We start from the raw sequence: 288,358 nt of genomic DNA on the forward strand, positions 1-288,358 counted from the left end.
CAGGTGGCAGTGATTAACACCATTCCCAAGAGGAAGAAATGCAAAAAGGCAAAATGGTTGTCTCAGGAGGCCTTACAGATAGCTGAGAAAAGAAGAGAAGTGAAAGGCAAAGGGGAAAAGGAAAGATATACCCATCTGAATGCAGAGTTCCAAAGAATAGCAAGGAGAGATAAGAAGAAAATCCTAAATGGCATCTTTCTCCTAAAACCAGTTCCTGCCTAGTCCTGTGCCCTTTCCCAGCCAGTTCTTTTTTTTTTTTTTTATAACTTTTATTTATATATTTGTTTTTGGCTGTGCTGGGTCTTCGGTGCTGCCTGGGCTTTTCTCTCGTTGCCGTGAGCAGAGGCTACTCTGTAGTTGTGGTGTGCAGGCTTCCCATTGTGGTGGCTTCTCTTGTGGATCGAGGGCCTCCAGGTGCGTGGGCTTCAGTAGTTGTGGCTCCCAGCCTCTAGAGTACCAGGCTCGATAGTTGCAGCACACGGGCTTAGTTGCACCGTGGCATGTGGGATCTTCCTGGATTAGGAATAGAACCTGTGTCTCTTGCACTGGCAGTCAGATTCTTTACCGCTGAGCCACCAGGGAAGCCACCCAGCCAGTTCTTTCTTCTTTTTTTTTTTTTGGTTACTCCATCTTCTTACAGCCTCCATCTGATTACTCACGACTCTGGTTAGTATTTATCTTATTCTGACTTTCATGATGCACTTCCATCTCTGTCCCAACACAAGATCTTGGAAGATTTCTGTATTATGACTGCAAATCCCACAACTTGTATGTTTGCAGGTACACAGCACGTGACCAACAAGTCTTGTTAGAATGGCTTAGTGAATGTTAGGAAGTCAGGTTTAGATTGCTTTAGGGGCATGGATCTTGTCATACACATTTTTTGCGCCACCCCCCAGCCCACATTAACATAGTAAAAGGCATAGGAAACAGTAAATACATATATATCTTACACTGAACACTGTATCTGTTATTGTAATGGAGAGTTGCTGCAACAACTGGATGTAATTTTAATAATAAAAAAAACTTGCTCTGCTATTGAGGGGAAAAAAAGTCCCTCAGACTCAGCTCCCAGCTAAAATCAGCCAGAATCCAGGTTTCCCACCCCTTTCAGTGGCCTGATGTGCGACGTGGGAGGAGCAATGAGCAAGTTGGGCCAGAGCAGCAGGGAAAGCGGGCTAAGGGAAGTCCCGGAAGTCATTGACCAGGGCAAGCAACCGCCTCTGCGGGATCAGCTTGGGCTGAAGTCTCAACAATAACAGGCGCGCGGGCCGGGCGGGGGCCGTCGGGGGCTAGAGTTTGGGGGCGGAACCCGTTTTGGGGGAGGCGGGTGGGACGCTTCCCAAGGCCGCCGGGGATTGGAGGAGAGAGATGAGGGGTGGTGGAGCTCGATGAGTGGGCCGGCGAGCTAACGGGTCGACCGAGGCGAACGAGTGTTGATTGGGTGGCGCAGAGGGAGACGGACCAGAGCTGCCCGCCGATTGGCCCGAGCGGGCTGTGAAGGCGTGGCCAGCACGCGCGAGAGGGAGCGCGAGGGAGCGGGCGGCCGGCCTGCCTGCCAGCCAGCCCGAGCCCAGGACGAGCGCGGTGGGCAGGGGTCGGATTGCTGAACGCGGCTCGGGAGGCGCGTCCCCTCAGCTGTCCTCCGCGGCTCGAGCACCCCATTTCTTTCCCTCCCCTCCCTAGCGCTCCGGCCTGGGGTCTCGGGGAGGGGAGCGGAGGGAAGGGACGAAGGAAAAGGAGGTTTCGCGGAGTGCGGGCGGCGTGGGGCGAAGCGCGCGCTGCCTCTTGCTCTCCCGCCGCTGCCTTTGCCTCCTCGCCCGGTGCCGCGGCCCCGGGGCGCCCGCACTATGCAGGCGGACTGCCGGCCGCCGCGATGGCGTGCCGGGCGGTGGTGAGAGCCGGGCACAGCCCTCAACGTTTGCAAGTCCGGGCCGCGGTCGCCGCCCCCGCCCGGGCCGCGCTCCCCCTCTCCCGCTCCTACCCCCTCCCTCTTCGCTCCAACTCCTCCTCCACCTCCTTCCCCAGGCCTCTGTTCCTCCTCCTCTTACTTATCCTGCTCCTGCTGCTCGAGGACGCTGGAGCCCAGCAAGGTGAGTTCTTCCCGAGGAGTGCGCTGCGCGCGGGGCCCCAGGGGCCTTGGGAGCGCCGTGGAAGCCTCTGGGGCGCAGGGTGTCCGGGTCGTTACGGAATCTGCAGACGCGCAGAGTAGTTGTGGTGCGCTTCGGTGCCTGGCCAGACCTGGTCCCGCATTCGCTGGGTTGAATTGCAAAGCTTGGCTGTCTGTTTTGCCCCAAGTTGGCGCGGCTTTACTTTTGGGGAAGCCCATTCATTTTTTTTGAAAAGAGGGAAGTGAGACCTTGCTATGAAGACCTCCTTTGGGCATTGGATTGTTCTGGGGAAAGTATTTGAGAGGAAAAGGAGAAGTTTTGGAGATACGCTGCCTAATGTTAAGCTAAGTGGATGGATGAACAGAGTAAAACGGCCAGGTAATTGAAGAGCATCCTAAATCCATTGAAGGGAGTTAACGACGATTATCTTCTGTGAAAGTGCCAAGTTCAAAATCGAATAGAGTTGATTCTGGTTATCTTTGAGTCTTGGATTTAGAACATGCTCTTTGCAATCCCTGCCTATTCAGAATGGTGGTCTAGATAGATTGTTTGGGTGAGACTCTACGTCTGGGACCCAAGGCTCTATTGCCCAGACGGAGCGATCCGTATTAAATGGGCAAGCCCTCACAGAAAGTGACAAAACTTCTTTCCTACTACAATCCTTCGAGATTCCAGAGCGTACAAAGCTATTTACTTAATAATCATAGTTTGAAAGAGAATGCTGGGCTGATTTCTTCCCCTTTTTAGTACTTTTTTTCAGGCATTGAACAGCAATTTTGAAAACAACTTGACATCAAGTTATTGAACACGTTTCTCCATTGCATTTCCATTTTATTACAGTGAGAGAGATAAGAACTGCGTTGTTACTTAATACTTGGAAGAGGTTTTTGTTTGTTTGTTTGTTTGTTTTTAGGTTGATCTCCACGTTTAAGTCCAGCTTAATGTTGCTTTCATGTAGTTTTCAGTAGAGTATGGGATCATGGCCTTAAGCATGTCATTGTGAAGATGCTAAAACTTTGACAGGCATGCGGAAATATAATGTAAATGGAAAAAATGTATTTAGTAAACTGACCTCTTTCAGCTCTAGGCAGCATTCAAGTTTCAGTTAGATCATTTCCTTAATCGAATTCTTGAACATCAGCACTTAATAAATTAGTGAAATCCTTTCCTTCATTGAAGTTTTAGAACCTATGCTTCTATTTTCCTCCAGGTAGAAAGAAAAAGCAAAACAGGATTATATTAACATATGGCTAACACTGATTGAATGGGTCTTACTTTGTGACAACCCCAAGTGATTTACATCTATTAACTCATTTAATCCTCACCACAGCCTTCTTGAGTTAAGTATTGTTATCCCATTTGAAACATAAGGAAACTGAGACACCCATAAAATAAGATATGTTGATACAAAGTATAACTACATAAGCTGGGTACTCTGACCACTTTTGCTTATTTCAGAATCTGAAAGTGTTTATGTCGTGTTTAAAAAAAAGATCTTTGAATAGTTTATAACTGATTAAATGTCTCCTCCGCAAATGAGACAATTGCCTTGTTTTTAGAGTTTCTCAAGCCCGGCCTAATTTAACATGCAATGTTACTTTTTTTTTTGGTAAGTTTAATTCTAGTTTTTACCAAGCATTTTAACAACTAGAGTATCTGGTTCTCTTTCACAGTGTCATGTTATATAAAAACATCAGTATAGATTAACACAAATAGAAATGATCCCAATAATTTAAAGACCTGATTTCTATTTCTCTCAAGTTGATTGGGTAAATTTTGTAAAATCACTTAATTTCTTTGTACCTCAGTTTTCTACATCAGTAATAAGAGAATATATACCTGTTTCCTAGCTTGATGAAAATGAAATGCTAGTACATAGGAGTCTGGCAAAGGGTAAAGTACAAACAGCTGATTATCATTGTTAATCATGAGCTTACTAAATTGATAAAGTAAGAGTCATTAGGTATATATATATCACCTGAAAACCCAGGAATTGTATGGTATTTGAATTCCCCAATTTTTTAAAAATTGTATTTCTTACCCAGCGGATCCAGATGCAGCCTGTGGTGCTGTCCATGTTACCGGTCTTAACAGATGTGCTTTAGGGTCCACTGGGATTCTTCACATAACCTGGAAAGAAGTCTGACTTCAAAATGAGAAGCAGTGCTTTAAGATGCCTATAGAATTTTTTCTAATGGGAATGTCTGCAATATTGTAATGTTAAGTTACAAGCTGGAGTTTTTACTCTATCGAAGTCTTTATAATAAGACTGGAAGGAGATAATAAAATGATAAAAGTTGTCTTTCGATGGTAGAGTTGTAAGTAATTTCTTTATGCATTTTCAAATGGTCTGCAAATTGCAATAAAAATAAGCTGTGAGAAAGTGTTTTGTGATATACAGATTTTTTTTTTTCCTTAGCCAGCCTAGGTAGAAATGCATTTAATATGTGTTTTGAGGTAGAACTGTATTTCAGGATTTTTTTCTTTTAATCTTTCAGACCTCATTTTGAAGTGGAAGATACTAAACTCATTCCAGTTAATGCCACACATTAATGCCATTCCTCAGCAGATTTTCTGCTGACCAAATGTTTTTTTCTTTTTATTTGGTCTAGAATAAAATTTATCATTGGTCTGAAAACTTGTCAACCTTTCACAACAGAGATGTATTTAACTAATCTTACTTCATTAATATATTTATAAATTCTGTTTATTCACATCTGTTTGACTATGATGCTGTTTTAGACATGGCTTATATTTGTGTGTCTTGAGTTCTAAGTTTGATATTAAGTTCACCTTCAAAGTCTTTCTCGTTTTTATTGAAAGCATTTTCAAAATGTATGTCTTTCTAAAAAACTTAAATGGGTGGAACTTATTATGCTGATTGCCTATTTGTTACTGTAATAAATTTACTTAATAGGAAGTAGGGGGTCTGCTTAATGAATTTAAGTCTCTGGTTTACATTATGACTGTAGGAATTTGTGTCACCTCATCTTAGGAGCTCAGCTTCCTCATTTGTGTCATGGAGGGTTTGCCTACCTTCTGGGTTAGAATTTTTTTCTTTTTGGCTGTGCTGAGCCTTCATTGCTTTTGTGCAGCTTTCGGTGCATGGGCTTCTCATTGCGGTGGCTTCTCTTATTGTGGAGCACAGACTCTAGGGGGCTCGGGCTTCAGTAGCTGTGGCACACACACTTAGTTGCACCACAGACCAGGCAGGGATCGAACCCATGACCCCTGCATTGGCAGGCAGAATCTTATTCACTGTTCCACCAGGGAAGCCTGTAAGTTAGAATGTTATTTGAATGTGGTAAAATATCAGGGGAATAAATTTTAAAAATCCATTGAGACTGACTTCTTTATGCCTATTAGTACAAAATATTCATGAAAGTATTTATTTTTGTTAGCTAATTTAATAAATCTGTCAAATCAGATTCTTTTTTAAAAAGAATCATTCAGTTTCACAATGATTTTTGAACTAATGTGTGAAAAAAATTTACAGTCTGTCAGGTAGTGCCTTTATTTGCTTGTGATACAGGGAAATAGTTTTTGAGCTGTATTTGTGAATTGTCGGAAATGAAGAACATGTCTGAGTGCAAAGAACATTTGTAATTATTACTAATATTGACATTAGGTTAAATTAGAATTTTACATGGTCTGTTGAAACATTAGGGCTCTTAAGGTCTTCCCTGGTGGCTCAGATGGTAAAGGATCTGCCTGCAATGCAGGAGACACAAGTTTGATACCTGGGTCTGGAAGATCCCTTGGAGGAGGTCACGGCAACCCACTCCAGTATTCTAGCCTTGGAAACTCCATGAACAGAGGAGTCTGGACGTCTGCAGTCCATGGGGTCACAAAGAGTCAGACATGACTGAGCAGCTAAGCTGCTCATGACCCTAGCTCATGACTGAGCTAGGGCTCTTATATGTAGTTTTTTTCAGAGGCAAAAATCAAAGCATGCTGTTTCTGCTGTATTTCTGATTAATTTTGCATAGTGGAGGTTAGAAATATAGTGCATATTCCATATGTGTTAGTGATCAAATTTAAAATCCATATTTTAAAAGCTTGTGAGTTAAAAATTAATTGTAAAATTACAGGTTAATGATTTTTAGGTAGATTTCCCAATGTTATCAACAGAGAGGAAACTTTATTTTGTTCTGGAAATAATTAATAGTTCTGTTTGAACATTTAAGCTTCATTCTAAAAGACCAACGCAATGTGTATGAGTTAAAGTATCAGTACTAGAATTTAAAAAATAATGAATTAATTAATTTCCAAAAAGAAAGCATCAGATTATAGCATGAGGAAAGTCTTGATTTACATAGGATTAGACTTTAAATATAAGACTGTACTTTACAAAATGAACATAGGGTATGAAAGTTCAGGTGGTAATACTAGGTATTAATTAAATGCATGCAAATAGATGGTTTCCACTTCCACTTCTTGACTAGTTGGAAGGATGTGGACTGATGACATGAAACTATATAGATCAGGAAAAGCTTTATAGAGGGACTGATATTTGCTAAATGTGATTGTTGATATAGGAAGTGAGACCGCTTGGCAGTTTTTCTTGTGTGGCTCATGGATTCAGTTGATTTTATAACAACCTTATGGCCTTAGCACTTTATTTATTTTAAAAATATCATACAGATAATTATATAACACTTACTCAAAACCATAAATTTAACTAATAATTATCTACAGTCCTACCCCTTATCTATCAATTTATAATTTTTGTTGGGCTTCCCTTGTGGCTTAGCTGGTAAAGAATCCACCTGCAATGCAGGAGACCTGGGTTCGATCCTTGGGTTGGGAAGATCCCCTGGAGAAGGGAAAGGCTACCCACTCCTTTCTCTGGAGTATACTCCTTTCCCAGTATTCTGGCCTGGAGAATTCCATGAAATGTATAGTCCATGGGGTCGCAAAGAGGTGGACATGACTGAGTGACTTTCACTTCACTTCACTTCATCTTCCTTTCTAGTCCATATTCACACACCTACATAATCTTATGTGGTTGTAATCTTAGTCGTGTGGTGTTATGTTCTGCAGACATATCATGTTAAAATTAATATGTAGGCTGATTTAGTACACAGAAGCTTACTTTGAAAATATGGCAAGACAAAGATTTTGAAATTAAAATTTTTTCACAAGACATTTATTCTTTATGAAGTAATTACTATATTGTTCAAAACTGCTATTATATTATTTTCTTTAATCCACTTGATTAAATTCTTCATTTATGATAGGCTCTTTACGAAAATATGTCAGTTCAAACTATTAGTTTAGAAACCCACATAATGCTAATTTTCCAGGTCCTTATGTGGATTGAATCAGTATACTCTTATCAGTACAAAAAAATACAGATATTCACATAAACTAGAATTTAATGAATGCCAGTGTCCACTGAAGCAGACAGATGATGGAATGATCTTAAAAGGCTGCTAAAACATCACCTGCTAGATCCACCTGCACTCTGAAGGTACGTAGTTGGAAGAAGATCTTTGGCTAGCTGCTTGAGTTACGGGAAAGACCCCAAGATGCACACTCTCTCAACTGCTTTCTAAGGAGAGGAGGCTCAGCGTTCCTTGCTTCTGTGGAGTGCAGTTTCTGCGAGTTTGCAGTCAGAACTTAATCGCTTGGGATCAAAGAGAAAATGCTAGTACTCGTTATCATCCTCTCATAAAAACTCTCAGCATGAGAGAGTTCCAACTGTAAACTCCCAGGGTGTGTGCACATATGTCAGCACAGCCCCAAGATAGTTATAAACAAGTAAAATACTGTCATTGTCTTCAAGGATCCTGCAGTCTAGTTGGGGCAATAATCATCTATGAGTTGGAGCCTGTGTGTAAATAGCCAGGGAAAGTTGCACAGTGCTGTGAGTTTGAAAAGCTGGGTAAGCTCACAGTGCCCAGGGAAGTAGGGGAAACCTTGCTGATAAAATGGTTTTAAGCAGATCAGCTAGCTGTTAGTGTCAGTAGATTCCTAGTTCACAGAGATGAGTGACATTTAAGGAGTAAAGATTGCAGCATCAGAACAGCAAGGAGTCAGGAAACTTGTGAGTGTCAAAGCCAGCCCTGCTGCAGTGAGTAGCATGCCTCTGGCCCTGGCCCACTGCTTCCTCCGCAAGCCCCATACCCTGCACTCTTGCCCCATATTTGGGCAAATATTTGTTGGTTCTTTTCTGAGGGCTATGGTTCTATGCACTGGGGTACTGCCCTCTTGGAGCTCTGTTAATACTTCCATAGTGTGTCCAGCAGCCCCTTTATCACCTGTAAGATAAAATCTACCATCTTCCCAGTATCTAGACTCCTATGCTTTTATAGTGAGAGGAGTCCTATGTATTTTTTCAGAATCGGGCCCCTCTCTTCCTCTCTGACTTTATCTCATGCCAGCATCCCTCACCCTTTATATGTATATAGTTCTGTGTAAAACTGAGATTTTTTTATTCCTCTCATATGTAATTTGATCCTGTTTTACCTTGTTCTCTATACTGATCTCTTTACATGTATCATTTTCTCTACTTGAATAGAAAGAGCTCCTTTCCTTATCTGCTTGGTAACCTCCTTGTTGTTATTTAGTTGCTGAGTCATGTCCAACTCTTTGTGACCCCATGGATTGTAGCCCGCCAGGCTCCTCTGTCTATGAGATTTCCCAGGCAAGAATACTGGAGTGGGTTGCCGTTTCCTTCAGGGGATCTTCCCAACCCAGGGATTGAACCTGTGCCTCCTTCTTGGCAGGCAGATTCTTTACCATTGAGTCCCCTGGGAAGTGGTAACCTCCTTATCACCCTTCAAACCTTCCTCGGTATCATCCTCTCTGAGAAGAGTTCTCTGTCACCACATGCACTCATCTCTAGATGGTAATTTCCAGTTTTTTCTGTTCAGTCATTTATCACAGTGTATATTAAATATTTATATCTGGCAGAGTTTTATTCATTTTCTAATTTCTAATACTTACTACGATGTCCATCGTTCAAAAATGTGAATTTTGGGGAACTCCCTGACGGTCCAGTGGTTAGGCCACAGCGTTTTCACTGCCAAGGGCCTGGGTTCAGTCCCTGGTCAGGGAACTAAAATTCCATAGTCCACTCAGCCGGGCCAAAAAAAAGAATTTAGAACTCATTTCTGCAGTGAATTTGCTGCCCCAAGCATGTTATTCATTAGTCTCTGGGCACCTGCATGCCCTTCACACTGTTGTCCTTTGTCTGATTCCCTCAGAGCCTGGGCTTCTCAGTTCCATGGAAATAGAGCCCTCTCTTGAACCTTAACCTGCTTGCCCAGGGCCTGACATTCTGCCCAGTGTTTTCCCAGCCACCCTTTTCCCAGGAGCTAGACTTTTTTTGCTTTTGTAGTGAGAGGAGTTCTCCCTCAACTGGAACTCTGAACAAAGCCATGGCTGCTATTTAGAGAACACTGCTATGTTGCCCTGTCAAATAAGTGGTCTTTAAGAACTGTGCTAAGCCAAAATCAATGAAAGCCAGTGCGGTGCACTCCGTTGCCTTCTCATTCAGATTTTGATTTGAATAGTCACCTCCAGCTTTATAAAACTGCCCTTAGATTTGGTTCTAGTTGTTGCCTGCCTCCTTTTTCTTTGCTAGCTGAAATTCCTGGAGAACATTCAGGTAGCACTAATCTGGTGTCAGAGGAAAGTAATGCGAAACAGGCTGGAAAGGTCATTGGGGACAAGATTGTGGACGACTTCCATTGCAGGGCAGACTGAAGAGTTTGTATCTATGGTGATATTAGCAGTGACATCACCCTTAGCTATTTCTGCTTCTACCCAGTCCATTTGCCCATTTCTGGGTCACTTGTCTCAGCCCAGGTCCATCATCCCATTGATGCTTTTCCCCATGTCCTTGATAGATCCTAAACCTGGCCCACACGCCAGTCCCCACGCTTTCTCTGGTTCCGAATAGCTTAGGGTTGCTGGAGAAAGGCATGTGACCTTTGTGACTAGATCTGCCTCAGATAAGGACCACCGATCGAACCTCCCATGGGATTTCTGCTCAGCCGCAGCATCGTGACTGACCTGCCTCGTCCTGAACCCTTGTCCTGCTCTTCATCCCTGCAAGTAAAACTACCTCTTGCCTCGCCTTTTCTTCTTCCTCAAATCATCTCTTCCACCTTGTCCAGAACCCTGCTTCATTGGGGAATATGAAAAGTGAAAGTGAAGTCGCTCAGTCCTGTCCGACTCTTTGTGACCCCATGAACTGTAGCCTACCAGGCTCCTCCGTCCATGGAATTTTCCAGGCAAGAGTACTGGAGTGGGTTGCCATTTCCTTATCCAGGGGATCTTCCCGACCCAGGGATTGAACCCGGGTCTCCCGCATTGTAGGCAGACGCTTTACCGTCTGAGCCACCAGGGAAGTGATTGGGGAATATAAGTTGTGCTTTTAGTATAATTTAAAATTCCATGGTGCTTCTTAACCTTATATCTGGAAACACAGTCAAGATGCCACTGGCTTATATATACATCTTTTCTTTCAACTCGTTGCTTTGCCAGCAGCTTATATTTCTCCTTTTTTCAGTGACCAACTAACAAGTAGACTACATTTGTGCTGTACATTTTCTTGGTGTCTAGCACACATAAGATATTTGTTAAATGATGATTTCCTTGCAGTCTAGCTTATGCTCTTCTGCAAGTGTCTCTTTAACTGTGAGATTTTTTTTTTCTTTTAAACCTGAGAGCTTTCTTTGTCTTCATTATTGTTTAACTTGGATGGAGTTTGAAAGTATAGAGATGTTGGAGGCAGACATACATGGATTTAAATATTAATACTAGGCATGTCACTCTCAGTGTTTTGTTTTTTTTTTAATGTATAACACACCTCTGTAGAATGTATGAGGCTGTGACCAAATCTAGGTAGTTGCTAAATTTTGGTTCAATGAGTGAAACGTGTTAATGAAAATTTGGTTTCTCTTTCCCTGCTCTACAGTTAAGATTTCCATTTGCAAGTGTTGGCTTTCTACTGAGATCCAGTGCTTCTCCATCCTTCTGGCCCTTCTCCCCATTTTCCCTACACTTACTGTATAGGAAAGTTCCACCCCTAGCTTGGTGAAGGGGTCAGGCCGTGTAGTGAAGAAATGTGACAGCAGGGTGTGATTGTTCATGTGAAATGTCCTTACTTGGCCTCCAACCACCGAGACCTTAATACAGGTTTTGTCCCCTCGCTTTTGGCCTCCCCTTTCTCCAACTTCCTACCTGTTGATAGACTTCAACTTTCTTTGATCGCCACCCTCAGATCATTTGCAGGTTCATGGTTTCTCTCTCTCTTCCTAGCATGACTGGTTTCTGGGTACTCTTTTTATCTTAGATGCTAACTTTATAGGTCTGGATGTGAGACATTCTGTTGCACAGGTGGAGGAAGAGTGTTTTAGTTAGTAGGGTTATAGGGAACTGAAAATTACACATGCTTAAAGTAGAAGGTAATTTGGGGGAGCATTTTGAGGTAGCTTGTGGAATCTTCTTAAGGACTGAGCCAGACTAAGCTCCGGGAAAAGCAGGGATGCAGCCAGACCTCAGACACCAAGGACTCTGTCTTTTTACAGCCTGACTTTCTCTGTATGCAGCGGATCATGGCTGCTGGCAATCCTCAAGGCTTGTAGCCTCAACACTGGAGAGATTCTGGGGTTTCCCTGACATACAAGGGCAGGAAATTGGAGGGCAGGGTAAGTTGGCCTCAAATGGGCCCAGTGTGAGTCAGTACCCACCCTTGGACCAGTTAGCTAACCAGGGCGCATGAGGTCATATGAAAACTGTTGCAAACTACAGAGTAGTTCCCAGAAGGAAGGGAGGGTACTAGATGTGTAGATATCATCTTCAGAGAGATTGTTCACATTTATAGAATCCACTGCATTTTACATAAGTTCTTACCAAGCCCTCACAATTACCTTGGGAGATGGGTGGTATTATTCCCATGTATAGTTGAGGATGTAGCGGTTAAGTGCTAGGATCACCTCAGAAGTTGGCATACCTAGAATTTACACTGGAAAGTCTGTCTGATTCCCAGGCCTGGGTACTTTCTATTTTATCACTTACCTACCATGTGCCTACCCTTGGTTTGTTCTGAGTTTATTATTTTCTAAATTCGGCCGCATATGTTAAGAACCCAGTGTGCCTTGTTTCTATGTCTGGCGACCCAGGCGAACAGAAGACATTGCCTGCCTAGCAGAGTTCTACAGCTGGTGTGGCACACCGACATAAATATGCAGAATTAAGCATATTCAGCATAGAGATTTTAATAATGGAAATGGAGAGAAAGACCTGGACTTTCGGAAAGGTTTCCCAAGAGAACACTGAGTAGGTATTTGCCAGGTGGCTCTGAGGAGGAAGGACATTACCGTTGGCAGAGCTGAGAAGCACAGAGGAGCGAGTGGGTAGAGCATGGGGGAGTTCCCTGGGGGTCGCCCACAGTTCCAGAGTGGGGGCAGAGAGTTTGTGAGAAAAGTTGAGAGGAGATGGGAAAGGGAGTCAGGGAACAGATTGTAATGGACTTTGTATTCTTGCTGAAGAGTTTGTGATTTATTGTATCATCAGTGGCGAACAGTTGAAGGTTTTTTAAATGAGGGACCTACATGACCCAGTCTAAGAAACACTGGCAAGAGTGTGGGCAGTGGATTGGGGAGGAAGGAAAGGAAGTGGAGGGAACCTGTTAGAGAACTCTTGCAAGGGCTTGCACTTGTTCAGAGGGGCTAAATTTAGAGATTCTAAGGAAAAAAAGTATAAAACTTAATGCCTAGTTAAATCTGAGAGAGCAGAGGTCAGTTAAAAGTGCTGGGTTTTTTTCCTTCTGGAATTGTCTTCTCTCTGCTTCCAGCACCTCCCTCATCCAGAAGTATTTGTCTAGTTAATTGCTATTTATCCTATGCATGCGCACGCACATACTGTATCACATCCATTACTTCCCTGCAGGACTCAACATACCAGAAATTATTAATTAATACTATGTCTGTCTTTCTATTTTGTAAATTCTCTAAGGACAAGGGCCTTGTCATTTCTCTTGTTCTAACACCTGGTTCAGTACTTGGCACATGGAAGTTGCTCGTTGAATGCTTGGTACATAAGTTTGAATACTGTGGAATTTCTGAGCGGAGATGCTTAATATAGAAGTAGATTACAGATTTGAGAATTAGGAGAAAGGTTGGAAACTTTGGAGCATCTCCACCTAGTGGTAACTGAAGCTGGAGTGGAGAGATGGCCCTGGCAGCATACAGAAAGAGGGGAAAGAGCTCTGGAGAACTGCAGCATCAGTGATCTGTAGTCAAAAGATGTCAGCTAAGATGCCGGAGAAGTGGCAGTTAGAGTTAAAAGAAGAACTAAGTTGGGGAAGGAGAGTTCTAAGAAGGCGGGAGGGCTGATAAGGAAGGAAGGAAGGAAGGTGGGAGGGAAGGAAAGGCCAGCAATACCAGATGCTGTGGAAAGGTCACGGATGATAAGGATGGCAAAGTATCTGTTGACTTGACAGCTCGCAAACTGACTGCTTTAGTGAATAGTCCCATTGGAAGGGTAGGTCTGTGCTTCCTGATGCTGCCATAACAGATCACCACAAATTTAGATGGCTTCAAGCAACAGAAATTTATTGTCTTACAGTTGTGAAGGCTGAACTTCTGAAAGTTGAGTACTGGCAGGGCCATGTGCTGTCTCTGAAGGCTCTAGGTGAGGGCCCTTCCTTGCTTCTTCTAGCTTCTGGGAGTTGCAGTTTTTGGAATCCCTTTGCATCCTTCTAGTCTCTGGCTCTGAAGTTACATGGTATTTTCCCTATGCCCGTATCCCTGTCCAAATTTCCCTCTTTTTATAAGGACACCAGACACTGGATTAGGGTTTGTCCTAATCCAGTATGACCTCATTTTAAACTAATTACATCTGCTAAGACCTGTTTCCAAATAAGGTAACATTCACAGGTTCCAGGAATTAGGAACATATAATTTGGTTGTTGGGGTGATGGGGTGTAGGGGGAGCAGAATCCAACCCACAACTGTCTGGAAACTGAATAGTCATATTTTGAGCCTAGAATGGGAAGGAGTATAGGAAGCAAAGAAATAAGACATCAAACATGGAAAACTGAAAAATCTCTCTATAAGGAAAAAAAAGTGTGAAAAAGTGGTAGATATTGGGGAATACTGGGTGGAGAAAGATTGTGTGTTTTTGTTGTTGCTCTTATTGTTAGAATTCTGAAATTTATTAAAAGTGTGGATCCTTCCTAGGTACCACTGAAGCAAAATTATACCTGTTGTGCAAATATAAAATTAACACATCAAAGATTTTATTCAACTCATTAATTAATGAAGGACTCAATAAGAGGTTAAAATGTGTCCAAAGAGTATTTGAGAGACTGGGTGTTTAGATAGGCAGTCTTAGGCTGTAATTGCTAGATTAGATGACTAAACGTGGGCTATTAGGGCTGTAAAATGTAATATTTGGATTTATTTTTTTCAACTGTCCAGACATTATATGCATCTCCACAGAACAAAAATCTATAAGTTTATAGGAATAAAACTAGCATATGACCCAGCAGTCCCACTACTAGGCATATGCCCTGAGGAAACCCAAAACTGAAAAAGACACATGTACCCCAATGTTCATTGCAGCACTATTTACAATAGCTAGGACATGGAAGTAACCTGGATGTCCATCAACAGATGAATGGATAAATATGCTGTGGTACATATATAGAATGGAATATTACTCAGCCATAAAAAGGAACCCATTTGAGTCAGTCCTAATGAGGTAGATGAACTTGTAATTTAGAGCCTATTATACACAGTGAAGTGAGTCAGAAAGAGAAAAACAAATATCATATACTAACACGTAGATATGGAATCTAGAAAGATGGTACTGTTGAACCTATTTGCAGGGCAGCCGTGGAGACACAGACGTTGAGAACAGACTTAGGGACATAGCTTGAGAGGAGGAAGGAGAAGGTAGGATGTATAGAGAGAGTAACATGGAAACATACATTACCATATGTAAAATAGATAACCAGTGCTGTATGACTCAGGGAACTCAAACTGGGACTCCGTAACAACTTAGAGGGGTGGGATGGGGAGGGAGGTGGGAGGGCTGTTCAAATGAGAGAGGAGGGACATAGGTAAACCCTATGGCTGGTTCATGTTGATGTTTGGTAGAAACCAACAGAATACTATAAAGCAATTGTCCTTCAATTAAAAAATAAATTAATTTAAAAAAATCTGCAAGTTTATGTGCAATGAAGACTAGGACCTTTAGTTGATGATAAATTACAAGTCCAATTAAATACTTTGCTCTGTAATTTTTGGGCAGCTTTTGGTCCCTATGGCATTTAAAGGTTCTGCTGCTCACCTTTTTTTTTAGCCTATTTCCAAGTTTCAGATAATTTTTCTGCCATATTTATTATAATCTGTTGAAACAGAGATGGGGGCCTGAGAACCTAATGTTCTAATGTTGACAAAATTTTGAGAAGCACTGAGTAAAAATACTGGTGACTTTCAATGCCCATCTGAGACCAGGATCCATTATTGTAATGACAGCTGTTCCTTAGACTGTGATTTTTTTTTTTTTTTTTCCAGTCGTGCTTGGCTCCTGGGCAGAGAGATCACTTGATCCCAGGTGGAGGGTTTCCCAGGCAGATAGATCCTCAAGAAGGCATAGTGGCCAGGAAGTGAAGGTACTAGGAAGAGTGTAGTTCACACACTGGATGTGAGATCCAGGCTGGGTGGGGAAAGAAGTGAAGCTAAGGGCAACATAATAGATGGGGAGAAAAGAGAGAAGTTCACAGAAAACGAGCAGTGGGTGTAAGAGAGCCGAAGGGTCAGGAGACTGACCAAAGGAGTGAGATATTAAAGTTTCTGACATTTCACAGGTGGGAGGAGTCTACAGTAATAGCAAAAACAAAGTCTAAGTTGTGTTTTCATGAGTCACTGAAGTGAAGTAGAGGTCATCCGGGAGAAGATTAGTGAGAATTACTTTCTCATGATTTATACTTTTCACAGGACATTTTAAAGCTGCTGTAAATCTTCTAAAGTAATGAGCCATTGTTCTGATGGCTTAGCGAGGCTGTGCCCAACTCCCCGGATCTACATATGATAAGCAAAAGCCTTTCTGGTCTTTATGGCTGTAATAATACCCTCAGACATTTATTGAGCACATTATTGTGGATTAGGCCCTTGATAGTAGGGAGGGTTTTTTTTGCTTCGTTTTATCTTTTTATTTACTTATGTATTTATTTATTTTTGGTCGTGCTGGGTTGTTGTTGCTCTGTGGGCTTTCCTCTAGTTGCTGCAAGCGCGGCTACTCTCGCACGGGCTTCTCATTACGGTGGCTTCTCTTGTTACAAAGCACGGTCTCTAGGGTATGTGGCTTCAGTAGTTGCAGCACGCTGGCTCAGTTGTTGTGGCTTCTGGGCTCTAGAGTTCAGGCTCAGGAGTTGTCACACAGGGACTTAGTTGTTCTGTGGCATGTGGGATCTTCCCGGGCCTGGAATCTAACACGCATCTCCTGAATTGGCAGGCAGACTCTCTACCATTTGAGCCACTAGGGAAGCCTGATAATAGGTGTTTTCATACAGTATCTTATTTAATTCTTACCCTATGTGGTTTGAGATAGTAGTATACCCATTTGAGAAAAACTGACCTTTAGCAGCAGTAAACAACCTTCTCAAGATCACAGTGTGTGGTAGGGCATTTACATTCATCGTGTGACCCCAGGGCCCACTTGCTTAACCGTTGCGTTCTATGTGGAGTGTGTGCTTGGTGGGGATTGAAGAGGATTTAAACATCTCACTTTCCTTCATGTGATTCAGTTTTGTAAATTATTACTACATGCAGGCAGGAGTTTGGGCTTAAAGAAGACTGACCTGGGAGCTGTTTCTTTTCCTTAAAATTGCCACCATAACCCTCTTACGGCTCTCGGCACATATCCATCTTATTGCAATATTTTTTCAAAAGATGAATGAAATTAAAGTAGGGCCTTGAAGTATCTTTTTGAGATTGTTGTGATGCAGCTTTAAAAATCTTAGAGTAATAGGATTTATATAGTACTTTGTAGTCTGAAAATTCTTAGTGCTAAATAATGCATTAAAAATCTTCATTGAAGTCAAATGAAATAATGAAATAGAATATCCTGATTAATACTTGCAAGTCATTCTTCGGAACACTTTCCTACTCTGAATGCCTCTCTTCTCCGTTTCTTGTAAGATCTCACAGATGTGTTACAAGATGTGACAGAAGTGACTCTTATTTAGAGGAAGTATACAGTCAGACTCACCCGTGCACCATGACAAGAACCCTTGAAAGTCCACTGGAAAAGTATAAGCCTCTCTTAGCTTATGATGATTGTAATGAAAGTTGCCTTGCTCTACGTTTTAGGCCTATTTATGCAAGTTTCCTACATTTGTGTTTGTTCTTGTTAAAGAAAGTGTTTTTAGAAGTCATTTCATGTTCATGTTAATAAAATTAAATATAATTTCTATTATTTTTAATAGTAATGTGACTACAATATGGGCTTAGCTGGAGGGTTACATAAAATCAGCATCGTGAGCACATGTTTATCTAAAAAACACACTTGAAGTTTAGAAAGCAGCCTAAAATAAGCATGTGTTCTTTGTTGTATTAATTCACTGCTATTTAAATTAACATTACTTGTGTTTTCTCTTGAGATATGCAGTAAAAAAAAAAAAAATTACTCAGCTATTTTCCTGGAGCAGTATCAAAATTTGTATCTGGCTTACCACATCTGACCTGACAGTATTCGGAGGAAGTGAACACATGTTCTCTGAGTAATCCCCTAGATAAATCTGCAGCTGAAGGGGCAGTGAGATCAAATTCCAGTGTTTTCTCTCCACTGAAATAAAATTAAAATTCAAAAATTGCATGAAGAGGCTTTCTACCCTTTATGGTCCACTATAGTCTGGTAGAGACCATCTAGGGGAGAAGGAGAAGTAGCTGACAAGCACGGTGGTGATGATGGAGTTGGAGAGGGAGGAAGAGCTGGCCATGTGGAGTTACTGATGAGAGTGAGTGTATGGATTGGTCCTACGATACCCATTTTGAAAATTATTTTTCCAGTAGTGGTTACACTCTCTGTCAGTTCTACCTTGTGAAAGTGAGTAATAGTAGGTGGTGTTAGCCTGGTCACAGATTATTATTCTTTCCAGTTACAAAGCTAAGCAGAAAATCTGGAGACTTTTACTTCCTGACCCCTATTACCGTCCTTTTTCAAACACTCATGTTAAGTGAGGGGCCCCGACCAAGAAAAATACTTGAGGGGTGTAGAGTAATAAGAAGAACCTTTTTCTTTTTTTTCCTTTGGCTTAAAGAAAAATAAGCTTTCTGCTTATTTCTTTGACCTTGTGGGGAAAACTATTCCCTGGGTTGTACCCTTAGCCAGAAGAAAAGGAACTAACTCAGATCTTCTGTGGGAGACATCCTATCCTTTTCTCCAAGTCAGCCCATCTCAGCCTCGACACTATTTGACACTTTGGGTCCATCACCCTTTTATTCTTGGGGGCTGTTCTGTGCCTTGTAAGATACTTTAGCAGCATCTTTGGCCTCTACCCACTAGATGCTAGTAGCACTCTCCCCCTCCAGTGGTGACCTGTCTCTTGTTATTGTTTAGTTGCTCAGTCAGGTTGGGTGGGTTGCCATGCCCTCCTCCAGGGAATCTTTCCCACCCATCTCTATGCTCTGCCAAGTGGAAGGTAGAATTGCTCCAATGTCCCCCACCCCCATTTGAGAACCTTTGCTGTCATGTGTTAGGTGATTTGTTGATAATATTTTCCCGATTTTAGTGTTATTTTAAAATATGTCGTCCCATTTCAAGTATTTTAGTGTAGAATAGGCTTCGCTTTTAAGCACTGTAGAAATAAACTGGAAGCACATTTTCTAATTTGGGGGCAAAAATGAGCACAAGGTCTGTCTTTGATTTGAGAATCCAACATTGTCACCTTTGGATGTGTGGTACAGTGTTTTTTTGCTGTGCAAGTGGGGACCCTTTGGTGGGTCAAGAATATATATTTAAAACCATATTGAGTCACAGTGTAAAGTACATTTCTTACTTTGTAATAACAGAGAAAAACATTTGAAAGCTTCTGGCCTAGTGTCCCTTTCCAACTGAAATATTCTAAACATGTTCTTCATAGCAGTAGGTATTTGGTCAGGCCAGCTAAACTATTTATCAAATTAGGTTAAACTTATCAAATAGACTTGGAAATATGAAATATTCAAGCTTGTGGATTGCAGTAGGTTTGAGACTTTCTTTTAACTTTAGTTTCTGGTGCATATCATCTTGTTTGCAAGAGGAGAAAAGCTCTGAACTCCATCACATATTTTAGAACATTCTTGGCACATAACTTGTGGACTGTTCATGCCCTCCCCCTACACAAGATACTGAAAAAAGACAGCTCCATTTTAATTCTTTTCTTCATCAGCACGTGTGCAAGAATCCTGTTTTTCATCGGTTAGTATTTACTTTGTTAACTTTTGTAAGAACTACAGTGCATAGGGGAAAAGGCAAAAAGACATTTTGTGTATTTATGAAGAATCAAACAAATATGAACATAAAGATATCTAAAAATTGATATCTGAAAAAGATATCTCCTGACACTCTGCTTGTAGTCTTTTTGAAAAATTCATTTTTACATGACAACCTTAGGTTAAATAATAGCCTGTGGGGAATACATGAAATGCCACAATCTGCCATTACTAAGTTCTGACTTCAGCTGTTAATAGCAAAATTCTTGGCTTTCTGAAATTCATCAACACTTCTAATCACTTAAAAAACTGCCTTAGTTTTATACATACTAAAGAAAATACACTTATATTTTGAATTACTTCATTTATTCAGGGTTACTTTTTAAAGACTGAAACACTTCCAGAAAGCTTGGTTTCATCTTTTTGGTGGTAAGAGTACATTTCTGACTTGTTTCATATTGCTATTAATAGAAGATCGCTTAGGATGGTGGCCTTTTTCTCTAAGGAAAAATGCTGGTGATTATTCAAAAGTTATTTAAATTATAACTCATTTATTTTCACAAGGGAGGTTTTTGTATCCCTGTGTTTTTAATTTAGATGATATCCAGTAGAGATATTAAAGGTATTTTCATGGTAATTTCAGGGGAAATTTGTGGTTATTTTCTATTCCTCTGAGTTGTATAACGTTCTAAATTTTATATTTGTAAAAGATCAGTGGATGTATCACAAAAACTCACAGGTTTATTTAATAGTGCCTTTCTGTATTATGATATTATTGAGCCACAATGCCTCATTTTTGTGTGTGTGGAGTGAAGGCAGGTGTAGAAGACAAATGAAGTCCTGGTGGGTCAGATGGTAAAGAATCTGCCCGCAATGAGGGAGACATGGGAAGGTCCCCTGGAGGAGGGCATGGCAACCCACTCCAGGATTCTTGTCTGGAGAATCCCCATGGACAGAGGGACGTGGCGGGCTGCAGTCCATGGGGTCACAAAGAGTCGGACACAACTGAGTGACTAAGCACAATGTTGGTTAAAGCTACCAACAGAGAGAGATTGATTTAAGAAGCCAGATGTTGGCTTTGACCTTAGTAGACTAAGTAGCAATACGAATGTGGATTTGAGAGTAAAATTTCTTTATTAGCAAAAAATACTAAGTATTGTCCTCAGAATCTAGGTACAGAGTTGTTGTTCCTTCCTTGAAGCTAGTTTTGGGACTCGTTAGAGATAACTTTTTCATAGGTTAATGTATAGTTTCTTTATTCATTCAATTCAGTTCAGTTCAGTCGTTCAGTCGTGTCCGACTCTTTGCAACCCCATGGACTGCAGCTCGCCAGGCCTCCCTGTCCATCACCAACTCCCGGAGTTTACTCAAACTCATGCCCATGGAGTTGGTGATGCCATCCAACCATCTTATCCTCTGTCGTCCCCTTCTCCTCCTGCCTTCAATCTTTCCCAGCATCAGGGTCTTTTCAAATGAGTCAGCTCTTCGCATCTGGTGGTCACAGTATTGCAGTTTCAGCTTCAGCATCAGTCCTTCGAATGAATATTCAGGACTGATTCCCTTTAGGATGGACTGGTTGGATCTCCTTGCAAATAAACATTTATTTTACAACTGCTACTTGCTAGATACTATGTTCTTATTCATAGGCTTTTAAAACTCTGTTCTAGTAAATAAAATCAGCCTTGCATTGTTCTTAAAAATAAAAAATCAAGATAATAGAAAATTTTCTTAAATTGATCTGTTTCCATATTGAGTTTAAAACTCAGAAGTGTCACTTTTAATAGTTTTTTTTTTTTTTAAGTTCTGAACTATTCCGAAAGGTGATTATAAACAGCTCTTTTGAAGGAGAAAATACTGTTATTTTGAAAGGATGTATTCATTTTCCTATTAGACATTTATTTGAATCCCATCATTAAGGAATGCTAAATGATACAATTGGAGCAGCAGCTGAAACTTTTTAATCAGTATTATTGTCTCTTTCCAGGTACTCAGTGAAATAGCACATTTTATGATAAAGGGAAGAATGCAGATATTGGATTTTTACAAACAATATGTTAAGTTAGCTAGGTTTCCATATTCAGTTGCTGAGGGAATTTCTGGAACAAATAATGCTGCTACCAAGATGTGAAGGGTTGCTGTGCCCTCCTCCAGGGGATCTTCCCTACCAAAGGGTCGAAGCCCCATCTCTTAAGTCTCCTGCATTGGTGGGCAGGTTCTTCTACCACTTGTACCACCTGGGAAGCCTCAGTCTTTAGTGTAGATTAAGTATTTTTAGAAATCATTCAACTTCTTACAGAGATTTTAGAAGAGGCTTGCAGTATTTGTAAGTAAATAGATGAAATTGATCATGTAGATTTATTTTTATAGTTTTATTTATTTTGAACAATTACTGTGAATTAATACTCTTAAAGATTGGATTTATTATGATATGTATATATAAATATGGTATAATTGTTATGTTTACTCCTGTTTATTCTAATTGGAAAGTTCTTTGAACTCATAAAGCTAACCATTGATTATTTTGACCTAACCTGGCTTCTCCTGGCTCATACAAGTAGATTTACCAAGTCATCTAGTCATCAAGTCAACCATGTCATCTAGTTTATCTTGTGAATGGGAGGTATTGGTGGTTGGTATAAAATATCTGATGTCATACATATTTTAAAATGTTCACAGAACCCCGATTATTTATAGTGTAAGTTAAAGATGTAAAGAATAATATATCACTTTTTTAACTTTTTTTTTTAAAGGTGATGGATGTGGACATACTGTACTAGGTCCTGAAAGTGGAACCCTGACGTCTATAAACTACCCACACACCTATCCTAACAGCACTGTTTGCGAATGGGAGATTCGTGTAAAGACGGGAGAGAGAGTGCGCATCAAATTTGGTGACTTTGACATCGAAGATTCTGATTCTTGTCACTTTAATTACTTGAGAATTTACAATGGAATTGGAGTTAGTAGAACCGAAATAGGTAGGACATTTTCAATATATTACTGCCCAGAGTTTTAAAACTGAAGCCGTATTAGGTACTTAACATTGAGTAACTATGCTCCATAGGATATGTGGGAAATTATTGAAATGTCTGGAAATCTTAAATTTGAATCTTCTTTTGGGAAGAGAAGATTCTTGTCTGTCTTGTCCACTTTTCTAATAAGCTTGTGTTGGTTCCCTTGCAACAAGATACCACTCTACTGCTTCTAAGGAGGAGAAAGTTAATTATCTTTTTGTATTGGTTTTTTTCTTCGATAATTTTATCTGCAGTTAAATATAAGTCATGCTTAGGAGTCAGTATATCATGGTAATTAAGAGCACGGGTTTTGGATTCAAACTTCCTGTTGGTAAAGTACTAACTGGGCTATTAGCTTGCTCTGTGTCCTCAGGCAAGTTACCTGATCTCTGTTTCCTCAGTTGTAATATAGCAAATGAGACTAGTACATGTGAAGTGCTTAGAATTGTACCTGACACATAATATTTGCTTAGTAAATATTAGCTGCTGTTGTCCTTATTTTTAGCTAATAACAATGGTTCTCAATTACGGCTGCATTTTAGAGTCACCTGGATAGACTTTTAAATAATACCAGATCTCTGGTCCCCAGCCTAGAGCAGTTGAATTAGGATTGGGTGGGACCCACACCTTGGAATTTTTAAAGCTTCCCAGGAGAATATACTTTGAGGTCAAGTTGAGAACCTTTGGCTTAGAGATCAGCACCTTTCTCTTTAGCAGGAAAGGTAGAAAAATTCCTAAGACTATCTTGGTGAATTAACATCATAAAATAAATAACTCTAAAATTCTCTGTGACTTTATTTGGAAAGACTTACTGATAGAGGTATGTAAAATGTCTTTTAGAACTATAACTGGAACTCAGTATCTTGTTCTTTTGAGCATTGTGTTCATCTCCTGGGCTCTTCTCCATCTCGAGTCAAACCCTTCATCTCTTCCCCACTTTACAGCCTCTTACCTACCGAGAGAACAAACAGTTCCTGGTCTATTGAGTGATAACCACTGTTGTCTCCCAGTCAGCTCTCAATTAATCTGTGTTCTTGATCACCATGTGCATATTGCCTTGAATATATGGTCTCAGATAAGCTTTTAGAAACTCAAATTGCCTGAAGTACTATCTATTACTGTAACACTAATAGAAGGCAGCTGGATATTAACTGCCTCCTGAGGTGATGCAGTAGGGAGTCAGCAGTACCACCTGAGCAGCTTTGAGACAACGATGAAAAAAGTGAACCACGATCTGATCAAGCCCTTAGCAGTTTATAGGAAATAAAGGAGCTAGAGAAACACCTTCTATCAACCATAAAGACTACATATAAGTGGCATTTTTTAAAAAAAGAAAAGGAAGGAGATCAAGATAACCGGCATTCATTAGAGAGATACGTCTTCCAAAAGTAATGTGTGGACCTTGTGATTTTGTTTGGATCTTGATCCAAATTGATTGCAAGAAGACATTTTTCAGATAAGCAGAGAAATTTTAGGGTAAGATAAGAGTAATTGGGCATACAGCAATACTCAGGAATAATTTTTTGGGGTGTGGTAATGTTACATCGGTTTGTTCAAGATCTGGTTTGTTAGAGACATTCTGAAGTTCAAACAAAATGTCTTGGATTTGTTTTTAAATATGTCAGAGAAAAAAGTGGTAGCAAGAGGGCAGGTGAAACCAGAATGGCACACCGGACACATGGGAGTGCATCGCTCTACTTTGAGGGTTTTTTGAAAATTTCCATAATGAAAGTGCTTTTTATTAAAAAAGACAGGATTATGTATTTGGACAATAGGGTCATGCTGCTAGAGAGGAAGAGTGACATGGGAAAGAAATGGAGCACACGTTTTAAATCACTCACCAGGTTCTCATCCCAGTTCTAGGACCTACTTGCTGAGAATCCTTTCTACAGGGCATCAGTCTAGACTGCAAAGTCATCACCTGTACTGTAGGAAGATTAAATGAAATAATACTTTACAGTGCTCAGCTCTCCCTTATTTCTATGGGGTTTGTTTTCCCTTGCTATCTCTTCACACAGGTGAGTGGAAAGATGCAGAAAGGTCAAGGGGTCTGAATGATAATGATTCCTGTTGGACTTTAGTTCTGCTCCACCCCACCTCCCTACCCCTCCCATCACCACCTGCCATATATCCTCTGGTCTTCCATTTGATGAGCTGTTTGAGGTGGGGGGGGTGGGTAGAAAAGTAACTTTCCTTATTGGCAGAGAAATAAAGGTCATTCAAGAATGACTGTTTACCCATGGTGGATTCATGTCAATGTATGGCAAAACAAATACAATATTGTAAAGTTAAAAAATAGAAAATAAACTAATTTTTTTAAAAAAAGGGATATAAAAAGCATACAGATCATAAAAAAAAAAGAATAACTGTTTAATATTCTGATTAGGTAGATATGCCAGGAATTACAGGATAGAAACAAATATATGTGGGCATTAAGGTTCCAGTGACAATGGTAAAGAATCCTGTTTTCTGTGTTATCTTTTCTCAGGGTCCCTTCTGAACAGAGGCAGCTTCAAATGAGCTGCATTTTCCTATAAATATGGTTCCTACTTTGGTATAAAGCTTAAATTTTTTTTTTCCCTGTAGGTGTTAATTTTAGGGACTTTTCTTCCCTGAGAGATGGTATTATGGAATAATCAAGGAAAGAAAGCAAAAGGAATGCTTTCTCAAGGAATCACTTTTTAAATTGTAAATCATTAGAACGTGACTTAATTGATAAAGCACTTTTGGTTTATGTGGTTATTTTCTATTTTCTTTAAAGAGTGGGCAGTAATATGTAATATTATTTAAACGTATGAGTTTATTACGATACTATATAACAACTTTCTAAGTAGCTAGACTGTCCAGAAATCTTTGTGAAATTAGCGTAGTGGTACTCATTTTCACTGACCAAAAGGATGTGTTTAATGATAGAGTTAAGACTGTCTTTCCAGATCTGTTCCTTTTATAGGCAGATTGTGTTGGAATGAGAAAATTTCATTGTTGCTTTTCCACTTTGATTATTCCTTAACCCTTGGTGTCTGAGACATAGTGGTTGCTCTGTGGCTGCCCCGCAATCACAGAGGTGAAAATTAAATTCATTTGTTGTTAATCTTAACTTTCTATACGTATATAAATATATAACTCCAATATTTGATTTTGGTCCATAGACATCTACTAGTGTCGTTTCCCTGATGGATATTGTTGATAATTAGTCCAAACATGAAATTTAAAAACAAATACTTAAAAGAAAAATCTTTGCTTACTTGTAACCTTTTCCCATTCTATTGTATATATTTTCTTCCTGAATTTTGCTTAAAATTTCCATTTTAAGTGAACTTTTGGGGAGATGAAAGAGTTTGTGGGTAGATCTTTAAAAGAGAAGCTAAATATTTTAAAACCAAGTAGCTATTAAAGGAAAATGCATTCTGTAGAAGAAATGTAAATGTGTGTCTATGTGTTCAAAGGTATATTTAAAGATATATATTCTGTCTTAAACCTTCATCCAAAGTATCTTTTAAAGTTGTGTCTCTTAGATTCTTCAGATGATATTTACAAAGAGGGAAACTGAGGTCCTCAGGGCTTCATCTCATAAATGATTCCTTGTCTATTATGTTTTCAGAGAAGTCTCTTTCTGTATTGATTGTTCCCTTTCTCTATGATATGCTTAGTTCTTCGATGTTTAAAAGAAAAAGTAAATATATTTTCTTTCTCTTTATCACCAAGCCTCTTGAAAAAGCTGTAGTGATGATAATATTAGGTATGTAATGATGATAACAATTTCTAATATTTTTTGATTTCTTATTCTGTAGAGGCTCAGTTTAATAATGAAAATAACTACCATGCGTGCAGTGCTTGCTGTGTGCTAGGTACTATTCAAATCACTTTTGTCAATTAACTTATGTAGTCTTCACAAGAACTCTTGAGATAGGTACTTTTATCACCCCCATTTACTGATGAGAGAACTGCAGCACAGAGGTTGAATAAGTTGCCCAAGGTCACACAGCTGACGAATTGCTGTGTGGAATTCAAACCTAAGCAGCCTGGCTCCAGAATTGGTGTCTCTTACTGTAAGCCCTTGGCATGCTTGATTGTATTGAGTCCTACAAGAATCCTGCACATTATTCCCATAAAACAGATAAATAGAAGATTTAAAAAAGGTAAGCAACTTGCCCAAAGTTGTATAGGCAGAGTTAGGACTTGGATTAATGTCTGGCTAACAGCAAAGTCCACAACCTCAACCACTAGGCTATAGAGTAATAAATACCAGCTATTAGTAGGTATCTATTGGCAAGTATTAACAGGTATCCAGCCAGTGCACGAGACACAAGAGACATGGTTTCTATCCCTGGGTTGGGAAAATCCCCTGGAATAGGAAATTGCAAACCCGCTCCAGTATTTCTTGCCTGGAAAATTCCATTGACAGAGGAGCCTGGCAGGCTACAGTCCATGGGGTTGCAAGGAGTAGGATCTGACTGAGCGTACACACGTGGTGGTGGTGACATGACTCCTTAATTGTTTTACTACTTGGTCCACTTACCCTAAACTGTTGAAACTAGCAGCTTTCTAGTAAACATTAACTTTTTCCTTTTAGCTATCTATTTTGAAATAACCTTTTTTTGGGGCGGGGCGGGGGAGGCATATGGCAGCTTGCAGGATCTCATTTCCCTGATCAGGGACTAAATCTGGGCCACAAGAGTGAAAGCCCAGAATCCTAACAATTAGGCCACCAGGGAACTCCCTATTTTGACATTATTTTTTCTTTACAGTCAGTATTAAAATATTTAATAGTAGTTTCAACATAGGTATTAACCAATCAAAACAAATGTCAGCCATGAAAAATCTGTTTTCTAGAGTGACTAAAATATGCTAACTGATGCACAAACATAAGAGAGACAAACTTATTATATAACAAACACAACTTATATGAAAGCTAACCACCCAGAGGTAATATCTGCCTTCATTAACTCGCTCGGATTTCTATTACAAATTATCCTAATCCTTACCCTTCTCTCTCTATAAATCCTAGCTGGACCTGTAACGGTTGTATTTAGCTTCAGCCTCATGCTTAATTTAACTCTCTAAACCTCAGTCTATTTCTGCTTTATTGACTATGCCAAAGCCTTTGACTGTGTGGATCACAATAAACTGTGGAAAATTCTTCAAGAGATGGGAATACCAGACCACATGACCTGCCTCTTGAGAAACCTGTATGCAGGTCAGGAAGCAACAGTTAGAACTGGACAGGGAAGAACAGACTGGTTCCAAATAGGAAAAGGAGTACGTCAAGGCTGTATATTGTCACCCTGCTTATTTAACTTATATGCAGAGTCCATCATGAGAAACACTGGGCTGGAGGAAGCACAAGCTGGAATCAAGATTGCTGGGAGAAATATCAATAACCTCAGATATGCAGATGACACCACCCTTATGGCAGAAAGTGAAGAAGAACCAAAGAGCGTCTTGATGAAAGTGAAAGAGGAGTGTGAAAAAAGTTGGCTTAAAGCTCAACATTCAGAAAACTAAGATCATGGCATCTGGTCCCATCTCTTCATGGTGGATAGATGGGGAAACAGTGGCTGACTTTATTTTTCTGGGCTCCAAGATCACTGCAGATGGTGATTGCAGCAATGAGATTAAAAGACACTTACTCCTTGGAAGGAAAGTTATGACCAACCTAGACAGCATATTAAAAAGCAGAGACATTACTTTGCCCACAAAGGTCCGTCTAGTCAAGGCTATGGTTTTTCCAGTAGTCATGTATGGTTGTGAGAGTTGGACTATAAAGAAAGCCGAGCGCCGAAGAATTGATACTTTGGAACTGTGGTGTTGGAGAAGACTCTTGAGAGTCCCTTGGACTGCAAGGAGATCCAACCAGTCCATCCTAAAGGAGATCAGTCCTGGGTGTCATTGGAAAGACTGATTTGAAGCTGAAACTCCAATACTTTGGCCACCTGATGCAGAGAGTTGACTCATTGGAAAAGACCCTAATGCTGGGAAAGATTGAGGGCAGGAGGAGAAGGGGACGACAGAGAATGAGATGGTTGGATGGCATCACCGACTCGATGGACACGAGTTTAGGTAAACTCCGGGAGTTGGTGATGGACAGGGAGGCCTGGCATGCTGCGATTCATGGGGTCGCAAAGAGTCAGACATGACTGAGCAACGGAACTGAACTGAACTGAAACTATCACAACACTGGTTGTTAACCAGCTATATCCCAGTAAAAAATAAACTTCAGTCAACTGATTTTCCTTTTTGAGAGCTTTGTCATTTTCTCTTTGGACAATGTTCTCGAAGGTTTAGTATTTTGCCTCCCAAGGGGACACTGGAGATGTCTGGAGACATTTTTGGTTGTCCTACTGGGGGGGAAGGCAGTGTTACTGGCATCTAGGAGGTGCTGTTATGTGCCCTACAGTACACAGGACAGGCCCCAAAAGTACTGTCTGACCCAAATTCTCAATAGTGCTGCTTTAGATTGAGAGTATCAGCTCACTGCCTCTAAGTTGATCCTTAGGTAGTTAGTATTAAAATAAACATTGTACGCATACTGTTACTGTTAATAGTTTTTTAGTTTTATTGCCTTGTGCTTAGAAAAATTATAATATTCTACTTTATGGAACTTGCTTATATTTTATGTGTAACCTAAGGTATAATCTTTTTTTGTGAATGTCTCATGTATGTTGGAGAGGAAGGTTTATTCTCTAATAGTAAGATATAAAGTTTAATATGCATCCAAAATATCTTATTATGCTGTTTAGGTTTTCATATCTTTATTTTTATCTACTTGATCTGTTCTAGTGTCTTTTCTTTTGGCATGTCTTTGGATTTTTACTTTTATAAAGGTGATTGCAATGTTGTTGCATAGCTATTCATAATTATAATGTCTTCATTTTAAATTGTGACTTCTAGCATTAAAAAGTTTTCTCCTTTGTCATATTTAGTACTCTTTAGTTTGCATTTTTCTTTGTCTGATATTAGTATCTCACAGACACCTTCCTCTTTATCTCTTTTTACATCCATTTGCTTGGCATTCCTGTCTTTACTCATTCCTTTCCTTTTAGCCTTGCTGAATCATTTTGTTTGGGATGTATTTCTTATATACAACATACTTGAGGGTCTCATTTTAGGAACCAAATTGAAAATATTTTTTTTAAATAATTAAAGCTAAGACCTGTTTTATCTGTTTATAAAACTGTAAGTTTTTTTTGTCTTATCTCGTGTTATTTTAAGGTATAATCAGTCATGTGTTTTATATTTGCTGTGTTTATTTCTTTGTATTGTTTTCTTTTCTTCTATATTGAAACTCCTTTTGGAGTTTAAATAAGTTTTGTAGTTTTAAGTATTACCTTCCAATTTTATTTATTTTTGTAAAGTTTTATGTTCTTAAATGCCTCTAATCCCATTGGCTTCGTCTTTTATTATCTGATTTGTCTATTTTTCATGGTGTCTTTTCATTCCTACCAGTTGCCTGTAACTCCTATCTTTTATTCATATAACATTCAATGAACTGTTCTATTAGGTTGGTGCGAAAGTAATTGTGATTTTTGCCTTGTTGAAATTTACCATTTGATATTGAATACATTCTTAAATAAATATGGTTATGTTATACCTCATTTTACTACATGGCTTTCACTGTGTGTGTGGTTTTTTTTTTTTTTGCTAATGACTTATTACTTGCTGTGTATTTTATATGTATTTTAGACTATGGAAATGATGTTAGACAAAAAAGCAAATTTAAGTGATTTTCTTATATTTGAGTTCAAAATGGGTCGTAAAGCAGCAGAGACAACTTGCAACATCAACAACGCATTTGGCTCAGGAACTGCTAACAAACACACAGCACAGTGGTGGTTCAAGAAGTTTTGCAAAGAAGACAAGAGCCTTGAAGACGAGTGTAGTGGCCAGCCATCAGAAGTTGGAAATGACCAATTGAGGGCATCATCAAAACGGATCCTCTTATAATTATACGAGAAGTTGCCGAAGAATTCAGTGTCGACCATTCTATGGTCATTTAGCATTTGAAGCAAATTGGAAAGGTGAAAAAGCCCAATAAGTGGGTGCCTTGTGAGCTGACCACAAATCAGAAAAATCACCGTTTTGAAGTATCATCTTCTTTTATTCTGTGCAACAATAAGGAACCATTTCTTGATCAGATTGTGACTTACAATGGAAAGTGGGTTTCATACAACAACCGGTGATCACCAGCCCAGTGGTTGGACTGAGAAGAAGCTCCAAAGCACTTCCTAAAGGCAAACTTGCACCAGAAAAAGGTCGTGGTCACTGTTTGGTGCTCTGTCACTGGTCTGATCCACTACAGCTTTCTGAATCCTGGCAAAACCATTATATCTGAGAAGTATGCTCAGCAAGTCGATGAGATGCACCGAAAACTGCAATGCCTGCAGCTGGCATTGGTCAACAGAAAGGGCCCACTTCCTCTCCATGACAAAACCCAACCACATGTTGCACACCAATGCTTCAAAAGTTGAACGAATTGGGCTGTGAAGTTTTGCCTCATTCACCATTTTCACCTGACTTCTTGTCAGCCGACTACCACTTCTTCAAGCATCTTGACAGTTTTTTGCGGGGAAAATGCTTCCACAACCAGCAGGAGGCAGAAAATGCTTTCCAAGAGTTATCAAATCCTGAAGCACTGATTTTTATGCTACAGGAATTAGCAAGCATATTTCTTGTTGGCAAAAGTGTGCTGATTGTAATGGTTCCTATTTTGATTAGTAAAGATGTGTTGGAGCCTATTTATAATGATATAAAATTCACAGTCCGAAACCGCAATTACATGTGTTCATTCTTTGAGGGTTGTTTTTTTTTTTTTCATTCTTTGAGTTAAAAAAAAATGCTCTTCCATTATTGCCTGGCTTTTTCATGATATTGTTGTTGTTTTTCGAGAAGTTTGATACTAATTGAATTCTATTGCCCTTATAAGATGTTTAATCTTTGTATTGAAGCTGTCAAGATTCCTTTAAAGTTAAACAGTTTTACAAGGATATGTATTGAAGTTTATCATTGGGTTAGTTTTCACTGTATCCAATGAGCTCTTTCACTATTTAGATTCTAGAAAACTTTCTTGAATTATAGTTTAATGTTATTTCTGTTCCATTGTCTCGTGTATCTTTTTAAAATACCTTAATTGTAAGAAAACAGCCTTCTTTGCTGTTTCGATCACATTCATTGAAGCCACGTTCTCACTGATCCTTTTTTCTTTTTTCAGTTTCCTTTTCATTGTATTTGTTCTTTTCTTCAACATTTATTATCATATTTTCATTAGAATAGTATTCCTTGTGCACCTTGTAATAGTTCTGACATAATTTTGTCGCTTTTTTTGTATTTCTTTTCTGAGATAGCCAACTCTTTTTCTTCCCTGCTCTTTGTCCATTTCTGTTCACCGTTTTTGAGTTTCTGTTTCTAGGTGTTTTGCCTTATCCCCAGTTGCTTGTTTGAGGACGTTTAATTAAGCTTAGTGTTATGTTCCAGTTCCTTCTGTTTTACCATCATTTGGGGGGATGAGGGGGTTCCCATAAACTGAATTGCTGAGATTCTCATTTTTTTTTCTACTTTTTTTGTTTAAATAGGTAAAGATAATGCCTAAGTATTTCTGTGGACAGTGCTGGCAGTTTGCAGTGGTTTACAAGTTTTGTAGTTTATCATAAGTTCATGATAGCCCTCTTCTGTTAGTGTAGTAAATTTTTCTTTCCTACTTTTTTTTTCCCCTTAAGAGAAGAGGCTGTAGAAGGGAAGGGATTGTATATCCTTTTTTTTTTTTTTAATATATATATATATATATATATCTTGCAAGATCCTAAATTTCCTGCTCTTATTTTGACCTCGTTCCCATCTTTGCCATAGAGTTTCTATATCTCTCTGCTACTTTTAACCTACTTCTCCCACCGAAGTGTTTCCTTTCCAAAATTGCCCTATTCAGGATTTCTTTGCTTTAAAGTTCCTTCTCTGAGGTCAGTCGTCTTACCTACCAGTGGATTTAGTTTTCAGTATTTTCTAGCTATGCATGGAATATCTTTAAGTGTCTTTGTCTCCCCTGATGGGTCTTTCATTAACCTTTGCCACTTAAGTTACTGTTAGACTCCATGAAATCTCTTGATATGTTTTAGGGATTTGTGACCCTAATAAAAATAAAATAAATTTCATTCTTGGAGTTTCTTTTAAAGTTCTCTTTGTCAAAAAAATTATTATTTTACATCAAGTTAAAGTATAAATTATTTCACTTCATTTGAAAGAAGTGTTATTACAATAAAATCATCATTAACATTTTACTTATGGGCAGGAATTAAAGAAGTGATCTATAATCTTAATGATTATGGGTGTCTTACGTAGTAGATATAAGAGCCATGTAAGAATTTCGTGTGAGATAAAGTCCTGGTCTGTGAAAACATGATCTCAGGAAGGCTAAAGTCATCTCATATCTGTTTACCACAAAAATACATTGATTACTGTGAATTTTTTTTCATTAGAAGCTGGATGGGTACCCACATTTAACTTGGATTTGTTCCTAATGCAGAAGCATCATATGAGGTTGTTTGTTGCATTGGAAAGTACAGAAGCCACCTGCATTTCAGAAGGCCTCTGTGAATCTTTGTACCTTAGAATGGTCAAGCTGGTTTGTGGACTAGAACAGAGAAATGCTCAAGCTTTGTCTCTGTAAATGGTGTCCTTCAGAATGTTTTTTCTAATGTTTTGAGACAGGTTAGTGAGGAATTGACTGACCCCTGTCCTGTTTCTCATTGTCATTCAACTGAATAAAACTAGGCCATGTGATGCTGACCCTACCCAAGAACTCCTATTTGTGAACCCTTACAGGAAATATTAAAAAGTCTTTGACATCTTATAAGTGGTAAAAAGTTTACTTTTACAGAAAACCTTGGAAAGAAATTTCTTGGTGTGCTATGTATGTCTCACCTGTGATGCTTGGCAGCATGTTTGGTTTTGCTGAAGTCCACACAGTTATGACTCATTGCTTTTCACATTAGTGTACTTAGTATAAGAAAACTCTGCCAGCTGTCCTAAAAGAAGCTGTCAACTTAATAAGAGCCAGGGCCTTGAGTCATTTACCTTTTCTGAGTATGGAGCTTTCCTCTATCCAGAAATGTGCTGATTTTCCAGAGAAAAAGTCTTATAGTTCTCAGTTCAGGTAGAAAATTTCACGAGAGAAGGAAAGCCTACTTAGAAAAATTTGGTGAGGAAGATTGGTATTGCTTTGCAGATATTTTGATCCACATGATTGCGATTTCAGTCAGGACCCTTTGGTCACCATCATGGGTACTGATCAAAACTTGGGTGCTCTTTTGTCCATGCTACCATTATGAAAGAGGATATGGAGGAGGCAACTTTTCTTATAATCAGAGAAATGTAAAAGTTTTAGAACTAAGTCTATGACCTCCCTTACTCTTGGATTGGTTAAAAACATAGCTTTTAATATAGTGGTGTGATGAAATTTGTCATTTTTTAATATTGAGGCTGTATTAACTGGCATAGCTCACTTGAGTAGCAGTGTGGAAGCAAATATTAAAAATCACTCTAAAAAATCACTCTTAAATATTTTAAAAGATAGAAGTTATGTTAGGAAAATGTTTATTGCAATATTATTCACTGTGTAGAAAAATCGGAAGCAAGCTAAACTTCTGACAATAAGGAAATTAAGATGTATCCACTATATAAATAACCCTGTTTGGCTGTTATTAATTATTTGCTGTGAATTTTTTATCACCTATCTTTCAGTGAACATTAATGCACATTTCTGTATCTAGAAGAGGAATTGCTGGTTCCCTGAGTGTCCATATGGTCAGCTTTGGTAGATATTGCCAAGAGCCTCTGTGGTAGTGCCATTCCACACCCACCACCAATGTAGGAGAGTTCCAGTTGTTATTCTCTATTTTTTTCTTTTATCACACTTCTAGTGTGTATCAACTGATATCATGTTGTAGCTTTGCCTTATCTAATGGCTAATGATATTGTTCTCTCTTCATGTATTTATTAGCCATTGAATATCTTCTGTGAAGAATCTTGAAGTTTTTAATGCATTTTTTTCTATTGGATGATTATTTTATTTGTAGGTTGTTTTTTTTTTAATATATTCTGGCTATGGGTTCTTTTTCGATATAAATGTTACAAATATTCTCCCTTTCTATAGCTTTCCTTTTTATTCCTTTATATTGGTATCTTTTGATCAGCAAACGTTGATTTTAACTTAATTTTAACATTCACATTAGTTTTTTTCTTTCATGGTTAGTATTAATGCTTTGTGCATTCTCTTTTAAAATCTTTGCCCTCTTACAGGTTATGAAGTTGTTCTCAGGGTTTTCCTCTAACTGCTTTAATTTTCCCCTTCTGCATATTTACATCCTCAATCCATCCAGATTGTTCTTTGTGAATGTGTGAAGTAAGAGTAAAGGTCTCAAGGTACATTTTCTCACGTGAACCTTATTCGTCTTAAAATGTGCAAATATTGGGTCTGTCACTTATTCATGAACAAAATAATGCTGAAATAGCCACTTTCCCTGAAATCAAAGTGAACAATGACTAAGTAGTCCTAATCTTTCCTTCTTTAGAAGGAAAGGCAAATCCATTCTTAGTGATATTACTGAGTCCCTTTTAAACATAGTAATTTGTCCCTCCCCACCTCTCTCTCTCCCCTTTGGTAGCCATAAGTTTGTTTACTGTGTCTCTGAGTCTATTTTGTAATGAATTCATTTGTGTTACTTTTTAGATTCCCTGTATAAATGATATCATATATTTGTCTTTGACTTACTTCTCTAGGTCCATCTGTGTTGCTGCAAATGGCAATATTTTGCTTTTTATGGCTGAGTAGTATTCCATTATATATGTATGTGTATGTATATATACATATATATATGTGTGTGTGTATATATACATATATATATGTGTGTATATATACCACATCTTTCTTTTATCCTTTCATTTGTTGATGGATGGTCAGATTGCTTCTGTATCTTGACTGTTGTAAATAGTGCTTTGTGAACACAGGGCGGGGTGGGTATATGTGTCTTTTCAAGTTAGAGTTTTTGTCTTTTATGGATACATTACCAGGAGTGGGATTGCTGGATCATACGCTAGCTTTATTTTACAGTTTTCCATAGCGGCTACACCAGTTTACATTCCCATCAGCAATATAGGAGAGTTCCCTTTTCTTCACGCCCTCTCCAGCATTTATTATTTGTAGAATTTTGATGATAGCATTCTAACAGGTGTGAGGTGATACTTCATTTTTCTAGTAATTAGCAGTGTTGAGCATCTTTTCATGTGCCTGTTGGCCATCAGAATGTCTTCTTTAGAGAAGTGCCTATTTAGGTCTTCTGTCCATTTTTATTAGGTTATTTTTTACAATTGACTTCTGTGTATCAACTTTGTGACCTTAGCTCCCTTACCAGTTCTGGTTTGGGTGGTGGTGGTGGTGATAGAGGTGAATTATTTAGCATTTTCTACTCACATGATAATGTATAGTTCTTGAAAATGATGTCTGTGAAAGTACACACTACTCTTTTTAAAGTGATTTGGTGGTGGTTTAGTCACTAAGTCTTGTCCGACTCTTGCGACCCCATGTACTGTAGCCCACCAGTCTCCTCTGTCCATGAGATTCTCCAGGCAAGAATACTGGAGTGGGTTGCCATTTCCTTCTCCAGGGGATCTTCCTGACCTAGGAACTGAACCCGGGTCTCCTGCATTGCAGGCAGATTCTTTCCCAACTGAGCTATAAGGGAAGCCCATAAAGTGATATAGCTCAACTTAAAATATTTTTAGAACTTTTTATTCAGAATTTGTTAAAGTTACCATGCACATAAGAAAAACTCATTTTTATTAGTTACTGGTGCAATATCTTTTAATTCTTTTCTTTTCTTCCCTTTTATCTTAATAAACTCAGATCTGTACTGAGGGAAGATCTGTTATTTTTTGCATGTCTGTTAGACCTTAAAGAGTAAAAGTCGCTAGACAGTTAGATATATGCATCTGAAGTTCAAGGGAAAGGCTGTGTAGAGGTGTGAATGTGAACTGTTGTATCATAGTTAAAACTGTAGGACTGAACGTGACCACCTAAAGGGGTTGACAGAAGTCCAACAATTCTTGGAAGAAAACTTGAGAAGATCTGTAAACGTTTTGAGGGGTCCCTGTGCTCAGGAATCTGGGGGCACCCAATGGGAAACATGTTAAGAATACCACCGATTAACTATTGGTTCATTTATGAGCCACTTGCCTACATGAAATACTGTAAGTTAATTTTTTTTTTAATTCCTTGTCACTGTTTTAAAGGGAATACTTGTGTTTCATAGGAAATTGAGTCATTATAAGGTCAGTGATGTCTGAATACACTGTTTTTCCTTTTGAGTCATTTGAACAGTTTTATTACTTACTGTGTTTTTTTTTTTTCTCTCCCCAGAGTAATATTCTAGTCATCATTTTAGATTAATGTAATACCTAGTTTGGTTAGCTTGGTGTATTATTATGATTCTGTTACCTACATCGTAAATAATGTTGACTTTATGAATCATACGAAATATCTGCTTTTCTTTCATCCTAGGCAAATACTGTGGTCTGGGGTTGCAAATGAACCATTCAATTGAATCAAAAAGCAATGAAATCACAGTGCTGTTCATGAGTGGAATTCACGTTTCTGGACGAGGATTTTTGGCTTCATACTCAGTTATAGAAAAGCAAGGTAATTTTCACTTTATATGATGATTCCCACATTTTACAATTTCTGAAAACAAATGCGGTATTTTCTTTGAGTACCTGTTATCTGAGATTGGAATAGAATAGGAAGATTGAACAGTTTATAACACATACATAAATCTGACAAAATTAAATCAGTTTCAGAATTTTAAAAATTAAGTATATCAACTTTTTATAAAGTCCTTTTATATACTTACCTTTCCTTAGCAGAAGAAATACTGATTTTTCCACTTTTATAAGATTGGGGCACAAGCAATAACTTTTAAAAATCTGTCAGTTACTGAAATAATCAATTTAAAGCTTTATTATCCACAGGTTACTGCTTCATCTTACTGTGTTAAAAACCGTATTACCATTCTTTCCTAAGAAGTGTGTTGCATACCAGCAGGAGTAATGGGGAAAGTGCTCTCTGAGACACTGCAGAATAAGCATGAGATATTTTCTAAATTGTTAATGTTTACAATATGAAGGGGGAATTAAAAACAAGGCTATTAAGTGGAATAGAATGGAAAATTAACTCAAATCTCTATAAATGCAGGACTTGAATGAAATCTTTCCCAAGGTTTTGTCACTGTAGCATTTGTTCATTGCCCTCTGCCACTGGGTTCTTGTGGTGAGAATAATTTTTTTAATATTACTAATACAGGGCATATGAAAGAAATCATTTAAAGTAGAAAATTGATAATTATTTTGATATTCAACAATGATTTAACTAGGTTGACCATTTAAAATTAAAAATTAGCCTCTACGTTATGTTGTGTAAATGAGAAAATTGTTAAGAACCTCCTCCGTGTGAGACTGTCTGGGAATGAATGGGCCTGGGAATGATTCAGGGCAGTGCCAGCTGTTCCTTCTAGGCTGTGGTGGGTTTGAGATACACACTCTGTGCCTCGTTAAAAGTTGCGTTAAGAGTATAGAGAGGGGAGCTGCTGTGTGTAAAGGAAGGTCTGCTTTCCCTTAATCTCTAAGCTGTGGGAAAAGGTGTGAAGGCTAATAGAATCCCTCAGAGTGAAAAAGAAAGCTCATTTGAATGGAATAATGGAAAGAAATGAGCTGGAAATGTTCTGCTAAATAAACAGTTAATGTATTTGACAGAACAAGGAGACTAAGGCAGTGGGGTGCTGTAGAAGGGGCACTGGGCAGCTCTGGAGTAAGAGCTTGCCTCTGCCAGCTGCCAGCCAGGGGACCTCTGACCGATCCTGTCACCGCGGTGAGCTTCGTCTGCAAGTGGGTTAGTTGTGAGGACTAAAATCTAATAATACCTGTTTAGTGTTTTAGGCACGTATCACAGTAGGCAGAAAACATGTTAGTTTCACCCTTTCACTACTGTACAAACACGTATCTCATTTTTTCCCACTGCCCACCCTCCCACTATCAAGAGAGTAAGGTAGAAAACACAGAGTGAAATGATAAGCTTCCTATCCTTTTCAGTTTTACTTTGTGGAAGTCTTGGGTTATTGGGTGAGATGATAGAAGATAATAAGCTTCTTATTCTCCTTAAGTTTCTTATCACAGTGTCAGTTTAAATTATTTATTCTGCATTTTCCTGTTTTCCCCTTTCTCTGTTATTCATTGAGTTAGAAGCTTCTGGAAAATAAGTATCTCCTCTTTAAAAAAAAAAAGTTTCTTACATTGGATATTTACATTACGGAGCTTTTGATCCACAGGGACCTGAATGTGCTATACTAGAGTTTCTTAAGAACTTACAGTCATCTCAGATACCACAAGCAGTGTCTTGTAGACTTGTATACATCTGTGCTAAACTTCAAATAGCTGTGTCACCATTTTAGATGAGTCTTAGGTGCCAAAGATTTTTTGAAATAGCCACCATAATCTGGAACTTCTTTACAGTAACACTGTCCAAAGTCATAATCATCTTGGGAAGTCCTCATTTCACAGCTCGCTCCTGGACTTTTTCTTAATGTTTTTTATGCGTTCTTGCCCATCCATCAAGCATCTGTTTTATTTGAAGTGAATTGGCTAAATTCAAGAGAGCACTGGTTGACTCTCCTGTTACTTCTTCTTGGGTGGCCTTTCAGACATAATTTCTTGTAATGACTTGTTCATTTGAAGGCTGGTTGGCTTTGGTTTAGAGTCTCAGTTTGTTTCCATCCAGAAAACCTAGCTGCCATAGTGAATTCCACGAATATTTTCAAGGAACATCACATGTGCCCAGCTTCATAACCTAATTGAAGGTTGAGAGTATTTGGGAATGCAAAAATGGTGAAAACCTCGCTTCCCTGGCTTCCTCATGTGTTAAAGTGTCACAAAGACTTGTTAATGTTATATTTATAATGTTATGTGTTGTTGATAGAGTCATGATTTTGTGTGAGATAGACTAGTTTTCATTACTGCTTACAGGAGCCCATTGCACAATTATATTCCCTTTAGTGCCTTATTTCCTGCCATATTCCTGGCACTGGGAAGACAGCAGTAAATGAGACAGAGGCGATCAAACCTTCATAGGACTTGCAGTACAGGGTTGGAAAAAGGCATTAAACATGTGGTTGCTTAATTGTAGTTACAATAAGTGTGATGAAGGAAACATTCAAACAGTAAGAGGCCAGAGGGGTACGGGTGGTAGGAGATAGATGAAGATTAAAGCTCTCTTGAAGAAACCACTCCTGAGCCCAGAACCAAAGGATTAATAGGAGGTTCCAGACAAACAAGGAAGAACACTATAGGGAAGAGAACAGCAGATGCAAAGGCCTTAGGGCAGGAAGGAACTTTGAGGGAACTGGAAAAACAGCCAGCACAGCTGAGGTGAAGTAAATGAGTAGAAAGTCAGTCACGTTATTCAGGACCTTGTGGAAGATGTAAGGGTTAGAGTTTTATCCAAAAAAAAAAATTGCGTGGAAGCTGTTAGAGCAGAGGAGTGATATGACTGGATTTATGTTTTTGCAATTCCTTGATCTGTAAAGAATGGGACAGAGACAAGAATACACAATAGAGAAAAGACAATCTCTTTAACAAGTGGTGCTGGGAAAACTGGTCAACCACTTGTAAAAGAATGAAACTAGAACACTTTCTAACACCATACACAAAAATAAACTCAAAATGGATTAAAGATCTAAATGTAAGACCAGAAACTATAAAACTCCTAGAGGAAAACATAGGCAAAACACTCTCTGACATAAGTCACAGCAGGATCCTCTATGACCCACCTCCCAGAGTAATGGAAATAAAAGCAAAAATAAACAAATGGGACCTAATTAAACTTAAAAACTTTTGCATAATGAAGGAAACTATAAGCAAGGTGAAAAGACAGCCTTCAGAATGGGAGAAAATAATAGCAAATGAAGCAACTGACAAAGAATTAATGTCAAAAATATACAAGCAACTCCTGCAGCTCAATTCCAGAAAAATAAACAACCCAATCCAAAAACGGGCCAAAGAACTAAACAGACATTTCTCTAAAGAAGACATACAGATGGCTAACAAACACATGAAAAAATGCTCAACATCACTCATTATCAGAGAAATGCAAATCAAAACCACAATGAGGTACCATCTCACGCCAGTCAGAATGGCTGCTATCCAAAAGTCTACAAACAATAAATGCTGGAGAGGGTGTGGAGAAAAGGGAACCCTCTCACACTGTTGGTGGGAATGCAAACTAGTACAGCCACTATGGAGAATAGTGTGGAGATTCCTTAAAAAACTGGGAATAGAACTGCCATATGACCCAGCAATCCCACTGCTGGGCATACACACCGAGGAAACCAGAATTGAAAGAGACACGTGTACCCCAGTGTTCATTGCAGCATTGTTTACAATAGCTAGGACATGGAAGCAACCTAGATGTCCATCAACAGACGAATGGATAAGGAAGCTGTGGTACATATACACAATGGAATATTACTCAGCCATTAAAAAGAATACATTCGAATCAGTTCTAATGAGGTGGATGAAACTAGAGCCTATTATACAGAGTGAAGTAAGCCAGAAAGAAAAACACTAATACAGTATACTAACGCATATATATGGAATTTAGAAAAATGGTAATAATAACCCTATATGCGAGAAAGCAAAAGAGACACAGATGTATAGAACAGTCTTTTGGACTTGGTGGGAGAAGGTGAGGGTGGGATGATTTGAGAGAATAGCATTTAAACATGTATATTATCATATGTGAAACAGATCGCCAGTCCAGGTTCAATGCATGAGACAAGGTGCTCAGGGCTGGTGCACTGGGATGACCCAGAGGGGTGGGATGGGAAGGGAGGTGGGAGGGGGGTTCAGGATGGGGAACCCATGTACACCCATGGCTGATTCATGTCAGTGTATGACAAAACCACTACAATATTGTAATTAGCCCCCAATTAAAATAAATAAATTAAAAACAAAAAAGGATCGGCCAAAGAGAGGGAAAAATAGTTGTAAGGAGGCCAGTTAAAAGGTTGTTCAGAGGAGTCTGGATCAGAGATGATCAAATTAAGAGATCTTGTTTAGGAAGATCCCCTGAAGGAGAGCATGGCAACCCACTCCATATTCTTGTCTGGAGAATCGTATGGACAGAGGAGCCTGGCAGGCTATGGTCCATGGGGTCACAAAGAGTTGGACAAGAAGGAAGTGACTTAGCATGCATGCATACAATGCATGTTATAAAAGTAGCTCCAGAATTAGTCCAGATTCTAATTTAATTCTTTTTAAAGACTTTTGAACCAGGCATGTCTTTTCCAGGGAAACATTTCAAAGAGTTAGTATTCGGTCTGCACAAGTTCATGTCGAAGTAAGAGGCTTTGGACCCAAAGAAGCCTCCTGGGTGAGGCGCTGAGCTGCTGTGGTATCTTGGGCTCTGCACCTGGTGTCCTCTTCCCTTCAGGGTCTAATTTTTATAACTTTATGGTCTTATTCCTCTTTTTATTTTTAATGGTCTATGAGCAGAAGTTTCCAATCTTTCCCATTACCAGTTACCATTTTTAATTTTCACCTGTAAATGTTATTGTTTGAAAGATTTTATCTACCAATGAAAGGAAGTTTCCCTGTTTCCACTGGGTAACATAGAAAGAAAAATATATGAATCAGCACTTTGGTGGTAATTAGAAGATTGGTAGTTCTACTCTGACTTGGTGTGTGTGTTAAGTCACTTCAGTCGTGTCCAACTCTTTGCAACCCCATGGACTGTCGTCCGCCAGGCTCCTCTGTCCATGGGTTTCTCCAGGCAAGAATACTGGAGTGGGTTGCCATTTCCTCCTCCAGGGGGTCTTCCCAACCCAGGGATTGAACTAGACTTTCTGAAATTGAAACTTTTATCTGACAATTGAAGGGACTCCCTGGTCACTCAGGCAGTAAAGAATCTGCCTGCAATACAGGAGACCCGGGTTCAATCCCGGGGTCTGTAAGATCCCCTGGAGAAGGAAATGGCAACCCACTCCCGTATTCTGGCCTGGAGAATTCCATGGATAGAGGAGCCTGGCGGGCTACAGTCTATGGGGTTGCAACTAACACTTTTTCCTTTTCTGACAGTTGAAGATGTTCATGGATTCTGAGGTATCCTGGGGTTAGAAGTTCTGTAGAGAGAAACTCCTTATTACTGCTGGTCTTACCAAGAGAGGCACAGCCAGCCTTGCACAGGTCCAGATGCACTTAGATCTTTTAATCCAGAATGATAAATGATGCTGACACTTTTATCCTAAAATGTAAATGTAAAAAATAACATTTACCACAGGACTTGAAAATAAAATAAATTTTATACATGAGTGCTCCCAATTCCTGATTTTGAGTCTGTTCAACATTAGCCAGTTTCTAAGTAAAGCTCAACATTTCTAGAATGACTCTGGGCAATAATATTTTAGGTAATTTTAGTTACTGAATAATGATCTTGGAAGACATATCCACATTTGCATCAATAGCTTCAGGTCTTTTAAGGCAGCCTCTGTTTGTTATGTGCCATCAAGTAGTTGTCTGTGTGTGTGACTCTCTGTATGTACACATATCTAGGTACATGGCCAGCTAAAAAGTGATGGTCTGATATTCCTCTTTTAGAACATGAATTATCACTTAAAAAGTAATGTTAAAGCTTATTACTTCATATTTCATCAATCCAGAGTTTTGTAGTGGTCAAAGTTTGCCTTTTTTTTTTTTTTTTAGAAAGAAACAGGAGCTAGTTTAAAATTTCATGTGAAATTAAGTAATCCAATGAAGATATATTAACATATTCCCGAAGTGGAATTCATAAACACTTGTTTATTCATTGTCTGCCAACACCTTCGAATCTGATGACAATGTGCGTAAGGCTTGGGAACAGCTGAGCCTGGCAAATATTCCCACTTGACAGGATTATTGTTGCTATATGTTAGAATATTTTTAGAATTAACAACTATAGTATAAAAAGTTTTAATTGTTACATTCTTTAACCACATTTTTTTTTGGCAGATATTTTCCATTTCTTCCATCTTACATCAGATTATATTAACTTACAAATGAAACATAGGGGCAGAATAGAGAACTCCTTTCTAATAGAGTCCAGATTTCTGTAACTGGTTGTTTTTTTTCCTGCTTGGGATGTTTTTGGTTTTGAAAATAGAGCATGAATTCCTTGGATTGTTTGCTACCTTAATTGTACAATTATTTTATAGGATCCTTTCTGTTTTGAGTACTATGTTAGCTACGTTTCTGTTTTTAGTTTTTCTGTTGTGTACCTAGTTTCTGCTGTATCTGGCAAACAGTTTAAAACTTTTAAACTATTCAGTAAGATTTTATTAATGAAGTCTCAGTTTACACGCATATTTAAAAATCTGTCCTTGTACACAAATCAGTATGTATGGTGTTTGTGTATACATACAGAAAAATATCTATATTTTGGTGTCAGTTTGTAGAACTAAGGCGCTGATGAATAAAGTTTTACCAGTTTTACAGAGAAAGAGCATTTATAAACAGAATTAGTTTGTTAAGATGGTATAACCCAAAAAGGCAGTTTATCTTTGTGAGATAAAGTTTATTTCAAGCTGACAGATAACCTGAAGAGCACCTTGATTTTAAGTGTTTTCTATGTGGTTTGGGTTTTGTTTTTGTTTTTTTCTTTTTAGTAAGTTAGAAGTGCTTTGAAAGGGCTGTGTATATATTTGTGCTGACTTGTGCCATCCAGGGACAAATTCATTCACTACTACTCATGCTAGATATTATGCATGTCCTAGATACTAGATTACAAAAGAATTTTAATGTCTTAAAATTTTTAATATTTTTAAATGTCTTTTATATTTTAATATATAATGTCTTATTTTAACCTGTCTTACAATGTCTTTTAATATGTCTTATAATTCATTTTTTAGTATATAGGCATTTAAGTGTGAAGAGGATTTGATTTATCCATAAGTAGTTTGTGGTCTATTCGACTGTATCACTTACTGCTTTGGCAACTGAGCCATGCCTACATTGTCTGCTTAAAAATTTTTTTCTTTTAATATTTCCATCTTAGAAAACTTTCCCTGAGCTCCTGTTGTGGACTGAGCTTCCTTAGATGGTGATGTATTAATAATCTTTCTAGGAGAAACATAAGATTTACTCTACCCTCAGTATATATATAAAAGGAGATTAGATGTAAAATACTACATAAGTTATCTCCCACTTAGTAAATGTTAGTTTACTAATGCTAGACTCTCAATCACGATAAATTACATTTTATTGTATATGTAAATTTCCCTGACACTGCACTGCAGATGGTACAAATCAGTGCCAGGTTCCTATTGTGGAAACAAGGAATTATGCCCAAGATCACACAATAATACTGACATGAGAATCTAATAGAAAGATGAACCTTGTCCCTAGTCCTTTAGCTCTTGAATGAAGTGACTAGCTGTACACCTACAATGCAAGGTTGCTGACAGAGCAAGAATTAGGAAAGCATGGTGTCATGTCCCTTCAGGCTCTGGGGAGTTTGTTATTTAAAAGAATTTCAGAGCAAATAAAGGAGGAGAATCTGTAGGTCTACACTGTCTTGCTTCATGTATTTTCTTCCTTCTGGTAAATAAATATAGTGCTTTATGCTTTGTTGAAAGCATTAGTTATAGTGCTTTATGCTTTGTTGAAAGAAAAGTGGAAGTGTTAGTCAGTCAGTCATGTCCAACTCTTGGTGACCCCATGGACTATAGCCCGCCACGCTTCTCTGTCCATGAGATTTCCCAGGCAAGAATACTGGAGTGAGCTGCCATTTCCTACTCCAAGCTTTCTTGAGTTAGAATAAATAACAGGCACTCAAGCATCCCTTTCCTCAGGAGTAAATGGCTTCAAGTGGACAAAACTTATACCCTGCAGCTAATATAGTTCGCAGTATACTCTTGTGATAGATACTAACACTGCTGAGAGTCTTTTTCAATATATTCAAGATCACAAAACTGAGTATTAATTGGAGGAAAATCTAAATCTCTTTCACAGTCTGTAGTCTCAGGAATAACCAGTGCTGTCAATCAAAAATATTCTATGTAACCAATATGCTGATCTTTTTGATTGTATATGAACTTTTAAAATATTTATCATATTTTCGTAGTATTTTATGTGGGTTAGCATTAGATGTCATGTTTTTAAAAAATATTTCATGAAATAATTATGAAGCTCCCAAGCTTATTCAGTTATTATGTATTGGAAAAATTTTTAATTGTACTTTAAAGAAAGGCCTGTGCATAGGATATCAGTTATGGCTCATAGCGATATTACGAACTAAGTCAGAGCTGTCTTAGAAAATCTGATGTTGATGTCTTCGTTAAGAAAACCCTGGATCTGTCATCCTATTATTGAGTATTGGCTCACCTTTTTATTTTTTTTAATTTTCTCATGCTCTTCCTCACAATCACATTATCCTCCCTTCAAAACCCCACTGACCTTTTCCTCCTCTATAAAGACGTCTGAGGTTAAGGAAGGCAGATGTTACAGCAGCTCTTCGTGTAGACATTATGATCACACTCACTTCGGGGTAGACTCTGCTGCTAAGACCAGTGTAGAGTCTGCCCTGTAGATACCACCTGTCCTTTGGGCCATGCAGGGAAAAGAGGGATTGAGTGCTGTGGGCTTTGGAAGAACCCCTGTGGGCATGCTCCTTGCTATTGCTGCTACTCTGTTGTCCAGAGCACCAAGATGAAGTACGCCATGTATTTGGCGTTTTGTGTAGTAATGTATATGTTGTAAATGTTCTTTTGTATGTATTAAGGATTAAAATTACCAAAAAAATTTCCCATGCAGAAGCTCTTAGTGAACAGAGTGAATTATATACTTCTGTTCACTGTGAACATACTACTGATTTTCTGGTGGTGTCAGACATGTTAAAGTGGATCCAGCATAATTGAGCTGACAATGAGTGCTTTATTAGTGCTTCTTCTTACAATTATTATTGCCAAACTGTTATGTGTGTGTACTCAGTCATGTCTGACTCTTTGTGACCCCATGGACACAAGACATACCTGGAGTAACAGTCACGTTTGGCCTTGGAGTACAGAATGAAGCAGGCAAAGGCTAACAGTTCTGCCAAGAGAACATATCGGTCATATCCAACACGCTCTTCCAACAATACCAGAGACGACTCTACACATGGACATCACCAGAAGGTCAGCACCAAAATCAGATGGATTATATTGTTTGCAGCCGAAGATGGAGAAGCTCTATACAGTCAGCAAAAACAAGACCAGGAGCTGATTGTGGCTCAGATCATGAACTCCATATTGCCAAATTCAGACTTAAATTGAAGAAAATAGGGAAGACCACTAGACCATTCAGGTGTGACCTAAATCAAATCCCTTATGACTATACAGTGAAAGTGACAAATAGATTCAAGGGATTAGATGTGATAGAGTGCCTGAAGAACTATCGATGGAGGTTCGTGACATTGTATAGGAGGCAGTGATCTTAACCATTCCCAAGAGGAAGAAATGCAAAAAGGCAAAATGATTGTTTGAGGAGGCCTTACAAATAGCTGAGAAAAGAAGAGAAGCAAAAGGCAATGGGGAAAAGGAAAGATACACCCATCTGAATGAAAAGTTCCAAAGAATAGCAAGGAGAGATAAGAAAGCCTTCCTCAACAATCAATGGAAAGAAATAGAGGAAAACAATAGAATGGGAAAGACTAGAGATCTCTTCAAGAAAATTAGAGATAACAAGGGAACATTTCATGCAAAGATGGGCACAATAAAGGACAGAAATGGTATGGACCTAATAGAAGCAGAAGATTTTAAGAAGAGATGTCAAGAATACACAGAGGAACTATACAAAAAGATCTTCATGACCTAGATATCCATGATGGTGTGATCACTCACCCAGAGCCAGACATGCTGGAATGTGAAGTCAAGCAGGCCTTAGGAAGCATCACTACAAACAAAGCTAGAGGAGGTGATGGAATTCCAGCTGAGCTATTTCAAATTCTCAGAGATGATGCTGTGAAAGTGCTGCACTCAATATGCCAGCAAATTTAGAAAACTCATCAGTGGCCACAGGACTGGAAAAGGTCAGTTGTCTTTCCAATCCCAAAGAAAAACAATGCCAAAGAATGTTCAAACTACTGCACAATTGTACTCATCTCACATGCTAGCAAAGTAATGCTCAAAATTCTCCAAGCTAGACATCAAAACACTACATGAACTGAAAACTTCCAGATGTCAAGCTGGATTTAGAAAAGGCAGAGGAACCAGAGATCAAATTGCCAACATCCGTTGGATTATAGAAAAAACAAGAGAATTCCAGAAAAATCTGCTTCCTCTTGATACGCCAAAAAGCCTTTGACTGTGTGGATCACAGCAAACTGTGGAAAATTCTGAAAGTGATGGGAATACCAGACCACCCTACCTGCCTCCTGAGAAATTTGTATGCAGGTCAAGAAGCAACAGTCAGAACCAGACAGGGAGCAACAGGCTCATTCCAAATTGAAAAAGGAGTACATCAAGGTTGTATATTATCATGCTGCTTATTTAACTTATATGCAGAGTACATCATGCAAAATGCTGGGCTGGATGAAGCACAATTTGGAATCAAGATTGCCGGGAGAAATATCAATAACCTCAGAAATGCAGATGACACCACCCTTATGGCAGAAAGCAAAGAGTCACTAAAGAGCCTATTGATGAAAGTGAGAGGAGAGTGAAAAAGCTGACTTAAAACTCAGCATTCAAAAAACAAAGATCGTGACATCCAGTCCCATCACTTTATGGCAAATAGATGGGAAACAATGGCTGACTTTATTTTTTTGGGCTCCAAAGTCACTGCAGATGGTGACTGCAGCTATGAATTTAAAAGACACTTGCTCCTTGGAAGAAAAGCTATGACCAGCTGAAACAGCATATTAAAAAGCAGAGACATTACTTTGCCAACGAAGGACCATCTAGTCAAAGCTATGGTTTTTCCAGTAGTCATGTATGGATCTGAGAGTTGGACCATATAGAAAGCTGAGCGCCAAAAAATTGATACTTTTTTTTTTAATTGATACATTTGAACCGTGGTGTTGAAGAAGACTGGAGAGTCCCTTGGAGTGCAAGGATCAAACCAGTCAATCCTAAAGGAAATCAGTTCTGAATATTCATTGGAAGGACTGAAGCTGAAGCTCCAATACTTTGGCCACCTGGTGTGAAGAACTGACTCATTAGAAAAGACCCTGATGCTGGGAGAGATTGAAGACAGGAGGAGAAGGAGAGGACAGAGGATGAGATGGTTGGATGGCATCACCGGCTCAATGGACATGAGTTTGAGCAAGCTTTGGAAGTTGGTGATAGACAGAAAAGCCTGATGTGCTGCAGTGCATCGGGTCATGAAGAGTTGGACGTTACTGAGGGACTGAACGGAACTGATTATGCATGTGTGCTCAGTCATGTCGGTCTCTTTGACCCCTTGGACTGTAACCTGCCAGTCTCCTCTGTCCGTGGGACTCTCCAGGCAAGAATACTGCAATGGATTATTTCCTCCTCCAGGGGATCTTCCCAACCCAGAGATGGAACCCGCGTCTTCTTGCATCTCTGGCATTGGCAGGTGGATTCTTTTACCACTTTGCCACCTGGGAAACCCACTGCCCATATGGCTATACTTGGAATGCATACTTTTAATTAGCACAGATCAGAAGCCTTCAAGTTATCCTTGACTGTTTGTCTCAAACCTCACATCTGTCAACCACCTCTCTGAATGTATATGCACATATTTATCAGAATCAGACCTTACTGTGATTTTTATTTTTATATCCCTGATAGCGAATCATGTTGAATGTCTTTCAGGTGCTTATTGGCCTTTGGGTCTATCTTCATTGGAAAAACGTCTATTCAGATCCTTTGATCCTTTTAAAATTGAGTTTTCTTTTTAATGTCTAGTTGTAACAATTCCTTGTGTATTCTGAATAATAGATTCTTACCAGATACATGGTTTACAAATATTTTCTGTTGTTCTTTGACTTATCTTTCTCTTTCAGAATAGCATTCTTTGAAGTGTAACAGTTTGGTGAAATCAGTTTACTTGCTTATGCTTTTGGTGTCATGTCTAAGAAGGCATTGCTTAAGGCAAAGTCAAGATCTATACCTATATCTCCTTCTATGTATTTTATAGTTTGAGGTCTTGAATTTGACTCCACCTTGAGTTAACTTCTGGGTATGATCTGAGATAGGGGTTTAGTTTCCCTCTTCTGCATGGATATCCAGTTGTCCTAGCACCATTTGTTTAAGACTATTTTCACCCCCATTAACTTGTCTTGGCACCCTTGTTGGAATCACTGACTGTAAATTTGAAGATTTATTTCTGGACCCTCAGTTCTGTTCCATTCATTATCATAACTTCCTACATTGCTATGTGAAGTCTTTCCTGAGTCAGATGGTTTTCTTTGAGCTGTATTCATCTTGCCCAGGCTGCGTACTTATTAACTAGGAGCCTTAGAGTAATAGTGATTTTCTGGAAGGCTATTTACTTGGAAAATGCTTTCTAGAAAAACACATTTTAAAACTTCTCAGTTCTCTGCTTAATTGATATTTTCTTTGCCTTTGTGGAGTTGTAAAGGTCAAAATCTCTAAATCATGACTTTCTTTCTCTGTTGTCTTCTTGACTCTCCTTATAGCTTTCTGTTTTGAATTCATGTTTTCCTCCTAGGGAGCTCTTTTGAGCCCCCAGGGAATTTGAGAGCAAGGTCACGTGAGTTACATACATTTGAGCATAATCTGGACTTTCAGCACTGCATGGACTTTTACTATAATAGAGCCCAGCTCTGATCAAGTGTATCCATAGTTGACTAGCATTCTGGCATGTGGCCTGAAGGTAATAGGGCCAGCTGGCAGTCTTCTTGTGGCTTGACTACCATGCTGGACCACACAGGTACCTTTTCATCCCAGGCTATTAATCTTAGAAGTTCACTTTCTAATCTTAGAAGTTGGAAACTCTTTTGGTGGAGCAGGAAAGTGGAAAATAATTTATTATTGAGGCTGTGTAAAGATTGCCTTGAATAGCTATAAAGTACAGGTAATTCAGTTTGTCTGCTTTTCCCAGTCAGTCAACCAGGTGGTCGTGAAACTCTAACCAGGCATGTATCCTCTCAAACTCCTTAAACACAGATTTAACTTAATCATCATTCAAGTACCTGTGATATGTAAATATTAATCCATGTACTCACTCTCAAAATACCACTTTCCTGTTAGTTTAACAGTTATTATGCTCTAGTTCTTTCAAAACACATATCGTTGGATAATAAATACATAATTTTTTCTTCAGAATTGTAAAATAGAATACTCAGTTATTTTGTGCTTTCTACTGATTTAACAGATATCTGTACCCCTTCATTGTGCTAGGAAGCATGTGAAGTGTTACTTCTGTCAGTGTTTTGGGTGCCTTCATCATTTATGCTGCTGCTAAGTCGCTTCAGTCGTGTCCGACTCTGTGCGACCCCATGGACTGCAGCCCGCCAGGCTCCTCGGTCCATGGGATTCTCCAGGCAAGAGTACTGGAGTGGGTTGCCATTTCCTTCTCCAATGCATGAAAGTGAAAAGTGAAAGTGAAGTCGCTCAGTCGTGTCCGACTCCCTGCGACCCCATGGACTGCAGCCCACCAGGCTCCACAGTCCATGGGATTTTCCAGGCAGGAGTACTGGAGTGGGGGTGCCATTCATCATTTATATTGTATGTGAAATCTCACCTTTTTGATTGGCTTACAACCTTCTTCTAGGTTTTCCTCCTGTGGGTTAGTCTATGATTGGACTTAGCCAAACATGCTAGCAATCAAACTTGTATTTTTCCATTTATTCAATAAATGTTGGTAGAAACCCTCCTGTTAAGGAGCTTTATGCTCTGATAGTTGCTGACAGTACAAAGATAGAGACCAACAGCCTCAGTCTCTACACATAAGATGATGTTGCTTCTAACTCTAGAATTGCAGCAGACCATTCTTACATAAGACTGTGAGAATATGTATATAGTCATCCATTCGTTAAAACAGAAAACCTGTAAGTGCCTACTATGTGCTATCCCAGTTGGACTTGCAAAGATCAGGAACAGCTTCTGAGAGGATGTGATGGTTGAGCTGAGCTCTAGAGAGGGTCAGCCAGATGAAGGGATAGTGGGAAAGCCTTCCTGGCCAAGAGAGCACCGAGGCACAGAAAGAAGGCTCATACGGCAAGAAGGCAAGACGGGGACAAAATCAGACCTTGAGATGTTCCTTGAGGTGGGACCTTGTGGGCCATGTTGAGAATTTTGCCCTCTGTCTTAAGAGCAGAAGGAAACCACTGAAATGTTTGAACCAGAAGCCTCTTATACACAGCATGTGACTTAGTTCTTAATTGGACAAGGTTAGCTCTTACACAGATTTGATTTTGAGATAGAAACTGTTAAAACTTTTACGCTTCATCTTTTGCAGAGTGTGCTTTAGAATTACCTGGAGGACTTGTTAAAACAAATTTTTGGGCCCCACTCCAAGAGATTCTGTAGCTATGGATGGTCTTCAAGAATGTGAATTCCTAGTAACACCCCAGAAGATTCTGCTGCTGCTGCCGGTCCTACCCATGGACTAGATTTTGAATAGCAATTGTTTAGAGCCATGGAACTAACTCACCTCTCTTTTGTTACTGTTTTCCTCATGTGTAACCAGCAAAGGATCATTTTTAATCATGTAATAACAAGAAACATTTTTTGTTTCAGGAGCTATATACAATAGAAGCTACTTCAGGGCTATAAATTATACTTTTTCTGTGTACCATCCATGTGTATGATATGTGATTCTGTGAGGTGATGTGGCAGTATTTAGTACTGGGTAGACATAGCCCCAGAAATCAGGATACTTAAAATCAGAAATAAATCGTGATTAACAAAAACTTTAAAAAAAGTTAAAGTACAACCTTGACAGCTGTTAAGATTTTGAAGTTTAAAACAGTATGATTTGGATTTGGAAAAACAGTTGGTGTTTCTGCAAGAGTAAACCTACTTTTATTGAATCAGGTTTTTTTTGCTTGTTTTTCTAGATCTAATTACTTGTTTAGACACTGCATCCAGTTTTTTGGAACCTGAGTTCAGGTATGACTGTATTTGTGACTTTTTTTTCTTAAATGTTACTGTTCATCTACTTCATCCTTGTCTCATGCACTTGATTATAATGTACGTTGTATGACTCATAACCATTGTTCTAAAACATCAATAAATCAGAGCTTATTTAAAGCCACTCAATTACCATGTTTAAATTTTGCTTTACTCATAGCATTTGAATCTTCTCCACAGTGGAAATATAATTTAGATATACTTTAAAAATAGAACTAGTCACTCTTCAAAATCTAGTAAAAACTCCTTAGAAAGATAGAAGAGCTATTTATTTTTGCTCAAAAAGACTTAGGAAGATAGTTGAGGCTGTTAGAGAATTCTTCACTGTTCTTACCCCAGTGGCATTTTTACTATCATTTCCCTTCATTACGCCCTTGACTCTTGCCTGGACTAGGATGAACTCATAATTGGTTTCCCATTTCTAATCTTTGCTGGCTTTTTTCCGCCATTCACATTCTGCCAAGTTATTTTCTAAAATCTGTGTTCTATCACTCCTCTGCTTTGAAATATTATTTCAAAACTTATGACAAAATACCATCACTATTCCTTAGCCTGGTTTTCAGGGTCCTTCACAAATAGTCTGTAGGCCATTTTTCTAGTCTTACATTGAAACTTCTCTGGATTGTTTATATTACTCTGAGCTCTCAGAACTGTTTGGAATCACTTTACTCTTCGCTGCTTAGTAAATTCATTCTCATCTTCAAAGACCCATCTCACTTACTCCCCCCAACTTGCTACTACTCCCCAAAGAAACTTCATTTTATCTTCAAGAATGGTTTCATTTTATCATCAAGAATGATTCTCTCTATGTGAGGTAGGGGCACTCTTTAGCCCTAGAGGGGGATCCTGGTCAGCAGAGGTAATCCTGGTGTCAGTGTGTGTCACGCAGCCCTGCCAGAGGGTCAGCTGTCTTGAAACCCCCATGCACCAGCTCCATCTTCACCACCCCAGTGCACACTGCCATCCTCTCTTGCCTGGACTACCTAACAGTGTCTTATCCTCCACTCACAGTCCTTACAGTCTCTTTTCTTTCCAGGAGCCAGAAGAACTTAAAAAAAAAAAAAAAAAGAAGCAAAATAAAACACAATGAATCAGGTTATGTGTAGACACCATCAAAATCCTTTAATGAGATCTTCTTTTAGAAATATACCCCCAAGTCTCCTCACCACAGATCCCCCAGCTTCTGTGTGATGTTGATCCCTGGCTCCTGTTTCAGGCTTCTTTCAGATTAGCTGCGCCTTTCTCACCGCGCTCAGCCTGCACGGCTTGTCCTTGGTCCAGACCCACACAAGCCACCCTGCCCCAGGGATAGGCTGTTCCTTCTGGTTGAGGCGCATGTCCCTGCTGTCTTCCAGTGATGGTCTCTGGTTCCCTGCTGAGGCTTCGCTTCCTCAGAGCCCCATCCCCTGGCCGAGGCAGTTGCAGAGCCCCACATATGAACACAGAAACTGGAGCCCAGCTGCCTCGGCACTGCTGTGTGACCTGGAAACACAGCTCCTCAGTCTCTTCATCTGTAAAATGAGGATAATGATGGTACCTAGCATGTAGGGTTTTTACATGGATGACCAGAGTGTAACTCAGAATGCTGCTTGGCGCATAGGAGGTTTGCCAAATGTTCTCATTACTTTTGTGAAGTTAGAGTCCTTCTGATCATTTCACAGAGTACCTTTTCTTTACAGCAGAATCATAATCTCATTCTTGGGTTTCATGAAGTATTGGCTTAATACTTAATACTTCTCCCACCATGGACATGTAGACCCAGGGAGGACCACCACTATTTATCTAGTTAACCTTCCAGAACCCATCCCTTGCACACCCCAGCACTTAACAGGCAGTGGTACAGACATACATGTAAATGTGTGGAGTGTGTAGGTGGATGAGTAAGTGAATGAATGTCAAACATTTTTTTTAAATCACCTGAAATTTGATCAATAGAGGATGGGTGAAACAAATTATAGTTCATCCACAAACTCAAGTATTATGTAGCTACCAAGTATTGTGAATTGCTTTTACAGTAGAAATATGTCTGCCATTCATTATAAAATAAAATAATCAAATCAACATGTAGAATATGAGGTGATTTTTGTATATATGTGGGTGAAGACATGTGTAGATGGATGGAAGAAAGTCTTAAGGACCTATTAGAAGTGGTGGTTCTCTCAGGGTGGTGAGATTATGGTATTTACATTGAACTAAAAAATGGTGTCATTTTTTGGTCTTTTTCCCCAGAAAGTACAACAGTGTATACCATTTAACTTGCTTTTATTTCGCAGCAAGTACTGCCCAGCTGGTTGTCTGCTCCCCTTTGCTGAGATATCAGGAGCCATCCCTCATGGATATAGAGATGTAAGTTGGCTGTAGACTTAAGTTAAAGTGATGCCAAAACTTCTCACAGACAGATGTGTAACCTATTGTTTATCTTTATTGTGACTTTTATTTTCTGACAATTACTTCTTTTTAGTGATATGTAATGTTTTGTTCTTTTTCTTCTGCTAAAAATCTATTCTGTGTTGTATTACCAGTCATCTACCCCATGTTTTTTAAGAAAACCGCCCAGATCAAATCATTTCTAGAGGAAGTGTAAGTGTCTTGTTTACGAATTATCAAAAGAAAATGTGGAACTCATCTTGTTTCTTTCCTTCCTGAAGTCCTCCCCGTTGTGCATGGCCGGTGTGCATGCAGGCGTCGTGTCAAACACTCTGGGTGGCCAGATCAGTGTCGTAATTAGTAAGGGCATCCCGTACTATGAAAGCTCTCTGGCTAACAACGTAACATCTGTGGTGTAAGTACACGTGCTGTTTATAATAAACGTGCTGCATGGGGTGGGATCGGGCCGAATGAGGCCTGAGCAGTATCGCTGGTGATGGTGTTCATGAAGTAACACTTGTGCGGTGGACTCACGCATATGTCCGATGTCTGAGTGCCCTGACAGCAGAGCCAAAGTCGTGCTCTCTTGGCTTGTTCTCCAGCTGAGAGGGTGGTAGTCATTTGGGGGAGTGATTTGTTTCTTCTTTCTGAGCATAGAAAGAGCCCAGAATGAGTCTAGAAGTTTATTACCAAATCTTTACTTCATTTTAAAGATGAGAAGGCGTAACTAACTACTCTGTTCCTTATGCCTGTGTGGCCCAAGATGGATTAAGATAATTGAAATACACTGACTAGAAGTCAAATTTTGACATAAATCCAAGATAGTACTATTATGAATCCCTGCCATCCCAAGAGAATATTGTAGGAATGTGTTTTCATTGTATTTATGATCTACTGTTTCACAAAACCTAAACTAGGTATCAAAAGCGGGAGGAGTTGAAACACTGAATAGAAACATAGAATGGGTGATCTGTCTGTAAACCTTACATCTCAGACATGCCCGATCCTGCAGCGTGATTGAAACCAGCTTCTTTTTAGATCCTGGGCCAGTTTCCTTCAGAAGCCCAGAGCTCCACACTTGGGACAGTGGAGAGTTTTACTGTAGAAAGCCAGTGTCTCTGTCACTTACTCTTTTTCGTCTTATTTACAACTTTTTAACCATGTAAAAACCATTCTAAGCTTTCTGACCACACAAAGCAGGCAATTCCTGGACTGTCATTGGTCCATCCCTGCTATAGATAGAGTCAGCTACCTTTTCTCCTCTGGTTTCTTCTGGATGATTTTATGCAAATTGTTTCATTCCTTTCCCCTGTTCTACTTTTAGAAAGAATTTTTTTTTTTTCATGAGTTTCTTTCATTTTTTTTTTTTTTAATAAAGGACAAGTCTCATCCACTTGTAATGGTTTGAATGTTGTGCTGAAGGCAGACGTATACACTGCTGATTTAGATGGTTTTATCCCTCCAAGTTCCTCAGGGTCCCTTGACCTGCCATGTGGTGAACTAATCACTTGTCCCACCCATGCACTCTCCCCAAGCACCTATGCTGCCAAATGCAAATGCAAAATCCAAATGCAGTGCTACCTTGTAGCACTGAAACATTGATTTCCTGTAACAAATGCAGTCTTTTCTTAGTAGCCAGCTTTTCTTCTGTTTGTCCTTGGAAGCTTGAGCCTCTTTCTCTGGGAAGATCACCTTTTGTTTTATAGTCCCAAAAAGCAATTGCTGTAGAAACATTTTAGGAATATGTTAATCTCATGAGAAAGAAATAGAATAAGTACTTATTAAAGGTTGCATGGATATACTTGCATGATCATGTATGAAACTAGGCGCTAGATACTTGAAGACAAACTTATTTATGCTGATTTCAGAAGTTGTTCTGCTTAATTAGAAATATGACTTTTTTGCTAGGAACAATAGCAGTTGTGTAATATATAGCCATAGACTATTCTTAGTAAAATAAAAACAAAGTTTTGCTAAGACAAATATGAGGAAGTCATGTACTATATGAATGTCACCAAAAAATCCTTTCTCTCTTTCAGGGGGCACTTATCTACAAGTCTTTTTACATTTAAGACAAGTGGTAAGCCTCTCATGGACTTCATAACTTATTATGATTTATATAATAGCCATTATTTTTTGAACACTATATGTCAGGCACTTTGCCAGTTTCTAGGTTTTGTTTTTTGTTGTGGGTTTTTTGTTTTGCGTTTTTTTTTTTTTTTTTTTTTCTTGCACTTCCTCATTTAGTTACCACAAATAACTCTAGGAGAAAAAATAGATTGTAGTTGTTGTTCAGTCACTCAGTCGTGTCCAACTCTTTGTGACCCCATGGACTGCAGCACGCCAGGTTTCCCTGACCTTCACCATCTCCCACAGATTGCTCAAATTCATGTCCATTGAGTTGGGGGTGCCATCCAACCATCCCATCCTCTGTCACTCACTTCTGCATCAGGGTCTTTTCCAGTGACTTGATTCTTCGCATCAGGTGGCCACAGTATTGGAGCTTCAGCTTCAGCATCAGTCTTTCCAATGAATATTCAGGGTTGATTTCCTTTAGGATAAAATAGATACTTAATGATTTAATGAACAGAATAAACTGGAGGTTTTATATTAATAGAGAAATGATCAAGTGACCATGGAAGTTTCCTAAGAAAAAGGGATTTTTTTTTTTTAATATGTCTGAAGTAATTAATTAATCAACAGAAAATATTGAGTGCCTGTTTTCATTTGTCAGACACTCTTCTGGTGCTAGTGAAACAAAAGTGAGCAGAATTTACATTCTGGTAGTGAGATATGGACAATGAACAGTGGATAAGTAAATGAATGTTTGTAATATACTGTCTATAACATTATAAAAGATGCAGGAAATAAGGCAAGGAGAGAGGACAGGCAGTGCAGGAGGGACTGGTTGGAAGTTTGAAGTGGGTTGGGGCAGACCTTATGGAGAAGGTGACATCTGAGCAACACCTGGAGGAGGTAGGGGAGCCTGTTGCCCACTGAGGAAAGTGTCCCAGGGAGAGGGTAAGGTGTCACCAGTAACTAGTGGTTACTGCTGTGAATGGGTTCTCAGGTGGCTCAGTGGTAAATAATCTGCCTGCCAGTGCAGGAGATACAGGAGATGCAAGTTCGATCCCTGGGTCAGGAAGAACCTCTGGAGGAGGAAACAGCAACCCACTCCAGTATTCTTGCCTGTAGAATTCCATGGACAGAGGAGCCTGGTGGGTTACAGTCCATGTAGTAGCAAAGAGTCGGACATGACGGAGCACACTCATACGTCTGTATGTTTTCTGATGAAACACAAAGACAGACCCAAGAAGCATTTGCTTGCTTTTGATATCCTCTAATACAGGCTATTGTCAGCCTAGTGAATGTTAATTAAAGGTACAATTCAGAGTTTCCAAAGAATAAGTATTTATAGCTTTTTAAGTTTGTCTGGAAACTGAATTACTTTCTTCCTTGTTTCAGGTTGTTATGGAACACTGGGCATGGAATCTGGCGTGATCGCTGATGCTCAAATAACAGCATCATCTGTGTTGGAGTGGACGGACCACACAGGACAAGAGAATAGCTGGAAACCTGAAAAGGCCAGGCTGAAAAAACCTGGACCTCCTTGGGCTGCTTTTGCCACTGATGAATATCAGTGGTTGCAAGTAGATCTGAATAAGGAAAAGAAGATCACAGGTAAAAGAGACAGAATTTTCTGGACGATTTATAATGCTGATTTCATTTGAAAACCTGGTGACATGGAAGAATTTCATAGAAAATTTGGTCATTGCAAATTTAATTATATGATTTTAAGTTCAGTTGTGGAGAGGGAAATGGCAACCCACTCCAGTATTCTTGCCTGGAGACAGAGGAGCCACAGACCAAGGAGCCTAGCAGGCTACAGTCCATGGGGTCGCAAGAGTTGCACACGACTTAGCGACTAAACCACCACCACCAAGTTTCGTTTACTGGTATTAATATGACTGAAGAAGGTTTTATAAAGCATTGCAAAGGAGAGGAGTTAGTATTTGATTCTTATTAGTTTTTCTTTTCATTGTACTAAGTTTTTTTAGGCTAGTGTTAGAGTAAAGGGATCTTGAGGCATCTGAAATAACCATCTCCTACAGTCATTAAGTGGAGAAGGAAATGCCAACCCACTTCAGTGTTCTTGCCTGGAGAATCCCATGGGCAGAGGAGCCTGCAGGCTACAATCCATGGGGTCACAAAGAGTCAGAGATGACTTAGTGACTAAATAGCAACAACAGTCATTAAGAGAAGTTTGTGTTCAATGAGTCCATTTTAAGTGCTACAAATAATATCCCACATGTGCCGAGTATGAATTTAATTATTTAGAGCAACTTAACAAATGGTCAGAATATTTGGTTAGGATTGCTTTAGATAATTTTGTTAAAATTTATTTTGCTTTGGTACTAAAAATAATGCCAGTAATCTTTATTCATTCCCAGGAAGTCATTCTTTCTCAGTAAGTGAGCAGTATTTTGCAGTGACATGAATACAGGCTGCCAAAATACAATAGTCCTTTCCTTATATGTGGTCATAATTCTTCCTGTCCCTCCAAGGGAACAAAGCCAAGGAGTAGTTCCTATTAGGATGAAACCTTGCACTTAGGTATGGTCCTGTGCCATAGACAAAACTGTTTGAACATTACATTTTAGGTGTTAATGCTTCAGTGATGAACAAACTTCAAGGATCAGACTGTGAGCTCTAATGAATGACCTTCCTGTTCCTAGGCATTGTGACTACTGGCTCCACCATGGTGGAGCACAATTACTACGTCTCAGCCTACAAGATTCTATACAGTGCTGATGGGCAGAGGTGGACTGTGTACAGAGAGCCTGGTGTGGACCAGGATAAGGTAAAATGATCACTAAAGTATTTCTAAAGAGCATTTTTAACAGAGGTTGATGGGTAGGTGTGGCCTTTGCAATAAGCCACAGAAGTTCTTCCTACGTGATACTAAAAATTAAATATCATTTGGTCTTACTCTGCCCTCTCCTGGTTATTTTAGGTAGTGTTGGTTACTGGGCTTCCCTGGTGGCTCAGATGGTCAAGAATCCACCTGCAATGCAGGAGACCTGAGTTTGATCTCTGAGTTGGGAAATCACCTGGAGGAGGGCATAGGAATCCCCTCAGTATTCTTGACTAGAGAATGGAGGGCTATAGTCCATAGGGTCACAAAGAGCTGGACACGATTGAGCGACTAAGCATAGCACACACAGTTATTGGCCTTACCCTTCTAACATGGTTAGGAAATTCTCAGGGCTTCATCATCCTTTTTGATGATTGTAAGGGTAAGTACTTTCTTGATTTCTTTTTCCAGTATTAATTAAATTGTTTAAATAATTTATTATTTATTATAATTAATTAATTTCTTATCTTTAAAAAACTTTTCTTATCAATCCACAGAATGGTGGAGATCCTAATTTGTTCCTAGATTTCTACTCTCTAGGCAAGTTGAGGGGGGTGCAGAGGACAAGGCAGAAGGGTGTTAAATTATAGGATGTTATAGAAAGATCATTTCAAGATCACTTCACCAACATTTGTTGTAAAAAACAACTATTTTTTTTCTACCTGGAGAATTTCCTCATCTTATTTTTCAGTTAGCCAAAAACGACAGTGCTGTAATGTGCCAGAACAGATGCTAAGGGCTAGAGAGAGAGTAGCAGAGGTGGCTCTCAGCGGGAGGTCAGTTTCTTTCACCTAGGCTCCCAGTCTTGATCCACCCACCAGAAGGGATCCCTGTCCCCAGGGAAGGTGCATGCCTTTCATCTGGAATTGAATTATGAGCACATTTTTTCAGTGAAACCTCCCTGTGAGTTTTGTTTTGATTTTACGATACTATCAGTTCTCTGTCATATATATGGTATGCTAATATTTTCACTTGCCATTTATGTCTCTGTTCAAAAAACTCCAAGGGTTGCTTTTAGTCTTTCATCTGGATCTAAACTCTTCAGCTGTTATTCAAGGCCTTCTTTCTTCTCTTCTGCTTGATATCACATGAACTTCACCTTAGTGAGCCTCCACCCCTTGAAGCAAAAAACAATATTTTCTCTGTATGTAACTTATTTCTGCTTAATGCCTCCAAACGTGACTACTTTTTACTATTAGCACATCTATATTTATTTGTATAGTAATATTTGTTATACTTGTGGGATAATTTTTATAATCATAAGTATTATCAATGCTTATATTTTAAAAACATCTTAACAAATTTCTGAAAAAATATTTTTGGCTTCATTTTTGAAAGATAATTTGACTGGGTTTAGAGTTCTAGGTTGGGATTTCCCATGTGGCTCAGTGGTAAAGAATCCACCTGCCAGTGCAAGAGACGCAGGATACATCTGTTCAATTCCTGGGTTGGGAAGATCCCTGTAGTAGGAAATGGCAACCTACTCTAGTACTCTTGCCTGGGAAAGCCCATGGACAGAGGAGCCTGGTGGGCTACAGTCCATGGGGTGGCAAAGAGTTGGACATGAATTAGCGACTAAACCACCACCTATAGGATCAGAGTTCTTACCTGTGAAATGAGGAAGGGGTCTGGCTTATCAGTTCTGATCTGCTTTTCTGCTGTGACACACATAGCTATTCTGGGATGCAGTTAGGTTACTTGGAAATCATGTGATCTTTTCAAGGCTTACCTTTTTGTGTTGTTAGGCAAGACCTGAGCAGCTTGAGTTCTCATTTTTCCCGACTACTGAGACAGTATCGTTCTAAGAACTCAACCCAGTATCCTTTGTCTATGAGGTTTTCCCACTCTGCTGGCAGAGAAATGGGAACTGTGTTTATACACTTTCTCCAGTAGGTGGAGATATATATACTAGTGTGTTCACTTTCAGTCAATTTATTGAGAGAAAAATTATGAAAAGTACACAGTAAAGCATTTCCTCTAAGACCTCAAATGTTCAATTATGCTTTACTTTAAAAATAAATTTATTTAAATAGCTGATGATTCCACAGGAATTATTAATACAATATACTGTGCACTGCAATTAAAACCTTCTCCTCAAATTGCCAAGTTAGAACTTTTGTTATATTTAAGTCATTTAAAATGATTTTTATATTCAGTATTTCCTTTTATGAAATTGTTATGAAGAATGTGCAGCTTCTTAATAGTTTTTCCAAATTATTTATTTTCATACAAATTAATGCTTATTGTCATACTTTGCAGAGCTCATTTAAGGCCCAGAGCAAAACCCAAAACCATGTTTCAGTGGAGCAGTTTAGCCCTGGCCTCTGTTGATGTAAAGTACCAATTTTTTGTTGTTTTTTAAAGATATTTCAAGGAAACAAAGATTATCACCAGGATGTGCGTAATAACTTTTTGCCACCAATTATTGCACGTTTTATTAGAGTGAATCCTACCCAATGGCAGCAGAAAATTGCCATGAAAATGGAACTGCTTGGATGTCAGTTTATTCCTAAAGGTAATTCAACAATATGTTTAAGGCATCTTGTTTTCACTGTATTAATTAAAAACGACTTCGCTGTTCTCTGAGAAACTAATAATAAGGTGCTTATCTTCTAGTCATTGTATCTTCTTAAAGGGATTTTTAAAAAGAAATAGTTTTCCTTATTAACTATCATATTAGATATCAAACTGGTTTCTAAACTTACAGGTGGAAGAAGAAAGAGCATCATTGATGAGACAAAGCAAAGAGTTGGATTTCCAAATGTAGTCTCAACCTTAATCAGATCTCATGTAGTAGAATATTTCTATCACTTAAGCACTGATGATTGTAACAGTCATCTTAGCCTAAGAACATTTTACTTTGAATAAATTAAAAGTAGGAATAACTTCATCAAAATTATATAATATTTTAATACTTTGTTTACTGTTATATCCCTTCAAACTACCATAGTGCCTGACTCATAGTAGGCCCTCCATAAATATTTATTAAATGAGTTGAATGAGTAGTAAGTATAAATATTGTGACAACGTTTTTATAGCTTTATCCTTTCAACATCCTCTATCCTTTCAACATCATCTGGTATTCTCCTTCCTAAGAAGATTCTTTTCGGACAATTTGATTATTTAAAATCTCAGAAATCTCAGTATATTTGTGCATTTACTGAAGAGTACGTTTATCGTTCTGACATCTTTCTCTGAGATTTAAAGTTACTGTGCAAAACTAAGTACTGTGGGAAATGTTAAAGACATTTAAAATTACTATTTTTTAACTATGATTTTTATAAGCAAAATGTAGAAACTTTTCTAACCCATCTTTCAAGGTCGTCCTCCAAAACTTACTCAACCTCCACCTCCTCGGAGCAGCAATGACCTCAGAAACACTACAACCCCTCCAAAAATAGCCAAAGGTATGCCTCCTTCAAAAGTGAGCATTCAGTATTCCCTAGTTTGGTGGTATAATTTTCCATAAATATGTTAAAAGCATTATAGAGTGACTATTTTAATCAAGTTGGTGTAGATGAAAGAATTAAAGAGTTTTTAAAATTTTTTTCAAGGTCGTGCCCCCAAATTTACTCAACCACTACAACCTCGAAGTAGCAATGAGTTTCCTACACAGACAGAGCAGACAACTGCCACTCCTGAAATCAAAAATACTACCGTGACCCCAAATGTGACCAAAGGTATGCAAACCCGAAAGTTAATACTTGCTTATAGGAGTGATTTTGTTTGTTTCTAACAAGTTTTCAGGAAACATCTCCAGCTCAAGGGTTTTTCCCCCTTGTTTTTTAAATATAGCAAAAAGTTCAACTCCATACCGTAGAAAAAACTGACTGCATTGCTAAGTTCTGTTATCTGTTACAATGTAAAATGATTCTTTAAATATTTAGAGATGGCTGCTGTATTCTAGGCTTCCTTCTGTGATTTTTTTTTTTTCCCTTCTATAACTAAATACGTGGAGCCTCAGCCTTAGAAAGAAAATTTTTCTAGAAATAACTAAAACTGTAGCAAGAAGCAAACTTTTTTCTGATTATATATTAATTTGTTAGATAGGGATTTGGTAGCAAAAAGGGAAGAAGAAAAATAACAAAAGGTTTGGTGAAAATTAATATACTTTTTTAAAAAAAAAAGATACTCTGTTGACATTTATTTTAAAAATTTGGTCTCTATTTTTTAAATAGTTACTTTTTCAGATGACAAATACTGTTTTCCAATTTAATTTCAAGCGTATTATTTATTATTATGTAAAATGTTAACGTATATAAACATTACTAGTTTTTAATTTTACTAGTTGTAAACAAAATTTCAGTTGAATTCAGGAACAAAAGCATCAATGCCATTAAGGAATTAATTTCAGTGTTGACAGATGAAAAGCACACTAATTTTCAGGACAATGCAGAGAAGAGAAAGCATCCATTCAGAGTAACTTAATAAAATTTTAATCATTCTCATTTTCTGAAAATTTATCTGGATTTAGGTAGCTTTCTACAACCTTCCACATCAGTTTCCTTCCTATCTTCTAAATTGTTCTCAAAGAGACCTGTGTCTTTCTCATGCTGCAGGAAAGGCTAGTGTTGATTGAAAAAAAAAAAAGCTTACAACCTGAAAGCTGAGAACTGTGTTTTATCCAGGTTCTTACTGAGGACTGTAGTATGGGATACAGCCTCTCAGATAGTTTTATGAAACTGTTCTAAAGACATAAAGGAGGAGCTGGGATATATAGGAATTTTTGCTGGGGAAAAAAGATAAAAAAACAAAACATCTAAAGTTAATGATTTTAATGCTTTTCTATGTAGGGGAAGATGTAAGAGTCTGAGCTCACTGAAATTATTCATTAATATGCATCTTAACTGTTTAGAGTCAGTATTCTGTTTTTTCCATCCTAAATTCCTCTCGGGGTACATGGTCATGGGTGGGGATAGTGGCTGAGAACTTGAGGCAACACTCTGATTACTGAAATGGCAGGCAACATTTATTTTGTCCATTTCAGAAAGAAGCAAGAGTTGACATAGACAAGAAATTTCAGCATCCCACAAAGAGCTTCGATTTACAGAAACCATACGTTTGGGTGGAATCCCAGACCACATACCATATGGAAGAACAGTCATTTTAAAGTGTTGCTCATCTTAAAATCTGATTATAGAATTTTAAAATCTTAAGACTAAAAGTGTTCTTAAAGCATTTTATTCTGGAACTAGGATCCATGTAATCTTTAAAAGACTAACAAAGAGCATACAGGTCTTTTTGATTGAAGACTTCCTGTCTCCTTTTCTTTGAAATAGTACTGTATAGAATTTATTATTTTTTGAACCTAAGCATATATTGTATTAATAATACTTCTGATTAAGTCAAACAGTATCTGTCTGAACGTGACTATTTTCTCTACAGTTTCACACATTTTAGGGATAAAGCACTTTTGCTTTTCTAATTTCTTAGTCCTTTCTATCCTGAGTCACTGTTTCTGTTGTATGCCCTTCTCCTTTCTCCAGTTTTACACCCAGTCTAAGAGTGATGCTGGTGAAAATCACATCATGGTCAGATTTGTGCTGCTCTAACATCAGGGTCCTCCCTCAGTACCAGCTGGTGGTCTTTCTGTTTCCCTGGTTAGTTCTTCTGTCTGTTCCCAACAGTAGCTGTTAGAAACATTCTCTGTATTTTTCAAACCCTTGACCCAGAGATCCTCACTCACTCTCAGTTACATCTTCAGCTTCACAAAGTAGAAGCCATTTGAAGGGCACTTCAGTGGAACCTTTTTCTGGAACCTGCATACTCATCTATTTCCCATCCATCCTACTTCTCAGAGGCCTGCTGTTATGGATTATCTTCTCACTTCCTGAATCTTCAGGCTTGCTCTTTCTTTGGGTTATGATGATATGGAGTAAAGGAGATGCAGGTCTGGAGCTTCCCACCCAGTAAATATCAGCAGTTGTTGCTGTTGTCACCCTCATGGCCAGGAGGAGGTTAAGGAGTAGAGGAAGAAACCAGCTTCCTAGATGACCTTTGCTGTTGTTCAGTTGCTCAGTCATTTCTGATTCTTTGCAACCCCAAGGTCTGCAGCATGCCAGACTTTCCTGTTCTTCACTATCTCCTGGACTTTGCTTAAACTCATGTTTGCTGGGTCGGTGATGCCATCCAACCATCTCATGCTCTGTCGTCACCTTCTCCTTCTGCCCTCAATCTTTCCCCATCAGGGTCTTTTCCAATGAGTTGGCTCGTCACATCAGGTGGTCAAAGTATTGGAGCTTCAGGTTCAGCATTAGTCCTTCCAATGAATATTCAGGGTTGATTTCCTTTATGATTAACTGGTTTGATCTCCTTAATTCTTGATCTCCAAGGGACTCTCAAGAATTTTCTCCAGTACCATAAATCAGAAGCATCAACTCTTCAGCACTCAGCCTTCTTTATGGTTCAACTCTCAACATGCATACATGACTACTGGGAAAACCATAGCTTTGACTATCGAACCTTTGTCAGGAAAGCGATGTCTGTGCTTTTTAATACACTGTCTAGTTTTGTCATAACTTTTCTTCCAAAGAGCAAGCATCGTTTAATTTTGTGGCTGCAGTCACTGTTCACAGTAATTTTGGAGCCCAAGAAATAAAATCTGCCACTGTTTCCATTGTTTCCCCATCTATTTGCCATGAAGTAATAAGACCAGATGCCTTGCCATCATCTTATTAGTTTTTTGAACATTGAGTTTTAAGCCAGATTTTTCACTCTCCTATTTCATCTTCATCAAGAGGCTCTTTAGTTCCTTTTTGCTTTCTGCCATAAGAGTGGTGTCATCTGCATATCTGAGGTTGTTGATATTTCTCCCATTAATCTTGATTCTGTTAATGAATCTTGTGATTCATCCAACCCAGTGTTTTGCATGATGTACTCTGCATACAGTTAAATAAGCAGGGTGACAATATATAGCCTTGACATACTCCTTCCCAATTTTGAACCAGATGACCTTGTTGTTCAGTTGCCCAGTCATATCCAACTCTTTGTGACTTCATGGACTGCAGCACGCCCGGCCTCCCTGTCCCTCACCAACTCCCAGAATCTGCCCAAGTTCATGTTCACCATCTCATCCTCTGATGCCCTCTTCTCCTGCCCTCGATCTTTCCCAGCATCAGGAACTTTTCCAGTGAGTTATGTGTTCACATCATATGACCAATATACTGGAGCTTCAGCTTCAGTATCAGTCCTTCCAGTGAATATTCAAGGTTGATCTCTCTTAAGATTGACTGGTTTGATATCCTTGCTGCTCACGGGACTTTCAGGAGTCTTCTCCAGCACCACAGTTCAAAGGCATCAATTCTTTGGTGCCCACGGAACTTTCAGGAGTCTTCTCCAGCACCACAGTTTGAAGCCATCAATTCTTTGGCATTCTGCTTTCTTTACGGTCCAGTTTTCAAAACTGTACCTGACCACTGGGAATACCATAGCCTTGACTATATGGACCTCTGTCAGCAGAGTAATGTATCTGCTTTTCAACACACGGTCTAGGTTTGTCATCACTTTCCTGCCAAGAAACAATTGTCTTCTGATTTCATAGCTGAACTCACCGTCTGCAGTGATTTTGGAGCCCAAGATAAGGAAATCTGTCACTATTTCCACCTTTTCCCCTTCTCTTTGGAGAAGGCAATGGCACCCCACTCCAGTACTCTTGCCTGGAAAATCCCATGGATGGAGGAGCCTGGTAGGCTGCAGTCCATGGGGTCGCTAAGAGTTGGACATGACTGAGCTACTTCACTTTCACGCATTGGAGAAGGAAATGGCAACCTACGCCAGTGTTCTTGCCTGGAGAATCCCAGGGACGGGGGAGCCTGTTGGGCTGCCATCTATGAGGTCGCACAGAGTCGGACACAAATGAAGCAACTTAGCAGCTGCAGCAGCAGCCCCTTCTGTTTGCCGTGTAGTAATGAGGCCGGATGCCATGATCTTCGTTTTTTTAATATTTAGTCTTAAGCCGGCTCTTTCACTCTCCTCCTTCACCCTCCTCAAAGGGCTCTTTAATTCTTCACTTTTTGCCGTTAGAGTGGTATCATGTGCTTATCATGAGGTTGTTGATGTTTCTCCCACTTGTAACTCATCTAGCCTGGCATTTCTCATGATGTGCTCAGTGTATAGCTTAAACAAACAGGGCAACAGCAGACAGCCCTGTCCTACTCCTTTCTTGATCTTTAACCAATCAGTTGTTCTATACAGATAACCTTAAGCAGACTATTTTCTACCCAGGATTCCTTATCTATAGAGTGAGATCACTTAATCCCCTTGTTAAGTGGTAAGTGACTAAGTGATCTCCAAGTTCCCATAGGCTCCAGCATTGTGTTGGTTTCTGCCTTGTTTATACATGCATTTGGTTTCAATACTTAATACTATATGCAGAATAAATCATGTGAAATGCCAGTCTGGATGAATCACAAGCTGGAATCAAGATTGCCAGGAGAAATATCAATAACCTCAGAAATGCAGATGACACCACCCTTATGGCAGAAAGCAAAGAGAAATTAAAAAGCCTCTTGATGAAGGTGAAAGAGGAGAGTAAAAAAGCTGGCTTAAAACTCAGCATTCAAAAAATGAAGATCATGGCATCCGGTCGCATCACTTCATGGCAAATAGATGGGGAAACAATGGAAACAGTGATAGACTTTATTCTCTTGGGCTCCAAAATCACTGTGAATGGTGACTGCAACCATGAAATTAAAAGATGTTTGCTCCTTGGAAGAAACACAACGACAAACCTAGACAGTGTATTAAAAAGCAGGGACGGTACTTTGCCTACAAAGATGTGTATAGTCAAAGCTATGGTTTTTCCAGTAGTCATGTACAGGTGTGAAAGCTGGACAGTAAAAGGCTGAGTGCCAAAGAACTGATGCTTTTAAACTGTGGTGTTGGAGAAAACTCTCAAGAGTCCCTTAGACAGCAAGGAGATCAAACCAATCAATCCTAAAGGAAATGAACCCTGAATATTCATTGGAAAGACTGATGCTAAAGCTCCAATACTTTGGCCACCTGATACAAAGAGCCAACTCATTGGAAAAGACTCTGATGCTGGGAAAGATTGGAGGCAAGAGGAGAAATGGGTAACAGAGGATGAGATGGTTGGATGTCATCACAGACTAAATGGACATGAGATTGAGCAAGCTCCAGGAGATGGTGAAGAACAGGGAAGCCTGGTGGGCTGCAGTCCATGGGGTCACAAAGAGTGGAACACAACTTAGCAACTGAACAACAACTTGGGACTATGTTGTTATTTTTTCACGTCTGTAACTATTTTGCCGTCACTTCCAGTATCTAGGTAATATTTTATTATAAGGAGGATACAGTGATTTACTTCCTCCCCCTCATTGTTGAGCATTTGGATTACTTCCTGGTTTTCACTCTTCTGCAGATACAGTAGCAAAGATCTTTAAAGGTACATCTTTGAATGCCATTTTAATTTTCTCTTCAGAATAATTCTACATAGAGAATTGCCAAGTAATAGCTTTTTGTAAATGTTACCCCAAAATGCCGATCAGAATGATAGTTACAGTCCCATCAGAATACCTGTTTCTTGAGACCCTCTTCAGCAATTAGTTATTCTTTTAAATATTTGCCAATTTGATAAGCAAAAATAGCATCTTATTCTTGTCTGAGCTCTACTTCTCTGATTACTAGTGAGGTGAACATGTTTAATGTTCACTTTTTTTTTTTGCTTGTTTAATAAGTTTGTTATTGTCTTTATCTGAAAAATCTTGATAGCAAATTGTGGTTTGGTTTATTAACTCTCGGCAGCCTGTTCCTGAACTTCAAGGAAGCTGATCTTTCTTCTGGGCAAGTGACATTTTGGGACAGTTCCACCTCTTCTTTTTAACTTCTTTCTTAGGCTTCTTCTCATACACTGGATTTTCTCGTATTGCAGCATGAGCTTTCTTATACATCTCCTCCATCATGTCTGGAGTTACATTTTTCTTTGTGTACTGAGAGAATTGTTTCTTACAAGCATCCTCATATTCTTCAATCAGGTAACGCATGTAATCTGCAGCATTGTGCTCCATGATATGCTTTCAGTGTACCTCAGCGTTGAATTCTTTGCTTCTTAATGCATTGCTTTTTCATCTCTGCTGACTTTTCTGTTTATTTTTTACTATAAATTCTGTAATAGATTAACTATTATTAACTTCTTATCACATATGCAGAAAATATTTCCCAGTTTATCATTTGTCTTTTAATTTGTCTTGGTGTTTTAAAAACATACAGTGGTGGAGCAAATAATGCAACGAACTTCCATGTATCTGTGAAATCTCTATAGTTACCACTTGTGCCCACTCTCATGGCATAAATTATGGGTTTTTTTTTTTGAGCTAGAAAAACTTTGATTTGGTTAATCTTTACTCACTCTTCTCCGTAATGATTCTTTCCTTGTTGTTAATGTGTTTTGTCCGCTCCTGTTTTTCAGATGTGGCCTTGGCCGCGGTCCTTGTCCCTGTGCTGGTCATGGTGCTCACTACTCTCATTCTCATACTCGTGTGTGCTTGGCATTGGAGAAACAGGTTAGTACAAAACCAGTTCACCTGACTGGTCCTAGAGGGGATGTTTCCAAATGTGAAATAGAACTACATATAGAAGATGAACCCTTTTGAGAGGAAGAGGTAAGGTGGTCGTTAAAATAAAAATATGTACATTTCTCCTTTATTCGCGTAAAAAATGAGTAAGTTCAATCCCGTAATAAGTTATTGAGTACCTTTATCATATCAAACTTTGTGTTACATACTGGGTTACACACAGTAGTAAGGTATAATAGATACTGAGTAACATTTACTGAGAGAATGAAACACCATTCTTACCTCCAGATTGTCTGGCAGATTGACCACTATACTTTGGCTTGATGAGTTGTATGTGAAGTGCAGAGGAACAGAGATGCAAGAACCTTGAGAGTTACCTGAAACCTTTTTTCCAGAAAAGAGTAATCCCCATATTTGACAAGTTTTCCCTTAAAGGAGGAGTTGGTTTTAGCTAGATAGAGAAAGAGAGAATGGCCCAGACTGAGGGCATGGCTTGGGAGAAGGCACGGAGATGTGGAATGTAGGCAGAATAGTGAGTTGTCTCCCAGGGGCTGGGCATGGGGGAGCGCTGGGAGACTCATAGAAATGCAGCCTGGGTCTGGACCAGGAAGGGCTTTCTGTAGATGGGGAAGACATTGAGCAGTGTTAGCGGGCAGGTGATATTATCAGATGATTGTAGGAAAATGGTGGTAGCAGTTTGTGAGGGTGGATTGAAGAGACGAGAGACTAGAAAAGACAGATGAGTTAGGAAACTACTAAGGCCAGGCAAGAACATAACACAGCAGTTCTAGGAGAGGGGGGAGACATGAGGGGGAGGGGTTTGCCAGTGGTATCAGTGGGGGACTTGATGGGCTGCTTGCCAGAGGAGGAGGAGGATCTAGGATTCACTCCAGTTTCTGGCTTGTGCAGTTAGACCAGTAGGGATAACATAGCGGTGGGGACAGCTTTGGTGACTAACAGGTTTGGAGGGAGTTCATTTGTTTAGCCATTAAATATTTGCACTCTGACTCTGTACCAAGTATTTGAGCCGTCTGGAGGGAGTCCTCTGGTGAGCCCCAAAGTCTGTCCAGTGGGAGAGAATACATTGCAAAGAACCATCCACCATGGAACCTGCTTGTCACAGGGCTGAGCTCTCAGGGCAGGTAGGAATCACAAGACTGGAGATAAAACAGTAGCCAGTATTCAACAAGTCACTGGGTTTATTACACGTAATTAGCACAGAACTCAGGTTGGGCAGAGTAGGGAAAGTGGAGTAACCAACCACTCCAAGGAGCAGTCTGGAAGGAGGCGTCTCAGCACCAGCAGCAGCAGTCTCTGGTCCAGCTGCAGGCCTTGGCCCCAGCAGGGCCACAGGCAGCGGCCATGTGCATGGGGTCAGGGCCTCCAGCCAAGAGCCTTCAGGTCACTCAGCTCAGTGGCCTCCTCTTAAGGAGTAATTGTTACCCAGGGGAGGAGTCCTGACTCCTTCGCTCTCTCTCTGTTCCTGTGCTGCACATGGCCCATCAAACTTCTGATCTAAAGTAATGTTTTCAGTTTACCACTCTAAGACACTGGCAACCCTACAGCAGACGTTTCAAAACAACTCTTAGGAAAGTTCACCTTGGCCATTGGCACTCCCATTTTGAACTACGTAGCAAGTCATACAGGCTTCCCTGGTAGCTCAGTTGGTAAAGAATCTGCCTGTAATGCAGGACACCTGGGCTCAATTCCTAGTTCGGGAAGATCCCCTGGAGGAGGGAATGGCAACCCACTCCAGTATGCTTGCCTGGAGAATACCATGGACAGAGGAGCCTGCTGGGCTACAGTCCATGCGGTTGCAAAGAGCTGGATACAACTGAGCAACTAACGCACATACACACACACATCATAAATAGCTTAAATCCTGTAAGTTTCACACAAGAGGAGTAGGAATCTTAACAAAAGAAGTCCCATCAAAACAGGACTGACTACAGTGTGTTCCACGGGAGGAAGGACCCTGTCTACAGGACTGACAACTTAGCATGGCGGGGGAGGAGGGAACAGGGCTCTAGGAGAGTCCAGGAAGGGAAGTTCATGCTGCTGTCGGGCAAGTGGGCAACAGCAGTAGTGGTGATGAGAACAGCACCAATGGCAAATCTTTACACGAAATAAAATGAAATGCTGACTTTACGCATTATTCTAAATGCCTTACATGTTTAACTCATTTAACCAGTTTGTAAAGCAGGTATTGTTACAAATCCTATTTTACAGAAGAGGAAGGTGAGACTGAGAGAGCACAAATAACTTGCCAAGGTCACCTGGTCAGCACATGGCAAGGTGGGGATTTGGTCCAGGCCTCTGACAGTCAGCCGATCAGGTCTAATTATCCATGGTTAAAACCCCGGGCCAGGGGGTGAGGAACAGGGAGCAGAACTATTGAGAGCCCGGAGGCAAGTCCTGAGATGAGTTTGGGATGGTGTCTAGAGGACTCTGTGGACATTCAGACTCCAGAGAGGTAGGTGGAACATGAGCCTGTTCAGGACAGAAGGTCTGAACTGCAGAGTTAAGGTTACTTATAAGAACTTAGTGGATGAAATTACGGACAACTGGCTTTGTGACAAGGAGCAAAGAGGAACTGCCATTAAGGGGCTTATGGAAGATAGCCAGAAGAAAAGTAATAATAAAAACAGCTGCCACTTAATGAATCCCTGACCCATGCCAGGCACTGTTCTGAGTATTTTACATGTCATGAATAAACAACCTGAAGCTTTTTCATTTGAGATCAAGAATATGCAATCCTTTATAGTACAACCATTGGGCAACCTCAGCACCTACCTTCTTATCCACAAATTTTACACTATACTTACTTGAAATAATGAAGTATTATATTTTAAATACAGCCATACTTTTAAATGAGGAAGCTTTTAGTATCAATAATAAAAACACAGTCTTATACTGGAGAAGAATGTTTCCAAGTAGGAAAGGCACATACCTTGGGCTCTTTGAGGAAGCCTCATTTGTGATTGTGAGCAAATCACATAACCCTCTTGAGCTCATTTATAACAATGGGACAGCTTCTTTCTCTTTAGCTTGCAGAGCATTATTTTAATTAGATTTACGTTCTTGAACCGGAAAATGTCCTTTCGTGTACTTGATATTTTTCTCTGTAGATAGCAGTTCTTAATGCCGGAGAGAGACAGAAGTTTCTCCAGGGAAAGATATTCAGAATTCTGAGGAGTGTGCTGAGGAGAACCTTCTCCACAGCCTGCGTGGCCCTCAGCTCTCTCACTGTTAGTGATGGTATTGGCTTGTCCTGGGCAGGGTAGAGGAATCAGGTCTACGCAGTTAAGGGTATGTATGACACTTTAAACTTCTCAGGGGCAAAGGACCATAGGGAAAAAACAGTAAGTTGAGAAAATAATAACAGTGCAGAAGAAAATGTGAGAGTTCTGTTATTCTTGTTGTCCTGTGAACTTGATGAATCAACAGATTTGTGAAATTTGTATTTGAAACCAAAACAAATCTAACAGGATTTCCCTATCGTAATCCACATGTCAGGGTTGGGTCTTTGGTTTGATTCAGCTTTTTTATCTACAGAATCAGTCTTTAAAAAAAAACAAAAAACTCTGTATCCATTTGAGTGGGAAATAGTTGGGTAACAAAATAACTCTGTCTGCAGATAGTTGCTTAATATTTATTGAGAGTCCAGAATTCAGCCATGGCAACTTTGAAAGTCAAATGAAAAAGAGGTCTCCCCCGGGTAGATCAGCAAGTAGCAGTGTGTACTCTTGACTAATTATTAACTTTTGAGTGTTTATCTTACTGTTTCAGAGCTTTCTTACTAGTGAATTCACTCTATTTGCTTTTTTTTTTTTTTTCTGTATTTTTCCAGAAAGAAAAAAACTAAAGGCACCTATGACTTACCATACTGGGACCGGGCAGGTAATTTACGGCTTTGTATCTCTTTCTAGCAGAGGGAAGCCCTGCCCTGCGGGGGGCGACAGTAGAAGAGGAAAGCCATTTTCAGGCCCACATCGACTCCCCGGCACTGTTAGAAAAATGGCATTCCTCTTCTGTTCTGATCATTTTTTTCTGTGCTGTAGAAATCTCCTCTAGTCTCTAAGTAATGAAATGGAATTTCATTATAAGAATTTCTCATAACACACGCTTTGTTCTTTTCCTTCTGGAAAACTTGTCTGATTTGCCTCCATGTACGTCTCTGTCTTGAGACCAGCTTTCTGTGTGGTGTACGTGAACACTAGGTAAGAGGTAGGGGACTGAGGTTCTGGTGACAGCGTGGGTCACTCTGCTGTGGCTGTTTGTCCCAGTGGAGTTAGTCTGCCATCTCTGCCATGAGTTGTCATTCCTTCTGATTCCTACTCTGTGTGGCAGGTGGCAGCTTGCTGCAGGTGACAGCAGGGGCCTTCTGCGGGTCTCCCACTTCCCCAGCCTCACTGGAATGACTGTTTGGAGCCCAGAGAGTTCACTGTGACTAGGGCAGAAAAGAGCAGTGGTGGGGTCAGATCCTGAGCTGCTGTCCCCCCCGGGTTAATCTTAGAATTCTTTGAACTTATTAATGTATTAAAAACCACTGCTATAACAACTGTCTGGCTGCACTATAACAGCAGTGGTTTGCTTCAGTATATTGCTTTTGATAGAGATTCGTACTGTGTTCTGCTTTGCATTGGGTAGTCTATCAAAGCAGAAAATAAGCTTGAACAACTTAAGGAACTAGAAAAAGAAGAACAAACTAAACCCAGAGCTACTGGGAAGAAGTAAATAATAAAGATTAGATGAGAGAAAATAGAGAATAGGAGAAAAACAGAAACTAGCAAGTGGCAAGGATGTGAAGAAATTGGAACCATTGTGCACTGTTGATGGGAATGTAAAATGGTACAGCTTCTTTAGAAAGTAGATTTTTTTTTTTTGGTCAGTTCCTCAAAGAGTTAAAAATACAATTACTGTATGATCCAGCAATTCCACTTCTAGGCGTATACCCAAAAGAATTGAAAGCCGAGTCTTGAACAAATATTTCTATGTTCATATTTCATGTTCATAGCAGTGTTATTCAAAATAGTTAAAACATGGAAGCAACCCAAGTATCGATCCACTAATACATGGATAAGCAAAATGCAGTATACACATAAAATGGAATGTTAAGCCTTAAAAAAGGAAATTCTGCACTGTATACTGCAGTGTGGATGAACCTTGAGGACTTTATGCTAAGTGAAATAAGCCAGTCACAAAAAGAAAAATAACATATGACTGTGTTTATACGAGGTACTATTTATATATAATATTCTAAATTATAAAGACAAAGAGTGCTGGTTGCCAGGGACTGAGGGGAAGAGAGAATCAGGAATTACTGCTTCATGGATATGAAATCTCAGTTTCACAAGACGGAGATAGCTGGGGTGAGGGTTGCCCAACAATGTGAACGGATCACTGAGCTGCTTAATTAAAAATGGTTCAGGAAGTTCCCTGGTACCTAGTGGTCAGGATTCCAGGCTTTCACTACTACTGGATTCAATCCCTGGTCAGGAAACTGAGATCCTGGAAGCCATGTGGGTGCAGGCCCCCCCCTCACCAAAAAAAGGGTAAGATAGGAAATTTTATGTTACGTGTATTTTAACACATTTTTTAAAAATAATCTTGAACATCAAGGTTCATTTTATAGATATTTGTTACAGAAATGGCTTAAATGCAGCAGGATTTCTCCCTTCATATACTGTTATCATTTCAAACATAGCTTTCTCTTTAATGGTCTCTCTTGCTTATGATCACAATGAAGGTTGGTGGAAAGGAATGAAGCAGTTTCTTCCTGCCAAATCAGTGGAGCATGAGGAAACCCCAGTTCGCTACAGCAGTAGTGAGGTGAACCACTTGAGTCCAAGAGAAGTCACCACCATGCTGCAGACTGACTCTGCAGGTAATTATAGCACAGCCTGGGCTCAAGGAGAAACTGCTGTACTTGCTGCAAAGAGCTTTGGTATTTACAGTATCTTTTATCTTTTTCATGTGTAGGAGATGAGCTAGTTTCCAAATGTAGAACCACTTTTTTAAAAAGACCTCGAGAGAGTCATTTCTGTGTCTCAGATGTCTGTCCATAAAATTGGGGTATTTATTTCTAAAAACTTTGGGTATTTTGTCTGCTTATCTGGAATTTCATTTGGTTTTATTGGGAGTTTGGGAGTATTAAAAGGAGAGCAGGAAAGACACAGTGGCCTCGGTATTTATCCTGTTAACCCGTGTATATTTTAAACATTTCCTAATATTTGAAAAAGAAAAACATGAAATTATTTTCCAAGACTAATATTATTTCAGTAATGGACTATTTATTTTTGAATGAAATAGTTATCTGTAAATCTGAAGAACACATACACTCTTTATGCAAAATTCCACGAATGAAGCTTTCTGGCACGTTGACATATTACCTTGAGATAACATCTTTAATTTTTGAAGTTGATTCTTGCAGGAAAATCCATCCATCTCCATGATAGCACAGGTGCCATAAAGATGTGTGTGTTTTCAGTGTAAGCCTGTGGCATTAATGAGAGAACTTTGCTGTTTGTGTTTTGCGACGCCCAGAGTACGCACAGCCACTTGTGGGAGGAATTGTGGGCCCCCTCCATCAGAGGTCTACCTTTAAACCAGAAGAAGGAAAAGAAGCAGGGTACGCTGACCTCGATCCTTACAGCTCCCCAGTGCAAGAAGTTTACCATGCCTATGCAGAACCACTGCCAGTGACCGGGCCTGAGTACGCAACCCCAATCGTCATGGACATGTCCGGGCACCCCTCAGCTGCAGCTGGCCTGCCCTCAACGTCCACTTTCAAAGCTGCAGGGAACCAACCGCCCCCCTCAGTGGGAACATACAACACTCTCCTCTCCAGGACCGACAGCTGCTCCTCGGCGCAGGCCCAGTATGATACCCCGAAAGGTGGGAAGCCGGGCCCCAGCGCCCCAGACGAACTGGTGTACCAGGTGCCGCAGAGCACCCAGGAGGTGTCAGAAGCAGGCAGGGAGGGTGAATGTGATGTTTTTAAAGAAGTCCTTTGAAGGTGATGCTGCTTTTTACAAAGCATCATTTTAAAGCACATGGCCTTTTTTGTTGTTGTTGTATTAGTGGTAGAACGTATTACATATCTGTCACGGATGTGGTTGGGGGAAGTGTGATGACCGAGGTACAAGAAACTACTAATCTTACCATCTTGCTTTAAAAGGGTTACTGTGGCAGTTACTGCTTGCCTATGAAATTTCAAACATCTTGTTTGTTACTACTGTAAAACACTATTTTATACAGAAAAGGCTCCCTACTATGTACTTCAAAGAAATTTAAAATCACTGAGTATTTATTACCGATGCTGCAGGTACATTGATGAACTCGAGATGGCTCTATAAGCCTTTTTGGCAATAACGCATGGTACTGTTCTTAAAATGTCTAATGGCTTGAAATTCAGCGATTGTTGAAAGGTGGGTACTATTGTGATTTCTTCCTCTTCTATTCCTATATTGCTTTCTGAATTCAAAAGATATATATTGATATAATCATTGTTTTGATTGCAGCGTTATATATTTATCCATCTTTCCTTAGGAAGAGCTGTAGCTGGGAAACTGACCTGTAGTGAGCAGAGTGATTTTTCACTTTCTGACACTCTAATGAACTTAAACATTTCATAGTACATGACCTGGTCTCATCCCTTGCTTGTTCCACCTGGGGCCCTTGGTGCCCATTCTCATGTTTATAAATGCCTGAGTTTTTTTCAGTGGGTGATGCTTGCTATATCAGTCTCATTAATTTAGATCCCCTAGTGTCTCCATGTGGAAACAGGAACAACTTTACAAATTAAAAAAGCTGTAAAGGAGATCCTCTGCTCCAGACTTTATTTGCAATGGAATTCTTCCTAGGAGAGTGTGAAAAGTTAAGGGCTTCTAAACGTGAACACTGAAAAACAGTACCCACTTAAGATTTATCAACGTGAAAGGCAAAATTATTCCTCAGGAATCGTATAAATTACCTCCCCTCCACAAGAGTAACCAAATTTTTTTGGTTTTATATACAGACTCTTCTTTGAATCTCAAGGTATTTATTCTTTTTAGTGAAATAAAGAAATGTTTTTCCACAGTAAGAAATGTAAACCCAGCATGTATTCTTCAGCTCTGTGTGATTATGCCATCTATGTGGTCGGGGTGTGAGTAGTCTCGTATATCACTAGGGAACAGAGGGAACAAATGTTTTAGCATCCTAGCAAAGGAAAATTCCTGTCGTTTTTGATACCTCTGGGCAACTTCTGTCACCCAGGAGTAGTTTAAATGACTGAAATAGAAATCATCTGCAGTTTACTAGCCTTAGTGTAGAAACCATCTTTAGAAGTCTTTAGATTGGTAAGATGATATGAGAAGCTAAACATATGATTAAAATATATGAATTTTACATCCCCCAGTTTATACTTACTATTGAAATGTATTTCCCCAGTAGGTTCTAGTCATTTCTTTTAACCTGTACCGCCAGATGATGGCAGAATTTGCTAAATTTGACCAACTATATACAGTGTTCATTTTGCTTGCTTCCATGAGTCTTTCAGTATTGTAAAACGTTGCTCCAAAACAGAACTGCCAAATTCTACAGCCTCCCTGCGTTCTAGTTGTGTATGATTTTGCTGGTCTTATTTTTAGTTGCTTTTCCTTTTTCCAACAGACTTTTGAGGGATAATTTTATTCACTGAAAAACCAATACACATTTTGTTTCAAAATATTTGAAACAAAAAGCACAGATGTTGAACTTTTATTAAAACAGGTATGAATGTGTAAAGCACATATATTAATGCAGTCATCCCCCTCCAGGTGGGAAGAGAGTAAACCAATTGCTTTATTTTTTTATTCATCCTTAGTCTACAAAAATATACTTTCTAAAATCATATGCCTGTTTGAAGCTTTAAGAGAAATGAGTTCAGTAACTATCTTTTTTTTCCAAAGATGCTTGCTATTTTTAATTGTGTGTACCTGATTGTTTTCCCATAGAACTTTTTTTTTGAGAAGCAAATGTTTTCTTAAATAATGCATGTTTTAAGACTTGATTCATATACTGCCACTGTGCTGTCCCTGAACTACCAATAATTTTTATAAAATATCTAGTTTTTAACTACTATTATATATTTTACTTTCCAAATGAAGAGCTGAGCCTGATACAAAAGGTTGTTCTGGTTTGTACTTTTTAATTCATTTGTTTTCATATTAGAGGTTTTTTTTTTTTAACGTTACTATGTCTGATATATATACAGCTTTGGAGACAATCAAGTAACAACTGAAAATGTGAAGGTAACCATTTTTTACAAAATTCCCTTGATTTTTTTATTCTTTGCTTGAAACATGTTAAAAAAAAAAAAAGTCACTGTGACTTACTGGGTTAAATTTTTTCCTGTTAATGCAGTTATAAAAATAGAATCGGACAGTGGTACAGGAAATGTGGCCCTTAAGGTTTCATAAAATTACACTGACTTCGCTGTTACTTGATCTTAGGAACCAGCACAGTTAAAGGTAAGATATTGTGAATGCTGATTTATATTGTATTAAAAGCTGTAAATCTAAACAGATCCTATTGTGTATGCAGGGTCTAGCCCAGTTATTTAAGTTCACGTTTCGCTATTTGCACTTTGCATTGAACAATGGGTTTATTTGCTGTTGAAATGGTTCGAGTAGAAGATTTAGACAGTAATTGAAATAATTATGTGATATATACATTTGCCCTTCTCCCTCCCACCCACAAGAGGGAGCAGAAAATGAGCTTATTTAAATATGAATGTGGCCATAATTCTGTGGAATGTAATAAAGCTTGAACCTCTTTCCCTGGGCTCCACATTGTTACCTGGAGAGCAAGAGGGTTATAGAAAAACACCATGTCACATAATAGGATTAGACAGAACAACTAGATTAGGTGGGACAATAAAAAGCTTTTCAACCCTCTTAAGAGAAATCGGTGTTCTGTTTATTGAAAAAAAAAAAAAATTACCTACTGGCTATGCCTTTTGGTTCTGAACTTGAAATCCCTAAACTGCAATATAAGAGTGAGATATTTTTAGGTCAACTGTGGCACCAGTTCTCATAAAATCCAACTTGTAATTAGTTTCTTCTTCTCATCTCCTCCTCTTCTTTTTTGGCACTGGGAAAGGTAGAAACAAAACATATATTGAAATACCTATTGGAAATAAAAATGGCTTTGAGTGTCAGTGATATTCTCCCAGAATGTACTTTTCTTACCTCGGCATGTACTGTAGTCACTCTATTTGTATATGTTGCTAGAATTTGATTGTATAAATAGTGAGATTTTTAATGTGTTCATGTGTTTTTAATAAATTGTATATATGTGTCTTGTTCCATTTTTTTTTTTTCTTAAACCTTGAGGTTTGTAACCATTCTCGTACTATACAAAACACCAGATTCCTCAATTTTAAGGTAAGAAATGTTATGACTAGTGTTATAGTATTTACAGTAACATTTGAAAATGCCACCATTAGAATTTGACTTTTAACTTTTTCTGTAGCCAGCACCATCCTTTCTGAAGCCAGACTCGGCATCCACAGTCTAGCTGTGGCCCCCGGCTGTGTGGTATGAGGGAATGATCAGCTATGCCTTTTCCACCTGAGTTATCAGAAGGATCAAATGAGACTGGTATGTGTGAACATATGCTGGGATTAACAGCACAGAGTCCATATTCAACACGTAGGTCTGAGTTCAGTCAGCTACTAGTTTTCTCCGCCAACACCACTTTCAAGTATGTCATTTATTCCTGTTTCTGACCTAATATTTATACACCCTCTTTAGAGAGGCAGGTTGTCAGTGATAATTATCACTGTCTCCCAGTGATGCCAGTTCTTTCTACACATACCTCTTCTGACAGCTTTTGATTCTAGCCATGTAACTTCTACTGCTCTCTTCACCCATTGTCCCCCTCCCTCCCCATAACCTTTGGTTATAGTCATTAAAGTGAAAAGGGAGACTGGCTCACCACTTTAGTCCAGCTGGCTTGTCTGCATCGCACAAAGTCTTTTCTGGTGCACCCTAGGTAAGCTTTCCATTTGAAGATGTGACTGAATCATGTGGACAGCTGGTTTTGTCACGCAAGTGCCATTGAAATCCAGAAACAGCTTGACTCTTAAAGGTTTACTCGTTCTTGTCTTCTTTGTCTCTTGTCTTTTTTACTTTACTTCAAATAAGCTTCAAAAATGTAATGAATTAATAATCCAGGCAAAAAAATACTGCTTAAAATTTTTCTCCTTCTTGAGCTTGGCCTACTTCAGCTTCTTTGTATAAACTTTATTTCTTTAAAATAATGAAGTCACTAGACTTTAAGAATTGCAGTCTTTGGTTATTTACTTATCCAGAGTTTCATGTTTATCCTGTTTCTTTTGACTTAAAAAGAAAAAAAAAATCTTCATTCTACCAAACTACTGATCATAATCATGGTTTACTTAACTGCAGGAGAAAAGTGCTTAATTCAGCAAATATGATCTTAGATTTCCATAACCATCCATGCTTCAGGTCTGGTTTAAGATTCCAGTCCGGTTCCTCAGGTATAACTAAAAGGAACTAGAGTTATATACCTGAAGTGGGTCCAGTAAACTACATCAAGAAACTCCTGCACACTAGTTCCCTACCAATTTACAGTAGCCAGATGAACCTCTCAAAATGTCCTGTTACATTCAAAATTTGTTGTAGTAAACTAAACCTCCTTACTTAGTAGGAAGTCACATCCCTTCAGAAGTCTAAGATGAACTAACTATAGTTAAAAACACCTCAGAAAACTAGCTTATTTTTAAACAAGGCAATGAAAAATTCACTTTCCCTGATATCTTGACATCTTGGTTTCCATAAATTAAATATATTCACAGAAATTAAGCTGGTGGTTATGAATCACCAGGCAGCAATAGACTTAATACACATAATTTCTTGACAAGTACATCCAACATATTTAAAAATAAACTAAAAATTGCAGTATAAAAATAAAACTAATACTGTTAGCATTATCTTCTGAGTCTGTAGGGTTACTCTTGGGTCAAGTCGGTTACAAAGTTTTTTTCTATAATGTCCTTCAGAAAGAGCTGCTCCGCAGTCACATTGTGATATTCATTCTGAAGAAGAAAAACAAAAGTCACTGTCTATCCCAATCTGAAGATATTAACAGCAGCAGCAATGGAATATGCTATATCAAAAAAAACTCAAGTGACATGGACTTGGAACTTTTGTTACCTGGTTACCAAGGAACCTAGTTACCTTGGAACTTTTGTAACTTTGTTGTTTTTCATTGCTCATTCTTTTGCCAGAGACTTCCCTAAAAGCCCACTCTTTCCACTTAAACTATCACTTAAGTAAGAGGCTCCCTCACATCTTCTGGTCTACTGAATTACAGTGTAAATCTAGAAACCAAAATTGACAATATCTAACCTGAATAATTCCACTTGTTCAGCTTACATAGTATTTAGGGATGAGGATTTAAGGGGACTGCTTTCATTTCATGGTATATATCCATATACTTAACAATAAATCATTTATTGCTCAATGTTAAAATGTACATGTAATATTTTAACTCCTATCACTTGTGCCACTAATCTGTTATTAGGAAAATAGGAAATTCGTTCCTGTTCACAGTAAAAATTTAAGGATCAAATCTACCATTATTAATCCCCTTTCAAGAGAAAAATGATCTAGTATAAAAGTTTACAACTTTTCTGACCATGAAGATTCTTTCATGAGGTTAAAAAGTTATAGGCTTTCCCATCTACTTAACTGAAAAACTACATGAAAATAATTAGTATTATCATGGCCATGCTTTTAGGTGAATTTGTCATATCTCAAACAACAGGTTTCATCAAATACAGCATCTAAGGTAAGGCTTGGTCCCTATGTAGGTTTGATAAGATTCTTCCAAGGGTCTGAGGCCAACAGACTGGGAGCTGCTGCTGTAGTAAGAACTCTGGATCTCACTCCTAATTTCAGCACATGCTATCTCTGTAAACCCTTATTAAGCCATCAACCTCGCAAAACCTGTTCCCTCAGTAAAATGACAGAGTGAAATGGCAGAATATATAAGCTTACCTCACTCATCAAAGACATGGTGGCATTCCCATAGTAGTGCAAAGGACTCTTGAGGTCAGAAAAGTTGTACTTAAAGCCAGCAAGATGCACTTCATGACATATGTGAAATGCCAGTGTAATGGCAATAATGCCTGTGGTTGGGTGTTTGGGTTTCTGGGGGAGGAAATGAAAATTTAGGGGAAAAAGTCCACACAAGGTACTTATTTCCAAAGCCTATTTGGGTGATCCACCTTATAGCATCTTCTGAGCATTTCATTAAGACAAAAACTTAAGTTCAACCTTCATCAGGCCCCAAGGCTCAAGTGCCAAGTTAATATCCTAACTCTATCAAGTGTTGGTTGAAATCTTAGAAAGTCTTTCAAGTAAAACCTAACTGCAGTACTAGTCCAGAAGACAACTATCAGATGAAGGCTTGAGGAAAAAGATGCTGCTGCCTTGTTTAAAAAACACATCAAGTCTGGCAACTTGTGGAAAAGCAAAGCCTGAGAATATTAAACACATGTATGAAATGTAAGAATCGCTTAATTCATTAATAGATAGAATCGTGCTAAAAGGCTTCAAAGCATTTAGCCAGAAAATAGTTGTTTCATAATGCTGATAATTCAGCTCTAGGGAAAGATGGCTTTAATCGTGTAACTTCAATAACAAACTGCCAAGGTGAGGATCTTGGCAGAAAAGGAAGATTCCAGAAAATGAAGATTCCAGATGTATATGCATAGTAAAGTCACACTCAGTTTTGTTTTTAAATTGATAAATTTAAATTTTAACTTAAACCAAGCATCCCCTTCACATATACATACATTCTAAAAGTACTATCATAGATGTTTGACTGAAGGGTCTTAGCATTCTAAGTTTTAATTCTGAGGGTAGCCTTCAAAAGTGAAAACAAAATATATCTTAAGTTTTTTTAACACAAAAATTCAAGGAGATTTTCTTTTGATTAAATGTTTCCTACAGATCTCATGGAAATTACATATGATTAATTATGGTTTCGAGAAAAATCAGAGCAGCATAATAAAATCAGGTAAACTCCGGGAAGCAAATTTGTCTGAAAGCCTAACAGCATTTTACCTAAGGTTTTCTTTACCCCTCACACTACTGTGACTCCACCACAGCTTCTCCGTCTGCTGTGAAAGGAAGTTAATGGTTGGGTTAAAAACCTAGGAGTCATCCTACCTCACTGATGCCATCACATTTCAAGTTCTCTCTTTCCTTTCTTCACACCTTAGAATTTTCCATTCACCATTATAGTCATTTCCTTGTGTAGGCCTTCAATTTCCTTTGGCACCCATCACCCACAGAACCTATATTGTCCCTGACAGAATCTTAACCCTGGTTAAGGTCAGAGAAAACGGCATACTTGACTAGTCACAGATTACATTTATGACCATCTCAAGTGGGCATTCACTCATGTCCAACAATTCAGTTACACTCCCCTAGTAAACTTCTATTTCTACTCTGCAAGATGACAATCTCATACCTTTCTGTCCAACAGCTCTACCTTCCTTCCTAAACTGTCAGTTTAATCCTCACTTTTCTTAGAAAACAGAATCGATCAGACAAGAGCTACATCATCTTCCCAATTCCAAATCTACCTTTGTCTTGACCCATATTTTCAGTGTTCACTCCTATGTGGATGAGCTGTCCCTGTTTCTACCTATAGCCATCCTTTCCACTCATGCACTCCATTTTACCCCATCTTTTTTCTCAATTTTGCTTCCACAAGTATCCCCTTTCTCTCATCATCAATATTTCCCTCTAATGAATCATCCCTTCAGCATACAAACATATCTATCTAAAAAGCCATAACAACAAAAAAAATACCCTTCCTTGAGCCTATGGTCTTCCAGCCATTCCTCTGCTTTCTTTTCGAGCAAAACTCCATTGAAGATTTGCCTCCATTCACTCATGTCCCACATTCTTTCTCTTTAACCCAATTCAATCGGGCTTTCTTCCTCTTTCTATACTTGCCCCTGTCAGTGTGACCTCTGTGTTTCCAGGATGGCATCTGACACAGTTGACCTCTGAAATTCAGCTGTGTCCCTCCCTTGGCTTCTCGGACACTGCCCTAGTGGAATTTCAGTGCACTTACAGCTAGATCTAGTACCATCTCTAAGTAAGACCAGAGGCTTCCTGTGCACTACCTAATGCAAAAATCAAGGCATAAATCTGATCTTACCTCACTTAGGAAAGTAAGAGCTGAAAATTCACAAAACATACATTCAGAAGCTATCCTTCCCCCTCAAAATTAGCAAGACAGGACTTAATATTTATGCTTTTTTGACTTCGGAATTCCACTTCCAGGTGTCTTTCCTACAGAAATCACACAAGTGTGCAGAAAATCCCTATAAGCACATGCATTTCTACATTACCTATAGAGGAAAAAAAGCTGGCTATAAAACTAAAGGTCTGTAAATAGGGGAAGAGTTAATTAGAGAGGAGAAACAGCAGAACAATATAGTATAATCACAAATTACACTCAACAACAACAAAAAAGGGCCTGTGTTTGTAACTGCATAGACAAAAGTTGATGCAAACAATAAAGAGAATGTAGAGAAAAGGGAACCCTCCTACACTGTTGGTGGGAATGTAAATTGATACAGCTACTGTGGAGAAGGAGTGTGCAGATTACTTAAAAAACTAAGAACTACCATATAACCCAGCAATCTCAGTCCTGAGTGTACACCCGGAGAAAACCATAGTTCAAAAACATACATGCACCTCAGTGTTCATTGAAGCACTATTTAAAATATCCAGGACATGGAAGCAGCCTAGATGTCCACTGACAGAAATGGATACAGAGGATTTGGTACATATATACAGTGGAATATTACTCAGCTGTAAAAAGGAATGAAATAGTGCCATTTGCAGACATGGATGGACCTAGAGATTGTCATACAGATGGAAGTCAGAAAGAAAAATATTGCTTGTATGTAGACTCTAGAAAAATGGTATAGATGAACTTATACAGAAATAGAGACACAGCTAAAACAAACTTACAGATGCCAAGGAGAGAGGAGGGATGGGATGAATTGAGAGACTGGGATTGACATATATACTCTACTGGCACTATGTATAGCAGAGATAACCAACGAGAACCTACTGTATAGCACAGGGAACTCTAACTTAGTGCTCTGTGGTGACCTAAATGAGAAGGAAGTCTAAGAAAGCGATATAGTTATACGTATAAGTGACTCACTTTGCTGTACAGCGGAAACTAACACAACATTATAAAGCAACTATACTCCAATAAAATTAACTTTTAAAAAAGTATTTGTGTTTGCAAATGCACAGAAAAGAATCTAGAAGGATATAAAATGCAAAAGAGCTTGGGAGATAATCTGAATTATACAGAGAAAAAAAGGATGATTTCCTTTTTAAATAAATATTCCTTTGTAAAAGCTGTTTCAGCATGTAATATTTCAGAATTTTTTATTGTGCTAATGAAAAGGTACAAAGTACAAGTTTATTTCTTTGGATTTTTCCCAATTACAAAAAGGAAAACCTCCCTTCAGCTGAGATATCACATTACACATTTACTCAAGCTTCAAATGAAAAGTACAGCCTGTCACTGTATGGATCTAAACTACCTTTTTCCTAGGGAATGTAGACAAACAGGGCTACAAGAGTCAAAGTCCATGAGATTCCTTGTAATTAAAAAAAATTAAAGAATCCTGCTGTCTGCACACAGCCTGCCCATCAGCGCTACACACCCCCTCTTTCTTCCCCCATCAATACTCTCCTCCCTGCAGAGCAGTGAAGACAAGGCGATGAGAGATGGGCCACTTGGACATCTAAAAGGAGACCCCAGAAGGGCCCTGCAAGGGCAGGAAAAACACTACACTTAAAAGGTTATTTTCCTTGCAACCTGAACAACATACAGATAAAATCCATAGATAACCTAATCTCACTAACTCAGATGTGGCCCTCAGAAGTCACCTCATGAGTCGTGGTTCTCACCCAGTTTCTAAGACTCCCAGGGACCCTCTATTCCACCTCAGTAATGTCTTTAGTTTGAAACTGTGTGAAGGAAAATACATACCTCATTTTTGGGAAACACTTTCGGGAAATGAAGCAGTTCATAGGCTGCCATTCTGGTGATGTAAGGATCTAATATTCTGATTTGATAAGGTTTATAGATCAGATTTAAGGCTGGTTCCTTCCAAAAACCATTAGGGTTCTGAAATAAAGAAAGAATATAGAAAATACAACTTGTTGTTGTCTTTTTTAGAATATTAAAAAAAAACTGAAGGAAATCAGAAGACAGATCGATTTTGCCAACTTACTATTTTGCCACCTGTCAACAATTCCCACAGCCACTTTAAATCAAGCGGCTTAAAAGCAGTGAGAATCACCGTAGTATTAGGGTCATTGTGATTAGGATCTGAAAAAACAGATTCTGGATAAAAAAGTCGGAAGGTAGTCCTTCTCCCAACTTCCTCTTCATGTCCTAAAACAGGACCATTATTCATTCTGTGGGTAGTAAACACACAAGACATGTAGACCAAGAGCAGTCAGGGTCATTTCCATCACAATTCTCAGAGATTTCAGAACCAGACCAACATCGTCAGCCACGTAGCTGGGCTATAAAGCCACATGGCAATCCATCAAGTCTTTCACAGCCAAGGAAACAACTCCGCTTCCTGAAACAGCTGCTTGATCAAAGGCAGAAACATTCATTTGTATTTGAAAATTAACTGGGAGCCACCAATAGTTCATCCTTACCTCCAGAAAAACTGAAGACAAAATGAAACAAATGGGAACATAAAACCCCAGAATACTCGAAACAGACCTTGGAGGACATCTCGATAAAACCCCTTGTGTTTGTAGATAAGGGCCCTGACGTCCATAGAGATAAAGCTACTTGCCCAAGGTTACACCATCATGGAGCATATGGATGTGTGCCAAAGTGACTAACAGGGAAGAGTCACAGTTAAGGTGATTTGAAGACACCTTAAAATTGATGTACTCTGAAGTAAAGGAACAACAAAACTGCTGTATTTATACCTAAGCATAACCAAGAGTAACAATTGTTGGGATGAATGAAAGAACCACAAATGATCCAGTGTTGGATTTGCGGATGCTCAAAATAAAGTCAAGGTTAGACATGCAATATTTATGCACACACCATGAAGGTGTGCTATGAAAAGGAATGCTTTGTTGCCAAAACAGTGTCCCCTAGGAGACAAATACTGTTTGACCCTATGGCACTATGCAATATAAAGCAGCATTAATAACACCTGAAATACTTTCATAATGTCTTGCCAGTGGCATTTTCCCACAAGGGCCTGGTGTGGTTCTAGGCAACAAGATTTTACACAATTACAAAGAAATCTGTGAGTGCTTGAACATTGTTTTGTGGATAAATCTTCACAGCTTCCTCAAAATGGATAACCACCAGAAAATGAGGTGACCATACTATGCAGAAACGCTCAGCAACTTGTAACCCAGCAAAACACCCAAGCGCTGCCAGGTCATCCTAATGCATTGCCCAGCAGGAAGTTTTCCCACTCTTCAGAAGATTGTTCATGGCCATTCCCAACACATACACACTTAATGACCTGACTTCAACCTTTCTACAAGAAAACAGATGGAAATGTTGTCATTACCCCACCACTAGCTCTATGGGACTCCTGGTAGCTGTGACCACAACCTTCCACTGCAGAGATAACCACACTGTGCCCCATGCCCTCTCTCGTTACCATGCCAATCTCTATTCATGTCCATCAGTTTACTAACGTTTTAGAATCTACTATCTTTATAAAAGGAAACAAAACAGAAAATCTCCTTTGAGTCCGGAATTATCTCCAGTTGAGACCATCTTATGTCTCAACTCCACAGTGAAATTTCTCCAAAGAGTTGTTTATACTAGTTTACTAGTTTCTCTGCTTTCTCACCTGTCATTCCTTCAAATCACTCCACCTGGGCTTCTCCCCAGCATCATGCCTCCAAGTCTCCTGTCAAGAGTACCAGTGAGCTTCAATTTGCCAATCCAATGTGAACTCTGTCCTTATCTTACAGGACCTCTCACCAGCATTTGTCATTGTTGAAACCTCCCTGTCTTAAAACACTGTGCTGGCTTGGCATTTATGATCACCTTTTCCTGACTTTCTTCCTCTCCAACTCCTTTACTCCTTTCTCTTTGCACAACCTTTAAGTTTTGAGTACTTCAAAGCTTAGTCCTGAGCCCTTTTTGTCTGCTCCTGGGAAATCTCACCCAGTCCATGGTTTAAATACAACTTATAAGATTTAACCTCTTTATCTAACTGCCTACTTGATTTATATACTATAAATCTAATAAGCATCTCAAACGTGGTATATTCATACCAAAATCTTGATTCCCCCCCAAACCTGTTCCTACCCTAGTCTTCCCCAACTCAATGAATGGTACCACTATCCAGCCAGTCTCTTAAGCTGAAAACCTGGAAGAATCCTGTATTCCTTTATTCCCTTTTCTGCTCACATCTAATAAAAAGCAAATCCTGATAACTGTAACTCTAATACATGCCTCAATCTAGTCCCTTATCTCTGTCCCCGCCATGACAATCCTGTTGCAAACCACCATTCTCTACCCAAATGCGGCAACGTAACTGGTCTTTTCATTTCCACCCTTGTCCTTCATGTTTTATTGTCCATGCCACCACCAGGGTATTTTAAAGACAAACCTAGGGCTTCTCGGGTAGTCCAGTGGTTAAGAATCTGCCTGCCAATGCAGGGGACACGGGTTTGATGCTCTGGGAAGATCCCACATGCCATGAGGTAACTAAGCCCGTGTATCCCAACTGCTGAACCTGCATGCCTTAGAGCCTGTGCTCCACAACAAGAGAAGCCATCTCAATGAGAAACCTGTGCAGAGCAACTAGAGAGTAGCTCCTGCTCACTGCTACTAGAGAAAGCCTGCGTGCAGCAACAAGGACACAGCACAGTCATAAATAAATTTTTTTTTAAAAAAAGACATAACCAGATAGAGTTGCTCTCTTGCTCAATGATTTTCAAAACTTTTCTGTTATACTTAAAACATGAGCCCAAATCCCAGTTGACAAAACCCTACAAAGCCCACTCCTTAACTATATCCTCAGCTGCCGATTGCACCCCTCTCCCCAGTCTGCTGCCGTCCAACCTCAGTGGTTTTCTTTTTGCTGCTCTCAAACCCAGCATCATATCTTCCAGAGGACCTTCAGTCAACATTTTCTCCGCCTGTATTGCTCTTCCCTAGTCTTCATATGGCCAGTACTGTGTGGTCACTTAGGTCCAGGTTAAGATGTCTCTGCCTCAGCATTGCCATCCATTCAAAAACAGCCATTCATTCATTCTTGATGATTTAACTGTTTTGATTGTTTACATGACATTTATTATATTTCTTTTCTTAATTACTGTTTTCTTCTTTCCATTAGAATGTAAGCTCCACAGGGAGGAAGAACATTATTCTGAGTCACTGCTATAGCCCCCTGGGGCTAGAACTGTGCCCAGAATGTTCAGGGGATTTCATAAATATTTGCTAAATGAATGACCTGAAATCTAAGTCTATGCCAGCCAACAACTTGAGTAATATGTAACATACTTAAACATACTAAAGCAACTCCACTTCCTTTTAAAAATGGTCATACCAAAGCAGGAAACTATGTTCTTTTAAAACAGTTCCAGGTTAGCAAATAGAAAACATATTTACCTTATTATTACATCATAGGAGTCAATTTTTTCTCCTAATGTCTTATTCTTCAAAATTCCTCCATTACCAACCACCACACACTTCTTACATGGCATTCTGTTAGACAAATAGACAAGTGAGAGATTGAGACGTCTTTTACAAAACTGGGTGATTCCAACAACCTGTTCATACTTTGAGGAACCCAGAAAAAGAATCAATTGTAACTCACGGGTCTAGGGATTTAGTAAGACTCAAGAAATCATGTTCCGTAGGAACTATATCATTGTTAGCAACTATTAATGCTTATCAGTTCATATACATCCCTTCATTATGATTCTCATAACCACCCATGGAGATAAGTAAGCCTGATATTTCCATTTTACAGAAGAAAAGATATTAAAAAAATGTTTAGGTAACATTTCAAAGTCATACGCCAAAGAGGTAGAACTAGGATTGAGTCCAGGCCTCTGGACTACAAAAATACCCCTCAACATAAGATTCTCCATGTTAATATTGATACAAGTGTGTTCTATACTAGATGTGGACATATTTTCCATCAGTGTTACCCATTCCCCTAAGATTCCAGCTTGAATTATGGCTATGTATTATAAGTGTGGAGACAGACAGTATAGAACCTGGTGGGCAAAGTGCAGCTTCTTTGTACCTCCCCATGCTCACTTCAGTTCCCCAAACAGGTACTGGTCCTTAAAGCTTAGCCAGTATACAAATGAAAAGTTTACTCTGTATTCCTGCCAAAGAGCTTTAAAGTAGGACATGAGGTGGAACTTCCTGTTGCTGGCCGGAATCAGCCTCAGCCAGTGGATTATCTACTGTTCAGCTCTCAGCCAACAGGACCTGGCTTTCAATATAATGAGGGCCATATATGACAAACCCACAGCAAACATCATTCTCAATGGTAGAAAGAAAAAACTGAAAGCACTTCCTCTAGAATCAGGAACAAGACAAGGATGTCTACACAAAGCCATTAAATATAGCTTTGGAAGTCCTAGCCACAGAAATCAGTGAAGAAAAAGAAATAAAAGGAATGTAAATTGAAAAAGAAGTAAAACTATCACTGCTCGCAGATGACATGACACTATACACAGAAAATCCTGAAGATGCTACCAAAAAACTATTAGAGCTCATTAATGAATTTCATCAAGTTGAAAGATACAAAATTAACATGCAGAAATCTCTTGCATTCCTATACACTAACAACGAAAGATCAGAAAAGAGAAATTAAGGGAAAAAAAAATCCCATTTACCATCCCATCAAAAAGAATAAATTACCTAGAAATAAACCTACCTAAGGAAATAAAGACCTGTATCCAGAAAACTACAAGATTCTGATGAAAGAAACCAAAGATGACACACACAGATGGATAGGTATGCCATGTTCTTGGATTGGAAGAATCACTATTGTGGAAATGACTATACTACCCAAAGTAATCTACAGATTCAATGCAGTACCTATCAAATTACCAATAGCATTTTTCACAGAATTAGAACAAAAATTTTTTACAATTTGTATGGAAACACAAAAGACCTTGAATAGCCAAAGCAATCTCTTAAAAAAATATATTTATTTTAATTGGAGGGTAATTACAATATTTTGATGGTTTTTGCCATACATCAACATGAATTAGCCATGGGTATACATGTGGCCTCCATCCTGAACCGCCTCCTAACTCCCTCCCCATCCTATCCCTCTGGATTGTCCCAGATCACTGGCTTTGGGTACCCTGCTTCATACATCAAACTTGCATTGGTCATCTATTTTACATATGTTAATATACATGTTTCAATGCTATTCTCTCAGGTCATCCCACTCTCGCCTTCTCCCACAGAGTACAAAAGTCTGTTCTTTACATCTGTGTCTCTTTTGCTGCCCTGCATGTAGGATCATCATTATCGTCTTTCTAAATTCCATATATATGCATTAATATACAGTATTTGTTTTTCTCTTTCTGACTTACTTCACTCTGTATAATAGGCTCCAGTTTCATCCACCTCATTAGAATTGACTCAAATGCATTCCTTCTTATAGCTGAGTAATTCTCCATTGTGTATATGCACCACAACTTCCTTATCCACGCTTCTGCCAATGGACATCTAGGTTGCTTCCATGTCCCAACTATAGTAAACAGTAATGCAATGAACACTGGGGTACATGCATCTCTTTCAATTCTGGTTTCCTTGGGGTATACGTCCAGGGGTAGGTTTGCTGGGTCATGTGGCAGTTCTATTATCAGTTTTTCAAGGAATCTCCACACTGTTCTCCATAGTGGCTGTATCAGTTTGCATTCCCATAGACAGTGTAAGAGTGTTCCCTTTTCTCCACATCCTCTCCAGCATTTATTGTTTGTAGGCTTTTTGATGAAGGCCATTCTGATCAGCATGAGATGATACTACACTGTGGTTTTGATTTGCATTTCTCTAATAATGAGTGATGTTAGGCATCTTTTCATGTGCTTTTCATGTGGAGGTTGATTCCTCCAGTTTCATTTTTCTTTCTCAAGATAGTCAAGCAATATTGAGAAAGAAAAATAGAGCTGCAGAAATCAGGCTCCCTGACTTCAGACTATACTAAAAAGCTACAGTAACCAAAAAACCAAAACAGTATGGTATTGGCACAAAAACAGAAATATAGGCCAATGAAACAGTATAGAAGGCCCAGAGATAAACCCACACACCTATAGTCAGCTAATCTATCACAAAGAAGAAATAGCGGTATTGAGAAAACTGGACAGCTACATGTAAAATAGTGAAATTAGAACATTTCCTAACACCTGTATAAAAATAAACACAAAATGGATTAAAGACCTAAATGTAAGACACAGTACTATAAAATTTTTAGAGGAAAACATAGGGAAAGCACTCACTGACATAAATCACAGCAATATCTTTTTTGATCCACCTCCTAAAGCAATGAAAACAAAACAAAAAATAAACAAATGGGACCTAATTAAAATTAAAAGTTTTTGCACAGCAAAGAAACCATAAAGAAAACAAAAGGACAAGGATTAATCTCCAAAATATACAAACAGTTCATGCAGCCCAATATCAAAAAACAAAACAAACAAAAAAAAAACAATCAAACAATGGGCAAAAGACTTAAATAGACATTTCTCCAAAGAAGACATACAGATGGCAAACAGGCACATGAGACGATACTAAACATCACTAATTATTAGAGAAAGGTAAATCAGAGCTACAATGAGGTATCACCTCACACCAGCCACAATGGCCATCATCAAAATATCTACAAACAATGAATGCTGGAGAGGATATGGACAAAAGGGAACCCTCTTACTCTGTTGGTGGGAATGTAAATTGGTACATACTATGGACAACAGTATGGAGGTTTCTTAAAAAACTAAAAATAGAGCTACCGTTATGATTCAGCAACCCCACTCTTGGGTGTATATCTAGAGAAAACAATAATTTGAAAAGATACATGCACTCCAATGTTCACTGAAGCACTATTTGCAAGAGCCAGGATATGGAAGCAACTTAAATGTCCATCATCGGACTTCCCTGGTGGCTCAGAGGTTAAAGCGTCTGCCTCCAATGCGGGAGACCTGGGTTCGATCCCTGGGTCAGGAAGATCCCCTGGAGAAGGAAATGGCAAACCACTCCAGTATTCTTGCCTGGAGAATCCCATGGACGGAGGAGCCTGGCAGGCTACGGTCCACGGGGTCGCAAAGAGTCGGACACGACTGAGCGAGTTTCCTTTCCTAAATGTCCATCAACAGCGAAATGGATAAAGACAACATGATGCATATATACAGTGGAATTTTAGTCAACCAAAAAAAAAGAAATAATTCCATTTGTGGCAACATCGATGGACCTAGAGATTGTCTACTGAGTGAGGTTAGTATAAGACAAATATCAGATGACAGCACTTACATATGGAATCTAAAGAAATGGTACAAATGAACCTATTTACAAAAAAAAAATAGAGCCACAGATGTAGAAAACAAACTACAGACAGAAGGGGGAAATATTGGGAGCAAAAGAGTCAGACATGACTTAGAGACTGAACAACAGCAATGTATAAGGGCCTACTGTATAGCACAGGGAACTCGACTGAACACTCTTTAATGACCTACATGGGAACAGAATCTAAAAACAGAGGATATATGTAGAACTGATTCACTTTGCTGAACACCTGAAACTAACAACATTGTGAATCAACTACACTCCAATAAAAACTAACTAAAAACAAACCGACAAAAAAACATGGCCCAGCCCATCCAGCTCCAAGCTCTCACCACCACTCGGCTAGGCCTAGAGAAATGACAAAAGATCATGTCCTTCTTCTCCCAGGGACAAAACTACGGAGGGTAAGGCTGTTGAGACTGTCCTTGCAGGGCCCTCGTGACATGGAAATATGAGGAAAAAACTGTTTCTCTAAGAACCATGAAATCAGCAGACCAGATGAACTCCAGATCCTAAGGGCTTTAGGAAATGAATGAGTAGGAAAGCTGCACAAATGCCATAGAATTCTTAAACACAGAGAACACAGCAGCACAGGAACTACCAAAAGGAGCTAGGCATTGGCCCTGCTGGGTTAAGAAGAGACAAGATACACATTCCTATACATGTAAATGTACCTTTTTAATTTAGAATGTTTAGTTCATCTATTTATATTTGATGGTTTTACACCTTAAACTTTCTAGAGATGTTTCTTTTTCTAAATCTGCTTGCCTTTAACTATGAAAGTAACATTTCTAGTTGCTCTAATATACAAGTTTGACATAAACCCCAACCCAGGAAACCACTCTGTCCACAGTACTCTGCAGCCAGGTGGCCTGGAGAAGATGGGATTGCTCGCTGGTCAACCCTGTCCTCTCTGGGTCTGTGGCCACCCTCACCGGCAGATCTAGCCCATGAGGGCTCCATGGCAGGGAGCAGCTCCTACACACACAGCTTGCACGGCTTTTCCTTCCATAACCTCAGGGCCAGTAATGCAAGAGAGATGCTGAAACTCCAGACACTGGCTTCACCTCCGCATCAGAACCCTAAGCGAGGCTGGGCACCAGAGAGGGAGTGGCTAGGAATGGACAGGATGGGAATAACAGCTCCATTCCTATGAGGTCAACTGTGTGCAGGTGAAGGAGGAATATCTATAATTTATGGTATCTAGACTAACCATTAAGAGGGTTCTCTTTCCTTCAAAAAAGGCTGCAGGCCACTCCCCTCCCCAGTCATTTCTTCTACCCAATCTTCTCAGCTTCTTCCCACTTGAGAAAAATGGAAAGAAATCATATGGACACTGCCTCACCCAAGAGAACTCCAGTTCCAAAGATGCTTTATACTGCCAAGGCCACACATTTTAGAAATTTTACTGTTTTCTTCTCTGTTGGCTTTGCAGAGGGCAGGTGGAATGGGGGAAGGTCCTTCACCATGGGAAAAGTTTACTCATGTCTTTAAAAGCAAACCTTATCATTGGAATTTTCCTTTTCCTCCCAGCAAGGGATACGGCAAAGATCCACACATTTTTTTTTTTTTTGGAATATCATATCATATATAACACTAGAAACTTCTTTAGGGATGAGCCTAAGACTACTCTTTGGCAATAACATCTTCTCTGCAGCAGTGACTCACAATGCCCCCATGACGCTAGGAAATGCACAATGAGACAGATCCAGTCTGAACCATACACCTTGTTACTCACTGCTTCCCTCTCTCCCAAGAAGGTACCCTCATGTTATCAAAGGAGTGATTCACCCTCTCCATGGCTTCATCCCCTGGCCTGGGCTCCTGGCTTCCCTTGTTGCCGTGGCATGTATCAATAATTTTCAGTGTCCTTTGAGTAACTCTGTTAACTTTACGCTATTTAACTAACACAGGCTTCCCAGGTGGTACAAGTGGTTAAAAAATCCACCTGCCATTGCAGGAGACGCAAGAGATGGTGGTTCAATCCCTGGGTCAGGAAGATTCTGGAGGAGGAAATGGTAACCCACTCCAGTATTCTTGCCTGGAGAATTCCATGGCCAGAGGAGCCTGGCAGGCTGCAGTCCTTGGAGCCGCAGAGTCAGACACGACAGAGCACACCATGCACAAACAGCTGCAGTGAACTGTGAATCCCTAAAGGGCAAGAATAGTATCATTCATATTTCTGCATCCTCTAATCTGAAATTTCCCAATTCACAACTTGTACATTTTAGAAACTGCTTTGGTTGTCACTTTAAGCGTGACTTTGTATCTGGAGAAACAAGTATCTGTTCTTCCTTCCTCTATCCTGGAAACAGAAATCCATGTGCCTCAAATTGCTTACCCAGAAAACAAAATAATTCCAGACTGCCTGAACCTGTTAATGAAAAATCTAGAAAACTGCTGAGATAGCTTATACTTCCTGTAGCTAAAAGACATATTTCTCAATCAGTCAGGCAAATCCAGAAAAGTTACTAACTTATGCAGTGAAACATCAGCCATCAATATAGGGGAAGTAAATTTGAACTGTCCACTTCCAATGATCTATGATCTGTCTTTTCTGAATGCTTTACGATATTCATTTGTCCCTTCAGCAGCATCATATACATTAAAATGTATCATTCCATCTTCAATGTAACAATCTTTGGCAGATCCCACTTGTCATATTCCCATTACCCCTGTGCCTGCTGGCAGAGCCTTGCTTTCACAAGCCTAACAGTGATGAGTATATTCTTGTGCCAAGGTTGGTTTAGATGGGGCCATGTGACTCATCCCTGGGCAATCAGATATTAGGGAAGTCTGTTAGATGCTCTGGGAAACCCTTTACCCTCAGGAAGAGAACGGTTTGAACAGAACACTTCTGCTTTAGTCATCCCTTCCTTTCCGCTTACATACTGACACAGGATGACAAGGCTAGAGCAGCTGTGGTCATCTCAAACCTGAGAGAGAAAGACAGAGAGAACCACCAAGAAGCTGCCCTGACATCACTGAGCCACGAATTCAATCCTGTAACCAGAGCCAGTCCACACAAATGTAAGGTGGTACACAGCCCAAATACAAAGGTACCATCCAGACAACTACATGTGCACGTCGGCATCCCCTGGGTTTGTACAATCCAGTCTGTGCAGCCATACGTGGCTGCCCTGTGAGCCAGATCCACAAATCTGTGGACCTGAACCCACACACCTTTAGATATGGGATATAACAAACATCTGCTGAGTTCAGATCACTCTTAGGAAGAGTGTCACTTGCAAGCCTGAAGATTCTAAAACCCTGTGCAATGGACTGGGGTGGAGGGCTCACTGCTAGCTCTGGCTCCCCCGGTCAGCACCTCTGGGACCCTGGTCTTGTGATGGAACCTCTTGGGTCTCAGTATTCCCTTTCATGAAGTAAGGAAATCACTGAGGTCTGCATGCGTGCTCAGTCACTCAATCAAGTCCAACTCTTTGTGACCCCATGGATGTAGCCCACCAGGCTTCTCTATCCATGGAATTTTCCAGGCAAGAATACTGGAGTGGGTTGCCATTTCCTCCTCCAGGGGATCTTCCCTATCCAGGGATTGAACTCACACCTCCTGCATCTTCTGCAGTGGCAGGCGGATTCTTTACCACTAGCACACCAGGGAAGCCCCCTTACTGAGGTCTGGAATGTTGTTGATCTACGTTGCATGGAGCCATTTCCCCTAGCATGTGTACCACGGTTTCTGTATCTCTCTCTATCCAACATCTGACCACAGCAGCTGCTATAAAACACACTTATGCTTCTCTTTGCCATGTATGGTTCACTTTGTTGAAGCAGAATATCAATCTCCCCTCAGCCTCAAGTCTTCCTCCTGGCTGAAAATGCTGCCATGTAAAGACACTGTGAGACTGGAAGATGTCCAGAGCAGTGAAGCAGACAGTGATATTTCCTATAGAGCTTGGGCTTTTTTTTTTTTTAAATAAATACACTGCTGACATCTTAAGTTGTCAAAGGCCATGCTCCTGTCCTGGCTGACTGCCAATCTAACCCAGCTCTGCTGATGCTGACATAATGCATTCTGCCTGAGTGAGCAACTAGGCAACTTTCACAAATCCCCCATCCGTTTAACAAGCAACTGACTTAACACAGTGCTTCCATTAAGTGAGATATTTATGTTAAATTACTCTATAACCACCTGTGCAGGACTCAGGCACTCTTTACAGAATCTGGCATGGTTGCAGAATGCAACGGTGATGGTAGGGAGTGGAGAGCTGGCTCATGTATTTTAAGTGGGGGCTAAGATTCTGTGATTCAGGTTTCCACTGCTCTGGCTGTGGAAGGAGGCTCTCCCACTGAGGAATAGGGAACAGCCCTCAGAGCCAGGGTGCAAGCAGGTGCTAAGGAGCTCCACAGACAGCCAGGAAGGGTCAGGACCTCATTACATGGGCACATTCTAAGTACCACTTCTCTGCAATTCCCTTAAAATATCTTCAATCATTATGACATTAATGAAAATATAAACATATAAATATATATATGGCCACCCCGCACAAGCTGTGCTTTGGAGAATAATGAGGAGCTCAAGTCCTGACAAATCAACAGTGACAGCACAGGGTAAATATGGCAAGAGAACTAGAGTGTGTTATTCCTAAACATTTGTTCTAATTGGGGCATCACTGTACCCTCTGAACAAAGCAGCTGGAAAGGAATCTAGAGGATACCTCAACCATCCCCCCTCCTTTAAAAAAATTTTTTAATTGAAATATAATTCGCATGCCATAAAATTCACCCTTTTAAATAACAAAATTCAGCAGGTTTTTAGCATATTCACAAAGCTGTGCCACAATCACCATTATCCAACCCAGAACATTTTCATCTCCCCGTAAAGATACCCCATAGCCGGTAGAGGTCACTCCACTGCCACTCGCACCCTCACCCTTGTCTGCGGCTCAACTAATCTACTTTCTATCTACAATTGATTTGTTTATTCTGGCCATTCCCTGTACAGTAGACATGTTGACATGCTCTTGAGCTCAGTCGTGTCCAACTCTTTGAAACCCCATGGACTGTAGCCTGTCAGGCTCCTCTGTCCATGGAATTTTCCAGGCAAGAATACTGGAGTGGGTTGCCGTTTCCTATCCAGGGGATCTTCCCAACCCAGGAATCAAACCCTCATTTCTTTGCATCTCCTGTATTGGCAGGCGGATTCTTTACCACTGCACAACCTGGAAATGGCAGTCATGTACAGTAAATGGAGTCATACCAATATGTGATCTTTTGTGACTGATTTCCTTCACTGAACTGAGCGAAATATTTTCAAGCTTCATTCATGCTATAGAATGGATCAATACTACATTGCTTGTTATGACTGAATTACATTCCATCATGTGGATGTACATTTAATTTATCCATTCAGCAGAGGCTGGACATTTCAACTGTTTCCACTCTGGGGCTATTCTGAACGATGCTGCTATGAACATTCATGTACAAGTTTCAGGTGGTCATATGTTTTTGATTTAAGCTTTCTATTTTGAAATAATTCTAGACTCACAGGAAGTTGCAAAAATAGTATTGAGAAGTCTTGCGTACCCTTCACCCAGTTTCTTCCAGTGGTTACACTGACTTAACTATTGCATAATGGCCACCCTCACTTACCTATTAACTAGCAAAACTGACTCTGGTATAATGTGCATATGCAGTTCTGCCTCCTCTTTTATAAGAAACCAAGGTTCAGAAATTCAGAAATTTGCCCAAGATCACAGGGCAGTTACAACTGACCTGCTGGCTCTAGCAATTTTTCACTATGCTGTCTCCTCTATTTTAGATGGACCAACCCACCACCTGCCCTCCCCTCTCCTTCACAAAAGAATAAAACAAACTGTTTCCTAACCTATCATTTTCTGTCCTTATCATCACTTCTCTGCTGCCAAAGTTCTAGTCAGAGAGCTAGTTTGAGTATTCCCATAAAAGAAGGAACATGAAAAAACAAAACAAACACAAAAGGTTACTCTAATAATTGTTTTAAAATGGTTTGTCTTTTTGGAACTAGCTAGAGGTGGCGGCTGCATAATATTGTGACTATACTAAATGCCACTGAACTGTTCTCTTTAAAATGGTTCATTTATCTTATGTAAATTTCACCTTAAGAAAAAAAATGGTTTCTCAACATTTCTTTGAGATTGTTTTTCTTTCATAGGATCCTCTGGCTGGAGGTGAAATTACAGAGAAGGCCAACTGACATATTTACTGTGCATGATCTTCAGGATGACAATTGAGGAAACTTTTTCAGTAGTATCTGTTCAGAGAAGATTCTATCCAGATCATTTATCTTTAAGAAGAAAAAATTGAATATAGTTCTATTTCAAAGAATTTACACATGCAACATCAATTCAGTCGCTCAGTTGTGTCTGATTCTTTGTGATCCCACGGACTGCAGCATGCCAGGCCTCCCTGTCCATCACCAACTCCTGGAGCTTGCTCAAACTCATGTCCATCAGGTCGGTGATGACATCCAATCATCTCATCCTCTGTTGTCTCCTTCTCCTCCTGCCTTCAATCTTTCCCAGCGTCAGGGTCTTTTTCAATAAGTCACTTCTTTGCATGAGGTGGCCAAAGTATTGGAGTTTCAGCTTCAGCATCAGTCCTGCCAATGAATATTCAGGACTGATTTCCTTTAGGATGGACTGGTTGGATCTCCTTGCAGTCCAAGGGACTCTCAAGAATCTTCTCTAACACCATAGTTCAAAAGCATCAATTCTTCAGCACTCAGCTTTCTTTATAGTCCAACTCTCACATCCACACATGACTAATGGAAAAACCAAAGCTTTGACTAGATGGACTTTTGTCAGCAAAGTAATATCTCTGCTTTTTAATATGCTGTCTAGGTTGGTCATAGCTCTTCTTCCAAGGAACAAGCATCTTTTAATTTCATGGCTGCGTCACCATCTGCAGTGATTTTGGAGCCCAAAAAAACAAAGTCTCTCACTGTTTCCATCATTTCCCAATTTATTTGCCATGAAGTGATGGGACCAGATGCCATGGTCTTAGTTTTCTGAATGTTGAGTTTTAAGCTAGCTTTGCCACTCTCCTCTCTCACTTTTATCAAGAGGCTCTTTAGTTCTTCTTCACTTTCTGCAAAACGTGCTGGTCACAGCAAACACCATCTTCCAACAACACAAGAGACTACTCTACATGTGAACATTACCAAATGGTCAATACTGAAATCAGACTGATTATATTCTTTGCAGCCAAATATGGAGAAGCTCCTTACAGTCAGGAAAAACAAGACTGGGAGCTGACTGTGGCTCAGATCATGAACTCTTTATTGCAAAATTCAGACTTAAATTGATGAGAAAACCACTAGACCATTCAGGTATGACCTCAATCAAATCCTTTGCGATTATACACATGTAACATAGAGATAACCCTATGAAGTATTAAAAATGGTTTGAGGTCGGGACTTCCCTAGTGGTCCAGTGGTTAAGAATCTGCCTTGAAATGCAGGGGACACAGGTTCAATTCCCTGGTCAAGGAACTAAGATCCCACATGCCATGGAGCAACTAAGCCTGAATACTGCAATTACTAAGCCCACAATCTCTGGAGCCCCGTGAACTGCAACCAGAGACCTTGTGCACCACAACAAAAGATCCTGCATGATGCAAGAAGACCTCACATGCTGCAACTAAGACCCAATGCAGTCTTAAATATTTTTTTAAATGGTTTGGGGTTAAGGATAAAGACAGAAGCCACATTAAATAATGGTGGGGGGTTGCTTACAGCCCTGGAAATTCTAAAGAATATATCAAACGGAATTCAGTTACAGTGTTTTCTTTCCCTTACTTCTTCAGATGACGCTCAACCTAAGACATTAATTGTGGAGTCTTCTGTTTTTACTCTGCTTGTTAAAATGCAGAGGGAGGAAATAGAGAGGAGTGCAAATCTAGAGACCTCCTAACCTCTAATGGACCTTAGTCCTCTCATCTTCATAATGAGGGAACTGGACTAGTGATCGCCATCCTTCCTGCCTCTGACCCACTCTGTGACTTTACCATGCTTTTGGGTCTGGCTCCCAGTCCACAGGCTTCCCAGGTGGCATTAGTGGTAAAGAATCCACCTGCCAATGCAGGAGATGCAAGAGACACAGGTTCGATCCCTGGGTGGGAAAAATCCCCTGGAAGAAGGCATGGCAACCCACTCCAGTATTCTTGCCTGGAGAATCCCCATGAACAGAAGAGCCTGGCAGGCTCCAGACCATGGGGTTGCAAAGAGTTGGACAGGACTGAAGCAACTTAGCACAGCACGGACCCAGTCCACACACTGAACAGGGACAGGGAGCTCAGGTAACTGGGATTCTTCAGGGAATGGTTCAGCAGCCTCAATCTTCACCCCATCCCAACCTGTTGGACCACTGCTCAGAAGAGAAACCCAGAAAGAATGTAAAGGAAAAAGCCCAATATTACTAACCTTCCATTAAAAACACATACCTCAAGGATTGAACCAAGAAGAAGATATAACAATTACAAATATTTATGCACCCAACATAGGAACACCTCAATACATATGGCAAATGCTAATAACCATAAAAGGAGACATCAATAGTAACACAATAATAGTGAGGGACTTTAGCATCCCCCTTACACCAACGGACAGATCATCCATACAAAATAAATAAGGAAATACAAGCTTTAAGTGACTCAACAGACCAGATAGATTTAATTGATAATTTTGGACATTCCACCCGAAAGTGGTGAATACACTTCTTCTCTAGTGCCAAGGAACATTCTCCAGGATAGACTACATCTTGGGTCACAAATCAAGTCTCAGAAGATTTAATAAAACTGAAACAGTATCAAGCATCTTTTCTGACCACAATGCTACGAAATTAGAAATTAATCAAAGGAAAAAAACTATAAAAAACACAAAAACATGGAGGATAAACAATGAACTGTTAAATAACCAAGTGATTACTACAGAAATTAAAGCGGAAATGAAAATACATAGAGACAAATGACAACAAAAACAATGACCAAAAACCTATGGGACACAGCAAAAACAGTTCTAATTTACAGCAATTCAATCCTCAAGAAACAAGAAAACTCTCACATAAACAATCTAATCTTACACCTAAAGCAACTAGAAAAAGAACAAAGAAAACCCAAAGTCAGTAAAAGCAAAGAAATAATAAATATCATAGCAGAAATAAATGAAGTAGAAATGAAGAAAACAACAGCATCAATAAAAGTAAGAGTTGGTTCTTATAAAAAAGAAAATTGATAAACCTTAGCCAGACTTAAGAAAAGAAGGGAGAGGACTCAATAATATTAGAAATGAAAAAGGTGAAATCACAACTGACACTGTAGAAATACAAAGGATCATAACAGACTACCTCAAGCAACCATATGTCTATAAAATGGACAAACTGGAAGAAATAGACAAATTCTTAGAAAGGGACAACTTTCCAAGGCTGAACCAGGAAGAATTAGAAAATATAAACAGACCAATCACAAGTAACATAATTGAAACGAATTAAAAATCTTCTAACAAACAAAAGTCCAGAACCAGATGGCTTCACAGGTGTAGTCTATCAAATATTTCAAGAAGAGCTAACATCTACCTTCTAAAACTTTTCCCAAAAATTGCAGAGGGAAGAACACTCCCAAATTTGTTCTATGAGACTACCACCCTGATACCTAAACCAGACAAAGCTATCACAAAAAAAGAAAATTATAGACCAATATCATTGATGAACAAAGATGCAAAAATCCTCAACAAAATACCAGTGAACAAAATCCAACAACAGATTAAAATGATCATACACTATGATCAAGTGGGATTTATCACAGTCATGCAAGGATTCTTCAAAATACACAAAATCAAATATGCAAAATACACAAAATCATGATACACCATATTAACAAATTAAAGAATAAAAATTATATGATCATCTCAATAGATACAGAAAAAGCTTTTTACAAAATTCAACACCCATTTGTGATTTAAAAAAAAATCTCCAGAAAATGGGCATATATGGAACCTATATAATAAAAGCAACATAATAAAGGCAATATATGACAAGCCCAGGGCTTCCCAGGTGGTGCTAGTGGTAGAGAATCTGCCTGCAATGCAGGAGACCAGGAGACCTGGGTTCAATCCCTAGGTGGGGAAGATACCCTGGAGGAGGGCATGGCAATCCACTCCAGTATTCTTGCCTGGAGAATCCCCATGGACAGAGGAGCCTGGTGGGCCACAGTCCATAGGGTCACAAAGAATTGGACATGACTGAAGCAACTTAGCACACACGTACTGTTTGCTGTGACAAACCCACAGCAAACATCATTCTTAATGGTGAAAAACTGAGAGCATTTCCCCTAAGATCAGGGACAAGGCAAGGATGTTCACTCTCTTCACTCCTATTCAACATAGTTTTGGAAGTCCTCACCATGGCAATCAGAGAAGAAAAAGAAATATAAATTGGAAGAGAGAAAGTAAAACTGTTGCTGTTTGCAGTGACACATTACTGTACATAGAAACTCCTAAAGATTCCACCAGAAACCTATTAGACTTAATCAATGAATTTGGTAAAGTTACAGGATACAAAAGTAATGCACAGAAATCTCTTTTATTCTTATATGCTAACAATGAAAGATCAGAAACAGAAATTAAGAAAACAATCCATTTACCATCACAACAAAAAGAATAAAATATCAAGGAATAAACCTACCTAAGAAAGCAAAAGACTTATATTCAGAAAACTATAAAACACTGATGAAAGAAATCAAAGAGGACAAAGATGGGAAAATATACCATATTCTTGGATTGGAAGAATCAATATAGTGAAAATGAATACACTACACAAAACAATCTACAGATTCAATGCAATCCGTATCAAATTATCATAGCATTCATCATGGTTTTAGAACAAAAAAATTTACAATTTATATGGAAACACAAAAGACCCCAAATAACCAAAGTAATCTTGAGAAAGAAAAACAGAGCTGGAGGAATCAGGCTCCCTGACTTCATACTATATGAAAAAGCTACAGTAATCAAAACAGTATGGTACACACACACACACACACACACAAACAAAACAGAAATACAGACCTATGAAACAGGTACAGAATAAAAAGCCCAGAGATAAACCCACACACCTATGGTCACCTAATCTATGACAAAGGAGGAAAGAATACACAATGGAGAAAAGACTGTCTCTTCAATAAGTGATGCGGAGAAAACTGGACAGCTACATGTAAGAGGAAAATTAGAATACTAACACCATATACAAAAATAAACTCAAAATTGACTAAATATATAAATGTAAGGCTGGAAACTATAAAACTCTTAGAGAAAAACAGGCAGAACACTCTTTGACATAAATTGCAGCAAGATCCTCTTTGACGCACCTCCTAGAGTAATGGAAATAAAAACAAAAATTAAAAAATGGGACCCAATTAAACTTAAAAGCTTTTGCACCATCAACAAGATGAAAAGATAACCCTCAGAATGGGAGTGTGTGCAAGCGTAGTTGCTCAGTCGTGTCTGACACTTTGAAGCCTCATAGACTGTAGCCCACCAGGCTCCTCTGTCCATGGGATTTCTCAGGCAAGAATACTAGAGGGGTTGCTATTTCCTTCTCCAGCGGAATCTTCTCGACCCAGGGATCAAACCCACTTCTCTTGCATCTCTTGCATTAGAAGGCATGGATTATTTACCACCAGTGTCACCTGGGAAGTCCATCAGAATGGGAGAAATATTTGCAAATGAAGCAACAAAGAATTAATCTCCAAAATATACAAACAGCTTACAGAGCTCAATATCAAAAAACAAGCAATCCAATCAAAAATGGGGGGAAGAGCTAAATAGGTATCTCTCCAAAGATGACATACAGATAGCCAAGAGACAAATGAAAAGATACTCAACATCACTAATTATCAGAGAAATGCAAATCAAAAGTACAATACGGTATCACCTCACACCAGCCAGAAAGGCCATCATCAAAAAAATTTACAAACAATAAATGCTGGAGAGGGTGTGAAGAAAAGGGAACCCTTTTACACTGTTGGTGGGAATGCAAATTGGTACAGCCACTGTGGAGAACAGTATTGAGGCTTCTTGAAAAACTAAACATAGAACCCAGCAATCCCACTACTGGGCATATACCCTAAGATAACCACAACTCAAAATGACATGTGTACCCTCAATGTTCATTACAGCACTATTTATAATAGCCAAGACATGGAAGCAGCCTAGATGTCCATCAACAGATGAATGGATAAAGAAGATGTGGTATATATATATATATATACATACATACATACATATATACACACACAATGGAATATTACTCAGCCATAAAAAGGAATGAAGTTGAATCAGTGGAAGTGATATACAGAGTGATCACTGTCACTCTGTCATACAGAGTGAATTAAGTCAGAAAGAGAAAAACAAACATCGTATATTAACACATATATATGGAGTCTAGAAAAATGGTATTGATGAACACACTTGCAGGGCAGGAACAGATGTGCAGACGTAAAGAACGAACTTGTGGACACAGCAAGGGGGTCGGGGGGACAAATTGACAGATAGTGTTGACATATATACAGTACTATGCATAAAACTGATAGCTAGTGGGAAGCTGCTATATAACACAGGGAGCTCAGCTCAGTGCTCTGTGATGACCTAGAGAGGTAGAATAGGGGAGAGGGTGGGAGGAAGACTCAAGAGGAAGGGGACATATGTATACATATAGCTGATTCACAATATTGTGTAGCAGAAACACAACATTGTAAAGCAATTATATTTCAGTTAAAAAACCACATACCAAAATGATAAACAAATAAAATAAAATAAAAATGGGAGATGCAAATGGCCTATTGTGTGTTCTCATCTTTTCACAGGAAAAACTGAGAACTCCTGTCACAAAATTATGGAGAAAAGTAATTTTCTAGAATGAATATTTTTTCTAAAATGAATACTTTTCATATAATGAAAATACAACAGATGTAATTACAAGAGGAGAGGGCCAATTATTACAATTTTTGCTCAGTGACCAAAAACTCTGAAAAAGAACAGGTTGGTGGGGAGCAGTGTTGGTGGTGGGGGCAAAGGGGTTAGGGAAGCATGGAGGTAGAACAAAGAACAAGCATGGAATTGTTACAACTCCAGGGCTCTTCCACACAGAGATATGGCCAAACACACACTCCTGTTCCCTCCCCTCTAATTCTGGCCCAAGTTCTTCATGGTACTAACTTTAGGAAAAGGCTGATCTGCCTTACTGAGTTACTTAACTCACATTACCTACAAAGATGGCATAAATAAGACCTCTATAAGAAACTCCACCTCAGAATGATCTGCAACACTGACATTTTTCAACAGCTTTCATCTCCAAGAGACAAACCATAATTGGCTGCTTCAAGTGAGCTAGGTTGTTATAGTGTTACATAACTGACTTTAGAATCTTGAATATTTCCAGGCACAGAAACAGAGAATGGTAGACAACACTGATAAAAAACTGTTACTTGCCACTCAATAATTATGTTTCATTAGGTGGGCACACAGCCACCTAGAATAGAAGCTACACTTTCTAGTCCACCTCCCAGCGAGGTGTGGCCCTGTGATTATACCTCTAGCCAGTGGGATATAATTGGTGGCTGCTAGCAAGTTTTTTTAAACAATTAGTCCTCTTTGGGAGACAGGGAGATGATGGGGCACCTTGGTTTGTAGCATTGCCATTTTCCATGGTATACATTCCCACCATGGCTAACTTCAGTCTTCCACCTTGATGGCACCGAACACAGAGTTGGAAAGAGCAGCAGCTCTCATAAGTTGGGACCAACTGGCTCCAGCACATCACTGGATGTAATAATGGGTTTATGTAATTTCTGGGAAATGGCCTTAAAGAAGGAGGCAAGTCTCAATGGCTAGGGGCATGCCCTTCCTCCTTTGTCCCCTCTACTGGCTAGAATGTATATATGACTGGTCAAAGTCCAACCATCAGAATGGACCATTGGGAGGAATAAGAGTCACAATAGAGAAGCCTTGGTCACTGAGCTGGTCTGAGAATGCTTATATGCAGGCTTCATTTACATGACAATTGTCAGAAAAAGGAAAATTTGTACCTTATAAACGGAACTGATATTTGGAGTTTTCTCATTCACAGTGTAATCTATCCCAGGACGTCCCTAGGACAGTGCTTGCACTGCAGAGGGTGAAAGTTCGATCCCTCATTGGGGAACTAAAATCCTGCAAGCCAGGTAGAGCAGCCAAAAAAAAAAAAAAAGAAATCTACCCCAACTAAGAGATCGTGCTTGCTACATGGAATAAGTAAAGAATTCAGATCTGAAACAACGAAAAAATATCTGAAGCTTTCTGGGAAGACAAAGAGGATAGAGGGTGAATAGAAAAGCCAAAGGGGGAAGGGACTTGAAAAGGAGGTTCTTGCCTCTCTCCACCTGAGCCCCTCTCCTCTCTGACCCACAGAATCCTACAAAAAGTGCACCCACAGACCCCTCCTAATGCACGTGGGCCACAGCTCCCAGATCCACAGAGCAGGCTCGGGGAGGACTCCTCAACTAAGGGGGGTCCAGATCCTCAGCCTGAGAAGATTGACTGTTCTCAGACCTCTTTCTTCTAGAGAATTTTCCCAGGCAAAGAGGAGAAATGAGAACCATATAAAGGTCATTCGGGGGACAGACTAAGGGGACTCTGAGGCAGTGGTTGGCAGTTTAGTGTATTCTGCTTTGCTGGAGTTTACTTAAAATATAAACTTGGGCATGGGCTGAGGCCTGCTATTATCTTTGGGTTGTAATGTGGGTTTCAGACAAATGTAGAAGGACGTACTTAGAATGTAGGTCAAATTTATTATTACATGTGAACTCCTCCTAAAAGTCAATATGTAAAAGAAGATAATTTTGTCACAAGTATATTCTTATTTACTTTCAAAACACTCTTTCTGACATCTCTAGGGACCACATTTGGATGCGTCAAACAAACAATTGAGCAGTGCTGAGTGTCCAGCGCATCACTGCTCACTCTGGGAGGCTCCAACAGGGATACTCGCCATTCACTCCACACTTGAATGGTTTCTGTCTGTACACTGATGTGACTTCCATCTCTTAACAAGATCAGATCCAAGAACCCTTGTACCATCAGCATGATTTCCAATCCTTCATCACCACCCACACCCACCCCCTCCCAGTGCTGGTGACACCAAGAACCTGACGTGGGTTGATGGTGGGTGTTGGGAGCACTCCCTATGAGAGAGGAGGAAGTGTGGCGGACAGCCAGACCAAGTCAGCAAGAAGAGAGGAAGTAGCCTGGCTGAGGTTCATACAGATGATGAACACTTGTGTAGAGTGTGGCTCTGAAAGCAACTAAATAAAGCATAGATAGTTTTAAGCTATGACAAACCTAGGCAATGTATTAAAGAGCAGAAGCATCACTTTGCCAACAAAGGTCTGTATAGTCAAAGCTATGGTTTTTCCAGTAGTCATGTATAGATGTGAGAGTTGGACCACAAAGAAGGCTGAGCACCAAAGAATCGGTGCTTTCAAACTGTGGTGTTGAAGACTTTTGAGAGTCCCTTGGAAAGTAAGGAGATCAAACCAGCCAATCCTAAAGGAAATCAGCCCTGAATACTCATTGGAAGGACTGATGCTGAAGTTGAAGCACCAATACTTTGGCCACCTGATGAGAAGAGCCAACTCATTGGAAAAGACTCTGACACTGGAAAAGATTGAAGACAAAAGGAGAAGAGGGCAGCAGAAGATGAGATGGTTAGATACCATCATCAACTCAATAAACATGAGTTTGAGCAAACTTCGGGAGCTAGTGAAGGGAAGCCTGACATGCTGCAGTCCATGGGGTCACAAAGGGTCAGACACGACTGAGCGACTAAACAACAACAGTTCTGAGATGGAAACCAGGCCAGAACAAAACCTCCAGTCATGTACCATCTAGAATCCTGACAGTATCTCACATTTACAGGGCCAAAGAGTTTTTCAAAGATTTGCAGATACTTGCTACAATTATTTAAGACATAACCACTATCACTCTTAAACATCCAGCCCTGGATAGACCCACCCAGGTTCACATCTTGGCTCTGACATTCACCAACTATAACAAACGACATGGATTTGCCTAGTCTCAGTTTCTCGATTTTAAAAATGAAGATCATCAAGCATACTTTGCTGGGTTGTTGTAAAAATTGGAGAGAACTGATAAAAAGCACACATGCCAAAGGTCGGCATAAAACAATACTCTACAGATGAGAGTTATATAAACTCCAGGAAAGAATATATATGGCTACTGTGGATATGCAATAAAAATTGAAAGTGATTAGGTTGATGGCATAGTTTTAAATTATAAAAAGTATAATATGAAATGAATCAACATTATTACATAAATTACACCTCAATAATCTGGGTCCCTGACAGAGAAAAATGAGATAAATTCAGACAAAATCTGGCACCGCTCCTTCAGCTCTGTCTTGTGAACTATCTCCAATTTCACACCTTTGTCCGCTACCATCATTTCTGTATGTATCAAAAAGTGCCTCTATCCTCTTGGATAAGAGGGGAATTCTGCCCATTTTCCTTTTTAATGGTGGTCTCACATCTGCAGGTCACCCTTTTCATCCACTCGACAACCAGCCAAATTCCAAAATTCAGTTTAAAACTGTGGGAAATAAGTCCATCTCTGTAAAATAAGTTGACTTGCTAAGAAGTCTGTCTTTGGCAACTCAGTTCCTAAGAGGTAACAGAACACCAAAATTTTCTAAAAACTAAACTGCCTTTTGTTGCCAGGAAAGGTGTGTCTAAGCACGCTGTTCACTTCCCTCAAATATAATTCTGAATAAAAGGGAGAGAGCTGTTTCTGAAATCCAATATTCAAGTGAAACAGAAAAGATTCTCATGATTGAGCAATCTAGAGCGTGTATGGGAAGGTATGGGAACCACGGAGGGAGGCTGTGAGCTGATCAACAGGGAGTGTGAATTAATTCTTCAGTAACAACAACTTAGAAAAGATGACTGTGGGTTAAAAATGTCCTGTCCTGGTACTAGCATGGTGTGTCATCAAGACTGTCTGCAATTTTGAGCCAACAATTATGCAATGTCTAAATTATATTTGTAGTTTGTTACTTCAAGTGCCACAGAAATAACTCCTAGGCATTTTAGTTATGCACAAACGCTATGGAATCTTGAGTGAATATATGTTACACTGAAGTACATATTTTGTACTAAAACTTAGCTAAAACTAAAAGTAAAACAGAAGCAAGAAAACAAACTCACTTGTCAAACTCATCAAAGAGATCACAATTCTGCAGTTTCGAAAGAGCAAGTCGAAAGTGTGTGGCTAGAAAACAAGTGGAGTATTAGGAATAAAAGCAATCATGACTTCTTAGGTACATGGCAAACCACTTTATCCTCTGCCCTCCTCCAAATCCACTTCAAGCTGGTATGATTACCTATGATTTATTCCCTGGTGAAAATTCATGATACGACTGCAACTAGTCAGCACTACTTAACAGGGGCACCTAAAATGTAAAGGCTCTGAGGACACTTTCCAAAAATCCTAGAAAAAATAATATGCTTAATCTGAAAATAATCATAACAAAAAATTAACCATATCAAATGATTCAGAAAATAACATTGGTATAGAACTCAATATTCTGCAAGTTTAAATTTATCAAACTCTCTACAATGTATTCTAAATACACACACAGGATCAGCTGAATAAGGAAAATCTAACTCAGGAAACTATAGACTTGTCACCTAAAAGGCTTTCAGGGTTTCTCAAAAATCTAGAATGTAAAGCAAAGCAGTGGTCAGTAAGCAGAGGGTAAGTCGTTTCATCATTTGCAGATGGAGCAATTCTCTCTAAATTTAGCAAAAACAAAATATCCTCTGATTAAATTAAAAGACTGACCAAGGATCTAGAACTTGCTGATAACATAAAACTCCTAGGTAAAGAGGCAAAATGGGAGATAGGAGGAAGTTAACCCACAGAATTGTCTTGCTAATTCTCAACTGGAATAAAGTAAGGCATTGAACTCACAAATAATACGGTGGTAAAACAAAAGTGGGAAAAACAGTTTCTCAACAATAAGAAAATCTACCTTTCTTCATTCTTTTATTCTACACTGACTCAAAACGAATGGGGATTTACATACTAAAATATAATTCCTTTCACCCAATCTCAAAAATCACATCCTTAGGAATCACTATGAAACAAAAAGATTAAAAGACCTTAAAATTATATAAAAACATATGGTTCACATCAAACATCAGTCATAGTATTAGGGCAGGGTAAAAATAATATTACTGACCTGATGCTCTTATCCCATAGGGCAAATCAAACTTATTGCTACCGTAGAAGGAAGCAGTATTTTTAAAATCAGCTGCGCACAGAAAAGGGTGAAACTGATGATACCTGGAAGAAAAGGATAAAGAATGACTTTCCCAAATGTGTATAATATTTGCAGGTTTTTAAAATCACAACTGTAAAAAACTGTAGTATGTCATTCCTATCGTTATACTGACTATAAATGAGCATATAATTATTTTTAAGATTCTTTCAAAATCATCTTAAACACTATTTAAATGTTACATAGAATAGGATAGGCACTGGAACTACACACCCAGAATGGAAATGCTTTCCAGGTAGTAAAACCAAAATTATGTAACAGCTTGGGGAAGGGACACAAAATTTGAATAAGTGAACCCCAATGACAGCCATCTACAGGAAGAAACAAAAGAACAAATGAAGGAAAATAAAAGTACAAATGCTAATCCACTCCCCAAAGAAAAGATACCATATATATAAAGCTGTTGTCAGCAGTGAAAATTAAAATACACTAAAAGCTAGAGGTAACTAGAACTGAACTCTCTCCTGATGTCATTAAATTAAAATATACTCAAGAATGACGGGTGTCTTCTTATTGCCTCCCTGTCCCGCTTCTACACTCAGGTACTCTCTCAGACAAGAACGTTTCAGGAGGCATCTCTGTTTTTTTTATGGTCCCTTCTTTCCACCCTTACCAGTTTTGTTCTTCCTAAATAAATAAACTGCAGGCGGAGATCAGAGTGCCCCTGGGGTTTTGGAGGCCACATGACAAAATGGAAATAAGAAGCACTAGAGTAGGAATGAGGGCTTCCCCAATGGCTCAGTGGTAAAGAGTTCACCTTCAAGTGCAGAAGGTGCGGTTTCAATCCTTGGGTTGGGAAGATCCTCTGGAGAAGGGCATGGCAACCTACTCCAGTATTTCTGCCTGGAGAACCCCATGGACAGAAGAGCCTGGTGGGCTACAGTCCATAGGGGTCACAAGAGTCGGACACAACTGAAGTGACTGAGCATGCACGCATGCACGAATAAGGATGAATTAGCTTCAGCTTTATCCTGGTTTTGCTACTCAGGAACTACTAACCTGGGCAAGTCACAGGAGTTCAAGATCTCAAGAGCTGAGCTGAGAACTTACACCATATTCAGACCAAGCAAAGAGGTGAGAGACCACCCCTTCCTACTTGAGAAGAGTGTGTATGTCAGATTCAGTTGTGACGAGTGTTAGCAGCCTGGGGAGGGGGATCCCAGCCAATTTCAAAAGGTCACTGTCTGTATCAGGGTTGATCTCTAAGCTTGGGATCTGTTCTGGGAAGAGAAGTGTCAGGTCTCCTGACTTAAAATTTCTAAATGAAATAATTATTCAACACTGTGGGCAAAGAATGTGGCCTGCCATTTCAGTAAACAAAGGATGTTGAAGCCTTTAAGCCTTCAGCTACTCCATCTGAACCCCAACTGCACTCTGTTGGGAATTCAGGAAGAAAAACAAAAACAGGATACCGGCCCCAGATAGCTATGGTGCATATCCAAGGAGTAATTTCAATAACCCAGTCTCTTGCATCTTCCCACACATAGAAAAGGGCTGAATTCATTATCTTGAGATGTTTGTCTGGTTTAATTAGCACTAATCTTTTGATGTTTGACTCCCTGATGTTGGTTTGTTGTTTTTGCAAAAACCCCTATAAATCCTGGCTTCTCCTATACCTCTTTGGAAGAGTCCCTCAGAGCTATCTGAGAGGCTATATCCCCAGCTTAAGTCCTCAGTAACTCCCCAAATAAAACATAATGCTCAGCTTTTAGGTTGTGTGTTTTTTCTTTTTTTTTCCAGTCGATAGCACCATGTCTCACACATAGTTGGGGCTCAATAAGTATCAGCCTTATCTATAATAGTTATACTTGACATTGTATTATAATACAGTGGGTTATATTACATTATAATGATCATATTACATATCTGCTGTTGGTACTCCTACAAAAGCCCGGAAAGGAAAGTAAATTCTACTAGTCAATTTAGACTGTCGACAAAAAGGTGACCTGCCATTTCAGTAAACAAAGGATGCTGAGGCCAGCAAGCCTTCAGCCACTACAGCTGCCCCAGAGGGAAATTCACAATGGAGAAAAACAGAAGACTGGCCTTAGACAGTGCCCTAGACAGTTATGGTGCATAACAAAAAGAATAATTTCAATAAACCCAGACTCCTGCATCTTCCTATCTATAGAAAAGCATGAAAATCAATAACTTGAGATGTCTGTTTGATTAGCAGTCATCTTTTAATGTTTGACAGCATGTCTGTCTGTCTTTTTCAGTAAAAACTACTCTATATCCTGGCTCCTCCCTTACCTCTTTGGAAGAATTACTCAGAGCTACCTGAGAGGCTGCCATCCCAGGCTTCAATCCACAGTGTTCGCGCTGTGCTCTATCGCTCAGTCGTGTCCAACCCTTTGTGACCCCATAGACTGTAGCCCACCAGGCTCTTCTGTCCATGGATTTTTTTAAGCAAGAATACTGGCGTGGGTTGCCATTTCCTCCTCCAGGGGATCTTTCCGACCCAGGGATTGAACCCACATCTCCTGTGTCTGCTGCACTGCAGGTGGATTCTTTACCTGCTGAGCCATGGTAAGGTAATAAGGTTCCCAAGTAAAACATTCTCAACTTTTAGGTTGTGTTTTTTTTTTTTTATAATTCAGTTGACAGGACAAAGAAACTGAAGCTATAAAAAAGTGAAGTAACTATTATCTGGAGTCACTAACCCATTTGTTTCAGCTAACAAAGCTGAAACCATGCCTAACCTCAACACTAAGGAAAGGTGTCCAGTCCTAGCACATTCACTGCAGGTAACACTGCCAGGTTTCCCAGCAGAGCTTCTCCCAATGGCTATTGGCAAAGGATAGCCCTGTCTCCAAGGAATACTATTCACAGGACAGGTGTGCAGACTTACATATCTGCTGAGCAGTCTTTCATAAATATTTAACACCTTTGGGTTTTCTCAGAAAAGAAATACCTTTCTTCTCTAAAGCTAAAGCTAAAGAGTACCTTGATTCTAGAGAAGCATTCCAAACCTGCTGTCTGCAACCATTCGTGGCTCATGAAGTCAATTTTGCAAGTCAAGATCAGCTCATTTTTAAAAAGTGAATAGAACAGATTATAGGGTATCTGGAGTAGCAGCGGTAAAAATTGTTTATTTTTCATTATAAATAAACTTAGCACAAACACTAAGTTCCAAGGAAAGATATGCTTCTTACTATAGGTCATGGTAAACAAAAAATTTTTAATCCCTTTTCTAGTTTTGCAATGGTCCTAACTGGACACACACCCATGGATTGACTACAAGCAGCCATGGCACACCCATAGTTGGACATAAAGATATTTTATGTTTCTAAAGCATTCCAGAGTTGGCTGACTTTAAAGGGATCTGTAGCCTCAAAAGATTAAGAACCAGTCACGGAAAGGTACTGAGAAATGAAATATTTCCTGCCATACCAGTAAGTAACGTCTCAGTCATCAGTGATTGTAGCCTCCACTGATGGTGAACTGGTGAGCCCTGAGGGAACTCAGTATGTGAAAACACAGGACATTAGTCCCAGATAGCTAAGGTGCACATCAAAGGAATGATTTCAGTGGGTCCAGACTCTTGCATCTTCCCATACATAGAAAAGCACTAAATTCCTTAACTTGAGATGTCTGGTTTTCCTTTAATTAACAATAATCTTTTAACATCCAGACTACCTGCCCTTTGTTGCAAAACTTCTATATGACCTAGCTCCCCTACTTTCCCTCCTTGAAGTAGTTCTCTCAGGGTTACTTGAGATGCTGCCTCCTTGACCTGAAGTCCTGAAAATGCCCACCACATAAAGCATAACTCTCAACTTTTAGGCTGTGAATATTTTTTAAGTTGACAGGACAGTACAATAATATAAGGAAATAAGGAAAAAAGACAATGTGAATTTTAGATCCTTAACAGATAAAAATGCTGAAAAGCTTGTATGTGTTTACACAATTCAACATGCCCAGACCTGACTGCCATTTATTTCTGGAAGCATTTTGACCAGCACTGTATCAAAGCTGTGGTGACAAATGAAAAGAATATTTGTGACATATATATTGCATATATATGGAATTTGAAAGATGGTAACGATAACCCTATATGCAAGACAGAATAAGATACACAGATGCATAGAACAATTTTATGGACTCTGAGGGAGAAGGTGAGGGTGGGACGTTCTGGGAGAATAGCATTGAAACATGTATATTATCATATGTGAAACAGAACACCATTCCATGTTCGATGCATGAGACAAGGGCTCAGGGCCGGGGCAATGGGATGACCCAGAGGGATGGGATGGGGAGGGAGGTGGGTGGGGGGTCCAGGAAGGGGAACACATGTAAACCCATGGCTGATTCATGTCAATGTATGGCAAAAACTATTACAATATTGTAAAGTAATTAGCCCCCAACTAAAATAAATAAATTTATAAAAAAATAAAAATAAATAAATAAATAAATAAAGAATATTTGTGGATGGAAGAGTAAATTCTTTTCAAGTCCTGACAACCATAATCAACAATCATTATTTGCATTCTATGAAGTTCATTAAAAGCTTGTGAAAGGAAAATTTCTGCTGTAAACTTTAACCTAGAGGTAAGACAGAAGAAATCACAAAATAAAAAGGGTGGAAAATAACATGGGAACGAGGGTGGGAAAATAAAACCCTAAAAGGACAGTGCACGCTTATGATCAAACACAACCAGACCTCTCTAATCTCACCTGTGTGAAAAGAAAACTGGTCTGACTGAGTTCTTCAATGCCTTTTCTTAAAATACATGCAGAGTTCTGACTAAAAGCACAAAAAGATATAGGACAGTCAAGCTCTTCCTTAAATGTAGAGTATCTATTTTACATTGCTAAGATTTGCACAGAAAAAAACAAACAAGTGTGGAGAACAATTACAAACACATGTTTGAACATTTTGTGTGCCACAATTTCTTTTGTATTTTTACCTCAGGAGAGAGGCAAAAGCTGGCTTTGATAAACAAGGCTGGATCTTATTTCTCTGCTTCATTTCCACAGGTGTCACCCTAGGAGACAAAAAAAAGTGTCAGTCAGAAAGCAGAACTGGGCAGCCAGCCCAAAGGGAAGCAAACGCCCTGGGAACCCACGCGGTACCACCAGGGAGAGGCTCCTCAGACAGGGGACAGGAATTCTCACTGTAGCCCCTGAGGTAGGACAGAAACTTCTCCCAGTCCTGGACATGTCTGAGGATTCATGGGTATAAAGCAAGAGAGAGTGGAAAAAAGGCTGAGGTGACAAGTGACTCAGAAGGGTCAGAGAGCAGCAACTCAAAGGACCCTTCGAGAAGAACTAGGAAAAAAATAAAGAAAGAACTAGGACTCCCACACTATGGAAGCCATGACCTGGCTCACATTTTAGAAGTTCCTGAATGCCTGAGAAATGCACACGGCTGTCAAGGTCCTTCCTCCATGCCACCTTTATGGATACCTATGGGCAGTAAATGCCAGAGAGACGCTGCCCTGAGCAGGTTCCATAGCCCCTGCCTGTGACCTGAGGACTCCACCGTCCCACTATTTGGCATCATAACGAACTCTCCTCTGTTCTTGGCACAGGTTAGGTGCTTGTGTGTCTCCTGAATGGAGCACTTGTCTCCACCATTTGAAAGGGTTTTGTGAAACAAGACAGAGCATGACAATGAAGATAGATGAAGGGGACGGGGCAGCAGGACCAGACTCAGCCAGGAAAGAGGAAAACAGCTTCACATGAGAAACTAGGAACGATCATCAGTTGTATGGAGAAATAATCTAAAAAAGAAAACCAATCAGTTTTCTTCTATAATCACCAGATTCAAACAGAAATAGCCTAAGCCCTTCAGGGATTGACTCAATTTTAAACTTTTTTAGTACAAAATTCCCAGTTAAAACTCTAGGTTTCTGTACTATGAGGCTAGTTGAAGAGACTCATCTTTGGTAAATACCCCAGATGGCAAAATCCTCTTGATTTACTTGTAAGGAAGATACACAAATATGGTGGGATATGACACCAAGCCATGAAAATCAAATTATAGTCAGAGGACAAAATAAAGTATAAAATATTACTTGGCTTCCAAGTCTATTAAAATAGAAAACAAACTATTTGAGGATATTGTGAAGCCAAACTTCGAGTGTTTTTTTAAAAGATAATTATTCATCTTAAATAGTTAAGGAAGCAAGTTCACAGCATCTGAGGTAATTTCATGATATTTTCTGTGGCGTAATGTGTTAGTTTAGGAGTGACATGAACATGCCTCAAATTCTAATGACAAAAATATGTGCTGAATTTGGACCCTTTTCATTGTCTTCTTTATCATTTCCGCTGTGAGCCAGAATATGATTTGTTGGGAATTAGCAATCTAGCCAACTTCGTACTTTTTCTTCTGTTCTTATCTCCCATTACTAAGTATGAACAGGGACAGGAAGGGGCAAAGATACAGGGAGAGATGCCGGCAGTAGGAGCCTCACGTGGTGACGATCAGACTTCCTAAGAGCTCTGACTCATTGGTGGTGGCAGTTCAGTCACCAAGTCGTGTCTAACTCTTGCAACCCCATGGACTGTAGCCCGCCAGACTCTTCTGTCCCTGGGAATTCTCAGGCAAGAATACTGGAGTGGGTTGCCATTTCCTTCTCCAGGGGATCTTCCCCACCCAGGGATCAAAGCTGGATTGTCCAAAAACCTCAAAACTTACAGCCAAATCCACGTACCTGGCACTGGGTTTTTCCAATGACCATAAAGAGCATTACAATGATTTGCCTAACTTCCTTCCATAAAGAGCACTATGATGATTTTTCAGTCAACCAGTAATGAAATCAAATGCAGAAGCACCATTTTTTTTAATTTAGTAAAACAGAACCTAGAAACATGATCTAGCATCTACTATTCAAACACTGGCAAAAAATACTGAGCTTTTGTCTAAGTGAAGAAGCTTTTTGTGGTTTACTTGACATCATATAATACCACCCATTCAGAATTTAAAGGTCATTAAAACTTGATTCCTTGCCAAAGGACTGGCAATAGGAAGAAAGGATACCTCGAGACTAACAGACAGCTGTCCTCCAGGACTACATTATACATTTACAAGCTAAGTAATTACGTTTTCCAACCTGCTGTCCACATCACAACTTTTCTGCTCTAGTCATTTGCAGAAGAGTTTTTTTTAAAAAAAACATTTATACTAAACAGTAGCAATTTCTGAGTAGAACTCTGGGAAACTCAAGCAAAGTAATTTCCAAAAGTATCAGACTTCTGAATTCTGAGCTTTGAAGATATATTTTGAGGAGAAAAAGACATAATCTATTTTGATGCTTTCATTTTAGTATTTTTGAACCACCCATCCTCAGTGTTAAAAAAACTGTTTTGCGTAACTGAGGGTACTTTTGGTTCAAACCATGTTATTTTACATGGTTTGTTGCAAACATTGCAAAATAAAGCAACATGTATATTAACTTTCCTATTTATCTTTATTATAGAAAATATTTTGGAATGTTCTCGATAGACTAGCATGGTTATCGGTGGTCTCAAACTCTTGGTGGGAATGGTAGTTAAGCAAAGTATAGCTCAAGAATTTGGAAAGTTAGGAAGAGAGAGCCTCTCTCCCAACTCCCATCTAAATGTGAAATTTGGTAAATTAGAATACTTTATAAAAAACAAATTCATATTAATTACCATTATAAGAGGTGTTTGTTTTTAACTATATTGAAGATAATCAGGAAAGTTTTTTTTCCTTAATGTTTCTCCTTAGGGTAGCATCATGACAAAAACTTAATGCTAAGAATCATTTTATATGCTATAAAATGTTTAATACACAGTTTAAACTAGATTATCTGTTTCTTCTTCCACAATAACTAATCTGTTTTTAGTATCAGCAACATTTGGCAAGTTTATTTTTTAGATATAAACTGTGGTTCATCTGTTCACTGTTTCAAGTAAAAAAAAAATCACTCCCAGGAGAAAAAGCAGAAAAAAGCATCAATTAACAAGAAAGACAAGTGACTTCATTTGTTTTTAGAAAAAGAAACGCTTAATTAACTATCCTGTATTTGGACTTCTTCAGGTGTTAAGAAATTGAGGGAGGTATAAAAGGTTAAATGACAACAGTGCTCTTTTTTTAATCTAACAGCCCAGCCCTGAACTGTGAACTTGAATCCAAAAAGGACAGTTGTCATAGAGTGACTCAAGGAAATGTCTGGTTGGCATTGATAAGCACCAGCAACAGTCAAATGGAGAGACATACTTGCATGGTCAATTTAGTCTCTAATTTCAGTAAGTTCTTTGCTTTTAGAAGCACCTCTCTTTTTTTTTTAAACACACCACAAGGAAAGTATAGACAGTTGCCCTACATCACATGCTCTGTGACGTGTGGAAATCAGTACACTTTCAGATTAGACAGAATCATTTTTTTAATCTTTGGATTTGTTTTGCTTTAGTTTGAAAAGTTGTATTGTAATTAATCAACTCTAGCAAAATTTTCTGTATGGTAGTATAGTGTTAATTTATCCTGTGACAGTGCTGCTCGGAATTTTCTTCTGTTTTTTAAAAAAACAAAACCTGTTGCTTAGAAGCCATGAACCATTTTACTTTACTTCAACTTGCCAAAATTTCCTTGCTTTAAAAAATGATCATGTGCGTTCACTCAGGAAATTCATGTCCGGAAGCTTGTATTTAAGTTGACTAGTTGTGATAGATCAGGAACTGCTATTACTCCTTTTTCAAAGAAATATAATTGATTTTGAAGCTTTCTCAATTGTCACATGCTCTGCAACTAGTGCAAGGAAATCAAGTCCTGTGTTGTATTTGTTCCAGTCATTTCTATTCAGGTCACATATTGTAGCTAATTTTTATTTGTAATTTGTTTATTCAAACTAAGTAAATACTTTTCAAAATAGAAAAGGGAAAAGGATAAAAAGCTTAATATAGGAGTTTTCTCTGTAATAAAGCTATGTGCCTCTCCAAATTTTGTATGTGACATTTCAAGTCAAAGTCATTTCTAATTCTACCTATATCATTATTCAGCAAATATTTTTAAACAAAGGAAACCATATGTAGTGTCCACATTTATCAACAATCTTTATCCCGGTATTTTAGACTCTTAAGACTCAAATGCCACTGAGTCTAAGAATTACTCCATCAATTCAAAAAGATGAATTATGTAAATCAGAATCCCAAAGATGGTCAAGACCATTGCTTCACTGAAAAGTTAAAAAAAAACAAACACCAATGTTGCTTACCAATATTTAAACGGTTATGTGTAACGTGTAAGGTATTAGAATGGTAAAACTCTAATTTATAATGGAAAAGTTAGAAAAGGCTCAAAATGTTACAGGGTTTGTGTGTTTTGTAACAGGTCCTTCTAATATCATTTGTGTGCCCATGTGAAAGACCAGTTGGGGGGTCATTTTTAAGCAGCAAAAATAAGACTTACCCGTAGCCATTTGTTCGCCACAATATACAATGCAGCACATAATAGAGGAAGACAGCACTCAGGAAGATGGCCACAAGGTACCCTCTCATGGCTGGCCCACCTGGAACACAGGGAATGAAGCCAAGGGAAAGGCAAGATCATTACACAGATGATTTACACAATGACCTACCTACAAGCATTAGTGAATAAAGAAACATATAGAAGGAAGAACAGAACAAACTGATGTCAGCCTATTATTTTGGAAACACCCACTAAATTTGCAGAAAGAGAATAGTTTTTTCTGTCTCTCATCCTCTTTCATCAACACAACACGATTCATGTTTAGAACAATATTTTCCCATATTAAAGAAGTAAAAAATTCATTCAGAACAAAATTTTACACATCTATTTAATACCCATTTTTTAAAAATATATCTATTTTCTCTCTCTCAAGAGAAAGTGAATATAAACCTTAAGATGTAAAAAAAACACTTTGTTTCATCAGTGCTCAAAATGACTTTTAAATGCTACATAAGCTAGAAGTCATTTCCTCACTTTAAAAGACTGGGGAAAAAAAAAAAACTACTAAAAAATATTTACCATAGCCTCAATTTTTACACACTTTTATAGGCACCATGTCACAGCATAGGTAAATTTAGCACCTTTACAAAATAGATTTTTTTTAAAGCCTAAAACATTTTCTTTAGTTTCCACTTCTGCTTCATAGGCAGATATGAATATGTTCTCACTTCTACATGTACGTAAATGTGAAAGTCAAATTTAAAAATGCTTTTATTTCAGTGCATTTTTGCATCTCTTACCAGGTTTCTGGTTCACCTAGCCTTGAATGTACCACTGCACTCATGCTTGTCCAAAGTGTGAAAGTGTTTAGTCACTCGGTCATGTCCGACTCTGCAATCCCATGGACCATAGCCTGCCAGACTCCTCTGTCCATGGGATTCTCTAGGCAAGAATATTGGAGTGGGTAGCCATTTCCTTCTAGAGGGAATCTGCCCAGCCCAGGGATCAAATCCAGGTCTCCTATGCTGGCAGGCAGATTCTTTACCATCTGAGCCACCAAGGAAGCTAACCTCAATTAGGGCGACGCAGTGTAGAACATGTGAGTCTAGTTAGATTCTTTTCTCTTATTGTAATTTTATTGAAATATATTTGATTGGTTAGATTCTTAAAGAGCTCCATTGCCTTTATAGGTATAATGGACTAAACATAAAAGAAGCTGTTCTTGATAATGTGAGGTCATCATAACCAATGTCATTAATTGTTCTGGGCACAATTAGAGTTGAGACTCTCAGGAGCTATTGAGGGTGTGGGGCTGTTTGGAAATGATCCTCAACTGTAGTGATGATCCCATGGAGACTGCTAGGCACACCACCCTTGCTGTCAGCTGTTGCTTCTCACTGCAATTAATGCAGCCACCACCCCCACATGCCACTATTATAAACTAATTAGAAGTGAAGGCTGTGTCAGGAGGAAGCAAATGAATGCCTTAAATGAGCAAACTTTAGTTTACACATACTTCCAATTTAGCAGCAAAATCCCCAATCAGCACTGGTTGGAATTCAGAAGATAGAAATCATGGCCCAAGTCCACGTTAATTCCTGGCCTGGGGGTGGGGAGGGGCTTAGGTAAATTAGTCTCCCTTTTCCCACCTGACTGTTCTCACATGGTGAGGAGTGACAACACACAACACACCTCTTTGGGCTATTAAGACAAATTCGCCAAAATGGTGGGCATCTGGCATAATCTAGGACACAAAAGTACGTGCTGAATAAGTTTGTATATTTTATGGTTGTTTTCTAAACCTAAAGCCAGCTGTGCATTTGATTTCCTACATAGTAAAGTGCACGGGTTTGAGAAAGTCAAAGGGAGATCTGGCCTACCCATTGTGCAGCTTGAGCAGTATTCCTATTGGACTGAGGGGAAGAGTCAGCTGGGCACAGCCATGGCAGAAAGGCCACGTCCTCTGCTGGCAGAGAGAGTAAAGCAAGGAAGGGCACAGGTCGTTTCGGGCCCAGGCCTCCCTGCCCACTTTATTCTGTCTTCCTCACCCCTCTGTAATATATGTCTTGCCATATTATGCATTATTTTAGAAATCATCTTAAGTTTTTGGTAAAAAGCAAGAAATAAATTGCATGACCATCCAGTGGGTAAAAAAAAAAAAAAGTATGGTTCTGGGTTTCTTGAGAAATAATTGGCAAAAAAAAAAATCCAAGGAATGGAGAGAACTCAGGTTTGGGATGATCAGAGTGAAAGTCTAAGAAAATGAGGCACTGAAGATGGTGGATGCATCACTCACCTAGTTAATTCATGAAAGAAGGACAGCAAGACAGCGAGCCTACAGTCTGACCTTTAGGACATGGGCAGCAAACGTTGGCTCCACTTCTTCCCCTTCCTATGCAAGAGAATAATGTGTGCTCAGTCGTGTCCAACTCTTTGCGGCCCCGTGGACTGCAGCCTGCCAGGTTCCTCTGCCCATGGAATTTTCCAGGCAAGAATACTGGAGTGGGTTGCCATTTCCTTCTCCAGGGGGTCTTCCAGACCCTGGGATCGAACCCGTGTCGTTTGCGTCTCCCGCATTGGCAGGCGGATTCTTAACCATTAGCACTATCCGGGAAGCCCATGTGAGAGAAGTGATAATATTAAACACTTTAGCCAGAGGTCATGAGCCATGCTTCATGCTGACAGGATACAGGGAGCTGGCACGGACTGGCCTTGGCTCATGCCTTGGACTGAATTGGCCCTGGCAAATGTTTTTTGTTTTTTTCATGCGTCCCACAAACATGAATGTAGGATAAATATAAAAGACTCCAAATAACACTGAGGAATTCTTTATATACCCTGTGACTCATCTAAAAATACACTGCAACTGAGCCTTTTTTGTTGTACATCTGATGGCTTCAGTTATCAGGGATGTTTAGCAACTAAGTTCTAAAATGTACAAATTAGACTTGGACCAAGAAAGTTTTAGAAATTACTGACATCAGGCTTAGGACTGTCCTGGAAGGCATTTTACCATGGGCCAAAATAATCACCAAACAATTTGCTTAAATACTCAAATATTTAAGACTCCATCCAAAGTAACACCAGCTATGTAAACACGCAACAAGGATGCCACTTATCAGTAACAGCAGTTTTTTAAAAAACATATTTAGGGCTTCCCTGGTGGCTCAGTGGTCAAGAATCCTCCTGCCAATGCAGGTGACATGGGGTTTGATCCCTGATCTGGGAAGATCCCATATGCTGCAGAGCAACTAAGCCCACGTGCCACAACTATATTTGAGCCTGTGTTCCAGCACCCAGGAGCCACAGCTACTGAAGTCCAAGCCAGCCCATCCTCCACAAAAGAAGCCACTGCAATCAGAAAGCTGAACACTGCAACTAGAGAGTAGCCTGCACAGCAGTGAAGACCCAGCACAGTCAAATAGAATTAAAATTAATCAAAAAAAACTTTTGCATCTAAGGTAAGGCAGCACATTAAAGTCTAAAGGAAGAACTCAGTATTTTCAATTCAGTTTGCTTACCTGTCCCTCAAAACACATTCCTTGGAAATTTTATCTATTACTTTACAGAACAGGAAGTATGAGTAAGTGAGATTGTTGTTTTTGCCTCACCAGTTTGTGGTTTAGTTGAAAACAAAGAAGGGTGAGAAACATTTTTTTCCTTCAAAATGTAAAATGAATCTACTCGTGAAGGATCATCATTTACACCACCTAAGAAAAATTTTGGAAACTTTGTCATTCTGTCATGTGTCATGGGCCACTCACAGCATCCATACTCAAGCTGCGAAGCAAACTGGGGCCAGCCAGGATATCCATGTGATAAGCATGTCGAGTTCTTCTGCTTGCTCACAGGAAAAAACTCGCAGAAATAAATGAAGCCTCTAATTGTAAGTCTATAAATGAAACAACCATTTTGCCTTGAGCCAAAGATTCAAAGCCTGGTTTACAGGGGAACAAAGCCCTTCAGTATAGCTCCAATAACCAGAACAAGTTTCAAAAACCTGACATTAAACAATACATACCAGCTTCTTGGCTGCAGATGCCACTATTAATAAGACCAGGGTCCCTAAAACACCCTTACAAAGTTTAAACTGTAGGTCAATCATTCACCTAGAGCGTGAGTAGAGTTTCAAGGGAAAGCAGGAATCGCTGGCAGAGATCAAATGCTTATTTCTTCTCAAATTATGATACATAACTGAATAGATGAATAATCTACATATGCCAGGGGCTTCCCTGGTGGCTCAATGGTAAAGTATCCATCTGCCAATACAGGAGACTGGGTTTCGATCCCTGGATTGGGAAGATCCCTTGGAGTAGGAAACAGCAACCCACTGCAGTATTCTTGCCTGGGAAATCCCATGGACAGAGGAGCCTGGTGGGCTAGAGTCCACGGGGTCGCAAAGAGACAGGACTGAGTGACTGAGCACACACTACATATACCAAAGTGGGCTCAATCTTGGCAACAGATTTTCCTTCTCTTTAAGTTCATAAAAAGCTTGTATGTCCATCACTTCACTTAAGGCTCAAAACAAGCTTGATAAATGGATGTGCGGGTATCATTTCCTTGATGAATGAAGGAACTGAAAGTTTCTTTCAGTTGTCCCAGCTCACATGGTGTAAAAAACAGAAACAGACTAAGCATGGCCATTGCTTCTCACAGTTCTATTCCTATCTATCAAGACAACATGCATGAGGGGAACCCCAAAGAGAAAATTCTAACAGACAACTTCCTGAGAGTGCTCCGTTGCTCTGCTCCGTTGGGCAGAGTTCCAAAAGTGCAAATTCAGACATAGTGGATGGGAGAGGGCTGCAGGGCAGTCTCTCCAAAGTGATATGGCAGGTTCAAGGGTCTGCACCAGCCGATGACTTGTTAACATGCATATTCCTCAGCCCCTACTACACCTGAGTTTCTGGGGCTTGGGAACATGTATGGAAACAAGTGCCCTCCAGTCTGATTCTTATGCTGACCCAAATTAAAAGTTGAGAATCATTGCTCTAGGATTCTCAGCGGAACCCTGGAGGAAACAAATAACAAGTGTACTGAAATACAGAGACCACAACAGACGTTACAATGACAACCCCACTAGATGGCAAGACCCATGAGAGCAGGACTTGTCCATCATTTTATTCCTATGTATGTATCTGTGTCTAACAAAACGTGTTACACAGAAGACGCTAAGTAGACAGTCATTGAATAGAGTTCCAGATCTCATAACTAGATGTTCTGTATTAATTTTTTACCCAAAATGCCCAGCACATGGCCAATGCCCAGTGAATAATGGCTGATTAGAATCATTAAGATATATGTGTATTATATATGTGTCAAGGCCCGTGATGAAATGCTTTTGGTGTATTATCTAATGTAATCTTCACAACCACCTTGTGAGGGCTATAGTAAACTTGTAATTCCCATTTCACCAATAAGCATACTGAAGCTCAGAGAAACAGTAACTTTCCTGAGCTGATAAACTGCAGAACAGGTCTCAAATCCATATCTATCAGACCAGAGTCCACACACTGTACTGTTGCTCTCCAGATGTGACCTTTTACGGATGGGTGCAGGTCTATTTTTCTGATACCAGACTAAGCATTACACAATGTCTAATCTGTCCATCCTGCCAGCCCCCTAAGCAGTGACAATCCTAGGAACTGCTGAAATGGAGATCAAGTTCATAGTCAAAAGCTGTGCTGAAATAAAACTCTACTACTTACAACCTTGTTCTTCCCTACCCCATTCTTCTGGATTTCAGTAAAGCTGTTATTTTTTTTCTCTGAGTGTTCTAGAGTAGTGATACTCAAACTTCAGTATGCTTAAGATTCAAACTGGAGGGTTCCTATCTCAATGCACATCCTTGAGCCCCAGAGAACCATAACAGTGTTGCTTATAAAAACTAAACAAAAATCCTACGGAATGACACTTGAAAATGTCAGATTCTTCTTTTTTTAGACTCTCCTAATGCTTTTTTGAATATAAAGGGGCTTGTTTTTCCAACCACCAGTTAGAAAAAAGCACACTCAGCAATAATTCTGGAACCATCATTCTATTCCCTAAGTACAAAAACCCTGCAGGTATCTCAGTCAATATTATACGACTTCAGGGAAGAAACATGCTTCCCCACGTGGGTGGACCCAGCCTATCTGGCCTCTCTACACCCAGGGCCCTCCAGGCCCAGCTGCAGACACATCCCAGAGCCCATCTGTAGGCTCGGCCCCATCCCAACCTCTGAGACTGATTCTGGCCCAAAGGACAGGGAGCTTGAGAAGCCTTCAGCAGCAGCTCAACAGTTTGATCAGGTTCTTACTAATCCCATACTGACCTTGAACATGTCATTCACCAGGCCTGAGTTCCTATTGCCAGGTCCCTGAATTACATCCTACTTTTCCAGGGTCTGCATTCTTCTCTCTCTCACAACTAACCCAGGAGTCCGGCAACCAAACTGCCAGTTTTAAGTGACTAGCATCCTAAACCGCGTCCTCATCTGCTCTCGTCCCCTGGTACCCTCTGTTTCACCAGCGACCAATGTCTTGCTCTGCTGTTGCTCTGCCTCCTCTCCCACCCAGCATACTGATGCTCAACAAAAACACTCAATAACTTGCATCTTTGTGCAAGTTAGAAAAGGACATCCCTTCCGGCTCCATAGAACCCTGTGCGGACAGAATTTCAACCACAAGTTTCCTCTCAGCCACCTGCCCCTGTTCAAAGCTCACCTCCACAATCTCACCAAGTGGTCCTGCTCTCAGCCTGTGTCCGTTCGACCCTGGGAGAGGTCGTTCTTCACTCAGGGCTCACCAGATCACAGCTCATGATGATACACACCCAAGACCATCTCAACTTGGCAACAGATCTTACATCCTGCCTTCCTTCCTCTTTGTGTTTACTGCTTGCTCAGCCTGTGACTCTTCTCTGCAGTTACATGTTCCTGTGAGCACGAGCAGCAGCTCTAGCTCTGCACTGATGTCTAGGTCTCTGACTCCAGCCCCATGGGTCCCCGAAGCCTCCTAGATCCAGCCATCTCCACAGAGTCCAAGCCTTAAAGGAGACACACAGGACTCCATAGTGATGGGTGGAAAGGCCTCAGTTCTCTTTAACTCATTTACTGCCCCTCTTTCAAGTAATGGTCCTTATTACGAATGGTACAATCCAAATGTGTTCCCTCATTTATACACCAAGAAGCCCCACCCTTTGGTGCTGATGATGGTGTGAATAACAGCACACTTCATTAAGTACTTCCCTGGTGGTTCAGATGGTAAACAATCTGCCTACAATGCAGGAGACCTGGGTTCGGTCCCTGGGTCAGGAAGACCCCCTAGAGAAGGGAATGGCTACTCACTCCAGTATTCTTGCCTAGAGAATCTCATGGACAGAGGAGCCTGATGGGTTCCTGTAGTCCATGGGGTTGCAAAGAGTCAGACGCAACTGACACTTTCATTTTTATTAAGTACTTACAAAATGCCCAGCCTTGCACTAAGCTCTTTCCACACATGATGATGAAGGCAGAGATGTGAGCATTCCCACTCAAGAGATCTTTCTATACATTATTGGAAACTTCTAAATTGTACATTCTGAAAAACTATAATTACTGTATTTTAAAACTATAACAGCATGAACTTAACACAGTCATTTAACATTTTAAGCAAGGGAATGATAAAGTATGCATCTATTAAAATATACTTACTTAGAAATAATATAATATGAAAAACTGTTCAATTCACAATTAAAGAGATAAATCTTAAGGAATTAGTAAATCTGGTTGATCAGATTTCTACTAGAAGGATCTGAAAATTTTCAATAGGCCATAATTTTAAAATAAAGAATAATACATATAAAATTAAGTAGTAAGTAATATTATACCATGTTAAAAAGCTAAACTGAAATCTGAAGTTCTGAGCTACTGTTATTTAAAACAAATTAAGGCGGGGAAATCTGATATTACTGAGTAAATAAATAGAAAATTATAATTTGATTTATGCACACTTATCCCTACAAAAGATTTGTATAGTTTCAATAAATTGGACCAGCTGTATACATTTGGCTGATTTCTAAACAGCATTTTGTGCATAGCAAAAGAAGAATATGTATCATTTTCTTTCTCTTTTTCTCCTCGGTTCTTCTGCTATACAATGCTATGCAGCTATTTCCTATATGCGTACACATATCTCCTCTTTCAATCTTTCAAGAAAGCCAATGCTTTTCCCAGATTTCATCCTTAAGATGTATAGACATATCTTTTTACCCAATAAAAGCTAAGCTCTCAGTGCCAAAGCAGATGACCAAATCCTGCCCCCTAAACTGGGTATGCTCCCTGCAAAGAATATAAAAAGAAATGACTTATCAGCAGAATTTTGGTGTTTTTAATAGCATACAGGACACACCAAAATCATTCAGCTAATAGTACACTATACTAGATGTTAAAAATGAATGAACTGAAGCTTCTGTTTTCGAGATTTCTCCCTTGAGACTCAGCTTCATTGAAAATAAACAAAGAAGTTTTTAAGGGAACTTCTTATGTTCCTACTGTTCATTCATATTTTCTCCCAGAGACCCATTTCTTCTCCTAGAGCGGAAATTTTCTCTACTTCTTATATTAATGCCCCACTGACTAGGTAGACTCTATGAGTAAGAGAAACTGTTAACAGGTTAATGATGTGGCCAATTTTTAAGATTAACTGTGTAGAGGGAAAAAATTATAATAAAATCCGCCACTTTTAAGTGTACAATTTCATGAGCTTTGACAAACTTGTAAGGTCGTATAACAATCACCAAAATCATACTAAACATTGCCATCAAGTCTGAAAGTTCTTGTGTCCCTCTTTGCAGGCAATTCTCTTCCCCCAGTTTCTGGCCCCTGATCTGTTTACCATTGCAATTTCACTTTCTCTAAAAGGCCATATGAATGGAATCATACAATACATATCTTATTTCTGGCTTGTGTATATTAGCATAATGCTTTTGAAAAAAAATACGCATGTCATTATTTCTACCAGGAATTCCTTCCTTTTTCTTATTGTGAGGGAAAAAATGTTGCTTGCCATTCCAATAAACAACAGGGTTGCCCACCATCAAACCATCAGCCACTGCAGCCACTTTCCCCACCCCCTCCACCACCCCTAACCCTCTGACAGCACACCCTGAGATGGAGAAAAACAGGATATGGGTCATGGACAGTTAAGATGTCTATCAAAGGAGTAATTTCAATGAGCCCAGACTTCGCATCTTCCCACACACAGAAAAGCACCAAAATCATTAACTTAAGATGTCTCTTTTGTGATTAGCAGTAATTTTCTGATGTTCAACTACGTTTGTTTGTTTGTTTAGCAAAGCAAGCATTAGTTGCTCAGTCATGTCTGACTCTTTGTGACCCCATGGACTATAGCCCACTAGGCTCCTCTGTCCATGGAATTCTCCAGGCAAGGTCGGGGATCTTCCTGGGATCAAACCTGGGTCTCCTGCATGGCAGACAGATTCTTTACTATCTGAGCCACTGGGGAAGCCCTTTAATTTAGCAAAAACTCCTCTATATCCTAGCTCCTCCCTAACCTCTTTGGAACAGTTCCTCAGAGCTATCTAGAGGCCATCTCTCCAGTTACAGTCCTCAGAAAGGCCACCAAATAAAACATACTTCTCAACTTTAAGGTTGTATAATTTTTTAATTAGTTGACATCGCTAAGTAGTATTCCATTTTATGTCTATACCACAGTCACAATTTATCAATTCACCGGTTAATAGACATTTGGTTACTATTATATAAACACAGCTACTGAAACCAAGCAGGACCTGTGGGGCTCTTGGGCACAGAGGCCTTTCTGTGCCCCCACCCCTTTCCTTGTTTGTAGGGAACAGCCTCCATGGCCTTCCCTGAGTTTTAAGGAGCAGATTCAAACAGTTGCTAATCAGGGAAGGAAGGGGGTGCAGATACAAAGGAGACCCTGAGGCCTGATTAAAGGAGCGAAGGACCTGCACACACCTAGATCCTCATTGGCAACCATACCCTTGGACCACTACTATAAAATTCCTCACCAAACCCTTCCAGGAGGGAATACACAGTTTTTCAGCACACAAGACTGTTGTGTTACCCTTTGCCTGGCAAAGCAATAAAGCTATTCCTTTTTACTTCACCCAGAACGCTGTCTCTGAGATTCAATTTGACACCAGTGCACAAAGACTTCAGTTTTCAGAATCACTACACTGAAATTCTAATACAAGGATTTGGGTATACACATGTTATCATGGGCCACATAGTAAATGTATTTTTTAACTTACATGAAGATTATTACATTTGCTTCAATCTTTCAGTTAAAAAGAAAATCCTCTATCTATAAACAATTCAAATTACTGATGCCACTGAACCATACAAATCACTGACATGGGTAAGAACGGATTACCCTACTACTATTGAACACTTGTTACTGGTGTGTGCTCTACTTCAAGACATGGTGAACAGAGCTCCTGGTCTGGTGAGGCAAGTTACATTGTTTCAAAAGGATTACCATTATCTGCTGTGGTAAGTAGAATGAAACATTTTAGACCCCAGCTCCTGAGGGTGTGGTTCAAAAACCAGCAGAACCTTGTGGGACCCTCCCTGGTGTAAATCCTTCCTGTGTCCCCCGGTTTCTGTTTGTAGGAAATAGGCTTCATTCTGCCTTCTAGACCTTCCCTAGGTTTCAAAGGGCAAACAGTTGGTAATCAGGAAAGAGAGGGGATGTAGAAACAAAGGAGGAACAGTCAAGAAACAACAGTGCAGCCTTAGGGCAGTGTCCTGGTTCCTCCTTAAGGCATACACATAATTATGCATGTTTGATGAGCTATTTCAAATCCTAAAAGATGATGCTATGAAAGTGCTGCACTCAATATGCCAGCAAATTTGGAAAATGCAGCAGTGGCCACAGGACTGGAAAAGGTCAGTTTTCATCCCAATCCCAAAGAAACGCAATGCCAAAGAATGCTCAAACTACCACACAATTGCACTCATCTCACACGCTAGTAAAGTAATGCTCAAAATTCTCCAAGCCAGGCTTCAACAGTACGTGACCTGTGAACTTCTAGATGTTCAAACTGATTTTAGAAAAGGCAGAGGAACCAGAGATGAAACTGCCAACATCCGCTGGATCATTGAAAAAGCAAGAGAGTTCCAGAAAAACATCTATTTCTGATTTACTGACTATGCCAAAGCCTTTGACTGTGTGGATCACAACAAACTGTGGAAAATTCTGCAAGAGATGGGAATATCAGACCACCTGACCTGCCTCTCGAGAAATCTGTATGCAGGTCAGGAAGCAACTCTTAGAACTAGACATGGAACAACAGACTAGTTCCAAATAGGGAAAGGAGTACGTCAAGGCTGTATATTGTCACCATGCTTATTTAACTTCTATGCAGAGTACATCATGAGAAATGCTGGGCTGGATGAAGCACAAACTGGAATCAAGATTGCCAGGAGAAACATCAATAACCTCAGATATGCAGATGATACCACACTTATGGCAGAAAGTGAAGAAAAATTAAAGATCCTCTTGATGAAAGTGAAAGAGGAGAGTGAAAAAGTTGGCTTAAAGCTCAACATTAAAAAACTATTATCATGGCATCCGGTCCCATCACTTCATGGCAAATAGATGGTGAAACAGTGGCAGACTTTATTTTTGGGGGCTCCAAAATCACTGCAGATGGTGCATGCAGCCATGAAATTAATATGCTTCCTCCTTGGAAGAAAAGTTATGACCAACCTAGACAGCATATTAAAAAGCAGAGACATTTCTTTGCCAACAAAGGTCTATCTAGTCAATACTATGGTTTTTCCAGTAGTCATGTATGGATGTGAGAGTTGGACTATAAAGAAAGCTGAGCACCAAAGAGTTGATGCTTTTGAACTGCGGTATTGGAGAAGACTCTTGAGAGTCCTTTGGACTGCAAGGAGATCCAATCAGTCCATCTTAAAGGAAATCAGTCCTGAATATTCATTGGAAGGACTGATGTTGAAGCTGAAACTCCAATACTTTGGCCACCTGATGTGAAGAGCTGACTCATTTGAAAAGACCCTGATGCTGGGAAAGATTGAAGGTGGGAGGAGAAGGGGATGACAGAGGATGAGATGGTTGGATGGCATTACCAACTCAATGGCCATGAGTTTGAGTGACTCCGAAAGTTGGTGATGGACAGGGAGGCCTGGCATGCTGCAGTCCATGGGGTCGCAAAGAGTCACACATGACTGAGCAACCGAACTGAACTGAACTGATGCATTTTTGAGTTCTTCTGCAGAAACTACAGCATCCCACCCAGGTGTAAGATGATAACTTCAGGCTCAGCAGAAGATTCCTGGAACATACCCTGTTACCTCACCACCAACCAATCAGAACAAAGTCACACACCCTGCATCTCTCATCCCATATTTTGCCTATAAAAACTTCTCCCCCCAAATCACCTGAGAGGCCCGGGGTTTTGAGCACAAGACACCCATTCTTCTGGGTTGGCCCTGCAATAAACTTTTCTCTGCTCCAAAATCTTACATTTAGTTATCTGGCCTCACTGCAGGCTCACGAACCTGCATTGGGTAACAGTCCCAGCATCGCCCGGGAACCTGGTAGAGATGCAGATTCTCAGCTCCACTCCTTGATCCACAGAGTCAAACACGCATTTTAACAAGATCCCTAGTGATCTGCATGTTTGAGAAGCACTGCTGGAGAAGGTCCAAGGAAAAAGGAATTAGATCCCATGGAGAGGATCAGGGCTTCACAATAAAACAGTCTGAGAGGAACTGGAAGCTCGTTCTAAGTTCCATACTACCACTTTTAAGAGTCCTTTGGGCTTGATCTTTTAAAATTTCTAATCAACAGAATTTTGTCTGAACAAACTAGTGGGACTCTGAAAATAAACAGCTTTGAGAAAAACTTCGCTAACCATTCTAGGGGATGTTCGCAGTCTCTTTGTAAATTCCCAGACATTTTCTTTCCTATATTGTTTACAGCCTCAGAGAAAATATATAGGATTTCTCTCAGATTACACCTAAGGGACACACACTTCATTCTCCATCACCTTCTTATTTACCTAAAAGGGCCAACTGAATTGCCAAACAATCACAACAACATTTCCAGTGATTGCTATTCACAACTGCGACCCAGGTATTATAGATCTTAGAGCTAGAAAAACTGCAAGAGTTGAGGGCATTCAGACAGAGTAAGGTCCTATGTCACCACATAACAGAAGCAGCAGACAGGATTTAGAAAAAAAGTAAAGACTTGCCAAAAGTGACCTCACTCATAAGTAGCAGAGTCGGCAGCTCAGGAGAACATTTTTATGTGGGTTTTCCTCCAGCCTGATTCCAGGCCCATCGTGGGTACACAGTAATAACCCTGAAGTCTTCATTTCATTCCAGTCCTTTCCAGTCTCTACAGTTTTCAATCTCTAGGGTCTCACTCCTGTTGCCTGAGCTTCTGACTCCTTTCTCTTCTTCCTCACCACACCTAAATACAGGTGTTCTCAAGCTCTTATCTTAATCCTGTTTCCTAAACCCACAGTTCTCATTACTTCTCAAACCACTAGCAATGGTCTTTAAGCTATCTTCCCTTTAAACCAGCCCACGTGCTCACTGGCATAAACTCCCCAAAGGCCAGCTCTCATTTTGTCACCTGCCCCCACAGGAAAACCTTCAGTGGCATTCCATTGTCTGCCAAATACACATAAAATCACTTAGCCTGGCATTTAAGAATCTTTAATTTGGTTCTTCCATTTCCTTCTCATCTTCTTCATACAATTTAGTCTTCGTAGGCAGCGGCACAATTGGGTGTTAAAGTTGCCTGTGTGGTGATCAGACCCCTGGGTTTGAGTTTCAGTTCTACTTCTGTCTAGTGATATGACCCTAGGAAGTTTCTTAATCTCTTTATACCTCATCTGTAAAATGGGAATAAAGATAGTACCTAATAGAGCTATGTAAGTTGTAAATATAGAGCACTTAGAAAAATGTCTGGCACATGGTAAGGACTTTCCTAATCTTGTTTTTAATTCTTCTTTTAAAACTAATAAAGTATCAGCTGCCCATACACCAAGACTTCACTAAAAAACTAACTTCATAACATCCTTGTAAATATATTACAGAACTCATGACATTGTACAACAAAAGCCAAAAAAAAAAAAAAAAATTAAGCTTCCATTACTATATGCTAGCTATTATTTCTCTACATTCATTTAAACATTTCAAAGTATCTGTATTAGAAAGCCTTACTCATCTGCTTATAAAATAAAAGGCATTTAAGGTAATAGTAATTCATTAGCAGAACTCAGACCATATTTCTGGCTATAGCAGCTATACCTTTTTATGCTTTTCATAATTGAACTGCTCTGAGCCCTAGTAAAAAACCAAACCACCCAGATTTGTAAATAATCAGCATATCAAATTTATGTCTTGAAGCAAGAAATGAAATCAAGAGCTTTACAAATAATCTGACTCGGAAAATAGTTTTCATCTTACACTCTGATTTGGATCCATTACAATGTTGAGGATTCAAACACTATGTTCGAGGCTCAGAAGCAAATGCTGGGGTCAATCAGCAGCACCTAACACCTTCATCTTAACAAGGTAAGGATGAAGAGCTGAGTATCTGTCAGCCCTAGACTAGGGAACGGAGGAAGAAGAAGAAACAACACAACAGAGGGCAATAAAACTACATGCTTTGGGTATATAACTCTTTTAATCCTTAAAACCACCCCTTAAGAAAGGTCGTCCCTATCATACAGATGAAGACACTAAAGCACAGAGAAGTTATAATGTGCCCACAGATGCTCAAGTGGTAAGTGGCAGCGCTGGAATTTGAACCCAGGCACACACCAGAATCTCTGCTCTTCGCTGTTAGGCTATAAAGACTCAAAATATTTCCATCTTCTTGATGGAAGGAGATATATAGATTGACAGGAAAGGCAGTTCCACAAATCACCAAGATGATTACAGCCCAGCAGTGGTGGTTTAGTTGCTAAGTTGTGTCCAACTCTTGCAACCCCATGGACTGTAGCCCGCCAGGCTCCTCTGTCCATGGAATTCTCCAGACAAGAATACTGGAGTGGGTTGCCATTTCCTTTTCCCGACTCAGTGATTGAACCCATGTCTCCTGCACGCAGATGGATTCTTTACCGCTGAGCCACAAGGGAAGCCCTTTAAAGCCCAGATTTCATTCAGTTAAGATGTTTCTGGGACTTTCCTTCTAGTCCAGTGGTTAAGAATCACCTGCCAATGCAGGGGACACAGGTTCGATCCTTGCTCCAGGAAGCCTCCACATGCCTTGAGGCAACTAAGCCCATGCGGCACAACCACTGAGCCTTTGTGCTCTAGAGCCCATGCTGTGCAACGAGAAGCCACTGCAATGAGAAACCTAGAGAGTAGCCCTCGCTCAGTGTAACCACAGAAAGCCCGAATGCAGCAACAAAGACCCAATGCAGCCAAACATAAATATTCTGGCAGGAAGAAACTGAAGACCCAGCCCTACCTCCAGCCTATGTTCATGATGCTCAGGAGCTCTGCAAGCCCAGTGGCTTGGGACACTAGGGATAGGCTTTGAATCCACTCATAATTTTGGTGTGAACAATGAAGATCTCAAGAGATTCCCAAGGACTAAATCCCCAAACCATTGTAAATGCCCAAACTCCCCAGTACCCATAAAGCACAATGCTGTCAGTCAATAAGTGTCCATCACAAAATGATTTGCAAACAAAGTGATTAATTTGTTTTGCTAGATGAATAATAGTTCTCTGACAAACCTCAACATATCAGAAAGACGATGGATTCATGGGTAAAACATAGAGCTAATTCCTAGTAGACATTTGAGCTCCAGAGCTTTCTCAGAATAAATTTATAAATGGGTGTATACTTGTACATGGGATTCTAGGAATAGTAAAGAGAATATACCTACAAACTATATTAACATACTTCAGTGAATATTATTAATTGTAGCATAAAGACAGAGAGGGAACTAGAGTTCATTCTAACACAGCTGGTTAACAGCACTTGTGATGCACGTAGCTGTAACTTCAGTTTACTTACTCTTTCACTTTGATGTTGGGTTAGAACAGTCCCAAAGAAGGCCATTAAGACTGAGAATAAAAATAATAACTAAAGTTTTCATAGCTCAGTTTCGGGATATGCTAGAGAACTGACTCATTTGAAAAGACTCTGATGCTGGGGAAGATTGAAGGCAGGAAGAAGAATGGGACGACACAGGATGAGATGGTTAGATGGCATCACCGACTCAATGGACGTGAATTTGGGTAGGCTCCGGGAGTTGGTGATGGACAGGGGGGCCTGGCGTGCTGCAGTCCATGGAGTCACAAAGGGTCGGACATGACTGAGCAACTGGACTGCACTGAACTGAACGAGTCATTGGTCACATGATAACGTAGTTTCAAAGGCCCTCTGGCTACATGTTAAACTGGTGAGAGATAAATTAACAGGCAGCTGTATACAGAGAAGGAAAGGGTATTTTAAAGTCACTGGCCAGCAGAAAACCGTTGTAAAGCACAGGGAGCTCAGCTTGGTGCTCTGTGCTGACCTGGAAGGGTGGGATAGAGGGTGGGGTGGGATGGAGGGTGGGGTGGGAGGGAGGTTCAAAAAAAAGCAGGATATATGTAGACATATGGCTAAATCACATTGTTATGCAAGCAGAAACTAACACAACATTGTAAAGCAATTATATACCAATAAAGTCAGTTTAACTGTATAAGAATTGTATCAAAACATTTCAAGTGTTCATACTTAACATCTGAGAAGTCTGAGATGACAGATCTGGTGCTTTTGCTCACCTACACTTTTAGGAATCTGTTTCCCAGAGGTCCTCTCTGTTCCTGAGGGTGTAGACTGTGGTCAGGGCGCCAGAGGCCCAGAAGGCTGCTGCTATATTATCCACTAGAAATTATCCAAGACAAGAGGTTGTGCTGCTTCTTCACTTGCAAGTGCTGAAACAAAACACAAATTCAGCACACTTATAAGGATGGCTCAGCAACCCAAGAAAAATCTTAAGCCATTAAAAAGAAAAGTTAATGAAAACACTACTTTAGTAAAGTCACTACAGGCCCCTCCCTAAATTCTCCACAGGATGACGTGATTACCAAAAACAAAGAAATCCAAGAGCAAAACCAGCTGCATGTACTACATGACGGTAGCTCATGACTGGTTATCCACGGGATCCAGCTCAGTCCCCTTGAAAAAAATAACAGATCCAACTCAATTAATCCGGAGCAACCTGGTAATGAAAGAACCATCTGTCTCCTTTTTCAGCTCCTCTCTACACAGACACACAGCTTTATTGTTCAATGCAGAGGTGAGCAAAGGAGCTGCTGGAAAACTCTCTGAAGAGAGCAAGGGGATGTAGGGAGACAGGAGAATGAGGAGAGATCAAAAACAAAAATATCCAGAAGGAAGGGTGGGAAGTTAGTGAGAACAGCAACTGCTTTAACAATGTGTGGTAGGCTACTTTCTCGAAAAAACTTTGGAAGAAAAAAAATCTCAAATTGCTCCTGCTACCATTTTTCTTACACAAGACTAAAAATTCTGATACAGAAACAAATAAAACAGAAAACCCTGCATGTTCTGTATTTCTTGTGTTAGCAGAAAGTGTTAAAAAAAAAAAACAAACAGGAAACAAATATCAAAAACAATACCACCAAAAATAGGGCAAATATTTATTTCAGAACTCATTGATGAATCTGATGTCCTACAATAAGAAAATGATTATACTTACTTACGAAAATCATAGAGTAACATGAAAAATATTTAGATTCTACCAAATAAAGAAAGTTTTAAAAAGCTGAGTACATTTCCATATGTGAGATGTATGTGTGGTGACACATGACTGTAAGACAGAGAAAAAAGAAATCAGTTGATACGCTGAGTTGTGGACTACATGGGATTTTTCTTCTCTAAAGTTCAAAATTTATGGAGAAACAGAAAATGCTTATTTTCATATATTTCAATATACATTTCACTTGTGAAGTGCTAAGCAGTTTGTGCATTTAGAAATTAGAACAAAGGCAAAGTGGTGCCCTTTAGTGGCAATTATAATAGAAGACTTCTATGCTATTCTATTAGGGAATTCCCTGGTAGCTCAGTTGGTAAAGAATATGTCTGCAGTGCAGGAGACCAGAGTTCAATACCTGGGTCGGAAAGATCCCCTGGATCTCTTGCCTGGAAAATCCCATGGACAAAGGAGACTGGCGGGCTACAGTCCATGGGTTGCAAGAGTCAGACACAACTTAGCAACTAAACCACCACCATTCTATTCTATTCTAATTCTATGATAACAGAAGTCTCCACCATGAGACAGAATTTTGAACCTAAGAAAATTGCAGATTTTGAAAAACTTGCACCTCAGAATCATTCTCCCTAAATGTATAGAAAGCACAACTCCTGGGTTTCTATCGTCTTCAACCTGTACTAGTTACTATCTGCTAGAGGAAAGAAGCAATCACAAATCTTAAGCTGGAAGGTTAGGAAAGAAACCTCCAACAATGTCACACCAAGAATAGCTAGAGGATGGGGATTTAGTTACACCTGGAAAAGCTTAAATCATGGAAGGCAAACAAGATGGCCATTCTCAAGTCTGAATGGCCTTCATGAAAAAGAGGCATAGCCTAGTTCTGAAGGCTAGCAGGGCTTAAGCCAAGGCCAGTGAATGCAAAATTCAGGGAATTAACAACTTTGAAGTTGGCGTGGAAGAACATGCTTAGGTTACCTAAAGATAATACAGGTTCCATTTTTGGACAATGAGTCACCCGTTACCAAAGATACTCTGTTTTAAAAAAACGCTTGGGAGGGATTTGTATAGTAGACCTTAAAAAACTTTAATGTCCATTATCATCACCTGAGCATCTTGTCAAACTGTTGATTCCTATCAGAAGGTTGGGGGCAGGGGGGTCATGAGATTCTGCATTTCTTGCAAGCTCCCAGGTGATGTCCATGCTAATGCAGTGTGGTTACAAGCGTTAGAATGTTACTTAAACCAGTATTTCCCAAAGTTTTCTAACAACATGACTTCAAAAGTACTCTTCAACCCTGATTTGGGGGCAGATGATTAATAAATTTTACATATTAAGTAGTTATTAGTGGAATTTTGCAGGCACACAGCTTCAAATTTAAAATAAATAAAGCTATAGGTTGGTATCTTCCAGTATCCTTCCCAGCTGATACTTTCAATCAATTCTGCCCAATTTTAAAGAATACATTTTTTTTACTTCCATTAAAAAAAAAGAATTAAAAAGTGACGATTTTACTCCAAGTTTAGCAAAGTGTGTCCCAGTGAAGGAATGAATGCATGCTCAACATTTAAAATGCAGTTACTTATGATTTCCGTATACAACCATTAACAGAGAAGTAGGATAAGACAAAATACAGCTATAACTTTTTTTCCTAGTGATTTGTATTACAAATCATGTGTCTCCAAATGTGGGGGTATGCAGGCAGAAGACTCCCAAGGCGACATTTGTAGTTTTCTTTTTCCATGTAGGGCTCTGCCTTCTTTTCTGAGCCCTGACATTTCACCTCTCCTCCACCCTATTTGGGTGGTAAAATCCCTTCAATGCTTTGCAAGTTTCCTTCTTGCTCACGTTTTGCTCAGCTCTCTACTTATCTAATAAACTTGGGCTTTTAATCAGTTCAAAATCCTATGTGACGTCTTTCCTGGAGAAATATGCTAGTATCTGAACACACAGCCCTTCCTCAAATTTTAAATCCTTCTTAGGTTTCTCTCCCAGAATAAATAAGCCCACAGCTAAGAGGGAAGGAGCTTCCTGTCTTTCCTCCTACTCTGTTAGTCCCCTTTCCAAAGGGTTTATTGTTTCATAGTTTGCTTAAAAGTTATAAGTAACATTCCATCTGATTTACAAAAGCCCTTTTTCTCAAGCTACTTATTACATCAGTGTATTCTGAATGAATGTAAGCTTATTCTGCTCCCTGAGAAGCATCATTTCCTGTTTAATTCCCCTTTTGTTATTTTTAAAAGAAAAAAAGTGAGTAAGCTTGAGGATAAACAATCAGAAGAGCATTTATCAAATCTTAAGGTTAAAGTGTTGGAAATTTTCCAGCTTCCTATCCATCAGAGGATCCTCTAAAATCAAATTACAAATATGATGCTAATCTTAACTTTTGGTATCTTATAATTATTGTTATAAAGAAACCATCATGCATGTGATATATATTTTTATTAAATCATATAATCCTAGATTTACTTCCGAATGCAAGCTAAATTAATCCTCTAGGCAAAGGGAGTCAATTCATTTCCTGGTAAAATTAACTATGGAAGTTTTCACCTCTACTATAACTTTGCTGATTTAGGCAATAACCAGTTTCTGGGCTTCCCTGGTATTTCAGTGGTGAAGAACTTGCCTGCCAATGCAGTATACACAGGTTGGATCCCTGATCCATAAAGATCCTACATGCCAAGGAGCAACTAAGCCCATGAGTCACAACTGTTGAGCCTGTGCTCTAAAGGCCAGGAGCTGCAACTACCGAAGCCCACGGGCCCTGGAGCCTGTGCTCCACACCAAGAGAAGCCACCTCAGTGAGAAGCTCATGTAAAGCAATGAAGAGTAGCTCCCGCTCCCCACAACTACAGAAAAGCCCACGCAGCAACGAAGACCCAGCACAGCCAAAAATGAATTTTAAAAAGCAAAACAAAAAACAATCTCCCAATGCCAGACCTTGTTCCAGGGACCAAAGACACAGTAGTGAAGAAGAAAATCAGTTTACAATCCAGGAAGAGAGGGAGAAATTAACAAGCAGTTGTTATTACTATTAAATAATACTATTTGGTGTTATTATTACGTAGTAATTATTAAATTACAACTGTGATCTGACAAGGCACTGCCCTAGGTAGGGGAGGACAGAGAGCCTCAGAGGAATTTGAGAGAATTCACAGGGAACTCCTCTGAGGAGTAAACAAATGAAATCAGGGTAAAAATGAAAATCATTCCCGGCAAAGGAAATGGCATTTGTGACTGAGGCTGCTGCTAATAGAAGTGAGCATGAAAGTAAGAGCTAATCTTTGTTGCATGCCTACTACATGCATGAACTCACAGAATCCTCACAACAGTGCTGAGTTGGGCCTGTTTTTCTAATTCTGTAAATGAGGAGACTGAGAGGCATAGAGAAGTTAACTTGTCCAGGGTGTCTCAAAGCTAGATGTTGAGCCAGGGTTGGGCTAGGTAATCTGCTGCTGGTCTATTTATTCTGAACCCATCAGCTACTCTAGCTTTCCAGGAACCAGATCAACTTGAAGCCTTCCTCATTTTCAAGATTCATTCTGCCAATTTTCATTTTTCACAGAATGACATACTGAAATATGGATGTATCGGAAAATCTGCATTCTCATTCCCAGAGTCTTGATAAATGTATGATTCCTCGGTTGAAACCTATTTCATTAGGAAATAGTACATGAAATTTTTTTCATTACAGAAGCATTAACAGAAGTCCAAATATTAATATAACAAATGCTCACAAACCCATTAACCAAAATAGCCATTATCTTCTCAGGGATTCTTTTTTAATGGAGATTTGTGTTCCTCTCCCTACCCTCCTCTTTTTCTCTGGGATCCAACCACAATCATGAATTTACCTACTTTTTATTCACATACATGTACACACACATGTCATATATGATACCATTTTAAGTAATGGTTTAATATTTACATAAGAAATACAGAATATTTTGAAATTTGAATTTTTTCACTCTACACTTCAGGCTTAGAGATCCATCCATACCAAAGCAAAAAGGTCTGGTTCATTCAAATTCTGTAGAGTATCCTATTAATCAATTGCATCACAAATCTTTCCATTCCCTATCAGCAAGTATTTAGGCTGTTTCCAGAGAACTACTGATCTAAATGTCATTTTGGAGCCAAATCTCTTTTTTTCCGATCTAAAAAAAAAAAGCAGTTTACTAAGATAACCTTGCTAACAACTCTTTGCGACTCCATGGAGGCCAGAATACTGGAGTGGGTAGCCTTTCCCTTCTCCAGCATTATCTTTCCGACCCAGGAATGGAACTGGTATCTCCTGCATTGCAGGTGGATTCTTTACCAATTGAGCTATCAGGGAATCCCTAAAAACTGCTAGAAATATTTTAAAACTGAAATTTCACTTCCACATAGTCTTTTTTCTAAAGCATAAACTTTGATAACTCAAGCTGTTTAAAAATACCTAGATATTTAACATACCAGGTATGACTCTTTGACTATGCCAAAGCATTTGACTGTGTGGATCACAATAAACTGCGGAAAATTCTGAAAGAGATGGGAATACCAGACCACCTGACCTGCCTCTTGAGAAACCTGTATGCAGGTCAGGAAGCAACAGCTAGAACTGGACATGGAACAACAGACTGGTTGCAAATAGGAAAAGGAGTACGTCAAGGCTGTATATTGTCACCCTGCTTATTTAACTTATATGCAGAGTACATCATGAGAAACGCTGGGTTGGAAGAAGCACAAGCTGGAATCAAGATTGCCAGGAGAAATATCAATAACCTCAGATATGCAGATGACACCATCCTTATGGCAGAAAGGGAAGAAGAACTAAAGAGCCTCTTGATGAAAGTGAAAGAGGAGAGTGAAAAAGTTGGCTTAAATCTCAGCATTCAGAAAACTAAGATCATGGCATCCAGTCCTATCACCTCATGGCAAATAGATGTGGAAATAGCAGCACTCTATTTTGGGGGGCTCCAAAATCACTGCAGATGGTGACTGCAGCCATGAAATTAAGACGCTTGCTCCTTGGAAGAAAAGTTATGACCAACCTAGACAGCATATTAAAAAGCAGAGACATTGCTTTGCCAACAAAGGTCTGTCTAGTCAAGGCTATGGTTTTTCCAGTAGTCATGTATGGATGTGAAGGTTGGACTATAAAGAAAGCTGCTGCTGCTGCTAAGTCACTGAGTGCTGAAGAATTGATGCTTTTGAACTGTGGTGTTGGAGAAGACTCTTGAGAGTTACTTGGAGTGCAAGAAGATCCAACCAGTCCACCCTAAAGGAAATCAGTTCTGAATATTCATTGGAAGGACTGATGTTGAAGCTGAAACTCCAATACTTTGGCCACCTGATGTGAAGAACTGACTCATTTGAAAAGACCCTGATGCTGGGAAAGATTGAAGGTAGGAGGAGAAGGGGATGACAGAGGATGAGATGGTTGGATGGCATCACCAACTCAATGGCCATGAGTTTGAGTAGACTCTAGGAGTTGGTGATGGACAGGGAGGCCTGGCATGCTGCAGTTCATGGGGTTGCAAAGAGTCGTTCACAACTGAGTGACTGAGTTGAACTGATGACTCTTTGAAAATGCAAAGTTAATAGTATTTTAAATGAGAAAATGCATTTCTAGGTAAAGTAAATCTATAATCATTCTGTTGAAAACAAAACATATTGAAGAAAAAGTGTATGCAGAAAATAGTCTTCTTATAACCACTTTCTTTTTCTGATAACCACACTGACTAGGCAGGAAACTTTGAGTGCTTGAGCAAGTAGATAAACAAACCAAAGGTTTCCCTGGAATGCTTTGTTCAGTGTTTTAGCCAGAAAATAATCCAAGGCACTACCCCACAGAAAGATAGTCAAATTTCTCTTTAGAATCCAGCGATTAGGAGGTACTCGCACATACCAGAGTCAGTGATGGATAAAGTGGACAATGAAGCAAAGTAATAAAATACCAACTCTTTCACCCTGAAGTCTTTAGACCCATAAACAGTGTGACCATACACAATGACCTATTTACATTAATGGAAATGTTTAGCTCAAGGATATTGTAACAAAGTTTATTATCTAGGCTAAACTGAATTCAAGTCTACAAATAAGTGAAGACTTATCAATGGCATTCCTATACCTTTAATATCACTTTCTATAAAGAATCTGAGAAAACTTCAAAAGGTAGATGTTTTAAAATATGAATAAATGTTTACTAATGGCTGAATTCTTTATACACTAAAATAACCTAGTCTCAGGAGTTCCCTGGTGGCCCCAGTGGTTAGGACTCTGCACTTTGACTGCTGTGGCCCAAGTTCAATCCTTGGGAACTAAGATTCCGCAAGGCTAGGTGTAGCCAAAAACAAACAAACTACCCGGGTCTAGAAGATGTAAAGGAAATTCAAAAAAAGAGTATTTTCTCTGAAGAGAGCGGGGAGAAATGTCTCCTGTCTTAGCAGGTTTCCAAGGAAGTGTTCAACATTCCCAAGAAGGTAAACAAAGCTGGGTTTCCAACGAAAGAAGTAACTCCAGTGCACTGGGGATCACAGTGCAGTCAGCTCCATGGTCACTATTAGCCAAAATGTTTTAGCACATTTCACAGGCCAGAGCCAAGGGGATATCACTTCTAGGATTCCTGATCTCTAGTCCAAGAAATCCCCCTGGGCTTAGGAAAACCTACCCAGGCTTCAGGAGGCAGCTCAGAACTCGACTGAAATTCATCCTACCAGCAGTTCAGTGAAATAACTGGCCAAGGAAATGGAGAAGCTCCATTATCCATTTATCCATCTGTCCATCCAACACAGATACGTATTGCCCATCCTATCACATGGCACAAAATTTCAGGAAAAAAGAACTGTCTGAGAGCACAGATGCTCTAAAGGTAAGTCCATAAAAACACAGACATACCAAACATAACCTTTGCCTCATGCTGACCTCTTAACTATAGCTTCTTGCTTACTTGCTCAGTCATGTCCTACTCTTGGAGACCCCATGGACTGTAGCTCACCAGGCTCTTCTGTCCATGAGATTTTTCAGGCAAGCATACAAGTGCGGGTTGCCATTTCCTTTTCCAAACTATAACTTCAAAGTGCCCCACTTTCTTGTTTTTCAGTTAAGTAACATGTATCTTATAGAGAAAACATAGAAGCCTAAAACATGCAACTTTTTTGCATTCCCCCACACAGGGCAAAATACATTGTACGAACAGCAGAAACTAGTTATAAAGAGAATAAGAATCAGCAACAGGCCAGAAACCAAAAGTAGAACTGCTTAAACTTTTCAAACTTCCCCACATTTGTGATTTTTCTAAATGTCTGGTGACTTCCCCTGGTGTTACCAGCAGTAAGCAGTGACTTCTGAGCAGAAAGCAGGGGCTGTGAGAGGCACATGCCCTCTGCAACCACGCTAGGCTGGGGACATGTAAGGTGAAGGGTGAGTCTGTGCCGAGAGCATTGCAGACAAAAGTCCCCAGCAAATCTCTGGGTCCTGAAGCAAGAGTACAAAAGAAGGGCAGAGCAAGCGGCCCGAGAATGTGAAGTCACCCTGGGGACTTCACAACGGTATGGTTCTTACCATTCCACTTACCCCAGAAACTCAGCCCAGACTAAGATATGCTACTGTCAGGCAGTCTAAACCCAATCCTTTGCTGAAGAAAAAAGTACTCTGTCATCTGCTACCCTCTGCTTAGTTCCTTCTTACTAACTGAAGCCTAACTGTTGGACTGTTTTTTGATCTGAGGGCTTTTTTTACTTTATGAAATGAAAACTGGCCTTTGATATGTCAAAGGAGAGCAAAATGAAACCTTTATCTACAGCATGCTGTACTATTTGAAAATAGAGATTTCATTTAAAGAATAAAGTTCTATTTTTTTTTTTCCTATCAAAGATGATCGTGAATCAGAGTAACTGGGGACAACTGGCCAGAGGAGGTGCCTCAGTCCAGGTCTGGGAGAACGTGTTAAGGACACCCCGGCAGAGACCCAGAGAGGCACCGGTGGGAGGCACAGAGAGATGACGTGCGAAGCTTGGTCTGCGATATGCCAGGAACCAAACTGGTTCAGTCTGAAAACACTAGGGAAGAACAGCGTGGAGAAATAAAAAGCCATGAAACCTCTGTCCTCCTATGGGGCACATCACTGACGTGCAGCAGCCAGGGGCAAGATGGGGAAAATTCCAGAACCAAGGACGAGGAGGCTCTGGGGGGGGGTGGAGACAGGCAGGCTCAGGCACCAGGCCCACCACAGACGCTCTGTGTTCATTTCCCAGGGCTGAAACAACAAAGTACCACAAACGCGGTGACTTACAATCACAGAAGTGTATTACCTCACAGTTCTGGAGGCTAGAAGTCCAAATGCCAAGTGTTGGCAGGGCCATGCTCCCTCTGAACCTGGTAGGGGGGAATACTTCTTTGCCTCATGCTAGTTGCTGGTGGCTTGCTGGCACTCCTTAGCATCCCCTGGCTTGCAGATGCTATCACTCCAACCCACTGTCTTCACACAGTGCTCCCCCTGTGTCTCTGTCCTCACACACATGCTTCTTATAAGGATACCAGTCACACTGGACCAGGGGGCCACCCTACTCCAGCATGACTTCATCTTAACCAGTACATCTCCATGACCCTAGTTTCAAATGAGGTCACATTCTGAGGTACTGGGAGTTATAACTTCAACATGTTTTAGGGAAACATGACTCAACCTATAACACATGCCTTGATGTCCAGTCCTTACGCTGAGCCAGAGGGACTCTGATTTTCTGCATGCATGCTGAGTAGCTCAGTCGTGTCTGACTCTCTGCAATCCTGTGGACTGTAGCCCACCAAGCTCCTCTGACCATGGGATTCTCCAAGCACAAATACTGGAGTGGGTTGCCATGCCCTCCTCCAGGGGATCTTCTTGACCCAGAGATTCAACCCGAGTCTTTTAGGTCTCCTGCACTGGCAGGATTCTTTACCACTAGCATCACCTGGGAAGCCCTTCTGACACCCTAGAGTCATTCAGAATATGTGGGTGCCATTTCAAATTAAAGAGAAAGAGAAAAAAAAATACCCTATGGTGGTAAAAGTCAGAGTAGTGGTTACATTGTAGGAGAGGAGCAGTGATCAAGTGAGAGTGCACCGTGCAGTCCCGGAAGGCAGGTTATGTTCCACCTCTTCACCTGGAGGCAGGTTACACAGGTGTGCTTCTTGGGAGGAAATGTATTGAACTACATGTACATGGGCTTCGCTCATGGCTCAGCAGGTAAAGAATTCGCCTGCAATGCAGGAGACCTTGGTTCGATCCCTGGGTTTGGAAGATCCTCTGGAGAAGGGAATGGCTACCCACTCCAGTATTCTGGCCTGAATTCCATGGACTGTATAGTCCATGGGGTCGCAAAGAGTTGGACACATCTGAGCGACTTTCACTTTCACTTCATATGTACATGGTTTGTATGCTCCTCTGCATGGATGATAAATTTCCGTAAGAACTTTACTTTTAGAGAACTTGGTGCTGTCCAAGAAATAAAGGTGTTGACAGCCCAGGCGTAACTTCAGAAAGGAGCTTTACCTCGGAGAAGCCCCAACCCAAGGGTCAGCCACTCAGCCCTGCTGGTTCAGACATTCGAGTGGTCAGTATACCTGAGATGTTCAACTCCCAGGGGCTGGTATATAAATGGAAATGCCAAAGTAACACACTTATAATGAGAAAAATATAAGGGCCAAGGAGTACATATATTTGAACTAAAAGATTGACAATTTCTAGAGGCAAATTTCTGGGAGACTTAAAAAAAAAATAAGTTGTTTGATAACCACAGACCCACAAAAAGGGCACAGGCTTCCCAAAACATGCCAGAAATGAGCTACAACAGTTTTTGCTCTGCCCTGTTTTCCTAGCCTTCTTGTGGACCTCTGCCACACATTCCATTTTCAGGCTAATTACAGCTCAAGTATATTTCAGTGTTTTTTTCTTTCATATCTAATTCTCCTCTGAGAATTTTAAACTCTTGTGGTTAGGGAGTTTTCCATCCTATTGCCTAATTTCTAAGCAAGAGAGATCAACACCAAAAGACAGAGTTACAATACACTGGACCCCACTCAGACTTGGTAGAAGATATATTCCTGCAATAAAAATATGTAAGATTTCCTAGAATTAAATATAAGCCAGACATTTAACATCAGATATTGCATAAGCTCAGTTGTAGAAGTGTCTGGTGATGGAAGTAAAATCTGATGCTGTAAAGAACAATATTTCATAGGAACCTGGAATGTTAGGTCCATGAATCAAGGTAAACTGGACATACTCATGCAGGAGATGACAAGAGTAAATATATGGACATCTTAGGAAACAGTGAACTAAAATGGACAGGAATGGGTGAATTTAATTCAGATGACTCTTATACCTACTACTGTGGGCAAGAATCCCATAGAAGAAATGGAGTAGCCCTCAGAATCAACAAAAAAGTCTGAAATGCAATAGTTAGGTGCAACCTTAAAAACGACAGAATGATCTTGGTTTGTTTCCAAGGCAAATATCACAGTAATCCAAGTCTATGCCCCAACCACTGATGCCAAAGAAGCTGAAGTTGATCAGTTCCATGAAGACCTAGAAGACCTTCTAGAACTAACACCAAAAAAAGATGTCTCTTCCATCATAAGGTACTGGAAAGCAAAAGTAGGAAGTCAAGAGATACTTGGAGTAACAGGCAAGTTTGGCCTTGCAGTACAAAATGAAGAAGGCAAAGGCCAACAGAATTCTACCAAGAGAACACACCAGTCATAGCAGATACCCTTTTTCAACAACACAAGAGACAATTTTACAAATGAACATCACCAGATGGTCAATACCAAAATCAGACTGATTATATTCTTTGTAGTCAAAGATGGAGAAGCTCTATACAGTTAGCGTAAACAAGACCTGGAGCTGACTGTGGCTCAAATCATCAGCTCCTCATGTTAAAACTCAGGCTGGCAGTGAGCAAAGAAGAACTAAAGAGTATCTTGATGAGGGTGAAGGAGGAGAGTGAAAAAGCCGGCTTAAATCTCAATATTAAAAAACCTAAGATCATGGCATCCAGTTCCATCACTTCATGGCAAATAGAAGGGGAAAAGGTGGAAGCAGTGACCGATTTCCTCTTCTTGGGCTCTAAAATCACTAGGGAGGGTGACCACAGCCATGAAATTAGAAGACAATTGCTTCTTGGCAGGAAAGCTGTGACAAACCTAGACAGTATGTTAAAAAGCAGAGCCATCACTTTGCCAACAAAGGTCCATATAGTCAAGGCTATGGTTTTTCCAGTAGTCATATACAGATGTAAGAGATGGACCATAAAGAAGGCAGAGCACCGAAGAACTGATGCTTTCAAATTGTTGTGCTGGAGAAGTCTCTTGAGACTCCCTTGAACAGCAAGGAGATCAAACCAGTCAATCCTAAAGGAAATCAGTCCTGAATATTCACTGGAAGGACTGATGCTGAAGCTGAAGCTCCAATACTTTTGCCACCTGATGTGAAGAGCTGACTCACTGGAAAAGACCCTGATGCTGGGAAAGACTGAAGGCAGAAGGCGAAGAGGGTGACAGAGGATGAGATGGTTGGATGGCATCACTGACTCAATGGACATGAGTCTGAGTAAACTCGGGAGTTGGTGATGGACAGGGAGGCCTGGTGTGCTGTGGTCCATGGGGTCTCAAAGAGTCGGACACGACTGAGCAACTGAACTGAAAGTGAAGTCAGGTTCTAATAGGACTCAGACTGGTTAAAAAAAAAATAGAGCCAGAGAAGGCCAAACAGAAAGACTTTCTGGAAAAAATCAAGTTTTAACTACCCAATGAACAAGAGTTATAATAATAGCTATAATAATAGAGTTATAATAAAAATAATGTAACAACATAGATTAAATGTTAGGTATTTGGCAGGCCCTATACTGAACTATTTGTATGTGTTTTCTTTTTTAATTATCATAACTGTGATGTGGGCATTATGTCAAGTTTAGAGATGAAGAAAGTGATCTTCACAGAAGTTAGGCAATGTGTTCAGAGTCAGACAGTTTATCAGTCGCGAAGCTGGAAAACGAAGGCAGGTTATCATCTAGCTTGGATGGGAGTGGGTGGGGAGTGGAAGGAGAAAGGCACTAGTTTTAAAGGCCTTCACAACCTGCAGTGAGGGGAGGCTTTCAGTGACTGCGGGAGCAAATGGAACAGCAAAAAGAAAATGAGCAACAGGAGAGAGTAGAAAACTTCAAAGACCTGTGGGAGGAATTCTGTGCATTTTTGAGCAGAAAAAAATTTCTGTAAGAAAAACCACACTTGAGGAATCTTGTTATAAAAGATGCATGGACAGGAATATTGGTGGTCATAGGTGGAGACCTTGGGTAGAAGCTTTGTAAGAAGAATATAATTGCATTATTTATGGTTAAAGCAGAGAAGGCCTACACACCAACTCTAAAAATAGAGGGGAGCTTTTCAGTTTTTTTACAGTAGATGGGCCAGTTTTGTCCTCCAAAAATATTTCGAGCCTGCATAACATTTACAGATATTTCAATCATCAGAAATTACACATATCCCTTAACATCCTGCTTAAGAAAAAAATCCAATTGTTTCTAATCTAATTGTAGCATAGCTGGGATCAAACAAGAGTGATTAGCTAACTTACTCTGACATTTACTTGAGATATTGGCTTCAACTATCAAAAGGATCTTGACAGCAGTATTCTTCATCTTACCAAAATCATTTACAAAAAAAAAAAGTCCTTTAACTTGCAGAGTCTGTCAATTAAATAAAATTGTGAATTAAATTACTTGCTGTTGCTGAAAAGCAGCTGGAAATCCATCTGGAACTGGATCAACTCATTGCTCTTGTCTAAATGCAACAAGATAACCCATTTCTCCATTTTAAGTGCAGTTTATAACTTTATTATATTATAATAATTATATATTACACGATCTAATCTTATATCAGCTTTATATTATCCATAGAAACAAATCAAGGAATTTAAAAAAAACTGATTTTTTAAATTCTTTGGCTCTGTGCTGAACATAGAATATGCACATATTCCCTATCTTTGCCTCTTCTATCCCTTAAGACATGAAGGACTCTTACACACTAAAGATTTGCACAGATTTTAATAAAAGCATTTCATTTTATTACACTTTGTACTGTGTTACTTTATTTTAATAAAAGCAGCACCTTCTATGGTGCTGGCCTAAATATTTGCAATAGAATATTTCCTAAGAAGAAAACTCCTCTAAGCTGTCAGAAACACTGGGCTGATAACTTCTCTGAGGACTAAAATCTTATTGGGGAGGGAGACTCCATAAAATCAGCTCAAAGACAAGAAGACTTTGTTTATATTGTTTATATTATAGCAGCATGTCCTTGAGGGACAGGGGGAAAAAAATCTAAAAGGTAGAATCTTTAAAATATGTATAGAGAATATCTCTATTAACTAGGAAGATGCCCTCTAAAGACATCATTCTTTATAAGAAACTTTGTCACTACGAGTTTCAGCAAGAACCCACAACTGGGCCCTTCCCTCTGCCAGGCAGGGACTCCCTCTCAGCTCTGGCTCTGATGAGAAGAGCTTTTTATCCCCAGTGCATTTGTTTATATCTCCAGCTAGGTTGAATGATACCTAGCAGAAACCTAAGACATATCATAAAAAGCAATGGAATTCAAGCAGTGCTTACTAAAGGGCATGAAATCATAGATGTGAGATGCTGGGCTATTAAAGAGGGGAATGATTTTGTTATCTACTCTCTTGGCACACTTATTTCCTCACTAATGTAACTACAAACCCGACTCAAATTATCATAAGTTATTAATTATGACACTGAAGGTTTGTTGTTGTTCAGTCTCTAAGTTGCATCTGACTCTTTGCAACCCCATGGAATATGGCATGCCAGGCTCCCCTATCTTTCACTACCTCCTGGAGGTGGTCAAATTCATGTTCATTGAGTCAGTGATGCTATCTAACCATCTCTTTGCGACCTCATAGACTGTAGCCCACCAGGCTCCTCCGTCCATGGGATTCTCCAGGCAAGAATACTGGAGTGGGTTGCCATTTCCTTCTCCAGGGGATCGTCCTGTCTGAAAGTTTAGTGTACATGAAAACAAATTTGAGAATAGCCATCTGATAATATTCACATACCAGTCTCTTACATGTCAGCCTAATAATTTTCAAAAAGAAAAAAAGTTTCAAAGCCAGAAAAGTTTTAATTAATTTAGACAAATCCACAGGAATGAATGCACATTTCACCTATCTTCTCCAATGGATCAAGTTTTTGAGATGATACATTGATGATACTAATAGTTACAAAGATGAAGCCTAAGAGTTATAAAGATGTTACAGCTGAGCTAATATATTCACACTGTGAGTTAATCCATGGGCATGGATGGAGACACCTGGCAAATGTCTGTCTGTTCTATCTATAACGTTCTGAACACATCAGGTAGAGGACACAGGGGCAAACAAGACAAGACATAACTGCTGCCTGCTCAAACTGAAACATGTTCCAGATTTTATGTCACCACATCAGCCATAAAGAAACATACCAAAAGCTGAAAGATAACTGATATATATATTATATATATATATCAGTTAAGTATGTAAATTAATAAATGAGAAGGGCATCTGGCTAAATCATCTCAAAAATAATTTTCTCTCTAAGAGTACACCAAGTTTCTCCAGAGAGTTGAATACTGATGATGATGAGCTATCCTGGAATCAAAGGATACCTGAAAAATGCCTCTGTCCATTTCTGATAAACCAGTGCTACTAGGAAGTACTGCCTTGGTCATAAATTTTCATTATTTAAGTGCTACTCTAAGACTGAGAAGATTAACTATGAAGAACAATAGAAACAAAATTTCTAAGGCATAGTATAGTCCCATGGCAACTATAACAAGAGTTCATTTCCACCGAAACTGTAACTCCCTGCATAGCCTGGGGCAAAAGGGGCTGGCGTCAAGAAAAAGGAGGACTTTCCCATTGTATAGAATATCCCCTCTTCAGACAATCATTGTCCTTTTGGTTGGTGGCATCTGAAACTAGATGGGAAAAATTAAGTTAATCATCTACTCAAATCAATCACACTTGGAAATGATATCAACTGTCATCGATTTGAGTAGATGATTAACTTAATTTTTCCCATCTAGTTTCAGATGCCACCAGCCAACCCAGAGACTTAGAAACAACTAGATATTCAACCTAGAGAGAGGCTGAGCAATCAGAGCTAGTGATGGAGAGTTTCATGCTTGAGTGAGTACAAGGATTTATTTCAGTGAGTAAGAGGAACGCTGTACACAGTCCTCTGAGGACTGCTTCTCAGTGTGGACATGCCTGTGCCCTGGCCTAGAGCAAGGAAGGGGAAATCAGTGGTGGCCAATTAATGGGGAGAAGAAAAATGTGAAGAATGAAAACGTGTGTGAGTGAGAGAGAGAGAGAGAGAGAGAGAGAGAGAGAAAGAGAGCAAGAAAAAGACCAAGAGGCAAGTGCATCACCCAACAGGTAAAGACTGAGTCTCTAAATCAGCCTCCAGTGGCATCTTATTCTAATTAAAACTCAATTCAAACTCCTTCTTAACACTTGAAGGTGTCTCATAAGCAGTCTTTTGTTTACCTCACTGACTTCCTCTTCTCCATCTACAAGTTCTTCAAACATCCTCAACTCATTTACGCCTCAGGGCCTCTGCAGCTGCTGTTTCCTCTACCTAGAATATTCTTCACTTGACTGGCTCCTTCTCATCATTCCTAGCTTTCTTCATATACCCCCTCCTCACGGCAGGATTGCCGTAAACCAGCTTCCCTCAGGCCCTGTCTGGCACACCCCCACAATGAACTGTCTTTATAACACTCATTCTATCTGAAAAGTGTTTTCCCATATATTTGTATCTGGTTTATTGATTCCATTTCCCACAGAAACATCAACTCTGTAAGAGCGGAGAATGTGTTTTGTTCAATGCTGCGCACCCTACCTAGAACATCTCCTGTACATGGTAGGGATGCAATAAATATTGGTTGAATCTCAAGTTCCACCATACAGATGACTGCAGAAAGTCACCCAAGAGCCACTGCAAAACCACTCTCTGCCCCTTTTGTTGCCCCATCAAAGCACAGTGACCATGACCCAAACAAAGCACATGGTCATGGCCATGACCCACAACCATACCAACTCCAGGCCTGCTTCCACACACCACGGGGGTGAGAATAACATTGCTTCCCTTGGAGAAATCGCCAGCTTCCTTGCCATTTCCTCTCCTGGAGGCCTTATTCTCTCATCTCCCACGGATCTTTCCATCCCCAATCACATACAAAGTAAGTCAATGTTTAAAGAAATCTTCAAAAACCAGCATTACTCTGTGCAACTGGATGAAATGATGCCCCTAGCACATTGCATCTCAGGTATAAAGAGGAAGAAGAGAGAACACAGAAGAAGAGACTCTTCACTCAGCTTTCTAGTGTTCATGATGAGAAAATCTCCTAAAGGTTGGGTGCTTTCCTTCTCCTTTTTCCCAATGGTCCAGGAAGACGAAAACCCTGATCAGATGCAGAAGATTGTGGTAGTAAGTGGTAAGCTGCCCATTCCCCCTGGGATGACCAAAAGATCTCCAAAAAGAAAAAAAGAAGTATGGACACAGGGAAGAGACCAAGGTCCTACTGCCCCTCACTCTCTTTTATCCTCATATCCTCACCCGCAAAATATTATTGCTTCTTAGCCTGATCGCATGTCTGGCAGCCAAGTTCCTGACCAATTCAGTCACCATCAGGAGAAAAAAACACCTGCTACCCCACTACAGTGAGAACTGTGCTTCTGACACCCTGACATGGAACCATAAATACAATTTTCTACAAAAACACTGTTACGTCCAATGCACACATCCTGTTCCATACATCAAGTGTACTCCAAATTAAACACTTTAACTCATCAGGGTTCAATTGGAAACTGTGGTGTATGCTGTTATCCACTGTAGTTAGGATAAACCGGAGAGAGAGATTCATTTCAACAGTGAGAGTGAGGATGTAGCCCTGGGAAGATTTCTTCCAGGCAAAAAGGAACTTACCTGAAAATATATGCAGAATGAAAAGAATATTCAGAACATAAGCTATTGGCAATAACAGGCCCTTGTAAATCTGGCCAGACACAACCCACCCAAGGGGCATGTCAAAGATGAGGAGAAGATGGAAGATAACTGTTGAAAGTCTGAAACTATCTAGAGGAAAGACAAAGTATGCAGAGCACCTGCTCAAGAAGCCAAGCCTGAGGTGTAATTAAGAAGGTGTGTTCAGATGGGAGAGGGCGGATACAAGTGAGGGTGTGGAAGGCACAGGAGAAAGACATGCAAATGAACAGAAGAATCTGTGGGGAACATCTATCTGCCACAGAGGCTTCCTAGGAACCCTGCAAGGCAGAGGTGAAGCAACCCTCCTGTGAGCCAATCTAAGTCACTTAACCTTGGGCACGCTCAGGTTTGTTTGTTTTTTTTTAATTATAAAATAAGGTCAAGCATTCCTGTCCCCTAGGGTGGTTGTGAAGATTAAATAAACTAGCACAGGGGAACTCACTGGGGATCATAGTGGGAACCACCTGAGTTTTGCGCTTTCCTCTCCTCCTTGATAAGCATCACCTAGAATGCACTTAAACAGGTCTCTGGTCCCAAATCTGAATGCAATCACAATGGAAAAAAGCCTATTGGTAATCTGCATGGTTAGCAGATGATGCTTATCAGAGAAACACAGGAAGCACAGCATTACTTCACTTCTCTCTCATAATATTCCATATGATATGGAACACAGAAATATCTCCAACAGAACCAAACAGCTGCCACTATTATTTAAAATGAGAAAACTTGAAAATGACAATGTTTACAAAAGACAGATTTTTTTTAAATGCTATGTCTCTTAAAGTCATTCTTCTGCCAACACTATTTCTATTCCTTTTGAGCTCCAAAGATTTGTATTGATTTGGGGCATAAGAACAAAGTGAATATTTCCAACAGATCTACTGAAACAATCAAAACAGCAATCCCATTCTATTACACCATAATACGGAGACACGGTACAACCTGAAACTGTGACAACCAGGGAGGGACTTGGTGAAAATATGCTCAAGAGAAGGCCTGTGAGCAAACAGTGAAGACCTCTCCTCCCCCTCCACGATTAAGGACCGCTTGATGCCAGAACAGAAATACAGTTTCTAGAAAAGTTCTCTTCTCATAAACCGAAGTTGCCATTATCTAAAGTGCTTCTGAGCCAATCAGCCTCATCCGGAGACGACAAACTAGAACATCTAAGAGTGGCTCTTTACAGATCTTCGTACTTAAAGTCGGCGGTGAGACTAAAAGAAAGAGAAAACAAATCAATTTACAAATGTCAAATCATCATGCTTCAAATGTAAAACAGCCTGGCAACCTGACCAGATCTTCCCAAATATGTAACATCTCCATATAAGTCAAAAGATAATTTCATGGCCTGCAGCCGGGACAGGAAGTTTTAACACCGGAAAGTCAAATATCAAAGCTAGCCTTGTAAAAGCAGCTATCAGAAACCAGAGACTAGCGTGAACATGGGGCCAGAGGGCTAGGAGCTTCTGGTAGATTCGCAGTTTTCTTAACTATCTACCTAATTACAGTTCTCAGGTGGCGGACCTCTTACAGCACGTGTGACTTGTGACTTTAGAATCTGCGGCTTCTGTAGTTTCTGATACGTTGGCATTCAAGATGTCTTTTTCATCACCACTCCCAAGCACCGTTTTTAAAACAACATCTGCGAACAGCAACCTCACCCTTAACCCGGTCCCCAACCTCTCTCCCCGCCCTTTTACTGAAGACCTGCCCCACCCCACCCCCACCAAAAAAAAAGGTGCTTTGGGTTTGTTTTCAGTTTCTGAAAACTGCCTTTTATAGATTCTCTTTCAAGCCCAAATAACCACAAAGGGGCTGAGATCGCCAGGGAGCTCGGTAACATTCGGCTTCAAAACCACCAAGTTTTTTCTCCCCTTTCCCTCAAACTAACGGCAGGCCAAGTTCCTGCAATTTTCTCGCCGCCGCACTTTGCGCCAAATCGCCTCGGAGCTGGTTTCTTTAGGTCTAGTTCCACTGTGGCGGGAAAAAGGGTTTCTCATAAATTTTTTCTAAGGTAAAACGAGAGAACCTGCCAGACCTCTCGCCCCCGCTCGCGTACATCCCTTTTTACAAGGAAACAATAGTGAACGAGAAATCCGTCACCCCCGCCGGCCGCTCCAGTGCCCAGTGCCCCAGCCGCCCTTTCCCGAGGAGCACTCGGGTCCACGCGCCCCCACTCCCTGAACCCGGGGTGCTGGGCAAGCGCACGCAGGCTCCTGGGGTTGGGAGGGTGCATAGAGGCGCGCCCCCCGGCCCCTGATCCTCAGCCTCAGAGCAAAGCCCGCGGATCTCCCCGCACCCCCAACCTCTCTCCCCCCGGCGATGCCAACCCGCCGCGAAGCGGGCCGGGGAGAGTTACCCGCCGAGGCCCAGGCGCGAAGACCGCAGAGGCGCGCGGGGCTCCGGGGCCGAGAGCTCGCCCGCAGCCGCTCGCTCCAGCCGGGTACTGCCTCTCCCGCGGCACCCGCAGCATCGAGCCGGCGGAAACCGGAGGACGGTGGCGCGGCTCAGCGGCGGCCCGGGAAGGAGGCCGTCTCCCCAGACCCGGCGGGGGAGCAGCGAGGGCGCGCCGGCGCCGCCCAGAGTCCGAGGTGCTCGGCGGCGCGTGCGCTGCCCACCGCGCCCGGGGCCAGATCACCGGAGACAGCGCCGAGCGCCTCGGGAGCTGCGAGGAAGCTCCACCCGCGGCCGCTGCTGCGGCCGCCCCCAAGTGCGCGGAGGAAGATACGGGGCAGTGAGGTGCGGAGAGAGCCGCTGGGTCCCGGTGTCCCTGGGCAGGCGAGGCTGTAGCGCGGCCGAGCCCCTACCTTTCCGGCTGGCGGGACTCCAGCCGCGCGCCCTCCCCGGGCGTCCCGGACAGGAAAATCACCACCAAGGGAGGGCCCGGGGAAAGCGGCGGGTGGCTTTGGAAAAGGTAGGAGGATCAGGTTCCACAGCCAAGGAGACACTCCCTTCCCGCCTCGGTTTGTTTGGAAAGCTGCAGGGGCGAAAGAGAGGGGCGGCTAGGGAGCTTCCTCCTCCCCGCCGGGCTGGCAGGCGGCAGAAGTAAACACTTTTTGCTTGGCTCGGCGGGCACTTCTGTGACACGAGGCGGGACAGGCGGGTTGGTCCCCAGCAGAAAGGGCGGGGGTGTCCAGAGAGACCAGAATTTCTGGGCTCTGCCCTTCAAGGACAAGTGTGTTAGTGCTTTTTATCTTTTGGAGGAAACATTACGTTAGGGGGAAAGAAGACGAGATGTGTATTTTCTTGTTAAAATAGGTCTCCCTTGAGAAAAGCGTATACTATAATGATGATACTTGGATAGCTGTATTTTTTAAATGTCAGTGTTTGTGAAATAAATCATATGCCATCAAATGATCCCTGGGAAAAGAGCCATAGACTTGGGTGCAGTTCAGAGTGAGTAACGTGTCGGGCACTGAAACAAAGTCCTTTGTGATGGACCTTCTGGTGTTGGTGTTAATTTTAACAACGGCCCTAGGAGGCAGCACTTGTTATTTTCCCAGTTTTATCAAAGAATCGGTAGGACTGAGCACACACACACGATCAAAGAACCCAGAGAGTTCAGGAAGTCCCCAACCCTTGCCTTTTCTACAAATTGCCTTTGTAGTAACCTACGCAGATTTTGTAATTATAAAGGTGGTACCTCAGACATCTGAGTGGTGGTGGTGGATTAGTTCCTAAGCTGTGGCTGACTCTTTGAGACCCCATGGACTGTAGACCTCCTGGCTCCTCTGTCCATGGAATTTCCAGGCAAGAATACTGAAGTGGGTTACTATTTCCTTCCCCAAAGGATCTTCCCCACCTCACCCAGGAAATGAACCTGGGCCTCCTGCATTTCAGGTGGTCTTCTGCATTGCAGGCAAATTCTCTACCGACTGAACTGCAAGGAAGAGGGTATTTGTCCAACTGGGCCCATTTTTCTTGAAGTTACTTTGCTCTTTTAGGTTCTCCTGAGTTTATTACCCTTCTTACGTTCATCATCTTCAGAATTAAAGCAGTGATTTTACCTCCTACTCACTAGATTTCCTAGGACGTTTTTTTTATTGTGGACCATTTTTTTGTTAGTCTCTATGGAATTTGTTACAATATTACTTCTATTTTATGTTTTGGCCTTTCGTCCCCAGGGCATGGGAGACCTTAACTCCCTGACCAGGCATGGGAAGGTGAAGTCTTAACCTATGGACTGCCAGGGAAGTCCCTTTCCTAGGATTCTTGAATCTGCAGTCATGTGCTAAGGAAAGAGGCAGTCCTCTATTCTTAGGTGACATTTGTGCTTCTTCACAGTCAGTAGTGGCCAAAAAGACACTATTCACCATAACCTAGTTCAAATTCCACTTCCTCCTCTGGCCTGTGTGACCTTTAACAAGTGACTTAACCTCATTGTGCTTCCTTTTGATCACCTGTAAAGTGACAGAGTACAACCTCTCTTCAGGGGTCCTGATGAGGATTAAAATAGATGATGAAGTAGAGTTCTTGCCACAATGCTTATCACAAAAAAACATCAATCAGGAAGTAAGGATATTAACTACCAGTTCTTTCCTACCATGAGTCAGCTACCCTTCATGTATCATGTCTGTTCCTCCCATTCATCCTGCAAACCAGAATAATCTCGTCCCAGAAATGAGGAAGCAGAGTCAGGAGGTTACATAATATGTCCAAGATCGTACCAACCTATTTTGGAGCTGTGATTTGAATCAAAGTACCTAGAACCAAAATCAACTTTCTTTCCAGGATGCCTTACCTGTTATGTAACTATCTGGTGGTTTTGACATGTCAAAGATTTTTTTTTTTTTAATGCAGAATACATTATTGCATGGGCACATGATTGCTACTATGTAAAATTTTTGAATTCTTGTGGAAGGTGGTAAAGAATTAAGCAGGGTAAATTTGTAGCATTCTCTGAGCTACAATGTTTTCACAATGTAAAGATAATTAACTCAGCCTTTGTGTAGAAGATTTATTCTAATAAAGTGGGAGGGGAAGGGCCAGGAAATAGGAGAGAATTATAGGGACATGTAGGGTCTTCTAAAGGTCCTTGAAATCATAATATTTAGGCAGTGTACACATAGGGTTGGCCCACTTTTCTAGGTTTGTTTTTTGATTATAGATGGTGTGATCTCTTTGAATTAAAATGACATTGTTTGATGGGATGTGTCCCAGGGTATCCAGGGACCAGTGAAAGCCAGGTTCCCCACACCACCCTGGAGGGCCATTCAGCACTCTATAGAATCACAGTCTAAATTAAAGTTCAATAAAGTAGTAGTTCTTCCTGACCCCGATATATGACCTCTCTTCCATATTCTCACACCCTAGCCCCTAGCAGAGGATTTCCTGGCATGATTGATGTAGGACTGCCTACTCTATGCAGAAGAGATCTACTTGTAGGGGCATGCTCTCAGCAGGTCACATCAGATCATAGTAGATGAACCCCAGGACTGGAGATACAAAGTGATAAGAGACCTCTTTCACACGATATCCTCTTTTAAGTTTATGGGGGAAAAATGTTTTCTTTAACATTCTCAATATGCCAGCAAATTTGGAAAACTCAGCAGGGGCCACAGGACTGGAAAAGGTGAGTTTTCATTTCAATCCCAAAGAAACGCAATGCCAAAGCATGCTCGAACTACCGCATAATTGCACTCATCTCACATGCTAGCAAAGTAATGCTCAAAATTCTCCAAGCCAGGCTTCAACAGTACGTGAACCATGAACTTCCAAATGTTCAAGCTGGATTTAGAAAAGGCAAAGGAACCAGGGATCCAATTGCCAACATCCACTGGATCATCAAAAAAGCAAGAGAGTTCCAGAAAAACATCTATTTCTGCTTTATTGACTATGCCAAAGCTTTCGACTGTGTGGATCACAATAAACTGTGGAAAATTCTGGAAGAGATGGGAATACGAGACCACCTGACCTGCCTCTTGAGAAATCTGTATATGAGTCAGGAAGCAATAGTTACAACTGGACATGGAACAACACACTGGTTCCAAATAAGGAAAGGAGTACGTCAAGGCTGTATATTGTCACTCTGCTTATTTAACTTACATGCAGAGTACATCATGAGAAATGCTGGGATGGGTGAAACACAAGCTGGAATCACGATTGCTGGAAGAAATATCAGTAAGCTCAGATATTCAGATGACACCACCCTTATGGCAGAAAGTGAAGAAGAACTGAAGAGCCTCTTGATGAACGTGAAAGAGGAGAGTGAAAAAGTTGGCTTAAAACTCAACATTCAGAAAACTAAGATCATGGCATCTGATCTCATCACTTTATGGCAAATAGATGGGGAAACAGTGGAAACAGTGAGAGACTTTATTTTTGGGGGCTCCAAAATCACTGCAGATGGTGATTGCAGCCATGAAATTAAAAGATGCTTGCTCCTTGGAAGAAAAGCTATGACCAACCTAGGCAGCATATTAAAAAGCAGAGACATTACTTTGCCAACAAAGGTCCGTCTAGTCAAGGCTATGGTTTTTCCAGTAGTCATGTATGGATGTGAGGGTTGGACTATAAAGAAAGCTGAGTGCCGAAGAATTGATGCTTTTGAACTGTGGTGTTGGAGAAGACTCTTTAGAGCCCCTTGGACTGCAAAGAGATCCAACCTGTCCATCCTAAAGGAAATCAGTCCTGAATATTCATTGGAAGGACTGATGTTGAAGCTGAAACTCCAATACTTTGGCCACCTGATGCAAAGAACTGACTCATTGGAAAAGACCCTTATGCTGGGAAAGATTGAAGATGGGAGGAGAAGGGGAAGGCAGAGGATGAGATGGTTGGATGGCATCATGGACTCAATGGACATGATTTTGAGTAACCTCTGGGAGTTGGTGATGGATAGGGAGACCTGGAGTGCTGCAGTTCATGGGATCGCAAAGAGTCAGACACGACTGGACTGAATGACTAAACTGAACTGATCAGATGTAAAAGGTTGGGATTTGAATTTCAAAACCCTCATTAAAGTTCCTTGACTTTTCTCCCTGGAAGATAGTTCTGGCCTCAAGCCAAGCGATTTAAGAATGAATAAATGAATATCAGAAGAGAAAGGACCTGAGATCTCTCAGCCAACTCCCAGTTACCTCATCAATGAAGAGGGTGGCCTTCCTGGTTGCTGGGTAGCTCCCTTCACAGCACCCCCTGATGGTAGGAAATCCCCTGGAGTTGTGTGGGGGCAGTGCACAAAGCTGCTGTATCTTGGAGCAGCTTGCTCAGAGCTCTTGTTCAATTCTGAGAAGCATTCAATGCCTGGACCACTGTCCTAGCAGATATGCCCCCTTCCCATCTGTCTATGAAGATGCTCTGCTAATTTCCAGTCCTGTGACTGATAATTCAAGCAAAATATACACTTCACTCAGAGTGCTCAGCCCATTAATGATAAAAATGATAACATTTTTAACTAACACCTTTCTCTTATAACTGGTTTACAGAGCTGAACTTCTGCTACTTCATTTCATGGGAATGTTGCTATAGGATGGATCCCTAAAAGTGGAATTGCTGGACAAAGTGTACATAAACCTACACTCAAATAATTAACTATATTTTTATGTTCAAAAATTTATGCCTTAAAGAAAATATTTTCCATAGCATTCCTGAAGCAGAGTGCTAGGTGGAGTCATTACAGTGGGCTATGAGTGGCACAAAGGCTTCTCTTGTGTTTCCCAAACTCTAGTCTGCTGTAAATGCATGTTCCTTTCAAATCAGCAATTCCATGTTTTAGGACTCCATCCTGCAGAAGTAATTACATAGCAACACAAAAATATGTATGGGGTTGGTCACAGAAGCATTGCTTGTAATGTTTAAAAACAGGAAAATAATAGAAAGAATAGAAAGTGATTAATTAGATTATGGTAGTATATCCTAGGCTTCTCTGATAGCTCAGTTGGTAAAGAATCTGCGGGCAATGCAGGAGACCCCAGTTTGATTCCTGGGTTGGGAATATCTGCTGGAGAAGGGATAGGCTACCCACTCTAGTGTTCTTGGGCTTCCCTTGTGGTTCAGGTGGTAAAGAATCTGCCTGCAATGTGGGAGACCTGGATTCGATCCCTGGGTTGGGAAGATACCCTGGAGAAGGGAACAGCTACACATTCCAGTATTCTGGCCTGGAAAAATGAATGCAACTATTGCAAAGCTATTAGAAATCTGCATATACATACACTAATATGATGACAGCTATTATATTGGCTTTAGAAGTTCTACATTCAAAAAACACATATGGTGCAATTCATTTATATCAAGCAGAAAAAATAAAAGATCACTGACGTGTGTATATATTTGTGAGTACATAAGAAAAGGATCTAAAGACTACACGACAAAATGTTGAGAGAGATTTCTTCTAGAATTACAGGGGCAGAGAAAGAAAGGGAAGGAGGATTTTTGCTGTATACTCTAAATGTTTCTAACTTGTGGTATTTATCATGTATATGACTAATGTTTGTAATTTTTAAAAAGACACTAACAAAGTTATGTGTTTGTGTTTGGGAAAGAAAGTAAAAAAATGTCAACTAAAAATGCATCCGTGTTTAGGTACAAATTTCAACTCTTTAACATGGTGATTCCTTACCTGTGTGCTCTTCATTCTATACAATGTGTTTTTCCAATCAATAGAGACCATATAAAAATATCAGATGAAAACAAAAATAAAACCCTTAAGCCCACATTGAAAGAACAAGAGGAAAATCTATGTGAATCTTGCTTTTATTTTGAAGTGGGAAAAACTAGGCATGTTTGATTTCACAAAAATATAGTTTCTAAAGATAAAATACACCAAAAAATAAAAAGACAAGCTGGGAAAACACTTGCAGCACATATCAAATGGTTACTCTTCTTCTTATGCCAAGAGCTCTTAGGAGGCAAAAAAAAAAAAAAAAAAAATCAAGAATTTAGTAGAAAAATAGGCAAAATACATGGAAAAAACAGAACTCTGAGGAGAAAAATAAACATTACTTGATTAAACAAATATGTATGCCTACTATGTGCCAGATACCATTCTAAGCAGGTATATATTAATAGCAGTGAAGGAAACAGACAATAATTTCTGCCCCTTTGGAGCTTACATTCTAGTAAATTTGAAGAGTCTTGACTTCACTAATCAAATTTAAATTTATGTATCATTTGCAATTATTGGTGAAAATCGTGATTATTAAAACTTAGTGTGAAGATAATGTCTCCTGCTTTTGGTGCAAATACAAACTGGTGAGGTTCTTCCAAAGGATATTTTAGTAAAGTCAATTATAATTTTAAACATGTATACTTTACTGTAGAATGTATACTTTATGTATACATTGTATACTTTATGTATACATTATGTATACTTTATGTATACGTACATTATGTATACAATGTATACTTTATTATAGAAGTTCCACTGATAGAAACTTCTGTTGTAGATACCTCACACAATTATGCAAATTTGTGTTTAAGGATTACAATTTAGATATTGCTTATTAATGGCAGCCCACTCCAGTACTCTTGCCTGGAAAATCCCATGGACAGAGGAGCCAGGTAGGCTACAGTCCATGGGATCGCAAAGAGTCGGATACAACTGAGCGACTTTACTTTCTTCTTTCTTATTGCTTATTAAATATAATGGAGAGATACCAGAATGACTCAAACAGCCATTGGTAAGGGATTGGAGTTGTAGGGATCACATATACAAGCGATTTCTGTATAATCACTAAAACCATAAGCTAGTCCTGCATCTAATGACTTGGAATAATGTCCAAGATATTATTAAATTTAAACAGCAAGTTGCTAAACAGGTTGCCTAGTAGGATCCTGTTATTGTGAGATGTAAAAAAAAAAAAAAGTAATAGAAATAATGATGGTTATAATAAAGCTTATGTTAGAACACTAACAGAAAGTGTCTAAGGGGATACTCACCAGCCATGAACATGAACCACATCTGGAGGATGTATTCATGGAGGACTTTTCTTTCTAAATTATAAATTTCTGAATGTTTGATTTTCACAATAAGCACCTATTTATTTGTAACCAAAATTTCAAAACATTTTATGTTTTAGGATTTTTTACATGCAGTAGAAACTTGCTTAGAAGCATATCAAAATACTTGGAATACTTGACCCTCCAGTGGTTTTTCTGAGAAGTGATGATAAAAACTCTGTTGTAAAGGGTGATTGTACACCATTTCAGAACCCTGATAGTAACAGTGTTTTGGGTTTCTATTATTCTCAATTTTTGAATTAAAAGGGACTCAGCTAGTGGAAGTGATGGAGTTCCATCAGAGCTATTTAAAATCCTGAAAGATGATGCTATTAAAGTGCTGCACTCAATACATTAGCAAATTTGGAAAACCCAGCAGTGGCCACAGGACTGGAGAAGGTCAATCTTCATCCCAATTCCCAAGAAGGACAGGAATATAGAATGTTCAAACTACCAGACAGTTGTACTCACTTCCCCTGTTAGTAAGGTTATGCTCAAAATCCTTCAAGCTAGGCTTCAGCAGTACTTGAAACGAGAACTTCCAGATATACAAACTGAGTTTAGAAAAGGCAGAGGAACCAGAGATTAAATTGCCAACATTTGCTGGATCATAAAGAAAGCAAGGGAATTCCAGGAAACATTTGCTTATGTTTCATTGACTATGCTAAAGGCTTTGACTGTGTGAATCATAACAAACTGTGGAAAACTCTTAAAGAGATGGGACTACCAGACCATCTTATCTGCTTCCTGAGAAACCTGTTTGCGTCTCAAGAAGCAACAGTTAGAACCTTACATGGAACAATTGACTGGTTCAAGACTGAGAAAGGAGTATGTCAAGGCTGTTTATTGACACCCTGCTTATTCAACTTATATGCAGAGCACATCATGCAAAATGCCAGGCTGGATGAGTTACAAGCTGGAACCGAGATTGCCAGGAGAAATATCAACAACCTCAGATATGCAGATGATACCACTTTAATGACAGAAAGCAAAGCAGATCTAAAAAGCCTCTTGATGAAGGTGAAAAGGAGAGTGAAAAAGCTGGCTTAAAACTCAATATTAAAAAAACTAAGATCACAGCATCCAGTCCCATCACTTAATGGCAAATAGAAGGGAGAAAAGTGGAAGCAGTGACAAATCTCCTCTCCTTGGACTCTAAAATCACTATGGATGGTGACTGCAGTCGTGAAATTAAAAGATGATTGCTTCTTGGAAGGAAAACTATGACAAACATAGACAGAGGATTAAAAAGAAAAGACATCACTTTGCCAACAAAGGTCTGTCTAGTTAAAACTATGGTTTTCCCAGTAATCATGTATGGATGTGAGAGTTGGACCATAAAGAAGGCAGAGCATGGAAGAATTGACGCTTTCAAACTGTGGTACTGGAGAAGACTCTTGAGAGTCCCTTGGACTGCAAGGAGCTCACACTAGTCAGTTCTGATGCTGGGAAAGATTGAAGGCATGAAGAGAAGAGGTGGCAGAGGATGAGATGGTTTAGATGGCATCACTAACTCAATGGGCATGAGTTTGAGCAAACCCCAGGAGAGAGTAAAGGACAGGGAAGCCTGCCATACTGCAGTTCATGGGGTTCGCAAAGAGTTGGACATGACAGCAAGTGAGCAATCAGGGTTTCATTGATTTATTCATTTATAGGTTTATTGAGAACCTACTGTATGCCCAGCACGATGGCAGTTGAGGCATTAAACATACAGAATCCTAGACACTGGAGTTCCTGCCTTGAGAAGTGATATGAGGGAAATAGGCTCATAAGTTTCAGACTACAAACACTTTCTGAGATTCTGTGTCATACATTGGCTAAGCTCAAAGAACACAGTGGTGAATGGACAGATTTCCCAACTTGATGATGATTGCAAATGAGCAGACATATAGACTAACACTGTTTATCAGGGTATTGTAACTGCTGGACATAAACAGCCTGGTAGAAACTAGAGGAAACAACTTCCTGCGAGAACTTGGAAAGATAACTTTGGAAATTTGCTTTATGCAAAAAATAATCTTCCTGGTCTATTTTTTCCTAAAGATTTTTCTTTTCTAGTGTTTGCTTAAAATGACATGCACATACTTAGAATTTGCCAGAAGACAATCTTACCCAAGTTTCTCAGCCACTGAAATATGAATCACTTTTCCTAAAAGAGCTTTAGAGTTCTTACACTCTGACCCCAGTCACCTAACATAGCTCAATAGCCTAATTATTGCTCCAGATTGTCACCCCCACCTCAGGGTTTCTAATTCTGTGGGACTACAGTACGGACTGAGAATTTTTATTTCTAACAGGTTTCCAGAAGTAGCTGATGCCACTTCAAAAACGGTTTAGGGAATTAAATATACTGACTTCCCAAGTTAAAGACTTTATTAAGGGACTGTGAGACAGATGAAATCTCTGATTCATAGGAGGAATAACAAGGTTCTTAACAAAACACAAACATAGATAGGTAGGCAAGACACAATAAATTTTTTCAGTTCAGTTCAGTTCAGTCGCTGTCATGTCCGACTCTTTGCGACCCCATGGACCGCAGCACTGCAGGCCTCCCTGTCCATCACCAACTCCCAGAGTTTACCCAGACTCATGTCCATTGAGTCTGTGATGCCATATAATAAATATTTTATATCCTATTTAATAAATGCAAGGATCTATTAACTTGAGGTCAGAAATTTCCTTCTATCACTGATTGTCAGGATTCAAAATACTTTAAAGGTGCTTTATGGTTTAACGTCACATAAATTTTCTTTTTCTCTCCCATACACAGATGTTTTAGAAATTTAGATTAAAAACAATTTCTAACTACATCCAAATGCATAATGTTAGATTCTGTGGTGAGAACACAGTCCCAAGGCTGTGGGGGAATTTGTTTTTTCTTGTGAATGGGCCTCTTGGGAAACAAACTTCTAAGGTAGCAGCATCAATGAGTGCAAACAACAGGCATAGGATGGTGGTGACAATCCAGAAGGTTTGAGCAACATGAGGGGTCAGATGCCAACTAAGGGTTTTTAAAAATGAGAAGAGAGAATCTATATTTGTAGATTAATCTCTCTGTAGTCTGAAAACTCAACGTGCCTAACATCAAGAGGACTAGATGACTGCTAGCTGTCATTGAATGAGTGAGTTTAGTCATGTCTGACTGCTACCCCATGGACTGTAGCAGAGCATTCGCAGTTTCTTGGGATTAGGATATAGACAATTTTGTGAGGGAGCATTTTCTGGCTTCCCACATGTGCCACTTATTTTGTTCTGGTCAAAAACCACTTGGAGCAGTGTTTTCAATACCAGGCATCACATAATAAATAATATTCTACAGAAGAGAAAAATCATCAGTCATTCATTTAGCAAACATTTGTAAAGTGTTCACCATGTTCCAGGCATTTGGTGAGAAGAACTTTGGAGATAAGAGCATAGGAGTTTGTAGAATCTAATGCTCATGAGCCAGGACCCTGGAGTCTAATCATCTGGTTTTGAATCTGGGTCTCACCATTTATATACTGTGTGACCTCACAAATGACTTAACCTCTCTGTGTCTCAGTGTTGTCACTTATGAAACTGGGGTAAAATTTCAACTGTCCCATAGGGTTCCTATGAAGGCTAAGTGAGACTCTCGATGAAGCCTTTGGCATAATGACTGCATGTTGAGTTCAGTATATGTTGGCACTGAGGAGGCATGAGAGGACAATAGCAGAGTAGGGGGTGCAGAATGACCACAGGAATTTGAAAAGGCTTTCCAGAGGTAGGTCTTGAAAGTTGAGTTTCTCCTAGTTCATCAATGAGAAATAAAGAACATGTAGTGAGAAGACATAGTGAAGGGTTTGGAAACCACAAGGACTGGCTGAGCAGATTGGGGGATTTAAGCTTAGTAGCTTTAGAAATAGGGATCAGAGTCACATGAGAGCTGCATTTAGATCCTCTTGCAGTTAAAGCAACAGAAAGAAATTACTTATTTTACTTCTATCCAAGCCTAAGTAAAAATGACAAAAGCAACATTCATCTCAGTATTTGAAAGAACTTATGAATAATAAGGATTTCTTTTCATAATGGGGCGGGGAGAAAGTGAAAGTCAGTCAGTTGTGTCCAACTCTTTGCAACCCCATGGAATTCTCCAGGCCAGAATACTGGAGTGGGTAGCCATTCCCTTCTCCAGTGGATCTTCCCAACCCAGGAATCAAATTGGGGTCTCCTACATTGCAGATGGATTCTTTACCAACTGAATTATCAGGGAGAAGCTGATATAAATGGTGGGAGAAGGAGTGATACAAACGCTTCTTTGTGCCCCACTGTCAGACATACTGCCTTCTTGATGGAATGGTTAGTCTTAAATCCATTTTCTCCTGCTCTCTTGTCAATAGAAACCCAAGTATTTTGAGAACTCAATGGGCCATGAACTTTAAGGGAGATTGGACTTTTTCCAGCCCCAGGGGTATAAATCAAGATTGGCTTGAACCAACCATGTTAACCACCATGGTTGAGGAGGTCAAGAACAGGCTTGCCTTTGGGAAATTTTCCTTATCTCTTCAGAAAGTAAGTGAGAAAAGTGAATGTTCTCTCTGTCTTTCTTCCAGGAATGAGCCATCAAGTTAGCATCTGGAGATGGCAGAACAAGAAGACAGAAAGGATGGATCTTTCAAGAGGTTGACCAGCTGCTAAATTATCCAGCTCTGGAATTGTTGTAAAGTTAATTTACTGAATTGTGCACACCATTTATTATATTAATATGTAATATATTAAAATACACTATGTTAAAGTCAGTCACATTTTTCACCTTACAGCCTGAAAAGCATCTTGCAGTACAACTAGCACTCTAGTATGCTGACAATCCAGGCTCTCATCAGAAAATAACCATAGACCTTCTGTGAGTGAGTGAGTGAGTGCAAGTCACTCAATCCTGTCCAACTCTTTGTGACCCCATGAGTCCATGGAATTCTCTAGGCCAGAAAACTGGAGTAGGTAGCCTTTCCCTTCATGGACCCTCTATAGAGTTTATAAAAATACAGGCTTTGAGAACTAATTTTAAATCAAGATTACTGACTTGATTTCCAGGTGGAAAATTCTGTTAGACATGTTTCTTGGTTCATTTTTTTCTCTACTTATCTCTAATTTTATCTTTTGGACCAAACCGTATCATTAAAGGGGCTTCTCAAGTGGTGCTAGTGGTAAAGAACCCACCTGCCAATGCAGGAGATGTAAGAGACTGCAGGTTCGTTCCCTGGGTCAGTAAGATCCCCTGGAGAAGGGCATGGCAACCCACTCCAGTATTCCTGGCTGGAGAATCCCACAGGTAGAGGAGCCTGGTGGACTACAGACCATGGGGTCGCAAAGAGTTGGACACAACTGAAGCAACTTAGCACACACGCGTATCTTTAAAGGGCAGTATTCTTATCCAGCCATACAAATTAACACCATGTGGTGTCTAGTGATGGAATAACTTGACTGTATTAACAATATAACTGTTTTCAGAATCAATTCGTGCATACATATAGGATTAATTTTCTAATTCCTAAAATGTATATGTCTAAGAGTCTATGATATCAACATTTCTAAGTAATGCACTAAACCCACTATATATTGATAAACCGATTCTTCTGCTATTTTGAAAATTCAACCAAGATATACTCAGAAAAATATGCCAACAGCAGCAAAAGATGATTTCCCTCATGTGCAAGAGAGAATTGTCCCTCTGATTTCTGATAAATGTCCTTTTGGGACCATATATTCCTAAATACCCTTACAATCTCCTTAAGACTCTCACGTCTCCATTTTCAGTTTTATCCCATCCATCTCTTTCTCCTTTTCAACTGGGATGAGTTGAAACAGTTTATTGGCCTAGTTTTAGGTTCCAGAAAGGATCAGCTCACCAGTGATAACAGTGCATACTCTTCTCACAAAGATTTTCTTCAACTATTTTACAGGTCCTATATCTGCATTTACAGCTGAATAGAGTAGTTTCATTCTGAGCCACATCCTTGCCAAGGTTTACTAAGAATATCTGTAAAGTACAACACATTTACAAGAATCTTTTCTTTTAAAACTGGACGGGGCAAGAAAATTTCGTCTGTCAACCCCAAGTCTAAGGAAGAATGTCAAGTCAAATTTTAATTACAGAGTCTAAGACAATGGAAAAAGACAAGGTGTTTCCACTTCTCTCAGCGACTCTTCCAGTTAGAAAGTGAAGATTTCCAGAAACCTGCAGTGATATTTCAATCATCTTTTGGGAGTTTACAGGACTAAACAAAATAAACTATATTTTCTTATATTTTCTGTACTTTTGATGTTCTTGCATTTGGGGCCTCACTGACTAGTGTGACATTGTGATTTATAATAAGAAATATTTATTTGGTCTCAGTACCCATTTCTGGCACAAATTTCCTAAGTGATGAGAGTGACAAAGGCATCTTTTGTTGTTAAGCAGGTGACTTTTGCACCAACCTAAGGACAGGGGCTGGTTGCCGGGGGAACCAGCTCTGTAGTTCAGTTCAGTTCAGTTCAGTCACTCAGTTGTGTCCTACTCTTTGCGACCCCATGGAGTTCAGCACGCCAGGCCTCCCTGTCCATCACCAATTCCTAGAGTTTACCCAAACTCCATTGAGTCAATGATGCCATCCCACCATCTCACCCTCTGTCATCCCCTTCTTCTCCCACCTTCAATCTTTCCCAGCATCAGGGTCTTTTCAACTGAGTCAGTTCTTCACATCAGGTGGACAAAATATTGGAGTTTCAGCTTCAGCATCAGTCCTCCCAATGAATATTCAGGACTGATTTCCTTTAGGATGGACTGGTTGGATCTCCTTGCTGTCCAAGGGACTCTCAAGAGTCTTCTCCAAGATGAACCACAGTTCAAAAGCATCAATTCTTCAGTGCTCAGCTTTCTTTATAGTCCAACTCTCACATCCATACATGACTACTGGAAAAACCATAGTGTTGACTAGATGGACCTTTGTTGGCAAAGTAATGTCTCTGCTTTTTAATATGCTGTCTAGGTTGATCATAGCTTCCCTGCGAAGGAGCAAGCATCTTTTAATTTCATGGCTGTAGTCACCATCTGCAGTGACTTGGAGACCAAAAAAGTAAAGTCTTTCACTGTTTCCCTATCTATTTGCCATGAAGTGATGGGATCAGATGCCATGACCTTAGTTTTTTGAATGTTGAGCTTTAAGCCAACTTTTTCACTCTCCTCTTTCACTTTCATCAAGAGGCTCTTTAGTTCTTCATTTTCTGCCATAATGGTAGTAACATCTGCATATCTGAGGTTATTGATATTTCTCCCGGCAATCTTGATTCCAGCTTGTGCTTCATCCAGCTCAGCGTTTCTCATGATGTACTCTGCATATAAGTTAAATAAGCCGGCTGAAAATATATAGCCTTGATGTACTCCTTCCCCTATTTGAAACCAGTCTGTTGTTCCATGCCCAGTTCTAACTGTTGCTTCCTGACCTGCATACAGATTTCTCAAGAGGCAGGTCAGGTGGTCTGGTATTCCCATTTCTTGAAGAATTTTCTACAGTTTATTGTGATCCACCCAGTCAAAGGCTTTGGCATAGTCAATAAAGCAGAAATAGATGTTTTTCTGGAACTCTCTTGCTTTTTCAATGATCCAGCAGATGTTGGCAATTTGATCTCTTGTTCCTCTGCCTTTTCTAAATCCAGCTTGAACATCTGGAAGTTCACGGTTCATGTATTGCTGAAGCCTGGCTTGGAGAATTTTGAGCATTACTTTGCTAGCATGTGAGATGAGTGCAATTGTGTGGTAGTTTGAGCATTCTTTGGCATTGTGTTTCTTAGGGAATGGAATGAAAACTGACCTTTTCCAGTCCTGTGGCCACTGCTGCATTTTCCAAATTTGCTAGCATATTGAATGCAGCACTTTCACAGCATCATCTTTCAGGATTTGAAATAGCTCAACTGGAATTCCATCACCTCCACTAGCTTTGTTCATAGTAATGCTTCCTAAGGCTCATTTGACTTCATATTCCAGGATGGCTGGCTCTAGGTGAGTGATCACACCATCGTGATTATCTGGGTCATGAAGATCTTTTTTGTACAGTTCTTCTGTGTATTCTTGCCACCTCTTCTTAATATCTTCTGCTTCTGCTAGGTCCATACCATTTCTGTCCTTTATTGAGCCCATTTTTGCATGAAATGTTCCCTTGGTATCTCTAATTTTCTTGAAGAGATCTCTAGTCTTTCCCATTCTATTGTTTTCCTCTATTTCTTTGCACTGATCACCGAGGAAGGCTTTCTTATCTTTCCTTGCTACTCTTTGGAACTCTGCATTCAACTGAGTATATCTTTCCTTTTCTCCTTTGCCTTTCACTTCCCTTTTTTTCAACAGCTATTTGTAAGGCCTCCTCAGACAGTCATTTTGCTTTTTTGCGTTTCTTTTTCTTGGGGATGGTCTTGATCCTTGTCTCCTGTACAGTGTCACAAACTTCCATCCATCGTTCATCAGGCACTCTGTCTATCAGATCTAGTTCTTAAATCTATTTCTCACTTCCACTCTATAATCATAAGGGATTTGATTTAGGTCATGCCTGAATGGTCTAGTGGTTTTCCCTACCTTCTTCAATTTAAGTCTGAATTTGGCAATCAGGAGTTCATGATCTGAGCCATAGTCAGCTCCCAGTCTTTCTTTTGCTGACTGTATAGAGCTTCTCCATCTTTGGCTACAAAGAATATAATCAGTCTGATTTCGGTGTTAACCATCTGGTGATGTCCATGTGTAGAGTCTTCTCTTGTGTTGTTGGAAGAAGGTGTTTGATTCTGTGGTTAGAGGGATGGAACTTTCGGATTCATCCCCAGACCTCCCCGAAGGGGAAAGGGACTGGACGCTGAATTAAGTTACCATTGGCCAATGAGTTAATGAATCGTGCCTAATGTAAAAGCCCAACAAGATGGGATTCAGAGAGCTTCCTGGTTGGTGAACACATGAAGATTTGGGGATAGCGGTGTGCTCTTCAACATGGGACTGGATAATAATATCTGCCCAATTTATTTTCAAAATGTTTTGGAAGACAAATATATTAAATATATACCAGTGCTAGGTTAAAACCTTTAGAGACTCAAAGGCCCCACATGCTACAGAGCTCATTTGCAATAAATAATTCTAAGCCATAATATAAGTGGAAGAGACTAGCAAGAGCCTTTTTTTTTTGCACTTGACTTCTAAAGTTTAAAAATATAATTATATGCCAACCTCTATTAAGAAGAAAAATAGGGTACCTCTTTTCCTTACTATGCAAAGCCCCGTGTCCGTGCTACATGTAAATTGAGTGATACAACAGTGAATGAGTGGTGGGCTTCTGACTTAAATTCTTAAGATTATTATAAAAGTTTCTCTGAGAAGGGACTTTGAAGTTGAAGCCCAGTAGTGAAGAGAACCCAGCTATGTAAAGATCAGAGGAGGGAGCAATTCAGGAAGAGGAAGTCAAAAAGAAACAGTACCCTGGACATGAAGTAGCTCCCAGCTAGTCGGGGAGACAGAAATAAAACCAGCTAATTTTAACACATACCGTGGTTCCTGCTGTACTGTCCATGAGACCCGTGTGCTCTGAGAAACCAGAGGGAGCGATTAATCAGAAATGAGACATGTGATGGGGTTGTGCCAAGCAGGTTATATAAAGATGGAGACGCTCACTGGGAAGATTTAAATCCTGCCTTCATCAGAGATGTCTGCTGAAAACAGATTACTGGGCTTCACTCCACGTTTACTCAATTAGGATCTCTGAGCTGGCTACCTGAAAATCTCTGCTCCTGACAAGCACCTGCTGATAGGAAGATATTTTGAAACTCTTTGGTTCAGAGAGCAGACCTTGGAGTTAGAAAAACAACTTGGGCACAAGGCTGAAGTCTCGCTTTCCTCTTCGACGAAATGAGGGTAATAATACAGTCTTCCTCGCTGGGGAACTATGAGGATTAAACGAGGAAGTATTTGTAAAGTGTCATCTGTCTTCAGCCATTGTAAGAAAAGCATAGCTTTGCTCATAAGTGAGCAAAGAACTGATTGAGTTGTACCAGAGCTCATACATGTATCCCAGGATGTCACCTTGCAGGGGAAATGACAGTGGGGAGGTCAGAGCGATGGGACAGGTGAGGGAGGCTGGAGAAGCAGCGGGCAAGGCCAGGGCGGAAGCCAGTTTTCACTGGTTCCAAAGGACAGTGAACAGCTGCAAGTTATCAAGACTGTAGGAAACAGCTGGCTTTGCCACAACATTGGTTTTTTGTTACATTTTTTTTTGTCACTTCCTCATTTCAAATGCAAATTGTTTAAAGACTTTTCCTCCCTAAGACACCAGCCTAGTCCTAGGCTAAATCAAAACAAAGACATCTTGTTAAAGAAGGAAAACCCCAAGGGAAATTAGAGTGTTAGCCAGAAAGAAGTTTGGCAGAGGGACATCAGGTCTGGAAAATAATGGATTGACTCAAATTCCTTCTACATTTTCTACAACCTGAAAATAACTGTCTGCAACTGACAAGCTCCTTTCTTCCAACTGGTCTGACAAGCCTGAGGAGGGGGTTTAACCCTAACCCTAACCCCTTAACTACAAAATTATTCATCCCTTCCTAAACCAACCACCCATAAACCAAATGCAACCAAACAAAACCACTCACTTCCAGATAACCACCAAAGAATTACTTCTAGAAAATGGTTTACCAGGGTCACTGTTATCTGCAGATGTACAAAAAGCCACCTGCCTTTCTAGACTCCAATTAGCTCCAAATATTCTTGAGATGGTGGAAATTTCTTTTGGGGGGATGATTTCTTTTAAGCCCTCCCTTTCTTCTGTAGTTCTAGTAGAGTGACAAATTGGGCTACCAATATTGCATGAGAAGGGGAATGGGTTATAGGTTTTGTACTTTGTGGTAGGAGGGACGGCAGCCGGACAACATGTTAGAAGGATCATTCACACACTGCATCCTGCAATGGTAAAACGATCGTGGGCTTTAGGCGTGAGCTTTTAGGGCTTTAGTCAGTCTGGCCTAGGTCCAAATTCCTGCTGGCATCAGTACTAGCTGGGTCCTAGTGAAGATGCCTTCGATCTTAGAATTTTCTTATCTGTTTTGTGACAGACACTCTTCTCTGATCTGGCAGCTGCAATAAATGATCATTCTCTTGCCCTCAACGTTTTATCTGTGATCTGTTATCTAACCATCTAAACTACTGGAGGCCCTGATGGTTCTTTGTATTGAGAAAGCAAGTAAGGTTTCCTAACAACTGATGCTTTTAACTCAAGTATCTCTAAGTTCAAAGCAAAGAAACCTCTTCACTTTTTATGACTGGGAGATATATATTAATACACAGAATGCTACTGTATATTTTTAATGATAAGAAAATTTAAGTTTCAGCATTTAGTGAGTGCTCAAGGGCTGGTTCTAAAAAGATAATATTTCCTATATTTTAAAGTGTAATTCTTTTATAAGTGTACAGAATAATTTCAGTGTAAAATAGCAAACAGGTTTCCTTGGTGGCTCAGTCAGTAAAGAATCCGCTTACAATGCAGGAAACCCAAGTTTGATCCCTGGGTTGAGAAGATCCCCTGGAGAAGGAAATGGCAACCCACTGCAGTATTCTGGCCTGGGAAATTTCATGGACAGAGGAGCCTGGCAGGCTACAGTCCATGGGGATGTAAGGGTCGGGCATGACTTAGTGATTAAACCACCACAAAATAGCAAACATGTCAGAACAAAAAATCTCCAGACAAAGAAAGAAAACTATAACCTCCATGGGTTATGACTATCACTGAAGTAAGGGCACAGGGATTATGTCAAGATTAAATAGTGTCATTGATTGATGAATGATCCCAGTGGGAAGTGAGGGCTAGGAAATTTTCTAAAGAACACATCATGCTGACCAGGTGATAGTTGTCCTCTCCAGCTAGGTGTGTAAAGTGCACACACACAACCTTTAGTAGGGGTGTGACCATCAGGGGCCACAAGAACAAAATAATTATAATAATAGCCACACTTCACTGAATATCTACATTGTGTTTCAATGATAGGTACTTTATATATTTTCAATATACTACTTATTGCTTTTCCAAAACTCTCACAGAAAACAAATGCCGAAAGGTTAAATAGTTTACCTAAGGGCCTATATCTAGCACACCAGATTTCCCTCTTTCTATCAGACTAAGAAGCTTCAGTTTGGAAGGAATGTAACGTAGTGAAGTGGATTGGCCCAGCAAACAGTTTTCATCCAATAGTTCTACAGACCTGCCTATGTCACATCAGACCCTGATCTTGTGCAGGGAAAGCAAGGATGAATAACAGATCTCTGCCATTACAGAGTTCATGCTCCAGACACATAAGCTAATTTAACAGAAATTCACACTACAAAAGAGGCACAGATATCCTTCTCTATAAATACAAGAAGCAGAAGGGTGAATAACCATAACAGAAGGCAGGGAGGTGGTTGTGGGCAGGTTTCTGAGGTCATGGTACACTGAGGTGAAAATCATTCACTGGCAGACAACCCTGGTTGGGAGTAAAAAAGAAGAGAGAAGAAGACCTGAGTGTTGTGTGTCATTAGAAAGAAAGGTGAACTCCTTGTATGGCCCATGAGAGCAAGGGGACAGTCCATGAAGGGAGATGAAAATAGATAATCAGTTTCTCGGAATAATGAGGACCCATGAATAATGAATAGAGAATTTGGAGATTCTTGTTAAAATGGTAGCTTTAAAAGGTGTAAATAAAGGAAACAGCTCATTCTGATCTGTTTTCAGTAATTTTATAAACGGCCTTTAGCTCATCAGGGGAAGGTTAGATGTTTTGAAGATGTAAAATAAAATCAAGAAAGCTTCTAGCAACCCAATACAAGGTACTTCCCAGGAGGTTATACATTCAGAAGCTCAGGACAGAACCACACTTCATTTAGAGACTGTGACCGAAAGGCTGACTTTACAAGTGAAAGAAAATTGTGGGTGGGTGGGGGGTCCACGAGGGGGAACACATGTAAACCCATGGCTGATTCATGTCAATGTATGGCAAAAACTATTACAATATTGTAAAGTAATTAGCCCCCAACTAAAATAAATAAATTTATAAAAAAAAAAAAAAGAAAAGAAAATTGTGAAGATCTGACTGAGCGACTTCACTTTCACTTTTCCCTTTCATGCATTGGAGAAGGAAGTGGCAACCCACTCCAGTGTTCTTGCCTGGAGAATCCCAGAGACGGGGGAGCCTGGGCTGCCGTCTATGGGGTCGCACAGAGTCGGACACGACTGAAGCGACTTAGCAGCAGCAGCAGACTGTAGCACATAAATGAAACTCTTCTAGATTTTGTCTATTTTGACTCATTAACAAAGAAACCTTGAGTGAGGAAGGTTTTTTTATTTTTGTTTTGCTGTTATGAAGTCCTTTATATAAAAATTTTTGAGGATTAAAATGCCAGTTTCTACATGCGTGTTTAAGTGTACAAGCATTTCTGCATTAAAATATGAACTTTTAGCTAATGACTTTGGACCAAAATAGAAAAAAAAAGTAAATCTTGTCTATATATTTTGTCTGGAGAAAATGAAAACCCTTCCCATTTATACTAGCCACTTTATCCCTAACTTAGATGAACAAAGAAATTGTATTATCCTTTTTATGTGACTTCTATGTTGTGGATTTCTTGAATTACAGAAGACTGAAGTAAAAATTTCCCAGTTTGGGCCTCTAACAAACTCTGTGATCTCAGATAACTCATTTAGCTTGTCTAAATCCCAGTTTGGGGAATTCCCTTGTGGCCGAGTAGTCAGTACAACACTTGGAGCTTTCACTGTGGGGGGGGGCTAGTCTCAATCCCTGTTGAGGGAACTAAGATCCTGCAAGCTGTGCAGAGCAGCTAAATTAAAAAAAAACCCGAAAATCCCAATTTCCTTAGGTATAAAATGGAGTTGATGACATATGCTTGATACAACCACTCATTTTCTAATATTTACTCTGTCCATATTAAGGGAAGTAGTATTAGTAGGGGTTGAGAGCATAATGAATTCATCTTCTGGGTCTAACAGCTACTTGTTATGTGACTTCTGAGAGTTCTGAGAGGGAACTTTACTTTTGTGAACCTTAGTTTCTCCATTTACAAAATGGACCTTTATAAGGCTGAGAGTTAAATCTGGTGATATCTGTAAAGAGCTCAGGACAGTGCCTGCTGCATATATTTAATACATATGTGTGAATGTGTGTGTATTATACATCATGTTCTTGGATTGGAAGACTCAATATTGTGAAAATGACACTACTACCCAAAGTGAAAGTGAAAGCCACTCAGGTGTGTCTCTTTGCGACCCCATGGACTATACAGTCCTTGGAATTCTCCAGGCTAGAATATTAGAGTGGGTGGCCTTTCCCTTCTCCAGGGGGTCTTCCCAACCCAAGGATCAAATCCAGGTCTTCTGCATTGCAGGCAGACTCTTTACCAGCTGAGCCACAAGGGAAGCCCAAGAAGACTGCAGTGGGTAGCTTATCTCTTCTCCAGTGGATCTTCCCAACCCAGGAATCTAACCAGGGTCTCCTGCATTGCAGATGGATTTTTTACTAGCTGAGCTACCAGAAAAATCACCCAAAGCAATCTACAAATTCAATGCAATTCCTATCAAATTACCAATGGCATTTTTCACAGAACTAGAATGAAAAATTTCACAATTTGTATAGCAACACAAAAGACCCTGAATAGCCAAAGCAATCTTGAGAAAGAAAAATGGAGCTGAAGGAATCAACCTTCTTGACTTCAGACTATACTATTAAGCAACATTCATCAAGTATGGTACTGGCACAAAAATAGAAATATAGATCAATGGAACAAGATAGAAAGCCCAGAGATAAATCTAGGTACCTATGGTCACCTTATCTTTGACAAAGAAGGCAAAAATATGCAACGGCAAAAAGACAGCCTTTTCAGTAAGTGGTGCTGGGAAAACTGGACAGCTATGTGTAAAAGAATGAAATTAGGACACTTCTTAACACCATACACAAAAATAAATTCAAAATGGATTAAAGACCCAAATGTAAGGCCAGAAGTTATTAAACAGAGGAAAACATAGGTAGAATACTGTTTGGCTGAAATCATAGCAAAGATCCTCTTTGACCCACCTCCTATTGTAATGGGAATAAAAGCAAAAATAAACAAATAGGACCTAATTAAACTTAAAAGCTTTTGCACAGCAAAGCAAACTATAAACAAGATGAAAAGACAACCCTCAGAATGGGAGGAAATAATTGCAAATAACGTAGCTGACAAAGGCTCAGTCTCCAAAATATACAAGCAGCTTATGCAGAGCTACAGTCCGTTGGGTTGCAAAGGGCTGGACACGACTGAGTGACTGAGCACACACACACACACACCAGTCTATGTATAGTCTTATTCATAAAAGCACAGATCAAATATCCATTAGGTGTAAAAATAGAGTTGGGTTTTAATTTTCATGCTTTTAGAAATGCATTAAGGTTGATTTTTTAACCCTCCCCAGTAATAACTCTCTTACCGTTTTCCTCCTTTTCCCATTTATCTGGTATCTGCACCATTCTAGCACTTTCCATTTACTCTAAATTTCCAAAATTGTTTTCTCTCTTTATTTTGAAGATAATATCTTTTCTTTCTCCTCCCATAGCTCAGGTTCTACCTTTATTGCCACCTTTCAACATCAATTCCATAAACTGATTTGACAAAGACAGAGAAGATACTCCCTGGGTGGATGGATTCCTGGAGGAGAGAAAGTGAGCAGTCTGAGGCATCACCCACTTCTGTGTGGGAAGGAAAATACCAGAATCTTGTATGTGCAGTATCGCACAGGTGTTAGTTTGTGAGCTTCTTCCTGGTAAGAGCTAGCATGGAAGCAGGAGAATGGAAAAGTCATAACAGTTGAGTCTTGATGAGATGTGAGGATGTTAAAAAGAAACTACACTCCGATAGGGTTCTGCAGATTAGCTGTGCAGGATATAAGGCTGCCAGAGCTCAATATTAGTTCCTGAGTACTTAGCAAGGGATAGAAGTCAAGGGTAAGGGCATTAAGGAGGAATACAATTTGCTGTTTCTTAGCTTTGAATAAAGCCAATATTATGTTCTCTTGGTTACTTCCTATCTTCAGCTCCTTTCTCCCCAACACTGAATTCTTTTCAACCCAGCCAGTTAATTTATCTTTGCTTCAAATGTTTTTGAAATAAATACACACACCCACCATAAAAGCTTTTCTTTAACAAAAGTGTTCTAAAACACAGGACAGAACTCTGAAAGGAAAATATTAAACTCTGAGGTTACTGCTGTAGTAGCAAATGCCTGTGGAGTTTAAAGGAGATGAAAAGACTTCTCGTGTAGAAGCAGTAGCCCTTTAGAGAAAGAGACAGAAGCAGTACTGGGCTCTCACTCTGGGAACTAACGGGTCTGTTGCATTTCCTATATGTACAGTGTGCCCCAAAATAACCTTCATGATTCATATTTTGAATGCCATGAAATTAGAATCATTGGTAGTGGGTCCTCTGCACCTGCCTATACAGAGGGCTGACTGTCATAGGCTGTCTTATATAAAGGACTTGAACATCTGCAGATCTGGTATCTTCTGGGCTCTTGGAGACAATCCCCCCCAGACACCAAGGTACCACTGTACTTCACTTATAAAACCCACTTCTTCCACTTAGGGTAAAAGAACAAAGCATCCGAAAGACTAGGAAGGAACCGACTTCAGACAAGGGCATCTATTTCTACTTATGGTTTTGAATTCAGCAGAATGACTGAAGTCATTTTCATGTTTCAGGCTTATGGTGATACAGCTCTTTCTTTTTCAATAAATATAATTGTTGAAGAAACTTGCTTTGCTTTTCCCAGAGGCAAATAACAACTTTCATTTGATTAAACCAATTCAATAAGTTAAGAGTCTGTCTGTTAAATTTCTGAGTGGGTTGAATATGTCGGTGTTTCGTTTTTAACATTTATTATAGAAATTATTCTGTCATCTTGATAGCCATAATTTCCCCCAACAATCCTATTTTGAAAATGTTTAATCCTGTTTGAAAATGTTCTAGAGATATATTATCCCTTTAGGATTTGTATTATTTTTCTATTGCTGTTGTAACAAACAATCACCAACTTCATGGTTTAAAAAATCACAGTTCTGGAGGCCAGAAATCTGAAATGAGTCTCATCAAGGTAAACTCAAGATATCAGCAGGGCTACACTGCTTCTGTCTTTGTGAGATAATCTGTTTTCTTGCCTCTTCCAGCTTCTAGAGGCCATAGACATTCCTTGAGTCATAGCCCTTTCCTCTGTCTTTGAAGTCAGCAGCATAGATCTACAAATCTCTTTCTGACTCCAACTTCTGTCTCCCTCTTCCACATTTTTAAGGCCCTTGTGATTATACTGGATTCACTGGATAAGCTAGGGTAATCTACCTTCAAGTCAGCTGATTAGCAATTTTAATTCCTGCTGCAGCCTTAGTTCCCTTTTACCATGTAACAGTTTACTCACGGGTTTAGGAGATAGCAGCATGGACATGGAGAAGGCAATGGCACCCCACTCTAGTACTCTTGCCTGGAGAATCCCATAGATGGAGGAGCCTGGTAGGCTGCAGTCCATGGGGTCGCTAGGAGTCAGATACAACTGAGCGACTTCACTTTCACTTTACTTTCATGCATTGGAGAAGGAAATTGCAACCCACTCCAGTATTCTTGCCGGGAGAATCCCAGGGACGGGGGAGCCTGGTGGGCTGCCGTCTATGGGGTTGCACAGAGTCGGACATGACTGAAGCAACTTAGCAGCAGTAGCAGCAGCAGCATGGACATCTTTGGAGGGCCATTATTTGCCCCACAGAGCCTAGGCAATGCAGGGTGTGATCCAACTACACTCTCAATCTTGGAGGTCCCTGAGCATTGTTATCTGTCACCAGAATTAACCGGACATGAAAACTGAAACTCAAAGCCACCAAGGTTTCTGGAGATGACCTCAGAAAAATGCTAGGTTTTATTCTTGATTACCACTTAGGTTTTCCACTTTTACTTTCTGAAAGTTGCTCAGGCATGTCTGACTCTTCACGACCCCATAGACTATACAGTCCTTGGAATTCTCTAGGCCAGAATATTGGAGTGGGTAGCCTTTCCCTCCTCCAGGGGATCTTCCCAACCCAGGGATAGAACCCAGGTCTCTCACATTGCAGGTGGATTCTTTACCAGCTGAGCCACAAGGGAAGCCCAAGAATACTAGAGTGGGTAGCTTATCCCTTCTCTAGCGGATCTTCCCAACCCAGGAATCTAACCGAGGTCTCCTGCATTGAAGGCAGATTCTTTACCAACTGAGCTATCAGGGAAGTCCATTTTTACTTTTACTCTGATGTTAGTTTTTATGGATATCTTAGTTTCCTTGACATCTCAGAGAAACATGAAATGTATCTTATGCTTTTTTTCATAATGTTTAAATTGCTTTTCAAATATCACCTATTAATTCATATATATGGAATCTAGGAAAGTGGTACTGATGAACCTATTTGCAAGGCAGGAATAGAGATGCAGACATAGAGAACACACTTATGGACACAGTGGGGGCAGGAGAGGGTGGGATGAATTGGGAGAGTAGCACTGAAATATATCCATCACCATATGTAAAACAGATAGCTAATGGGAAGTTTCTGTATAGAACAAGGAGATCAACCTGTTGCACTGTGACAGTCTAGAGGGGTGGGATGGGGTGGGAGGTGGGAGGGAGGTTCAAGAGGGAGGGGACATATGTATGGCTGATTCATGTTGATGTATGGCAGAAACCAACTCGACATTATAAAGCAATTTTCTCCAATTAAAAATAAATAAAAATTTTTTAAAGTCTACATTGTTTATGTTTAATTTTGTTTTGTTTTCATTGATTTACACTATTATGCTAATTTGGGGTGTACAGAAAAGTGACTCAGTTATATATGCATATCGTTTTTTCAGATTATTTTCCATTATAGGTTATTATAAGATATTGAATATAGTTCCTTGGGCTATACAGTAAATCCTTGTTGTTTACCTAAATGATATACCATAGTTTGTTAATCACACGTTCCTAAGTTTTCCCTTCCGCCTCCCTTTCTCCTTTGGTAACCATAAGTTTGTTTTCTATGTATGTGAGTTTGTTTCTGTTTGTATATAGATTCATTTGTATTATTTTTTAGATCCTACATGTAAGTAATATCATATGTTTTGTCTGATTTACTTCAGTTCAGTTCAGTTCAGTTCAGTCGCTCAGTCGTGTCCGACTCTTTGCGACCCCATGAACTGCAGCATGCCAGGCCTCCCTGTCCATCACCAACTCCCGGAGTCCACCCAAACCCATGTCCATTGAGTCGGTGATGCCATCCAACCATCTCATCCTCTGTTGTCCCCTTCTCCTCCTGCCCCCAATCTTTCCCAGCATCAGGGTATTTTCAAATGAGTCAGCTCTTTGCACAAGGTGGCCAAAGTATTGGAGTTTCAGCTTCAACATCATTCCTTCCAATGAACAACCAGGACTGATTTCCTTTAGGATGGACTGGCTGGATCTCCTTGCTGTCCAAGGGACTCTCAAGAGTCTTTTCCAACACCACAGTTTAAAAGTATCAATTCTTTGGTGCTCAGCATTCTTTATAGTCCAACTCTCACATCCATAAATGACCACTGGAAAAACCATAGCCTTGACTAGACAGACCTTTGTTGACAAAGTAATGTCTCTGCTTTTTAATATGCTGTCTAGGTTGGTCATAACTTTCCTTCCAAGGGGTAAGCGTCTTTTAATTTCATGGCTGCAATTCCATCTGCAGTGATTTTGGAGCCCCCTCAAAAAAAGTCAGCCACTGTTTCCCCATCTATTTGCCATGAAGTGATGGGACCAGATGCCATGATCTTGGTTTTCTGAACGTTGAGCTTTAAGCCAACTTTTCCACTCTCCTCTTTCACTTTCATCAAGAAGCTCTTTAGTTCTTCTTCACTTTCTGCCATAAGGGTGGTGTCATCTGCATATCTGAGGTTATTGATATTTCTCCCAACAGTCTTGATTCCAGCTTGTGCTTCATCCAGCCCAGCATTTCTCATGATGTACTCTGCATATAAGTTAAATAAGCAGAGTGACAATATACAGCCTTGACGGACTCCTTTTCCTATTTGCAACCAGTCTGTTGTTCCATGTCCGTTTCTAACTGTTGCTTCCTGACCTGCATACAGGTTTCTCAAGAGGCAGGTCAGATGGTCTGGTATTCCCATCTCTTTCAGAATTTTCCACAGTTTATTGTGATCCACACAGTCAAAGGCTTTGGCATAGTCAATAAAGCAGAAGTAGATGTTTTTCTGGAATTCTCTTGCTTTTTCAATGATCCAGCAGTTGTTGGCAATTTGATCTCTGGTTCCTCTGCCTTTTCTAAAACCAGCTTGAACATCTGGAATTTCACAGTTCACGTACTGTTAAACTTAGTAGTATAATAATCTCTAGGTCCATTCATGTTGTACAAATGGCAATATTTCATTCCTTTTTATGGCTGAGTAATAGTCCATTGTGTGTGTGTGTGTGTGTGTGTGTGTATATGAATCATATATATATATATCACATATATATATATCACATCTTCTTAAACTAGTTGTTTGTTGATGGGCATTTGGGTTGTTTCCATGTCTCAGCTATTGTAAATAGTGCTTCTATGAACATCAAGATGCACGTATCTTTTGAAATTAGTTTTTGTCTTTTCCAGATACATGCCCAGAAGTGTATGTCTTCTTTGGAGAAATGTCTATTTTGACCATCTGCCCAATTTTTAATTTTTTTAAAAATTTCTTTGTTGTTGAATTTTATGAGTTGTTTGTCTATTTTGGATGTTAAGCCCTTGTTGGTCACATCATTTGCAAATATTTTTTCCTATTCTGTAGGTTGCCTATTCATTTTGTTTATGAAATGAAAGGTACTCTAGGCCTTATATTGATGTGGTATCAATTCTGTTGCACACAAATGGTGATATAAGTCACTATATAAGTCTAGATTCAAAGGGTGGAAAAATAGACATCTCCTGATGGAAGAAGCTACAATGTATTATAGCTACTTTTGCAATCTAGCAGTCTATCCTTTGGAAAAAATTACCATTAAATCCACGTGTAAGATCCCCCAAATCCATCTCATTATGGCATCACGCTAGTGTGGAATCTTGTGATCTAAATCAGATCAGATGAGGCTCCTCAGAACTTGTTAGAGCTTTTTAGATCATACATTGCTTGTTCTGGCAACATATGATCTAAAAGAGACTGGTTATCTGCCCTTAGCACACCCAGTAATATACATGATTGGGCAGACAGGATTGCTACAGGAAACACTGCCAATCACAAAGGGGAGGTATCTGAAAAACACAGCAGCCACTGGTCTACAGCAATTCTGAGACCCAATAGGACATTTGTTACTAGGTCTTCCCATTCTGGGGGTGGGAAATATTTCTGGATTAAGTCTAGTTTCATCTCCCTGCATCATTGTCCTACAAGTCTCTTAGCTCTATCTTTTAAGCTCTTGGCTGTCTTCTGAGACTTTGTTCCTTTACTATAAGACTCATATTTTGTAATTTGAGCAATCTAATTTCTTTGACTCAAGTACGTGGTTCATTAGTACAACCCTTAAAACTTTGTGGTTTGTCCCTGAATTTGACTGGAGTCTATTCATCGCAAGGAAAGCCACATCCACAATTCTTTAGAAGTAGAATTATGTGAGTGTGTCAGTGTGTTGTGGGATAATAGCCTTAAAATTCTTAGAACCCCCTCCCCCAACTTTTCACAGTTAAGAGGATCTACTAGATGCCTTCAAACTAGATTCTTTCAAATATCTTATTAAAGCTTTAATGGTCACACTGTGACATGATCTTTGATCTCAGGTTTCTTTCACTTGGAGGATTTTACTGGTTGAAGTGATGAGAAACTCTTTATTTCTGGTATATTCCCTCTAAATTCTTTCTTCAGCTTTTTTCTGTCTTCCTAAGCAGCTAAGTGAAATCAATCGATACTTTCAACATTTTGCCAGGAAATCATTTTACAAGGCCCATAAATTCATTAGCAATATGTATTTTAAAAAATCTTCCAAGTTTCTGCAGGCAACCATTGGGCCAATTGTTTTTAAATACATGGTACACGTTGCCATTTTTCTGGACTGCTATAGCAATTTCCTCACTGTTTTTCCAGTGACCATTAATAGTTTGCACATCCTTTCTAGTTTTTGCTACCAAGTTCTTAATGTTCTTAAGTCTCTGCCCAATTCACAGACCCGGGGCCACATGTTTTAGGTATTCGTTACTATAGCAACCCTCTTCTAGGTACTAATTTCTCTATCAGTCAGTTTCTTTTACTGTATAACTCACCATTCCAAAACTAACTTGCCTGAAATAGCAGTCTTTCATTTACCGACCCTGATACTGTGGGTTAGCATTTTGGACTGGACTCAGCTGCAAAGTTCCACTCTGGTCTCAGGTGGTGTTGCCTATGCTTTCCTGATCAGCTGGAGGTCAGTGGCTCACATATCTGTCAGTTAGCTGGCTCTCCTATGGGGACTGGGCCACACCTCATCATCCACCAGGCTAACTTAGGCTTATTTACATGCAGGGGCCTCATGGTTCCAAAGAGCAGCAAGGGAACAATCCCCAGTGGACAACCCCTTTTTAAGTCTCTCCTTGTGTAATTATTTCTACCATCCCATTGTCTGCAGTGCAAATTCAATGGATAGAATAATAGACTTTCCTTCTTCATGGGAGTAGCTGTAGTCATGTTGCAAAGGAAACTGAATACAGAATGGATACAATTTGTGGCCACTTTTGCAATCAATTGATACAAGAAATAAAAATGAAATAGTTTAAAAATAGTAGTCGTTATGTTAACCATACAACATAATGCTAATCATACAACATAATGCTAAATTGATATTTCAGTATTTTTGATAATGTTCCCGACAAGTTTGCGCTGTGAATGAGTATCAGTTCTACAGCTCTACAGTTTTCCCTTTGTTCATTTGTGCACGCATTATTCACCCTTTCACCTAGTTGCCAGGATTCATTTTTTCAGTCATCTGTTCATTTTGTGAGTGTTAGTTTGAACCAGGATATATAAATCCACTGAACCAGACACATGTGTTCTACAATACACAGGAAGCCAACAAGGAAGAGTGCCATTGTCATCCCCTTGGCCTTCTACACCTTTCACTCCTTCCTTAGGTCCTCTTTCCTACTGTATGTGACAAACGATTGGTAGATAATCACAAGGACAAATGTAGATACGAATATTATTTAGATATTTATTTTAAACTAAAACTACATACTCATTCTCATTAGAGATTTAATAGGTTGTGATATTTTCTACCTGCATCCCAGTGGATTGTCTGATATATCCCCTGCTTTAGATAATTTATCACCAGGGCTACCTATAACATTCTGGGAGAAATCACACCACTTTAATTTTAACTTGTTTAAATTTAATTTTAAATCACTATGCATAACTTGTGTGTATGTGTGTTTCAGGCAGGAGGTGGGGAGAGTTATGGTTCTAGTCATTGTCCTTTTGGAAAACAAAGAAGTCTGAATGCTTTGTCCAAGTTTGCCCTATTTCCAGCTCAGACTTGGGTAGACTGTAGAGCTATTTCTAATTCTCTCAGATAGAATACTTATATGTAGAAACACATCATTTTATTTGAAAATCTTGATGAATCTCTTTTTTTGTTTGGTTTACCCTTAGGTTTTAGGAGGAAGAGGCTAATTGCAAGTGAATCTATTAATAATAATCAAGATTTATAGTCAAGATTTATTGCAGCTCAGTTCAGTTCAGTCACTCAGTCATGTCTGACTCTTTGCGACCCCATGAATCGCAGCATGCCAGGCCTCCCTGTCTATCACCAACTCCCAGAGTCTCTCCAAGCCCATGTCCATCAAGTCGGTGATGCCATCCAACCATCTCATCCTCTGTTCCCCTTCTCCTCCTACCCCCAATCCTTCACAGCATTAGGGTCTTTTCCAATGAGTCAGCTCTTCGCATGAGGTGGCCAAAGTATTAGAGTTTCAGCTTCAACATCAGTCCTTCCAATGAACACCCAGGACTGATCTCCTTTAGGATGGACTGATTGGATCTTCTTGCAGTCCAAGGGACTCTCAAGAGTCTTCTCCAACACCACAGTTCAAAAGCATCAATTCTTCAGCACTCAGCTTTCTTTATAGTCCAAATCTCACATCCATACATGACTACTGGAAAAACCATAGCCTTGACTAGATGGACCTTTGTTGGCAAAGTAATGTCTCTGGTTTTTAATATGCTATCTAGGTTGGTCATAACGTTCCTTCCAAGGAGTAAGCATCTTTTAATTTCATGGCTGCAATCACCATCTGCAGTGATTTATTTATGACATCAAATTTTCAGTTATGTCCAGTGGTCAGTACAGAAGTTGGCCCAATGCCTTGTATATCTTTAGCCCTTAAGCAGGAACTCCAAATGTTCCAACTCATGATCACCAAGGTACTATCAAAATATCTTCCATGTTTTATGAAAAAGTATGTATGTATTTATGTAATGATGGCCAACTTCATGTCAACTCATGTAGGCCATGGTGCCCAGATATGTAGATGTAGTCAGACATTATTCTGGATGTTTTGTAGTCAGACATTATTCTGGTGTCTTTCAATTAGATTAACATTTAAAGTGGCTGACTTTGAGTAAGACAGATTGCCCTCTGTAGTGTGAGTGGGCCTTATGCAATCAGCTAAAGGCCTGAAAAGAACAAAAGATTGACCTCCTCAGATCTAGACGGGGTTCTACCAGCAGAAGGCCTTTGTTCTTGAAGTGGTACATGGGTTCTTTTCTGGGTCTTCATCCTGCCAGTCTCAACCTATAGGTTTTGGACTTACCAGCCTGAGTAATTGCGTGAGCCAATTCTTTAAAATTAAGGAATTTTATTCTACGTATTTTTTTTCACCAGCTCTTTGACATTGGGTAAATGAATTCATCTCTCTCACTTCACTTTTTTCATCTACAAAATGAAGACATTTATATCTACCCCATAGGTCTGTTGTAAGGATTAAATTAGTTAATTATAAAGCGTTTTGAACAGTGTCTGACACATAGTAGAGGAAGGATATATAAATTCTTTTATTCTTCTTTTTAATTTTGACTGAGCTTATTTGTTTTTTATCCAGACATTTTTAGTCTTTCTGCATACTTATTACTTTGTCTGATTCTTGAGAGGAAAAGCATCATAAAATCCCTTAGTACGTGGCAAAAGAATTGGCCAGAGAGATACAGAAGAATAGTTTCCATAGAGATGGCAAATAACACCCTGGATTTCTATTAGATAGCCAAGAGGGAACATGATTCATGAGTCATTTGAAAATACTTTAAAAATTGCAAATGTGTTTCATCAACTGCTTCTAAAAGTAAGACACAAGATGAAAAGTCTAGGTTTGAAGTTTTTCCCATGGAGTTTTGATTCCATGAGGAATTTCAAATGGGGAATTTGTATTTTCAAGTTATTCTTGGTATTTGATACAGTATCTACCTCTTTGATAAGCAGGAGCAGTAAGAAGGTTGGGAATTCTTACTTACTTCATACATTTTTGATGGTTATTTTACTGAATGTGAATAAGCCTGGGAAAATTTGCCTATGTAAAATACTTTTGTAATCATCATGATAGGTATAAAATGGCAACAAAGTGTTAGGGATTTATAAGAGAGCTTTATGGAAAGGTTAATTCTAATATGAGTTCTTAAAAGAATTTTTGTTTTTGAAAGAGAGTTTGGGCTAGTTCTCAGAGCATTAGTAGGACTTTGTCTGGAACACCCCTAAGGTATCAGGATATGTTAGTCATTTTTTAAATAGAAAAATATAAATTATTATTTTTACATAATTAACCTCAAGCCATATCTATTTCTTACTCCCCAGAATACCTAGAAAATTCTAGGAGAAGGCCTGCCTAACAGAAAGCCCTAGTTCATTTTTACTTCATTTTTTTTCTTAACAATCATATTTTTATAACCATAAATACACAATCACTTAATCAAATCATGAGCTTGTAACATTCTTTTACTGTTCTATGTGAACTAACATTAATGTCCCCAACTAGTTTATAAACTCTTTGAGGGATTTATGCTAAAATGCATATGTTTTAATGCTGCAATGCATTTGTTTATTATTTCAAAAACTTAAAAAAAATCTATATTCTCTTGGGGGTGATTGGTTAAAGAGAGAGGAAAGCGAACTAGTGTTTTTGCTTGATCACTCTATGTCTTACACTTCATAGACATCCTCTCTTATCAAATATAACATCCCTCTGAGATAGAAACCATCACCTTCATTTCGATGATGAAGAAATTGAATGATGCTTGAAGGAGTTAGCCAACTTGTCCTAAGCCACTCTGCTAGGACACATAGAAGCCGGAATAAAAACCAGATCTGTATTTATCAAAAGTCTATCTTTTAATAAATTTATAAAGTTTACTTATTAATCAATATGCATATCAACAAGATGTATTTTTCATGTCTTTATTCACTCATCATTTTTTCCTCTCAAGTAACACTAAATTTGTAGCACTGGATTATCATCAAGATACTAAGTAACCACACTGGTAACCTAGAATGCAGAAAATATAAAACCAACATTTTCTTGGTAATTAACACAGATCAAACTACAGCAAACTCTTGAATTTGTTTCTCCCTCCCAGAGGCTTACGCTAGGATAGAGCAAAAAAACCACCATGAAGCCTAATTCAATACATTATCAGACAAACTGGGGAGAACTTTTTGGTTCACTTACCCTCAAGCAGCCTGGGTAACTAGGCCAGAGGGCAAAGCAGTGTGGCTGGGTGGATCTGTGAGTTTCTCTAAGGGACTGCGTTCCCATCTGCTAGTCAGCACTTTTCAGTCAGTGTCTGGCCTCACAGGTGAAGCTGCCAGTATCATATCCTATTTGGCTTTGCTGTGTGGAGTCCAGAGGAAACTTGTTTCTGTCAACTTTGTCTTGGAACCACCCTCGTCAAAGGCCGAAATGGCAAGTGGAGAGGGGAAGCACCTGGAGGCAGGGCCTGAGCATTGAAATGCGGTGGGATATGGGGAAGCCACGGTGCATGTCTGAGGAGGGAGTAGGGAAATAAGTCAAATCATGCAAAGTGCCTGAAACTGGACAGGGAGTATGTTGTGATGCAGAGTTCAAGTGCCTGGAGGGGCAGGGAGGAGGGTGGATACTCAGAGAAGGTAAACTGCAGTGATGCAATCAGTGACAAAGTTGAATTTGGGTTAATCTCTACTAGTCCCATTGGTTGGCCAGAAACATTTTCCCTGTGCTGTTCTTCAGTCTGCTCTAGAATTCATTGTCACAGCAAAATTGACAGTAATTATAGTACTGTCTGCTTTTTCCTTCCATTGCCCTATATACACATTTCTTCCTTCTTCCTTTCCCCGCTTTCCCCACTCCTTCTTATTTTTCCTTTTTTATTCAGGTATTCCCTTTAAATGACTGACACCTCCAGATGCTGTTTATAGTGTTTTTTATAGTGTTTGCCAAAGAAAAACACTGTCACCTGTTTGAGGATATGGACCAAGCCTTTTAAAGGAAATACCCACATACTATATTATATTCATTAATATAAACTTTGTTAATCTTATTTTACATACTTTCGTCTATATCTCTCTACAAGTATCTGCATATCTCGTTCACAGAATTTTATATTGGATAAGGAAATTTATTTTGCTAAACAGAGTCAAACCAGGAATTTTTATTATTGGTACTATAAGAGACTGAACTTAACTTTAACAATGTTGACGAATATGACTAATTGTATGTGCTAGATGAACTGTCAGGGCAACTGTAGGAAGTACTGTTAAAGAATTATGAAGGATGAAGCATCAGAGTAAGCCTTACCAAGAACTGTGAAACATAGGATGTCAGAGTAAGTTCAATGTAACTATTGACACAAATTGAAAAACTGCTGATGATTTACTAAAAGCAAGATAATACATTGTAGCTTTAATTCTATTTAAATAGAGCTGAATAACCTTTGTCCAGTAAGTTTTAAACTCTGAGTTAGTTTCCTGTTTTGGAATGATGATAGCTTCCTTGCAGGATTGTTCTAAGGATTAGAGGTACTTACCTAAATCTTCTGGTATATAGTGCTTTTTACCCAGTATGTTTTCCAAAAATAAAAAGAATGCTGCTTATTATAAATTAGTTAGGGTGTACTCTTTTTGCATGGAATATTATGTCATCATCTAAAATAAATCTCCAAAGACTATTACTGTGGAACAAATGCTTATGGTAAAATATAAAGACAGGTTACAAAACCTGATATTCAATATGATTTAAGCAAACTAGATTAAAACTCCACAAGAAAGAAATGTTTGGGAGGACACATATCAACACGGAAGAGTGAGTATGTATTGCCTTTTGCACTGGAAAAGGCAGGTGCTGCTTTGCAAGGAAAACCCCTTGCAGCTGGGGAACTGGTAGGAGATTCATTTCTGGCCAGTGGAAAATAAGAAGTCTAGGGAAGAATTTCCTCTGTAAAAAAAAAACAAACAAGATGACATATGGGAGAAATAATCATTTTGGGGGTCCAAATATTGTCATATTGACCTGTGATGCCTGGAACATGGGAGGCCATTATGTAAGCATGAAGGCATTGAGCCAATGACCAAGGCTGGTGGTTGGAGAGTTTGCCACTTGATGCAATTGTTGAGCTGCTTTAAGAAATTTGGGAATATTTCCCTCCAGACTTCTTGAATGTAAAGCAACAAATTTCTATTTTTAAGTCACTTTAAGTAGTGTATGTGTTGCTTGAAGCCAAATACACACTAAGTGATTTGAAAAATATAATTCCTTAAAATCTTAATTAAAATTTTTCCTCAAGGTTTCCACTTTTGAAGATTTTGAAATCTTTCAATTGAGAAAAAGTATCATCAATAGTAAGCTATACAATCTTAACATTGTGATTTATTGGTGCGATTTGACCTTAATTGAAGGATGGCTTCCAAGGGCTATTGAGTAATTATTTTCCTTCTTCCTCCATGCCCCTGTCAACACTCTGATTGCTACTGTATGTATCAGTAAAATGCATGCAATTATCTCAGTCACAGCCAAACTGTTGGCTGTGGCATATTTTAACCAAAATTATTACAAAATGATAAAGGTGAATGGCATTCACCAAATTGGTATTAGCATTCACTAAATTGGTGGTTTATTTATTTATTTATTTGGTTTAGTGTTATCACCTACCAGTAATATGTCTTATTTTTTTCTTCCAGTTTTATTGAACTATAATTAACACATAGTGCTCTATGAGTTTAAGGTGTACAGCATGATGATTTGATTTACATACATCATGAAATTACTATCGTAAGTGTAGTGAGAATCTATTACATCACATATGAGATGTGGTGCCTGGATGGCATCACTGATGCAATGGACATAAACTTGGACAAACTTCAGGAGATGGTGAGGGATAGGGAGGCCTGGTATGCTGCAATCCATGGGGTTGCAGAGTCGGACATGACTGGGCAACTGAAAAACAACATTATATCACATAGATACAAAACTAAAGAAATAGAAAAAATTTTTCTTTGTGATAAGAACTTTTAGGATTTACTCTGTTTTCATACATAACACAGCAGTGTTAATTATATTGATTATGCTGTACGTTATATCCTTAATACTTATTTAAAACCAGAAATTCTGACTGCCTTTATCCAATCTCCCCCATCCCCTGTAACCAAAACTATGGTCTTTTTTCTATTTGTCTATTTTTGAAGTATAATTGAGCTACAATATGATGTTAGTTCCTGATATATAATCTATTCCTAATTCAATAATTCTATACATTTTATAATGATCACCATGATGAGACTAGTTCTCATTTGTCACCATACTAAGTTATTACATAATTATTGACTGTATTTCCCACATTGCACATTTCATACCTGTGACTCATTTATTTTGCAACTGGAAGTTGGTACATATTAATCTCCCTCATCTATTTCTTAACTTCCCACATCTTGACTCCTTTCTGGCAATTACCTCTTACTCCTCCGATCTATTACTCTGTTTCTATTTTGTTATGTTTGTTCATTTGCTTTGTTTTTAGGTTCAACATGTAAGTGAAATCATGAGGATTCTGTCTGGCTTATTTCACTTAGCATAATCCCCTCTAGGGCCAACCATGTTTCTGCAAACAGCAAGGTTTCATTCTTCTTATGGTTTAATACTATTATTTGTGTGTGTGTGTGTGTGTGTGTACATGTATACATATATATATATATATATACACACACACACATACATGTATATATATATACACCACATCTTCTTGATTCACTCTGTTTTTCTTTTCTTTGGATAAATACTGAGGAGTGGAATTGCTTCATCATATGGTACTTCTCTTTTTAATTTTTTGAGGAATCCCCCCATATTGTTTTCCATAGTAGCTGCACCAATTTATATTTTCAGCAACAGTGTATGGGGATTCTCTTTTCTCCATATCCCTGCCAACACTTGTCTTTTGGTGTCTTTTCGATAATAGCCATTTACCTGTAGTACCTGTAGCCATTCTACAGGTGTGAGGTGATATCTCACAGTGCTTTTGATTTACATTTCCCTAATCATTAGTGAGTGTGACCATCTTTTCCTGTGTCCATTGGCCACCTGTATGTCTTCTTTGTAAAGATGTCTATTCAGATCCTCCGCCTATTTTTGAATCATGTTTCTTTTTTTTTTTATGTTGAGTTGTATCACTTCTTTGTATATTTTAGATATTAAACCCTTCTCAGATAGTCTGTTTGCAAATATCCTCTCTGATTCAGTAGGTGGCCTTTTTGTTTTGTTGATAGCTTCCTTCACTGTGCAAGAACTTTTTAGTGTGTTATGGTATCATTTGTCTATTTTCTGGTTTTGTTTCCCTTCCCTGAAGAGACATTTCCAAAAAAATATCGTTAAGACCAGTGTCCAAGAGTGTAATGCCTATGTTTTCTTCATTTATGTGTGTTCAGTCACTCAATCATGTCTGACTCTTTTCGAGCTCATGGACTGTAGCCTGCCAGGCTTCTCTGTCCATGGAATTTTCCAAGCATGAATATTGGAGTAGGTTGCCATTTCCTCCTCCAAGGGATCTTCCTGACCCAGGGGTCAAACCCACATCTCCTTCATTGTAGGCAGATTCGTTACCACTGAGCCACCAGGGAAGTCCTTCTTCATTTATGGCACCAAATAGAAGTCAACAGTCATGATTAAATATATGAAAAAAAAATGTTAACAAAGTATTAGAGACATTAAAATATTAGTTTCTGAGTTCTTCTTGTTCTAATTCTAATCACAAGGGAGCTCCCTGCCTTGTTTTTTTACAAGCTAGACATTGATAGGATTTTTCCAAACATATTGCCTAAACTTTTATTTTACAGAAAAGAAAACTAAGACCTTTGGGCTTCCCTGGTGGCTACGTGGTAAAGAATCCATCTGCCAATGTAGGAGACACGGGTTTGATCCCTGATCTGGGAAGATCCCAGTCTTGGATGACCACAATGGTGTGGTCACTCACCTAGAGCCAGACATCCTGGAGTGCAAAGTCAAGTGGGCCTTAGGAAGCATCACTACAAACATAGGTAGTGAAGGTGATGGAATTTGAGCTGAGCTTTTTACAATTCTAAAAGATAATGCTGTGAAAGTGCTGCACTCAATATGTCAGCAAATTTGGAAAACTCAGCAGTGGCCACAGGATTGGGAAAGGCCAGCTTTCATTCCAATCCCAAAAAAGGGCAATGCCAAAGAATGTTCAAACTACTGTACAATTGTGCTCATTACACAAGCTAGCAAGGTAATTCTCAAAAATCCTTCAAGCTAGGCTTCAGCAGTATGTGAATTGAGAACTTCTAGATGTACAAACTGGGCTTACAAAAAGCAGAAGAACCAGAGATCAAATTGCCAACATTCACTGGATCATGGAGAAAGCAAAGGAATTCCAGGAAACATCTACTTCTGCTTCATTGACTATGCTAAAGCCTTTGACTGTGTGGATCACAACTAACTGTGGAAAAATCTTAAAGAGATGGGAATATCAGACCACCTTACCTGTCTCCTGAGAAATGTTTATTTGGGTCAAGAAGCAACAGTTGGAATTGTACATGGAACAATAGACTGGTTCCAAATTGGGAAAGGAGTATGTCAAGGCTGTATGTTGTCACCTTGCTTATTTAACTTCTGTGCAGAGTACATCATGTGAACAACAACCAGGAGGATCCCACATGCTTCAGAGCAACTAAGCCTGTGCACCACGATTACTGAGCCTGTGCCGTAGAGTCTGAAGCCAGTGTGCTCTAGAGCCCGTGCTTTACAACAAGTGAAGCCATCACAATGAGAAGCCCACGCACACAACAAGAGAGGAGCCTCCCCTTGCTGCAAGTATAGGAAAAACCCTTGTATCATTGAAGACCCAGGACAGCCAAAAATAAATAAATAAATACAATTACATAAAAAAAGAAAACTAAGACCCTGAGAAGGTAGGGACTAGGTCAAAGATTGCTGACAGAGCACAAGCTATAACCTAGATCAGGACTCTCTATCAATCCAGAACCCTTTTATCCAAATATTGAGGGAACTATAAAACTTAACAGCAGACAGTTTTCCCATTCAGCTGTTAATAGGAAACTTCCTTATTAAGTGAGCAGTAATACAGAGGTCCAGCACTTATGGTGACAACATTAAAATTCTGGGGCCAAAACATCATTTTGTTTAATTTGATGCTTTTCAAAAAAGTATTCTATGATTTTCTCTTTATGCTTTAGTAAAATTTTATGTGTAATACATTTGCAAATATTATATAATGTCTTAGAATTAATGACAACTTATAGTTGGGAAAATAGGAACATGGTATTATTGTTAGATCTTGGCATGTCTCCTCATATTAAATTATTTAAAGCCTTATTAAGCCTACTTGATTTAGAGGATTATAGAAAATAATGTCAATATAGAAGATGTAAAATAAAGAGCAGATATTCTGCTTATTTACTTTATAATATGGGAAGATGGGGCATCACATCCTAAGAAGATAAATCAGGCTAAAATGAGGCTCAAAGAGATAGGATATATCTCATGAAAAAGATGTAATATTTTATCTGGGGGGAAAATCACTTAAACTCTGAAAATCTTAGTTTTCTCATCTGTTAAATTGTTGTTTAGTCTCTAAGTCATGCCTCACTCTTTGCGACCCCATGGAGCCCACCGGCTCCTCTGCCCATGGGATTTCCCAGACAAGAATACTGAAGTGGGTTACCATTTCCTTTTCCATGGGATCTTCCCTACCCAGGGATCAAACCCACATCTTCTGCATTGGCATGTGGGTTCTTTATACTGAGCCACCCAAGAAGCCCCATCTGTTAAATATGGACAGAATACCAATTTCAGAGGGCTTATGTAAAAACTAAATGAGATAGTTCTGGTAAAACACTTAGCAGGAGGCCTGGCATGGATAGCATTAATTGGTCTTTGTATATGCCATGCTTCCAATTATTTGCTTCATCATTCCCTTTTCTCTTTCCTCCAGTTAATCTCTATAATACTCTCTTTTTCTTCTCCTTTGCATTCTCACCCTCTTTTCCCTCTTTTATGCTTCTCTTGCTCATCATTTTTCTTTCCAAATAATTTTTCATTCTTTTCTACCCAGATTATAACCTTAGCCAATGAGGGGCTGCACACATAGCTAAAGAGTCATTGACTTCAAACCCCTTACAATCCTCTGCCTATTAGTCATTATAAGTCTTTTTGCTCTGTTTCAGTTTTACATCATATTAAAAAAGGAGGCAAGCACTTTTAGTAAATTACGTGGTTCCTTTAATAGATCCATATACTCTTTTAAAACCCTTGCCTTTGAATATAGATTTTTTATTTGTACTTTTTTTTTTTTTACAAAATTACTTTTATTTAGCATTTACTTTTTAAAATTCTGAACTCAGTTGATTAGTCAATTTTGATACTCTGGTGCTTACTTGATCACAGATTATTGAATGTTCTCCTGCTTCTGTCACTGGTTTATGTTAAAATTTAAATGACAGGGACTTCCCTGGTGGTCTAGTGGTTTAGAATCCAACTGCCAATGCAGAGAACACAGGTTCCATCCCTGGTCCAACCCCTGCTCCACGTGGCGTGGAGCAACTAAGCCCTTGTGCCACAACTACTGAGCCCAAGCTCTGGAGCCCATGAGCCACAACTACAGATGCCTCCATGCCTAGAACCCATGCACTGCAGCAAGAGAAGCCACTGCAATAAGATGTCTGTTCATCGTAGCTAGAGAGTAGCCCACACACAACAATGAAGACCCAGCATAGCCAAAAAATAATAAATAAATGAATAAAATTTTTAAAAATTGAATGAGATCATGACTGAAAAGGTATTTTTTAAACCTTAACTGTAAATTTTGGGGGGCTTCTCAGGTGGCATTAGTAGTAAAGGATCCACCTGCCAATGCAGGAGACACAGAGAGGTGGGTTTGATCCCTGGGTCAGGAAGATCCCCTAAAGAAGGAAATGGAAACCCACTCCAGTATTCTTGCTTGGAGAAACCCTTGGACAGAGGAGCCTGGTGGGCTATAGTCCATAGGGTCGCAAAGAATCGGACATGACTGAAGCAACTTAGCACACAGCACATAAATATTTTAAAATTGCAGTTAACAAAAAAGCTGAATTTAATTTCCTGTGTTGTATACATAATAACTAACCTTTATTGAACAGACTATGTGCTAAGTCCTGTTCTATGCATTTCATGTTTATTTATTGACTTATTGCCTAGAGTAGCATAGCATGTGTATTTTACCTGGGAGAGCACAACATCTGACAAAAGCAGTTTTTTTTAAAGTTTTTTGAAAAAATTATATGCTCAGTAAATAAAATGATGACAGCACAAAAAATTAGCTCATACCCATAATTCTATGATTCATAATTGGTTAACACTTTAGTGTATATCATCATACTTACATATATATTTTATAGACACACATATCATATAATTGAGATCATACTGCACACAGTTTTTTAACTGAGTACACGATTTTGTGATAAAATATTTCTTGATGTTGTGATGGGGCCTATACATTAGCAGGGAACCACAGCCATGCATGTTCCCTTCATTGAAAAAAGGTCCTCTTCTCTGGAAAAATCACCATTTCCCATTGGTCACAAACATTCAAATTGCTGTGGCAAGGACGACCCATGGTGGAGACAAATGACAGATTGGGAGGAAGTAGAGAAAGGTTATTATCCTAAAATGTTCATAGTAAACTTGCTGTTTTTTTTTTGCAGAAAGCTAATGAAACATTTTTGGATATCCATAACTTGTATCATTAAGCATGCGTCTATTACTATTCTCCAAAGGGTGGTATTTTTCTAAAAAGAGGCATCTAAGGCACTCTGAGAAGGTAACAAGCAGAAGAGACGACCTTTATTTAACATTCTTAATAGAGCTCCTTACGCTATACTTCCAGTTTTCAATATTACATAAAAGTACAGAATAGATACAACAGTAAATTTCTGTAAGAAAGTTTCATTAGGAACCAAAATCTTTGGTTTCGCTTGGACAAGGCTAAAAGTTTCAGGGTTCATATATGTCAGCAGTGTTTCAGAACAACAACTGATGAGGAAATTCTAAAACTCTTTTTTTTTTTTTTAAGCCTTTATTGAATTTTTTACAATATTGCTTTTGTTTTATGTTTTGGTTTTTTGGCCGAGAGTCATATAGGATCTTAACTCCCCCAACAGGGATCAAATCTCTCCCCCAGCATTGAAAGACAAAGTCTTAACCACTAGACTGCCAGGGAAGTCCCTGAAATTTTTAGAGTATTTCACAAGGAGTTGAATCACACACTGTAGGTAAGACCACAGATAAGTCTGAAAAAGGAAAGGGAGAGAAAAATTAGTATGAGCTGAGTTTTTGCAGCAGTACCAATTAACACAGAGTAAAAAACCACTTGTGAACCCTCAGCTTTGAAGATGATGTGATTGGCATATTGTGTACCCTTCTCTTATGGCCTCGCCCATGGTTAGTGCTTTAGTGAGGATGGGAATTTCCATTAAATGAGTAATATAGTCTGTGACTAATCTGAGGAAATCCGGGTAAGATGACTTTGAAAACATCAGCTGAATTTGCCTGAGAAGTCAATATAGAGATGAGGGCTGATTTACATCTAACAGATGAGAACATGGCTTCTTGGTGTCCCACCAGTTTTACTCTGAGGCTAAAGTCAACTCAGTTTTTAGCCGTATTTGGGTGTCAGTTGTGCCTGTAGTTAACATTATTAAGATCTTTAAAGGACCCATGATAGTGCTCAGTCGTGTCCAACTCTTTGGACTGCAGCCCACTGGGCTCTTCTGTCCACTTAATTTTCCAGGCAAGAGTACTAGAGTGGGTTGCCATTTCCTCCTCCAAGGAATCTTCCCAACTCAGGGGTCAAACCCATGTCTCCTATGTCTCCTGCATTGTAGGTGGATTCTTTACCCACTGAACCATCTGGGAAGCGCCTTTTAAAAGATAGCAGTGAGTTTTGTTTTTGTTTTTTTTTCTTTTCTAATAATGCAGAGTAGTTGGTTACAGACTAAACCTTCCCCTGAGAATCAGAAATTCTGGACAATACATAAAATCACTGCTTAAAGACATTTGAAAACTATGATACCACCAAGGGCTTTGAGAGAACAAGATTCCTAGGAGAAGGTGCATTGGATAAATTGAGGAACATCCTTAAATCTTCAAGGCCCTATCTGTTCCCCAGGTCCTCAAACTTACCATGGACATGAAGTCACAACCATTTCATCAACAGGCTTTGCAGAGTGCTTCTGTCTCCTTCAAGGTGAGTGCTAGTCTCCAGCACAGATTGCATTGCTCCTGAAGTGGGATGAGCTGCTGCAGCTATGGCACCAGATCCCACCATACCCATCAAGGATCTGATTTCTTTCACTAGTTCTGGAGTTAGAGGAAGTAACATGTTGTAGGGTGTGGGATTCTGTTTCCTTGCTGGGTCTGTAGAGGTAAGTTGAAACATGAGGAATGCATAGATGTTAATATCTTATGGGTAAGTGTTGACCAATGAAAGTTAAGTCAATCAACAGAGGGAGCCATTGAATAATTCCTGTCTTTTTCTTCCTCTAACAGACTGTTCCAACACAAAGTGCTTCTACACAGTGAGCTTCTCTGCATGAAGCTGTGGTCATCTGCAGACTAACCTATATATCCTTTTCCTCCTTTTCTACCAGCTTTATTTTCCTTTTACTATCTCAGAGTTATTCAGTTCAGTCACTCAGTCGTGTCTGACTCTTTGCAACCCCATGGACTGCAGCATGCCAGGCTTCCCTGTCCATCAGCAGCTCCCAGAGCCTAATCAAATTCATGTCCATTGAGTCGGTGATGCCATCCAACCATCTCATTCTCCCTCATCCCCTTCTCCTCCTGCCTTCAATCTTTTCCAGCATCAGGGTATTTTCAAATGAGTCAGTTCTTCACATCAGGTGGCCAAAGTATTGGAGTTTCAGCTTCAACATCAGTCCTTCCAATGAATACTCAGGATTGATTTCCTTTAGGATGGACAGGTTGGATCTTCTTGCAGTCCAGAGGATTCTCAAGAGTCTTCTCTAACACCACAGTTCAAAAGCATCCATTCTTTGGCACTCAGCTTTCTTTATAGTCCAACTTTCACATCCATACGTGACTATTGGAAAATCCATAGCTTTGACTAGATGGACCTTTGTTGGTAAAGTAATGTCTCTGCTTTTTAATATGCTGCCTAGGTTGATCATAACTTTTCTTCCAAGGAGTAAGCGTCTTTTAATTTCATGGCTGCAGTCACCATCTGCAGTGATTTGGGAGCCTAAAAAGATAAAGTCTGTCACTGTTTCCATTGTTTCCCCATCTATTTGCCATAAAGCGATGAGATCAGATGCCATGATCTTAGTTTTCTGAATGTTAAGTTTTAAGCCAGCTTTTTCACTCTCTTCTTTCAGTTTTCATCAAGAGGCTCTTTAGTTCTTCTTCGCTTTCTGCCATAAGGGTGGTGTTATCTGCATTTCTGAGGTTATTGATATTTCTCCCGGCAATCTTGATTTAGGCTTGTGCTTCATCCAGCCTGGCATTTCTCATGATGTGCTCTGCATATAAGTTAAATAACCAGGGACAATATACAGCCTTGACGTACTCCTTTCCCTATTTGGAACCAGTCTGTTGTTCCATGTCCATTTCTAACTGTTGCTTCCTGACCTGCATACAGATTTCTCAGGAGGCAGGTCAGGTGGTCTGGTATTCCAATCTCTTTCAGAATTTTCCACAATTTGTTGTGATCTACACAGTCAAAGGCTTTGGCATAGTTACTAAAGCAGAAATAGATGTTTTTCTGGAACTCTCTTGCTTTTTTGATGATCCAGCAGATGTTGGCAACTTGATCTCTGGTTCCTCTGCCTTTTCTTAATCCAGCTTGAACATTGGGAAGTTCATGGTTCATGTATTGCTGAAGCTTGGCTTGGAGAATTTTGAGCATTTCTTTGCTAGTGTGTGAGATGAGTGAAATTGTGTGGTAGTTTGAGCATTCTTTGGCATTGCCTTTCTTTGGGATTGGAATGAAAACTGACCTTTTCCAGTCCTGTGGCCACTGCTGAGTTTTCCAAATTTGCTGGCATATTGAGTACAGCACTTTCACAACATCATCTTTTAGGATTTGAAATAGCTCAACTGGAATTTCATCACCTCCACTAGCTTTGTTCATAGTGATGCTTACTAAGGCCCACTTGACTTCACATTCCACGATGCTTGGCTGTAGGTGAGTGATCACACCATCGTTATTATATGGGTCATGAAGATCTTTTTCGTATAGTTCTTCTGCATATTCTTGCCACCTCTTCTTAATATCTTTTGCTTCTGTTAGGTCCATACCATTTCTGTCCTTTATTGTGCCCATCTTTGCATGAAATGTTCCCTTGGTATCTCTAATTTTCTTGAAGAGATCTCTAGTCTCCCCCATTCTGTTTTCCTCTATTTCTTTGCATTGATCACCGAGGAAGGCTTTCTTATCTCTCCTTGCTATTCTTTGGAACTCTGCATTCAACTGGGTATATCTTTCCTTTTCTCCTTTGCCTTTCACTTCTCTTCTTTTCAACAGCTATTTGTAAGGCCTCCTCAGACAACCATTTTGCCTTTTTGCATTTCTTTTTCTTGGGGATGGTCTTGATCCCTGCCTCCTGTACAATGTCATGAATCTCCATAGTTCTTCAGGGACTCTGTCTATCAGATCTAATCCCTTGAATCTATTTCTCACTTCCACTGTAGAATCATAAGGGATTTGATTTAGGTCATGCCTGAATGGTCTAATGGTTTTCCCTATCTTCTTCAATTTAAGTCTGAATTTGGCAATAAGAAGTTCATGATCTGAGCCACAGTCAGCTCCCAGTCCTGTTTTTGCTGGCTGTATAGACCTTCTCCATCTTTGGCTGCAAAGAATATCATCAATCTGATTTTGGTGTTGACCATCTGGTGATGTCCATGTATAGAGGCTTCTCTTGTGTTGTTGTGTTGTATATACTTCCTAGTGAAAAATTAGCACTTAATCTTTACCTCAGCATCTGTTTTCTAAGGGACTTAGGCTAAGACAGAATGAAAATTTAGAGAAGTGAGCCCAATTTGACCTTAATGTTTCCCTTTAGCCATTTTTCTGTTTATGAGTAGAAGCCAGGAGGCTGAGAAGGTAAGCAGCATTTCCAACATTCTTACAGTGCTTGTGGTCAAAAATGAAGACTTAAGGCTGACCAAGGAGAGACTCAGGCAAACACTCCAGTTTTAACTTACAACTCTACAAGGGCTAGACAGTAAATCACCTAAATCCTTGATTTAATGAAAATTAATGTTCCTTTAGCTAGCTGCTAAATTGTCAAGCAAAAATGAATGCTCTCTGGAAGGTATTATCTAGAATTTTAAAATAGCTCTACAATTTATCATATATACAATTATCGTATATATTGCACATATACAATTATCATATATATTGTCTACCTGCCAACCAGAAACTATCAGGTATACCAGGAGGTGACAGCACCTGACTGAAAAACAAGAGGAAACAGATTATAGAAATATATTCATTGGAGATCCAAATATCAGAATTATAATATGTGATCTTTAAGATAACATATTAATATGTTTCAGAAATAAGATGACAAAATGGAAAATCTCAGTATAAAACTAAAAAGTATAAAATTCTTCAAATGGAAATTATAGAACTGAAAAAAATAACTAAAATTAAAAGGCAATAGTAGTAGATTAGGAGCTATTTAGGAGAGAGGGAGAGAGAAAGAGAAGGAGGTAGGGAGAAGGGTTGGTAAGCATATGAAGCAACTAGAACTCATACAGTAGGAATATAAAATGGTATAATCAATTTGGAAAACAGTTTGGTACTTATTAAGTACCATTTCACTAAGTAATTTCACTCCGACCAAGAGGAATGGAAACATATGTGCATACAAAGACATATATGCATACGTATTTACAAATATTTGTATCTACTTTACTCAAAATTGCCCCAAACCAGGCAAATACAAATGCCAGCAACAGGTGAGTGGATTAAAGATGTGATATCCATACAGTAGAATTACTAAAACAAAATAAAAAGGTTAACAGTAAAACAGACAACCCAATTTTTAAAATGCTCAATAAAACTTTTAAACAAGACCTTCACAAAAGAGGATATCCAAGTAAGTAGCAAATTTATGAAAAAGGTTTTCAACCTCATTAGTTATCAGGGGCATCTAAATCAAACCACAGTGAGATAACCTATCCTGAAAAGAAAGTCTACATCAAAAAAGAAAAGACTGTCAATACCAGGTACAGAGATAAAAAACAGGAACTCTCATACTCCTTTTGAGAGAGAAAATTGGCACAGCCACTTGAGAAAATTGTTTGGCAGTATATATGAAAGCTGTTTGTACACATACCATATGACATAGCAATTTGGCCGTTATACATATTCCTAACAGAAATGCATACACATGAGTGCAAATTGTCATAGCACTACACATAATGGTCCTAATCTGGAAACAACACAAATGCTCATTCACATAAGAATGGATATACATAGTGTGGTGTATTCAAACAATGGAAGAATTCTTCAGCAATGATCATGAATAAATTCCTGTTTAATGCAAAATATGAATGATTTCATCAATACAGTAAGTTAAAAATGCCAGATGCAAACTGATACATACTGCATGATTCAATATGTGTTAAGTTTAAAAATCATCCAAGCTTAATAATGATATTAATCAACAGGCATAAAGTGTCAGTTAAATAAGATGAATAAGCTCTAGAGATCTGCTGTACAACATTGGACCTGTAGTCAACAACAATGTATACTTAAAGTTTAAGAGGATCTATCTCATGTGGTATCCGTATCACAAAAAAATGTTAAAAGAAAAATACAACCCCCCAAACTAAATGATGGTGTTAGAAGTCAGGATAGTGGTTACATTAGTGGGGGAGATAAGGGGGTAACAATTGGGAGAGAAGGAGGGGCTTCTTTGACTTGGTTATGTTCTATTTCTTGACCTCATGGTAACTATAAAGGTGTATTCTTGCTGTGATAATTCATGAAACTCTATGCTTTTGGTGTACTGTTCTGTATGTTACATACTAATAAAGTTTACTTAAAAATAAAGGAGATCAGGGTTTCCTGGTGGTGTAGTGGTTATGAATCTACCTGCCAGCGTAGGGGAAACGTGCTCTGGAGCCTGTGAGTTGTAGCTGCTGAAGACCATGCACCTAGAGCCTGTGCTCCGCAACAAGAGAAGCCACTGCAATAAGAAGCCCGTGCGCCACAAGAGAAAGCCCAAAAGTAGCAATGAAGACCCTGCACAGCCAAAAATAAATAAATCTTCAAAAAAATAAAATAAAGATCAAAAGAAGCCAAGTGTGGTTATAATGGAAAATAAAATGAGCATTTATTGAAGGATTGTGCTGTTGAATATATATTCATTTTCTTCCTCACTATAACCTGTTGGAAAATATACTTAATGTATCTTTATTTTACAGATGAAAATACCAAGCCTAAGAGGAAGTAGGCAAATTGACCAAGTTCTTACAGCATGTTTTGCTGTCTCTAAAACTTTTGTTTTTTGCACCGTATTTATCTTCTCTTTTAGTTTCCTTCCAAATTCACAAATTGTCTTGTCTGACAATACCTCATTTAAATAATCTAGATGGTTGAATCTAATCATGTAAATTATTTTTTTTTCTGATTTAACAGGAGCAACCTTTTAAATTAATTAATCTTTTAAATTTATTTATTTTAATTGGAGGCTAATTACTTTACAATATTGTAGTGGTTTTTGCCATACATTCACATGAATCAGCCATGGGTATACATGTGTCCCCCATCCTGAACCCCGCTCCCACCTCCCTCCTCATTCCATCCCTCTGGGTCATCCCAGTGCACCAGCCCTGAGCACCCTGTCTCATGCATCGAACCTGGACTGGCGATCTGTTTCACATATGATAATACACATGTTTCATTGCTATTCTCGCAGATCCTCCCACCCTCACCCTCTCCCACAGAGTCCAATATATTGTTCTATACATCTGTGTCTCTTTCACTGTCCCGCATATAGGGTTATAGTTACCATCTTTCTAAACTCCATATATATGCGTTAGTATACTGTATTGGTGTTGTTTTTCTTTCTGACTTACTTCACTCTATATAATAGGCTCCAGTTTCATCCACCTCGTTAGAATTGATTCAAATGTATTCTTTTTAATGGCTGAGTAACAATCATGTAAATTAAATTCCCAAGAATAATAATCTATCACAAATAAATATATAAATCTGTTTTTGCTTTGCAGATAATCTCTTGTGAATACAACTTCTCAAGGTAACAGAGAAGTTAATAGAATTTTTCAACAATAAGCCTAAGAATACTTGCCAGAGCTTTCCAGTTAAATGCAGCTAAAGGGGGAGAGTAACAAACATGATATATCTCACTCATTCAAAATGAAAGAAATGTAACTTTTTTCCCCTCAATCTAATCAATCTGTCTCCCCATACACTTCCATCCAGCTTGGAAGACAATTTAGTTTTTATCTGGCAGAAAACCTAATTTTATTCATGGAGTGGGTGGGTGAAACCCTTTTCCTATCTCACAATTCTACAAGGAATTCTGGGGCTTACTGGAAATTTGGGATGGAACCTTGACCTTGACTCTGATTGTCACAGTCAAAACTGTTTACTGTTCAAGTTAAATAGTGTATTCCACACCCAGCTACACTGTCAGGAACCTCACTGCCATGCAGTCAGGCAGGTATTCCTCATGTGAGAAGTGGGCAGCCCCACCACTGTCAGTCTTTTCCACCACCCCTGCCCCTCAAGTCTAGGCCTCTCCACTCTATTTCCATCTTGGAACCCTGATCTTTTCAGACAACTGACCTCAGAGACTCTGCTCCAGGTTTTTGAAAACAAAGCCTTTTAAACTTCTTTCCTGGCAAAAGTGAAGCCCAGGCTCTCATAATACAAAACTTTGCCTACCCTCTTTAGAATAGGAAGGAATCTTTCTGAGCCCACATGTAAGAACACACGCATATACACAGAATTACAGAAACACTGTTGAAAGAACCTGAGGGATCTATAACCAAACTATTTTGGGCAGCACTTTGGGCACATCTCAAAAATATTTGGATCACAGTTTAAGCCGGTTTATATCTGCATAGGTACAGAATTTTCTAGCAAATAGGTTGGTGAGGCTGCTGCCAACAGAGCAGAAGTTTGCATTTATTTTACAGTCAAAGGCTGATGTAACTGGGTTATTCCTCCAATAAGACCACCCTTTGGAAGTTCCCAAAAGCTCCAGTTGGGAGTAAAGCAGAGCCACGTATCTGGATAAGTGGATGGCCCTTTGGGGGCAGGTTATGTGTGCAGGAGGAAGATTAGTGCTGGAGGTGTTGTAGCTACCGAACAGTTCCATGGATATGCATGCACACACATGCAGAAGAACAGGGTGGCTAGGTTCCTCTCCTTTCTGGAATGGCACATAGCCTGAGTGTTGGCGCAAAGGAGCACCCCAGGAAATGGGAGGGGTGCTGAGAAATTCCTTAGGAGCAACTCACGTCCTTAATTGGTTTATTCACGATTGGTCAATCTGAGAAACAAGACTTATTTGTGGTTATTTGGGTCTATACTAACATAATAAGATTAATAATGGCAGTAATTATACCAGTGAGTGAACCTCACCAGCATTCCAGCTACTGTGCTGTTTTGTATCCATCATGTCAGTTACCACCCTGAAAGAAAATGCCATTAGCCTCATTCTATAGATGAAGTAACTGGGCAAGTGAGGCCAAGATTAGATGATAAACAGCTGCTGCTGCTAAGTCGCTTCAGTCGTGTCCGACTCTGTGTGACCCCATAGACGGCAGCTCATCAGGCTCCACCATCCCTGGGATTCTCCAGGCAAGAATACTGGACTGGGTTGCCATTTCCTTCTCTAGTCCATTAAAGGGAAAAGTGAAAGTGAAGTTGCTCAGTTGTGTCCGACTCTTAGCGACCCCATGGACTGTAGCCTACCAGGCTCCTCCATCCATGGGATTTTCCAGGACTGTTTATAAACAGAAAGTCTAAATTCAAAGCCTAATGTGTTTGCCACATTTATTTCTGAGAATAAAGCCTCATATCAGTGCAGAATGCACTAGAGACTGGGGTCCCTGTATTTGACAGTAGACAAGGTGGATTCAAACTTGCAAGCACCAGACTACACAAACGTTATGTAAGCTGAAAAATAAAGAGGTAATTTACTATCAGCAGTGTATTTGGATTTTTAGGAAAGTCTTATTGGATTGCCTGGACATCTATTTGGATATTAAGTAGAAATTATGTTCATTGCCTGGGTATAGCAGCAACAAGTTTTCAAAAGATCTTAAGCAAATAGATCTTAAATTAAAATGTGACTCCTCTTTCTTTGTCCCAGGCAATTAGATCTACTGATCTCATCTTTAAAAAAAAAAAAGGAAAATTTTAATAATTCTGAAAAATAAGCACTCTATAAATATATTTAAAACCCTTGAATGGTAAACTTTAAACAGATGACTCTCATGGTATATTTACTATATTGGGTTGGCCAAAAAGTTTGTTTGAGTTTTTCCACAAGATGTTATGGAAAAACCCCTGAATGAACTTTTTGGCCAACCCAGTATCTCTCTAAACTGTTTAATATAAAAGTATGCTTTCATACTGGAGAGTTATTTATGTATTTGCACCACTTCTTCTGTTACATGTATGCATACTTTAATCTCACCTAACCACAGTTACTTGGTCTGCACTTAAAATAGCTTTGCATTCACTTTTCTGCAGCTGTCTATTTGTGTTGTTAATGGTTGCACAGATTCCCTCATTGTTCAATTAGCTATTGTGTAGCTGATGCATGAGTAAATTGTTTTTAGCACTCTGCTTTTGCAAATACTGTTTTACAAAGGTATGTACACATAACTTTTATTCTTTAATATATATTCCCAATAGTGGGATTACAAATCAAAAGCCCTGACTCTTTTAAGGTTCTTGTTATATGTTGCTAGAAATACTACATCAGTTTTAATGCTACTAACAACTTGGTTTTCACACACATCTTATTGGTCTTTCTAGCCTCTTCCTTTATTTAAGTATCTGGTTAACATAATAATGTATTCTATAATTTTGGAAAAACTCAAATAGTATTCTTTCTCAACTGCATTCTAAGAGGAGTAAAAAAAAAAAAAAAATTTGGGACGGTGGGGATGGTTGTGCTGCATGGCTTCCAGGATTTTAGTTCCCTGACAAGAGATCAAACCCAGTCCCTGGGCAGTGGAAGCGCTAAGTCCTAACTACTGGACTGCAAGGGAATTTCCTACAAGTAAATATTTTAAAGATGAAGCAATGCTAACTCTCAGTTAAACTAAATGAAATACATTTTAAATATTTTTTTCTAAAATTGAAAAAATATAAAAATAATAAATTGCTTCCCTTGCTTTTCTTTCATCCTTTCTTCCCTGTATGTAGTACAATTCTATCTTCCCTTATTGTAAAGCTATTTGTTGGTTCTCCAAGCAATTTGGGACAATATTGAAGACTTTTAAATTATGCACATCCATTTCCTAAATGAGATCACAAATTTTGTAGCATGTTGGTGCACATGTGGGACTTCCCTAGTAATGTGCAGTGGATAAGAATCCACCTGCCAATGCAGGGGACACAGGTTTGATCCCTGGTCCAAAGAGCCCACATGCTGCAGAGAAACTAAGCCTGAGCACTGCAAATACTGAGCCTGAGGCCTGGGGCCCATTAACTGAACTACTGAGCCTGTGGGCTTCCCTTGCGTCTCAGCTGGTGAAGCATCCGCCTGCAATGCAGGAGACCTGGGTTCCATCCCTGGGTTGGGAAAATCCCCTGGAGAAGGGAAAGGCTACCCACTCCAGTGTTCTGTCATGGAAAATTCCATGGACTGTATAGTCCGTGGTGTCGCAAAGAGTCAGACACGACTGAGTAACCCCAACTACAACTGAGTGACTTTCACTTTCACTGAGCCTGTAGGCCCCAACTACTGAGGTCTGTGTGCTTAAAGCCTATGCTCCACAACAGCAGAAACCACAGCAATGAGAAGCCCACACACTGCAACGAAGTTTAGCCCCAACTTGCTGCAACTAAAAAAAGCCAGTGCAAAGCAGTGTAGACCCAGTACAGCCAAAAAAAATTTGTTTTAGAAATGTCCAACTGTGTTTGTTATTCAGCTATTACTTTTATTCTCTGTATTTCAATAAGAATTAGCTATAAAAGAAAAGTTGGCTTGAAACTCAACATTCAAAGACTCAGATCACGGCATTTCATCCCATCACTTCATGGCAAATAGATGGGGAAAAAGTGGAAGCAGGAACAGACTTTATTTTCTTGGGCTCCAAAGTCACTGCGGACAGTGACTGCAGCCATGAAATTAGAAGATGCTTGCTCCTTGGAAGCAAGGAAGCTATGACAAACCTAGACAGTGTATTAAAAAGGAGAGACATCACTTTGCCAAAAAAGGTCCATATAGTCAGAGCTATGGTTTTTCCACTAGCCATGTATGGATGTGAGAGTTGGACCGTAAAGAAGGCAGAGCACTGAAGAGCTGATGCTTTTGAATTGTGGTGCTGGAGAAGACTCGAGAGTCCCTTGGACAGCAAGGAGATCAAACCAGTCAATACTAAATCAACCCTGAATATTCATTGGAAGGACTGATGCTGAAGTTCCAATACTTTGGCCACTAGATTTGAAGAGCCAACTCATTGCGAAAAACCCTGATGATGGGAAAGATTGAAGGAAAGAGGAGAAGGGAGTGGCAGAAGATGAGATAGTTAATAGTATCACTGACTCAATGGACGTGAATTTGAGCATACTCTGGAAGATAGTGGAGAACAGAGGAGCCTGGCAGGCTGCAGTCCATGGGGTTGCAGAGAGTCAGACATGACTTAGCGACTGAACAACAAAAAAGAAAAAAAAAAGAAGAGGAAATTAATGTGACTTTTGCATTAGGCACTGAGGAGTTTAAGATTCCAGAGTAAATTATGGCAATCATATTATGAGAAAATTGAAAGCAAAACAGTATCTCACTCTTATCTTGAATTTTTCAAAATACCTTGTAGTTAATAGGCACTTCTTAAATTAGATTGAATTTTCAGTTTTGAGCAAATTTCCATGACTCTAGTCGGTAGGAAGAAATTTCAGATATGTCATGAAGACTGATTTTATCTATGAAGATAAGCATTTGTCCTCATCCAACAATATATTAATTATTGAGAAGTTACTCACTTTTCTTGTATTTATTATAGTTCTTAGAGATATAGCTGATTGCCAGTGATTACATGGGATGAACCTGAAATTTCAGAAGTCAGGTGACTTGCCTGACATCACACAGTGAGCAGCAGAATTAGGATCAAAGTCTTTTGCTCCAAATCTTAGATTCTCATCATCACACCCAAACTAGGGTATTATTAAGTTCAAGATTTTGGAGGAAGTATATATCTGGGCACCTTTAAAGGGAATATCCTGCTTAGAGGCAAAGGAAGGCAAATTTTAGGAGAGCCAGTTCTGAACTACAGATTTCTACTTTTCTTTTACCCCTTCAAGTCAGAACTGCAGGTTACCAGCAAGGGCCTGAGAGCAATCAGGGGTAGGCAGACAGGCAGCTAATGGCAAAAAGCAGAGGGAAATTATTTTCTTTTGCTCCAGGGCTAATTTGAAAAAACATAGCCATGTAATATGAAATCTTGCTTTACTTTTTATATCTACTAGATTTTTAATTCAGTGAAGTACTGTAGAGATATGTTAAGATTGGTCTTTTTTTCTTGAAACTATTTGTAAATTTTAAAATAAATTAGAGAAATAGGGATTTCTCTGGTGATCCAGTGGCTAAGACTCCCTGCTCTCAACGCAGGAGGCCTGGGTTCAACCCCTAGTCAGGGAACTAGATTCCACATGCCAGCATGAAGATGGAAAATTCTATAAGCCACAACTAAGACCTGGTGCAGTCAAATAAATAAATAAAAATACTTAAAAAGTAAAAAAATAAAATAATACAAACAAAGGTTGAAAAATTAATAAGTAAAATTTATTTTAAAATGATCAGGCTTAGATTTCCTGACAGGTTTCAAAACCAAATTACTCTGTCTATATTAAGTGGTTAGATAAATTACCTACCAATGTCACTTCCCTTGCTCAGGTATAATTTGAAAAATTTAGCCATTATGACTTGCTGTTGTTCTTTCGATCCAAAAGACAAGTAAAAATTCAGTTTGGACTTAAGTTTTATTCTAATCTAGATACACACACACACACACACACACACACACACACACACACACACACACACACATATAAGAAGGAAATGGCAATTTACTCCAGTATTCTTGCCTGGGAAATGCTATGGACAGAGGAGCCTGGCGGGCTACAGTCCATGGGGTCACAAAGAGTTGGACAAGACTGAGCAACTAACATACACACACACCCACACACACAATTATATATATATATATATAGAGAGAGAGAGAGAGAGAGAGTCAGACATGACTTAGAGACTGAAAAGCAACAAAAAATCAGATATACATATATACATATATACATATATGTATATATGTATACAGATATACAGATATACATATATGTATATCTGATTTTTTGTTGCTTTTCAGTCTCTAAGTCATGTCTGACTCTCTGTGACTCCATGGACTGCAGCACACAGGCTTCCCTGTCCTTCCCTATTTTCTTGAGTTTGCTTAAATTCATGTCCATTGACTTGGTGATGCTATCTAACCATCTCATCCTTTGCTGCCCCTTCTCCTCTTGCCCTCAATCTTTCCCAGCATCAGGGTCTTTTCCAATGATTTCTCTCTTCGCATCAGGTGGCCAAAGTACTGGAGCATATATATCTGATATCAGATATATCTGCAGGCTGGAGACACATGAGAGCTGGTGGTGTGATTCAGTCTAAGTCCAAAGACTTGAGTTCCAGGAGAACTGATGGAAGTCTTTCTGAGGGCAGTAGAAGACCAGTGTTCAGCTCAAGTAGTCAGGCAGAAAGGGTGAATTCTCCCTTCTTCTGCCTTTTATGTTATTCAGGCCTTCAGGGCCTTCAGTGAGTTGGATGAGGAAGGCAGTCTGCTTTACTGAGTCCACATCAAGGAAGCTTTACTGAGTCCATTAATTCAAATGCTAATGTAATCCTGAAACATTCTCACGGACACACTCAGAAAAAAAAATGTTAGCTAAATATCTGGGCACTGTATGACTCCATCAAACTGACACACAAAATTAACCATAAGTCCAACCCTTATTAACCTGGCACCCATACCATCTCCTTCAACCATGCTTAATCTCAAAATAAAGACAATGACAAGGTCATTATTCTGCCTAACATGATACAACTATTCTGTATATAATCAAAAATGCAGGAAAACTTGGGACTTCCATGGAGGTCTAGCAGAAAAGACTCCATACTTTCATTGCAGTGGGTGTGGGTTTGATCCCTGCTTGGGGGACAAAGATCCCACATTTCTCATGGTGTAGCCAAGTGGGAAAAAAGCACTAACCCCTTCCACAGAAGAGAAGGTAAAGTCCTTGAGTGATGTTTACTCTTCTAAAAATCCTATAACTTAAATACTATTATGTTAAATTAATATTTATATATAATCAATAAAAAGTAACCATGATATAAAGTCAATACATCTATGTTACATGGTAAGGGAATAAAAGAGGAAAGAAAACAAAGATGCACAGTTGACCCTTGAACAACAGGAGGGTTAAGGGCATTGACCCTCCTTGCAGTTGAAAATCTGTCTGTAACTTATAGTTGACTCTCCATATCCGCAGTCCCCCAAATCTTCAGTTATGCATCAGTGAATTCAACCAACCATGGATCATGTAGTTCTGTAGGATTTACTACTGAAAAAAATTCATGTATGAGGGGACCCATGCAGTTCAAATCCGAGTTGTTCAAGGGTCAACTGTTTATATATCAACATATATATACACATCTATTCATAATAAAATAGGAAGAAATGCTCCTTATTAATATTCCTTAATAATAAGGAGTAAATACTCATAGCCAGCATAGCCCTCATTTCTGACTGGTCATCTGATTGTAGCTGGTATTTATAACTACCTTCTTTTACTACCCACTATGTATTCTTTTGCCTTCAGTAAGCACCTCAGTTAGTAATAGTCATAGTTCCTTGTTTGGTGGGTGACCCAAACCTTCATTCCTGAAGGTAGAGGCTCTTAGTAATCCTGCCTGGATTGGGTTGTTGTAGTTGTCCATTTCCTTGTTTTTGGAATAGAGGACATCATAATTTATTCCAGTTTTCAATACTTCTTATTATGGCCAATTTTTTTTTCCAGTTGTATTGAAATAAAATTAAAATAGAACTATATAATTTTAGGTTTTTGGCATAATGTTTTGATTTAAAATACATCATGAAATTATTATCCAAAAATTTAGTGACCATCCATTATTTCACACAGACACAAAATTAAAGAAATAGTAAAAGATAATTTGTGTGATGAAAACTTTTGGGACTTACTCTCACCATACAGCCGTGCTTATTACAGCTACCATATTGTACATTATATCCCTAGTATTTATTTATCTTGTAACTGGAGTTTGTATCTTTTGACTGCCTTTACCCAATTCCTCCTCCCTGCATGCCCCCCACACCTCTGATAACCACATATTTGATCTCTTTTTCTATGAGTGTGATTGCACTCAATTTTGAAGTAATTACCTATACTACCTTGGTTCCTGTTACATAACATAGTGATTTTTTTCCCCCATACATTTCAAAATGATCATAATGGTAAGTCTAGTTATGATATGTCACCATACAAAGATATTACATAATTATTGACTACATTCTCCACACTATACACTTTATACTTGTGACTCACTTATTTTGTAACTGGAAGTCTGTCCCTCATAATCTCTCTCATCTATTTTTTTCTTCCCCCTACCTCCCTCTACTCTGGCAACCACCTTGTTGTCCCTGTATCTATAACTATTTCTGGTTTTTAAATGTTTGTACATTTTCATTTGTTTTGTTTCTTTGATTCCACATACAAGTGAAATCATACAATATTCGTCTTTCTCTAACTTACTTCATATAGCATAATACCCCTTAGAATGTTGTCCCAAATGTAAGATTTCATTCTTTTTTTTTAAAAAAGAAAAATCTATCACATGTCTCATTTTTATTCTTTTAGTGTTCTGTGACATCTGCCTTTGTCATCTGGTGGAAGTTAATCTTTCTGGCTGACCACAAGTATCATAAGATTTTATGGAGTGCCTACAGAATAAAAACTTCAGCTCATCTATACTTTGTGAAGGCATAAACATAATGAATAAATAGCATTGAATCCCAGGCTGATACATATACATTCCAAGTAAATCAATAGCTCCAAATGTTACATATACTCTTAATACTTGTTACTCCACTAAAAGGAAATAAAATTCATTTGCTGGATTCTAATTTATAAATTTATTTTTATTTATTTATTTGGCTGCACCAAGCTTAGTTGTGGCATATGAACTCTTAGTTGTGGCATGTGAGATCTAGTTCCCTGACCAGGGACTGAACCCATGACCCCTGCACTGGGGGCACAGTCCTAGCCTCTGGACCACCAGGGAAGTCCCCATTTGCTGGATTCTTAATTTGGCTCCCAGATTGCTACATTATAGATCCTCACAGTATTTTAAAACAAAACAAAACCCAAATATTCGATTCAACTTAGCACCTTATTTAGTTGTCCCTCTGGGTCTAAGTGGAGGAGAAGAAGACAAAAGCAGCAATCTAGGAAAACTTGGTGGGTGGGACACGTGATCTGAACATCTCCTTCCTGTCCCTGAAACTCTGGGAACATCCCTGAACACCGTGTGGAATGACACAGTCAGTTCTGCTTCCTGCTGTGGCTGTGTGACCGTCTTCATTATTGTCCTTTCTTTCCTGCTGCTCATTTTCCAAGGAGATACTTACACGAGGGATCTTAAGTCCTATGTGTTAGTTTCCTGAGTGTCTTACTTAGCTCTCTCCAGGAGATGACACATTACTCTTAAGTGAGAGACTACATGAACTGCCAGAGTCAGGCACTGCAGCTGGGTCTCAGCTTAGTCTTTATCAAAGTTCCTATGCACAGAGCACAGAGCACTGGACCAGCTGCAAAGGAAAGTGTTGCCCGTCTTTTATACATGGGAGCAATAACCCAGAAGAAAAACAACACCAATTCATGTGTGTGTGTGTGTGTGTGTACATACTACATTGGTTCAGTCATGTCTGACTCTGCGATTCCATGGACTGTAGCCCACCAGGTTCCTCTGTTCATGGGATTCTCCAGGCAAGAATACTGGAGTGGGTTGCCATGCCCTCCTCCAGGGGGTCTTCCTGATCCAGGGATTGAACCCACATCTCTTATGTCTACCTGCACTGGCAGGTGTATTCTTTACCACTGAGCCACTGGGGAAGCCCCCACCAATTGATAACAACTATTAAATGAGTTATTATTTGTGAAATTCTGAGAACAGTACCTGCCATAGAGTAAGTATTTGATAAAATTAGAACAAATCAATTTAGAGGCAATAAGTAGGGGTGTTAGGGTGTCAGTTGCAAAGAGGCTTTATGGATGTTGTGGTGGGTTGGATGATGTCCCCTCAAATTCATATCTACCCAGAAACTCAAAATGGGAAATTTGCAATAAGAGTCTTTGCAGATATAATTAGAATAAGGATCAAAATGAAATCATGCTGAGTTAGGGTGAGCCCTAAATCCAATGCAAATGTCCTTACAAGAGACAGGAGAGGAGAAATGCAGGGAGAAGGCAATGTGAAGGTAGAGGCAGAGATCGCAGTGATGCTTACATAAGCCAAGGAATGCCAAGAGTTGCCAGCAACCACCAGAAGTTAGGAGAGAGGCATAAAACATTTTTCTCCCTTAGAGTCTCAAGGAGGAACCAACCATACTAACACCTTGATTTCGGACCTTGGCCTACAGGACTGTGGGAGAATGAATTTCTGTTCTTAAAAGCCACCTAGTTTGTTGTGGTGGCTCCAGAGAGCTAACCCAGATTTCTGCCGTAAGTCTATACAGATTCTGTATTTGTCAGGCTGTGGAAGAAAACAAGCAAGCATTGTTCTGGAATGGGCTGAAAGAGCGTGTCTGTCTAAAAACATTCTTGTGACCTTAATCCAAACAGACTTGTACATGCAAAAGATAGCAATGCAGTGAACACATTACACCAGTCTAATAATAGATGTATTTAGGTCTTTTCTGCCAACCCATATACATCCCTGAAAACTAATTTCAGAACTAGTGAACTCTGGTAGTCATATTTATAGTGTATGACCTTGTTTTCCTCCTATAGCCACTGCCTTTGTCCCCAGGGGCAAGGGACCCCTGATTCCTAAGGCTAATTGAAGGCTTTCTCACAGTTGTTTGGAATTGGAATTCAAAGCTAGTGGTCAGTTTTTGCTGGTTGCTTAAATGAAGGACATACCAAGTTGAGAGGACTCAGTTGACTATGAGCTAACAGCATAGAGAAACTGGAAAAAGGAAAAGAAAGAAGCAGTGCACATATAGAGACAGGACAAAACACGATATAGCCCTGGAGAACAAGGAACCAAGAGATTACCTGCCTTTGTTTCTAATTCAAATCACTGAGGATCCTTGTAACAGATTCACTACCACGGAGCAGGGCTTCCCTGATGGCTCAACGGGTGAAGAATCTGCCTGCGATGCAGGAGACACAGGAGACTTGGGTTCGATCCCTGGGTCAGGAAGACCTTCTAGAGAAGGAAAATGGCAACTCACTCCAGTATTCTTACCTGAAAAGAGCCTGGTGAGCTACAGTCCAAAGGATCACAAAGAGTTGGACACAACTGAGCAGGCAAGGACCACTGGCTTAAGAGTAACTCACCAGACTGACTTGCTGATTACTTAGCCTCTCAGTTTCCTCACTGTAGTTGGGGCTAATATCAATACTTCTGGCAGAGTGTTCCTTGCATTAACTCTGAAGAACGAGTTAGGATGATTAAGGTAATCAAGTGCACCAATGTGAAACATTTAGAAGTATAACATCACATGCCCTTAGGAAATATTGGCTGTTATTGTCATCACTTCAACTCCAGAAGGTAGCTTTTAAAATGTGTCATGCTTCTACATCACTTTATGCTTATTAGTAAGTAGCACATTTAAGCTGCTTTTCCATATATGTTTGTAATTTCAGCTTCACAATAGGTCAACTTACCACAACCAAAAGCAAAATTTAGTCACAGCACAGGAAGGTCATTTTTCCCATTCCAGACAATATTTTAAGGCAATAAACATTCTAAAACAAAAAGCAAATAGTAAAAATCTACATAGTTTCTGGGTATATTTATTGTGGGTGTATTTGCTCCCACCTAGCTGTTCTTTTTCTATGTGTATAATTGCTCATCTTTTTTTTTTTCCTTTCAATGTGTAAGGGAAGTCATAGTGCCTACTGTAGTTTAAGGAGAAATATTGTGAAAGGAAAAGAGAAAAACTTTATTGTAAAAGCTTGTTATCCTGGAAGGTAAGCACCAGTTTGAGCTTCTAAGCTTGGGGGAAAGCAGAATTCCTGTTGGAGAGACAGCTGCACATTTGCTCAGTAAAATGTGTGAGCAGATTTTGGCCCTCTGGGTCAGGTTCAGACAAAGAAGAATTTAGGGCTTTCATATTAAAGAAGGAATAATTTTTAGATTCTTCACTGGTGATGAGATGGAGATCTCATCTTCATGATGGAGATCCAAATGCTGAGATGTTGGAGAAAGCCTAGAACAGAGAGGTGTGGACCCACACTATTCTGGTTGATTCTGAAGAGAAGATGGCTAGAGACGGCAGGATGGCTGAGAGGCTTTGGGACAGTGAAACAGCTAGTATTCTATTTACATGTTGCCTTTTTTGTGCTTTGTGTAATTTTCATTTATTACTTCTAACTCCTCAGGAAAATCTGCAATGCACTCATATGCAGGCATAAGATGAAGCTAGTGAGAACTCAATCATCATGGCAGCTCTATGGGCTACACACAGGGAGCCCACTTCAGAAGATGTTAAGTGAGACCCTTTTGATTTGATGTGAAAGACAGGGACATCAAGGATAAAATGGTTTGGAGGCCATTTTTGGAAACCCTTCTGTCCTAAAGAAAAACTAGGCAGAAAAGAGCACTCTTAAAATAGTCCAGTAATTTACTGGTGGCAATCCGCACTGTGCTTTACTAAAGGAAACAGGAAAGCAGACATCCTTGGGCCCAGTGATAACTGTAGCAACTTGAAAAGGACTACATGACTGGTTCTCCAAACTCTGACCTCTTTGAGACTTCCCTGATGGTCTAGCAGTTAGGAATCCCTCTGCCAATGCAGGGGACATGGGCTCAATCCCTGGCCGGGGAGGACCCTACTTGCCTCGGAGCAACTAAGCCCGTCCCCCACAACTACTGAGCCTGCGCACTAGAGCCTGTCTCCTCCACAAAGAAGCCACCGCGCCACAAGGAAGAGAAGCCCCCGTTCGTGGCAACTGGGGAAAGCCACACAGCACCGAAGACCCAGCACAGTTATAAATAAATCAATTAATAAAAATTAAAAAGTCCTCTGACCTCTCCATAAAGCACAACAAGGTGAACATTAATGTAATGATGATTACAGAGAGCTTTGTGAAGGAAAGATGGACACCTGGGCGAGAAATTCAGGGTGCCAGTATCAGCACCTAGAGACTGTGGTGAATTGACCTTCCCCTGTTCTGAATCAGATATTAAAGAAATAAAATTGCCCTTCAAAAGCAACTTTAAAAAGTTATTTTTGAAAAGTATACAGTATAGTGTAATAAACAACCCGAGGATCCCATCACCCAGTTTCAACAATAACCAATCTGGTTTCATCTCTACCGCATTCTCTTTTCTCCCTTTAAAATTTCATCATTTCATTTATAAATATTTTAATTTATATTTCTAAAATGTAAATGTAAAGATTCTTATTTTATACATAACCATAATATAATGATCACACTGAAAATAATTGATAATGGTTCCTTAATATCAAATATTATACCAATGTTCAGATTTTACTGGTTGTCTCATAAAGTTTATGAGACAAAATTCTTTAAAGTTTTTAAAATTTGATTTAATCAGGATCAAAGGCCACACACCTCTTTTCTCCTTCTTCTCCCCATATAATTTGTTGGAGAACTTGTGACATTTGTTCAATAGTTTCTCACATTCTGGATTTTGTTGATTGCATTTCTGTTGTTCTTCAACAAACATTTCTCTCCCATATTTCCTAAAGGGGGAAGTGAAACCTTGAGGCTTGATGTGATATACTTTCATCTTTTCTTTTCAAAATGACTTCATAAGTAGTAGTGTGTGATTTTGTTAGCAGGCACAAAATGCCTGATTGGTTTTCCTTCTGTTAATAGCCACTGATGATCATTGCCTAGTTATTTTTAAAGACTGGCAAAAGGGTAAATTTCACACTGTATTATTTTCTAGAATGAAAAACTTTCCCTTATAACTATTTGGCTATTCTAAGGTAGTTCATGTAGGAAAGACAGGTTAAAATAAATCTTTGATTCTTTCTTTTACCAGTTTTCAGTTCAGTTCAGTCGCTCAGTCATGTCCGACTTTTTGTGACTCATGAACTGCAGCACACCAGGCCTCCCTGTCCATCACCAACTCCCAGAGTCCACCCAAACCCATGTCCATTGAGTCAGTGGTGCCATCCAACCATCTCATCCTCTGTCGTCCCCTTCTCTTCCTGCCCTCAATCTTTCCCAGCATCAGGGTCTTTTCCAATGAGTCAGCTCTTCAAATCAGGTGGTCAAAGTATTGGAGTTTCAGCTTCAACATCAGTCCTTCCAGTGAACACTCAGGGCTGATCTCCTTTAGGATGGACTGGTTGGATCTTCCTGCAGTGCAAGGCACTCTCGAGAGTCTTCTCCAACACCACAAGTCAAAAGCATTAATTCTTTGGTGCTCAGCTTTCTTTATAGTCCAACTCTCACATCCATACATGACCACTGGAAAAACCATAGCCTTGACTAGATGGACCATTGTTGACAAAGTAATGTCTCTGCTTTTTAATATGCTACCTAGGTTGGTCATAACTTTCCTTCCAAGGAGTAAGCGTCTTTTAATTTCATGGCTGCAATCACCATTTGCAGTGATTTTGGAGCCCCACAAAATAAAGTCTGTTACTGTCTCCACTGTTTCCCCATCTATTTGCCATGAAGTGATGGGACCAGATGCCATGATCTTAGTTTCCTGAATGTTGAGCTTTAAGCCAACTTTTTCACTCTCCTCTTTCACTTTCATCAAGAGGCTCTTTAGTTTTTCTTCACTTTCTGCCATAAGGGTGGTGTCATCTGCATATCTGAGGTTATTGATATTTCTGATTCCTGCTTGTGCTTCTTCCAGCCCAGTGTTTCTCATGATGTACTCTGCATATAAGTTAAATAAGCAGGGTGACAATATACAGTTTTCAGTTAGGTCTTTACTATCCTCCAAAGGTGACTACTATTTTTTAGTATGATTTATTATAATTATTAAATAGTAACAATTATTAATAATTTATTATTATTTAATATTTTATTAATAAATTCAAGCATATGGTATGTCTTAGTCCACTGCTTCCCAGGTGGCACTAGTGGTAAAGAATCCACCTGCAACACAGGAGATATAAGACACATGGGTTTGATCTTTGGGTTGAGAAGATCCCCTGGAGGAAGGTATGGCAACCCACTCCAGTATTCTTGCCTGGAGAATCCCCACGGACAGAGGAGCCTGGCAGGCTACAATCCATAGGGTTAGGTTGCAAAAAGTCGGACATAACTGAAGTGACTTAGCATGCATGTAGTCCACTGCAGTTATTTTTTTCTCAAAGTGGCTAACCTTACCCAAAGGAAGCCTCTTCAAGTTTGCTCTGAGTTCTTTTTTTTACAATTAAAAAATTTTAAATATAATTTTTAAAGATTACACTCCATTTACAGTTATTACAAATATTGGCTATATTCCCCGTGTTATACAACACATCCTTGTAGCCTATCTTACACTAGATACTTTGTACTTCCTTCTCCCCCACCTAGTCTATATTGCCCCTCCTCACTGGTGACCGCTAGTTTGCTCTGTTCTGACTTCTTTTTGATAGCTTTGATTTTTTAATATGATAACATGTTTCAGGATTATTTAATATATTTCCTGACTCAGAACTACAAGCAACTATTTCTCAAAGGAGCCTTTGTTCCTTTGAGTGACTAAAGGTATTTAGAGACCAAAATGAGGTTGTCGGGGTGCTCCTTGCTACTTGTTTCTAAGTCTTTTCAGTGGACAGTTAAGAATTTTCTTTAAAAGATAACTATATAATGAGCTCATTCTGATATTTACAATTAAACATCTGTAGGATTTTTATTTAATCTCATTGATCCTACATTTTCATTTCACACAGAAAATCTCAGTTCTCAAAAACACCAACATAAATAGTTATTTGTTTTATCACATAATACAGACAGATAGCAATGTCAGAATAAAAAGAACACCATCAGCTACTCTGCTACCATGGTTATTGTTCTAAACTGCAAATCTGATCAAGTCATGAACTGACCAAGTTTATCAAGTCATTAACTTTGTCTGAACTGCTTGTTTCATTCCCACCCTATGAAGAACAAAATTAAGGGATGTTAACATGCTGTAAAACACTTTAGGATCTGAACTTATACCACTGGCTAAGCCTGAAGTTTCTATTCCACTTCCCCATCCCACTGAACTCTGAGTCATCCACCCAGGTCCACATTAGATGCTTTTTTTATGCTGCATCCTCCTCGGTGTTGCTGCTGCTATTTAGTCACTAAGTCATGTCTGACTCTTCTGACCCCACGAACTATAGCCTACCAGGCTCCTCTGTCCATGGGATTTCCTAAGCACAAATACCTGAGTGGGTGGCTGTTTCCTTCTCCAGGGGATTTTCCTGACCCAGGGATCAAACCTGAGTCTCCTGCTTGGCAGGCAGATTCTTTACCATTGAGCCACCTGGGAAGCCCTGTATTCCACTTACATCGACACAAATGGCCACTCTTTCTCTGTTTTCTACTTGGCCTCACATAGGCCTTTACTGGTGCATTTACCGTATTGAATTCTAATTATTTATGTAACTATGCATCCTCTACTAGATAGTGCACATCTTGATGGCAAAGCTCATTCAATTTTGTATTCCCAGCATCCAAGTAAAGTCCATGATAAATAGAAGGTACTCTACAGGTACTTGTTTAATTGAGCTGATTTATTATGACTGAAGAGATGTAAAACCTAGAAGTTTTGTTTTCTAATGTTTAAGAAGATTTCTCTGCAGTGTTTTTAAGAAGAAAATTTTTTTTCTACTGGTAACATCACATTGCTAGGAATTAAAGAGGCATGGGTACATTATTTGCACAGGCATAATTGCTCTTTCATTTTTCAGGATTCAAGTAAACAAAACAGGACTTCCCTGGTGGCCCAGTGGATAAGAATCTGCCCATCAGTACAGGAGACACAGTTTCAACCCCAGTTCCAGGAAGATCCCACATACCACAGGGCAACTAAGCCTCTGTGCCACAAATACTGAGTTTGTATGCCCTAGAGCCTGAGAGCCACAACTACTGAGCCTGCTTGCTGCAGCTACTGAAGCCTGCACACCATAGAACCCTAGCTCCATGACAAGAGATGCTACTGCAATGAGAAGCCTGTGCACCACAACTAGAGAGAGGCTGCACACAGCAACAGAGTCCCATCACAGCCAAAAATAAATGAATAAACAAAAGATAAAAAATATGCATAACAATATTGGTAATAATAATATCTGTGAGCATCAGCAAACCTCCATGAATTGACCCAGTATTCATTCATACCTCTAATGCTAACAGGCAGGATCCTAGAAAGCCTTCAGTGTCTGTATGCTGCCATTTTAGTCGACTGCATTTGTAATACTCCTCTTAATCAGACTCAGTTCTGCTCCTTCAAAGAACCAGGGCAGAAGGTTAAGTTATTCTCCAATATTATTTTGTAACAGTTTTAAATATTTGTTTTTCACAGTCATCAGGGAAATGCAAATGAAAATTACAATAGGATGCACTGTATACCCACTAGAATAGCTAAAATTAAAATGTTTGTTCACAGTTTTCAACTATTCCATATCAAAGTAGTCCTCATATGTTAATAAACTATGGTTTATTTCCCTTCCTTTTTCTCTAATAGCATCTACATATCAGTTCCCCGCTAAGCCCTTTCTTCTTTTGTATTGATCATTGTTATTTGAGATGCGGATTTCTAGATCATTCATTTTTAAGAATTTCCTGTAGGTGAGAAATGACCAGGATAGCCATCCAGGCTAAGTGATTTTGATACTTTTTTCTAAAGCAGTATCTCTCTTTTCTGTAGTCACAAAATTAACTGGCTTCCTCCAATCTAGGTTGCCTTCATGATTCTTTATGAGGGCTTGCCGTTTTGCATTTATGTACCTAAAGTTTCCAAAAAGACCTTCTGTTAGCATAGCCCTATTACTGAAACCTCACTAGCAGACAAATGATATGATTTTTGCACTCAAGAAGTATTCCTCATTTTTAGAAAGTAAACATTTTAGTGTGTGTGCTTTATGACACCCACTCTATTATTGCTGGATTTTTTTCTCCTCATTCTCTTCCTTTAAGTACCATAGATGATAACTGTTTGGAGCAATCTGAAGTCATAGGCTTTAGTTCAGAAAGCCACAACAGTGCTGCAGGTGTTTCTGAGAACAGGATTTGCAAAAGTGGTAGGTGTCAGAAATCAATAGTAAATATTCACCCCCAAAAGGATGAGTTCCTATTATCAGTGAGAGCTTCTGTGATCAAAGAAGTTTAGTACAATGAGAGGGCTGGAATTAGAAGTAGAATACATTTGGATGAGGAGTCACACAGAGTTGGTAGATTCAAGAAAATAGCACTAATAGCATTTTTCACAAAACTATAATAACTTTAAATTCTGTATGGAAACATAAAAGATCCCAAATAGTCAAAACAATCTAGAGAAAGAAGAACTGAGCTGGAAGAATCACACTCCCTGCCTTTAGACTATACCACAAAGCCACAGTAACCAAAATAGTATTGTGCTGGCACAAAAACAGATACATAAATCAATGGAACAGGAAAGAAAGCCCAGAAATAAACCCATGTACCTATAATTAATTAATCTATGACAAAGGGGGCAAGAATATACAATGGAGAAAAGATAGTCTCTTCAATAAGTGGTGCTGGGAAAACTAGATAGGCACATATAAAAGAATGAAATTAAAGTATTCTCTAACACCATATGCAAAAATTAACTCAAAATGGATTAAAGACCTAAATGCAAGACCTAAATGTAAAACTCCTTGAGGTATACATAGGCAGAACACTCTGACAGAAATTGTAGCAATATTTTTTTGGATCCCTCTCCCAAAGCAAAGGAAACAAAAGAGCAAATAAACAAATGGGACATAATTAAACTTAAAAGCTTTTGCACAGCAAAGAAAACTATCAACAAAACAAAAAGAGAGTCTACTGAATGGAAGAAAATATTTGCAAACGATATGACTAATAAGGGGTTAATATTCAACATATAAAGAGCTCATACAACTCAACATCAAAAAAACAAACAATCCATTTAAAAGATGGACAGAAGAACTGAATACGTATTTTTCAAAGAGGAAATGCAGATAGTCAAAAGGCAAATGAAAAGATGCTCAATATCACTAATCATCAAAGAAATGCAAATCAAAACCACAACGTGATTATCACCTCACAGTGGTCAGAATGGTTATCATCAGAAAGAACACAAATAGGAGACTTCCTTGGCAGTCTATTGGTTAAGATTCCATACTTCCAATTCAGGGGCCTCAGGTTCCATCTTTGGTGGGGGAACTAAGATCCTACATGCCATGAAGAGGAACATAAATAAATAAATAAATAAATAAATAAATAAATATAAAAAGGACAATCCAAAGTCACATTTTAAAAAAAAGAGCAGAAATAAATGTTGGTGAGGATGTGGAGAAAAGGGAACCCTCCTAAAGAGTTGGTAGGAATGTAAATTGGTGCAGCCACTGTGGAAAGCAGTATGGCGGCTTCCCAAAAAACTAAAAATTGAAATACCACATGGCCCAGAAATTCTATCCCTAGGTAAATTTTGAAAAGAACAAAAACACTAATTCAGAAAGATACATGTACCCCAACATTCATAGCAGCATTAGTTACAATTGCCAAAGTATGTAAGCAACCTAAGAATCCATCAACAGATGAATGGATAAAGAAGCTGTGGTTACGTATATACAATAAAATATTGCTTAGCCATAAAAGAGAATGACATTTTTGTTACAACTGGAGAAGATTCTATCTAGTAGTTAGAGGTCAGGGATGCTCCTAGACACCTTACAATGTGAAGGATTACTCCCTATAACAATGGGTCATTAGCCTCAAAATATTAATAGTACTGAGGTTGAGGGCTTCTTTGATGGCTCAGTGGTAAAGAATCTGCCTGCCAATGCAGGAGACATGGGTTCAATCCCTTTTCCAGGAGGATCCCACATGCCATGGAGCAACTAGGCCCTTGTGCCACAACTATTGATCCTGTGGCACAAGGGCCACAGGATCAATAGTTGTGCTAGAGCCTGGCACTCAAAACTACTGAGTCCATGTGCTGCAACTACTGAAGCCCGTGTGCCTTAGAGCCTGTGGTCCACAAGAGAAAGCACCACAGTGAGAAGCCTGTGCATCACAACCAGAGAGTAGATCCCCCACTCACCACAGCTAGAGAAAAGCCCGCTCAGCAATGAGGACCCAGCTCAGCCAAAAATAAATAAATAAAAATAAAATTATAAAAAAATTAGGCAAAGGGATGTAATATATAGAATGGGGAATATCATCAATAAAAAAATAGTACTGAGGTTGAGAAATGCTGCTTGAGAATGTTCAGAACACAATAAGTAGTGCTGAGGATAATGTGGTCTTGTCTTATTCTCAACTTAATGTGAATTTCTATCATTCACTAATAAGTATAAAATTAATATAAATTAGTAATTGTTAAAGTGAGAACTTTATTCAACAATGCTTTGTATACTAGTATTTCTCCAGTGGTGACAAGCTTGCCATGGCAATGATTTTCAAGATGTGTGACTTGTAGAAAAGGTAGGAAAAATCCACGATGTGGTTGACTATTCCCTGTGGGCATACCCATTCCCATTAGAATTGCTCAAGCATAGCACACTTATATTAATATCAGCCAGGTTACTTTGAATCTGCCCATAGAAGTCCATGCCCTTACATTTTGCTATTGAAACAGTGATATTGTTCACAGCAAAAGTCTTTGGGTTAAAAGCTTCTGATAAGTTTAGTGTATACCTGAATTGGTCTATTCTATCCTAGGTCTATTAATTTCCCCCACCAGTGTTTGGAAGATGTTTTTCTTATTTCTGTTTCTAATATTGGTGGAAAAGCTGTTATTAACACATCAGTTTTCCTTAAATGATGACTTAATGGCAAACTTTTTCATCCTTGATGTTTTAAAATTTCACTATAATAGATCTCTTGATTTCTTTCCTCTTGGAACTCTAATTAGATCTTTTGTTGCAACTCCATGTTTTAGCTTTTAAAGACCATTTCTTTATTCTTTTGCCAGAGAACTTCTTAGCTTACTTCCAGACCACTTGTTTGATTACTGTGTTTATTTGAATATTCAGCCCATTTGTTAACTTTAGTTTTTCCAAGATATATAGTTGGTTCTTTCTCATGATCACTTATCCTTGTTTCAAACAAGATAATTCTAAATGTTTTAAGATTCTGGCTTAATTTCAGTGATTTGTTTTCTAAATGTCAGTGCTTCTGTTATGTACTGGCTTTCCACATGTTTAAGCAGTGGCACTATTTATTGTACAAATAACAGAATACATAATCTGAGCAGGCACTGTTTTTAGATACTTAATATAATCCTTAATCCTTTTATTTGGACATGACTAACCAACTAAGCACAGCACAGCATAATCCTTTTATTAACTTTATGAACGAAGTAATAGTAATCCCACTTTACAGATGATTAAGCTGCATCAATGAGTAAGGCAAATAAAAACTTATCCAAAGCCATTGAGCTGGTTTGCAAGTCAGGATACAATCCTATAGAGCAGTGGTCTCTAATCTTCTGGCACCAGTGACCAGTTTCAAGGAAGATATTTTTCTACTGACCAGGGGTTGGGGACGGTTTCAGGATGATCCAAGTACATTTATTGCACACTTTATTTCTATTATTATTACATCAACTCCACCTCAGGTCATCAGACATTAGATCCCCGAGTTTGGGCACTCGTTATAGACCCCTCCTTTACCTAGGTGCTACTAGCCACCTGAAGCCCTTGGGCGTGATCCAAGATTGCATGCTCATTCTTTGCTCCTGCAAGCAATTCCCCCAGTAGCTGCTGGCTAACCCATAGTGGAGGGGGTAGGGCCATCCTAACACTTGTCTGTTGTGTCTTAGTTACCTGTGTACCCATTCTCTATGCCTGCCTCCAGCACTGGAAGGGCACCTGGGTTGCAGCTGCCTGTTCACTGTATATCTTTCAAGTGAAGTCATCTTTTCTAAACTAAGTTTAAGTTTAGCTTTGCATAACCCTACTATTTTGTAAACTTAATACATTAAGTGCAGAAAGAAATGGCAACCCACTCCAGTATTCTTCCCTAGAAAATCCTGTGGACAGAGGAGCCTGGTGGGCTGCTGTCCATAGGGTTGCACAGAGTTGGACACGACTAAAGCAACTTAGCAGCAGCAGCAGCAATATATTAAGTTGTGGGGAGGAGAATTAGCAAGACATTAGGTTTCGCTACTTAATTTCTTTCTTTTTTCCTGAGGGAGGTCTATGAGATTTTATTTATAATTTATTTATTTTAGTTGGAGGCTAATTACTTTACATTGCTACTTAATTTCATCTGTATCCACTTGGATTAACGGAATTTACTAGAACCTGACTCTACATCTGGGTGACAAGGGAATTTTTTTTTTAAAACTAATGCATCCACAGTACCTCAGGAAGCTTTCAAACTCCCTTTATGAACCTAACCTTTCTTGTGCTCCAATAGCAATCTCTCTACACATAATCATAATGCAAAACACATTTATTAGCATGTACAACAAGGAGGATTAGGATCTGAGATGAAAAGAAAAGCATACTTCTGTCAAATGGAGATCAGGATTCTTAAGGAGCTGACTTTGGGACCTTCTGGGCAGGAGGACTTGGAGAGTTGCCTGCAGATTCTGTCTCTTGACCTGATGCTCCAGATGCTCCGGCAGCATTTTCAGGCTGTCCTTCACTCTGGGCTGACATTTCCAACTCCTTCTGACAGTTAAGCTGGTATTCTAGATAGCTTATGTTCCTGGTCTGTTCATCCAGGAACTTTTTCATGAAGCGTAAGAGCTACAGAAATAAAAAGAAAAAACTCATTAAGGACCTTGTCTGCAGCAGGAGGCAATCTAATGTGCTACCCAAATTATAGTTCACAGACCAGCAGTTCTAGGAGCTTGTCAGAAATGCAGAATCTCGAATCTCTTCCACTCCTACTAAATCAGAATCTATGTTTTAAGAAGGGACTAGATGATTTACATGCATAATGAAGTTCAAAGGCATTGATCTCTGACATTCAAGACCTCCTAGCTCATAGTTCAAGACCTACAGATGAATACAAACATCCACTTTTTTAAAAGTTATTTATTAGAGTATAGTTGGTTTACAATGTTATCTTTTCTTAAAATTATTTTAATTGGGGGATAATTACTTTGCAATATTGTGATGGTTTTTGCCATACATCAACATGAATTGGCCACAGGTATACGTGTGTCCTCCCCCATCCTGAACCCCCCTCCCACCAAACATCCACTTTCAACGAGTATGAGTGTTAAGGCATCTCATCAAAAGCACAGATTAGTTTAATAATCTACTACTGTAATGGTTTTTCACCCTATTTGAATCATAGGTAAGTGTCAAGCAGGCTCCCCGACCTCATTCCCAAGCACTGAAATTTTAGGATTCTGGTGTAAGGCTCAGGCAGTTGATGGTTTTCAGGGCTCTACAGTGAGTCCAATATGCAGCAAGGTTGATAGCTTTTCTGCTAGATTATTTTCTTCAACTTCCAGAGAAACTAAGAAGTTTGGTGAGAAATGTTATCACTGCAATAGAGTGTTCACCAGTAACCAGAGAACACTTCAGAGAAGTCTTTAGAATAGACCACCACTGACATTCACTTTCGTAGGGGTAGTCGAGGATAGTTGTTCTCGAGATGGGTTTACTTCAATATTCAGAGTGCAGATTATTCCTGAAAAGTCTTCTCCATCTTGTATTGAGTTGCATTCCTCCTTACCAGGGCCCCTGCTCCTCCCACCTCCCAACTACTCTAAGAAATAAGTTCATATACTTCCTTCAGAGGAAAAAACACATTAGATGATCCATTGCCTTGGATTCATTTCCTAGAAGCAAGCCATCATCTAGAAGTGAAAGGATCCGTTTACTACTTACATTAGTTTCTCTATTCCTAGAAGCTGAGGCCTTCAGGTCTTGCAGGAGCTTGTTTAACGCATTCTCCAACTGCAGAGCAGACAGTATAGCTTGTTTACCAGTTCCCCAGTTATCTATATCAGGCCTCTGTTAGAGAGAAACAGGGAGTCACTCTCCTAGCTGAGGCATAGCTTAGTTACACCCTACTTCCTGGGTAGATTTACAGGTTTGCAGAGGTCAGTAGTTTCCATGCTTTGTGGCATGATGGAATCAGTGGAGCCCCTTAAATACTGGTGTCTGGCTTTCAGCTGCAGACATTCTGACTTAATTGGTGCTGAGCAGCAGGGCTTTTGAAAGTCCTCCAGGTGACTTTAATGTTCCGGAAAGCATGGCTACCACTAGCACAGTTAGGTGCACTCTTCCATTAGCTTTGGAATTTCTTTAGCTTTGGAGAGTAGTTCAGTTCAATTACCACCAGACATTTAGTTGTCTTTAGAGACCTGGAGTTAAAAGAACCGCTCAGATAAGGAGTGATATTTCCAAATGTAATAGCTTCAACTGAGGTTTAGATTGTTTCTTTAGAGTATATCAAAAACATTAGGAGTAAATCAATTTTAGATTGTTGCTTTTTTCTGCTTCCTGGTTTTAGAACATAAATATGTATGTTTGTGTTAGTCGCTCAGTTGTGTCCTACCCTTTGAGATCTCATGCACTGTAGCCCACCAAGCTACTGTATCCATTGGATTCTCCAGGCAAGAATACTGGAGTGGGTTGCCAGTCCCTCCTCCAGGGGATCTTCCCGACCCAGGGATCAAACCCAGGTCTCCTACATTGCAGGCAGATTCTTTACCATCTGAGCCATGGGGGAAGCCCTTTTAGAACGTAAATACCTACTCTCTATCATTTGGGTGAGTCCCTATTCATAATGTTTAAGTTGGTAATAGTAATTATTCCTAAGAAAGAGGAAATAAGAGACAAGTATGTAGCAATAGGGCTTCCCTGGTGGCTCAGCATTAAAGAATCTGCCTGCGATGCAGGAGACCCAGGTTCAATTCCTGGATTGGGAAGATCCCCTGGAGGAGAGCATGGCAAACCACTCTTACTCTTGCCTAGAGAATCCCATGGACAGAGGAGCCTGGCAGGCTGCAGTCCATAGGGTCGCACAGAGTCGACACAACTGAGGCAACTAAGAGGCAGCAGCAGCATGTAGCAATTAGCATGTACAACTCTACAAATGTAGAGTCTGTTCCAGTGGGGAAAAAAAGTTTGTTTCATTAAATACATTGAAGAGGCAGCAGTATTAAATACCTGAGGGTGTATCTGAATTAAAGAGCTAACATAAGGTACAAACCACTCTAGAACAGAACAGTAGATCCTCTCAAACTACAGAGGATTAGAATCATCTGGAGAGCTTGTTAAGCTCTTTGGCTCCTTGGGCCCCACCCTTAGAGAGGGTGACTCAGTTTCTTACAGTGGGGCCCATGAATTTGCATTTCTAATAATGTCCCAGGTGATGCTGGTGCTGCTGGTCCAGGCGTCACACTTGGTATCGCTCTTTCAGAAAAGAAAAACAAAGATTCAGTGACTGAAATTTACTCAAAATGATATGAAGAGGTTACAAACAAGATGCATGCTTACCCTCAGTCAGCTGCTATAATCCCATGTAGGAACATAAGTAACGGAATAAGTCAGATAGCAACTAATAACTTAGTTTTCTAGACCCAGCAAAGGCCCTATAGAGATCATCATAACAAAGCTATATCATCACCTTGATCACCGGAAGGCAGATTTTACACTTATATTTTCTTAGATATTTTATGAACTGCTTTGCATGCTCCCTCTTGACATCAGCTTGGTCTTGGAAGAATGTATGAAAAGTAGGTGCTTCTGAATCTTCAATGTAATAACAGGCCTGGAGCAGGGATAAGAATGGGGAGAGACTGCAGGTGAGAGGAGTCGTTGTTTAGGACTGGAATCTCACAAACTCAATTTTGTTATCTCTATGGCTGTCCAAAAGAGGCCTTCTTTGTTCAGTCCAGGGTTCTCAGTTTGCTCTTTGACTTTCAGAAGGCCCCAACTGCCCTCTCAAACCCAGGCTACCTCAAAGAGAAGCAACCCAGGTTTCAACACGCTGGTGTCTAGCATTTGGCCATTAGGCCTCTTTAAGGGTCAGGTTTATGAACCCTATATGCTAGCACTATAACCAGTATTCATGTTGACAGCTGGCAGAAGTCTAGCATAAAGTAAGTGGCATTCAAAAGTCAATCTTGGGACTTCTATGGTGGTCCAGTGGTTAAGAATCCACCCACCAATGCAAAGGAAACCGGTTTGATCCCTGGTCCAGAAAGATCCCACATACTGCAGGGCAACTAAGCCCACGTGCCCTAGAGCCTGTGCTCTGCAATAAGAGAAGCCACCGTAATGAGAAGCCCATGACCACAATTAGAGTAGTTCCCACTCACTATAACTAGAGAAAGCACATACACAGCAAAGAAGACCCAGTACAGCCAATAAGTAAATAAACTTAAGAAAATGTTTAAAACCATTGAACTCCACAAAAGTCAAACTATTTCATTAACCCTACCATATCAACACTTGCTCTAAACTAGCAGATAGGTGAAAAATTATTTATAACAGTGTCTGATGCCCACGCAAGTTTTGGGAATACTCTGGAAAAGAATTATTCTCCCAACTATTCACCCACAGTTTGCAATCACAGCTCTAAATCACTGGGCCTCAAAGCAGCAAAATCCCAGCCACTAAATTGTTGTCCCCTCTAGTATCAAACAACAAACATGGCCACAACAAAAATGAGTCAAGGCTTTGTAAGATATATTATCCAGACCAGATCTGAAACCTCCCTGACAGTGACTCCAGGACATATACTAACCATAGATAAATAAGCATCACTGACATGCAGCTCGTAAGATGCTACTTGATTAATAGCATCCCTACATTCTTCAGAAAGAAGGCCCTTTGCCTGGGATGCCATCTCAGCTTTAGGAAAAACCAGGCATAAAAAGTGCTACCTGCCACAGTAAGAGACTTCTTAAATACTAACAGGCTTAAATATATAGCCAGCCCACTTCTATTCAGCTGAAAACAAGGCGAAATGCTATTCAGCTGAGATTAACAGCTACTAACCTACCAATGAGGATGTTGTTTTGCATGAAAAAAACCAATCTGATAGAGAAAAAGGTGGGGAAAAAGTGAATCCTCCTAACTATCCCAGCCAGTATTCTGTTTTTGCCCTCATGTTCTCTGACTATGATTTGAGAAGGCTGATTTAAACACTTCCTGAGTGGGGAAGCATTAACAGAATAGATTCATTACCTTTAATTGTTTCCTTTTTTTCAAAAAGTACTTACGGCATATCATGCTAGGTCCTATGGAGAATCTAAGAATACTGACTAAAATACACTTTTTGCCTATAGGGGACATATTCCCTTCTCACAAGGCCTCAACATACACAGTCTTAAAGCAGGATATGATGGGAGTTCTGACTTGTCAGAGCTTCCCAGGTGGCTCAAGTGGTAAAGAATCCGCTTGCCAACTCAGGAGATGCAAGAGATGCAGGTTCGATCCCTAGGTTGGGAAGATCCCCTGGAGGAGGAAATGGCAACCCATTCCAGCATTCTTGCCTGGAAAATTCCATGGACAGAGAACCTGGTGAGCTACAGTCCACGGGGTTGCAAAGAGTCAGACACGACTGAACACACACAAGCTTCTGAATTGTTAAAGGCATACTTATAGGAGGGGATTATAGCAGATTACATTGATAAACTGGCATTTGAAATTGGCCCTGGAGCATGGGTAAGAATGTAGAGAAATAGAACTGGAAGAGGGTGTTTCACCTGGAGAAAGGGCACAGACAGACTGTAGGGTCAAGATATAAGGCTGGTTTCTCCAAGCTACAGTAAGACTGTTTCATGTGGGAACCTTTTGGTTCTTTCCCCATTAGGAAATAATAGGTGTTGAATCAATATTTGTTACAAAAAAAATTGTTTTACATGTGTAGTGCTATAAGATCTCCCATAGTGTGGTGGATTCTTAGTTTGAGCCCAAGCCACGTCTGGTCGCACTGAAATAGAAGTGACAGGTCATCGAAAGTCTCTCTCGGTGAGGCAGTGAGGAGAGAGGGGCTCCTGAGGAAGAGTGCATCCTAAGAGAAGGGGCCATGTAGCCTACGTTTGGCCCAGTCATAAAGACAAGGTCTTCAAAGAGAAGAAATTATTATAAGAGGGTCTATTATTTGCTACTTTTGTTTTCTGACCCAACACTGCCCTTGTCCCAAATGAATTCTTGTCATAGCCTCAGAGCGTGTCTTGAGTAGGTGCTCCTCACACCGTCACTTGTATATAAATCACCTGGGACTCGTTTTAAAAGACAGATTCTGATACACAGGGCCTGAGAGTTTGCATTTCTAACAATTCTGCCCAATGATGCTGGTCCATGGACCATCTTTTGAGTAGAAAGCGTCCCAAGACATGGGACACAAATGGTGTGCTGGGGAACCTCCAATAGGAGAGGAGAACGGGACATTCTGTGCTTCCTTTTGTTTAAAAAAATTTATTTATATTATTTTAAAATTTTATTTTTAATTGACTGATGATTGCTTTATAATATTGGTTTGGTTTCTGTCATACATCAACATAAATAGGTCTGAGTTGAGGCACTGGTGATCTTCACTGTGGCGCTCAGGGCTTAGTCACTCTGCAGCATGTGGGATCTTAGTTCCCTGACCTGGGACCGAACCCATGTCCCCTGAATTGGAAGGCAGATTCTCAACCACCAGGGAAGTGCAGTCTATGCTTCTGCACACACCACAGCACTGCTTTGGCATTTCTTGGGGAATGCAGCATCCTTTCCCAGCGTTGCCAGTAAACTCAGCAACATCTAGCCCATGATGGTTAGAGCTGAGAGGAGGAAAGAAAACAGGAGGTGACTAGACAGGTAACTGGTTTTACTTATAGCACAAGTGAAACATTATCTGAAGTCCCAGAAAAATTTGGGGGACCTTTTCAGGAGATTAGGGTCCTATGTGAGAAGTGAGGACAGTTCAGTTCAGTTCAGTTCAGTGGCACAGTCGTGTCCAACTCTTTGTGACCCCATAGACTGAAGAACGCCAGGCCTCCCTGTCCATTACCAACTCCTGTAGCTTACTCAAACCCATGTTCATTGAGTCGGTGATGCCATCCAACCATCTCATCCTCTGTCGTCCCCTTCTCCTCCCTTCAATCTTTCCCAGCATCAGGGTCTTTTCAAAAGAGTCAGTTCTTCAAATTAGGTGGCCAAGTATTGGAGTTTCAGCTTCAGCATCAGTCCTTCCAATGCATATTCAGGACTGATCTCCTTTAGGATGGACAGGTTGGCTCTCCTTGCAGTCCAAGGGACTCTCAAGAGTCTTCTCCAACACCACAATTCAAAAGCATCAATTCTTCAGCTCTCAGCTTTCTTTATAGTCCAACTCTCATATCCACACATGACTGCTGGAAAAACCACAGGTTTGACTATACAGAACTTTGTTGGCAAAGTGATATCTCTGCTTTTTAATATGCTGTCTAGGTTGGTCATAGCTTTTCTTCCAAGGAGCAAGTGTCTTTTAATTGCATTGCTGCAGTCACCATCTGCAGTGAATTGGGAGCCCCCAAAATAAAGTCTCTCACTGTTCCCACTGTTTCCCCATCTATTTCCCATGAAGTGATGGGACCAGATGCCATAATCTTAGTTTTCTGAATGTTGAGCTTTAAGCTAACTTTTTCACCCTTCTTTCACTTTCAACAAAAGGCTCTTTAGTTCTTTGCTTTCTGTCATAAGGGTGGTGTCGCATATCTGAGGTTCTTGATATTTCTCCCAACAATTTTGATTCTAGCTTGTGCTTCATCCAGCCCAGCATTTCTCATGATGTACTCTGCATATAAGTTAAATAAGCAGGGTGACGATATACAACCTTGACGTACTCCTTTTTCTATTCGGAACCAGTCTGTTGTTCCATGTCCAGTTCTAACTGTCGCTTCCTGACCTGCATACAGGTCTCTCAGGAGGCAGGTCAGGTGGTCTCATATTCCCATCTCTTTAAGAATTTTCCACAGTTTTTGTGATCTACACAGTTAAAGGCTTTGGCATAGTCAATAAAGCAGAAATAGATGTTTTTCTGGAACTCTCTTGGTTTTTCAATGATCCAGCGGATGTTGGCAGTTTGACCTCTGGTTCCCCTGCCTTTTCTAAAACCAGCTTGACTTTTCTAAAACCACCTTGACTGGAAAAGGTCAGTTTTCATCTCAATCGCAAAGAAAGGCAATGCCAAAGAATGCTCAAACTACCGCACAATTGCACTCATCTCACACGCTAGTAAAGTAATGCTCAAAATTCTCCAAGCCAGGCTTCAGCAATACTTGAACCATGAACTTCCAGATGTTCAAGCTGGTTTTAGAAAAGGCACAGGAACCAGAGATCAAATTGCCAACATCCGCTGGATCATCGAAAAAGCAAGAGAGTTCCAGAAAAACATCTATTTCTGCTTTATTAACCATGCCAAAGCCTTTGACTGTGTGGATCACAATAAACTGTGGAAAATTCTGAAAGAGATGGGAATACCAGACCATCTGACCTGTCTCTTGAGAAACTTGTATGCAGGTCAGGAAGCAACAGTTAGAACTGGACATGGAACAACAGACTGGTTCCAAATAGGAAAAGGAGTACGTCAAGGCTGTGTATTGTCACCCTGCTTGTTTAACTTATATGCAGAGTACATCATGAGAAACGCTGGGCTGGAAGAAACACAAGCTGGAATCAAGATTGCTGGGAGAAATATCAATAACCTCAGATATGCAGATGACACCACCCTTATGGCAGAAGGTGAAGAAGAACTAAAGAGCCTCTTGATGAAAGTGAAAGAGGACAGTGAAAATGTTGGCTTAAAGCTCAACATTCAGAAAACTAAGATTATGGCATCTGGTCCCATCACTTCATGGGAAATAGATGGGGAAACAGTGGAAACAGTGTCAGACTTTATTTTTTTGGGCTCCAAAATCACTGCTGGTGGTGATTGCAGCCATGAAATTAAAAGACGCTTACTCCTTGGAAGGAAGGTTATGACCAACCTAGATAGCATATTTAAAAGCAGAGACATTACTTTGCCAACAAAGGTTTGTCTAGTCAAGGCTATGGTTTTTCCAGTGGTCATGTATGGATGTGAGAGTTGGACGGTGAAAAAAGCTGAGCACCGCAGAATTGATGCTTTTGAATTGTGGTGTTGGAGAAGACTCTTGAGGGTCCCTTGGACTGCAAGGAGATCCAATCAATCCATCCTAAAGGAGATCACTCCTTTAGGTGTTCATTGGAAGGACTGATGTTGAAGCTGAAACTCCAATCCTTTGGCCACCTCATGCGAAGAGTTGACTCATTGGAAAAGACCCTATTGCTGGGAAGGATTGGGGGCAGGAGGAGAAGGGGACGACAGAGGATGAGATGGTTGGATGGTATCACTGACTCGATGGACATGGGTTTGGGTAAACTCCGGGAGTTGGTGATGAACAGGGAGGCCTGGCGTGCTGCAGTTCATGGGGTCGCAAAGAGTCGGACATGACTGAGCAACTGAACTGAACTGAACTGAACTGATCTTCTATCTCACTTATCCTATCTTCTGCCTCTGTTATTTTACTGTTGGTTCCCTCTAGAGTGTTTTTGATCTCAGCTATTGCATTATTCATTGTATGGTGACTCTTTTTTATTTCTTCTAAGTCCTTGTTAAATCTTTCTTGCATCTTCTCGATCCTTGTCTCCAGGTTATTTATCTGTAACTCCAGTTTGTTTCCCAGATTTTGGATCATTTTCACTATCATTGTTCAGAATTCCATATCAGGTAGATTCCCTATCTCTTCCTCTTTTGTTTGGTTTGGAGGGCATTTATCTTGTTCCTTTACTTGCTGGGTATTTCCCTGCCTTTTCATGTTGTTTATATTGCTGTGTTTGGGGTGGCTTTTCTGTATTCTGGCAGTTTGTGGTTCCTCTTTATTGTGAAGTTTCCTCACTGTGGGTGGGGTTGGACAGGTGGCTTGTCAAGGTTTCCTGGTTGGGGAAGCTTGTGTCGGTGTTCTGGTGGGTGGAGCTGGATTTCTTCTCTCTGGAGTGCAATGAAGTGTCCAGTAATGAGTTTTGAAGTGTCAGTGGGTTTGGTGTGACTTTGGGCAGCCTGTATATTGAAGCTCAGGGCTATGTTCCTATGTTGCTGGAGAATTTTCGTGGTATATCTTACTCTGGAATTTGTTGGCCCTTGGGTGGTGCTTGGTTTCAGTGTAGGTATGGAGGCATTTGATGAGCTCCTATCGATTAATGCTTCCTGGATTCAGGAGTTCTCTGGTGTTCTCAGGATCTGGACTTAAGCCTCCTGCCTCTGGTTTTCAGTCTTATTCTTACAGTAGCCTCAAGACTTCTCCATCTATACAGCACCGATGATAAAACATCTAGGTTAATGATGAAAAGTTTTTCCACAGTGAGGGACACCTGGAGAGGTACAGAGAGTTACATGGAGAAAGGAAGAGGGAGGAGGGAGATAGAGGTGACCAGGAGGAGAAGAGGGGAATCAAAAGGGGAGCGGGCAATCTAGCCAGTCGTCACTTCCCTATGTGCTTTCCACAGTCTGGATCCCTCAGAGATGTTCACGGAGTTACACAGAGAAGAGAAGAGGGAGGAAGGAGACAGAGGTGGCCAGAAGGACAAAAGGGGGAATCAAAAGGAAAGAGACAGATCCAGCCAGTAATCAGTTCCCTAAGTGTTCTCCACAGGCCAGAACACACAAAGAGATTCACAGAGTTGGATCGAGAAGAAAAGGGGGAGGGAGGAGGTAGAGGCGACCTGGTGGAGGAAAAGGAGAGTCAAAAGGGGGAGAGAGCAATCAAGCCTGTGATCTTGCTCCCAAGTGAAAATGGGTACTGAAGATTGGGTTCTTAAAGATACAAAGTTGATAACAAATACCAAAAAGCAAAGATGAAAAACCTAGAGTAGAGGTTAGATTCTCAAAAATACAATATTTAAATAAAAAAAAAGAAAGAAAAAAGAAAACCAGAGTCACAAAAATTATAAAATATATATATATATGAAGTTTGCTTTAAAAATAGGGTTTTTTTTTGAAAGGTAATAATAGGTTATAAAAATGAAAATTGAAGGAGTAATAGGGGACTCAAAATTAAAAAAAATAAAAAATAATAAAAAAAGTTTTAAAAACTTTAAAAATGATAATAGTAAAAATATATCTAGGACTTTCTCTGGAGCTGTTGCGGCCAGTGTGGGGTCAGCATTTTCAGATAGTTCCTTTGTCCGGCTTGTACTTCTCAAGGTCTATAGGCCCATTCCTATGTAGTCAGTGCTAACTACAGGGTTTTAATCTATTGAACCTGTCACTTTCAAAGCGGTTCCCTCTGTTTATCTTAGCTTCTTCTATTTGCTGGTCTCTTCAGTGTCTAATTTCTGCCCTGACACAAGGGGGGCGGTGGTGGTCATTTTTTTTCAGTCTCACTTGTTCAGTAAGTGCTGTGGGGAGGGAGGAACACGGCAAACAAATATCACTGGCGTGTGCTCACAGTGACTCAGCCACACTGAAGAGCGGGTTTGCCCCCTCTCTTGGTGTGTGGCTTTCCCAGTCTACTCTGCTCAGGCTTTAGGTTGCTCTGCTGGGAACTGTCTGTGGCAGGCCCCTGGGGTTGCCGGTACTTCCCAGGTCTAAGCAGCTCAGGTTCAGGTTCTCGGGTACTCCACAAAGGCGCAGACTTGGCTGAGCCTGGGTTTTGTGCCTTTCCCAGGTCCGAGAAGCTCAGGTGACCAGGTGTTTGGCTAACACAGTCGGGGGCTGTGACTGTTCCCCTCCCCCGTCCCAGCCACTCGGTTTTTCTGGGTGTACAACGGGCGCACCTTCTCAGGAGTGCCGTGTGTCTCTTCTGGGGAGCTGATCTCTGGCTGCAACCCTCCCAGCTGGTGTCAACCTTCCAGAATCCCAAGAGGTCTTGGTTAGCAATGAGGTCTGCTTGCAGTTTGGTATAGGATGCCTCTCTGGGGCCGCTATTCTGCCCTTCCGGCTCTGGCTGCCCTCTCCTGTCTATCTATGGTGGGGGATGGGCTGGTCCACAATCGGCTAGCTCTGTTCAGTCCTTTGTTCTGTGAGCGGGCCTGGCGGTGTCTTAGGTTAAGGCTTTTCACGCAATAGCTATCCCACAGTCTGGGTTGCTATCTCAAGCTAGTTCCCTCAGATTGCCCCCGGGGCATTCAGGCCCAGTCCTTACACAAAGCAATGCAGCCTGCCCCTCCCTGCCCAGCCCCTGCTTGCTAGTGGGGGATGCGTGCATCTGGGCTGCTGCTTCACTGGGAGTTGCTGTTAGACTCCTAATCTGTGGGTTTAATTATTTATTTATTTTTCCTCCTGGTTATTTTGCCCTCTGAGATTCCAAGGCTCGCCACAGACCTGCCAGAGAGAGTGTTTCCTGGTGTTTGGAAACTTCTCTCTTTTTTAAGACTCCATTCCTGGGATGGATCTCTGTCCCTACCTTTTTTGTCTCTCTTTTTATCTTTTATATTTTTTCCTACCTTCTTTCGAAGACAACGGGCTGCCTTTCTGAGTGCATGATGTCCTCTGCCAGCATTCAGAAGTTGTTTTGTGGAATTTGCTCGCGTCTAAATGTTCTTTCGATGAATTTGTGAGGGAGAAAGTGGTCTCCCCGTCCTATTCCTCTGCCATCTTAGGACCACCTCCTTTTTCAAATTTTTATAATCATACATATACTTCATTTTGAAAAAGGAAGCTAACAGATACCTTTCTGGAGAATTAGCACAATGTATTTTTCTAATTGGGCTTCCCAGGTGGCGCTAGTGGTGAAGAACCCACCTGCCAATGCAGGAGACATAAGAGGTGAGTGTTCAATCTGGGTCAGGAAGATCTCCTGGAGTAGGAAATTGTAACCCATTCCAGGATTTCTTGCCTGGAAAATTCCATGGACAGAGGAGCCTTGTGGGCTACAGTCCACAAAGTTGCAAAGAGTCAGACATGACTGAAGCGATTTAGCACACACATTCATTTTCCTAATTGAAGCTCCATATATGTATTTATGAATGTATTTTTTTCTAATTAAAGAAGTAGCACATTATCATTACTAAAAAGTATTCCAAAATTACAGAAATACATAATGTAGAATGTGAAAGCCCAGGGGTAACACTGAAATTCCAATACTTATTTTAAAATCTAATTTGATCCATAATACCACTATTAAATTTTGTTAATCTAATGAACTGACTTCTGAATTATTGGATACAATCAGACTAGTACAGGTACCCTTTCTTCTGGGATGTATTGAAAACAAAAATAGTTTTTAAAAAAATTACACAATGCCTCTCAAAAATGTTTTGACCTAATCTAGACTTTCTGTCCTAATCTTATCAACTTTCTAATGATTCAGGAAAAAACAAGCAGTGCTCTTCTGAATTAATTAAAACTAAGAAATTCTTATCTTTAAACATAAAATATCTTTAGCAGAGCATCTATTATTCTCTATATTCTGTTCTTTGTGCACGTTTCCCTTATTAGTTTATAAGCTTCTTGAGGAAGCTTAGTCATCTTTGTATATCTCCCAGAGCTCATAGTATGGTGCCTTGTCCATAGAAAGCACTCAATAAATTACACTGAGCAATTTCAAAGTAAAAAGGAACTTAAAAATTTAAAGTCATTTGTTGTCAAGGAAGAAACAGTAGCAAGAGCCAAATGAGTACTTTGCATTTTGGAAAAGCAGGTTAAAAGTTCTCCAAAATTATGGGAGAGGGTGAAAGCAGGGAATTCCTTGAGTCTTTAAAATGAGTCTTAGGGACTTCCCTGGTGGTCTAGTAGCTAAGACTTCATGCTTCCAATGAAGGTTTGATCCCTGGTCAGGGAAATAGATCCCACTAGCCATAATTAAAAAAGATTCTGTGTGACTCAATGAAGATCAAAGAAGCCATGTGCTGCAGCTAAGACGAAATAAATAAATAAAAATAAATATTAAACAATGAGCCTTAAAAAGAAAAGACCACACTTATTGTGGTCCTGGTGCTGAGGACCAGGAAAATAAAAATTTTTATTAATGAAAGAGTGAGAAGTAATTTATCAAGATAGCTCAATAGTAAACCTTAAAAGTTAAGATGTCACAAGTGATTCTGATAAAAAAAAGAGATGACATCTCCAGAAATCTGTGTGCCTGCACATATGTCCTGCAGCCTCTACTTCTGGCCTTAGAATGGCTATTTATCTTCCAGAACATGTTTTCTGACTTTCACAGTCTGGGTTTGGTATCCCCACCTTTGTGCTCCTTGTTTGTAGTCATTCTTTCCACATCTTTGTAACTTCTTGCTTATCTGTATGAATTCTCTACTAGTTCATGAGCTCTTTGAAGGTGCTTTCTGGGTCATGATTTGGTATTGCCATCATCTAGCACAGACCTGGACCATGCAGGTCGTCAGTAGATATTCATCCACTAAGAGTGAATAAGTAAATAGTCAAACACTGGGTGGCAAAAACAGAAACATGGAAGACAAATATATGGGGGGAATGAAAATGTAAAAGAAATATCAGGCAATATAAACCTTCATACGTATTCATATATTTAAAGCTAACAGCAACAAAGATTTGAGGCAAGAAGTACATGGTAGGGTTAGGAGATGGAGATGTTTTTGGCCAAAAAGAACAAAGTAGAGAAATTCCCTGGTGGTCCAGTTGTTAAAATCTGCCTGCCAGTTCAGGGGACATGGCTTTGATCCCTGGTGCAGGAAGCTTCTACATGCCTCAGGACAACTAAGCCCGTGCATCACAACTACTGAAGCCTGTGCACCTGGAGCCCATGCTCTGAAACGAGAGAAGCCACCACAATGAAAAGTCCAAGCACCGCAACCAGAGAGTGGCCCCCACCTGCCGAAACTAGAGAAAGTCTGTGCACAACAATGAAGACCCAGAACAGCCGAAACTAAATAAAATTAAATTTTAAAAAAGAACAAAGTGGAGAGAAAGAGACACACTAATAGGACAAAAATTGAAGTTAGACAAAGACAGAGAGAAAGCAGAATAACTGAAGTGGTATATAAAAGAGAAACATGTAGGTAAACCAAATCTCAAATATTAATAGAGAAATATGAGTAGTAGGGAAGTAGGAAATAGTGTGTGTGTGTGTGTATGTGTATGTGTGTGTGTGTGTTAGTCACTCAGTTGTGTCTGACTCTTTGTCACCCCATGGACTATAGCCCACCAGACTCCTCTGTCCATGGGATTCTCCAGGCAAGAACACTGAAGTCAATTGCTATTCCTTTCTCCAGGGAATCTTCCCAACCCAGGGATCAAACCCAGGTCTCCTGCATTGCAGACAGATTTTTCTTACTGTCTGAGCCACCCAAGAAGCCTGAAGGAAGTCCAGATAGAGTAGTAGGGAATAAGGGTACCTAGATAATTTAAATCTAGGTAGAACACGGCCAGGTCTAGATGAACTTTATTCGTTGGTTGGAATAATGACGTCTGTAAGTGACTATAGGAAGTACTTTGGTAATGTTTAAAGAATATTGGAGAGAAATGCCAGAATACAACTAAAGACTTTTATATCTTGGTGGAAAAGATGTAGAAATATGTACTAGATGACAATACATGTAGTTACACTAGCAGGCATCTGAAAATCAAAGGTAGCCATTTATTGGATTGGGAACACCTTAGCACAAGGCTCTGCTGACATGTTACAAGGCATTACAGTCTACTTTATCTTCTTTTTTATTTATATTTCTTAAGTCAATAATTTGAATGAATAGAATTTTATTGTTCATTGTTGCTCTTCAGTCATTCATTCATGTCTGACTCTTTGCAACCCCATGGACTGTAGCACGCCAGGCTTCCCTGTCCTTTGCTGTCTTCCAGAGTTTGCTCAAATTCATGTCCATTGAGTCAGTTACCCTATCTAGTCTTTCATCCTCTGCCACTTCTTTCTCCTGTTGCCTTTGATCTTTCCCAGCATCAGGGTCTTTTCCAGTGAGTTGGCTCTTCCCACCAGGTGGCCAAAGTATTGGAGCTTCAGCTTCAGCATCAGTCCTTTCAATGAATGTTCAGGGTTGATTTTCTGTAGGATTCATTGGTTTTATCTCCTTTCAAGCCAAGGGACTCTCAAGAGTCTTCTCCAGCACCACAATTCCAAAGCATCAATTCTTTGGTTCTCACTCTTATGATCCAACTCTCACATCTGTACATGACAGTGGAAAAACCATTGTTTTGACTAGATAGACCTTTGTTAGCAAAGTAATGTCTCTGCTTTTTAACATGCTGCCTAGGTTTTTCATAGCTTTCCTTCCAAGGAACAAGTGTCTTTTAATTACGTGGCTGCAGTTGCTGTCTGCAGTGAATTTGGAGTTCAAGAAAGTAAAATCTGTCACAGCTTCTAGTTTTCCCCTTTTTATTTGCCGTGAAGTGATAGGACTGGATGCCATGATCTTAGTTTCTTAAAAATGTTTTTTATGACTGAATAAAAAAACACTGTATATGAACTTCTAGGGAAAATAGAAATCATTTATTTCAGTAGGCTCAAGGAAATAATAATAATCAGGCATTATGATTTGATATGAAAATGGATATGCACATAAATATAGTTCATGACTGAGCAACTTCACTCACTCACTCACTCATAGTTCATAGAAAGTAAAATGTACAAAGAGTAGTAATATATTAATATTTTAGACTGCATAGTTTCTTTGGAGACATTATCACAAGCACCAAAACCTTGAGAATTTGGGATGGACATGTACACACTGCTATATTAAAAATGGATAACCAATAAGGACCTACTGTATAGCACAGGGAACTCTACTCAATATTTTGTAACAACCTGAATGGGAAAAGAATTTGAAAAAGAATATATACATATATATGTATAAGTTAACCACTTTACTATATACTTGAAACTAACACGACATTCTTGATATACACCAATACAAAATAAAAAAAAAAAATAAAGTCATTGTAACAGTCACTTCCATAGCTTCAATTGACAAATGTTGATTTATGGTTCATTTAAATGCCCGTTTCATTAAAAAAAAAAATGAATACTACTTTTCAATATTTCCCTTGACCGCCAAAAACATCATCCAACAGAAGAAAATTGTGATCTCTCAGATGAGACTTTATTGTACAAAATTATCCTGTAATCATTTTTTCTTAAAATGGGAGCACATTGTTGTATGAACTTTTCTACACTGGTTTTAAAAACACACACACACATCATCATCACCAGCAGCAACGAAAATTTTCCAAGCAATGCTCTGTGGTCTGGACAATTCTTGGTCAACATCTTAAAGTTGTGTGCTAGAACTCCTGAACTGCTGAGGGGAGAATGTTTGGTATTCAGCGTGAAAGTCTTGGCTGTTTCTTAGAGGAACATGTGTTCGGTTTTGATTTCAGTTTAATTTGATTCAGTGGCTAGAAACACAACTGCTGAACCAACAGTCAACACGAACACGTCTTTCAGTTGAGACAGCGTTGGGACTAGGCTCAGGTCTTGGGAAAAGGATTATGAGGTGGCTTTCTGTGATCTGGGAAGTTCACTGGCAAGGGCTAAAATGCTGGCTGGCAAAGACGGGAATATGATCTTAAACAAACCTGCGGGGAAGAAAAGTATTTGAAAACATTCTTCTGGCCTTTAGCTTCTCCCATCCCCCTTTCTTCTAAGAAATCTAGATGAATGGATAACATTTTTAAAAGTATCTTCATTTTTTTAATAAAAAAAAATTTTTCAATTTTTCTGTGCTTTTATTATCTTCATTCTTACACCCTGGATACAAATAGGAGATTTTAAATGAATAACATTATGATTTATTCTGTGTTATGGTTAAGAATGCAAGATGTACCAAAGGCAGCATGGGTTTGAATCTTATTTTGCCACTTTATTCAATGAAGAGGCACTCTTCCAGGCACTGGGAATGTAGCAGTCAACAAAACAGACAACAATCCCTGCCATCACAAACCATGCCTAGTAGCTTTAGGACATTAACTACACTGTGACTCAGTTTCCTTCCCCAGGGATTACCAAGGCATCTTGCTTGCTTGCTAAATCGCTTCAGTCATATCTGACTCTTTTGCGACCCCATGGACTGTAGCCTGAGCGACTTCACTTTCACTTTTCACTCATGCATTGGAGAAGGAAATGGCAACCCACTCCAGTGTTCTTGCCTGGAGAATCCCAGGGACGGGGGAGCCTGGTGGGCTGCCATCTATGGGGTCGCACAGAGTCGGACACGACTGAAGTGACTTAGCAGCAGGACTGTAGCCTGCCAGGCTCCTCTGTCAGTGGGATTTTCCAGGCAAGAATACTGGAGTGGGTTGCCATGCCCTTCTCCAGGGGATCTTCCCGACCCAGGGATTGAACTTGGGTCTCCTGCATAGCAGGCAGATTCTTTACTGTCCTAGCCACCAGGGAAGCCCATAAAGGCATCTACTTCTGGGCATGTCTGAGGCATTAACTGAGTTGATTTGCATAAAATGCTGAGAACATAGAAAGCATTGAATAAATGTTAGCTATTACATTTAAGACTTTTGTTTCTATTGGTGTTAACTTGTCTTATTGTGAAGCCTAACACACACGATGGATCCCTGGAAGCTCCTGTACTAAGCCTTTTTCTCAGGTTCTGCTTTCAGGGGAACCCAAACTTTGCCACAGCCCTTCACTGATCATGTGTGTTGCCTGTACCTTCTCCCACTCTGTGGCTTGCATTTTCATTATTTTTAGGAGATTTTGATGAAAAATTCTTAACTTTAATCTATATCAATTTCTCAATCTTAGGTGGTTTTTTGTGTGTTCTGGTCATGAAATCCTTCACTACTCCAATATCATGAAGACGTTTTTCTATATTTTCTTCCAAAAGTTTAATTTTTCAAACTCTCACATGTAGAGTTATGGCTCATCTGGAATTGATTTTGTATTTGGTGAGTGGTGAAGGAAGTTTTCTTATTTTTTACAGAGTATCTAGTTGACTGTGGTAGGCAGAATGAGGGCCTCACAAATATGTCCTGGTCCTGATCTCTGGAGCCTCATAATATGTTACCTCTGCTGCAAAGAGGACCTTGCAGATGTGACTCTGGGATGACTAGTTTATCCTGCATTATCTGACTGAGCCCAACCTAACCAAATAGAGCTCTAAAATAGAATCTTTTCAGGCTGCGGTCAAAGAGAAATTTAATTAGGCAAGAACAGCCAGAGAGATGCAACACTGTTGATCTTGAAGATTGAGGAAAGGGGCCATAAGCCAATTTAGAATAGGGAATGTGGGTGGTTTTAGGAATCTGGAAATGGCAAGGAAATCAATTCCCTCCTAGAGCCTCCAGAAAAGAACGTTTCTGCCAGTCGTTTATTTCATCCTAGTGAGGTTTATGTTGGGGCTGCTGACTTAAATAATGGTAAGATAATCAATGTGTTGCTTTAAACCACTAAGTTTGTGGTTATTTGTTATGGCAGCTACAGAAAATTTACACATTGATCCAGCACTATTTATTGAAAGGACTGTCTTTTACCCATTTCTCTGTAGCTCCACTTTTGTCATAATTGTGTATCCATCTATTCATTGCCTGTTTCTACATGTTCTCTTCTGTTTTAGTGGTCATTTGGTCCATTTCTTGTGCCAGTATTGTACTCCTCTGTATTCACTGGGACAGACCCTGATGCCAGGAAAGATTGAGGGTAACAGGAGAAGTGCGCAACAGAGGACAAGATGGTCGAATAGCATCACCAACTCAACGGGCATGAGTTTGAGCAAACTCCAGGAGATAGTGAAGGACAAGGGAGCCTGGCATGCTGTAGTCCATGGGGTTGCAACTAAGAGTCAGATATGACTTAGCAACTGAACAACAACAAATTGCACTCCTTTAACTTCTATAAGATTTTAATATTTTAAGTAGTTCTGTTAACTAATTCTCAGAGCAAAATTTCCCATGATTTTTTAAAAATTAATTTATTTGGCTGCACTGGGTGTCAGTTGTGGCACACGAGATCTTCTTTGTGGCAGGTTCTTTTTTTCAGTTGTGGTGTGTGAACTTAGTCGCAGATGTGGCATCTAGTTCCTGACAAAGGATCAAACTTGGGCCTCCTGCTTTGGAAGTGTGATGCCTTAGCCCCTGGATGACCAGGGAAGTCCTTCCCGTGATGTTCTTTAACAGCAGTTTGTCTTTCCTAACCTCTCTACATTTCAATATAAATTACAAAACCACTTGCCAATTTCAGAAAAGGCAATAACAAATTCATTGGGATTTTGATCAGTATCGCACCTGCTCCATAGATTAACTCAAGAACTTGACCACTTTATAATATGGGTACTTCAAACATCTATAGTATAGGACAGAGGATGAGATGGTTGGATGGCATCACTGACTCGATGGACATGAGTTTGAGTAAACTCCTGGAGATGATGAAGGATAGGGAAGCCTGGCATGCTTCAGTCGATGGGATCGCAAAGAGTTGGACATGACTGAACGACTGAACAACAACAATTTTTCCTAATAATGCTTATAGTTTTCTGTGTAGAGGCCTTGCATATCTTTTGGTAGATTCATTCATGTGTTTAATTTTAAATGGCGTATTTTAAATATTTTGGGGTTCTTTTGGCTAACGTTACAATTGATTTTTGAATACTATAATACAGTCTTGTACATTGACTTTTCCAGTAGCTTTGCTAATACATGTATTAATTCTGAAATTTAGCTGTACTTCCTTTTGGAATTTTACATATGCAACCATATTACCTGTGACTAATAACAATTTTAGTTCTTTTCCTGCCCTTACAACTTAGATTTTTCTCTTTTTTTTGCATTATTCTGTAGCTATAACCTTTAATACAGTGCTGAATAAAAATGGGGGAAAGCAGGCATTTGTCTTGTTCTTAATATTCAAGAAAAGCTTTCAATATTTTCACCAAAAGTATGTTTGTTTATGCTTTTTAGAACTACTGTTGATCAGATTTGGAAGTTCTCATCTATTACTAGTTTTTTAGGAGACGTTTTTTAAATTAAACTTTTCTTTTGAGGTCTTAATTTGTAGATTAACACACAGTTGTAAGAAATAATACTGAGAGAGTCTGTACTATCTAGTCAGTTTCTTTCATGGTACCATCTTGCAGAGATATAGTGTAATGTTACAATAAGGACCTTGACATTACAATCCCACAATCTTATTGAAACTTCTCCCATTTTACTTATACTCATGTGTATTTAGTTCTATGTGATTTCATCACATGTAAGTTGATCATAGTCAAAATACAGAACATTTTCATCACCACATAGATTCCTCATGTGGCCCTTTTGTATGCACATCTCTTTCCCTAACTCCTAGGAAGCTCTAATCTGTTCTTAATTTCTAAAATTTCATCTTTAAAAATTTTATACAAATCAAATAGATCATATAGTATGCAATCTTCAGGAACTGGTTTTTTTTTTTTCCCACTCAATATAATTCCCTGGATCTTCATCCAAGTTGTTTCACAGATAAAGAGTTCATTCTCTTTTACTGCTTTTCTTAGTATGGATATATCACACTTTGTGCAAACATTCACCCATTGAAAGACATCTGGGTTGTTTCAGTTTGGGGCTATACAAATAATTTTATGTATAGATTTTTGTGTGAATGTAAGTTTTCACTTCTCTGGGATAAATGCCCATGAGTGCAAATTGCTGTGTCATATGGTGGTTTCATGTTTAGTTTTATAAGGAAGTGCTGAACCACACTTCCTTATAAAGTGCTATACCACAGAGGTTTTTAAACCATGGATAAATTGTTGAAGTTTATCAAACCCCTTTATCATCGCCTGTTTAGTTCTTTTTTTTTTTTCTTTATTCTGTTACAGTGGTGAACTACATTGGTTAGTCTTTGATTTAAAGGAAACATTCTCAACTGAGTTTTGTTTGTCCTCCTTTTTCTAGTCCCTTCAGGTGTATGTTTAGATTGTTTGAGATGTTTCTTATTTCCTTAGGGAAGGATTGTATTGCTATCAACTTTCCTCCTGGCACTGCTTTTGCTACTTCCCACAGATTTTTGGATCATTGTTTTCATTTTCATTTGTCTCCAGGTGTTTTTTTTTTTTAATTTCCTCTTTGATTTCTTCATTGATCCATTGATTGTGTGTTCTCAGTCGGTCACTAGGGTCTGACTCTGTGATCCTATGGATCACTTTTCATGCCCACCAGTATTCTCTGTCCATGTAATTTTCCAGGCAAAAATACTGGAGCAGCTTGCCATTTCCTACTCCAGGGCATCTTCCTGATCCGGGGATTGAACCCATGTATCCTGAGTCTCCTGCATTGGCAGGCAGATTCTTTACCTCCACATCATATGGGAAGCCCCAATGATTGTTTAGTAGCATATTATTTGGCCTCTGTGTGTTTGTGGTTTTCCACAAATTTTTTTTCCTTGTAGTTGATTTCTAGTCCTATATTGTTGTTGGAAAAGATGCTTGATATAGTTTCAGTCTTCTTAAATTTACTGAGGTGAGTTTTGTGGTCTAACATACCACATATATGTATATAAAACCCCCACTGGCCTTCCAAGCCAACTATTTTGGTGGTTTATCCTCCCAGTGCAGGATTCTTTAGGCCTAGAGCTCTATATTGGGCTCAGACTCCTAGCTCCTTTGGGAGAATGTCTGCAATTATCTTTTTGTTTGTGAGTCATCTACCTGGGAATGTGGGTCTCATGTATCTCACATCTCTGCCCCTCTTACTCATCTTTTTTGTAGTGTTCTTCATATCTTCAGCTGTAGAAGATCTTCTCAGCTAGTCTTCACGTCATTCTCATTAATAGTTGCTCTGTAAATAGTTGTAATTTTGATATGCCTGTGGGAGGTGAGCTTAGGCTCTTCCTACTCCATAATCTCAGCCCCCCTAACTGTATATTTTAAATGGTGAATTGCATAATATATGAATTATAGCTCAATAAAGCTACTATATATATATATAAATACAAGTTATAAAATGTGTCATGGGCTTTGCTGGTGGCTCAGCAGTAAAGAATCCACCTGTCAATGCAAGAGATGTGGGTTCAGTCCCTGGCTCAGGAAGATCTTTTGGAAAAGGAAATGGCAACCCACTCCAGTACTCCTGCCTGGGAAATCCCATAGACAGAGGAGCCTGGTGGGCTAAAGTCTATGAGGTCTCAAAGAGCCAGACATGACTGAGCATGCATACACACATGGGATACACTCATTTCCTGGATTAATTTTTGAGTATTCTGATTTTCACATAATCTCAAACATTTGGTTATAACTTTAGGGTTAAATTTTTCTCTTAGTAAGCTTTAGGGAGTATCAGTTTGTTCCAAAATTTTTCATATGGTTAATGGCAAATTCACTTCCTTTACCTTTTAAGATATGATGTGAAAATTAAGGGGCTGAATAAAAAAGAATATCCACTGATAAATGCTCAAGTTGCATTTAATATATCTGTGTACCTACATCATCATCCATCAAGAAAACATTATTTTTTTCACAAGTGTTTCTAAGCAAATGACTGCTCTGGGGAGCCCTCATAAAACCAATTAACTATGAACTCTCTGGGACTCATTTTTGTCCTCTGTAAAATGGAAGAACTTGTTTAATCATGACTTTCAGACTTTGCTCCTTTAAGTCCTGGGTGTTCAAAGAATTAATTCACAAAATAAGGTGTTGGAGATGTGACAAACATAGAGGCATTGCCGCCAGAAATCCCTTTCAATAAAAGCAGCCCTGCTTTCTGTTCGCATATTATTTGAACTTCTTCACTGGATTTCATCTGAAGGGATCAGATACTAAAATGAACTTGAAAACCATTGGATTAGATTCTATCTAGCTCTAAGCCATCTAAGATTGATTCTGCAATCTTAACAGAAGGAAGAGTTGTTTTAACTTTTTATATTTTGTGTGTTTTATATTGTGTGTTTTATATATTATATGTTTCTAAGGAACTAAGTGACTAGGTACCTGGGTGATACGTGAGGCTTGGCTGAGGGAACAAGTAGGAATTGATCCTGTTAGAGGGGACCCCAGGGATGGATTCTTTTCTCATAAAATGATTCATAGTCCCTCCTCAGGAACTAGAGAAAAGACTCAAGTATTGTAGCTATTTCCCCAAGCACTGTTGCCTCCACTCATTTGATGACAGCACAGCAGTGTTGGTGAATTCAAGGTAAAGCCAATGTGGAGACCGTGGCTTCAGTTTTCCCCTCCTCCTCCACCACTTCCTCCTGCCGCCCTGGCGGTTCCCCCCATTTTGGCTGGGGTGTGATAGAGCAGAACTGAAGTTTATTTTAACGTCTCTTAGGTCAGACACTTCAAAGCTGCCACAGTTCCTGGAAATCTACCCCAGCCTCGACAGGCTCACCAGTTGAGACACAGAATGTGGTCCTTTCATAGCCTCTAGTATCATGGAAAACAGTCCAGTTTTTCCTTGCTGACTACTGCATAGTTAACGAGTCTTCATTGCAGGACTGGCTGCCTCAAAACTTAGGGAGGATGCCTGCCGGGTACTGTGTACGCTACAGTGTGTATAAAACACCGGGTAGGGTTGGCACAGAGTGCTTCATTACAAACTCCATTCTATTTTCAGCTAAGAAGAGAAGATTTATAAGGTGCAAATTGTAAATACTAGAATCACTAATGTGGATAATTGCAATGCTTTCTGGAGACCGTTCTCTGGGCTGGAATAGGAGAAGCGTTGCATCTACCCGAGCTCCCTCACCCATCTGTCTCCAGTGTAACCCCTTACATTCCAACCCCCACTCTGCTTGCAGAGTAATCCATCTCAAATATAGACCTGATCATGCCATGTTCTGCCTCACTGCCTGAGATGGATTTCCATTGACTTCTGAATAAAGTAAAAACTGTTTGGCAGAACATACCAACACCAGCTTTATCCTGTACGTTTGGTTCTTCCCATTCTGTGATAACTTTAGCTGGGGGTCAGAAACTGAAGTTTTAGCTGGGTAGAATGTTGAGAATATCTTCTTTTTTCTTTTTAAAATAGTCTTGTGTTGCTCAAGAGTAGTTCTCAAGTCTTCTTGCAACAAAATTAATGTGTATCTTTATTAAAAAGATACTTCTAAGCACCTAAACCCGAAAACTGCTGTTTCTTGTTGTTTAGTCACTAAGTTGTGTTTGACTCTCGCAATCCCATGGACTGTAGCCCACCAGACTCCTACATACATGGGATTTCCCAAGCAAGGATACTAGAGCGGGTTGCCATTTCCTTCTCCAGGGGATCTTCCCAACCCAGGGATCCAACTTGAGTCTCCTGCATTGGCAGGTGGATTCTTCATCACTGAGCCACTAGGGAAAAGCCTGCTGTTTCTTATAGCTGTAGTTTAAACAGAGGTGCTAGTACCAAGTGGATTTCAATGCCTTTGGGAGGCTGTGGCCTTGCCCCTCAAAATGAATTTGAAGGTTCTACACCTCTGGTAGCCAGTGCCTGCTGGGGACAGGTGCTGTGGCCATTGGGTCCCTGAGTGCCCTCTTCCCCTACATGTGATGGGAGGTTTGGGGGAATGTACAAGTGTACCATGCCCTTTCTTGATCCCTGCAGACAGAGATGTGGGTGCCCGAGCACACTGAATACAGATCATGAAGGTGGAGGAGACCACAGTCAGCAAGTGCCACTGATCAGGAGTCAAGCAGTTCTGCTACTCCAAGATCAGCTTCACACTGCCCCATCAGGTCCTGTGTTGCTAGCACAAGCCATGCTTCACCAACAAGAGGCCCAACACCTTATTTTATGTGCAGGTCCTCCCAGTCCCCAGGGCTGCCCAAACAAAACTCTTTGGGTAAACCAAAAACCAAAGCAACAAACAAACAAAAAACTTTTAATAATAGAGTGAATATTTACTGCCAGGCATTACATTGTATGTTCTAGGTTAACTTTCTTCTTTTCAATCTTTTCAACAACCTAAGACATAGGTGCTATTCCTGACTCGATCTGGGGGATAAGGAAACTTAGGTAAAGAGAGATTAAATAATTATCCAAGTTCACCAGTATCAAAGCCAGGTTTGAAATCCTGGCAGTCAAGCTTCACAAGTCATCCTCTTAACCATGCTCCCTTATAATAAGTCTTACTGAAAATGCAGATTCACAGGGTTCATTTACAGTCTAAGAGTATACATTTTAAACAAGATTCTAAGGTAATTCTTCAATAGACTTGTTTGAAACCATTTTGCTCAACTAGAAAACAGTAGGTGAGTGCCCTCTAGTGCATATATACAAGTGTTACACATTGAATTGAATCGAAATTGCGACTCCACGGACTAACAAATAGAGTCCAAGGAACTATCCAGGCCAGAATACTGGAGTGGGTAGCCTTTCCCTCCTCCAGGGGATCTTCGCAACCCAGGGATCAAACCCAGGTCTCTCGAATTGCAGGCAGATTCTTTACCAGCTGAGGCACAAGGGAAGTGTTACACATTTGTTCGTGTTAAATCAGATCTTTTTAATCTGTTGCTTACTGAAGAGCCATATTTCATGATGCACAAATTTTAAGAACTGCATTAGGATAAAGTATTTCCATTTCAATGACTTAACTGATTAACACTATATTAAATTTCTTTTGCCACAAAAAATTATGTAATTATTCCAGTAACTGTCTCTCATCAGATTTTAGCAGCTCCTGGAAATTTAATTATTGAAAGCCTCCATCCCAGCATGTCTGGTGACTAGAAATAGAAGCTCATGGTCTTAGTGCACAGCAACTGCTAAATGTGAAACTTCGAATGCACATTGCAGAGCGGCAGATCTTACTCATCCTATCTGTGGTGGCTTCATGACATCAGTAATTGTCTTCAACAGGTTCTGCTCAATTTATTTCTCAGAAGGGGATTACACTTAGAACCTTCTGTTTTTTCTTATCCTCTTTAAGTTAGAGTTGGAAGGGAAGAGAATCAATTAACTCTTTACTGTGATATAAATATATGTAAATCCCCTGTACTACTATGTTACTCTATTGCTTATTCCCAAACAGAAAACCATCCATTAGTTAGAATTAAATGTCTATAATAAGAAGATCCCAAAATGTAGTGGCTAAAGCAAGATTGAAGTTTATTCTCTCTAATATAACTATTTAGATATAGTAGCTCTGACATCTATACTCAACATACAGATTCCATTTGGAGTTCAGAATAGCTGATCCACTTACAACTCTTACATCTGTATCCCAACCAATGGAAAAATGGCCAGGGAAGAACACATCCTTTCCTTTCAATGACAAACCCAGAAGTGGCATGCAACAATTTTGCTCACATCCCATAGGCCAGACTTTGGCCATAAGCTTCAAGGGAGGGTGGAAATGTAGTCTTTAGTGAGAGAGCTATATGTCCCAATAAAACCTTGACTTTCATAATTCAAGGAAGAATTGGAGAAAAGATTTTCAGTGGACAAATAGTTGTCTGTACCACAAACCAACTTCTATATTTGAACATTTTTATGTGATTTTCTAAGCAGCCAGCTATTCACAGAAAATAGGCAAGAAAGCAAGTATCAGATATTTCAAGAATAACAGTTAATGAAATGATACAACTTTTACATAGGTGCTGCTGATTCAGTTGAGAACCTGGTTTCTTATCCATCAGAGTTGTTGTTCAGTTGCTAAATTGTGTATGACTCTTTGAAACCCCATGGACTGCAGCATGCCAGGCTTCCCTGTCCTTTACTATCTCCTAGAGTTTGCTCAAACTCATGTCCATTGAATTGGTGATACCATCCAACCATCTAATCCTCTGTTGCCCCCTTCTCCTCCTGCCCTCAAGCTTTATCAGGGCCTTTTCCAGTGGGTCAGCTTTTTGAATCAGGTGGCCACAGTATCAGAGCTTCAACTTTCAGCATCAGTCCTTCCAGTGAATATTCAGGGTTGATTTTCTTTAGGATTGACTGGTTTGATCTCGTTGCTGTCCAAGGGACTGTCCTTCATAGTAGAGATTTATGGACCTAGACAATCAGTTCAAAAGTAAATAGAAGCAGTCCTTGCATTGCATGGCTTCAATATGCATACATTTAAGTTAGTTACTGTGGTTTAGCTAAATATCACTAGTTGCCCAACCACACAGTTCAAATTTCAGTTACTATACCCCCCCCACACGTATATGTGGTAGACAGAGATAGAGATGGATATATAAAGTACAAACTTGGTGCTAGCTCTTCAGTCCACAGATCACTACATAGATAACAGATGCACATGCTATTCACTGACCAATCACATTAATTTTTTTGAAAGTCTGTTGGTGGCAAACTAAATGTCAATTGACAGAGGAATGGATAAAAAAGATGTAGTTCATATATACAATGGAATATTACTCAGCCATAAAAAATGAAATAATGCCATTTGCAGTGACATGGGTGAACCTAGAGATTATCATACTACGTGAAGTATGTCAGACAAAGACAAATGCCATATGATATCACTGATATGTGGAATTTTAAAAATGATACAAATGAACTTATTTTCAAAATAGAAACAGACTCACAGACTTCAAAAACAAACTTATGGTTACCAAAGAGGAAATGGGGCTGGGGCAGGGATAAATTAGGAGGTTGGGATTAACATATATACACTACTATATACAAAATGAATAATTAGGACTTTCCTGGTGGCACAATGGATGGAGATCTGCCTGCCAATGCAGGGGACACAGGTTTGATCCCTGGTCCAGGAAGATCCCAAGTGTCATGGAGCAACTGAGCCCACACACCACAACTACTGAGCCCAAGTGTTGCATCTACTGAAGTTTGTGTGCCTAGAGCTTGTGCTCTGCAACAAGAGAAGCCACCACAATAAGAAGCCCAGGCACTGCAATGATGAGTAACCCCTGCTCACTGCAACTAGAGAAAGCCTGCATGCAGCAATGAAGATCCAGTGCAACCAAAAATAAATAAGGTGGATTATATTTAAAAACAGGTAATCAATGAGGACCTAATGTGTAGCTCTGGGAATTCTACTCAATATTTTTTAATAACCTATATGGGAAGAGAACTTGAAAAAGAATGGGATAATAGATGTATACATATCAACATAACTGAATCACTTTGCTGTGCACCTGAAACTAACACAACATTGTCAATCAACTATACTCCAATATAAAATAAAAATTAAAAAAAAAAGTTATTGGTGACTGGCCACTGCACATTTGCTACTCAGTTTACATACAGAGAGCAAAGTGTGTAGCTATGTTGCTTCTTTGTCTACCAGTGATAAACCCATGTGACATTTTACAAAAATGATAATTGGACAGTAGAGATGAAAGTAAAGAAACAAAAGTGAAATTCTAATTGAATATAAATGGAATTAGAAAAAGCTGATCAAGGAAATGTCATCACTGCCACTGTTTGAGACACAGATGCTTAGCTAGAGGAACTGTTAGTCCGTGTTCTCCAGAGAAACAGAGTCAACAGGATGTGTACATATATATACACATAGTGAGAGACATATTTTAAAGAGTTGGCTCACATGACTATGGAGGCTGACAAGTGAAAATGTGCAGAGTGAACCTGTCAGTGTACTGGAGACCTAGGTGAAAGCTGATGGTGCAATTCAAGATGTGACTAAATATCTGGACACAATGGCTCAACCAGGTTGACACATAACACTAAGCATCACAGGAACTTCGTGAAGGTTGACTTATTGACACAGATGAAAAAAGTGGTTATGACAAGCCAGATAAAGATGTCCCAGAGGAAGCATTGCTGGTAAACAAAGAAACAAACAAGAAATCTTCACATTACAGAACTCTTGGAATGTTTGACAACACCAAAAGTGCAAGGATAAATTATTGGAAGCTAATACAAACTTAGAAAGGAGACTGACAATTCACCAAGGAATAGAAAAGATGCTTGCTCCATATTGCAAGATATACAACAAAAAAGGCAGTTATTTTGGCCACACCTCACTGCTTGCAATATCTTAGTTTCCCGACCAGGGATTGAACCCACGTGCTTGCAGTGAAAGCAGAGAGTCCTAACCACTGGACAGCCAGGCGATTCCCAAAACTATTCTTGATAAGCACAAAGAAATAAAACACTTTACTTCTGAATGTTTTTAATGTTTTAAGTTGAAGGGTACTAAGTAAATATTAATTTTGCTATTTTTTCATTTATAATTTACAGTAACCAAATCTTTAATGTTTTGACAAAATGTTTTTAAAGACTACAGAACAATCAGTTCTTTTTTTACATTGATTATTAAGATTGATTTGTTTGGCTTCTGTTCGCATGGTCATTTTTATGATCCCAAAGTACCATGGAAAATGGGTATTGACTGTGTGATATTTCATTTAAGGAGATTGTCTGGTGGCTCAAATGGAATTTCTTTCTAGGAGAGTGGGAGAGGGTATTAGCTCCTTTGTGTACTCTGAAGTTCTGAGCAAGATGTAGGGATTTAGAAAATGTTGGTCTCATTGTTTTAGTAGAATGGCTCTGAATCAGATAGTAAAGTAATGTTACAACAACATTAGAAGCAAAGTCCACACTTGGTCTATGTCTAAACCTAAGCTTCAGTTTCTTGATCCATCATGTGAGGGTAAAAACGGTGGTTCTTTCTTTTATGGGGTTGTTTTCAACATAGCACATAGAAGGTGTTAAATAAATGTCTATAGGAAGAATGAATGACCAGGACTCAGTATGACTGACAATAGTTATCCCACAAAGTTCTCATAAGCTCTTGCTTACAGTGGAGACTAGGACAGTCTGCCTAACAACTAGTTAGAATGAGGGTGAGGGGGGGTCAAATACTTAGAGCAAGAAAGCCTGATCCCTTGAGGCTACATATATTAGGACCAAAAGTATTTAATCTTTTCCTTCATTCCTCATTCCTATTCCCCTTGACCTTTGTGCTCTCTTACTGGAGGCTGAATGGTTCAATTTGGGAAAAGGAGCAAAGGAATTAAACCTTGGGTCTGGCCATGGGGGTCTCCTGATGGTGCCTATTCGTGCATTTTTAGTTCTCTCTGTTGCCTCACTCTTCTCAGCAAAAAACAAAAACATGCTCGAGTCTTCCAGCTCAGACAAAAGATCAGTCTTATAAGCGCCTACCCAAGCTTCTATTGTTCTATGTATTCTTTTGAATTACCTGCCCTCTCCTCTGGTTTTCTGAAGCTCTTGTTGCAAAGAAATCCAGTGATTTCACAATTTCTAGCATCCAGTACTCAGCGCTAAGCTCTCCAATCAGAAAGTGCAGCTTTCTACCCACTGGTCACACTGTCCTCCTTGGCTCCCCATCGCATGCTTCTGGGACATAAGACTTCTTGTTTCTTTTGTCTCTAATGTGTCTGGTGCCCTGTCTTCTAACTTTGAACCCTTCATCCCTTTGTTTCTGTGAACTTTTTATCACTTCCGCTATGGGCCTCTCATAAATCTACGCTTTCAGTCCTTATGCCTCTCTAGACCCACATTTCCGTTTACACAGACCACCAGGATCTTAAGTTCAATGTGTCTATAACGAGGGAAGTGTTTCAAATGTGCTTCTCTCTCCCTCTACATTCATTCAACCCATCGCTTCTGGAAGCAACTCCTGGTCCTAGCTAAACAGATAGATAGGGGAGAAAAGGTCACTCTAGATAGATGCAGAGAACAAAGGAAACTGATCCTTGACTCTTAAACTTACTAAAATGTTTGGGTTTATGGGTTTAAGTTAAAAGGCTTTAAATGTATATTTTTCTGAAAGGTTGCTGCTGAGCCATGAAAGACGCCTGGATTCTTGGCCTCTGGAGGAGAGGAATTTTATCCAAGGCTGGTGACAAGGCTTGATCACTCAGAGTTTTTGTGTAATAAAGTTTTATTAAAGTGTAAAAGAGAGAAAGCTTCTGACACAGACATCAGAAGGGGGCAGAAAAAGTGCCCCATTGCTAGTTTTTAGCAAGAAGTTATACACCTATCAGCAGGCTGCTAATTAGAGAAAAGAAATGTCTCGAAACTCAGAGAGTGGCACCAGGCCCCTCACCCACAACATTCATTTTGAGATAACACTAGCAGAAGGTGAGTCATCCTGGGCCATAAAACGATTGACATGAATCTTGAAGAAAGACAGGTTTCCAAGCAAATACATAGGCTCATTCACATAGCTTAAGAGAACATTTCCATGGGTAAAACACACTGGTTTGTTGAGCCATTACAGGTTCTGAGTGTCAGGCAGAACTGACTTGAAGAAAGACAGAATCTAGGGTAAATACATAATTCATTAACATAGCTTAAGAAGAATATTTCCATAAGAAAAACACATTGGTTAGCTCAAGGTTTGAGAAAAGTTAAGTTCAAGTGGAACCAGGTACCGTCATGGCAACACAGAATTCTAAAAGAAACCTCCTTTTAATTTTGTATAGAGAAAGGAAAAAAATCTGACACTTGTAGCTTTTTTCCTCCTGCCACTTAAGAGAGAGATAAAAAACATCTGACACTTGCAGCCTAGTTCCTTCATTTGGGGGCCCCTAGCCTTCCTGCCTGTTACCCTCTCCTTTTCCAAGACAGTACTCCAGTCCATCCACCACCTGAGATGAATTCTCCATGACATGAATGGGAGGAGCAGCTTTCATCTCTTATGCAAAAACCACCAGTTGCAAGCGTCATGAAGTCATCATGGAGGCAGGTACCAGCAGCAATGTTATTGTTATTCTTATTTCCATCTGCTCATTAGGATTACTCAACAGCAATCTAATGCCCATTGTTCCCTGACTGCCTAATAGAAAGGACACTTGCATATATCACAATTTTTTCCTAACATTTTCCAAAATGACTTCCCCGCCCCTTCTTTTCAGTTGACCCATGATATTTTTAAGCCTCCTAAAATGGATGTTGAGAACATAGTATAGTGAAGGGATGGGTGGAAAGAAGTTGAACTCCTGCATTCACACAAATGAACATCTGGAGAGCCTCAGCTAAGCTGGTGGAAGCAAGTCTTTCAATAACTGTCTGGATCAAAGTGATTACCTCCTGTCTCCTCTCTTTCTGAATTTCATATTTTTGTTAATTTTAGATCCACACTGGCTCAATAGCTGGAATCATCTTCAAAAGCTTCTCTCTAAAGTAGGCATTTACAATATCATTTGCTTATCATATTTCCCCTTTTCTAGAAATGACATCCCACACTCACCACCGATTCTCTCCAACACTAATTATAGAGGGAGGTCCCCTGTGTCTTAACATGATCCTATCTCCTACCCTTAGCTATTATTGATTGCTTCCAGGGTGGGCATCTGAGCAAAGGAGGAATACAGTATTAAAAAGACTTAAGCTGCAAGTAAAAGAAAATCTGACAACTAATACCTTATTTATTTTTTCCTGTATAACAATAACTACAAAGGTAGGCAGCCCAGGGCTGGTGCATCTGCTCAAGAATGTCATCAGGAGCCAGGCTCCTTCAATATTACTGCTCTGTAATATTGAAGGAGAAATATATTTCTCATGGGACTTTCCTAATCTTGGTCACAAAATGGTTGCTGCAGATATCACGTACATATAACTATAGGGAAGAATTACAGAGGAGCCAAAGATGGAACATGAAAGACTTAAGCGGCTGGCACCATGGTTTTCTTTATTTTATAAAAGTTTTCTAGAATACTTGGTAATATCTATACCTCTATGAAAAACTAATTTCTAAATTACTTCAGTAAAGAAAAAGAACAAGTCAGCAACACTGAATTGGATATTTAGCTTATATCTAGCTTTAAAATCATTTTAATGATTCATGTAAATATTTGCCTCTAAAGACCTAAAAGTTTAGAATGCAAATTCTCAGTCAAAAATCGAGTAAAAATCTCAAAAATTCCACTTCTTTGATAATCTCACTGCTATCAATCCACATTTGTGCATACTAACCTGCTTTAGTCATGTCTGATTCTGTGCAACCTCATGGATTGTAGCCCGCCAGACTCCTCTGTCCATGGGATTCTCTAGGCAAGAATACTGGAGTGGGTTGCCATGCTCTCCTCCAGGGGATCTTCCTGACCCAGGGATAGAACCCGAGTCTCTTATGTCTCCTGCACTGGCAGGTGGGTTCTTTACCACTAGCAACATCTGAGAAGCCCTATAAACCAACAACCACCCCCATTAGAATTTCTGATAAATTGGGCTAAGTAAGCCAAGGCAAACATATCTGTTTTGCAATACAGTACTTTGCTAATAATTAGCCTGACTTTCTGTAGCTAGCTGAAAGTAACCAAACTGAGTCACTTGAATAATATATTTCTTAAGTTTGGCTCTCCAAATTTGGGAATTGGTGAAAATAGTACAATTTAGTAAATGCAGTGGAGTTATGACTGTGTGTGTGTTGTGAGAAGGCAAAGTTACCAGAGGGATGTCAGGGTCTCTTCTAATTCTCTCTACAAAAGGGCAGACTCATATATTATTGGCAGGCCTGAAGTCAGTTACGTTAAACAGCACTTTGATAAAGGGATATTTTCTGCCATATCAGTAAACAAAGGCTATCACAGTCATCAAAGATTGAAGCCACCACTGGACAATGAGCTAGTGAGCCCTGAGGGAACTCATGTTGTGAAAACACAGGCTACTGGCCCCAGATAGGTGAGGTGCATATCAGAGGAATGATTTCAGTGAGCCCAGGCTCTTCCACCTTCTCATGCACAGAAAAAGCACTAAATTCCTTAACTTGAGCTATCTGATTTTCTTTATTGTTAATAACCTTTTGACTTCAGACTACTTGCCCTTTGTTGCAAAATTTCTATATATCCTGACTCCCCACCCCTCCTCACCTTTTCAAAACAGTTCTCTCAGGATTACTTGAGATGCTGTCTCCTATAAATTGCTATCAAATGAAACATAACTCTTAACATTTAGGTTGTGAAATGATTTTTAGTTGACAACTTTAGGGCACAGAGGAGGGGAAGTCCATAAGGATTCTGTGAAGCATGTGGATTTGAAAACTGATAATGTATCTATCTATACCTTGTGAACTTGAATAAGGCTAGTCAGAATCTTTTGGCTGGTAGGGTCACACAGAACAGATAGCAGTGCAGGCAACTGGGTTCAAAAAGGATGAGAACCTCTACCTTACACCCTAAGTCTTACTACTTGCTGTAAACTTAAAAGATTTTATCCCTGTCAACTTTCTGATGCTTGAAATTGCTTGATTAGGGCTTGTCTTTTACTCTACACTGACAAATAAAATTTACATACTAGTGTCTTCCTTGGAGACAATTTGAATCCCTAGGAATTGTGGTTTAAATTCGCACTGATCAGGCTGTTAAGGTCTTTTTCAAGCATAGCATAACAAGATGAGGGTAGGGAAGGCACTGGAAACCAGAAGAAGAAATGAGAGAGGCCCCAGGCATAGCAAGGCTAAGGATGGGGAGGGGTGGAAATCTGGAAACTAGCAGACAGTTGGGCTCAAGACCAGCCCATCTGCCTGGACAAATGTTCAAAATAGCCTGTGCCTGCTTATCTTTTACTAGCTTTATGGGTATTCCCAGAATTAAGGCACTAATGGGCCAGAGAGTTTCCTTTTTATTAATGAAGTTCATTCATCACAACCAGGCTCAGTCAAACTCCATCACAGGCATCTGGAAAAGGCAAATAAACTCTTTCTTGAGTGACAGTTCTTTTTCTGTTTTTTTTTTTTTAATTAAGGTATAATCAACCTATAATATTAAATTGATTTTAGGTGTACAACATAATGATTTTATAAACATATATCTATTGCAGAATGATGGTTGCAATAAGCTAGTTAACATCTATCACCATACATAGTTAACATTTTTATCTTGTGATAAGAACTTTAAGACCTACTCCTTTAGCAACTTTCAAATATACAATACATAGTCACCATGCTGTAGCTTACAGCCCCAGGACTTATTTTAGAACTGAAAGTTTGTATCTTTTAACTCCCTTCATTCATTTTGTCCCCCCACCCCCATTTCACTGTCTCACAACACTCTTCTTGATTCCTTCAGAACACCTGGCCGTTTCTCCTGTCTAGTCTGCCCTCTGTTCATTCATTCTATAAACATTCAGGGCCAATTACATTCTGGGCGCCGTGGTAGGTGCTGGGGATACAAAGACCCTGCTCTAATGAAGCTCACAGTCTGGTAGGGTAAACAGACATTGTTGTCTGTAGGACAAGTATGAGGTAGAGGTAAGCACAGGGGCCGAGGGGAGGAGAAGATGCTATCCAAGTCAACCTGGGAGTGTCAGGGATGGCATTGTGGGAGGCGAGGCCAGAGCCCAGTTCTGAAAGGCACATGAGAGTTGGTCAGGTAAAGAGAGGGGCGGCAGGAATGGGATTAGCAGTGATTAGTGACTGTGGGCTGGTGTACTGGCCTGGAATCCAGGATGCAGCAAGAATATCCCTGATGGGGTTGAGGTCCCAGACTGCCCAGTGGATCTTTCTTCTCTGAACATAGACACCATCTGCCCTTCACCTCCTCTTTTACAACCTCAGGTATTCTTTCCAATGGTCTAGACCACCCAAGAAGGGTTAATACCCAACTAACGTTCCTTTTGGGCTTCCCTAGTGGCTCAGTGGTAAAGAATCTGCCTGCCAGTGCAGGAGACACAGGTTCCATCCCTGGGTTGGGAAGATCCCCTGGAGAAGGAAATTGCAACCTACTCCAGTATTCTTGCCAGGAAAACCCCATGGACAGAGGATCCTGGTGGGCTACAGTCTATGGGGTCACAAAGAGTTGGAAACGACTTAGCAACTAAGTCGACTTCGGCATCAACATTTCTTTATCCTCACCCACACGGCCCCCAGACTCTCCCTGTCCCTGCTGAGGGCCAAACTGCCTTAAGTTTCTTCAGCTCTGCTTCTCTTCTGCCAAAAGACCTACCAGGCTTCCAGGTTGGGCTTGGTCCCCTCCTGGTGCTCACTCAGCCCCCACGTTCCCTGCAGTGGGTCATGTTATACAGTGATAGTTATCTTTCTTTTCCTTTGCCAACTTAGTCTCCCAGCAAGTTATACTGTGGCTAAAACTTCCCCTAATGTAGTTTATTCACTTCCTAATCCAGGCATTTAACACTCATTGAATCTGCTAGGAAGTCAAGCACACCCACCCAGCCAAGAATGGTCTCTGTGTGAGAGTCACTGGATGCAGTTATCTGTGGATGATAAAATATCTGCCTTAAACAACTGGTTTGACCTGTAGCCATGGAAGTTCCACTGCTGCATCTAGCCACAAAGAAAAAAAACGTAGAAACCACCACCAATGGCTTAATTATCTATTACTAGAAATTAAAATCATCTTGGAGATTTAAGGGACAAATTAGCCCATGACAGTCCTTCTTACAGTTTTATTTTTATTTTGGCTTGATGGCCTGGCTTCAGGACCTTAGTTTCCCTCCAGAGATTCAACCGGGGCCCACAGCATTGAAAGAGTGGCCTCTAACCACTGGACTGCTAGGGAAGTCCCTCCTTCTTACACTTACATGTCCAGACATAATGGAACTGTGGCATGGTAACAGAAACAAAAAATAATCTATCAAATCTCTGTTAGCTTCTTTCCTTACTTCTCTAAAGTGTGTGTGTGTGTGTGTGTGTGTGTGTGTGTGTGTGTGTGTGTGTGTGTGTGTGTGTGTGTGTGTGTGGTGTGTGTGTGTGTGTGTGTGTGTGTGTGTGTGTGTGTGTGTGTGTGTGTGTGTGTGTGTGTTGAGGGGGTAGGTGAATGTCCTGCCTAGTTAACAGGAGTTGTTCAAAGTGTGAAAAATATTTGGCAGCATCCTACAACTATAGGATAAGTATTTTTAAATCTCTATTCCTTGATCACTCAAACACACCAGGTGATGAGTTTTATGCTGTTCTAGTACTGTTAGGTAGTTAGAATAGGAAAAAGGAGTCCAGAATGGCAGTGGCTAAAAGACGAGGAAGGGAAAAGCCTGCGAAGATAAAACAAAGCAAGGTCTGAGGACCAGAGTGAGGACCTCAGGTAAAACCAACAGCACTCCTGGATAGCCTAATTTACATAGGGCAGGCCCAGGGAGAGGAGAAAAAACATATAAAAAGAGGAGCCAAAATTGGGCTGGGGGCCTCTCTTCAGGTCTTTTGAGAAACCATGCCCTCATGCTTGAGGATGTCTTTTCCTTTACTTTTGAAATAAAACTCAGCTGTAACACAGAGCTGTAACACTAGTCCAACCCAGGGCTGTTACACTGATCTGTCCAAGGGCTGTAACGCTGGTCTGTCTGTCGCTTTCAAATTTTTGTTGTGAGGAGCCAGAACCTGAGGAAATTACAAACTCCCCCAACAGTACAATACTTTGCTTTTCTTATTTCTAAAATAATTCAGTGGACACTGTATAGGCAAGGCCTGGGAAGATTTTAATGCTAGACCTGTGCTGTGTAGTTGATCCCAGAAATACTTTTCCTAGAATTTTCTTATGAGCCCTTTATTATAGCTTTTCTTACTCCCTTTAAAAACTAGTTCATCGGTAAGGAGTTTCCCAGGCTCCCCCCCACCGCCTCCACAATTGTCCAAACTCTAGAAGCTTTAGAGGACCAGAACTGCGGACAAAGGGAAACACAAGAGTCAGGATTTGCACCTCGGTTTAAAAATAAAAGTCGGGGCAGGGGTCGCTGGCCATATTTCTGCTCTGTTTAGCCCTTGGCGCGGCCAGCCCTATTTTGCCTTCTCCTTGTGATTGGCTGAACCGACAGAGGTTGTACGTGACAAGAAGGCCTCTTTTATCTCTGCCTTCGCTTTCCCTGCCCTCTCCTACCCAGCACCCTAGCTCTCCTCCCATGGGATCCGCCCTTCTGGGGACTCTGGATTCTTTTATCTCTCCGGCGCGCCCCTGCAGGCCGCGATAAGAGCCGGGACTACAGATCCCGGCATCCCCTGCTTCCCGCCCGCCGCCGCCGCCGCCGCCGGGGACCGACCCGGTAGTATCTCTTCGCCAGCAAAGGTTCCCAGTACCGGCGCCACTTGCCACCCAGGATCTCGGGGGACTCAGGGGCCGGCCTGCGGGAGGCGGGCACTGCTCGGGGTGACAGCGCGAGAGCATGGCCATGCATCTGCGCTGGCTGAGCGCGGGTCCCTGCTGGCGTGCGGTGCGGGGCGCTTGCGGGGAGCTGCGCGCCTACGGGGAGCTGCGCGCTTGGTCCCCGCGCTGCGCAGCCGGACGCCTGTGTCGCCCCCCTGGTACCGCTTGCCGCGAGCAGAGCCGCGGGCTGGGGTCCGGCCCCGCCGTGGGAGCCGGCTCCCGACTGAGGACTCGGCTAGCCGCGGGGCTGGCGGGGCTGGTGGGACTGGCCGCCGCCGCCTTCGGGCATGTGGAGCGGGCGGAGATGGTGCGCAAGAGCTCCGGGGCGCAGAGCGCATCGCCCGGCAGGCCCGAGGAGGAGGACGATGAGCTGGCCCGCCGCTGCCGCTGCTTCATGGCCCCGCCGGTGACCGACCTGCGCGAGCTGCGGAGGAGGCCGGACGACATGAAGACCAGAATGGAGCTGCTGATACTGGAGACCCAGGCCCAGGTGTGCCAGGCGCTGGCACAGGTGGACGGGGGCGCCCGCTTCTCTGTGGACCGGTGGGAGAGGAAGGAAGGTGAGGAGGTCGGCCCTAGCGGGAAGTGAAGATGGGTAAGAGAGGTCCGGCTTTAGTTTGCGGGGAGAAAATGACTCAGAATAAAGAATGGGAGTAGGGAAGAGGTACCTACACAGCGGCTGCCAGGTTAAAATGTTCACCTTTAAAACGGTTGACACTGACAGAGTCATCAGCCCTCAGCTTGCAGGTGTGGACCCTGACCTGCTGTCACTCTAGTACTGGACATTTCAAAAATCTTTGCAATTGTATATGGCACTTTTCAAAGAAGTCTTAAGGTCAGTTTTAACACACAGGCAAGGATGCCCAAGGTTGTAATTGAGCATAGCATTGTCTCTATATTTCATCTCTTTCTCCGGGTTCGTTTATCCATTCTCCTTCTCTGGAGATGGAAAAAGAAAGTCTCTTCCTTACTGTCAGCTAGACTCCTCCCGCTGAGGGTGTTGTGTCATTGTGTCTTTCCCCAGGTTTCGCAAGAAATGGCTAGTAGTTCAGCCAAGTGCACCCATCATAGTTCCTGCTAGAAGAATCTTTACCTCAGTTGGCAAAATACTGAAGTATTAAAACCCAGTTCTTATAGAGTCATATATTCATGTTATTACCTATACGGTGAAACCCTATATCTTGGTCATAAACTTAAAGGATTTTTGATCCTTCTTATCTGGGAATACTACAGCAACTTCTTATCAGCTTGTTTTGGATTGTGATATTGACGCATTTATTTTAAATGAAACTAAATCTGGTTTTGTTAGTGTTTTCCATCTTGTAGCTTTTTTTTTTAAGCCTTTTTTTTTTTTTTAATCTTGGCCTTGCCTCGTGGCTTGTGGGACCTTAGTTCCCTGACCAGGGACTGAACCTTGGCCCTCAGCAGCTACAGCTCAGAGTCCTAACCACTGGACTGCCAGGGAATTCCCTGTCTTGTAATGTTTTTAAGTGAAGACTCAGGAGACAACCTAGACTGGCTGTGTGACCTTCCAAAGTTACATTTTGTGCCTCTGTTTCCTCATCTATGAAATGAAATTATATATGAGGGTATTGTAAGAATAAAATAACATGAATATATATGAACTGCTGCAGATACTGTTTGATGCTTAGAAGGCACTCAGACAAATTGTTTGGGACATTTGCTAGTTGTGTGTTTCTGGAGACGGTGTTTTGCTTTCTGGGCCTCAGTTTTCTCATTTGAAATATACAAAGGTTGTACTGGATCCCATCCAGCTCTAAAAATTCTTAGAAATAAAACAAGCCAAACATGAAGCTTCAGGAAACAATTAATTCTAGTGTCCTGAAAAACAAACATACCAGCTACTGGGAGTAAAGCTCATATTGACTCTTTGCAACCCCATGGACTGTAGCCCTCCAGACTCCTCTGTCCAAGGAATTCTCCAGGCAAGAATATTAGAGTGGATTGCCATTTCCTTCTCCAGGGGATCTTCCCCACAAAGGGATCGAACCTGCTTCTCTTATATTTGCTGCATTGGCAGGCGGGTTCTTTACCACTAGCACCACCTGAGAAGCCTTATAGGTCATATACCTAAATGTTAATGTGTATCTCACTCAGTTTAAGCCTCCGAATCCCTTAAGCATTCAACTATCTACTGTGTTTTAATTACTTGTAAACAAAATTAAAAGACAAACAGCACACTGAGACAAAAACAGTTGAAACAATATGGAACTCTTAAATTTGGTAGTAATAGAACATTCTTCAAATATATTCATTCCAGTTTTTTAATCTTAGTTTTCTCACATACCATAACAAATAGATGCCGTTCTGAATGGTCTTATTTGAAGGGAAACTATTTCAGTAATTTATTTTAGAGGATGATGTAAGGATGTAGGGGCTTCCCAGGTGGCTCAGTGGTAAAGAATCTACCTGCTAGTGCAGGAGATGTGGATTCCAAGCCTGGGTCAGGAAAATCCCCTAGAAAAGGAAATGGCAACCCACTCCAGTATTCTTGCCTGGAAAATCCCATGGACAGAGAAGCTTGGCGGGCTACAGTCCATGGGGTTGCAAAGAGTCAGACAGGACTTAGCAACTAAACAACAACAAACAATGACATAGAAGAAATGGTGATGTGAAGAGTTAAAATATTTGCTTATAGTCAATAGCAAATATCATAGAGCTAAGCTGGTTATCTAATTTTATTGTACTTAACAATTATAAATATACTGATATTATGGAAGATTTAGAAAGTAGAGAAGAAAAATAACTCCTAATCCCACCATCTTCTTGCAGCAGTAGTGTTCAGCTTTGCACATACCCTTAACATTCTCTCCTCATTTTACATTTCTGTTCACAGGAGGTGGTGGCATCAGCTGTGTACTTCAAGATGGGCATGTTTTTGAAAAGGCTGGGGTTAGCATTTCTGTCGTTCATGGGAATCTTTCTGAGGAAGCAGCAAAACAAATGAGAAGCAGAGGAAAACTGCTGAAGACAAAAGATGGTAAATCAGACAATCTCAGTTCAGTTCAGTCACTGAGTCGTGTCCGACTCTTCGAGACCCCATGGACCACAGCACTCCAGGCCTCCCAGTCCATCACCAACTCCTGGAGTCTACTCAAACTCATCTCCATTGAGTCAGTGATGCCATCCAGCCATCTCATCCTCTGTCGTCCCCTTCTCCTCCTGCCTTCAGTCTTTCCCAGCATCAGGGTCTTTTCAAATGAGTGAGCTCTTTGCATCAGGTGGCCAAAGTATTGGAGTTTCAGCTTCAACATCAGTCCTTCCAATGAACACTCAGGACTGATCTCCTTTAGGATGGACTGGTTGGATCTCCTTGCTGTCCAAGGGACTCTCAAGAGTCTTCTCCAACACCACAGTTCAAAAGCATCAATTCTTCTGTGCTCAGGTTTCTTTATAGTCCAACTCGCACATCTGTACATGACTACTGGAAAAACCACAGCCTTGACAAGATGAACCTTAGTTGGCAAAGTAATGTCTCTGCTTTTTAATATGCAGACAATCTCAGCAGCCTTTACTAGTTCCTGCAAACCTTTCTCCCCATAAGTTTTATTTGTAAAATTAACACTGCTGTAAAATTCCATTCGGGTGCATATACCAGATGAGCTTGTTCACAGTTACTTTTTTTTAATGACAACCCACTCCAGTATTCTTGGTTGAAGAATTCCATTAACAGAGGAACCTTGCAGGCAACAGTCCGTGGGGTCGCAAAGAGTCGGACATGACTGAGCAACTAAGCACATACACAAACATATGTAGATATATATATATACACCCACACATTTGCACATAGGCACATGTGCTAAAATGTTAACAGTTGTTTGTTTGTTTGTTTTTGACCTTGAGGTATGTGGGATCTTAGTTCCCTGACCAGGGATTGAACCGCAGGCTTTCGGCAGTCAGAGCGAGGAGTCCTAAGCTGTGGACCACCTGAGGATTCCTCACAATTATTTTTTAAAAATTATGTTTTAAGAGATAAATTAAAAAGCAACCTTTGAAAATTGATTCAGAAACCATGTTGGAGTTAATTTGTTTCAAGCCAGGTGTTCAAGTGCAGTTCTCTGTATTCCTTTTCAGGTAAATTGCCATTTTCTGCCATGGGTGTGAGCTCTGTCATTCACCCCAAGAATCCTCATACTCCTACTATCCATTTCAACTATAGATACTTCGAGGTGGAAGAAGCTGATGGTAAGCATCTCAAGCTGTGGAAAGTATTATTGTGCAAAATGAGTATTTTAAAACAGGTTATGAGGCATAACATCTAAAGTCAAGAAAAAGTAAGTACAGTCTTAATTGTTTCAGGAGGCACGTGAATGCTTACTCCTTGACAGGTGCAATGGATTATATACACTGGACATGAAAAGTGAAAGCGGTATTGGCTGGACTCTGATGTCCCCATATTTCCTCCAACACACAAGGAATGGTGTAATGAACCTGAACTAAAAGTGCGCATAGAGTTCTTTGCAAATACTAATTTATTACAAACAAAGGGAAACCTCACATGCAATGTTAAGTTGCCATTGAGAATTTGCTTTTGAAAATTATTTTCCGCATATGTAGCTTTGCCAGTCCCCAATGTATTATCAGTGGCTTTAAGATGGGGTACAGTTGATCATGCCTTATGGTGTAAATATAATTCCAGCCTATGTGTGCCATTAGTTACCCTGTCCAAGCTCCTGAGCAGTGCATGCCACTGCTGTGCGTGTCTCTGCAGATGATGGCATTTAAAGCAATGTATCTAACTTTTTCTTTTGAGCAGCATCCACTTGAATCATGTGTCTTGATTTGGTAGGTAACACTCTGTGGTGGTTTGGTGGTGGATGTGACCTTACCCCAACATACTTGAACCAAGAGGATGCAGTCCATTTTCACAGGACTCTCAAGGAGGCATGTGACCAGCATGGTCCAGATCTCTATCCCAAATTTAAAAAGTGGTAGGTAAAGTTATTGAACTTCTCATAATCTCTACATGTTTACCATTCCTTCTATAGCTCCCGAAGGCACTACTGTGTTACTACATACCTTTTGTAGCTTATGAAGGTTGAACTGTTTTCTTTGCCCAGCAGAAGTGAGATACCAGTTTTACGTGGTTTTAATGTTAAACCAGATGATTAGTATGTAAACTTGAAGGTGATCTATGCCTGAGAATCAGAGGCTTTTTAATCCTAAAGTGGGATACACTAAGTCCCCTACAAATAAACAAGTTCCATTCCAAGAGTGCGTTCATAAGTCCAGTTTGTTCATAAGTCCAACAAAGTTAGCCTAGGAACTCAGGTAATACAATTGGTCATATAGTATTGTACTGGAATAGATTTATAATGCTTTCACACAAATAGTACATAAATAGACAAACACAGGAAATAAAACATTTTTAATCTTACAGTACAGTACCTTGAAAAGTATAGTATAGTACCAGCTACAGACTGCCATTTTTATGCTTGCTTCTGAGCATCCTGGGCTTGAAATAAGGATACTGTTCACTGTGTAGTACTGTACTGCAAAGTGCACAAAAGCACATGTACTTGCAGAGGATGCATGCATGTGACAGTGTACACCAGACATGTGAACTAACTTAGAAGATTGGACATGCAAAACTGTAGAATCTTTGAAAATTTGCAACTTGAAGGTTCGTATGTAAGGGACTTACTGTATTAAATTCTCACCCCACATGAGGATTATCATCTCGTTGTTGCTATAGAAATGTGTTAGAGCATGGGAAGAGTTGGAGAACTATTAGGAGAGGTGCAAATGTACTGGAGATTTGGGACAAGGAGAATACTGGGATTGGAAACTTTGTGAAAGAAACTTTAATGATAAAGAACAGAGTTACCCAGGGTATTTGATAGATATGAAATGGAATCTCTGCATAAATTATCTGGAATAAGAATAAAGTACTCATCACTGCTTAGAACTAAATGCCATTCTAGAAAAAGGAGGAGCAGAAAGGGTTTTGGGTGGGTTGTTTTTTGCTTTGTTTTTAGTGCTAATATTTGTAGAATCTTGCTGTTATTTATGTAAGAATATGGAGTTCAGTTTTAAAATCCTCAGAAAAGATAAGACGTTTACATAACCTCTTTGATTTGATTACCACTGAACACTGCACAGCCATGGACACAGAGGTGTAAGAATTGTTTTTTTGTTACATATTAGCTTCCTTCCAGCAGGAGGATGGGATAGTCTCTTTTTTTTGGTTTCCTTTTATCCTTGTTACTGAAGAATTTTATCTGAGTCGTATTAAGAAAATATCTCGGATGCATGCTAGTTTTTAGTGTATTTAGTTAAATCTCTTAATTTCATAATCCCATGAAGAGAGATGTGAAAATAATATGATTTCATTAAAGCTAGCTTTACAGCTTTGCTCAGGCTTTTCGTTAACTCTGTTAGTAAAATGTATGTGTGAAAAAAAGTCAAGAAGTTACAGTCAAGGTGAATTATACCAGTGCGTCAGTTCTAGGGATTTGTATCTTCTGCGCCCCCCTTTTTTAAATTTTAAACTATTAAGACTATTTTCACGATAACATTTTCAGTAGTTTTTAGTTTTTGTTTGTACAATTTTTCCTGTTTACAAACCCTCATTGTATCGAGATAATGGAAATAAGTCAACTATTTCCACAAAGTCAACTGTACCACACATTTAGCAATTAGGAAGTGACTTAGGAAGTCTGCTCTAGTAGGCACAGATGGGAAGAGTCTAGAACAAATTGATAGTCTCGTGCTGGCTCACAAGGGCAACCTTTAACATTCTGAGGACTCTTATTCTCTGAACATTTCCTTCCACCAACCCTCCCCTGAGTCACGCATGCTGTAGAGTCATCACGTTATTGCTGAAAGAGACCTTAGAGGTAATTTACTGTACCTTCCTTTGGTGAATAAGAACTGATTCAGAGAGCCTAGGGGTTAGCACCTGGTCATGGACTTGGTTAGTGTCATTGTTGGTGGAGGGTTCCTACCTCTTGCAAAAGCAGCAATGCTTCCGAGGGCAGCAGCATCACTTGTTTTAAGAAATATGAGTATCAAAAGTGGACTCTTTGTTTTTCTTTTCAGTAAAGGCCTTACAATGCCACGTTAGATAGACATGTATTCGCTTGCCTACTTGATTTGTAGGTAAAAGTGTAAGCATTTTCTACATTGGTAATAACTATAGGAAATCTGTCCAAAACTCTAGTTTCATTTCAGATGTGGACAAAAAGAAAGGGCACTGTGCTGGCATTAGTCAGGGACGGTGCTGCAAGCTGAAATGCTCACACTGATTTTCACGTACGTCTCTTTTTCCTTCTGTGGTCTTGCTGTGTTTTCCAGGTGTGATGATTACTTTATTATAGCCCATCGTGGGGAGCGGAGAGGTATCGGGGGTATCTTTTTTGATGACCTCGACTCTCCATCCAAGGAGGAGGTGTTCCGCTTTGTGCAGAGCTGTGCCCAGGCTATCATTCCTTCTTATGTCCCCCTTGTGAAGAAACACTGTAATGACTCCTTCACTCCCCAGGAGAAGTTGTGGCAGCAGCTCCGAAGAGGACGGTGAGTGAGCGACAGGAGCATGAGCCCTCTCATGTCATAAGAGGTGGGTGGGAGGGTGGAGTGGAGCAACTGTAATAATAGTGGGTGATGATCATCTTGGGCAGTACTTTGTCAGAGCTGTGTTAATGCTCACCCTGATTTCTTTTCATAACTAGATAAATGACAAAGTGAATTAAAAAAAAACACTGTGAAATAGTATTATAAAAAGAGCAAAGTTTGTTTAATCTGTCTGTACATTAGAGACTCATATTAGGCTTATAGTAAGTACTTGTTGAGTTTAATTCAGCTGATTTCTTTTAGTTTGTCTTCGAGCAATACCTTCCAACCTTCTGCCAAGATAGGAGAATCATTTAATGTTTTTGCTGCTTTGTAAATTCTGAATCACACCTGTTTTTAACTTCAGGTTTTCATGGAAGTCATTATAATGAAAATGATTGTTTTAGAAATTGTTAGGTACAGAACTGTAATGATATTTGTTTGTTATGGAACTGTTCATATGTGCTGGCCAGTACGTTAGGCAGTTTACATCTAATTTTCTTCACAAACCTGTGGAATTGGTATAACTATCATCATTTGACAGATGATACAACTTAGTCTCAGCGAAGCAAGTCCCTTGCCCAAGTTTACACAGCTGGTAAATCAAAGATCCCAGATGTGGAACCAGGTCATTGTGCCTTCAAAACTTGCAGACTTCTTCCATGTGAATGGTTAAGCAGTTAGTGTTTCCAACCGCCATGCTCACTTTGGCCACTCTGCTTTGTGCACTGAGTTGGTGAACTCAGTTGGATGACCCACGTGAGGGCATCTTCAGCTGGGGTGTGATTGTGAATCTGCTGCAGATTAGCCACTCTTCCAGCTCACAGTGGTTTCTCATTACCGTCTTAATTGCATGTGTTCTACTGGTCTATGCCTACAAAAATGGATTTTCTCATTTATATTAATTCTGTCTTGGGCATATGAAGCTTTGGGAACTTAAGGAGATAACGCTAATGCCCTGAAAAGGTTCACTTAGATACTGTTCCAAGTCTAAAGATAAATGTTTGTTGTTTACTCTTTCTTAGAACTGCCTGTGCCTGCCTGCTCCCTGTGTATAAAACTTGGGAAAATGAGAATTCATTGTGTTCTCGTCAGACATTTATTAAACAGGGGCATTTTTTTTTAGCATGGGTGTGTTTTTTGGTCCTGTGATTTCCCAAATACATCCTTACCCCTCCTTCCCTTTCTCTTGACATTTTTCATATGCCCCCATGGCTAGGGCCCATGCTGGGCAGAGATGTGCACAGTTTAGTGGGGAATACCATCCCAAGAGGATAAATTAAAACTCTGGAAAAAATTTAAAAAAAACAACAAAAGTAAAACAAAATAACAAGAAACTAAAAATTAATAAATAAATAAACTCTGTGGAAAGTGCAGTGTTCTAGTTGTACATGAGATTTCTTATGCAAAGCCAGCAGGGTTTGTGAGTACTCATGAGGTGACGCCTTTAAAACTTTTTGGACATAGGAATAATGTCTTATTCTATTTGTTTTATTATTGTTATTAATTGACAATGTATTTTGAGAGTTCCATTTGTGTGTATCATTGCATGCAGTGTTTTTTGATTTTGGCAGAAGTGTGGGGTGTTAGGTTAATATTCTGTGGTGTGGTGGGTGATGTTACTTTCAAAGAGAGGCCCCTTCTACTGGCCTTATCTCTGGGCCTTAAAAGGGCAGTCAACTCTGGGACTTAAGATAACCCCAGCTCTTTTTTGCGGTTATGAGCCCTGACGTCACTTTCTTACATGGCATTCATAACCCATTATCTGTATTACTCTTCCCCATTTCTGGTCACCCCCAAATACAGCTTTCCCCTGTGGTGGTCAGGCAGCTTATCTTCTGACTTTACAGCCTCTTCTTTGGCAATCTCATTTAGTCTTGTGGTGGTACACTGCTAAAGAACCTGCCTGCCAATGCAGGAGACAGGAGTTGGATCCCTAGGTCGGGAAGATCCCCTGGAGGAGGAAGTGGAAACCCACTCCATTATTCTTGTCTGGGAAATCCCGTGGACAGGGAGGTCTGGCAGGCTCCAGGCCATGGGGTGGCAAAGAGTCAGACACGATTGAACACACGTGCCTGCCCTCAGTTACTTCTGTTCTCTCCCCAGACCTTGAACCTTCAGTCTTGGGAGGTGCTTTTCTAGTTTCTTTTTCAGAGAAACTAAACATCTTTAACTTGTTTTGTTGTATTTTGGCACAGGGAAACAGGATACAATGTAGATATCAGTTAAATTGAAGGGAATGGCTGAGGTTCATAGTTTACAGATATCTCGGAGAGGATAAATGTATGGAAAGGATCGGCAAGATCAGATCTAAGCAAAACCTGGTGAAAGTCAGGCTAACATAGAGGAAGGAACACTGTTCACTCAAACAGGAAAGCAGCACAAGGATTCGCTCATGAGCACCACAAGAGGCTCATTTGGGAGCTCCTTACAAGGGTCTCTGAACAAGACATCAGTACAAACAGAGAATCACAGCCATCCCTTAAATATCACGTTTCAGAAAGATAACACCGGGGGGTGAGAAAGGGAGTTGAGAGACTGATTTTTTTTTCTGTGGTCTTAGGAAGAAGTTAAGAAGATTCACTTAAGTTATCTTTTGAAATAGACTAAAGAAGGTATTAGTTACTAGTGCACAAAACTCAATCGGTGATAAATGATGCGTAGTAGAAAGGGGTCCATGAATGTAATTTATTTAAATTTTCTCAGAGCCATTGGCAAGTGTCCACAGTGAAGGTAGCTTTCTAAAAATTGAAGCACTGTTGGAATCTAGAGAATATGGTGGTTTTTTTTTTAGTTGTGATTAAATTATAGTAACCAGTACGTTGATGATAATATCTGAGGGAAGTTTGGAACAAGCGAGTAGTTTTTGAAGGAGTTGAGAAATGCTTTGAAGGGGGAACTGTTTATTGAAATTTTCAGCTTTATAAGTAATTTTCAATTCTTTTGACTAGTAGAAATGATCTTTTTGAAATATCTCCAAGAAGTTGGAGAGAAAAGTCCCTTTTATAAAGAATCTTTTGATATTAAAGGAAATCACAGATTTTTAAGCTAGACAGAGTTTAGATATGACTCTGTGTCTGTTAATGGAAGACTTATATCCTGAACCAGGTTTTAGTTGATGTTAAGGATATTTTTCTAAGAAAATAAAGCTAAGCACTGCAACTCAAATCACTACTACCTTTTATTATGACTTTTGTCATCAATCTGCAGCAAGACAGAATTGTATGACTGCTTATTAATGCTGTTAACTACTTTAAGGAAAGGAAATATCTGGGATATGTTAGTAACTATAGATAGAGTTCTGTTAACTGTTCTTGGCTTTTCAGTTACAAGAGCTTTACACTGTCTTAGTTCGTGTGAGTTATTAGCAGTGGAATGAAGTCTTCGACTCAAACATCTCAGACTTGATGGGAGGCCCAGAGACAGCTGCTCTATCCTGATAAAGGGTGCCATTGCTTTTCTTAATTGTTTTTGTGCCTTCAAGTTCTAAGCTTTGTGTTCATCCTGTTTATTTATTGGAAAACATAACCTTATTGTTTTGTAATTGCTCTGTGCTGGGGCTGAATCTATAACCTCTTGTTTGCTGGATAGAATACCCTTTTCTTTACGCCTGTCCGGATGGAGAAAAGTCAGCTGATGAGACTGGTGTTTCCTGTGCCAGTTACAGCTGATGGGGTGGGGGTCGTGGGAAGATGCCCACCAACCCCCACCCCCACCCCCATCTCCCCCCATGAAGTATTTATTATGGACTAACTGTAAGACTTTTCTCACCAGCTCTTAATCTTATTTGATGTCTTCATCTCAGGTATGTAGAATTTAACCTGCTGTACGATCGGGGTACAAAGTTCGGCCTCTTCACTCCAGGATCCAGGATCGAAAGCATCTTGATGTCTTTACCTCTCACTGCCAGGTAAGAATAACTCATGAGAATGATAGTTATTCCCCACCCCCCCAGTCCTCTGACCCCTACAAAGCATGAACATTGATACCACAAGTAGCTTTCCTAAAGACTTCATTGGTTTTGACTTTGCTGGCTTTATAAGAAAATCACAAGCAAAAAAGGAATAGGCAAGAGACCACAATATGTATGTGACCCCAAGAGCCCAAGATATTTATTATTCAGCTCTTTACAGGGAAAGTTTGCCAGTTTTAGTTGCTAAGTCATGTCCAACTCTTCACGACCCCATGGACTGTAGCCTGCCAGGCTCCTCTGTCCATGGGATTTCCCAGGCAAGAATACTGGAGTAGGTTGCCATTTCCTTCTTCAGGGGATCTTCCCGACCCAGGGATTGAACCCATGTCTCCTACCATTAGTGAAGCCCAAAGTTTGCCAGCCCCTGGTCTAAACCAGTGTTTACCAGACTTCATACTGCAATTTAGCCATTTTCACCATTGTTTATATATTTGTATATAATCTGACATATTATTTACTTAAATTTTATACTCATTTTTTCAGAGAGAAAATTAAAGTCAAACCAACATTTTTGTCAGAAATGAACACATGAAAATAAAAGCAAAAGTACTAAGCTAAAAAAAAGTTTGCCCATGGATCATCTGAGGTTCTGTACTTTACAAAACCCTAGATTGTAGTAAAAGTGTGTTTTGGCTCTGGAATATTAATATTAGCTAGACTATGCTCCAGGAATTATTTAAGAAACTTGATTTCTTTAGCAGCAAATATTTTTTGAAAGCTTAGTGCAGACAAAGAAGTATAGGACTTTTTATTACCCTTAGAATTTTATTTAGTTTAGATAAAGAGTTGTGTATGTTGTTTATTTATTTTTTATTGTTATTACATGTTTTTGCTTCTGTTTTGAACCTCCATAGGTGGGAGTACATGCATTCACCCTCAGAAAACTCCAAAGAAGCTGAAATTCTGGAAGTTTTGCGCCACCCAAGGGACTGGGTGCCTTGATGCAGACAGAGCAGCCTTCCTGGGGCCTGGGGGACAGTCAGTGCACCTCCTGATCCACTGGCCGACACCACCCCCATGGTGTGGCACTTACTTACCTGTGTATTAGAGCTCCAGTCTCCTTTCTCCATCCTGGAGTCTACCTCCTTGACAGGTGGTGAAATGTGTTTTAAGCACTGGAAGCTTCCACCAGATGCTGTTGGTGATGGGTGGTGAGGTGGCAGCTTGTCAACTGGTTGATATAAAAACTCACTTGTAGTTTAGAATCATTTTCTATGACAAGTCTACAAACAACGATGTTGTATTTCCAAGAATTGATTAAGGGGATCTAACTATTATAATTTGTTTCAGGAAACTTCTCATGTTACTTTTATTTCTTGTATTTTTTTAAAGATTTAGTTTCTGCCACAAAAATCTGTCTGGGGATAAATTTTATTTTCATTAATTCAATAAGATTTAGAATGGTAAATCTAAATAGAAAGCTACTGGAAATGAAGGTAAAATTTTTACTTTGTCATTACTGAAGTTTCTTAGATCATAATCTTTCTATATATCTTTGGAGACCATAATTTGGTAAAATATTCATTTTTATAATGATAGATATTTAGAAACACTGGAAATTTTCTCAATCTCTACATGTGTTACAATTCAGCTATTACCTACAGTTAACTGTAAAGTGACATCACTGTTATTTAAACAAGAGATATCTAAGTTGCAGTTTTGATTTTGTTGATGTTGAAAGTCTCTGCACTTTTCAGCATGAAAACTTATATCCTGGGATTCTAATATTTGCACACTTCTTTTCCAGACATTTCTATACGGAGGTTTAGACTAAGAACAATCCTGGGGATGTTGTGAATTTAGGGAATGTTTCTCATTTAGGAAGTGAGAAACATTTTCCTTCTGTAATTAGAGCAGACTTAACTAATGTAAGAAGCACGTAGGCATTTTATAAACATATTTCTTAGAAGATGGGCTAACTGAAATCACCCTCTTTTTAAATTAGAGATTCTGCAAGTCTTACCTTTGCTTCTAAGAGAAAATCACAACAGAGTTTCTGAGACTTCTTTGTTCAAATAATAATATGAATGTTTTATTCATAACATATTGTAGTTTATAAGGAATGATGTCTTCCTACATGTTATTAAGCATTATCTTGGAATATGTTGAATGTATGGTTGTGTGTGACTCTTCAGAGCTGGAAGATGTATGTACTTCTTCAATTCTGTTCCCACAAGTATGCTGATAAATTTTGTTATGAAATATAACTAAGGAAGGTTTGTATTTTTAATTTTTTCCAGGATAATTGATTGAGGAAAGATGAATATTTCTTAGCACTGAAACCGTAATTCCTCATTCCTAAGTATTTTAGCCAAGAAAAATGTAAGTTTTGTACTTGAGTTTTCATAGCAGCTTTATTCTCAGTAGCCATTTGGAAATAACACAAATGCCCATCAGCAGGTAAATGGATAAGTAAGTTATAATATACCCTTATGTTAAAATACTACTCAACAATGACAGGAAGCATCTACTGATATATGCAACAACATGGGTGAATATCAGAAAATGGTTATGCTGAGTAAAAGAAACCAGACACAAAAGAACACGCTCACTGTATGACTGCATTATATGAAAACCTAGAAAAGTCAAAACTCTTGACAGGAGAAAGCAGATCCGTGATTGCCAGGGGCTGGGTAGGGGAATTAACTGTGACAGGGAACAAAAGAATGTTTTGAAGTGATGCAAATATTCTGTGTATTGGTTGTGGCAGTGGTACCAGACTGTAAACGTTTATCAGAGCTCACTGAGCTTGACACTTAAAATCATGGGATTTTATTTTGCTTATGACTTATAATTCAACAAAGTTGGACAAATGAAAAAAATATTATTAGGCATGTAGGAGCAAATGTTCAGTATACTTCAGTTTTCCTTTTACAATAAAAAGTCCCTATCACGTAGATCTGCCAATCTTGTGTTTAGGGTTATTGGGATCTGGGAATTGGACTAAGATAAATTTCATAAATTTTCGGTACATGTCAGTTTTTTATACTCTTCAGTAATCATGTCTTTTTCTTACAGATGAGACTACAGGGGAAATAGCAGAATTGCATAACTATTGGAAAATCATTCTGCTGTTATTCAAAGTGAATTTTTGTTTCAAATGTGTATTGATAGAGCCTGCTAGAGGCCCAGGGTACACCTCTAAATGCCTTGGACACCTAACTGCTGCTGTCTTACACATTATATTGAAGGTCATAAAGGGTGAAAATTTGGGGGAGGGATATAAATGCTTTGGAGCAAATTTCTAACCTCTACTTTATGACTGTATTCTGCTTACCCACCTGTTCAACTGAGTAATTAATGAGGTAAAAACTTCTGCATGCTAAAGAGTATCAGATTAGAAGACCAAATAACCTTTTTTTTTTTTTATGCTTTATCCTTCCATGAGTCATTTGCTGTTACAATTCATCAAGGCTGGAATCGTGTTCGGGTTTGTTTTACTCGCGTCTGTGCCTGGTTAGGATGACTCAAAGGCGAGGCGAGGCTCCGATGGCGAATCTAGTGTCTGCAGGTGGCTCAGAACACACATTCCACCCAGCAAGGCAGAGACAGTGCCTTCTGATCTCACCCCAGAGATCGTGCAGTGTCACTTCTTCACCTTTTAGTTACAAGTGAGTCACTAAGAATGGCTCCTGATCCACAGGGGCAGGAATTGTACCCCAGCTCTCAGTGGGAGGCGTGTCAGGGATCTGCGATCATCATCAAGACTGCCACAGAGCCTTTCACTCTCAAAAGCACAGAATAGGTTTGGCACCCCTCCCTCACTGCCCTGGTCAAAGCCTGTTGCGTCCACCTTTGAAATGTTTCTTCTCCCCGCCTCTGTCCACTGGTGTCACTCTGCTTTGGTCCCACATTCCCTCTCACCTGAATGTTTGCAATCCACTACCTGCCCTTGGTCACTCTGACCTCCATCCTCTCCCTTCAGAATTATTAATACTTCACCGAACCCCATAATTATGCCCTCCTCAAAAATACTGAGCAGCCTCTCTTCTCCTACAGAGAAGTTTCTAAACTCAATCTGATATTGAAAACCATCCACCATCTTTCCTCAGACCTCTCAGCCTTAGCCTCTGTTTCCACCCTCCCCTGTGTGGCATTCTCGGACTCATGTCACCGCCCCACGTTTTTCTGAGCACTCCATAAGTTTCTGCCATCCGACCTGTGCTCAGGCCACTGCTATCTCTGCTTGGAGTCTCTTTGTCTCCTTCAGTACAGTTTACTCATCACAGTCTGTATTCATATAGTCACTCAGTGTACACTATATTTATTTCAAAATATTTAAGATGAGTCTGTCCATGGGGTCACACAGCATAGCATTCCATTTATAACATCTACCTTTGGAATGACATGTTAACCTTTTCCTTCCAGCATTGTTTTGCAACATTATACTGTGGTATTGATAGCTTATGGTGAATGAGGTCGGATTCATGATCTCTGAAGATTTAGCTTTGGGACCGGAGACCAGGCTTGATGAGTCGAGCTTTTGTGTAGCAGTTTTATTAAAGTGTAAAGAAGGACAGAGAGAGCTTCTGACATAGACATCAGAAGGCGAACAGAGAATGCCCCACTCTGTAGTCTTAGCAAGGTCTTATATACTTTTATCAGGCCCACTCCCACAACATACATCTTAAAGTAACAAGCTTGGAGCTAATAACAGAAAGGTCTCACCAGGCCTGCTCCTACAGTATACAAGTTTTAAGAACAAGATGAGTCAGAAGGTTCTTGTTAAAGAGAAACATCCTCGAGCAAGATACATTGTTATATTAACAAAGCAATGTAGAAAAAAAATATTTGTCCTTTTCTCCTCCTTGAGAGCCTCAGACCACTCTCTCCTCCTTGAGACCCTGGACTTCTTAACCTACCTAGGAATTGACTCTCAGTATCAAGCTTCCAGTCTGGCTTTCTTTATAACTGTCTCATTCCTGGTCTGTGAAGACAGAAGTTCCCGGTATACATCTTTTAAGAACCCATTTAGAAATTGTTTTCAAGGATGTTTGTATTGTTCCTGTTAAATATTAACTATGTATTCGAAATCCCACATTTATAGAAAGTTGCTTCTTTCCAAAGAAACACATATAAATTCCACTTGCATAATAAACTTAAATTAGCAAATTCAAGTTAGTGAAGCTTAGACATTTAAATATGGCTTGACTGATTATCTTTGTGTTATGACCTGAAACTGGC

At 39.8% G+C, this 288,358-nt stretch overlaps 3 protein-coding genes and 1 non-coding gene across 54 annotated transcripts; 3 read left to right on the forward strand and 1 right to left on the reverse strand.

Moving 5' to 3' along the window:
* The first annotated feature begins 1,548 nt into the window (after nt 1–1,548).
* On the forward strand, nt 1,549–77,595 carry DCBLD2 (discoidin, CUB and LCCL domain containing 2). 2 transcript variants are annotated; one of them, XM_081572504.1, is made up of 16 exons: nt 1,549–2,093; nt 22,300–22,527; nt 37,109–37,246; nt 52,655–52,706; nt 55,001–55,073; nt 55,376–55,509; nt 57,134–57,174; nt 58,560–58,775; nt 59,831–59,955; nt 62,374–62,524; nt 63,330–63,416; nt 63,564–63,689; nt 70,436–70,529; nt 74,392–74,441; nt 76,249–76,428; nt 77,088–77,595. In XM_081572504.1, exons 1-16 carry the CDS (start codon nt 1,877–1,879, stop codon nt 77,555–77,557), a joined length of 2,382 nt encoding a protein of 793 aa, XP_081428630.1. In that variant the 5' UTR covers nt 1,549–1,876; the 3' UTR covers nt 77,558–77,595. The 2 variants fall into 2 exon arrangements, with proteins under 2 accessions (XP_081428630.1, XP_081428631.1); XM_081572505.1 differs by having other exon boundaries at nt 76,291–76,428.
* Nucleotides 77,596–80,461: 2,866 nt separating this feature from the next.
* On the reverse strand, nt 80,462–160,763 carry ST3GAL6 (ST3 beta-galactoside alpha-2,3-sialyltransferase 6). 50 transcript variants are annotated; one of them, XM_081572536.1, is made up of 14 exons: nt 160,540–160,763; nt 139,726–139,874; nt 125,242–125,337; nt 122,946–123,045; nt 118,477–118,554; nt 113,468–113,571; nt 112,431–112,494; nt 97,222–97,331; nt 91,260–91,355; nt 87,877–88,063; nt 87,633–87,770; nt 83,591–83,743; nt 81,504–82,626; nt 80,462–80,657 (listed from the first exon to the last, which is right to left on the reverse strand). In XM_081572536.1, the coding sequence occupies exons 8-13, from the start codon at nt 97,299–97,301 to the stop codon at nt 82,540–82,542; spliced, it is 741 nt and encodes a 246-aa protein (XP_081428662.1). In that variant the 5' UTR covers nt 97,302–97,331; nt 112,431–112,494; nt 113,468–113,571; nt 118,477–118,554; nt 122,946–123,045; nt 125,242–125,337; nt 139,726–139,874; nt 160,540–160,763; the 3' UTR covers nt 80,462–80,657; nt 81,504–82,539. The 50 variants fall into 50 exon arrangements, with proteins under 50 accessions (XP_081428662.1, XP_081428658.1, XP_081428661.1 ...); XM_081572532.1 differs by having other exon boundaries at nt 139,722–139,874; XM_081572535.1 differs by lacking the exon at nt 160,540–160,763 and adding an exon at nt 160,092–160,368.
* Nucleotides 160,764–257,996: 97,233 nt separating this feature from the next.
* On the forward strand, nt 257,997–258,128 carry LOC145540034 (small nucleolar RNA SNORA68). The gene has a single exon (XR_014078160.1). It is a non-coding gene; the product is annotated as a small nucleolar RNA SNORA68 (small nucleolar RNA).
* Nucleotides 258,129–271,515: 13,387 nt separating this feature from the next.
* On the forward strand, nt 271,516–286,071 carry CPOX (coproporphyrinogen oxidase). The gene is made up of 7 exons (XM_081572560.1): nt 271,516–272,189; nt 274,487–274,630; nt 275,725–275,835; nt 276,440–276,581; nt 278,947–279,165; nt 283,007–283,111; nt 284,029–286,071. The coding sequence occupies exons 1-7, from the start codon at nt 271,649–271,651 to the stop codon at nt 284,114–284,116; spliced, it is 1,350 nt and encodes a 449-aa protein (XP_081428686.1). The 5' UTR covers nt 271,516–271,648; the 3' UTR covers nt 284,117–286,071.
* The last annotated feature ends 2,287 nt before the right edge of the window (nt 286,072–288,358 follow it).

Source organism: Giraffa tippelskirchi, chromosome 2 (genome assembly GCF_054371585.1).
Source record: "Giraffa tippelskirchi isolate mGirTip1 chromosome 2, T2T-mGirTip1v1.2.pri, whole genome shotgun sequence".
NCBI classification, from domain to species: Eukaryota; Metazoa; Chordata; class Mammalia; order Artiodactyla; family Giraffidae; genus Giraffa; species Giraffa tippelskirchi.

Coding starts and splice junctions, on each gene's coding strand:
- CPOX (XM_081572560.1), top strand. CDS start 271,649: ATGGCCATGCATCTGCGCTGGCTGAGCGCGGGTCCCTGCTGGCGTGCG. Junction 272,190..274,486: donor CCGGTGGGAGAGGAAGGAAG/GTGAGGAGGTCG, acceptor TTCTGTTCACAG/GAGGTGGTGGCATCAGCTGT. Junction 279,166..283,006: donor CAGCAGCTCCGAAGAGGACG/GTGAGTGAGCGA, acceptor TCTTCATCTCAG/GTATGTAGAATTTAACCTGC.
- ST3GAL6 (XM_081572516.1), bottom strand. CDS start 123,034: ATGAGAGGGTACCTTGTGGCCATCTTCCTGAGTGCTGTCTTCCTCTAT. Junction 113,572..118,476: donor GCTTTTGCCTCTCTCCTGAG/GTAAAAATACAA, acceptor CTTTTCTTCCAG/GTATCATCAGTTTCACCCTT. Junction 88,064..91,259: donor TCCTATGATGTAATAATAAG/GTAAATATGTTT, acceptor TACTACCCACAG/AATGAATAATGGTCCTGTTT.
- DCBLD2 (XM_081572504.1), top strand. CDS start 1,877: ATGGCGTGCCGGGCGGTGGTGAGAGCCGGGCACAGCCCTCAACGTTTG. Junction 2,094..22,299: donor GGACGCTGGAGCCCAGCAAG/GTGAGTTCTTCC, acceptor TTTTTTTTAAAG/GTGATGGATGTGGACATACT. Junction 52,707..55,000: donor TTTTTGGAACCTGAGTTCAG/GTATGACTGTAT, acceptor TTTATTTCGCAG/CAAGTACTGCCCAGCTGGTT.